This window comes from Sciurus carolinensis, chromosome 5 (assembly GCF_902686445.1).
Source record: "Sciurus carolinensis chromosome 5, mSciCar1.2, whole genome shotgun sequence".
In the NCBI taxonomy this organism is placed as follows: domain Eukaryota; kingdom Metazoa; phylum Chordata; class Mammalia; order Rodentia; family Sciuridae; genus Sciurus; species Sciurus carolinensis.
In genome coordinates this window covers 89642686-89931043 of record NC_062217.1, presented here as the reverse complement: position 1 = coordinate 89931043, position 288358 = coordinate 89642686, and the positions used below count along the sequence as shown (strand labels likewise).

General features: G+C 35.9%; 1 protein-coding gene and 2 pseudogenes across 9 annotated transcripts; all 3 read right to left on the bottom strand.

Annotated features, from left to right (window-relative positions):
- Window positions 1–24353: 24353 nt before the first annotated feature.
- LOC124985641 (nucleosome assembly protein 1-like 4) lies at window positions 24354–30112 on the bottom strand (annotated as a pseudogene).
- Window positions 30113–77349: 47237 nt separating this feature from the next.
- LOC124985640 (proteasome subunit alpha type-1-like) lies at window positions 77350–78175 on the bottom strand (annotated as a pseudogene).
- Window positions 78176–131692: 53517 nt separating this feature from the next.
- Ankrd26 (ankyrin repeat domain containing 26) lies at window positions 131693–252058 on the bottom strand. Of its 9 annotated transcripts, none has more exons than XM_047552206.1 (35): window positions 251634–252057; window positions 246001–246115; window positions 245676–245849; window positions 239593–239699; window positions 237337–237401; window positions 236688–236729; window positions 232901–232934; window positions 230313–230385; window positions 228045–228105; window positions 227795–227949; window positions 224632–224752; window positions 224289–224350; window positions 220314–220407; window positions 218814–218912; window positions 218189–218217; window positions 218020–218092; window positions 213362–213432; window positions 208696–208859; window positions 205906–206073; window positions 197534–197567; window positions 195310–195451; window positions 191758–191971; window positions 178955–179138; window positions 177938–178075; window positions 167571–168527; window positions 165436–165588; window positions 156829–156899; window positions 156337–156430; window positions 152804–152916; window positions 150644–150773; window positions 145887–146180; window positions 145021–145235; window positions 143511–143739; window positions 133533–133578; window positions 131693–132412 (listed from the first exon to the last, which is right to left on the bottom strand). In XM_047552206.1, exons 1-35 carry the CDS (start codon window positions 251876–251878, stop codon window positions 132282–132284), a joined length of 5097 nt encoding a protein of 1698 aa, XP_047408162.1. In that variant the 5' UTR covers window positions 251879–252057; the 3' UTR covers window positions 131693–132281. The 9 variants fall into 9 exon arrangements, with proteins under 9 accessions (XP_047408162.1, XP_047408161.1, XP_047408165.1 ...); XM_047552205.1 differs by having other exon boundaries at window positions 224632–224755; window positions 251634–252056; XM_047552209.1 differs by lacking the exon at window positions 236688–236729.
- Window positions 252059–288358: the final 36300 nt, after the last annotated feature.

Below are 288358 nucleotides of genomic sequence, written 5' to 3'. Positions count from 1 at the left end.
TAGCATATTGTTTAGTCTCCAGGTTTTGGAGTAGCTTCTATTTTTTATTTTATCATTGATTTCTAATTTAATTTCATTATGATCTGATAGAATGCAAGGTAGTATGTCTATTTTTTGTATTTTCTAAGACTTGCTTCATGGCATAACATGGTCTACTTTAGAGAAGGATCCATGTGCTGCTGAGAAAAAAAAATATATTTGGTTGTTGATGGATGAAATGTTCTACATATGTATGCTAAGTCTAAATTATTGATTGTGTTATTGAGTTGTATGATTTCATTGTTCAGTCTTTGTTTGGAAGATCTATCCAGTCATGAGAGATATGTGTTAAAGTCACCCAGTATTATGGTATTGTGGTCTATTTGATTCCTGAAATTAAGAAGGGTTTGTTTGATGTACATGAATGTACCATTGTTTAGGGCATAAATATTTATGATTGTTATGTCTTGTTGATTGATGTTTCCCTTAAGTAATTTGAAATGTCCTTCTCTATCCTTTCAACTTTGACTTGAAGTTCACTTTATATGATATAAGGATAGGAACCCCTGCTTTTTTACTAAGGCATATGCATGGTATGTTTTCTCCCATCCTTTCACCTTTAGTCTGTTGGTATCTTTTTCTATGAGATGAGTCTCTTGAAGGCACCATATTGTTGGATCTTTTTTTTTTTTTTCAATCCAATCTGCCAGTCTATGTCTTTTGATTGATGAACTTAGGCAATTGGTATTCAGGGTTATTATTGAGATATGATTTGTATTTCTGGTCATTTTGGCTTATTTTTGGTCTTTAACTTGTCTTGTTTTCTCCTTTGATTGACTTTTCCTTTAGTGTAGTTCCTCCCTTTGCTGATTTTCATTTCCTCTACATGGAATATTTTGCTGAGAATACTCTATAGTGCAGGCTTTCTATTTGTAATTTCTTTTAACAAATGGAATTTTATTTCATCATTAAATCTGAAGGTAAGTTTTGCTGGGTAAAAGATTCTTGGTTGGCCATGTTCTTTCAGAGCTTGAAATATGTTGTTCTAGGTCCTTCTAGCTTGTAGGGTCTGGGCTGAGAAATCTGCTGATATCTGTATTGGTTTCCCTCTATATGTAATCTGATGCTTTTCTCTCACAGTCTTTAAAATTCTCTTCATTTTGTATATTAGGCATTTTCATAGTAATGTGCCTTGGTGTGGATCTGTTGTAATTTTGTACATTTGATGTTCTATAAGTCTCTTGCATTTGATTTTCCATTTCATTTTTCAGGTTTGGGAAATTTTCTGATCTTATTTCATTGAACAGATTGTTCATTCCTTTGGTTTGTATCTCTGTGCCTTCCTCAATTCCAATAATTCTTAAATTTGATCTTTTCATGCTATCCCTTAATTCTTGGAGGTTCTGTTCATGATTTCTTACCAACTTCTCTGTGTGATCAACTTTATATTCAAGATTAAATATTTCGTCTTCATTGTCTGAGGTTCTGTCATGTGGCGAGCCGCCTTGCCACCATGATAAGATGGCGCTGGTTTCCTGAAGTGCTTTCTAGGTAAACAAGCCCATATTTGGTTGAGCTAACTGTTGCAAATGGGAGCACCTATGAACATAGGCCAAGTGGCAGGAGTAGATTGGCTATTGCAAGAGTATAAAAGTGTATGAATTCGGCTCAAGAGGAAGAAGAAGAAAAACCATGGTTTTATAATATTAAGGTCCTTATTAAACTGCTGAAGGAAGATTCCTGTGTCGTGCTTTCTTGCGGGCGAGGGACACGACAAGTGGTGCCGAAACCCGGGAATTTAGAACTTTCAGTGGATGGGGGGGTGCACCGGTAAGTACCACAGGTAAGTGTGGCGCTCCTCTATAGATAAGAGAGGGCGGGAATCGACCTTGCATAGTCGATTAACAAAGAAAGAAAGATATTTTGTTTTCGCTTTCATTCTGCTTGCTCTGAATGCTGCTTTCATTATGGGCAATTCTCCATCTAGTTCATTAGTACAGTCTTTAGATTTTTTGTTGCGCTCTAAAGAGCTCAAGGTTAAACGCAGTACTTTGGAAACATTCCTTGTAAGAATTGATAAAGCAGCCCCATGGTTTGCTGTCTCCAGAAGCTTGATTCCTGCCAGCTGGGATAAGTTGGGGAAAGATTTGGATTTCCTTCAGGAGCAGGGACAATTGGAGAAAGGGGTGATACCGCTATGGAAATTAATAAAAGGATGTATTCTTGATGGTAGATGTCAGGAAGCTATTTATAAAAGACAGGAAGTTCTTGAACAACTACATGAGGAGAAGTCCGAGGATTCTATGAGTACTTCCAGTAAACATAGTGCAGGAGAGCAGGTTTATGGAGCTATTCCAAAGAGGAGACTATACCCAGATTTAAAAGCCCTTAGAACACCAGAAGAAACAGGGGAGTCAGAATCAGATGGTGATGAGAAAGTGAAAGAGCTAACGCAGCACTTACAGAAGGTAAAGATAAAAGAAGGGGGAACTAAGAGGCAAAAAGATTTTAGACAAAAGGACTATGAGGAAGAACAGAAGCCAGCTCTGGCCTATGATCCTCCCCCGTATGTGGGAGGGGTTCCGAGCACGGGTAGAACTTTTAACTCTGCAGCTTGGAGGGCTGCCCATGTAGAGCTGGGTTTGCCTGTCCTGTATTCCATGACAATAATGGGGGAAAGTATCAAGAACCCATAGAATTTAAAATGATAAAGAATATAGCAGAATCTGTCCGCACTTATGGTGTGGATGCTGCTTTTACTATCGCCCAAATAGAGGGGCTCAATAGATTCTGCATGACCCCCTCGGACTGGGCCAGTTTAGTGAAAGCTTGTGTTTCCCCAGGTAAATATTTAGACTGGAGAGCCTTCGTGTTAGAGGGGGCCAATGAACAGGCTGCACACAACCAAGCTATGGGCAAACCTGCCTGGGATGTGGATATGCTTCTGGGGCAAAGTAAATTTGCCAATCAGCAAACAGGCTTTCCATTAGAGGTTTATGAACAAATTAATAAGATCTGCATTGCTGCCTGGAAAGCACTTCCTAATAAAGGAGAGGTGCGAGGTAACTTAACAAAAATTGTCCAAGGCCCCACAGAAGCTTTTTCAGATTTCGTGGCTAGAATGGTAAATGCAGCAGGGAAGATCTTCGGGAATGCTGATGCAGCTATGCCTTTAATTAAACAATTAGTATATGAACAATGTACAAGAGAATGCAAAAATGCTATTAACCTGATTTCTCAACCAGGAAGAAAAAGGGTTAAAAAGTCCTGGGTGATCCTCCCTCCCCCCTGCCTGGCCTTGCTGAAGCCTGCATTGGAATGTAAACTGCAACAGTCTCAGTGGGAAAGGGGGGTAACCTGAAGATAAGAAAAAGAAAACAAAAGGGTGTCTGTTTTAAACTTCTGGACTGCTACACAGAATTAACTCATTTTCCAGGATTCTTGTTTTGTTTTGTTTTTCTTTAATGCTGTATTTTTGAGCTCATAATTTTGATCTTGCATACCTAGGTTAATAATTTTTTTCTTTTTGATCAGTTCTATTTTTTATTCAACTAAAGTTTTTTAACATCTGTTACATTGCAATGGAGATTCACCTATAAAGTTACAAGGCCTTTGATTTTGTGTTATTTCTATGTCGTGCTGTCTAGTGTCATGTTTTTTCTGTATCAAAACTGAGCGCTCCTAAAATTAAAATTTAAAAATGGATCCAAATACTTTTATTCACGTGATTTGAAAGGGTTCAATTTAAATTGAGTAAACTAATAAAAGTGAAATGTCTTTAAAAATAACTTGCAAGTCTCTAGGTGGTCAAACTAATGAAATGTTGATGTTAAACAATGTCTAATATCAATTGTTTCTAGGACTTTTCTTCAACAGGAAAGAGACAGCATATACTGTTCAGGACACCTGCCTGCTTTCTTGGTTTTTACAGAATAAGTAAATTAGAGTTAACATATATGGGATTACTTAAATGTGTTTGTAGAGACATCTGATTAATTTACAAAGTTAAAATGCTAATTGTTAAATAACATCAAGTACTCTTAACTCCTTAAATTCCATGGAGTATCATACTTAAACATTATTGGTGCTTTCATAGGTTGGTAAATAAAAAAGGTTTAAACTTGCTTTGTGTCATCACTAAACTAAAAACAAGGTTACTAAGAGTTATGTCTTAACAAGTACAATTCTATATACAAAGGGTTCTAAAGGTTTCAACTGTGTTTCAATTAGAATACTATAAACAACACAATATTTAATCTTATTAAAATAGAACAATTTATCTAAATTCAGAAATTTCATAAGAGTTGTTTCAGAATGTAAACAAAAAGGGGTCAACAGATAGGAAAGAGAAAATAAAAGGGTCTGGATTTAAAAATATATTTAGTAAAAGGGAAAAGGAAATGTTTCTGGGTAAGAAAGTGCTTGTATGATGAAATACATGAGGGTCTAAGTAAGTGCTAAGAACGTCTATGTAAATAAAGGGCAAGTTTCAACATGTAAACAGCCAAAGCTATTTAAGGTTTTTCCTAAGGTAAAATACTAATGTTCTGATATACACCAAAGTTTAATCTACATGGTGAAATGACATGGTAAAATAACAAGGATTTCTTAGAAACACTAATTTACTCTTAACTTTGTGTCTATTAAGTTTTATTCTTTAGAACAATTAGTCTTAAAAATTGGGGTTTATACAATTATGGTTAAACAACTGTTAAAGTATTGTACTATGTTACAGAGTCTAAATTTTTCTTTAAAAACTAAATTTGGTAAGATAAAAGTGTCAAGGTAATTGTGAAATGGTCACTAGTTGTATATTAAATGTGTTCATATTTTTCAGGTATACAAGTTTTTAAAGCAGGAAATTTATCAAGCTGTGCTATTCTCCAGATTAAACTTGTCTGTAATGGTAATCTTAAACTTATAAAGAGTAAATTTTAATTGGGGATTTATTTCTATCGTTTAATGTTCTATTATGGGACATATTATCAGTAAGGTATATGTAACATTGGTTACTTATTTCACTGAGATAAAAATTTAAATGTAAATATATATCTAAGAGTTAGTGACAGCCTGATTTGTTTAAAGGTTCATATTGTAGAAGGTAAAAGCATTTTGCTACACACACAAAAAAAGTTAAAAGCTCTCTCAGCCTTTCTTTGATTGATTCCTGTTTTGGATATAATGTTAGACTGTGTTAACTGATGTTTATATGAACTCAGAAATCAATATATATAAACTTCTTAAAATGACATTTAAGAAAGAGTATAATACATTATAACAAAAATGGGACAACAATGACTGAGATTGGGGTCCCTGACTTCATGACTGTAGCATGCCTGGTGCCTGGAAGTGTTCCTATGTAGGAGCACAAGATGCCTAACTGCTGTGGCAGTAACCTCCCTGGGGAGGCTCTGTACCGGAGTCCTATCAGCTCTTACATTGATATCAAGCACACAGCTCTTGGGCAGAAAGAAATTGTTTCGCTAGATAACCAGTGTTTCATCAGTTCCCTTCTCTAGTTCCTGCCCACCTTACAGTAACTTTGGACAGTGGACTTCTTTGAGAGCTACACAGAGTTCCTAACTTTGCACTTTGCAGTTGTGAGAAAAAGTTATGTAGATGGTCTAGTCTCTGTAACTCTCCTGAAAACAAAGAATAATGCTTACATAGTCTTTAACTTAAAAATAAGACATGTATAAATGTTGCTAACATAACTCTTTAGATCTACATTTCCATCAGACAACAGAGCTCCATCTGATCTCAGCTTAATCTTCAAAATCTGTGTTTATAAACCTTTATTTTCTAATACTCCTTTGACCCTCACTGAACTTGAAAATTTGGTCATGCTGGTCATGGCAAAAGGGGCAAAAATTAGTTGTAGGATTAGAACACTTAAGATTTGTAAAGAGCCACGCCTTACCTGAGATAAGGCTCTGCCTCCCACCTTACTGCATGTTAAAGTGACTCCAAAATAAGTCAGACTTCAGCTTATTTAAAGTTATAATCAAAAGATTGGTTTTTTTTGTTGTAAAATTACTATGATCTCACATAGGGAATATAATGTGGTTCTCAGTCAAAATTCAAGATAGCTATTATACAAGCAGAATATATTTTTACTCTTGCTTATTTCATTTTGTAAAACTGTTACCTATTAATGTTTTGCAGAAGTAGCTGCTTCAAGAACACGCAACCTAGGTAACTTGTGATAATAAGCCATCACCTAACAAATAGTGGTAACAGATACCAGAACAAATAGTGGTAACTTCCAGAACTAATGCAGACTCCAGTTAGATAAAAGGGTAAATAACTGTAAAGTTATGGACATTAAAGTTAAAGCCCAGTACTCTTACTTTATGACTAGTGAGACTGGCTTGCTGGATGATTAAGATCAAACTTAGAGATTGGAATTAAATACAGAAGGCAAGATAGACCAGTATTTGGATCTTTTGCCCTCAGTCAGCCTGAACCCAGGGAATAAGAGGACTTCTCTAAGGAGCACTTAAGGTGTTGGAAACTGTAGGTGCCATCAATCCTAACAACAAAGTTTCATCTTTATTTACTCAGTTACAAAATTTGATTTTGGGCCATTCTGCACCCTTTTATCCTGTACATATAAGTGCTCATACGTCTCTCCCTGGACCTATTGTTGAAGGAAACGCAAGGGCAGATGCCGCTACCCGCACAATTTGTTTTCTTTCCTCTCTTGACAGTGCTCGAAACTTTCATAATAAGTTTCATGTTAACTCCCAAACACTTCGTAAGCGCTTCTCTATTCCTCGAGCAGAAGTGAGACAGATTGTCTTAGATTGTTCCCATTGTGTTCCATTTCACCATCTCCCTTCTCTTGGTGTTAACCCCCGAGGCTTGCGACCTCTTACGATTTGGCAAATGGATGTTACTCATATTGCAGAGTTTGGTTTCCTAAAAAATGTTCATGTCTCAGTAGATACTTTTTCTGGAGTTATGCATGCCTCTGCTTTAGCATGAGAAAAAGGCCATCATGTCATCTCCCATTGCCTAGAGGCTTGGGCCGCCTGGGGCCTTCCATGCTCCTTAAAGACAGATAATGGGCCGGCGTACACTGGTCAACAATTCACCTCTTTCTGCTCCACTATGGGAGTGCAACTGACTCATGGCTTACCTTACAACCCCCAAGGTCAGGGACTCGTGGAGAGAGCTCATAGAACGATTAAAGAACTTTTACAAAGACAAAAAGGGGGAATAGGAGCAAGCCGTACTCCTAAAGAGTGTTTGTCTTTGGCTCTTTTTACCATTAATTTTTTAACTTTGGATGCACATGATAATTCTGCGGCTGACAGACATTGTTCGCCGCCTGCCCCCCCTTTTTCTATTGAAAGACCCTCAGACCCCCTGTCCAAGGAAGAACTCACGTGATCACTGGCTGCAAAAGCAAGAGGCAGTTTATTGATTACACAGGCGCCTGCGGGTGCTCAGTAAAACCTCAGCCGGAGCTTCGGTGAACTGGCACACCGGGCTTTGGGGTACAGGTTTTTTATAGGGTAAAGGGGCAGGTTTCGCGCGCATGGTAAGCAACAGATTTCTTATTGGTTATTTTGAATCCAGCATTTAGACATTCTTGGAGAAGCCATAAATTTACTTTAACTGGAGAGGGGGATGAAAGATAGAGACACAGGCGGAGACACAGGCTTCCCCAAATTGCCCGCAGCCCCTCTCTTCCGCACCTGCATAAACACAGGCTTTCCCTAATTGCCCGCAGCACGGGTCGTAAAAAATGGTAAAGAATGTATAAACTCAGACTTCTCTCACCTTATCTGTGAAGGCTAGGGGAGCTGACCCGAGAAGGAACCTTGTTAAGGATAGAGCGGCTCAGAACTTATGATGCCATGCTTCACAAGCCATAATTTTACTTTGCCATTTACAGTCCTTTGTTATCTCATCCTATTTACTCTGTCCTTGGTCAGGAATCTGGTATCTGAAGTTTTACAGGACAGTTTTATAGTTCCTGCTTATCAGCTCCTGTTAGTTCAGACATGCTCTGACTTTCCCAATTATCCTGCCTCTTTCTTAGCTAAATCTTCAGATAAATTCCTTTAACATGCCCCGTTAATAATTTTTCTTTTTCTCTTAAAATAGGCCTGAGCTGGTGGGACAGGGGTCTTTTCATTCCCCCCTTTTTCTTTATCATGGATAGAATCTTATATCCATTTGTCCATCCTGCCTCGGTTATCAGTTTGCTTAATCATTTGGTACTGTTGAGCAAGGACCATAGTTTGGATTGTTTAAAGGGAATAATACAGACTTCTCCCGGCAGGGAGAAGGGGGCCATGGCTGATATTCCAAAAGTCCCAAGAAGTGAGCGCACCCTACATCCCCTATAGGTCAAAGTTTCCTTTGTTCTTCAGTTCTCTCCCCCCTTACCTTTCTCTCCTTCCTGCCTACTTGACTAGGCCTGGTTTTGCATTAAGTGAGAAACCATGGGCAGGGGGAGGGTCAAGGTGATTCAGGCAGGTAAGGGCCCAGGGGGCATTAATTAGCATCTCCTTGCTTGCAATCCTTGATAAAGGCAGGTAAATTTGGTAATCAATGGGCTCCGGAGATCCTTGACATTTGCAAAGGCAGATGGCTTCATGGCTTCATTTCCTCGAATTGACCCGATTCCCTATTTCTACACTAACTACCTGTCCTTAATTCTGGCTTCATTCCCCGCTTTAGCTATAGGAACTCCCAACTGCTTCAAGGAAAAGGGGGCGTCGGTCGTTCTGGCTGCTTCGAAGCTGAAAGGGGGCAGTGAGGGGCAAGCAGTTTGGAGTTCCTTTTTAAAAATCGGGTCAATCGAGGGGTCCAAGGTAGAAGTCTGGTTGGGGAAGAGCAGGTTGTAAAGTCATCTGGGGGTGGGTGCTTCTATGATAGAAGAACAAAAAGACATGAGTACTGAAATGAAATTAGTACAAAGTAAATGTTGCAGCATCTGGAGCATGCCACTGAGTATCATGAAAATGACAGAAGTCAATCTCTCACCAGGAGGTGGAAGAACTGAGAAATTGTTCCCATAACTAGACCTAGCAAAGGCTGGAAAGGACAAGACCCTCATTTGGGAACTTCAACATTGTCCAGGTCATCAGGAATGCAAACACAACATTTAACTCTTAATGTCATAGATATCCCAAAAAATATAGTTAAGCTACTTAAGTCATCTGATTTTGTAAAATATCCCTTTATTGGTATAACCTGTGTTTAGTAGAGAGCTCTATACTTCTGTTACTTAGGGCTAGGTAATCATACGAGCAAACATAGATTAAGTCTACCTGTGTAGCTTAGGAAGATCTGCAGGCCTTAAACTGACTAAAAACTTCTGACTCTGGCAGTTTCTCTTGATAGTTATCAGGCACATTTGCTGAAGAATCTTTCTTTCATTTGTAGCTTCCAGTTTTTATTCTAGTGGACTAACACAAGTGTACATCTTAAGTTACATTTAACTGTTATTTCTCTTAAATGCCCAAGAATGGTTATATTTTGGCTCTCACTGTTTTGCTGGGTGTCTAAGATCAAGCTGGTCAAATTGACCTGGTTTCTGTCTTGTTAAAGAGTCAGCTGAGTTCCCACAGGGGCCACCCATAGAGAACTCAAGGGCAGCTTCTTAACTCCACCAGTGCCATTGGTTAGGCAGGGTCTCCTTGATGAAGTGACTTCCTTTGGAAGCATTAAGGGATGTCTCCCTTTTTCCATGACCCTCCTCTGCAGCAGATGCACTGAGTGATTTTCATCCTCTAGTCTCAACAATCTCCTTTATCAGGAGGTTGTGTGACCCGGAGTTGCAAAGCTCCTTAGAGAAGCTCTCTTATTCCCTGGGTTCAGGCTGACTGAGGGCAAAAGATCCAAATACTGGTCTATCTTGCCCTCTGTATTTAATTCCAATCTCTAAGTTTGATCTTAATCATCCAGCAAGCCAGTCTCACCAGTCATAAAGCAAGAGCACTGGGCTTCAACCCCAATGTCCATAACTTTACAGTTATTTACCCTTTTATCTAACTGGAGTCTGCATTAGTTCTGGAAGTTACCACTATCTGTTCTGGTATCTGTTACCACTATCTGTTAGGTGATGGCTTATTATCACAAGTTACCTAGGTTGCGTGTTCTTGAAGCAGCTACTTTTTTTAACAGGTAACAGTTTTACAAAATGAAATAAGCAAGAGTAAAAATATATTCTGCTTGTATAATAGCTATCTTGAATTTTGACTGAGAACCACATTATATTCCCTATTTGAGATCATAGTAATTTTACAACAAAAAACAATCTTTTGATTATAACTTTAAATAAGCTGAAGTCTGACTTATTTTGGAGTCACTCTAACATGCAGTAAGGTGGGAGGCAGAGTCTTATCTCAGGTAAGGCGTGACTCTTTACAGATCTTAAGTGTTCTAATTCTGATGTTGATCTTTGCTTCTTCCTTAAATATCATTAAGTAGTTTACATATACTGTTTCCTGAGTCTATACAAACTTTATAATTAACACAATTTAACATTGTATCTAAAACATGAATCAAAGAAAGGCTGAGAGAGCTTTTAACTTTCCTTTTGTGTGTCAAAGTGGCAAAATATTTTCATGTTTCACAAAATTAACCTTTAAACAAGTCAGGCTCTAATGTTTAGAAATACATTTACATTTGAAATTCTTTATCTCAGTGTAAAATATAACCAATTTTACATATACCCTATTGATAACAGGTCCTATAATAGAACACTAAATGATAGAAATTAATCCCCAATAAAATTTACTCTTTATAAGCTTAAAATTACCATTACAGACAAGTTTATCTGGAGAATAGCAGGTTGATAAATTCCTTGCTTTAAAACTTGTATACCTGAAAAACACGAACACATTTAATATACAACTAGAAACCATTTCACAATTACCTTGACACTTTTTTTTCTTACCAAATTTAGTTTTTAAAGAAAAATGTAGACTCTGTAACACAGTACAATATTCTAACAGTTGTTTAACCATAATTGTATACACCCCAATTTTTAAGACTAATTGTTCTAAAGAATAAAACTTAATAGACACAAAGTTAAGAGTAAATTAGTGTTTCTAAGAAATCCTTGCCATTTTACCATGTCATTTTACCATGTAGATTAAACTTTGGTTTATATCAGAACATTAGTATTTTCACCTTAGGAAAAACCTTAAATAGCTTTAGCTGTTTCACATACATACAACCAACTTAGTTACACACAGACTTGTTGAAACTTGCCCTTTACTTATACACAGACTTTCTTAGCACTTAGACCCTCATGTATTCCATCACGCAGGCACTTTCTTACCCAGAAACATTTTCTTTTTTTCTTTTTTTTTTTTTATTAAATATATTTTCAAACCCAGAACCTTTTATTTTCTCTTTCCTATTTGTTGACCCCTTTTTGTTCACATTCTGAAACAACTCTTATGAAATTTGCTCTATTTTAATAAGATTAAATATTTTGTTGTTTATAGTACTCTAATTGAAACACAGTTGAAACTTTTGGGACCCTTTGTATATAGAATTCCACTTGTTAGGACATAACTCTTAGTAACCTTGTTTTTAGTTTAGTGATGACACAAAGCAAGTTTAAACCCTTTTATTTACCGACCTATGAAAACACCAATAATGTTTAAGTATGATGCCCCATGGAATTTGAGGAGTTAAGAGTACTTGATGTTATTTAACAATGAGCATTTTAATTTTGCAAATTAATCAGATGTCACCAACAAACACATTTGAGTAATCCCATACATGTTAACTCTAATTTACTTATTCTGTAAAAACCAAGAAAGCAGGCAAGTGTCCTGAACAGTATTTGCTGTCTCTTTCCTGTTGAAGAAAAGTCCTAGGAACAATTGATATTAGACATTTTATTAACATCAATATTTTATTTGCTTGACCACCTAGAGACTTGTGAGTTATTTTCAAAGACATTTTACTTTCATTAGTTTACCCAATTTGAATTGAACCTTTAAATCACGTGAATAAAAGTATTTGGATCCATTTTTAAATTTTAATTTTAGGAGCGCTCAGTTTTGATACGGACAAAACATAACATTAGTACGACATACAAATAACACAAAATCAAAGGCCTTGTAACTTTATCTCCATTGCAATGTAACAGATGTTCAAAAACTCTAGTTGAATAAAAATAGAACTGATCAAAAAGAAAAAAATCATTAACCTAGGTATGCAGGATCAAAATTATGAGCTCAAAGATACAGCATTAAAGAAAAACAAAATAAACGAAGAATCCTAGAAAATAAGTTAGTTCTGGGTACCAGCCCAGAAGTTTAAAACGGACACTTTTTTTTCTTTTCTTCAGGTTACCCGCCCCTTCCCGCTGAGACTGCTGCAGTTTACATTCCAATGCAGGCTTCAGGAAGGCCAGGCAAGGGGGAGGGAGGATTACCCAGGACTTTTTAACCCTTTTTTTTCCTGGTTGAGAAATCAGGTTAGGTTTGAATGCAGAAGATCACAAAACATCATTTCTCACTACTTTTGAGGAATGGAGCTGCTGAGCTCTCTGCCTAGGGGGATTGGAGTAAACAAATCTCTCAGGAACAAGGAGGAGGACTGTAAAGTACCCTGCAATGAGTATCCCTAAGCCTAAGATCGGATTAACACAATGAAGAATTTAATAGAAGGCAAGAGTAAAAACCATATAGTACAATACACAAACAGACAGACACGTAGCGCGCTAAATCAAAAATTGGCTAGCTGGTACTTTGTCAATAAAAACAAACAATTTCCAATTATATCAAAGAGTTGCCCAGGGGCAACACAATGTCCAAATGGGGCCAAGAGTTAACCAGAAGCGACAAGTCGCCAGAATGCAGCACAAAAGCTGCTCAGATGTGAGAGTCACTCAAATGCAACAGAGTCGCAAAGACCCTTCTTTGGGCCAGCCTACGTTGAAGGTTGGCCATTCAGAGTGCAGAGGGTTACCCACTTCTTCTTTTTGACCTCGACCGACAAGTTGCCGGCACAGTTCCGGACGTCTTGCCAATGGTCGAGGGTGAGACTCAGGGGGGTTACCATGGATTGCCCCATTTCAGTCTTGCTGGTAAAAAAAAGGAATTTAAGAAACAGGCACAGGACACAAGAAAACACAGACCAGACAACAGATTACAAACGCTGCGCGTCCTCGGCACGGACCGAGGAAATCAAATGTCGGAGAGTGCAAGCCCCTCCGGCCAAAGACAAGTCCCGACGAATCGAGCACCAAACAAGTCAAAAGCAAAGGGATTCAAATTCAAAACGCTTTCGGCTTCGGCACGACCCGAAAGTATCCAAAACCAGAGGTATTCAAATTCAAAACGCTTCCGGCACAACCCGAAAGCATTCAAAACCAAAGGTATTCAAATTCAAAACGCTTCCGGCACAACCCGAAAGCATTCAAAAGCAAAGGGATTCAAATTCAGAACGCTTTCAGCACAAACCAAAAATATCCAAAACCAAAAGTATTCAAAACCAAAAGTATTCAAAAGCGAAAGCATTCAAAGGTTTAAACCCCTGGGACGTCTCCCAGGGTAGCAGGAGAGAAGTCAGAGTCCGTCAACTCCTTCTCAAACTGCCCAAACTACAAATGGAACACGCGTGCCCCTACAAAGTACAATCGCTGCGCTTCAGAACGAACAAGACAAAGCAACTACACAAGACAGACAAAGACAGACAATAACCCCCTGCTGGCCAGCTTAACTCACCTCCCAGAGTATTTGGCCGTTCCTCGGGCAGGGGTTTGGGGTGTCGAAGGGAAATCTCGGTGGGACCTCCAAATGAAAGACCCTCAGGCCCCCTGTCCAAGGAAGAACTCACGTGATCACTGGCTGCAAAAGCAAGAGGCAGTTTATTGATTACACAGGCGCCTGCGGGTGCTCAGTAAAACCTCAGCCGGAGCTTCGGTGAACTGGCACACCGGGCTTTGGGGTACAGGTTTTTTATAGGGTAAAGGGGCAGGTTTCGCGCGCACGGTAAGCAACAGATTTCTTATTGGTTATTTTGAATCCAGCATTTAGACATTCTTGGAGAAGCCATAAATTTACTTTAACTGGAGAGGGGAATGAAAGATAGAGACACAGGCGGAGACACAGGCTTCCCCAAATTGCCCGCAGCCCCTCTCTTCCGCACCTGCATAAACACAGGCTTTCCCTAATTGCCCGCAGCACGGGTCGTAAAAAATGGTAAAGAATGTATAAACTCAGACTTCTCTCACCTTATCTGTGAAGGCTAGGGGAGCTGACCCGAGAAGGAACCTTGTTAAGGATAGAGCGGCTCAGAACTTAAGATGCCATGCTTCACAAGCCATAATTTTACTTTGCCATTTACAGTCCTTCGTTATCTCATCCTATTTACTCTGTCCTTGGTCAGGAATCTGGTATCTGAAGTTTTACAGGACAGTTTTATAGTTCCTGCTTATCAGCTCCTGTTAGTTCAGACATGCTCTGACTTTCCCAATTATCCTGCCTCTTTCTTAGCTAAATCTTCAGATAAATTCCTTTAACATGCCCCATTAATAATTTTTCTTTTTCTCTTAAAATAGGCCTGAGCTGGTGGGACAGGGGTCTTCTCACTATTTCTATTATCAAACAGTTCAGAAGTGATTTTAAATTGTTCTAATGACAATATTACCTGCCTGCTTTCAGAGTGTTGGAACGGTAGTGAATCTGTTGCTGTGATTGTAAAGGTACCCACCTTTGTACCTGTCCCAGTGGAGGTCAATCCAGATAATTTTCCGTTGGTGAACCTCTTCAGAGAAAAGAGAGACTTTGGCATTACCGCAGCCATAATAACTGCTATTGCTGTCTCTGCTGCTGCAGCCACTACCGCTGCTCTAGCCATGACCAATCAAGTTCAAACAGCACAAACCATTAATCAAGTCATACAGCAAACTGCACAGGTGCTAGAATCCCAGGACCGCATCAACAGACATATCCTATCAGGGATCTTGGCGGCGAATCAAAGGATAGATTTACTACAAGTACAGTTGGATGAACTTTTCAACATTGCACAAGTTGGATGCATCGGGAATCATAAACACATGTGTATAACTCCAGTAAGATATGAAGAAGCAAAAAATCAAAGCCACTTGATTTCCGCCTTTCTTGCAGGCAACTGGTCCCTAGAAGCTGAGAAGATGATGAATCAACAATTATTGCAGATTGCGATTTTAAATGACACTCGTGTTGAGCCTGTTACTTTGAGTCAGTTCTCTAACTGGCTCACCTCTGCCTTTAGTTATTTTAAAGAATGGGTTGGTGTGGGGATCTTTGGATGTATTTGTTTTGCAGGCATTTGCCTTTGCCTTTGGTTTATTTGCAAGCTAAGAGTGCGTCAAGCACGTGAAAAGGCGGTGTTAATTCAAGCTGTGTTAGCCATTGAACAAGGGGTGTCACCTTCTGTGTGGTTGGCTAATCTGGCATGGGAATAAGTGACATTTTTAATATATCTCTGTTAGAGTTAGAATTATCATTTACGCTAGGTGTCTGCAGAGTACTGCTGTAATTATTATGTACTTTTCTTTGAGGACTGTGAATTTACATCCTAGGGATTTCTTGTACTAATTAAAGCTTCAATTACCTTGTAACTTCCACCTTTAATCTTGAGCTATAACAATAATGTTAGAGGAGAGAACTGTTACTGTATGCCTTGTGTTCATTATGGTGCCCCTGTATTATGCAGCATTGGCAAGAAGAGTAATGTGTTTTCCTACCTCAGGCCTTTGCAGTTGCGTAAGCTGGATAAGCTCCCCCTAGTATGGTTTTCCATACCGCTGTGTCTTCATGGACACAGGATGCGAGGCAAAGCACTGCACTTGAGAGTTTTATTTTTAAACCTCAAGGAAGGCATGCCCTATTGCATGTGGGCTTGATGTCCACGTCCCACCCTACGAAAAAAGGCATCGGCTTAGGTGATATTAGGCCTGGAGAAGGCGCCACTCTGGGACTGACGTTCACTATTTGCCACTTTTGCACAGTAGGATAGGGCCTCTACCTTCACCTGTGTTCATAAAATAAAGAAGGGGGAGCTGTGGCGGGCCGCCTTGCCACCATGATAAGATGGCGCTGGTTTCCTGAAGTGCTTTCTAGGTAAACAAGCCCATATTTGGTTGAGCTAACTGTTGCAAATGGGAGCACCTATGAACATAGGCCAAGTGGCAGGAGTAGATTGGCTATTGCAAGAGTATAAAAGTGTATGAATTCGGCTCAAGAGGTAGAAGAAGAAAAACCATGGTTTTATAATATTAAGGTCCTTATTAAACTGCTGAAGGAAGATTCCTGTGTCGTGCTTTCTTGCGGGCGAGGGACACGACACTGTCACCCAAGTGATCTAGTTTGTTGGTGATGCTTTCTAACAATTTGGTTTATTGTTTCCTTCATTTCAAGGATATTTGTTTTTTTTCATAATCTCTATTTCTTCATTTAAATAGTCTTTTGCTTCCTGCATTTGCTCTTTTAACTGTTTATTGGAGTGATCATTTATTGCCTGCATTTGCTCTCTTATCTCATTCTTTGCTTCATGGATCATTTTAATTATGTACATTCTGAACTCCTTTTCTGACATTTCTTCTACCAATCTGTCATTCAATTCTATTAATATAGCCTCTTGGTTTCTTTGGAACACTTTCTTCTTTTGTTTTTTCATGTTGTTCATGTAGCTTCCCCTCTAGCAGTGTGGATCCAAGGTATTGCAGTTTACCCCCATAGGTTTAGAGTGCCCTTGCAGGTTTCTAATACCTCACCTTAAAAGGGGAGGTAAGTAATAGCAGCACACAATACAAACACTATGCAGCCTTAACCCAAATAGCCCCTAGTAAGATATTAACAGTATTGTCATAATAAACAGATATGATGAGTTTGATTATTATCTATAGCATAAACAATAGGTTTGCAATAAGGTCCACAATTTCTAATAGTGGACAAAGGTGATGGGGAGGGGTGTAGGATGTTATGTTAATGAGATGTGAGTATATAGAGGTACTAGATCATAGGAAGAGTGAAAGTGAATCAGAAGGAGTTGGTTCTTAGCATGAGAAAAAGGAGAGTCTCTGACAAAACAGATAGATAAGAGGAAAATAGAGTGAGAAAAATAATAAAAAAAATAAAAGTAGGAATAATAGTAATAATATTAATAAAAAAACTACAACAAAACTATAATATACTATTCAAAACTCCCTGTCTTCAGTAGCCTGATGCATAAAAGTTACTTGATAATGTGATGTCCCAGGATGGGAGCTGCCCCAACTGAAGATGGCAGCATACTTGTTGGGAATAATCCATGATGGCAGGCAGAGGCATACCCATGTGTTAGTAGATGGAGAGACACAGAGTGGAGCTGAGTCCACACGGGGTGCTGCACTGGAGATCTGCAGCCTGGGCCTGGGTGGTACTGGAGATCTGTGACCAGGGCCTAGGTGGTGCAGTACTAGAGTTCCACACAGGTGAGGACAGTGCCTCTAAACTTACTATATTGAAAATCACCATTCCAGATTCACAAAGGATCCTGAGTCAGATCTATTATCCATATTCCAGGTGGTCCTAGAGCCATTTACCTTTGTCTCTTACTACTCCCAATTGGTTTACATAGAAATAGCAATCTTCCCCGACTGGTTTTGCAGTTAGGGAGTCTAATTGCTGACATGCAATAACCTGCGTTGACTGTTTTCATAGTGAATAGATTTTCCTAATCCTGCTGCTCCTGTGCTAATCCAAGTAGATGTTTTTAGCCCTATGAGTAAGGGAATACTTTGGGGGGCTCTCCTGTATCTAGTGTGTGCTGTTATTGGAATGGGTTGGCTTTGGTTTTGGTGTAAAATATCATTTCAAGGAGTAAGAAAGATTGAGGTACAGAGGCTAGCTTAATTTTGGTAGGAAGGCATAAATATGACCCTTGCAAAAGAAAAATGCCTCATAATTGGGGGCATCAGGGCTGTGTGATTGATACAAGTATATGCCTTAAGTTCTATTTAAAAGAACTATTGGTTTTCTTTTTAAATGCCCAGGTACTTTGGCTATAACTGTTTTTGCTAGGTGTTTAAGACCAAGCTGGTCCAATTGGCCTTGTTCCTATCTGTTGTTAAGAGTCAGCTGAGTTCCCACAGGGGTCACTCTGGGGCAACTTGAGAGCAGCTTCTTAGCTCTTTTAGTGCCATCTGCTTTCTAGGATGGGTTAGTGTCTCCTTGATGTGGTAGTTTCCCTTGGAAGCATCAGGGATGTCTCCTTTTCAATGACTTCCTCTTTGCAGCAGGTGCAATGATCATCTTTCTGTTTTCTCCAGTGGTCTCTTTCATCTCCCTGATTAGGAGGTCATTGAGGCCCACAATGGCAAAGATTCCTTGAGGTTCCCTTTTTCCCTGGATTCAGGCTGATGCAGAGAGCTTAAGTCAAATATTTTTTTTCTCCTTTTATTTAACCTTAATCTTTAAGCCTTAATCTTTAATCAACAAGCCAGTCTCACCAGTCTTAAATAAGAGTACTGGGCTTTAACTTTAATGTCTTTAACTTTACAGTCATTTACCCCTTTTATTTAATTGGGATATATATTAGTACTGGAAGTTAACCATATATCCTATCTGTCCTGTAGGTAATGGCTTATTATCTCAAATTAACCCAGGTTGTTTGTCTTAGGAGTAATACCTCTTCAAAACTTTAACAGGCAACAGTTATAGAGTTTACAAGGAAAATACAAAATGAAATTAACAAAACATATTCAGTTTGTGTAATAGTTATCTTGAATACCTGCAGGTCTTTTCTGTGAGGTTAAAATACAAACCACAGGTGGAAAGGTGGAGTTGCAACACAATGCCTTGGGGTAAGAGTTGGGGAGCTTCAAGAAGTTCATTTTGTCTTTGTTTTTTAGACATTGACCTTAGACTGTGGTTCTTAAAACTTAATTGATCTTGGAGTTTCTGATTTAGTAGAGAAGAGGGCATTAAAATTTTTAAAAAATTTTCCCAACTTTCTTGGGGAATAATTGACCAAAAAAGTCAGATTTAAGGTGTATAAGTGATGCTATGAAGCACATCTGTACCTAAAGTATTTCTATGAGGTATGTGCTGATGCTGCAGGCTGGGGACCTGGTTTAAAAAGTTGGGGTCTCTAGAACCAAAAGTTCACTATTTCAGAAAAATAAAAAGGTAAGCCATCTTACCCAGGTCATTTAACTGAAGCAAAACTAAAACACACTGTAGTTTGGCACTGTAGATGTGAGAGCAGGTACAGGCGTGGTAAATGAAGGGGAAGCTTCTTAATAGCTAATACAGTTTGAACACCCACTAAATGTCTTATTAGTGCTGAGGTCTTCCCCTGCATGAGCATATTCTCAGAACAACCCTGGAAAGTAGGCATTGTATTAGTATCCCTACTCTACATATGAGACAAAAGATTAGAAATATTTGTCATTGCCCCACAGCTCAGTTGTGGTATTTGCATCCTAGCAACTGGCAGGAAGATTTCCCCTATTTCTGCTAAGTCTGGGCTGTGTGTGGTGTCATGAGGAAGGAGCCCTGTTGGTCCCTTTGTGAGGAGCATGGTGGCTCTTCTATACTCAGCATGGAACTCAATTTGGTCACAGGTGTAACATTAGGAAACTGGTTGTGTCTTCTTGGAACAGCTCTGCCATTAAATGTTTCACTTTAACTTCTTCTTGAAAAGAATTTGCAGGCAACCATGTTTAATCTGAATTTTTAATACAATTGAAGATCTAAGGAATTAGGAAAATAGTTGAGTTATCTGAAACTATTTTCAGAATACAAAAATAAGATTAGATATGCAATCATTCTGATTTTTGAAACTTCATGTGATTTAGTCTACTCCCTGTTGTTTCGGTATTGCTTTGCACTACTAGTAACTATGTAATGAAGACCAAATCAGAGCCCAGCAAACTGATTGATGTTATACTAGAAAGATCAATAATTCACATTTGGGGTTCTATCATTTATTTCTTAATTGATGATAATTTGGATCCCATATATTTTAAAGTATTCTTTAAGGCTTCTATCTGTTCCCACATTAACTATATCTAGGGGCATAGTTCTTTCTGTCAAGGTACTATGACTCCTGGAATTTAAGTATTAATGAAATGATTGAGACTAAATTAAATGCTTTAACAGTTACTGTTACAAATATTGGTAATGAGTTTTTGCTCTCAAATGTAAACAAAGGCTTAAATGCCATGATGACTGTAAGCATGTCTGTGTTACTGCAGTCAAATACATACTTCCCAATGGGCCTGGAAAATAATGAAGAATCATCTAATGGGCATTTGACAGCAATAATGATAGCCTGGATCTTATGAAGTTACATCATCACATCCAGGATATTCAGAAAAGCAGAATTGATTTCATGGAACTTACATCTCTAGCTAAATAAATAATTTATGAATTAATTGGTTTTAATCCTAGAAACATGTAGAAAACATTCTGCATGGTATATTATTGGAGTGATATGTTTGCTACTAATTCTTTTTTGTATCATGATAATAGGTTGGTGTACCATCAGAACCAGGATCTGGGACCTGGAAGTAACTGTCCATCATTTGTGTTTAAAAAAAAATTCAAAGGGGGACTATGCAGAAAGCCACTCATGTCTTCTATGTGAACCAAACTTGGTTGAGCTATTAGACGGGAGGTTCTGGTCTCAGGAACTGCCTGAGTCATGTGGTTATCCTGCGTTGGTTCCCCACGAAAGTTCAAATGCAAGCTCTAGATGTGGGAATGACCCACTAGAGCCAAATAGCTTGCTGAAATCTACCCTGCATCCTGATTTTCAAGGAAGAAGCTCCTACTGGTCCCCTTTTGATCTGTACCACTATACAGAAAGCAATAGAGGACTCCTTCCTTTGTTAGAGCCAGACTCTTGTGGATGACTCAATTGGTCAGGCCCCTGCCTTTAAGATAATTCTGTCTTCTGTCTTATTCCTGCTAAATAAATATCATAGTTTTTATTTCACAGTCAGTCCTTCCCTTCTACAGCAACCCTTTCCCTCACTCTGTGGGCTGTGCTTGTGAAAAGCATGTGTACACTCCAGGGCAGGAACCAAAGGTCTGCAAGTGGGCACACTGGGTGCAGAATTTAAGGAGGCATTACTCTCAGAGTGGTGCAAATACCCTGATCCATATCTAGCTCACTCTTCTTTCTCTAGTGAGATAGCTTCACCTATATGGAGCTCTTGATATGTTGGATGAGACCACCTTGCAAAATGTCACACTAACAAATACAAGCCAGTCACTTTGGCAGGTACTAAGGAGGTAGAATATGACTTGGTCAGGGAGGCTGAAGAAACCTATATGAAGAAGGTAAAGGGAAATTCACAGAAAGGGCTGCAGGGAAGAACATGCCAGTCCTTATGAAGTCCCTGAGTCAGTGAACATGGTGGGGGTAGGGACTGAAATAAGGACTATGTGACGTTAGGACCCAAAGCAAAGAGAAACTGCCAGGATAGAAGGTAGAGAGGGGCTGGGCTCTCAGGGTTTTGAGGAATGAGAAGATAGTGGAGGATTTTGAATCACGGGTGCAATTAACCTGATTCAAATTTTGAAAAGGTCACTGTGGATGTGGGATGAATGGTATGTGTGGGACAAGGATAATGTAGGTGGACCTGTTAGACAGCTATTACAGTTAATCAAGTGAAGGGTCAACTTTCACTTGTTCTCATACCTAGGTCAATTGTGGTGGTGATGGTCGTGGGTGGTCATATCAGAGAGCTGTTTAAGTGTGGAAGCCAACATGACCTGTATAGGGCCCCATGGGGTAGGTGGAGGGAAGGTAGGTGCCAGGGCTCAGGACATAGGTATGAGCTATTGGGTGGAGGCAGAACTGGGCACCAGGACAGAAATCATAAGAAAAGGCAGAGAAAGGGCAGTTTTTCAAAACCACTAAACTAGATCTGAACTCAAGCACTCAGAAAGGGCGGGCTGGTGATTGAGAAGGAAATGAACCTGAGGTGACTTTTCAACCACCCACCTCTGACAAGCAGGGTCAGCATTGGGGTGAAGTGAGTGAGGGGAAGCTAAGAAACTGGGCTATCAAAATAATATTATCATTCAATGTTGTAAAAATCAAAATCAATGGTAATAGTCCTTGAGGAACAAAATATAAAAATTTTAAATAAAGATGGGACCAATTTAAAAAAAAAAAAAAGGAAGTTGGGCATGGTGGCACAAACCTGCAATCCCAGCAACTCTGGAGGTTAAAGCAGGAGGATTGCAAGTTCAAAGCCAGCCTCAGCAATTTAGCAAGGCTCTATGTAACTTAGCAAGACCCCGTCTCAAAATAAAATATAAAAAAGGGCTGGGGATGTGGCTCAGTGGTTATGTGCACCTGGGTTCAATCCTTGGTACCAAGAAAACAGAAAAGAGCAGATTCTGGTTATGTGAGGTCTAAAACATAAACTGGGGAGCAGGGGAATATTTACTTAGGATGAGAAAACAAATAACAAAGTATAGTATACTACAAATACTACAAAATCTAGAAACATAATTTTTGGATTACTTGTTGAAATGCCTCTATAATAACATTTTTCCCATAATTTTTCAGGATAATTCAGAAAATGTCATATTGTTTTTTTTCATAGATCAGCTTTGTCAGGGATTACAGGGGGAGGAAAGATGAATAGGTAGAGCACGTGGGGTTTTAAGGGCAGTTTAAGCATTATGCATGATGTTATAATTGTAGATACATGACATACATTTGTCAAGCCCATAGAATGTATAAAATAGATGATGCTTAGTGTATACAATGGACTTTAGTTGATAATTTACTAATATTAACTCTTCAGTTTCAACAAATATACCACACTAATGTTAAAGTGAAATTTGTTGTTGTTTTCATGTTTCACAACTTTAACATGATATTCTTAACTCTTCTGCATAAATTGAAAACACCATATTCAGTTACAAATGTTATAAGGTAAAGTTGAGCACCTTTCACCTGCCTGGTCACAGGTGATCAAGGCTATCCCTGGCTGCCAGAGACTGCCTTCCCACACAACCCTAACATGCCAACTACTATCTAGTTGCACTAATCCCAGGACTTCTATGACAGGGTGAATGGTGGATTCTAAATGGGAATTACTGGGAAACAAAGCTTGACATTCACACACTGAGTTGAAAAGCTGTACTCAGCATCCAAGACTTTCACTAGAGAAGACAGGAATCCTGGCTCTGTAACACACCTGTACCCTCCAACAGCAACACGTGGTCTGTATGTCATGAGAATAGGCTACTGCACTTGGTAGCTGGTGGAAGAGAATAGTGTGATTTCTTCTACATAGGACTTGTTCTTGGTAGAAAGTGGCACATGCTCCGGTCAAGTCATCAATATGGTTTCAGAAATAGAAAAGGTGAGTGACATTGTTAAGTTCAGAGTCTTCATAGCCCAAATGTATAGATAAATTCCAGAATGAGTCATTGAAGCCTTCAGAGTTGGTGTGTGCTACCACCCCCAATTCAACTCCTAGAAAGATAAAACACAAGAACAACAAACGCAAGAACAAAAATGCAAGAACATCCTAAGGAGAACATGATCTTACTCTACATTGTTCTGAGATGAATGGGATACAATTGAAACAATTCCCACATGCAGCAGGTCCAGTGGCTGGCAACAGTGTGTAAGGGTTTTTTTTTGTTTGTTTGTTTTGTTTTGTTTTGTTTTCACCTCTGCTCTTTGTCCAAATGACACTCCCATCCGATCCCATGTGTTTTATGAGACCCTCTTAAAGGGCAAAGATTAAGAAAGTCAGGGATGCAGACACCAAAGCTGTAGAGGGCACTAGAATTAACCTTCTATTTCTGAAATGCATTTCAGTTACCACTGTACAAGTTAAATGAAATAATGAGAAAGGAAAAGTGAAAGTGAAAATCATGCACTTTAAAAAGAGTGCATATTACAGAAGCACTCTCAATATGATTGTGTTGCAGGAACAAACAGCACCATTTCTTGCAGTCCAAACATCATGACAGTAGTCCATCAGGTGACCACCTACATGGCCAGTGCTTCTCATTGCTGTTTCCATGGTGCCTATTGGCTGGGGTTTTTTTCTTAGGGTTAATTTTGGCATAGTTCTCCTCTTATCCTTGTCATTTTCTAAGTCCTCCTCTTCTCTTTCATTGTCTTCTTCAAGATTGTCATATTCCTCCGAGGTCTCCCCAGTAAGCACACTCACGGAAGTGTTCAGGTTCAAAATCAGTGGCTTGGGCTGGGAATGTAGCTCAGTGACAAGACATTTGCCTAGCATGTGAAAAAGTCTTGGGTTCATTATCTAGCATTGCAAAACAAAACCAAAACCAACATCAGAGGTTAATGTCAGGGAACTGAAAAAGTTGGAAAAATGACTCACTGGGTACTTGTTTAATAAATATTCTGAAAGTGCTTCAATTTTTATGCCTGTTCTTTTTATTGGTGTTTTGGACATAACCTGTTTCAGAAAATATTTTTCCAGTTACACACCCATCACAGCTGATGATTTTAGAACTTCCAAAGGAAAAGGAATTGGCCTTATCTGATTCTGACCACATCTTGTACTTTTTGTCAGAACTGAATTGGTAAAGTAGTCATTAGATTCTGTGTTGATCAGCTTTTTTTCTGTGACCAAAATACCCGACAAGAAAAGCTTAGAGGAAGAAAAGTTTAATTTGGTTCGTGGTATCAGAAGTTTAGTCCACGTTATGGTTTGGATGTGAGGTGTCCCCCAAAAGCTCATGTGTATGACAATGAAAGAGGTTTGGAGGAGAAATGATTGGGCCATAGCCTTAATATAATCAGTGAATTAATCCCTGATGGGATTAAATGAGTGATAACTGGAGGCAGGTAGGGTGTAGTTGGAAGAAGTGATCCATTGGGGACATGGCTATGGGGTAAATATTTTGTATCTGGAGAATGGAGCCTCTCTCTCTGCTTTCTGATCATCATGTGAACTGCTTCCCTCAGCCACACTATCCCACTATGATGATTGACCTCACCTTAAGCCCCAAGGAATGGAGCCTGCCGTCCATGGATGGAGACCTCTGAAACCATGAGTCCCTGAAAAATCCTTTTTTCCTCTACAACTGTGCTGATTGGGTCCTTTGGTCATAGCAGTGAAAAAAATGACTAAAACAGTTCATGATTTGCCAACTCCATTGCTTTGGGCCCAAAGTGAGACAGAAACATATGGCAGAAGGACATGGCAAAGGAACACCATTCATAGGGGCCAGAAAGCAGAGAGAGAGAAAAGGGAAAGGGCCAGAGGGAAGATGATCCCTTCCAGGGCATACCTGCAGTGACCACCTTTTCCATCCATGCCCCACCCTCCTATAGTTACCACCCAGTCCATGTATAAACTAGAAAGGACTGATTAGGTTAAAGATCTCATAATCCAATCATTTCACCAATGAATATTCCTGCATTAATACAGGAGCTTTTGAAGGACACCTCATATCCCAATCATAATGTTCAAAATGTAATTCTAATATAAATGATGTAAACTGATCTGAAAATGTGACTTTATTTATTTATTTATTTATATTATTATTGTATACAAATGGGATACATGTTGTTTCTCTATTTGTACATGGAGTCAAGGCATACCATTTGTGTAATCATACGTATACATAGGGCAATGATGTTTGATTCATTATTTTTTTCCCTTCCCCCCCACCCCTCTTTTCCCCTCTATACAGCCCTTCTTTCCTTCATTCTTACCACACTCCTTATCCCTAACCCTAAACCTAACCCTAAACCTAATGCTAACCCCTCCATTATATGTCCCACCCCCCATTATATGTCCTCATCCGCTTATCAGCGAGATCATTCGTCCTTTAGTTTTTTGAGATTGGCTTATCTCACTTAGCATGATATTCTCCAATTTCATCCATTTGCCTGCAAATGCCATAATTTTATCATTTTTCATTGCGGAGTAATATTCCATTGTATATATATGCCACAGTTTCTTTATCCATTCATCAACTGAAGGGCATCTAGGTTGGTTCCACAATCTGGCTATGGTGAATTGAGCAGCAATGAACATTGATGTGGCTGTATCTCTGAAGTATGCTGATTTTAAGTCCTTTGGGTATAGGCCAAGGAGTGGGATAGCTGGGTCAAATGGTGGTTCCATTCCAAGCTTTCTGAGGAATCTCTACACTGCTTTCCAGAGTGGCTGCACTAATTTGCAACCCCACCAGCAATGTATGAGTGTTCCTTTTTCACCACATCCTCGCCAATACCCATTGTTGCTTGTGTTCTTGATAATCGCCATTCTAATTGGGGTGAGATGAAATCTTAGGGTAGTTTTGATTTGCATTTCCCTTATTACTCGGGATGTTGAACATTTTTTCATATATCTGTTGATTGCTTGTACATCTTCTTCTGTGAAGTGTCTATTCATTTCCTTAGCCCTTTTGTTGATTGGATTATTTGTATTCTTGGTGTAGAGTTTTTTGAGTTCTTTATGGATTCTGGAAATTAGCGCTCTATCTGAAGTATGGTTGGCAAAGATATTCTCCCACTCTGTAGGCTTTCTCTTCACATTTCTGATAGTTTCCTTTGCTGAGAGAAAGCTTTTTAGTTTGAATCTATCCCAGTTGTTGATTCTTGCTTTTATTTCTTGTGCTATGGGAGTCCTGTTAAGGAAGTCTGATCCTAAGCCAACAAGTTGAAGATTTGGACCTACTTTTTCTTCTATAAGATGCAGGGTCTCTGGTCTGATTCCGAGGTCCTTGATCCATTTTGAGTTGAATTTTGTGTAGGGTGAGAGATAGGGGTTTAATTTCATTCTATTGCATATGGTTTTCCAGTTTTCCCAGCACCATTTGTTGAAGAGGCTATCTTTTCTCCATTGCATATTTTTGGAACCTTTGTCTAGTATGAGAAAATTGTATTTATTTGGGTTTGTGTCCATGTCCTCTATTCTGTACCATTGATCTATATGTCTATTTTGGTACCAATACCATGCCGTTTTTGTTACTATTCCTTTGTAGTAGAGTTGAAGATCTGGTATTGCAATACCCCCTGCTTCGCTCTTGCTACTGAGGATTGCTTTAGCTATTCTAGGTTTTTTTATTCTTCCAGATGAATTTCATAATTGCTTACTCTATTTCTGCAAGGTACATCATTGGGATTTTAATTGGAATTGCATTGAACCTGTATAGCACTTTAGGTAGTATAGCCATTTTGACAATATTAATTCTGCCTATCCAGGAACATGGGAGATCTTTCCATCTTCTAAGGTTTTCTTTAATTTCTTTCTTTAGTGTTCTGTAGTTCTCATTGGAGAGGTCTTTCACCTCTTTTGTGAGATTGATTCCCAAGTATTTTATATTTTTCGATGCTATTGTGAATGGGGTAGTTTTCCTAATTTCTCTTTCTGAAGATTCATCACTTATGTATAAAAATGCATTGGATTTATGAGCATTGATCTTGTAACCTGCTACTTTACTGAATTCACTTATGAGTTCTAAAAGTTTTCTGGTGGAATTTCCTGGTTCCTGTAAATATATAATCATGTCATCAGCGAACAGGGATAGTTTGAGTTCTTCTTTTCCCATTCGTATCCCTTTAATTTCTTTGGTTTGTCTAATTGCTCTGGCTAGAGTCTCAAGGACGATGTTGAATAGAAGTGGTGAAAGAGGGCATCCCTGCCTTGTTCCAGTTTTTAGGGGGAATGCTTTCAGTTTTTCACCATTTAGAATGATATTGGACATGGGCTTAGCGTAGATGGCCTTTATAATGTTAAGGAATGTTCCCACTACCCCAATTTTTTCTAGTGTTTTGAGCATGAAGGGATGCTGTATTTTATCGAATGCTTTTTCTGCATCTATTGAAATAATCATGTGATTCTTAACTTTAAGTCTGTTGATATGATGAATGACATTTATTGATTTCCGAATGTTGAACCAACCTTGCATCCCTGGGATAAAACCCACTTGATCATGGTACACTATCTTTTTAATACAGTTTTGTATGCGATTTGCTAAGATTTTGTTGAGAATTTTTGCGTCGATGTTCATTAAGGATATTGGTCTGAAATTTTCTTTCCTCGATGTGACTCTGTCTGGTTTAGGTATCAGGGTGATATTGGCTTCATAGAACGAGTTTGGGAGGGTTCCCTCCTCTTCTATTTCATGGAATACTTTGAGGAGTATGGAATGAGCTCTTCTTTAAAGGTTTTGTAGAACTCGGCTGAGAACCCATCTGGTCCTGGACTTTTCTTTGTTGGTAGGCTTTTGATGACCTCTTCTATTTCATTGCTTCAAATTGGTTTATTTAAGAGTTGTATGTCCTCCTCGTTCAGTTTAGGTAATTCATATGTCTCTAGAAATTTGTTGATGTCTTCGAGGTTTTCTGTTTTGTTGGAGTATAGATTTTCAAAATAGCTTCTAATTATGTTTTGTATTTCACTCGTGTCTGTTGTGATGTTTCCTTGTTCATTCCGAATTTTAGTAATTTGGGTTTTCTCTCGTCTTCTCTTTGTTAGTGTGGCTAAGGGTTTATCAATTTTGTTTATTTTTTCAAAGAACCAACTATTTATTTTGTTAATTTTTCCAATTGTTTCTTTTGGGACATTTTCTTCCCTTGTTTTCTCATATTGGTCAGCTCTCAGTGGGACCCTGAGATATTGCAGATTTCCTCTATTGGCTTATAGTGTCCCGGTAGATTTCCAGTGTATCACCTCCCAGCCTTCAGTAGCCTGATGTCTTGGAGGAACTTGATAATGCAGTGCATCCGAAGAAAGCTGCCCCAGCCCCCTACTGGTACCAGGGCTTGGAGCTGGCTCTGTGCGGAAAGGCTCTCCCTGGGGGCCTGCACTGTGCAGCTGGCCGTGTGGGAGGAGCCCACTGCCGGAGTGTGGAAGGCTACCTGGTGAAGACTCTAGCTGCCCTGCCCTGCTCTGATAAGCCACCCCTATTTGTGCCTGCTGCCCAGGTCAAGTTTCTCCCAGAGGGGGAGACTCACCCCGTGACTCTATTTTTGTCCAAGTCTCTCAATGCCTCCCCTTCTTGAGTCCTGGGTTCTGGAGCGACTGGAGATGCAGTCACCCTCTAGTCCGCCATCTTGGATCGCCCCGTGGAAAGAGCCTGCGGCTGGAGTGGGCAGAGCTGCCTGGAGAAGTCTCTGGCTGCCCAGCCCTGATCCCAGAGGCTGCTTGCGGATCAAAGCTCTCCGTTGGCTTGGGGACTTGTGGCTGGTTCTGTGTAGAAAAGCTCTCACTGGGCGGTCTGTTCCGAGAAGCTAGCCTTGAAAGGCCCCTCCACCCCAGGGGTCCAGGCTGCCTGGGGAAGTCTCTGGCTGCCCTGGCCTGGTCCCTGAAGCTGCTTGCGGGCCGGAGTATGCCGCGCTGGCTCTGGGACTTGGAGCTTGTTCTGATTAGAAAGGCTCTCACTAGGGGGCCTGCTCCGAGAACCTGGAGAAGCTGGCTGTGTGGGCGGGGCCCACCACCGGAGTGCGCAGGGCTGCCTGTGGAAGACTCTAGCTGCCCTGCCCTGATCTGATAAGCCACCTCTATCTGGGCCTGCCACCCGGGCTGAGCTTTACCCAGTGGCTCAGTGACTCACCCGTGGCTCTATTTTAGTCCGAGTCTCTCAATGCCTCCCCTTCTTAACTCCTGGGTTCTGGAGCGACTGGGGATGCAGTCATCCTCTAGTCCACCATCTTGGATCCAAAATGTGACTTTAATATCATGTTTCAATATTGGTTCATCATATTTCTGGGCTAGTTCACTTTGCTAAGTAGACATGCTTGTCCATATTTCTAAAGATGGCAAATCAGAACTCTGATAATTCCTTTGAAATTTGACTCATCTGCTTTTGCACTGTGGCTTTTTTGTTTTTCATGTCTCCAACCAATTTATCATCTTTATTTTCACTGTGCCATTCTGATTCTGCTTCTGTCTTCAACATCACTGTGATAAATTCTCATGTCCAACAGACAATGCTGCATACTTTTTTCCCAAGTAATCAGTTTCTTTATAGAACTTAGCTTCTTCATGAGCACAACTCACTTGAAATTGCTTCAAAGCATCAATTCTTCTTTTTATTGTTTTAGGTTAAGTTTTAATATAACTGAAGGGAGTGTGAGGAACATCGTCAAGTCATTCTTATATGGCTGCCCAAACTTGCAGGTTCTATATCACCTGATCTGTGAGGGTGTGTGTATGTGTGTGTGTGTATGTGTGTGTGTGTGTGTGTGTGTGTGTGTGTGCACCTCTTGTTTTTTTAGCAGGTTCCATGGAATCTAAAGGAATCCCATCTGAAAATAAAAATATAAGACTATCCAGGAAAATTCTGAGGAAAAAAATGACTAGGAGATTTGTTTTGATATATACTTTATATTTTAAAAGCTATTTACTTAATATAGATTTGCTCTGACATGGTAATAAACAGGTAGACCAGTGGAACAGAACAGAGATCCTAGAAACAAATGCAAACACCTCTGGGAACTGTGAATGTGGTAAAGATAGCATTTAAAAATCAATAGAGAAATGTGCCTTATTTAATAAATATCACTGATAATAAGTTAGCTATCAGGGGAAAATTTATAAAAGCTCTTCCTCAGTTTTAATTCTCAAAATAAATTCCAAACAGATTATAATTTAAACAGGGAATATAAAAGTGGGGGATTAGGGGAGGGTGGGAGGGAGGGAGGGGGGAGAGAGAGAACTTAGACTATAGACACTGTGACTTAAACAAGAAATGAAATCTCAAAGCCCTTGGGCTGAGGGGTTTGGCTTAGTGGTAGAGTACTCTTGTAGCACATGTAGGGCTCTGGGTTCAATCTTCAGTACCACAAGCCTGATATCATCATCATCAATGGCAAACAAAACAAAACAAACAAAAAAACCAAAACTCTATTTACTCATAAACATAAAAATCCAAAACTTTTCCATGGTAAAAGCAATGTAATAAGCAAGGCCAAAAGACGGTCAACATACAGGGATTAGTACTTTTGTTATAGTTCAAATCTTGAATATCCCCTAAAACCCCATTTGTTGAAAGTGGTCCCCAGCCCATAGTGCTATTGGAGGTGGTGAAACTTTTAGGAGGTAGGGCCTAGTGAAAGGAAGTTAGGTCATGAGGGTGTGCCTTTGAATGGAATATTGATATCTTTCTCTTTGCTTAATGACTGCCATGAGGTGAACAGGCCTCTTCCTCCACATGCTCCCACCATAATGTACTGTGCTGCCACAGGCCCAAAGCAACAGGGCAAAACTACCATGGGCTTAAATCTCTGAAGCTGTGAGCAAAAACAAACCTTTTTGCCTAATAAATTGTTCATCTCTGATGTTTTGTCATAGCAATAGAAATCTGATTGACTTCCAACACGTATAACACAGGGCAACCTTTCTGGAGGAAAATATGCCAGTATCTAGCAATGCTTTCAAAGCAAATGGTTCTGACCTAATAACTATATCCAGAACTTGAGTCCACACTTTCATAAGTACATACATATTTTGCCCAGCAAAGTACCTGGGCAATTGAGGTGTAAGTTAAACTACTGCTTTTTTTTTCATTAAATACTGTTTTTATTCAAAATAATGACTAATAAGCTGAATAGTCAAACTTGGGCATTTGGCAGACATTTTCTTGAATGAAAGTGAGCCTCTGGTTTTGCAGAAGACAATTGAAAGAATATGTTGACAATATTTTTTGACTTTGAAGAAAAAAAATAGGACACTTGTTATTACCATAGCCCCCCAATATGTAAAAATTTTTCTGATAAGATCAACATTGAAGTGTGTGTGTGTGTTTTTATTGGTTAATGACATGAATAAACATTTGGAAGATATGCATGACACAGTGAACCCATATTTTCCAAAGATCAATAATAGTAGTATGTTATGCATCAATAGCAGCAATAACTTTAACCTTGCCCAAAGAGAGGTATGGTCTTTCCCCTCAGCTTCTGGGAAGTAATCTTTGTTTGCCTAGGGATCTTGAATTGTGACAGGTTGACAGATTTGGCTCCATGGAAATGTTATAGGTCAGGCTATATGGGCAATGACTAAAAAGACTCCATTTTACTCTGGACTCCATGTTATGTAGGAAATGCTTCTCCCATGGGAACGCCCCACATCTGTACCCATCAGCAGTTGCTTAGCATTACATGTTTGGCAACATAAAATGGCAATTCTTATATAATGAAAAAAATGTTCTCTTTTTGTATTGGAAGCAATACTGAAAATATGATAAATCACTTCCGCAGGGATCCTAGTTTCAGTGTTCAATTTCTTAATGAATATTAAATTAGTGTGTTAAAGCATTTATTTCTATTTGTGGTAAGCTCTCTTCTCTGCTTATGTGACTGCCACCAAATATAGATAGGGTCCTCCCCTGTGGTGTTCTAGAGAAATCTGCTGCTTCAGTATTTCTGTCGGTGATCTATTTTCTGCTATTCTCCAGGGAGTGGCCTCTTTCTCCCTTCTGTTTCTGCCTCTTCTTACTCTTCTTCAGTTCTTCCCTCCTCTCCTTCCCTCTTTTTACCCCCTTTCTCTTTTTGTCTTTCCCTCTCCTCTCTATACCTTATCCCCCTGTCTTGGCCTTAGGCTGAAGGCAGAGATTTCTCCCGGTACCCAACCATTCTCATTTTTTCAGCTCCCTGTTCTGTGGAACTGACAATGGACACAGGTGGGAAAAGAACCTTTCAGACTTACTCTTTGGTAAGAAAAGGAGCTTCCTGATTTGAGGTAGAAGCTGAACATGGAAACCTATTCTGTCAAAAAACAGGATCATCATGATACTTCCTGTTAAGCGCCATTAAAAATTTCCCCCACTCCCATCTTCTGCATAGGTTCCTAGGAGATGACTGATCATTCTCCAGATTACTATGTGAACACCCAAGCAAGTAGAACAGTGCTTCATATTACACATAATCATAACACTACTTTCAGTTCACTTGACTCTAAGATCAGGAGACAACAGCTGGTAAAATATATCTCATTACAAACAACCAAAATAGAAAAAAGTGTTGATAAGTTTGCCCGTGGGACCAAGTCCAAAAATAGGTGCGTGCTCCCCTCCTCAGAGTTGAGATGGGCAGGACTGAAGGACAGCGAGAATATGTGGAGAAAGAGGTTCCTTTGAGAATCCAGGGGCCTCTTCCTGCAGGATTTTGATGCCAACTGCATCTGAATTAATGAGTTTTTACAGCATTATGATTCTAGAATATTTGAGCCAGAGAGATCTTGATTTACATGTGTTAATTGGGTTCTTCTAGGTACACAAGGGAGACAGGAAAGAACAGGATCAACCTCACCAGCCTAGCTGCAGTCTGAAAGGAAGGTCATTTGCAGAAAACCCTGGGTACTGCTTTCTAACTGAAGTTCTATGATTAGATGACACCCAGCTGTCTCCACATCTGCCTATGCTTGCTACTCTCAGAACTGAGGCTGCTGTTATGGAGACATGGGCAATCCTGCTTCTGCTTGGGCATGGCTTAGCCTAACTTGTTGCCTCTATGGCTACTTTCTCTGCCTACCTTAAGCTTGTTGATGATCTTAACAGGTCTTAGTTTCTCTTCAGATAGTTACTATACTTCCTGCTGGGCAGAGATCATACACCTGCCTGCTACCGAGGAGGCTACAATGTAAATGAGCTGCCCTTTGGCTAGTAACTTGGGCCAGAATGGTGATGTGATAGGTCTGCTTTCTTAGGAGGCCTGTGGGCATGGAACATGCTCAGGGCACACTACTGAGAGCTTCACTGGACCAACAGAAGCAGAAACTGACATAGGAAAAGTTAGGTAGATCCTTCCTAGGCAGATGTCTTTCAAAGCCTATTATTATCAAGGATTTCTGAAGCTTTTCATCTGCCCAGTATTGAGAGAAGTCTTGTCTGTTTGCTGCTTTTCATCTGTCCCAAATATCTGGAATAAGCTTGCAAAGGCTGAGCTAACAGATACATCTGGTTTATGTGTATAAACAACATACAGAAACAACACAACACAATGATATCTTTTATCAGAATTACTTTTGCATAAAATCTAAGGTTGTATAATATCACTGCATATGTGGGTTCATATCTCATAATTTATCTTCATTTGTTTTCCTTAGTCTACTAAATAAGTGAGTTACTACTTTAAAAATAAATATGTAGGCAGGCTCAGTGGCATACACTTGTGTGCTACTTGGCAGTTACTTGGGAGACTGAGGCAGCAAGTCACTTGAGCCCAGAGTTCAAGACTCCTAGGTAACATAGGGAGACCCATCTTAAAAAAATGTATGTATATAACACCACTAGGGAAACCAGTACAAAACTTATTCAGAAGCTGTTATTATTGTTTTGTTTTAGAAATCTAAAGCAAGGCATTATGAAAAGTAGCATTTATTCAATTGATATTTATTGAGAACATGAGAACAAATTATGTGCAAAATACTGTTCTGAGCCCTGGGAACAGTATTTTGTTCACCTGCAGTGAGCAAGTCAGATGTAGTCCTTGCTCTCATGGAACGTAAATGGTTTGTATTCAATCAACCTATTTCCTACGTTTTCTAGAACAAGGAAGAGTAGGGCAAGGGTTGGAATGAGAATCAAAAGTTCTCAAGTTCTACACCACAAGCTTTCTAATCAAAGTATAAATAAAAGAACTTAAGAAACCAAACTAGCAATTTGAATACTGAAAATGTCAGTGTAACTCCAACTTTGTCATCTGTAAGTCAGAAAAATGCTGTATACATTTTTAATAGAGACCTTCTGCAGCAGGATTTCTTCCTTTTTCTATTTCCCCCATCTTTATTTTCTCCTGACTTAGGGAAAAAAAAAAACCTTTCTAATTAGAGGTCAACATCTTAATTATTAGTGTTAAGTGTTCATAGGCTCCATGATGTATGATGAAACCTCAGCCTCACAGCCCTGAGCGATTCTCAGTTTTCATTGTAGAAGAGTAATTAGGGCTTCAGTCAGTGTGTCCAAGTTGCTTAGCCCCAGAGCAGCATGAAAGCCCCTTCTCTGCTTCCAGCTCTGATTTACTATTTCTTTGACAGATTCATCACTGCTACAAAGCAGTTCCTTTAAAACAGTTGCATTAAAAATCCTCAGAGTATAGGTCTATGAAGGGAGCACTCTTTCCTGTTGTTACTCTTGGCACCAGGGAGGGCATACTGCTTGCAGTGGTCTCAGCAGATTTCTGGAAATCATGGCAAATACAACTCAACATGAACTACTCTTCCACTAGAAGTGGCAATGACCTAGATTCCTTGTGGAGAGACCATTACCCAGAACATTGAACCTTGGATCAGGACCAAGAAATGACAACTACCTGCATCATTTCCTAATCCGAAGGATACTTATCCCCTAAAGTCAAACCTCTGCCTGTGCCTGAGAAATTTCCACTAAAGAGACATGAACTTACATGTTTGAGTTTCTCCCAATTGTAATTTTGGATTCACACAGTATTGTTAGAATTGTTCGTGTAGTTATCAGATCACCATATTGCAGGGCCATCTCTGCCGAGAGGGACACCCTTACTGTTACCTGTTGGCTCCATAAGACCACTGAACAAGGAAGCTTTGTTGAGATGAAGCAGGACTGGCACATCCTCAGTGGGACTAAGGTGATCATGAAATCATTAATGAGAGTCCACAGAACTCCTCTACCCTCCAGAGACTGCATCACAAGTATAGTGAAGGTCCTAAATCACCCCCAATATTGTTAAACTCTTCCAAACAATTGACACCACAGGAACAGTGTTCTTAGTCAAAGAGTACATGAGTGGAAGAAAGATATTCACTAGAGCATGTTTGCAAGAAATAAAAAAGACAGTTAGGGCAAATTTCTCCAGATAGTGTCCACTGTGCAACACTATCACCAGAGGGTATTGTTCATAGGGACCTAAAGCCAGAGAACCTGGTTTTAGATGCTAAACTCAACATCAAGGTTGCAGAATTTGGCTTCAGCAACAAGTTCACTATTGACCATATGTTGGATGCTTTCTATGGCAGTCCCTTTATGCTGCCCTGGGATTCTTTGGGAGTCAAAAATATTGATAGCCCTTCAAGGGATATATGGAGTTTGCAGTCATTCTCTATGCAAGGATCACCAAGTCCTTGATTTTGTTGAAAGGAACTTTATGGAACTGTAGGAGTGCATACTAATCAGAATATACCAAATTCCTTTCTTCACATCTACAGAGTTTAATAAACTGCTTAAGAAATTTCTGATCTTCACAGACTTCTTTAACAGGACTTCCATAGCACAAGAAATAAAAGCGAGAATCAACAACTGGGATATATTCAAACTAAAAAGCTTTCTCTCAGCAAAGGAAACTATCAGTAATGTGAAGAGAAAGCCTACAGAGTGGGAGAATATCTTTGCCACTCATACTTCAGATAGAGCACTAATCTCCAGAATCTATAAAGAACTCAAAAAACTCTACACCAAGAATACAAATAATCCAATCAACAAATGGGCTAAGGAAATGAACAGACACTTCACAGAAGAAGATGTACAAGCAATCAACAGATATATGAAAAAATGTTCAAATCTCTAGTAATAAGAGAAATGCAAATCAAAACTACACTAAGATTCCATCTCACCCCAATTAGAAGGGTGATTATCAAGAACACAAGCAACAATAGGTGTTGGCGAGGATGTGGGGAAAAAGGTACACTCATACATTGCTGGTGGGGTTGCAAATTAGTGCAGCCACTCTGGAAAGCAGTATGGAAATTCCTCAGAAAGCTTGGAATGGAACCACCATTTGACCCAGCTATCCCACTCCTTGGCCTATACCCAAAGGACTTAAAATCAGCATACTACAGAGATACAGCCACATCAATGTTCATTGCTGCTCAATTCACCATAACCAGATTGTGGAACCAACCTAGATGTCCTTCAATCGATGAATGGATAAAGAAACTGTGGCATATATATACAATGGAATATTACTCCGCCATAAAGAATGATAAAATTATGGCATTTGCAGGCAAATGGGCAAATGGATGAAATTGGAGAATATCATGTTAAGTGAGATAAGCCAATCTCAAAAAACCAAAGGACGAATGATCTCACTGATAAGTGGATGATGACATATAATGGGGGGGTGGGAGGGGTTATTGTTAGAGTTAGGGTTAGGTTTAGGGTTAGGGTTAAGGAGGGTGGCAAGAATGGAGGAAGGAAGGACTGTATAGAGGGAAAAGAGGGGTGGGAGGGGTGGGGGGGAAGGAAAAAAATAACAGAATGAATCAAACAACATTATCCTGTGTAAATTTGTGATTACACAAATGGTATGCCTTGGCTCCATGTACAAACAGAGAAACAACATGTATCCCATTTGTTTACAATAAAAAATAAATAAATAAATAAATAAATAAATAAAAGAAATTTCTGATCTTCAACCCCAGCAAACAAGTACTGTAGAGTACATCATGAGGGTCCCACAGGTGAACATGGGCTAGGAAGAGAAATTCAGATGGACCATACATTAAGCCACTTCTTGATTATGAGGACCCCAGGCTGACTAAGTTCAGGTCAGTCAGTTACATGGGTTACATGTGGGACAAGACTCAGGATTCACTGATAGACCAGAAGTACAATGAAGTGATGGCCACATATTTACTTCTGGTGTGAGGGGTCTGAGACCAAGTGCTCTCCCACCACTGGAAAGCTGCAACATTTTGTTGGATTGCACAATAGCTAAAGACCTCCCTTTTTCCATAATACGTTGTCGCACATCTCTGCTGATCTCAAGAAGCTGTTTCAACCATTCCCACCTTGAATACTACAAGAGTAGCATAGGGAGAACCCAGAGTGCCCCACCCCAACATGGCCTGCGGCCTCCCCCAAAAGCAATAGTGGAACCACAGAAATAATGAATTACCCCTGCGGTATGGTCCTCCAAAGGAAATTTCTTCAATTTGGTGCAAACTCAAAGTTGAATAAATCAAACGTAGAGGAGAAAAGAAAAATTGTGGGGAAGTTAAGCCATGCTCCTTGAACTTTAAATGAAGAGCAAGAAGATCATGAGCTCTGTGGAGCCCTATGAGATGCCACAGGAGACTGGTCAGGTGTGGGACACAGACCGTTAGAAGCAGTGCAACAACTGCTCTGTGTGCATGGTATAGTGGACCCAGAGGATTTTGTCCAACAAATAACAATAGCATACATTATTGGCCAAAGACTTTCTATACCATTTTAATTTCTGTTAGCCACATTAAACAAGGAACAAGTGACCATCACTTCATTGTAATTCTAGCCTATCAGTTAGGCCTGGATTGTTAGAGTCCCGTTCCGACTAATCCCCAGAGAGTCAAAGTGAACACACAGTAATGCAAATCACACATCGAGGTTTTATTAAAGCAAGCTCGAACCTGGACCGCTACCAGGCTACCAGCCCCTCAGACCGTTACAATGGCTGTGGGGGTCGGGGGGAGGGGAAGTGGCCCTGAGTGGCGAAAAAGCGCTCTATTTAAGAGATTTTCAGCATTCATACACAAGGACCTGTATTATTGGTTAAAATTCAGATAGCTAAATATTTGTCCTCTTTTGGTTCGGTCCCTCCACTTTATTTGAATCTTATTGGGTCCCGCCAAAATTGAATGGTCCTGGAGGGAGCAGGGAGGAGGGAAGGAGTGAATTATGAGGGAGAGGGGTCAGGGCTAGGTTTCCCTGCCCTTGATAGATGGGGTCTCTGGACAGCTGCACATTCCTCAGATAGATATCTCTGAACAGCCTTGATAAACCTGGGGCCCAGCACATTCCATTTGACCTGTATTGGCTCTCGAAGGCGCCGCTGCGGCTGCTGGATCCTCGGTGCTTGCACGCCCTTTTCCTGGGGGCCCAGTTCACGAAATAGCTTTTTTATACAAGAGCGCTGCACGGATGGCACCCTATTCTCAACAGGGTCTTGTTCCATGTATAATCCATGTAGCTGACAGATTGGGAGACGAGTGCTGAGGGAAGTTAGATGGCTTGTTAAAATCCAGCATTGTCTGGCCTTCTTTGGCTTAGCTCTGTGAGTGACTACAATTCTGATTTTTGGCATCCTTTTATGGTTGATTATATAGTGTTTTAAATGGATATTTCTGCCATATGAAACAACCAAAAACTATGTGTGATACTTTTCAATTTTCCTTGTGAATTAATTCCTCTGAAGTGCCTTAAATCCTTCTCTATATGAGCAGAACATAGTCTTGAAATACAAATTCTATCTTGAAAGCATGAAAGATAAAACTTTTCAGAGTATGGGAAATGCTTCAGCTGTGTGGAATACTCCCTAGCCTGAGGGATGGTGATTTGCAGGCCATAGGCACAAGCCAGTTTCCTGGTGCTATAGCTTGAGGGGGTTCTGATCCAGTCTAAACCTGAGGGTGGCACTGAAAAAATTGTCTTCCTGTCCTTTCCTACCTTGTGTCAAATCTTATGAGCTAGACAGCAAATATGGAATAATATCTTAAAATGAACAACTCTTATATATTTAAGATTTACCTATTAGACTGAAGAGCCCCTTTCCCTATCCCAGTCTTTTAAAAACTTTCATATATACATTAATTTACCAAGGTTGTTAATATTTGGATGCCTGAGACATTAGATGTGTATATAAAATGTATAAGTATTTGTCAAGAAAATGTATTTCTTGGATGGCTACGATGTGCTTGTATAGTGATAGACCTACTGAGTACAATGTAATGTTTGTTCTCAAAGAGCAAACATACTTTTTAGAGATTCATTCACAAGTATTTATTCAACACCTTTATATGCTTAGTACCTGAGCAAGCAATAAAGAAGTATATTTTTACTTTTAATAGTGGAACAGTGGAAATATGTGTGGAGAAGTTGCACTGAATCCTGCCTAGGAAGATGGGAGAGTAGGTGGGTGGGAAGTGAAGGGAAAGTGAGGCTTCCTATAAGAAGTGATGGCTGAATGGTGGATGGTAGAAATTTTTGAGTATGGAAGGAAGGTGGGGTGGACAGATCTTCAGAGACTTGGTACCAAGAATGACAGCAGGATGTACATTTCAGCAGTGATCACAGTGCTATGTGGGTGGTGAGAGCAATATTCCTGTGGCCCAGCAAAAGTAGATTGCAGGAAGTAAGCTCTGGGCCATTGGAGTACAGCTGAGGCAGAAAGGGCTCTTTATACACTTCACTGGGTTTCCTGGAACACTGATTCTAACAATAAAAAATCAGATGCACAAACTTAATGCTTCCCAGAAGATGTTCTGTAGAACACAAGATGCCTAGAGTATTAACTTATAGTGTTAGGGTCCGATATCGACTGGTCCCCGATATCGACTGAGAGTCAAAGTGCACACACGGTAATGCAAGACACACAACGAGGTTTTATTGCAAACTCGAGCCTGGACCGCAACCAGCCTCTCAGACCATTGCAATGGCTGAGTGGGGAGTGGCTCCAAGGGGGAGAAAGTCCTCTATTTAAGAGATTTCTAAGCACTCACACACAAACCTGTACATTATTGGTTAACATTTGAACAGCTAAACATTAGTCCTCCTCTGGTTGGGTCCTGCCAATCTATTTGATTCTCATTGGATCCCGCCAAAACTGAACGGTCCTAGTGGAAGAAGGGAGGAGGGAAGGGGTGAACTATGCAGGAGATGAGTCGGGGCTACCCCCCCGCCCCCCGTCCTTGATAGATAAGGTTTCCAGGCAACTGCACATTCCTCAGACAAATATCTCGTAACAACCTTGGTAAGCACAGGGACCCAGCAGTCCTGTTTGTCCTGTATTGCCTGCATCCAGGTGATTGAGACAGTTAGCTGCACAGATATCACCCTGTTCTCAACAATAGCACTTGATAAGTAGACCCCCAAGGTCAAATTCACTAGGTAAATGCCCATCTATTGTGGATCTTAAGAGGGGGAAGGTCTGGTTTTCCAGAAAATTTGGGCAGTTTTTCACATGAATATCTTGGGCACCTAAGTGTTCTAAGCACACTCTGGGAAATGCTGTCAGCATTCATGCTCCATGGTTAGGCCAACAGGTAAGAATCTCCCTGAAGATTCACTGCTCTCCTGAGAAATCAACACAAACTGGAGGCAGCTGGAGGGAGAGGTGGCTGTAGGTGATTTAATGATGGGAAGACCCAAAGTGGAGAATTACAGACATTTTCCAGCTGACTGACCTTCAACTTAAAACACTTCTCATCTGGTCAGTGCTGGGTATTGGAAGTTCCTCTGCTCTCCAAACTGCTAGACTTCTGCTGTGGGCTGAAAATTGTTTGTTCCTTTCTTTTCTGACTTCTTTGCATTCTCTGACCCTTTAACACAGCATGGAGATCTGCATGCATATAAATGTAACAGATAAATTTTGGTTGATGTTATGGGACTCAACTTAAGAACAGACCTATCACTACTGAGAAGTCTAAATTTGAGAGTCTTTATTTGCCAGCTGGCTGACTGTTTCACACAATGCCCCAAAAATGGTTATTGGGAGAACAACTCCAACCATAGGGTTGCAGGGATTTTTATATCATAAATAAGTATATCAATCATAAATATCTGCTGCTATGATTTAAAATTACAAACATCATGAGATCTAAAATCATTAGCTGAAGGGGGAAGTGGGTCAAAATGACCTTATTTAGGTACAAATTAAAGAACATTACTAACATCTAGACAATCACTGTTGACATCACTGTTGACATGGTACATTGTTTAGGAAAATAGGAGTCAAAAGAGAATAATTTTTCATTATACAAGAATTGCCATTTTGTGTTGCCAAACATGTCATGCTAAGCAACTGATGATGGGTACAGACGCAGGGTGTTCTCTTGGGTGACGCTAAACAACTGTTGATGGTTACAGAGGTGGGATATTCCCATGGGAGAAACATTTCCTACATAACATGGAGTCTCAAGGTAAAATGGAGTCTGTTTAGTCATTGCACATATAGCCTGGCCTATATTTCCATGAAATTAAATATGTCAAACTGTCAGAGTTGAAATATCATTGGGAGAAAGTAGGAATTCTTGTTAGGGACAGGATAATCAAATTGCTTGGGAAACAATATGTTTATTTGTTCCCTTGGCACTGAAGAAAAGTGTGCTGAGAATTTTGTTTTTCAGTATCAAAGGAAGCTAACTAAAATCTTAAGTGTAGGTTACATGTAAAGGGTCATTTTCATCTACATTAGAAATGTCAGGGTTGTTGGCGAGGACTGCTCATTTAGGGAGGCTCTGACTTACTCTTGGACATCAAAGAGGATAAAGGAATAGATTTCTTCAGATTCTGTGCTCTGTGCTCTTGAGTCACTTGTTGCCCTAGTTACCCTCTTTGATGTCAGAATAAGTCTTCAAAGTGTTCATTCCAATAAGCTATGAAATTTGTACTTTTCATTGATGCTCACACTTTAACAATCCTTCAGGTAAAATGGTCTTTATAGATCACTAGGATAGCATGTGACTTGATGTGTTCTTGAACTATTTATGGAAGTAGTCTTTAATATGTGTCTAGAAGGAGTGGTAGGACTCATATATGAGGAGGGGAGAAAACTGCTAGAAGGTAGACCTCATTTGGGTTGTGTTGACAGTGGCAATTGTTGTATTGATCTTATCCTCTTACAGTTATCAGTCATGACCTGTGTGCCTTTTAAGAGATGAGATTAGGACTGTGCACCAGTGGTGGGTGGGAGGATTCAGATAGGGAAATGATGGAAAGTAAGAGATTTTGTACTAAGCTTGTAGTATTTGCTTCACTTCCATTCAGCTAGGTATCTTCTCTGTTTAGCTTATACTGTAGAATAATTTTCATCCACATAGGAATCTATCATATTGTTGTGCCCAAAGGCTCGAGATCCTGCAAAGACCACCAGAGACCACAATCAATGCAAGCAACAAAGAGTCATTTATTAGCAAGCTCGAACCTGGTCCTCTGCGTCCTCGAAAACTAGTGATGCTAAGAGGCCCCGAGCCCTCGTTAGCAGGGTTTATATAATGAAAGGCAAGCAGTTATACAGTGTTCTTCCTAATTGGTTAACATATATAATTGTAAAGCATGTTATCCTAAGTTCTGAGTCACCCTGACCTCCGAGAGGAGGGTTGTCGTTAGCAAGGTTTGCTCTTGGGTCAGCCCCCCTGGCCTTCACAGATAAGATGAGAGACGGAAAATTCTTTGCCACTTTCAGGAGGCTGGGGGCAGTTTGGGGAAGCCTGTGTTTATACAGGTGCGGGCTCCCTCTATCTTTCATTCCCCCCTCCCCAAGAGCATTTAGAGAGCCAATCTTGGGTCTCTATTGTTTTAACCCTTGCTGCTGCTTCATGGGCTGATATTGGGCCCTTAGCACCATTAGCTGTACTGTATTTATTCTATCCTTAACAAAAGCAATTAACCTATTGACTATACAAGGTCCTATAGTTAAAGCTAGTAGCAACAATAATAGGGGTCCCACTATAGCGGACACCAGAGTAGTTAACCAAGGGGAAAAATTGAACCAGGATTCAAACCAGCTCTGACTAGCTTCCGATTCTTTCTTTCTGTTTGTTAGTCCTTCTCTGACTTTTGCCATGTATTCCCTCACTACTCCAGAATGATTAGCATAAAACTAACATTTTTCTCCCAGGGCTGCACATAGACCTCCTTGCTTACAGTCATTAAAGGCAGGTAAATTTGGTAATTAATGAGCTTAGGAGATCCTTAACATTTTATTCTCCCAGGGGCAGTCTCCAACTTCCAGAGGCAGATGGCCTTCATGGCCTTCATTTCCTCAATTTGACCCGATCCCATATTTCTATACTAACTGCCTGTCCCCAATTCTTACTTCATTTACCCCTCTAATACTAGGAACTCCTTCATTGCTGTAGGGAAAATGGACAATGACCAATCTGGCTTCTTCGAGCTGGAAGTGGGCAGCGTGGGGCAAGCAGTTTGGAGTTCCCTTTTTAGAAATCGGGTCAACTGAGGGGTCCAAGGTAGAAGTCTGGTTGGGGAAGAGCAGGCTGTAAAGGCATCTGGGGTTGGGTGCTTCTATGAGAGAAGAACAAAAAGACATGAATAATGAAATGAGATTGATACAATATAAATGTTGCAGAATCTGGAACATGCCAATGAATATCATAAAGATGACAGAAGTCAATAATTCCTTACCAGGGGGTGGAAGAACTGAGAAGTTGTTCCCATAACAAGGCCTAGCAAAGGTTGGAGGGGACAAGGCCTTTATTTGGGGACTTTAACATTGTCCAGGTTATCAGGAATGTAAACACAGTATTTAACTCTTAATGTCATTGAGGTCCCCAGAAAATATAGTTAAGCTACTTAATGTCATCTGATTTTTATACAATATCCCTTTATTGGTATAGCCTGTGTTAAGTAGAGATCTCTATATTTCTGTTACTTAGGGATAGATAATCATACTAGCAAACATAGATGAAGCCTACCTGTGACTGTAGGCCTTAAACTGACCAAAATCTTCTGACTCTGGCAGTTTCCCTTGATAGTTATCAGGCACATTTGCCTAAGAATCTTTCTTTTGTAGCTTCCACTCTTAATTTTAGTGGGTTAACACAAGTGTACATCTTAAGTTACTTTTAACTATTATTTCTTTTAAATGCCCAAGAATGGCTATATTTTGGTTTTAACTGTTTTGCTGGGTGTCCAAGATCAAGCTGGTCAAATTGACCTGGTTCCTGTCTTGTTAAAGAGTCAGCTGAGCTTCCACAGGGGTCACTCATAGAGAACTTAAGAGCAGTTTCTTAGCTCCATTAGTGCCATTGGTTAGGCAGGGTATTCTCAATGAGGTGGCTTTCCTTGAAAGCATTAGGGATGTCTCCCTTTTTCCATGACCCTCCTCTGCAGCAGATGCACTGAGTGATTTTCATCCTCTAGTCTCAACAATCTCCTTGATCAGGAGGTTGTGTGACCCAGAGTTGCAGCGCTCCTTAGAGAAGTTCTCTTATTCCCTGGGTTCAGGCTGACTTTGAGGGCAAGATACTGTTTTTTTTTTTCTTGGCCTCTATATGTAATTTCAATTTCTAAGTTTAATCTTAATCATCCAGCAAGCCAGTCTCACCAGTCATAAAGTAAGAGTACTGGGCTTTAACTTTAATGTCCATAACTTTACAGTCATTTAATTTTTTATTAAAGTACTACCACATACTATCTGTTTTGAAGGTGATGGCCTATTATCACAAGTTACCTAGGTTATATGTTCTGGAAGCATCTACTTCTGCAAAACAGTAACAGGCAACAGTTTTACAAAATGAAATTAGCAAGAGTAAAAACATATTTAGCTTGTATAATAGTTATCTTGAATCTTGGCTGAGCTCCACATTATATACCCTGTTTGAGATCCCAGTAATCCTCACAACAAACATCAAACTTTTGAGCACAACTTTAAATGAGTTAAAGTCCGGCTCACCTTGGAGTCATTCTAACATGTAGCAGGGTGAGGCAGAGCCTTACCTCAGGTAAGGCAGGGCTCTTCACAAGTCTTAAGTAAAATGATCTAATCCTAAAGCTAATTTTTGCCCCTTTTGCCATGACCAGCATGACCAAATTTTCAAGTTCAGTGGGGGTCAAAGGAGTATTAGAAAATAAAGGTTTATAAACACAGATTTTGAAGATTAAGCTGAGATCAGATGGAGCTCTGTTCTCTGATGGAAATGCAGACCTAAACAGTTATGTTAGCAATCTTTATACATGTCTTATTATTAGGTTAAAGACTATGTAAGCATTATTCTTTGTTTTCAGGAGAGTTAAAGAGACTAGAACATCTACATAACTTTTCCCCACAACTGTGAAGTGCAATGTTAGGAATTCTGTGTAGCTCTCAAAGAAGTCCACTGTCCAAAGTTACTGTAAGGTGGGCAGGAACTAGAGAAGGGAACTGATGAAACACTGGTTATCTAGCAAAACAATTTCTTTCTGCCCAAGAGCTGTGTGCCTGAGATCAATGTAAGAGCTGATAGGACTCCTGTACAGAGCCTCCCCAGGGAGGCTACTGCCACAGCAGTTAGGCATCTTGTGCTCCTACACAGGAACACTCCCAGGCACCAGGCATGCTACAGTCATGAAGTCAGGGACCCCAATCTCAGTCATTATTGTTCCATTTTTGCTATTGTGCATTACACTCTTTCTTAAATGTCATTTTAAGAAATTTACATATATTGATTCCTGAGTCCATATGAACATTAGTTAACACAGTCTAACATTATATCCAAAACAGGAGTCAATCAAAGAAAGGCTGAGAGAGCTTTTAACTTTTCTTTTGTGTAGCACAATGCTTTTACCTTCTACAATATGAACCTTTAAACAAATCAGGCTGTCACTAACTCTTAGATATACATTTACATTTAAATTTTTATCTCAGTGAAATAAGTAACCAATTTTACATATACCTTACTGATAATATGTCCCATAATAGAACATTAAATGATAGAAATAAATCCCCAATAAAATGTACTCTTTAAGTTTAATATTACCAGTACAGACAAGTTTATTCTGGAGAATAGCAGCTTGACAAATTTCCTGCTTTAAAAACTTGTAAAATATGGATACATTTAATATATCCATATATTACTTGGAAAATATGAACACATTTAATATACAAGGAGTGACCATTTCACAATTACCTTGACACTTTAATCTTACTAAATTCAGTTTTTAAAGAAAAATTTAGAGACTGTAACATAGTACAATACTCTTAACAGTTGTTTAACCATAATTGTATAAACCCCAATTTTTAAGACTAATTGTTTTAAAGAATAAAACTTAATAGACACAAAGTTAAGAATAAATTAGTGTTTCTAAGAAATCCTTGTTATTTTACCATGTCATTTTACCATATAGATTAAACTTTGGCTTATATCAGAACATTAGTATTTCACCTTAGGAAAAACCTTAAATAGCTTTAGCTGTCTCACATACATACAACCAACTTAGTTACACACAGACTTGTTGAAACTTGCCCTTTACTTACACACAGACTTTCTTAGCACTTACTTAGACCCTCATGTATTCCATCACACAAGCACTTTCTTACCCAGAAATATTTTCTTTTCCTTTTTATTAAATATATTTCCATACCCAGAACCTTTTATTTTCTCTTTTCTATCTGTTGACCCCTTTTTGTCCACATTCTGAAACAACTCTTATGAAATTTCTGAATTTAGATAAATCATTTTATTTTAACAAGATAAAATACTTTGTGGTTTATAGTACTCTAACTGAAACACAGTGAAAGGGGAGATGGTAACTCTAAATCCAAATCTAAGAGCTCCTTGGAGCTTTGCAGAACTGGAGGGGGAGCAGAGGGAAGTGGTAAGGGAGCAGATGGAATGCTCACCCTCCGGGTTGAGGTTTTACCTGTTAGAACATAACTCTCAATAACCTTGTTTTTAGTAATGACACAAAGCGATTTTAAACACTTTTTAATTTACCAACCTATGAAACCACCAATAATGTTTAAGTATGTTACTCCATGGAATTTAAGGAGTTAAAAGTACTTGATGTTATTTAACAATTAGCATTTTAACTTTGCAAATTAATTAGATGTCACTAACAAACACATTTGAGTAATCCCATACATGTTAACTCTAATTCACTTATTCTGTAAAAACCAAGGTATCAGACAAGTGTCCTGAACAGTATTTGCTGTCTCTTTCCTGTTGAAGAAAAGTCCTAGAAACAATTGATATTAGACATTGTTTAACATCAACATTCCATTAGTTTGACCACCTAGAGACTTGCGAGTTATTTTTAAAGACATTTTACTTTTATTAGTTTACCCAATTTAAATCGAACCCTTTTAACTCATGTGAATAAAAGTATTTGGATCCATTTTTAAATTTTAATTTTAGGAGCACTCAGTTTTGATACAGACAAAACATGACATTAGCACAACATACAAATAATACAAAATCAAAGGCCTTGTAACTTTATACGTGAATCTCCATTGCAATGTGACAGATGTTCAAAAACTCTAGTTGAAAAAAAAATAGAACTGATCAAAAAGAAAAAAATCATTAACCTAGGTATGCAGGATCAAAATTATGAGCTCAAAAATACAGCATTAAAGAAAAACAAAACAAACCAAGAATCCTAGAGAATGAGTTAGTTCTGTGTAGCAGCCCAGAAGTTTAAAACGGACACCTTTTTTTTTCTTTTCTTCAGGTCACCCCCCTTTCCCGCTGAGACTGCTGCAGTTTACATTCCAATGCAGGCTTCAGCAAGGCCAGGCAGGGGGGAGGGGGGATCACCTGGGACTTTTTAACCCTTTTTCTTCCTGGTTGAGAAATCAGGTTAGGTTTGAATGCAGAAAATCACAAAACATTATTTCTTACTCCTTTTGAGGAATGGAGCTGCTGAGCTCTCTGCCTAGGGGGATTGGAGTAAACAAATCTGTCAGGAACAAGGAGAAGGACTGTAAAGTACCCTGCAATGAGTATCCCTAAGCCTAAGATCGGATTAACACAATGAAGAATTTAATATGAGACAAGAGTAATGACCATACGGTACAATACACAGACAGACAGACATATAGTGTGCTAAATCAGAAATTGGCTAGCTGGTATTTTGTCAACAAAAACAAACAATTTCCGATTGTGACAAAGAGTTGCCCAGATGCAACACAATGCCCAGATGGGACAAAGAATTAACCAGATGCGACAGAGTCGCCCAGATGCAGCACAAAAGCTTTCCAGATGTGACAGAGTCATCTAGATGCAACAGAGTCGCCCAGATGCAGCACAAAAGTTGCCCAGATGTGACAGAGCCATCCAGATGTGACAAATGTCACCAGATGGGTCGAGGGGACGTCTCCCGAGACCCTGCTGGGGTCCTATAGCGCGTCCGCCAGGACTATGCCAGCCCAGAACCAGAACCTGCAGGCAGTCCAGACCAGAAAACACACGGCAATGCCTTACTCACCCGCCGAAGGTGTCACTTATGACTCTATGATCAGGTGTCTGGGTGGGCTTGGGGCATCCCGGATGAGCCCCCATATGTTGTGCCCAAAGACTCGAGATCCTGCAAAGACCACCAGAGACCACAATCAATGCAAGCAACAAAGAGTCATTTATTAGCAAGCTCGAACCTGGTCCTCTGCGTCCTCGAAAACCAGTGACGCTAAGAGGCCCCGAGCCCTCGTTAGCAGGGTTTATATAATGAAAGGCAAGCAGTTATACAGTGTTCTTCCTAATTGGTTAACATATATAATTGTAAAGCATGTTATCTTAAGTTCTGAGTCACCCTGACCTCCGAGAGGAGGGTTGTCGTTAGCAAGGTTTGCTCTTGGGTCAGCCCCCCTGGCCTTCACAGATAAGATGAGAGACGGAAAATTCTTTGCCACTTTCAGGAGGCTGGGGGCAGTTTGGGGAAGCCTGTGTTTATACAGGTGTGGGCTCCCTCTATCTTTCAATATAAATTGCTTTATTTCTGACAGGTTATGTTGTCTTAAAGTGAAATCCGGTGCGCATTGGAACCTCCAGTTACCACCCTCATTTTCCTTGCACACTGAATGCTTCACATCAACATTCTCAGGAAGTAAAGTAGAATTTTCCTGGAGTCATTATTAAATATTAGATACTTGCTCAGCTGCTAAAGCATGTGTGCTGTGACATACACAAAAAATAGAGCTACAAAAAAAAAAAAGAGCTACACAAAATTCATGGTGCGAAGGAAAGTAAATGCCTTGTATTATTTTCAGTTAACTCTCTTGAAGGTTTGTGGTTTTCATGTTTTCCACATGTGAAAATTCATTAGTTATATGTCATTTTTAAGGGAAGAAAACAGACACCTCAGCACACATGAGGTATAATTCAAACATTTGTTTCTGGTTTTCAACTGGAGGGTGCTGAGGGAGAATGACATCTGGAGGTTTTAGACAGGAACCTCTAAGAATAAGTACAATGTATTAAAGCAAGAAACGCTCAGAATACTTTCTTCTCCCTTTCTCCAGAACGGGCTTATGATTTCTTATTCAGGGTTTTCTCCATCTCCTCTCCACAGATTGTGTCACAAAGTTCTGCCAGCATCCTGAGGGTCTAAGCTGTTTAGAACTCATTTTTCTGAGCAGCTGGTTCATATCCCCTAGTTCTTTGCTACAGCAGATCCCCTGAGTTTTGATTCCTAGCACTGGGGACAGTGTCCTCATTTAGGGTAGGATTTCAGGTGTTTCCAGAGTGATATTTCTTGGAGAGGTCACTGAAGATTTCCAGAGGATCCTTGATTGAGTGTATTGTAGCAGGTGTTTTTGGCATGTCCTTTATGCTAAATCCTTTTGGCATGGTCTTTCTTCTTGAATGTGTCTAGCATAGTGCTTATTACATAATAGTGCTCAATGAGTAGTATTTCTTCTTTTCTGCCAGGGAGTTACAAAAATAGGACTACAGGGAAAGTTTTTATGAGACTACTATGAACAGCTTATTTGAACTATTTGATTTGAATCAAATGACATGTTCATTCATTCAGCAAAAGCTATAGTCTTTCCACTACATTTAATTCTGCCTAAGAAAAAAAATATAATGGCTGGCAAAAACAAACACAAGTGTTTACAATCTGATAAGGCAGACAAAAGTTCATTAAATAAATAAATATAAATTTGCATGAGAAGAAACCTAACTATCCAATAGGAAAATGGTGAAATCAGTTATAACATAGTCTTTTAATTTAATATTAGGGAACCACTAGAATTGTTTCTAATAGTTGTAAAACAATTACAGTAACAATATTTAAAAAGTGGGATACGAAATAAAGTGTAGCTCCTATTTTTGTAAAGAGATTTGTTTATCCTAGCTTAGGAAGGTAGGTTATATGCCACACTGAACAGTGTTTATGGCTGATGATGAGATTAGGAAGTACAGAGCATGTCCTCATGAAAGAGTCATGTTTTTTCCAGGAGGCAAATAGCTTTGTTTTACCACTGTTTGATTTTATAGTGAAATGCTTGCATGCTTTAAATGAAGAAATCCCATTTTAACATGTATTCTTTCTGTTGGGTTGTTTCACTTTGGTTTCAATAGAGCAGGGGGTAAGGTGAAGGACCTAGAACACTTTGCTTGTTGAATGGGACACATGTGATCCAGGTAGAAGCTCATAGAGTAGGGCCCCTAGGTATGTGACCTATTGGCACTAATTCCCTTTCAGTGTCCACATCAGCAGGATTCATCTTCCTGTCTGCTGTTTAGCATAGTCTTGAAAGATGAATTCCAAGGATAGATATAAAATGTTGATTTCCAAGTGTGTGTTCCTAGGCATCTGATTCAACTCCTTTGTTATTATTCAAAATCTGAACTGTTCTGGATTGGTTCCTCCTCACAGTGATAGCCTCCTCTTCCATAAACCTACCAAAAGTAGTTGTTTTATTTGAAAACTTTTACTTTGGAAACCATAGGTCTGTTGTTACTTTTAATAACTTCAAAAAATTAGGGGCTGGGATGTGGTTCAATAGTAGAGTGCTTGCCTACCATGTGGAATGTTCTGGGTTTATCCTAGCACCACCCCCCAAAACACAGAATTCTATGTGTCTGGAGTTTCACTTTTGTGGGTTTTTAAAAAAAATTTTTTAAAGCAGCTATGTATTTTCAGTTGAACACTGATTTTTTTAAAGTATAGAATTATTGATCATATACCCAATAAGGACAGAATAGAGCTTACACTTTTTTACTACAAAATGTGAGAATTCTAGAAGTTTTTCCTCCGACTTGTAAAATTTTTTTTTTAAAAATTCTTTTATTATTCATTAATTTTTTTTTTTTTTGCAGTACTGGGGGATTGAAACCCCTGAAACATATCCCAGCACTTTTTATTTTTTTATTTTGAGATAGGGTCTTGCAGAATTGCCCAGGTTGGCCTTAAACTTGCTGCTGTCCTCCTGCCTCAGCCTCTTGAATAACTGGGATTACAGGCATGTGCCACCTCGCCTAGCTATTCTACCATTTATCTATTATAAAGATTCAGTGAGTCACTTCAAGTGAGGTAGTTCCTTTGGAATTAGGATCATAGTGCTTATGATCTGTTTTATATGCCACCTTGGGCTTACCCTACTTTGTACCATAAACCCTATGAAGATGAGGATCTTTTTTTTTGTGTTGTGATTTGAAAAATGCTACTGTTTTCCTTATACTTCAGATTATAGCATTAGAGACTTGACCTTTTAAGTCTTGAAGATTTCTTCATGAGTTTCTGTTAAAAATGTGAATATCTAGGATGGAAAGCTGTTGTCATCAGAAGTCTTGCCAGTTTCCTGCCAGTCTGAGAGGATACAGCCAAATACCCTGGTTGGGGAAGGGCTCATTACTGCTGGGCCTAAGGGAAGAGCTAGAAAAAACTGACTTTGCCAAGTGCTTTCCATAGCTGACATGGGTACTTCAGTGACAGCAGCTCCTCCTGCAAAGGACTGTAACCCTATTCAAGAACAACAGGGATAAGGCACTGACATTTTATCTGTCTGAAACTGGTTGACAATTTTCTTCTCAGATTTATTTTTTTCTCTTCATCAATTAATTTATAATATATTCCACTTGTATCTTCCCTTATCTGCCAATCACTGTTATTTTTAAAAGACAGGTGCAGGAAAAAGAATAATTTTCTTTTTCTTTTTTTGTGGCACTGGGGATTGAACCCGGGGCCTTGTGCTTGCAAGGCAAGCACTCTACCAACTGAGCTATATCCCCAGCCCAATAATTTTCTTTTGACTAAGGCATTTGTTACATTTACATTCCACTTTCCTGTGAAATATGGATCTTCCCACCTCTCAGCATCCCTTCCCTTTCTCAATTCTTGTTCTACTTCTTGTAAGTTTTTGAACAACTCAGTGAAGAAGCAATTGAACCATATTGTGGAATGAATTTCCATCTACCAACTTATGAAGAATACATATTTGGGGACCCCAAACATAGGCACATTACTCAGTGTTCAAGAAAGTCTAGTTGTTCACTACAGGAATGTAATAAAATGAACTATGAACTCAAGGCTTTATTCAGTCTGTCTGAACTTAGCAACCTGTGACATGAATCCCACTTCTAGGAAGACATGCCCTCTTGGTAATCATGGGCAGTTAAGGGGAGAGTCAAACTGGCTCTTCACTGAGAACAGATCACATTCCTCCTGTGTCACATCCCTGTCTTCATAGATTGACATGCCATCTTACTGTAAAAAGGAGTTTGTTGGCAAACATCTGGTTCCTTGAAATTTCATCATGCCTCAAATTTGCAGATTTTGAGAAATCTTGAGCATTTGTCAAAATGACTTCTGCTTTTAAATTCTTGTTTTGTTTTGTTTTGGTTGTTCTTTTAAGGTTAAAAAAGAATGTAGGTGTTGGGTTAATCCATAGATATTTAAAAAGAATTCCTATGCTATATATCTCATTCCTTTGTATATTTATCAAATACATTTTCTTTTCTCCAGTTGAAAGAGGAAAAACATTTCAGAGCATCTGAACACCTAAGGAAATAACTGAAGTATGCATTAGTCATTGTCTACTTCTGAATGCTAAGTGCACCAACAGGTATCCTGAGTACTGACTGTCCTGTCTGTCATCACGAATGTTTTACCTGCTTGCCCCCTGTACAGAGTTGATTTCAGCTGCTTGTATGCTCTAAACTTCAGTAATTCCAATAATCACTCATTTCTTGTAGAGTAGGAGAAACAAGTATTTCTGGTAGTTCATCAGAGGGCACAATAATCCTTCAACAGCTCAGGAAACAGATTCCTAAAAATCAAGTACCAGGTAGAACTATTCTGCAAATCAAAAAATGTTTTGAACTGAATGAAAAAAAAATACAACTTACCCCATTTTGTGGACTGCAGTGAAAAACAGTGCTTAGGAAATGGTATAGCACTTAATGTATATATTAGAAAAGAAGAAAGGGCTAAAATAAATATTCTAAGACACCACTGATACTCTAAGATGCCACTTTAGAAACTAGAACAAGGAAAGCAAATAAAATCCAATAAGCAGCAAAATAATGATGATGATGATATAACAAAAATAAGGAATCAATAGATAAAATCAGGAAAACAAAAAGCTTGATTCTTTAAAAAGATCAATAAATATTTGTAAAAAGATAAAATTTGGGCTGGGGATATAGTTCAGCTGGGTTCAAACTCCAGCACCGCAAAAAAAAAAAAAAAAAAAAAAAAAAAAAAAGATAAAATTTATCTGCATTGTTAGCTCTTAAAATATTGGTTTCCTTGAGAAGGAAGAGAAGAAAGAAATAGTTCTCAGGGACAGAGAAGCAAATCTGGTTCTATTTTTTGTTACACAAATATATTCACATTGTAATATTTTTGAACTTTTACATGAATAATTTATGCATGCATTTCTGTGTGCCTGGTTTATATTAATTAAAAACCAGATTTTACATATTTGCACAAACTCCTAATTCAGTATCTCAGAGTAACAGTATTATTCTGTTTTGTTTTGATGGTGGGACATGTTCACTAATGGCATCATCAGTTGGACTTTAATATATTTTTTAAAGTTTTAAATTTTTTTTTATTATTTTGGACTTTAATATTCCAAACTAGTTATTAATGTTCCAAACCTTGGATGACCTCCTAGGTCTTTGGATTTTTCCCTCAATATGCTAAGTGACATAGTTTTAAATTTTTGTAAAATATTGTTTTCCAGCAATGTCTTTTCCTAAATAATGAGGCTCACCAAGGCCATATCACTTAACAATGGCATGTGCATTGTTTGCACTCAATAATTTGGAACTGCGTTATATCAGGACTAAATGAGAAACAGAAGTTGAGTCTTGCAAAGAATAGTGGTAATGCAAGTGAGACTGGAGATCTTCAAACAATACTGATGCCTGGTTTCCATTCCAGGAATTCTGATTTAATTGGTTTTTATCAACTTGGGTTTGAGAATTTTAAAAAAACCCATTTTTTTTTTAATTCTCCAAAGTTATTCTTTTTTTTTTTTTTAAAGGTTGTTTTGACTATTTGCAGTACTAGACATTTTCTTTTATTTTGGTGGGAGGTACTGGGGATTGAACTCAGGGGTACTCTACCCCTGAGCCACATCCCCAGTCGTATTTTGTATTTTATTTAGAGACAGGGTCTCACTAAGTTGCTTAGCACCTCACTTTTGCTGATGCTGGCTTTGAATTTGTGATTCTCCTGCCTCAGCCTCCTGAGCTGCTGGGATTATAGGTGTGCACCACTGCACCTGGCTCATAAGACATTTTATATCAATTTTTCAGGTATTAATTTCTACAACAAGACAATCTGGAATTCTCATGGGACTGCATTGAATCCATTGATCAATTAGGGAAGAACTGACATCTTAGTTGTATTGAGTCTCTTGACCCATGAACAAGGAATATCTGCTCAATTACTTAGGTCTTCAATATTTCTCAGATTTATTTTTTGCTTTCAATGTATAGGTTTTTACACTTTTCATTAGATTTATCCCTGTTTTTAGATTTTATTTTCAATGTTATCAGTTTTTACTTCAATACTAATTGTTCAATATTAGCATTAGAGAAAGGGGAATAAAGGAGGGGGAAGGAATAGGAAAGGCAGTGGAATGATTCTGACATATCTTTCCTATGTACATAGATGAATACACCACAGTGAATCTCAACATCATGTGCAATCACAAAACTGGGATACTAATTAGAATAAGACATACTCTATGTTTGTATAAATAAGTTAAATTATGTTCTACTGTCATGTATAACTAAAAAGAACAACAATTTTAAAAATTAATTTAAAAAGAAGTATTAGATAATGTGAAAGGTCAGTCTTAGACACGAAGTCTCAATGAACTAAAAAAATCTATGTAGAATCTATAGATAACATCATATTTAATGGTAAAAAGACTTAATACTTCCCCCCTAACATGAACAAGACACAGATATTCACTCTCATACTTCTGTTCAATTGGAGCTACCACAATAAGGTTAAGAAAAAGAAAAAGAAGATGTCCAGTCAAGAAAGGAAGTAATGAAACTGTCTTTATTTTCCCCATATAGACCTATCTATGTAGAATATTCAACAGACTCTACAAAAGAGTTAGTACATCTATGTGGTTTTAATGTGTATACAGAGATCAGAGACAATAATTCATGATTAAAGGATGCATTCGTTTCTTAAAATTTCCATGTTGTGCTTCACAGATTTGTCCCATTGTAATGTCTTAGTTTGTTAAAATCAAAAGATGAGTACCAGGTAGTCTCACTCATCTGTGGAATCTAAAAAGTTGCTCTCACAGAAATTCAGAGTAGAATAGTCAATACCAGGAGTTAGGGACACTAGTGGATAACTGAGGATGAAAAAGGTACTAAGGTATAGTTAGGAGAAAAAAAATGTCTTTTTAGTAGATTTATCTTTATACAATTACTATCAGAGTAAAAGTTGTTTTGGGGCACAGTAGTTTGATTTAGTGTATTGAAAATCATAAATAGCTTACATATGCTAAAAAAAGATGAAAACAATTTGCTGAGTGCTTTATATATGTTTTCAAGTTTCTCCTATGATGAAAAATTAAAAATATATTTCTATAACCTTGATTTCTTTAGCACAATCCTCAGTCATTTTCCTAAATTATTCCAAGTCCTTCTTCCAAGGTGATTAGGCATTCTATAGAATGGATTATTCCTAATGGTGGTAAGTATTAGATGGATGGAGAACTCAATTCTGGCTCTACTGCAGAACTGTCATTCTCCAGGAAGTTAAAGTCCTACGGAAGCTGCATGAGTCATGTGGCCTAGTGAGAATATGGGCTTTTAGAGTCGGGTAGAGTTGATCCTGAGTCCCAGCCCAGCTGCTTAGTAGCACTAGGGCTTTGGAAAAGTTACTTGACTTGGACAGTTAATATAAACCTCATCTGTAGGAAAACACATAATGATACTGATTATAAAAACAGTAGCAATTCTTCATCCCTCCCCTTATTCATGCCCTTAACAATATACTTTCACAACCACTGCCATTGAGAGGCAAAATTTCTCTCCAAAACCTTGGATCTGGGCTGATCTTATTTGCTCTACTCATTAGAAAGCAGTGGTATGATGGTGTGCCAGATTTAGGACTAGGCTAAAGGTTTTGAATACGTCTGTTTTTCCTTCCTTAACATTGTAAAGGCCATCTATGATAAGCCCATGGCCAATATCATTCTAAATGGTGAAAAACTGAAAGCATTCCCCCTAAAAACTGGAACAAGGCAGGGATGCCCTCTTTCACCACTTCTATTCAACATTGTCCTCAAAACTCTAGCCAGAGCAATTAGACAGGCCAAGAAAATTAAAGGGATATGAATAGGAAAAGAAGAACTCAAACTATCCCTATTTGCTGATGACATGCTTATATATTTAGAGGAACCAGAAAATTCCACAGAAAACTTTTAGAACTCATGAGTGAATTCAGTAAAGTAGCAGGATATAAGATTAATGCTCATAAATCCAATGCATTTTTATACTTAAGTGATGAATCTTCAGAAAGAGAAGTTAGGAAAACTATCCCATTCACAATAGCATCGAAAAAAATAAAATACTTGGGAATCAATCTCACAAAAGAGGTGTAAGACCTCTACAATGAGAACACAGAACACTAAAGAAAGAAATTCAAGAAAACCTTAGAAAATGGAAAGATCTCCCATATTCTTGGATAGGCAGAACTAATACTGTCAAAATGGCCATACTACCAAAAGTGCTATACAGATTCAATGCAATTCCAATTAAAATGCCAATGATATATCTTACAGAAATAGAGCAAACAATCATGAAATTCATATGGAATAATGAGAAACCCAGAATAGTTAAAGCAATCCTTAGCAGGAAGAGTGAAGTAGGGGGTATCACAATACCAGACCTTTAACTTTACTACAAAGCAATAGTAACAAAAACGGCATGGTATTGGCACCAAAATAGACAGGTGGATCAATGGTACAGAATAGAGGACACAGACACAAACACAAATAAATATAATTTTCTCATGCTAGACAAATGTGCCAAAAATATGCAATGGAGAAAAGATAGCCTCTTCAACAAATGGTGCTGGGAAAACTGGAGATCTTTCCATCATCTAAGGTTTTATTTTTTTTCGAAGCTATTGTGAATGGGGTAGTTTTCCTAATTTCTCTTTCTGAAGATTCATCACTTAAGTATAAAAATGCATTGGATTTATGAGCATTGATCTTATATCCTGCTACTTTACTGAATTCACTTATGAGTTCTAAAAGTTTTCTGATGGAATTTCCTGGTTCCCCTAAATATATAATCATATCATCAGCAAATAGGGGTAGTTTGAGTTCTTCTTTTCCTATTCATATCCCTTTAATTTCCTTGGCCTGTCTAATTGCTCTGGCTAGAGTTTCGAGGACAATGTTGAATAGAAGTGGTGAAAGAGGGCATCCCTGCCTTGTTCCAGTTTTTAGGGGGAATGCTTTCAGTTTTTCACCATTTAGAATGACATTGGCCATGGGCTTATCATAGATGGCCTTTACAATGTTAAGGAATGTTCCTACTATCCCTATTTTTTCCAGTGTTTTGAGCATGAAGGGATACTGTATTTTATCAAATACTTTTTCTGCATCTATTAAAATAATCATGTGATTCTTGACTTTAAGTCTGTTGATATGGTGAATTACATTTATTGATTTTCTGATGTTGAACCAACCTTGCATCCCTGGGATGAAACCCACTTGATCATGGTGCACTATCTTTTTAATATGTTTTTGTATGCGATTTGCTAAAATTTTGTTTAGAATTTTTGCGTCGATGTTCATTAAAGATATTGGTCTGAAATTTTCTTTCCTCGATGTGTCTCTGTCTGGTTTAGGTATCAGGGTAATATTGGCTTCATAGAATGAGTTTGGGAGGGTTCCCTCCTCTTCTATTTCATGGAATACTTTGAGAAATATTGGAATGAGCTCTTCTTTAAAGGTTTTGTAGAACTCGCTGAGAACCTACTGGTCCTGGGCTTTTCTTTGTTGGTAGGCTTTTGATGACTTCTTCTATTTCATTACTTGAAATTGATCTATTTAAATTGTGTATGTCCTCCTTGTTCAGTTTAGGTAATTCATATGTCTCTAGAAAGCTGTTGATGTCTTTGAGATTTTCTATTTTGTTGGAGTATACATTTTCAACATAGCTTCTAATTATGTTTTGTATTTCAATCGTGTCTGTTGTGATATTTCCTTGTTCATTCAGAATTTTAATAATTTAGGTTTTCTCTCTCCTCCTCTTTGTTGGTGTGGCTAAGGATTTATCAATTTTGTTTATTTTTTCAAAGAACCAACTATTTATTTTGTCAATTTTTCCTATTGTTTCTTTTGTTTCAATTTCATTGATTTCAGCTCGATTTTAACTATTTCCTGTCTTCTACTACTTTTGGTGTGGCTCTGTTCTTTTTCTAGGACTTTGAGTTGTAGTGTTAGGTCGCTTATTTGCTGATTTTTTTCTTCTTTTATTGAATGCACTCCATGAAATAAATTTTCCTCTAAGTACTGCTTTCATAGTGTCCCAGAGATTTTGATATGATGTTTCTTTGTTCTCATTTACATCTAAGAATTTTTAAAATTTCCATCCTGATGTCTATTAGTTAATCTCCGGTGTTGGAGTAGTTTCTGTTTTTTACTCCGTCATTTATTTCTAATTTCAATCCATTATGATCTGATAGAATACAAGGTAGTATCTCTATCTTCTTTTACTTGCTAACATTAGTTTTGTGGCATAAAATATGGTCTATTTTAGAGAAGGATTCATGTGCTGCTGAGAAGAAAGTGTATTCACTCTTTGTTGGATGGTATATTCTATAAATGTCTGTTAAGTTTAAATTATCAATTGTGTTATTGAGATCTATGTTTTCTTTGTTCAATTTTTGTTTGGAGGATCTATCCAGTGGTGAGAGAGCTATGTTAAAATCACCTAGTATTATTGCGTTGTGGTCTATTTGGTTTCTGGAATTGAGAAGGATTTGTTTGACGTACATGGATGAGCCACTGTTTGGGGCATAGATATTTATGATTGTTATGTCTTGCTGATTGATGCTTCCCTTAAGCAGTATGAAATGTCCTTCTTTATCCCTTCTGACTAACTTTGGCTAGAAGTCCACATTATCTGATATGAGGATGGATACTCAGGTTCTTTTGCTGTGTCATGTGCATGGTATATCTTTTCCAATCCTTTCACCTTTAGTCTGTGTTTATCTCTTTCTATGAGATGGGTCTCTTGCAGGCAGCAAATTGTTGGATATTTCTTTTTAATTCAATCTGCCAGTCTTTTGATTGATGAATTCAGGCCATTAACATTCAGGGTTATTATTGAGATATGATTTGTATTCCTGGTCATTTGGCTTATTATTTTTTTTTTTTTGACACGACCTGGTTTCTCCTTTATTTGGCTGTTCCTTTAGGGTAGTTCCTCTCTTTGCTGATTTACATTGTTGTTTTTCATCTCTTCCTCATGGAATATTTTGCTGAGAATGTTCTGTAATGCCGGTTTTCTTTTTGTAAATTCTTTTAGCTTTTGTTTATCATGGAAGGATTTTATTTTGTCGTCAAATCTGAAGGTAAGTTTTGCTGGGTATAAGATTCTTGGTTGGCATCTGTTTTCTTTCAGGGCTTAAAAAATGTTGTTCCAGGCCCTTCTAGCTTTTAGGGTCTGGATTGAAAAATCTGCTGATATCCGTATTGGTTTCCCCCTGAATGTAATTTGATTCTTTTCTCTCGCAGCCTTTAAAATTCTGTCTTTATTTTGTATGTTAGGTATTTTCATTATAATGTGCCTTGGTGTAGGTCTGTTGTAATTTTGTGTATTTGGAGTTCAATAAGCCTCTTGGACTTGATTTTCCATTTCATTCTTCAGATTTGGGAAATTTTCTGATATTACTTCATTAAATAGATTGTTCATTCCTTTGGTTTGTTTCTCTAAGCCTTCCTCAATCCCACAATTCTTAAATTTGGCCTTTTCATGACATGCCATAATTCTTGTAGATTCTGTTCATGATTTCTTACCGTCTTCTCTGTTTGGTCAACTTTGTTTTCAAGATTCAATATTTTGTCTTCAATATCTGAGGTTCTGTCTTCCAGGTGTTCTATCCTATTGGTTATGCTTTCTATGGAGTTTTTAATTTGGTTTATTGTTTCCTTCATTTCAAGGATTTCTGGTTTTTTTTTCAATATCTCTAACTCTTTATTTAAATGATCTTTTGCTTCCTGTATTTGCGCTTTTAACTGTCGATTGGTGTGATCATTCAGTGCCTGCATTTGCTCTCTCATCTCATCATTCAGTGCCTGCATTTGCTCTTTCATCTCCTCATTTGCTTCTCTGATCGTTTTAATTATGTACATTCTGAACTCCCTTTCTGACATTTCTTCAGCCGTGCTGTCATTGGATTTTTTTGCTATATCATCTAGGTTTGTTAGGGGCATTTTCTTCCCTTGTTTTCTCATATTGTGCAGGTACCTACCCCTCTAGTAGTGAAACTCTGGGATATTGCAGATTTCCTCTGTTGACTAATATTGTCTCTATAGATTTCCAATAACTCACCTATTAGCCTTCAGTAGCCTGAAGTCTTGGAGGAACTTGATAATGCATTGCTGCACTAGGAAGCTGGCCTTCTAGGGGTGGTGGCCTTCAGGTGGGGTATATTCCCTGTCAGTGTGCAGAGGCACTTCCACTTGTTGACTGATGGTCAGTCAAAGGGGACTAGACTGCAGACTGGGCACGTCTGATCTGGGTCTGTGTCTCTGGTTCTACTGCCCTGGTGGGAAAGCCTCGCCCAGCAGGGAAGACTCACCTGGTGGGGAAGTTTTGCTGGGCAGCTCTCCTCCGAGAAGTTCCCTTTGGTCCAGAACTACCACCTGGACTGGGAAGTCCTCCTCTGTGATGTTCCCAGGGGTCCTGACCTACTGCCTGGGCTGGGGAACCTGACCCTGTGAGGGACTCCCTCGCTGAGCAACCCTCCTCTGCTATGTTCCCTGGGGCCTCGGACCCTCACTCTGCGTCAAAGCCTTTCGCTGTGTGGTCCTCCTCTGCAATGCTCCTGGTTGACTGGGTTCTTGGCTCCAGCAGGGGAGTCTCACTGGGCCACTCTACTCCACAAATTTCCCTGCATTTCAGAAATACTCCCATCCTGGGAGTCCAACCAATGGGAGAGATTCATCTGGTGGCTCTGAGTTGGTCCTGAGTCTCTCAATACCTCCTCTTCTTGACTCCTCAGTCTTGTCAAAAGTCCTCTAGTCTCCTGTAGGTGTCTCAGGAAGGGAGCTGCCCTTCCAGTGAAAATGGCCACACCCTCAGGAATAATTCAAAATGCCTGCACCAGCCTATAAAGAAGCCTGTGGCTAGCTCCGTGATGCAGGCAGCTTGACTCACCGGCCAGCTTGCTCCGTGAATGTGACGGACCAGTGATGCCGCCTGTCCTTGGTGCAGGGGTCAGGCGGGGTCGCTAGTGATGGCATCTGACGTTGGCCTGGTGGCTGGGCAGGTTGGCTGCCCACTGCCTAGCTCCGCAAGGCAGGTGGGTTGGGTACCCACCTGATACCTCCGGGATGCAGGCGGCCTGACTCACCCGCCAGCTCACTCGGTGACTGCCTCTTATTCCATTCTAATTAAACTATGTTTCCCAAGTACCAGCATTCAAAATAAAAGATTTCAAAAATTATTATCACAGGACTGGGGATATAACTCCAGGGTAGAGCACTAGTGTAATATACACATGGCCCTGTGAGTTCAATCCTTAGCACCATAAAAGGAAAAAAAAAATTATGAGAGCCATAAAAAAGAAATTAAACTTTGACACATGTTATAACTTGGATAAACCTTCAAGACATTATGCTATGTGAAACCATGTTAAAATGTTCACTTGTTTTATGATTTAATTTATGCAAAATGCCTAGAAGAGACAAATCTATATATAAAGAAAATAAATTAGTAGTTGCTTAGTAGTTGCTGGGGAGTGGGGAGGGGAAAAGGGAACATGACAACTAAAGGGCACAGGGTCTTTCTGAACTGATAAAAATGTTCTAAAATTGATTATGGTGTTGGTTGCACATACACATAAGAATATGAAGAACCACTGAATTGTATACTTTCAAATGAGCAAATTGTAACAGATACACATTATATCTATAAAGCCGATTAAAATTTCCAGATAAAAATAAGTATTTTATACTTAAAAAATTACATATATAAGGTATATAGAAAGTAATATATATGCTATATAAAATATATGATATAAAGAAAAATAAAAAATCTTGTAGCTATCACATGAATAATATTTGTCACTATCTTAGAAGCCCTGTGTATGTCACTTTCTTTTGCCTTCCCACCTAGAATCACTCATCTTATGTTTTAAAAAGTTATCATTCCCTTGAATTTTTATGTGTATTTGTGAACATACACATACATTTGAACTATATTGTTTAACTTTGTAAGTTCCAAACTTTTTACAAATGTCCCATAAATACTTCTGTAACTTGTGTTTTTCATTTAACATTTTTTTTGCAGTGCTGGGATCAAATCCAGAGTGGAGCAAGGCAAGCTCTCTGCCATCAAATTACATTCCCAGTCCCAATATTTTATTTTTGACAGCCCTCTGTGTTTTGAATAGTTTCTTATTCAATTCTATGTATTGTTTACTAATTATCTTCTAAGTTGAAGATACTAAAACATATCTCAGAGACAATTCTTGTGAGATTATGTAAAGTGCTCATAGCTAAATGTGACTCATTACAATGGTTAATAGTACATTTGCAATATTATATATAATTCATAATTATTTGTAACAAGTGCTCCTTTTTTCTGTGAATATATATAATTTCATCAACTATACTGTGTTATAGATATCACACTGTAGTAAAATCTGAGTTACACAGTCTTGTGGGAAATTCCTCATACTCAGTATTTGAAGTCTAGATAATGAGGACACAAATATTTATGTACCAATCAATTTCTAAGCATGTTTTAAACTTTCTTATTATTATCATAATCATCATCATTATTATTTTAAGTACTGGGCTGGCAGAACAACCCATTTTCTTTTTTTTCTTGTTATTTTTTAATGGTGCATTACAGTTGTACATAATGGTTGGATTGGTTGTTACATATTCAGGCATGCACACAATATAACAATATAATTTGCCTGGTCAATATCATTCACTAGTATTTCCCTTTTCCCTCTCCTCTTCCTCCTCTCTCCCTTTTCTCTACATCCTTTCCAGCATTTATTATTATTTGAATTCTTTTTTTTTTTCAGTCAAAATGTGTCATCTTTATTCAATTTACAAGTTACAGAAATGCATACAAATGCACACATACAGTTGTTTGCTTTTACATACATAGGATCACAGTATTACAGTATTTTGTAACTTGCTTCATTTTATATCTTAATATGATATTTGTAACTTATATCTAGGTACCATATTGTGACTTAGGAAATTACTAGGTTTTTGGCTTAATTGTTTGTTTTGACAGTACCAGGGATTGAACCCAGGGATTTTTACATGCTGGGCAAGTACTCAGCCACCACACTACATCCCCTACCCTTACTTTTTGAAACAGGGTCTGGTTAAGTTGCAGATGCTGGCTTCCAATTTGTGACCCTCCTGCCTCAGCCTCCTGAATAGTTGGGATTACAGGCATTTACTGCCTGACCTAACACAGGTTTTGGTTGAGTTACTGTGTCTTATAATTTTTCCTATTTAAAATAATGTGAAGAAATTCTTAAGAGTATTTTTCCCCCGAGGAGGTTTGACATTTCAGACACAGATGACTGTTACTATTGACAGAAGATTTTCCAGTCTGTGACTTTAATTTTAAATCACTTACCTTGGAAATTTGCTAAATATCACTTCCTCAAAATTTTGTAATACAATTGATGCTCCAGAAAGATGCACTAAGGATGTTATGCTGTTTACTTTGTCCTCCACAGATCTGCTGGTATGCTTATTCCAGCTTCAGAAAAATACAGTAATGAACTTAGAAAAACTCAATGGAAAAACGATTGTTGTACTTTCAAAGGTGCAATATTGTAGAGATAAAATTGTTTATTAGCTTCCTACTCAAATTTCCCTAGTTTTGGGAGGGACCAACAGGCTCTTTTGGTCCTGTTGACCTGTGTTAATTATGCCCAGAAGGTCCTCAACAGGACAAGAAAAGTCCCTTGATCCAGACTATCTGAAGTTGGAAAAGTGAAAAGGTTATGTTGTCCCTTTCAGCATTTGAAGATAGTCTTGATTCATGGAGAAAACATGAACATTGTTTTCAAAAGGGAGAAGATGGCTATAACTTTATGATTAAAAAAAAAAAAAATCTGGATTATTGACTTCAAAAGGCCCCTGGAGAAAATGATGGCATAAAAATACAAAATTTGAAGTCATGCTTGTTTATGTCTGATTGATGGCAGCATTTTTAGGGATCAAGGGTATTCATGTTCACTCAGGATTACAAGCTAATGACATTTCTTAGATCAGCATCCACTAGTGTTTTATCTTGGACTTGGGGCCCATTTCTGATTGCAGCTAGGTCTATCATCATTCAGTGCATAGCTCATAGCCAATTTCTTTCTGTCAATAAAAGCACCAGGGCGTGGGTCACTGCATGGTAGAGTGGGCCAGGATGTCTATGGTCCAGGCATATTATACCACTGGGTAAGATGTGTGCTGTTAACCTCACAATTACAACTTTTTCAGATAATATAAATAATTATTTATATCATCTTATTTGTGCTTGTCTCTGTTTAAAGTGATGACCACATATTTTCTTATTTAGTTCTCATACCAACCTTACGAGGAAATGGAAGCACAGAGTGTAAATAAGCTACCAAGCTTACACTGCTGGTGAATCTGAGATTTGATATCAGATCAGTCTGGTTGCTAAATGTGTTTTCACTTTATACTGTCTCTGGATCAGGAAAGGATCTTTGGATATGGTAACTTATTTAGAGAGGTTTGACATTATCTAGAGAATATTATTTAGAGTAGTATGGTGATAAGAACCAGCTAAAAAACAACAAAAAAAGGAATATATATCAAGAACCATTTTTAGGACTGGGGTATAGTTCAGTGGTAAAGTGCTTGCTTACCATAAGTGAGTCCTTGGGTTCAATTCCTAGTAAAACACACACACACACACACACACACACACACACACACACACATGCACACACACACACACACACAGAGAGAGAGAGAGAGAGAGAGAGAGAGAGAGAGAGAGAGAGAGAGAGAGAAATGGAAACCCAAAGAAGTAGTAAGGAAATTGATGACACATTTCAACCTTAAGGTATTTGCCAAATTTGAAATTAGACTTTTCTTTTTACAGCTTGGAGTAAGGAAGGGGCAGGAGAATAGCAGAGAATGAAAAGGGGCTACTGCCTGAGGTAGGAAGACTGAGAGTTTGTAAAAAGGGAAATATGAAGGATAGACTTGTGTAAAAGTGAATTAGGAATAAATCTGTCCACCTCTTTTGATTCCCTGACTCTCATCTCCAACAACAAGGAAGAATGCCCATTCTGTGAGAAAATGTCTTTCCTGATAATGGAGATATATCCCTCTCTGAAGGAGCTGACAGCTTCAGGAATATAAGTTTATAATAAAAGACAAAGTCATCTAAAATTAGGCAAGATACAGCAAAAACAATGGACGGAAGTAGCAGATCTATGAAGTTTTAAAATAATAGTTACCAGACACAACATGAAGTATATTTTACATGGAATAAGGGGGACTTGGAACATGAGTAAGAAAATAACCAAGTAGTTTGGAAAAAGAACCAAATAGAAATCTTAGAAATGAAGAATAACATAGTTGAAATTGACAGTAACTGCCAACTAGATACATTCAGAAAGAGATTAATAAATGTGAAAAATAAAGAAGTTTTCAGACTTAAAAGTTGAAAACTTATCACCCATAGAATTGTGTTACAAGAAAAATGAAAGGTCATTCTTTAGATAGAAGGAAAATGAACTGGATGGAAATCTGGATCTTTATGCAAATGAATAAAGACCAATGGAAATAGTAACAACATGGATAACTATATGCTTTATTATTATAATTTAAACCTTTTAAAAAGATAATTGCTTAAATAAAATAATAAAGTAATATGGAATATATAATATATATAATATAATATAGCTAAAGTATAATGGATGATAAGTACAGCTTAAATACTAGGAGGGGAGAAATGTATAAGTTTCTTATACATAAAACAATATATTATCACTTGATTGTAGAATGAGTTTAATTAAGGGTGTATACTACAAGCTCCAAATCAAGCACTAATGTAATAATAAAAATTGTACAATTAAACTAACAAAATAAATAAAATGGAATCATAAAAATACCTGGTTAATCCAAAAAGAAGACATTAAAAGAGGTCGAGGGGTAAAATATACAGATATAATGAATAGAAAAGATTTAAGATAATACTTTGCAAGGTAAAAGATTCAATTAACCATATCAACAATCACGTTAAATGAAAATAGTCTTAACACTATTTAGAAAACAGCGTTTGAGGCTAGATTTTAAAATAGAAATAAGACCAATTACATTCTGTCTATAAGAAATGTACCTTAAGTAAAATGATACAGAATCTAGGGGTATAACTCAGTGGTAGAGTATTTGCCTTGCATTCACAAGAAATAAAAAATATTCTAGATAAGAATATGTTAAAGGTAAAAAATGAATTCTATGCTAACACTGACAAAAGGAATCTGGAGTGGCTACATTAATCTAAAAATACATTTAAGAGCAAATAATATTATCAGAGATTAAAGAAGTTTATTTTATAGTGATAAGGTGGTCAATGAAGACAATCTTAAATGCTTTTATATCTAATAAAAAATCTTCAAAAATATGAACCAAAATCAATAATACTGCAAAGAGAAATAAACACATGCACAACCATCAGAGATCTTAATACCTTTCTCCCAACAATTCATAGAACAAGCAGGAGGAAAATCAGTAAAATTATGACACTCAAACAACACTCAACCAATTTGACCTGACTGATATTTATAGAACCTTCCAATCTATAATAGCAAAATAAAAGTATTTTCTCAAGTGCACAAATTAGAAAAAAAGAAATGTCTCAAATCAGCAACCCAGTTTCCTCTTTAAAAAAATAGAGAATGCCAGCTAGTGTCACATGCCTGTAATCCCAGCCACTTTAGAAACTAAGGAAGGAGGATCACAGATTAAAAGCCAGCCTCAGCAATTTAGCAAGCCCCTGAGTAACTTAGCAAGATCCTGTCTCAAAAAAAAAAAAAAAAAAATACAGAAGAGGGTTGGAGATGTGACTCAATGTTTAAGTGCCCCTGGTTCCCATCCCAGGTACGGGGAAAAAAAAAAAAAAGACAGAAAGAAAGAAAGAAGAGCAAATTAAATTCAAATTAATAGCAGAAGAAAGGGACTCACAAAGATCAAAGTGGAAATCAATAATCAATTAAAAATAGGAAAACCCCACTAAATCCAAATGGTTGTTCTTAGAGAAAATTAATAAAACTGATAATTTCCAGCCTGATTAATCAAGGAGAAAAAAGAGAGAAAAAAGTACCAATGTAAGGACACCACAAAATATCCCATGTAGATATAAATGGATAGTAGGGGAACATTAAGAAGGCCTTTGCAATAATAAATGCAACAACATGGGTGAAATTGACAAATTACTTGAAAGACATAAATTTTCAAATCTTACTTAAGAAGATAAGTAGGTTTTTATCTGTTAAACTAATTGTAGCTTTTTAAAACTTCCTATAAAAAGTCCAGGCCCAGATGTTAACATTGGTGAATTTTAGCAAACATTAAAGGAAAAAATAATCCCAATTATTTAAAAACTTCCATAAATTTCAGAGGAGGAAATATCTTCCAATTCATTCTATTGATATGACTCCCTGGTTGCCAAGCCGTGCACCTGGGAGCAGTGAAGCAGCACAGTGGTGGCTCTGGTGGGAGAAGCCATGGCAGCCTGGGCCTGAGGCATGGTGGCCAGAGCAAGCCGGCTGTCACCCTGGGACAGCTGGTCTGCACACAGCGCATCTGCTGTAGCAGTGTATAGAAGTTCACTCCACACTAGCACTGTAGCTTCAGATACCTCACTGAGCATCCCGCAATTCAATGACTTTAACCTCCTATTTCCTGAAACAGAAAGAAAAAGAATGTAAGACAAATATGATTGGGATTCATGGCTAACCAGTAGAATTATTACTTTTCCAAACCCTAATTAGCTTAATTTTGAACCAATAGTACTTTCATGAATCCTAATTAGCTTAAGTTTGGACTAAAAGCACTGATGCAAGTGCTATATAAATCCCCTCTTGCACTGCAAGAGTTCTGTTCCTGTTTCTGTTCTTCAATAAATCCTACTCTTACACTCATTCATCTTAGTCTATGGATTTCATTCTTCCAATTCACAAGGAAGAGCCCAGAAAGAAGAAAAAAATTGAAGTTGAACTGCTGGGTCTGTTGCAACACTGAAGGGCATGACTTGCCATTAAGAGTTGCAACACTTTGGAGTTGCAGAGAAGGCAACTGCAGAGCCCACCTATTCACAAAAAACAGAGAATCAAGTTTCATTTCAAAACCTTGGTTTTACTATGAGGCCAGTATTACCTTGATACCAAAATCACTCTTATTCTCTGGCTAGACAAGCATATTTCAAGGATAGAATACTAAAGACCAATATACTTCCTGAACTTAGGTGAAAATTCTAAGCAAAAGTTTAGCAAATTAAATCCTACAATATAACAAAAAATATACATTACAACCCAGTATTACTGATCTGAAGAATGCATGATTGATTTAACAATAAAAACTCAATCAATGTAATTCAACAAAAGATCACATGATTATCACAATTCATACAGCAAAAGATGTGATAATATCCAAGATCAACTTCTAATTAAAAAAATCAGGCGGGAGATCCAAGATGACAGACTAGAGGGAGGCTGCGTTCCTTGTTTCTCCGTAACTTGGGTTTCAAGCAGAGGAAATTTGTTTCTCTGTGAGGCAGTCTTTGCTTTGTTTATCGATCCCCTGCTGTTTACCCCATTTGTCCACTGCGATCACCAGCAGTCTGCCAGCATATTGACTACTTTTTGAGTGCAGATCGCTCACTGACTACCACCTATCATCTGCCATTTGCCTGCCTTTTGCCTGCCCATTGCATGCCTTTCACCTACTCATCACCACCCCCCAAGGTCCATCTGCCCATGGTCAGCCAGTAGCCTGCAGACTGACCACAGACCACCAGTAGATTGCCAATTGCCTGCTGTTGCCTGAAAAACCACTGTCACAGTACCCACAGGTTTGGTTACACGTGGCTGCTGCCATTTTGAGACAACAGCCAGGACCTGCAGGACCCCCAGCCCAACTGACTGAGCCCCGCCTTCAGGGCCCCTGCTCCGACCAAGTCTATGTCCCCAGCTGCAGCTCCCCATTTGCCAACACATTTGGAAATCAGCGTGGCCATCTTGGATTATCCTGGAAGCAGAAGCTCCAGTCTTCAGGTAAAGCAAATCAAATTCTGAGACACTTGCTGAAGACTGGAAGCTCATTCTCAGGTACCTCTTATGCATCAGGCTCCTGAAGACTGGGAGTTTTGAATAGTATATGACTATTATAGTGTAATTTTTTTTCTCCTTTTTGAAAATTTTAAAGTTTTTATTTCTTTATTTTTCTTGCTCTATTTTCCTTTTGTTTACCTATTTCCTCAAAGTCTCTTTCTCCCTTTTCTCATGCTAAAAAAAATCAGGCAAACCAGGGATAAGGGTACCTTCCTCAAACTGATCATGTGTCTCTACAAAAACCATATAGCCAACACAGTACTAATTATGTAACACGGGCACTTTCCCACTAACATTAGAAGCATACCAGGGATGCCTAGGCTCTCATTACCTCTATCATGGCATTGGAGGTTCTAGACATTGCAATCAGGCAGGAAACAGAAATAAATAACATTCAGATTGGAAATAAAACATAAAACTCTCCTACAGATGACATGCACACCTACATAAAAAATTCAGTGGAATCTACTAGAACTAATAAGGGAGGGTATCAAGTTTTCAGGATACAAACCATGCACAGAAGTTAATTACTTCGTCTATGCTAGCAAAAAACAATTACAAATTAAAATATATATGTTCATTAACCTGACTTACCCATTCTACAATGTATACATATTGCAAATGTTATGTTATATAATATAAAGTTAAAATTTTTATTTGTCAGGACTTGGGAGCCAGTATCCACTGCAAGTGTATGCTGCAGAATCCAGATTAGGATAAAAGTGCAAGTTACTCCATTCACTTTAATGAAGGGATCAAATTAAACTATCTAAAAGGAAGCCACTGTAACCCAATCATTTTTGAGGAAATAACCAGAAACCAAAGATGATTAGATAAAAATAATCAACTGGTTTTTCTGTTGATCAGAGTTGGGATTTTCTTCCTATTCCAAGCAAACCAGGTCAAATTTTTATTGAAATCTTGCTCAGTAGATCTTTTCTCAAGCAGATGTGGTACACTGTTAGAGTCTAATAAGCCAAATGAACATGCTGGAAAGGATGGAATCGTGCATCAGCTAGGGCACTTTCCCTGGAGAGGAATGCCCTCTGGAAACTTCCTAGACTTGAAGCTAATCACTCAGTCTTTCTTCCCCAACCCCTGGGCCTCAGTATACCAGTTTGAGAAGGCAGCTCAACTGGACACCAGTTCTCTTTGGTTAGAGCTTGAGAGTAGCCATTTTATTCTAATGATGAAAGAAAAATTTCTCAGGAGAATGTTCTTTGCAGAAATAAACTGTCTGCTTAAATATAACCATGTGCCCCATTTATAGCATGGTAGTTTCAGATTGTTTCCATAGAATGACTTTCCTTTATCTTGGGACAGGGAAGACTCATGATAAAGTGGTTGGACTTGGAGTAGGATTGACATTTTTCTCTCTTTGAACATCCATATTGGAAGAGGGTAGGAGAGTGGTGTGGAAGCAGCAAACTGAATGGGAAGAAATTATCCAAGTCCATCAGTCACTTGACATCACCTACAAGAAACCCTCAGTGAAAAGAGTGGAATTTGAATAACTAGAAATCTGGGCTATCACTCTTTAGCACCTGTTGGGAGTAAAAGGGGCACAGAAAAAGAAATATATTCCTGCAGACTTTCTGTCTTTCTCTTAACTGCTGAGGAAAGTTGGAGCCTTAGCCTTCATTCAAGCGTAAAGTGTTTCTGATTCTTTTTCCAGCTAACAGTGGCAGACTAGAAATAACACATTCTGTAAATATTTGTGGCTCTTTTATTTGCATTATATTTCAGAAATCTATCATTTATCTTATAAAGTCTACTTTTATTGATGCATACTTATTACACAGAATAGTGGATTTCACTGTGGCGTAGGTGCATATAACATAATTTGACCAATTATGTGCATATAACAATTTGATCAATTTTACTTCTTAACACCTTCCTTATTGCCACCCCCATTGATCCCCTTTCATTAATTTTCCTGCAAATCACATGATTTCTTTCTTCTTTTAGCTGAGTAGTCAAAGGACTTCATTATGTATATATACTGTATTTTCTCTATCCATTCATCTATTGATGGACACCTAGGCTGATTCCATAATTTGACTATTGTGAATCATGGGACATTAAAAAATGGGGTATTCATCCATCTTTACAAAGGATAGTTGAGAAGCTTTTTAATTTAATGCCATGCCATTTATCGATTATTGCTATTATTTTCTGAGCAATAGGAGTCTTATTCAGAATATTGTTGCCTGTGCTGACATGTTGAAGTATTTCCTCTGTTTCCCTCTTGGACTTGAAAAGTTTCTAGTCATATACCCAGGTGTCTGATTTGTTTTGAACTAACTTTTATAGAGGGTGAGAGATAAGGATCTAGTTTTATTCTTCTAGATGTCTCCCCAGTACCACTGAAGAAACTGTTCTTTCTCCAATGTATGTTTTTGGAAACTTTGTGAAGAATCAGATGACTATAATTTTGTGGGTGTATCTATGTGTTTTGCATTCTATTTCATTGCTATATATATGTTTCTATGCCAGTATTATGCTACTTTTGTTATTATGACTCTGTGGTATAACGAAATTTGGTAATGTTTTGTCTCCAAAGATCCTCCATTTGCTCAGAATTTCTTTGACTATAGTGAATATTTTTTTTCCTCCACAGAAATTTTAGAATTTTTTTCTAGAGTATCATTGAGCTGAATGTAGTGGTGCACACCTGAAATCCCAGTGATTTGGGAGGCTGAGGCAGGATTATAGCAAGTTCAAAGCCAACCTCAGCAACTTAGTAAGACCGATCTCAAAATAAACAATTAAAAGGGTTGGGGATGTGGCTCAATGGTTATGTGCGTCTGAATTCAATCACAGGTAACAAAAAGAAAAAGAAATATCATTGATATCCTGATGGAGATTGCATTGATCTGTAGTTCACTTTTGGTGATACAGTCACTTTAACAATATTAATTCTGCCAATCCATAAAAAGAGGAGATTTTTCCATCTTCTAGTGTATTCTTCAATTTCTTTTTTCAGTGTTCTGTAATTTTCCATATAGAAATCTTTCACTTCCTTGGTTAGGTTTATTCCTGGCCACTTTGTGAAGCTATTATGACTGGAACTGTGTTCCTGTTTTCTTTCTCAGTGGGTTTACGGTTGGTATACAGAGAAGCTATTAATTTTTTTATGTTGATTTTGTCAGCTCTAAAAGTCTTTTTATGGAACTTTTAGGGTCTTCTAAATACAGGATCTTATCATCTGCAAATAGGGATAATTTGACTTTTTCCTTTCTTATTTGTATCCCTTTTATTTGCTTCTCTTGCCTAATTTCAACTACCATATTAAATAGGACTGGTAAGAATGGACTTTTTTAAATTAGAAAATTATATTTATACACAGTATTTGGGTTCCTTTTATCATAATTATACATACAAAGGAATTTATTTCAATTCCCATTCCATTTTTCTTTTCCTTTCCCTCTCCCTCCCTCTAATTGCTTTCCTCTACCATACTGATCTTCCTTTCCATCCTTTGTTTATTTATTTTTGATTCATACTTTCTACATATACGTAAAGGAGATTTTACTTTTGGTACATTTATGTGTGTTAACTTCATTCTATATTTCTTTCACTTTCCCATCCTCCCTCCTTGTCATTATTCTAATCCACCAGTCTTTTCTATATCTTTATGATATCTGATCCTCTCCCCCACTGCCTTCTGAGTCTGGCTTGTTTCATGTAGTATGATTTTGTCCATCTCCATTCATCTATCAGCAAATATCATTATATTATTCTACTTTGTGGCTGAGTAAAACTCCATCATGTGTATATACTCTATTTTCTTGATCTATTCATTTATTGATGGGCATCTGGGTTGATTTCATAATTCAGTTATGTGAATTCAGTTATTGTGGTGCCATAAACATTATAGTGGCTTATTGTTATAGTATGCTGATTTTAGTTCTTTTGAATAAATACAGAGGCATGGGTAGCTGTGTCATATGGTGGTTCTATTCTTAGTTTTTTGAGGAATCCCCACAATGCTTTCCAAAGTGGTTGAACTAATTTGCAGCCCCATTAACAAACTATGAATCTACCTTTTCCCCCCACATCCTCACCAGCATTTATTATTATTCGCATTCCGATAATGGTCATTCTGACTGGAGTGAGGTGAAATCTCAATTGTTGAGTACTTGTCTTTTTCATATTTTATATGAGAAAAAATGATATGTACCAAAATATAATCAATATAATGTTTGCCATGAGGCAAAGCACCCGGATGATTAAGTTTTAACCTAATCAGTGCATTAATCCACTAATATGGATTAACTAGGGAATAACTGTGGGCAGATAGGGTGTAACTGAGGAAGTAGGTCACTATGATGTTCTGGCTCACCTTGGATCCAGTGCAATAGAGTCTACTATCTATGAACTGAGACCTCTGAAACCATGATCCCTAAATAAACTTTTCCTCCTCTAAATTTTCTTGTTTGGTGTTTTTGTCACAGTGATGGAAAATATAACTAAAATAGAACTTTTTGAGAACTATTGGTATTAATTCTTCTTTGAAGGTCTTGTAGAACTTGACTGAGAATCCATCTGGTCTTGGGTTTTTCTTAATTGGTAGGCTTTGGATGGCATCTATTTCATTGATTGAAATTGATCTGTTCAATGTGTGAATGTCCTCCTGATTCAGTTTCAGTAGTTCATATGTCCCTAGAAATTTGTTGATATCTTCAAGATTTCTATTTTATTGGAGTATAAATTTCCAAAATAGTTTGTAATTATCTTCTGTTTTTCAGTACTGTCTGTTGAGATATTTTGTTTTCCACCATGAATTTTAGTAATTTGAGTTTTCTTTCTTTTTCTCCTCATTATCATGGCTAAGGGTTTATCAATTTTGTTTATTTTTTTCAAAGAATCAACTTTTTCTTTTGTCTATTTTTTGAATTGCTTCTTTTGTTTTGATGTCATTGATTTCAGCTCTGATTTTAATTATTTCCTGTCTTCTACTGTTTTTGATGTTGATTTGATCTTCTTTTACTAGGGCTTTGAGATGTAATGTTAGGTCTTTTATTCATTGACTTTCTATTCTTTTAATGAATGGGTTCAATGCAGTGGGCTTTCCTCTTAGCATTGCCTTCATGGTGTCCCAGAGATTTTGGTATGTTGCATCACTACTCTCATTTACCTCTAAGTATTTTTCATTTCATCCCTGATTTCTTCTGTTATCCATTTATCATTCAATGGAGTAGTACTTAGTCTCTGGTGTTAGAGTTGCTTCTATTTTTATTCTATCATTGATTTCTAATTTTATTCCATTGTGATCTAATAGGATGCATGGTATTAACTCTCTTTTTATATTTGATAAGAGTTTTTCTATGGCATAAGGTGTGCTCTATTTTACAGATTGATCTGTATGCTGCTGAGAAGAAAAATGTATTTACTCATTGATGGGTGAAATATTTTATATATGTCTGTGTATGTTAAGTCTAAATTATTTACTGTATTATTATTTAGTTCTATAGTTTCTTTGTTTAGTTTTGTTTGGAGGTCTATCCAGTAGTAAGAGATGTGTTAAAGTCATCCAGTATTATTGTGTTGTGATCTATTTATTTCTTGAAATTGAAAAGGGTTTGTTTGCTGTATGTAGATGCTCCATTGTTTGGGGCATAAATATTTATGATTGTTTGTATTGTTGATGTACAATTCCCTTAAGTAGTATGAAATGTTCATCTTTGTTCCTTCTTATTAACTTTGGCTTGAAGTCCCTTTATTTACTATGAGGATAGAAACCCCTGCTTGTTTACACAATTCACGTGAGTGATAAATGTTTTCTATTCTCTCACTTCAGTCTTTAGATGTCTTTGCATACAAGTTGAGTCTCTTGGAGACAATATATTGTTGGGTCTTTTTAAATCCAGTCTGTCAGTCTATGTCTTTTAATTAGTCAGTTTAAGCCATTAACTTTCACGGTTATTATTGAGATATGATTTGTAATCCCAGTCATTTTGGTTTATTTCTAGTTTTTAATTTGAATTAGTTTCTCCTTTGATTGATTATTTCTTTAGTGTAGTTCCTCCCTTTGCTGGTTTTCACTTTTTTTTTTTCATTTCATCTTCATGAAATATTTTGTTGAGAATGTTCTATAGTATAGGCTTTCTAGTTGCAAATTCTTTTAACCTTTGTTTATCATGGAAGGTTTTTATTTTATTTCCAAATTTGAACCTTAATTTTGCTGGAGATAGGATTCTTGTTTGGCATCCATTTTCTTTCCGAGCTTGGTATATGTTATTCCAGGACCTTCTTGCTTTGAGGGTCTGGGTTGAGAAATCAGCTGAGATTGGTGTTGGTTTTCCCCTACATATTATCTGATATTTTTCTCTTGCAGTCCTTAAAATTTTATTCTTATTCTGTATGCTAGGCATTTTCATTATAATGTGCCTTGATGTGGTTCTGTTGTAATTTTGTGCATTTGGGATCCTGTAAGGCACTCATATTTGATTTTCCATTTCATTCCTTAGATTTGGGAAATTTTCTCATAGTATTTCATTGAAAAGATTATGCATTCCTTTGGTTTGTGTCTCCTCACCTTCATCTATCCCAATCAGTCCTCAATTTGGCCTTTTCATGTTATCCCATAGTTCTTGGAAGTTCTCTTCATGACTTCTTAACATCTTCTCTCCATGGTCAACTCTATTTTCAAGGTTATGTATTTTGTGTTCATGTCCAGAGGTTCTGTCTTCCATGTAGTCTAGTCTATTGGTGATTTTTTTTTACACTAGAAGGGGAAACAATTTTATTTCACAATTGTCTTTAAAACCCCAAAGACTCTATTTTCTTCATATAAAAACACTGGTATACCTATACTTTCTAGAAAATGATTATTTAGACCCTCTCAAAGAAAAATGTACCCCATTATGTGGTTTGAGGAAGTTACTTGGAAAAAACACATTTGGACTGATTCCTAAAATCAGTGTTTGGACTGAGAGCTCCACCCCTGCATCTTTTGGTTCTACATATGTCATCAGTATGTGTTGCTGCATTCTCAAATATTCAATAATACACATAATGTAATTTTATCACTTAATGTTCCTGGTTCATCAGCCTTTTTTGTAGGTTCATCAGCAGGTTGTGTAGGCTGTGCCTTTCTCTGAGGTTATTCTTCAAGACCTTCCAGGAATGGAGACACATCATCATCATCATAGATTGAAAACTCCAAGTCTTTACCAATAATTCCAATAGAAACATTCTTTGTAGTTAGGTCCTGCTCTGCAGGAAGTGTCTCTCTTAAGGCACAAAGACCATGTTTAACCAGTTCATTTAAGTTGCACTCCATAAACTCAGACAAATGTCTCAAGTAAGTACGAGTTGATTGAGAACGGGATCCAATGGACACAGCTCTGCAGTCAAAATAATCAGCAGATGGACAGGTTTGGAAAATGCAAAGGCCCATATCATCATAACCAGCAATAAGCAGCCCAACACCATAGGGTCTCTGGCCATATCGCTGTGTTGGTATCTGGGTCTTACTTCCAACTAGAGATACAAGACGAGACACAGGAAGTGGTCTATCAAATACAAATCTGGAATCCAAACGCTCCTAGCACATAAAGTTGCATAACAGTCTAGCATCAGCAGTAAGTCTGGCAATTGAGATACCAATATGGTTGTCAACATGGAGAATTTTTTTCTGGTGAGCTGCAAGTTCTGACTGTGCCCTCTTCAGTGCAACCAATACTGCATGGGTTTTTTTATTTCAGACCAAATGTGGCTGAACCTTGTTTAACAGTTTCCATTGCATATTCAATTTGATGAATCCTGCCCTGAGGGCTCCAAACAGTGACATCATTGTCATACTGGTTGCAAAACATAATTCCCACGTGGACCTGGCTGTGAGCTCCAGCAAAGCTGGCGAATCCTGGTGATGTTTTTAATTGAATTTTTAATTTGGTTTGTTTTCATCATTCAGAGACTTTCTGCTTGTGGTTTTTTTTTTTTTTGTTTTGTTTTGTTTTTTTCAGAATCTCTGCCTTTTCATTGAAGTGATCTTTAAGTTCCTGTATTTTCTGACTGATTTCATTTCTTATACCATCCTTTACTTTGCAGGTCCATTGAATTATGTACATTCTAAACTTCTCTGATAGATTTTTCACTGTGGTGTCAATGGATTTTTTTATTGGAATATCTTGGTTTGCTTAGGGTGATTTGTATCCTTGCTTTTATATGTTGTTTGTGTGTCTACCCATATGACAGTATGGATCTGAGGCAGTAGAGTCTACCTTAGGAACTCATAGTGTCCCTGAAGGTTTCCAGTATCTCACTCTTTAGGGAGAGACCAATAATAATAACCAATGCAAGCAATATAGCATTAAACCCAATAGTTCCTACTATGATATCTGCAATATTAATTATCACAATAAAACATAAATGATATGATTAGTTATTTTCTAGAATAAAAACAGCAAGTTTGAAAAATGGTTTACAATGTCAGATGGTGGACAGGAAGAGAATAGAAGTGATGTAGAATGTGATGATCATGAGAGAGAAGAAGAGAAGACAGAAGCAAAAGATTTAAGGAAGAGTGAAAGACCAATAGAGATTGACAGCAGAAGAAAAGAGAGAATCAAGTGAAACAGGTAGGAGAAAAAAATATATAAAGCAAAAAATTTTTAAAAATAAAAATGACTAAAAACAAAGCAAAATTAAAATATACTAATCAAACATCCCAGTTCACACACACACAAAAAAACTAATCCATGTAAAATAACTGGCTTAAAAAATGCCAGTGATGAGAAGAAAAAAAATAGGAGACTGTATAAATGGCCATGTGCCATTAAGGTCACAAGTAAACAGTAAAAACAAATAAAATTTTAAAAAGACAAGGAAAAACATCTTGATGAAAAGTTAAAGAATTATTTCTGTTGGAATTCAAAATATTTTCAGCTTCTTAGCAGTTTTAGGTGGGATCATCTGGTGCATGATGCTCCATCCCCTGGATTGCTAGAGTGAGAGAGGTAATCCTGTAGATAGGGTTTCTGGAAGTGAGGTTTAGGTTTAGGGGGGCTCTGGCTCTTCTCTGAGTATCAATTGGCCTGGAGATTTTAAATCAATGCCCCTCCAATACCCAATACTTGCTGATCTACACTGGAAGATTTTACCCCAGGGATCTCCCCTGGGTTCCACTTGTGTGGTGTTGAGCCAATTCTTAGTCCTCTATGTCACCTGTGGACACCACGTTTCCTGGTCTCAGGTTCAATCTCCAAATGATCTCTCCTACCTCTGCCCTTCTGAGTTCCCAGCCAGATGCATCACTCCCAGGTTCTGTAAGCAGTTAGATTGGAGGGAGAAGGGTAGAGCCAGGTGGATTTCCATAACCAGTTGTCCCCTGTGTAAACCTCTCCATGTTTGATTTTCTCCTGGTCACTTAAGAACATTCTGTGTCATGTAGTGTGTGTTTACTGGGCCTATATTTGGTGCCAAACTCCAGTTTTTCAGGACATAGCTTCCTCAGCTGCCGGCTTCACTTCTGTGGCTGCAAAATGTTTTCTTCCATTGTCCTCTGAATGCCACCTGGAGAGATGGCAGCTTCTTTCCCCACACATGGATATGTGCAGTGCATCTTTCAGGTTTGTTGGATAGTGTCCTTGGTTTATAAATTCTCCATACCCAGACACACCTTGGACCTCCCAAATTGTGGGTTCCTTTAATTCCCTTATCCCTCTACCATGCTTATGGATGATTCCAGGCTGGCCATGGCCATGGCTGGGAATTTTTTCCTTAATTTTTGTATTTAACCTCCTGTGTCCCTGGTCTTCTTTGAATGTCCAGTTTTGAATTCCAGTAAAGTCCCCCTACGTTTTTTTTTTTTTTGGTTCACCCACACTGGGGAGAAGCTCCCTGTCTGTTTTCTTCATTTTATGCCATGGAGCAGCCAGGAACATGACCTTCTCTATTCTGCCATCTTCTGTCTGCATTATTAATATGTCACACATTACTATATATAATTATAATGTACCAATAAGAAATTTATTTAAAATATTCTTCATGAATAAACTGTTTTAGATACTTCATAGCCTTCAAGAATATTTAGTCTTTATCTAGTCTCTATCAGCCCTTGAAAACTTCCTTACTTGGTACTATCAGTGATGAGCATAGGTGGAAATCCCTGTAGTTTCTGTACTCCTAAAATGCTGGAAAATATCTAAAACTAGGAACATTGATAAAAATCCTTTGAAGGGGCTTACATCATGGAATTTAAATCTTGGTGAACAAAGAACCCATCAAGAGTCTCATGAAAGTTAGCCAAGTGTAGTGCATAAGCTATACCCAGCTACTCAAGAGGCTGAAGTGGAAGGATAACTTGAGCCCATGAGTTCAAGATGAGCCAGACAACATAGAGAGAACTCAACTTAAAAAAAGTTGATGAAAGTTAAATAATGTAAAGCATGTGTACACATATGTTTTCCACATGATTTCAAGGAGCCTGCAGATTCCCTAGTCCCCACCGACTCCCCTTGTCCTGTAGATAACAAATTCCTGATCTGGGAAGTGAATGAAAGCAGAGGCACTTGGTTTCTCCATTCAGAGTTCTGCTTCCCATCAGAACCCATACTCAGGGAAAAAAAATGGACATGCAGCACTTGCTATTGTCCCCATTTTACTGCAGCTAAAAGTGTGAGAAGGAACAGTATTTTTCAACTTCACCTCTGCTTCCTATCTTCTGTTGAGCATTCTGGGATTGCCCAGAAGGGGACTGAAAGAGAGTATAAGGAAGAACACCAATTTAGCAAAACTGGCCTGGAGATTAGAAGAGTGGAAAAATATGAAGCACAAATCAGTCCCTGGAACATCTCTCACCTCTGGATCTTCTCCAAAGATTTCACAGATAAAAAAGATGTGGATGAAGCCATCATGGATCCTGATAACAATATTTCTGCATCCACTGGAATTTTTGGTTTGCCTCACAATGAAATGAATCTGCCTATAAAAAGGCTAGTCTCTTCTATTGTCAGTACATTTCCAATTCCATGGTGCCATTTCTGTACCATGTTCCATTGACTGTTTAACTGTTCATACATGGATATATACTTGCCAAGAGTCTGAAATCACAGTGGTCTTGGAGTCTTACCACATGCTTAATATCCAGTGTCATCCCTGAATTAAGTAAGAATGCTCACTGCAAACCCAGAATTTAATGCACTAATACAAAATATTTTTTAAAAGAAACTTTAGAAAATCTACAGTTAAAGGCATTTGTTTTACTTCAGAATCTGTCAAGGAAATCACTCTTTGAATCATCTTGCCTGAAAGTTAGAAAAATAAAATGAAAAGACACTTATTGAAAAGAAGCTACAAAAGTTGAGACATGGGATTAGGAAGATGGTAGAAGTGAGTTTGGCAGTAAGAGCCAATCTCCTCACAACACAGAAAGGAGGTAATAAAGGAAAAGCAGAAGTGAGTGGTGTGAAACAAAAAAAAATGCTCTAAGACTCAATATTACAAAGTCTGAGACCTGGAAACACTTGAAGACAGGTTACAAGAGTGGAAAATAAGTTCAGAATCCCCTAAGTCCAGAACTGGACCAGGGTGGAGGAAGGGGCAGAGGAAAAAAAGAGAGAAAAAGGATGGGCAACAGAAAATCTTTTGAGCTCACCCACTTAAAAACACTTGGACAGACAAAATTTAAATCATGACAGTAATAACAGGATCCTTAAAACAGAGCAAATAGCTTAAAATTAAATTGTGAAAAGAAAACTGAGCTGGAGGTCTACAACCATCTCATGGAACCCTCAGCTGACCAGTCACCCTTAAATCAATGTGATATCTTCCCACACACAGACAGCTACAAATTAAACCAGAGGAAGTCCTCTGCAGTGGGACCTCTTAAGAATCTAGCTAGAAAGGAATTTTAGGACTACTACTAGATGAGTCAATGAAACCTCCTTTTCTTCCCCCTCATTATGAAAGCATGGGCTGGTGGGAACCTGTGCTAGGAAGTGCATCTAACCCTCCTCAGCCTCCATGACCCAGGTAAGGATGGAAAGTTCTGTACAGCATCTGCTAAAATCAGAAACAGAAATGAAGTAGCTTTGGCTCCAAAGAGAGGAAAGCAGATTGACTAGATCCTGATGACTGACATTGGCAGAGGCACTGTGAGAAGCCTGAGTTGTCCCCAGGATTGTGGAGCCAAACCAGAGAGAAGCTGCCTGAATATCCAGTGACATACAAACCTGATCCCTTGATGGTGGCAGCTGTGGACAGAAGGCTACTAGCATAAATTCCCTAAATAACCCAGGAAAATTAAGCTGAAGGTACCTGCAAAGATAGCCAGAGGGAGATCAATTAAGGTAGAAAATTATAAGAGCCAAGACAATAAGAAGTGGCTTCTCCCAGCATTATCTTTCTCCCAGCCTGATCCCTGATCACAACTGTTAAGCCAAATTTCAATGTTTGGATACTGGTGAGACCTTTTATCAGATACAGTAAACAGAGGAAATCAGTGCCAGTGGAAAGTGGAGTCCAGGTAAAGCACTTGAGTCCCTTAACTACAGTACCCTAGAGTGGGTTTGACCGGGGGAATACTTCTGCACCAGAGAACACCTGAAGAAAACAACCAGAATCTTTGCTACTGTGAAAAGAATCCTGTAGAGGTGAGCAAATACATGGTGACCCTCAGCAATTACAGGGACTCTCCGGCGTCCTGAACTACTGAACACAATAGAAACAACAAACCCACAACCCTGCACCCTCCCAGCAATCAGTTGTGGACCTCTGAACCAACAAACCAGAAACTGCTGGTAGGAGATTCATAGCAACTGTGCCTCTGCAATCTGGAGGGATCCACAGTCAAAGACTTATGGACAACTGCTGTATGTTCAAACCCCAGTGAAATCCAAATCAAGATTGAACAAGAATTTTCTTCACCTTCACAAAATTTGCTAGAAATAATTCTAATATCAGCTCTGATCATTTAAGTAACTCCTTAACTTGAATGATAATTGTTATCCCAATAGCTACCATTGTACCTTTAACCCATTCAAATATATTTTTCATAATGATTTAAAACATTAATTGGAATAAATCTTTTTTCCTAACTTTAGTTTATACTTGCTCCTCTCACCTCATACTCATCCTCTTGCAGTATCTTCTACTACCTCAAATACCAGTCATCTATTTCTCCTTTCTGCCTTGGTGTACATTATTCTTTCATGTCTTTCTTTCTTCCTTCTTTCCTTTCTTTCTTTCTTTTTCTTTTTTTCCTTCTTTTTTATTTTCTTTTTCCCTTTTTACCCCACCTCTTTGCCCATTCTTCCTCTCCCTTTTAGCTCTTACTTAAGATTATAATAAGTTTGCTAAATTTGACAACTAAATTTTGACTTATTCCAATCTTTATTATGGGTGAATACCTAAATTTGAGGAACTTGGTAAAACAATTGCAAGAAGGTTTTTTTTTTTTTTTCTTATAAGATTGAATACAAAGAGGCTTGATTCTGAAGTGATTATAGTCAATAGGGATCAGTGACATCTCTTAAAGTAGTACTGATATTGGATCAGTCAGGTCACACATTACATTGACTTAAAATAACACTATCTAGATGTTCACCCAATCTGGGGCTCATAAGAGAAAGAAGCTCATAAAATAGTCCTTCACTTAAAAGATGTGAGTACTAAATCAATAGATGGGTAAACATACAACCAATATGAAAAGCAAGGGAATGGACTATCCTATTGCCCATAATGCTTCAACAACTGACTTCATTAACACTACAGTGAAACAAATGTCAGAGAAGGAATTTAGGAAGTTCATAGTTGAAATATTCTATGAACTAAAATAAGAGGTAAGGAGTGAAATCAGAGAGAAAATATAGGAAGTAAATATCAATTCAATAAAGAGTAGAGATTCTGAAAAATAACCAAACCAAATGAAGAAATTAATAAACCAAATTAAAAATTCAATGAAAAGCATCACCAATAGATTAGACCACTTGAAGACAGATTTTCAGGCCTTGAAGACAAAGTATATAATCTTGAAAATAAAGTTGACCAAAAGAATATTCAAGAAATCTGAGGTAACCCTAAGAGGCAAATTTAAGTTTCGTGAGAATGGGTGAAGGCTCTGAAATATAAGCTAAAGGGATATATAATCTTTTCAATGAAATAATATCAGAAAAATTTCCCAATCTTTCTTATTTTATTGTAAACAAATGGGGTACAACTTGTTTCTCTGTTTGTACATGAAGTAGAGGCAAACCATTTGTGTAATCATACATTTATATAGGGTAATGGTGTTTGATTCATTCTGTTATTTTTTCCTCCCCCAACCCCTCTTTTCCCTCTATAAAGTCCCTCCTTCCTTCATTCTTGCCTCCCTCTCACCCTCCATTATGTGTCATCATCCGCTTATTAGCAAGATCATTCAAAATTTCCCAATCTTAAGAATGAGATGGAAATTCAAATTCAGCAGGAACATAGAACTAAAATACACAAGATCCACTCTGAGAAACATTATAATGAAAATGCCTAACATACACAATAAGGACAAAATTTTAAAAGGTGCAAGAGGAACATGACTGGTCACATGTAGAAGTAAACCAATTGGGATTTCAACTGATCTCTCTTCAGACCCTAAATGCCAGGAGGGATTAGAATAATATATACCAAATGATGAAAGACAATGGATGCCCATGAATCTCCAGCACCAACCCACCCAACCCGTTTGTACCCAATGCCCACTGCACCCCTGCAAGGATGCACATGCTGCAGCTCTCCATCTACCAGTACTTTGGGACACCTCTGCTGCTATCTTGGATTATCCCCACCACTGCTGCTTCCATATTTAGCTGGGGCAACTTCTGTCTGGAGACACCTGCCAGTGACTAGAGGCTTAGTTTCAAGGTACCTATAGGTTAGCTGCTGCTGCTGTCACTTACTTGGGATGTGGCCACTTACATCCAGGGATAACAGTCAGGACTTGAAAGATTATCACTAAGGACTCTGCAGGCTCGGTTTCATCTGAGGTATCCTTACTAGGTGTGCTAATAGTCACCATCGTGCTGCAGAGGCAGGAGAGAGACTTGCAAATGGTCGGTAGGTGGGAAAAGGGTGAGAAGGCATCTTGATACTGGCTCATCCAGCCGACCAGCCCAGCACCCACCAGGATCCCAAAGACGACTTGTGAGCATTTGTTGGGACCTGACATCAGCCTGGTCCATGACTCCACCAAGCACTTGGTCTTGCTGGTTTGGCAATCAACAGGGCCCTCCAGCTCCTCAATCCCCAGTCTACCAACCATCCTGTAGCCACCAACTGGCCCAATGCCTGCAACTACATGACTGACCCACATCTTTCAAACCTGGTCCTGATTTGCCCAAAACAGAACAATTTTCCAAGACAGGCATGCAAGTCCCACACTCAGTCCTCAGGACCTCCAGGGAGAGAGGTTTCTGACTGGGAAATCAAATGGGCAAGGGCAGGAGAGATACAATTTAGAGACTAAATTACAGACCAAGAATAGTGATGGAAGGGGCTAAGATCAGTCTCCTGTGTCACATGAATGGACTCCAAAGGAGAGTCCTGGGGTGCAGTCTTCCAGAGGGACTGGCAATTCCTATGCCCTTCCTCCAGGAATTCTGCCTCCAAGTCTAATTCTCATGCTTTTGTAACTGTGATCATCCTGAGGGTGGAGTTACCAGCACACTCCAGGCAACCCCACCTGTCATAAGAGAAGGGAGGCAGAGAAGATATTGAACTCCAACAGAAACAATTGTTCAATTTTCCTTCAAGACTCATTTTTCTTTTTTTCTTTTTCTTGTCCCCATTTTTTTCTTTTTCCTTTTTTGATTTCCTACTCTCACATTCCCTTGATCTTTGAAATCAAGTACCTTTCATGCTTCAGGCAACAGAGGACTGGGAGGATTGAGTGGTATATTACAATTTTGCTTTAGCTTTTATTGTTATCTCATATTTATTTATTAATTACTCACTGTCTCTATTTTCCTCTAATTTGTTTCCTTAAAGTTTCTTTCTCCCTTTTCTCCTGCTAACAACCAACTTCTTTCGATTCCATTTTCATTCTTCCTGTGATCTAGTACATCTATACTTTGGTTTCTTATCTCATTAACATTACATCCTACACCCCTACCCTTTCTTCTTCATTCACCATTGGAAATTGTAGACCCTATTGCAAACCTATTGTTTATGCTGTAGATAATAATCAAACACATCATCTCTGTTTATTACAATATTGTTAACATCTTAATAGGGACTATTTGGTTTAAGGCTGCATATTGTTTGCATTGGGTACTGTTAATATTGATATCACCCTTAAAGGTGAGGTATTAGAAACCTATAGGTATGCTATAAATCTACAGGGTGGAAACTGTAATACCTCAAATCCACACTGCTAGAGGGGAAGATACATGAAGAACATGGAAAAACAAGGGAAGAAAGCACCCCAAACAGACCAAGATGCTACAATAATAGAATCCATTGACTGCAGAGTAGAAGAAATGTCAGAAAAGGAGTTAAGAATGTACATAATCAAAATGATCTGCAAAGTGAAGGATGATATAAAAAAGCACATGCAGGCAACAAAAGATTGCTTTAATAAAGAATTAAAAAAGAAAATGCAGGAAACAAAAGATCATTTCAATAAAGAGATAGAATTTCTGAAAACAAACAAACAAACAGGAATCCTTGAAATGAAGGAAACAATAAACCAAATTAAAAACTCAATAGAAAGCATCACCAACAAACTAGATCACTTGGAAGGCAGAACCTCAGACAATGAAGACAAAATATTTAATCTTGAAAATAAAGTTGACCAAACAGAAAAGATGGTCAGAAATCATCAACAGAACCTCCAAGGATTATGTGATTACATGAAGACCAAATTTAAGAATTATTGGGATAGAGTAAGGCACAGAGATACAAACCAAAGGATTAAACAATCTAGTCAATGAAATAATACCAGAAAAATTTCCAAACCTGAAGAATGAAATGGAAAATCAAATACAAGAGGCTTCCAGGACACCAAACACACAAAATTACAACAGAGCCACATGAAGTCACATTATAATGAAAATGCCCAATATACAAAATAAAGGTAGGAACTTAAAGGCCATGAGAGAAAAGTATCAAATTGCATAGAGGGGAAAACCAACATGGATATCAGCAAATTTCTTAATCCAGACACTAAAAGTAGAAGGGCCTGGAACAACATATTTTAAGCTCTGAGAGAACATGGATGCCAACAAAAAACTTAAACCCAACAAAACTAACCTTCAGATAAAATGACAAAATAAAATTCTTCCATGATACACAAAAGTTAAAAGAATTTACAAATAGAAAACCTGCACTGCAGAACATTCTCAGCAAGGTATTCCATGAGGAGGAAATTAAAAACAACAATGAAAGTTAGCAAAGGGAGGAATTACACTAAAGGAAAAGTCAATCAAAAGAGAAACCAAGTCAAGTTAAAAACCAAAAATAAGCTGAAATGACCAGGAATACAAATCATATCTCAATAATAACCCTGAAAGTTAATGGCCTAAATGCATCAATCAAAAGTCATAGACTGGCAGATTGGATTTTTAAAAAACCTAACAATATGCTGCCTTCAAAAGATTCATCTCATAAGATAAGACATCCACAGACTGAAGGTGGAAGGATGGGAAAAAAACATATCATGCACATGGACTCAGTAAAAAAGCAGGGGTTTCCATCCTCATATCAGATAAAGTGGACTTCAAGCCAAAATTAGTCAGAAAGGATAAGGAAGGACATTTCATACTGTTTAAGGGAAACATAAATCAAGACAAAACAATCAAATGTTTATGTTTCAAACAATGGAGCATCTATGCATGTCAAACAAACCCTTCTTAATTTCAGGAATCAAATAGACCAAAATACAATAATACTGGGTGACTTTTACACACCTCTCTTGCCACTGGATAGATCTTCTAAACAAAAACTGAACAAAGAAACCATAGAACTCAATAACATAATAATTTAGACTTAACAGACATATAGAGTATTCCATCCATCAATAAGAAAATAGAATTTCTTCTCAGCAACACATGGATCCTTCTCTAAAGTAGACCATATAATATACCACAAAGCAAGTCTTAGCAAATACAAAAAATAGACATACTACCTTGCATTCTATCAGATCATAATGAAATGAAATTAGAAATCAATGATAAAATAAAAAATAAAAGCTACTCCAAAACCTGGAGACTATATAATATGCTATTGAATGATGCATGGATAGCAGAAGACATCAGGGATGTGATAAAAAAAAATATTCTTAGCGATAAAAGAGCACAACGATACAATGTACTGAAATCTTTGGGACACTATGAAAGCAGTATTAAGTGGAAAATTTATTCCATGGAGCCCATCCAATAAAGAATAAAAAGTCAACCAATGAATGACCTAACAAGGAATGAGACAGACATCATTACCCTATGTACATATATGATTATACAAATGATATGAATCTACATTGTGCACAACCATACAAATGAAAAAATGTATCCCATTTATGTACAATGAATCAAAATGCATCTGTGAAAAAAAATTTTTTTTAAAAAGCCCTAGAAAAAGAACAGATCAACACCAAAAGTAGTAGAAGACAGGAAATAATTAAAATCAGAACTGAAATTAATAAAATTGAAACAAGAGAAACAATTGAAAAAATTGACAAAAAGGTGGTTCTTTTAAAAAATAAACAAAATTGATAAATCCTTAGCCACACTAACAAAGAGAAGGAGAGAGAAAACACATATTACTAAAATTCATCATTTCATGATGAAACAGGAAATCTCTTAACAGACACTATTGAAATAAAAAACACAATTAAAAGCTACTTTGAAAATATATACTCTGATGAAATAGAAAATCTAAAAGATGTCAACAAATTTCTAGAGACCATAGGATCTACCCAAACTGAATCATAAGGACATACACAATTTAAATGGATCAATTCCAAGCAATGAAATAGAAGATGCCATCAAGAGCATACCAACCAAGATAAGCCTAGGACCAGACTGATTCTCAGCAGAGTTCTATAAGACCTTCAAAGAAGAACTAATACCAATACTCCTCAAAGTATCCCATGAAACAGAAAAGGAAGGAACCCATCCAAACTTATTCTATGAAGCTAGTATCACCTGATACCAAAACCAGACAAAGGCACACCAAGGAAAGAAGACTTCAGACCAATATCCCTGAGGAACATAGATGCAAAAATTCTTTTAAAAAATTCTGGCAAATCCCATACAAAAACATATATATGGAAAAGATAGTGCATCATGATCAAGTGGGTTTTATCCCAGGGATACAAGGTTGGTTCAACATCTGAAAATTAATAAATGTAATTCACCACATCAACAGACTTAAAAAGTTAAGAATCATATGATTACTTCAATAGATGCAGAAAAGACATTTGATAAAATACAGCACCCTTTCATTCTCAAAACACTAGAAAAAATAGGGATAGTAGGAACATACCTCATCATTGTAAACACTATGTCTGCTAAGCCCACACAGCCAACATCAGATCTCCCATGTTCTTGGATAGGCAGAATTAATATTGTCAAAATGGCCATACTACCAAAAGCAGTATGCAGAATTCAATAAAATTATAACTAAAATCCCAATGACATACCTCATAGAAATAGAGAAAGTAATCATGAAATTCATTTGGAAAAATAAGAAACCCAGACTAGCCAAAGCAATCCTGAGCAGGAAGAGTGAAGCAGGAGGTATCACAATACCAGAACTTAAACTATACTACAGAGCAATAATAACAAAAATAACATGGTATTGGACACCAAAAGGCAAGTAGATCAATGGTACAGAATAGAAGACACAGATACAAACCCACTTAAATACAGTTATCTCATACTAGACAAAGTCACCAAAAATGTACAATGGAGAAAAGACAGCCTCTCAACAAATGGTGCTGGCAAAACTGGAAATCTATATGCAGTAAAATGAAAGTAAAACCGTATCTCTCATCCTGCACAAAACTCATCTCAAAATGGATCTAGGACCTTAGTATTAGACCAGAGGCCCTGTACCTAATAGAAGAAAAAGTAGTTCCAAATCTTCATCATGTCGACTTAGGACCACACTTCCTTAACATGACTCCCAAAGCACAAGAAATAAAGCAGGAATCAATAATTGGAATAGATTCAAACTGAAAAGCTCTTTCTCAGCAAAGGAAACTATCAGCAATGCGAAGAAAGAGCCTACAGAGTGGGAGAATATCTTTGCCAATCATACTTCAGATAGAGCACTAATCTCCAGAATCTATAAAGAACTCACAAAACTTTACACCAAGAATACAAATAACCCAATCAATAAATAGGCTAAGGAACTGAACAGACACTTCACAGAAGAAGATCTACAAGCAATCAACAAATATATGAAAAAATGTTCAAAATATCTAGTAATAATAGAAATGCAAAGCAAAACTATGCTAAGATTTCATATCACTTCAATTAGAATGGCTATTATCAAGAACACAAGTGACAATAAGTTTTGGCAAGGATGTGGGGGAAAAGGTACACTCATGCATTGCTGGTGGGATTGCAAATTGGTGCAACCACTCTGGAAATGAGTATGGAGATTCCTTAGAAAATTTGAAATGGAACCACCATTTGATCCAGGTATCACACTCTTTGGCCTATACCCAAAGGACTTAAATGACACAGCCACATAAATGTTTACAGCACTTCAATTCACAATAGTTAGATTGTGGAACCAACCTAGATGCCCTTCAATAGATAAATGGATAAAGAAAGTGTGGTATATATACACAATGGAATATTACTCAGCCATAAAGAATAAAATTATGGCATTTGCAGGTAAATGGATAGAGTTGGAGAATATCATACTAAGTAAGATAATCCAATCCCAATAAAACTGAAGGTTGAATGTTTTCTCTGATAAGTGGATGCTGATGCATAATGAGGAAGGTAAGTGAAAAATGGAGGTACCTTGGATCATGTAGAGGGAAATGAGGGGAGGGGAAAGGGAATGGGAAAGGAAAGATAATGGAATGAGACAAACATTATTATCATATGTACATGTAGGATTACATGAACAGTGTTGCTTTACATTGTGTAAAGCCAGAGAAATGAAAAGTTGTATCCCATTGGTCTACAATGAATCAAAAAAAATTAAATTAAAAAAACAAAAATATTATACCCAGCAAAATTAAGCTTCAGCATTGAATATGATATTAAAACCTTCCACAATAAACAGAAGTTAAAATAATTCATTACCAGAAAGTTTGTGTTACAAAACAGAGAATAAAATTTTACATGAAGAAGAAATAAAAAATAAACATGAGAACAAGCATAGGAGGGAATTATTTTAGAAAAATAGTCATTAAATAGAAGCAAGCCTAATTTAAACATTAGAAATAAATCAAAATGGAAGAAAATGAAAGCCTTCTGTCAATAATAACATTGAATGTAAACTGTCTAAACTATTCAATCAAAAGTCATAGACTGGCAGATTAGCTTAAAAAATAAGATCCAAATATGCTGTCTGCAAGAGATGCTCCTCACAGGAAAAGATCCACAGACTGACAATGAAAGGATCGATAAAAAAAAAATTCCACTCCTTTGGGATTCATAAACATCTGGGATTATTCTTCTCATATCAATAAAGTAGACTTTAAGCCAAAATTAATCAGAAGAGACAAAAAAGGACATTTTATATTGTGTAAGGGAATCATTCATCAAGAAGATATAATGATTGTGAATATTTATGTTCCAAGCCTCATGATATCCATGTACATCAAACAAACCCTTCTAAATATTAAGAATCAAATAGATTACAATATGGTAATAGCAGATAACTTTAACATACTTCTTAACCCACTGGATAGATGTATCTAAACACAAATTAAGGATTCTATAGAACTATAAAATACAATTAGTAATATAGGACCTAACAGATATCTATATAATATTTAACCCGTTGACAACTGAATTCACTTTCATCTCAGCAACACATGGAACATTTTCTAAAATAGACCACATTTTAGGTCACAAAACAAATCTTGGCAAATAAAAAAATTAGAGATAATTTCTTGCATTCTATCAGATCATAATGGAATGAAATTAGAAGTCAACAGTAAGATAAAAAACAAACAACTCTAACATCTGGAGACTAAACAATACACTTTTGAATGAGAATGTATAGCAGAAGAAATTGTGGAGAGAGAAAAATTCTTTGAAGTAAATGAGAATACTGATATAACATATCAAAATCTCTGGGACAGTATGAAGGCATTTATAAGAAGAAAGGTCATAACACTGAGCTCAAACATTAGAAGAGTAATAAAGAGATACCAAATATCATCTACCATTACATCTTGAGGCCCTAGAGAAATAAAAACAAACCAATACCAAAATCAATAGAAGACAGGAAATAGTTAAAATTAGAGCAAAAATCAATAAAATTCAGATTAAAAATATAAAAGATCAAAAAAATGATTTTTGAAATGATAAAAAATGGATGAATTCTTAGCCAAGTCAACCAAAATAAAGATAGAAAAACCAAAATTAACAAAATTATCGATGAAAAGGGAAATATCACCACAGACACTACTGAAATCCAAAGCATCATCAGTAATTATCTTGAAAATTTATACTCCAGTAAGCTAGAAAATCTTGAAGATATTGACAAATTCCTAGAGACACAAGGCCTACAAAAGCTGAATCAGGAAGATATAGAAAACTTAAATAGATCAATTTCAAGTAATGAAATTGAAGCAGTCATCAAGTCTTCCAAAAAATAAAAGCCAAGGAGATCCAAGATGGCAGACTAGAGGGAGGCTGCATTCCCTGTCGCTCCGTAACTCCGGTTTCAAGCAGAGGATATCTGTCTCTTGGTGAGGCAGTTTTTGCTGCTTATCGATCCCCTTCTGTTTACCCCCATTTGTCTGCTGTGATCACCTGCAGTCTGCCAGTATATCAACGCCTTTTTTGAGGGCAGATTGCTCACTGTCAGGTGCCTATCATCTGCCATTTGCCTGCCTCTCACCTGTCCATCGCCTGCCTTACACCTATCCATCACCCAACGCAGGAGGTTCACCTCCCGATAGTCTGACAACAGTCAGCAAACTGATTGCTGATTGCCAGTGGAGCACCAGATGCCTGCTATTGCCTGGAAGTTCACTGTTACAGTATCTGCAGAGGTTTGATTACATGTAACTACTGCCATTTTGAGACAACAACCAGGCCCCATATGACCCCTGACCAAACTGACTGAGCCCCGTCTCCAGAATCCCTCAGCCTGACCGATCACCCCCTGCCTCTGGGGCCCTCACATCGACTGACTGCTCCCTGCCACCAGGACCCCCAGACCAACTGACTGCAACCCTATCACCGGGACCCCAGACCAACAGATTGCACCCGGGCTCTAGGATCCCGCAACAACACCAAACACACCCGACCTCCAGGACCCCTGCCGGACCAACCACACCCCGCCTCCAGGACCTCCAGCTGACCACGTCCACACCCTGAGCTGCAGCTCCCCATTTGCCAACACATTTGGAAGCCAGAGCCATCTTGGATAATCCTGGAAGTCATAGCTCTGATCTTTAGGTGGAGAAAATCCCATCCTGGGACACCTGCTGGAGACTTGAAGCTCATTGTCAGGTACCTCTCATGCATCAGGCTACTGAAGACTGGGAGGTTTCATTACTATATGACTGTTATACTGTAGATTTTCTTTTTTCTCCTTACCTTATTGAAAAAAATTAAGTTTTTATTTCTTTACTTTTCTTGCTCTCTTTTCCTTTTGTTTACCTGTTCCCTCAAAGTCTCTTTCTCCCCTTTTTTACATGCTAACATCCAATTTCTTTTGATTACACTCTCACCCTTTCTATTATCTAGAACTTCTGTATATTCTTTTCTTATCCCATTAACAGCTACATTCTACATCCTTCTGTATCCTCCTTGTTCTCCATTAGAAACTGCAGACCTTATTGCAAATCTGTTTGTTATACTAAAGATAATATTTGAACTCATTCTGTTTATTATGACAATATTGTTATTGTCCTCATAGGGGCTATTCAGTCTAGGATGGCATAGTATCTGAATTGGGCACTGCTAATACTTATCTCCCCTTAAAGGAGAGGGAAACCTGTAGGGCCACTATAAGCCTATAGGGGGAAATCTGCAACACCCAGATCTGCACTGCTAGAGGGGAAGATACATGAACAATATGAAAAAGCAAGGGAAGAAAATGATCCAAACAAATCTAGATTCTATATTAATAGAATCCAATGACAGTATGTTAGAAAAAATGTCAGGAAAGGACTTCAGATTATACATGATTAAGATGATTCGTGAGGCAAAGGATAAGATAAGAGAGCAAATGCAGGCAATGAATGATAATACCAATAAACTGAAAGAGCAACTGCAGGAAGAAAAGGATCATTTCAACAAAGAGATAGAGATGAAAAAAAAAAAAAACAAAACAAAAAAACAAAACCGGAAATCCTTGAAATGAGGAAACAATAAACCAAATAAAAAACTCAATGGAAAGCATGGAAAGCATTACCAAAAGACTAGACCACTTGGAAGACAGAACCTCAGACAATGAAGACAAAATATTTAATCTTGAAAATAAAGTTGCCCAAACAGAGAAGATGGTAAGAAATCATGAACACAATCTCCAAGAACTATGGGGCATCATTAAAAGACCAAATTTAAGAATTATTGGCATTGAGGAAGGCACAGAGATACAAACCAAAAATGAACAACCTATTCAATGAAATAATATCAGAAAATTTCCCAAACATGAAGAATGAAATGGAAAATCAAATACAAGAGACCTACAGAACACCAAATGCACAAAATCACAACAGATCCACACCAAGGCACATTATAATGAAAATGCCTAACATTCAATATAAAGATAGGATCTTGAAGGCTACGAGAGAAAAGCATCAGAGTACATATAGGGGGAAACCAATACGATAGCAGTAGACTTCTCAACCCAGACTCTAAAAGCTAAAAGGGCCTGGAACAACATATTTCAAGCACTGAAAGACCATGGTTGCCAATCAAGAATCCTATACCCAGCAAAACTAACCTTCAGATTTGAAGATGAAATAGAATCCTTCCATGATGAACAAAAGTTAAAAGAATTTACAAATAGAAAGCCTGCGCTACAAGAATGTTCTCAACAAAATATTCCATGAGGAGGAAATGAAAAACAACAATGGAGGTCAGCAAAGGGAGGAACTACCTTAGAGAAAAACCACTCGAAGGAGAAAACAAGTCAAATTAAAAACCAAAAATAATCCAAATGACTGGGAATATGAATCATATCTCAATGATAACCCTGAATGTTAATGGCCTAAACTCATCAATCAAAAGACATAGACTGGCAGAATGGATTAAAAAGAAAGGCTGAACAATATGCTGCCTGCAAGAGACTCATCTCATAGAAAAAGACATCCACAGACTAAAGGTGAAAGGATGGGAAAAAAACCTACCATGCACACGGACTCAGTAAAAAAGGGGGGATTTCCATCCTTATATCAGATAAAGTGGACTTCAAGCCAAAGTTAGTCATAAGAAATAAAGAAGGACATTTCATACTGCTTAAGAGAACTATAAATCAGGAAGACATAATGATAGCAAATATTTATGCCCCAAACAATGGTGCATCCCCATACATCAAACAAATCCTTCTCAATTTCAGGAATCACATAGACCACAACACAATAATTCTGGGTGACTTTAACACACCACTGTCACCACTAGATAGATCTTCCAAACAAAAACCAACCAAAGAAACCATAGAACTCAATAACACAATCAATAACCTAGACTTAATAGACATATGTAGAATATTCCATCGATCAATGAGCGGATTCACTTTCTTCTCAGCAGCACATGGAACCTTCTTGAAAATAGACCATATGTTATGCCACAAAGCAGTCCTTAGGAAATGCAAAAAAATAGAGATACTGCTTTGTGTTCTGTCAGATCATAATGGACTGAGAGTAGAAATCAATGACAAAATAAAAAACAGAAATTACTCCAACACCTGGAGACTAAATAATATGCTATTGAATGAAACATGGATAACAAAAAACATCAGGGAGAAGATAAAAAAATTCTTAAAGGTCAATGAGAATGAAGATACAACATATCAAAATCTCTGGGACACTATGAAAGCGGTACTAAGAGGAAAATTCATTGCATGGAGCACATTCCAGAAAAGAATGAAAAGTCAACAACTAAATAACCTAACATTACAGCTCAAAGCCCTAGAAAAAGAAGAGCAGAATAACAGCAAAAGTAGTAGAAGACAGGAAATAATTAAAATCAGAGCTGAAATCAATGAAATTGAAACAAAAGAAACAATTCAAAAAATTGACAAAACAAAAAGTTGGTTCTTTGAAAAAGTAAACAAAATAGACAAACCTTTAGCCACACTAACAAAGAGAAGGAGAGAGAAAACTCAAATTACCAAAACTCGTGATGAAAAAGGAAATATCATGGCAGATACCACTGAGATACCTATCATAATGAGAATCTACTCCGAAAATCTGTATTCCAACAAAATAAAAACTGCTGAAGACATTGACAAATTTCTAGAGACATATGCTCCTCCCAAACTGAACGAGGAGGACATACACAATTTAAACAGATCAATATCAAGCAATGAAATAGAAGAAGCCAATTAAAAACCTACCATCCAAATAAAGTCCAGGGCCAGATGGATTCTCAGCCAAGTTCTAAAAGACATTCAAAGAAGAACTCATTCCATATTTATCAAAGTATTCCAGGAAATAGAAAAGGAGGGTACCCTATGGAACTCATTCTATGAAGCTAATATCACCCTCATTCGGAAACCAGGAAAAGACACATCAAGGAAAGAAAATTTTAGACCAATATCCTTGATGAATATAGATGCAAAGATCCTTAACAAAACATTGGCAAACCGTATCCAAAAACATATTAAGAAAATCGTGCACCACGATCAATTGGGGTTCATCCCTGGAATGCAAGGATGGTTCAACATTTGTAAATCAATAAATGTAATCCATCATGTCAATAGACTTAAGGATAAGAATCATATGGTTATTTCAATTGACACAGAAAAAGCATTCGACTAAATACAACACCTCTTCATGCTCAAAACACTAGAAAAAACATAGGGATAGTAGGAACATACCTGAACATTGTAAAGGCTATTTATGCTAAGCCCATGGCCAACATCATTCTTAATGGAGAAAAAACTGAAACCATTCCCTTTAAAAACGGGAACAAGACAGGGATGTCCTCTTTCACCACTTCTATTCAACATTGTCCTTGAAACTCTAGCCAGAGCAATTAGACAGACTAAAGAAATTAAAGGGATACAAATAGGAAAAGAGGAACTTAAGCTGTCACTATTTGCTGATGACATGATTCTATATTTTGAGGATCCAAAAAACTCCTCCAGAAAACTTCTAGACCTCATCAATGAATTCAGCAAAATAGCAGGCTATAAAATCAACATGCATAAATCTAAAGCATTTTTATATGCAAGCGATGAAACATCTGAAGGGAAATGAGGACAACAACTCCATTTGCAATAGCCTCAAAAAAAAAAAAAATAAAATACTTGGGAATCAATAAAACCAAAGAGGTAAAAGAACTCTACAATGAAAACTACAAAACATTGAAGAAAGAAATTGAGGAAGACCTTAGAAGATGGAAAGATCTCCCATGTTCTTGGATAGGCAGAATTAATATTGTCAAAATGGCCATACTACCAAAAGTGCTATACAGATTCAATGCAATTCCAATTAAAATCCCAATGATGTAACTTACAGAAATAGAGCAAGCAATCATGAAATTCATCTGGAAGAATGAGAAGCCCAGAATAGTTAAAGCAATCCTTAGCAGGAAGAATGAAACAGGGTATTGCAATACCAGAATTTCAACTATACTACAAAGCAATAGTAATAAAAATGGCATGGTATTGGCACCAAAATAGACAGGTAGATCAATGGTACAGAATGGAGGACATGGACACAAACCCAAATAAATATAATTTTCTCATACTAGACAAAGGGGCCAAAAATATGCAATGGAGAAAAGACAGCCTGTTCAACAAATGGTGCTGGGAAAATTGGAAATCCATATGCAACAGAATGAAATTAACCCCTATCTCTCACCCTGCACAAAAATCAACTCACAATGGATCAAGGACCTTGAAATCAGACCAGAGACCCTGCATCTTATAGAAGAAGAAGTAGGTCCAAATCTTCAACTTGTTGGCTTAGGATCAGACTTCCTTAACAGGACTCCCATAGCACAAGAAATAAAAGCAAGAATCAATAACCAGGATAGATTCAAACTAAAAAGCTTTCTCTCAGCAAAGGAAACTATCAGCAATGCGAAGAGAGAGCCTACAGAGTAGGAGAAAATCTTTGCCAATCATACTTCAGATAGAGCACTAATTTCCAGAATCTATAAAGAACTCAAAAAACTCTACACCAAGAATACAAATAACCAAATCAACAAATGGGCTAAGGATATGAACAGACACTTCACAGAAGATCTACAAGCAATCAACGAACATATGAAAAAATTCCATCTCACCCCAATTAGAATGGCATTTATGAAGAATACAAGCAACAATAGGTGTTGGTAAGGATGTAGGGAAAAAGGTACACTCATACATTGCTGGTGGGGCTGCCAATTAATGCAGCCACTCTGGAAAGCAGTGTGGAGATTCCTTAGAAAACTTGTAATGGATCCACCATTTGACCCAGCTATCCCACTCCTCAGCCCATACCCAAAGGACTTAAAATCAGCATAGTACAGAGATACAGCCACATCAATGTTCATAGCTGCTCAATTCACAATAGCCAGATTGTGGAACCAACCTAGATGTCCTTCAATTGATGAATGGATAAAGAAATGGACAATGTTGAATAGAAGTGGTGAAAGAGTGTATATATATATATATATATATATATATATATATATATATATTATGTATATATATATATATCACTTTTTTTGTGTCTGTATATATATATGAAAACAATGGAATATTACTCAGCTATAAAGAATAATAAGGCATTTTCAGGCAAATGGATGAAATTGGAGAATATCATGCTAAGTGAGATAAGCCAATCTCAACAATCCAAAGGGCGAATGATCTCGCTGATAAGTGGATGATGACACATAATGGGAGTTGGGAGGGGGGCAAGAATGGAGGAAGGAGGGACTGACTGTACAGAGGGAAAAGAGGGGTGGGAGGGGTGGGGGGAAGGAAAAAATAACAGAATGAATCAAACATCATTACCCTATGTAAATGTATGATTACGCAAATGGTACGCTGTTACTCCATGTACAAACAGAAATAACACGTATCCCATTTGTTTACAATAAAAATAAATTTAAAAAAATAAAGTTTACTGCTAAACTATTAAAAAATAAAAATAAATAAACAAAAGCCAAGGACTGGATGGATTCTTAGTTGTGTTCTACCAGACTTTTAAGAAGGTACTAATACCAATCATACTCAAATTATTCCATGAAACAGAAAAGAAGGGAACACTGTCAAGATCATTCTACAAAGTCACTATCACCGTGATACCAAAATCAGACAAAGATAAACCAAGAAAAGAAAACTTCATATTAATATCCTTGATGAGCATAAATGCAAAGATTCTAAGTGAAATATTGGTAAACCACACACAAAAAAACACATTTAAAAGCAGTGCACCATGAATAAGTGGACTTCATCCCAGGATGCAAGGTTTGTTCAACATGCAGAAATCAATAAATGTAATTCCCCACATAAATAAACTTAACAACAAGAATCACATGATTATCTCAATAAATGCAGAAAACACACTTGACAAAGTACCACATCCATTCATGAACAGTACAAAAACTAGGGATAGCAGGAGGATACCTCAACATTGTATGAGTTATGTATGACAAACCAAAGAACTATATTATACTGCATGGAGAAACACTGAAAGCGAATTCTCTAAAGACAGGAATGACCATTTTCACCACTTCTATTCAATAAAGTCCTTGAAATGCTATCCAGAGCAAGAGAAGGAAATTAATGTGACATGAACAGGAAAAGAAAAGCTCAAATTATCTGTTTGCATGATGTTATATTTAGAAGACTCAAAAACTCCACCAGAAGACATCTAGAGCTTCTAGAGCTTATAAATTAATTCAGCATAGTAAGATCATCACTCATAAATGAATCCCATTCCTATATTCCAATCATGAATTTGCTGAAAAAGAAATTAGGAAAACTCCATTTGCAATAGCCCACAAAAAAAAATACAAAACAAAAAACAAATTTGGGAATCAATCTAGTAAGAGAGGTTAAGGACCTCTACAATGAGAACTATAAAACACTAAAGAAAGAAACTGAAGAAGACCTTAGAAGATGGAAAGACCTCCCATATTCTTGGATAGGCAGAATTCTTATTGTCAAAATGACCATAATACTAAAAGTGTTATTCAGATTCAATGCAATTCTCATCAAAATTCCAATGATGTTTCTCAGAGAACTAAAAAATGCAGTCATGAAATTCATTTGGAAAAAATAAGAAACCCAGAGTAGTCAAAGCAAACCTCAACAAAAGCAAAGCAGAAGGCATCACAATACTGGAACTCAAATTATACTGTAGAGGTATAGTAGCAAAAGCAGGATGGTACTGGAACCAAAACAGGCATGAAGACCAATAGTATAAATAGAAGATTCAGAGACAAACCCACATAAATAGTTATCTCATACTGGACAAAGTTGCCAGAAACATACATTGGAGAAAGGATAGACTTTTTCACCAATGATGCTGGAAAAACTGCAAATTCATATGCAGAAAAATGAAACTAAACCCCTACCTCTCATCCTGAACAAAACTCAAAGTAGATCAAAGGTCTTGGCATTAGACCAAAAATGCTTCACCTACTAGAAAAAAAATAAAGGCGCAACTCTCCAACATGTCAGCACAGAAACTGACTTCATTATTAAGATTACTATAATGCAAGAAGTAAAATAAAACTCAGTAAGTGGAATGACATCAAGTTAAAAAACTTCTTCACAGTAAAGGAAACAATTGAGAGCATGATGAGAGAGGCAACAGAATAGGAGAAAAATTTTGACACCTGTTCCTCAGGGCCTTAATACCCAGGGTGTACAAAGAATGCAAAAATCTGAACACCAAAACAAAAACAACAACAAACATACCAAAACACCCCCAAATAACCCAATCAACACATGGGCAAAAGAACTAATCAGACACTTTCAAAAGAATAAATACAAATTATCAACAAATAGATGGGGACTGGGGTTGTGGCTCAACGGTGGAGTACTTGCTTTGCATGTATGAGGTACTGGGTTTGATCCTCAGCACCACATAAAAATAAGTAAATAAAGGTATTGTGTCCATTTACAATTAAATATATTAAAAAACAAATGGATGAAACACTGTTCAACAACATCTCTAGCAATTAGAGAAATGCAAATTAAAATTACATTGAGATTTTACCTTATTCCAAATTGAATGGCAATTATCAAGAATACAAATAACAAAATATATTGGCAAGGGTGTGGGGAAAAAAGTGCACTCAGACTGTGTTGGTGGGACTGCAAATTATTGCAACAACTCTGGAAAGCAGTATGGAGGTACCTCAAAAAACTCGGAATGCAACCACCATGTGACCTAGATATCCCACTCCTCAGTACATATTCAGAAGATTTAAAGTCAGCATACTACAGTGACACAGTCACAACAATATTTATAGCAGCACAATTCACAATAGCCATTCTATGAAGCTAACCCCAGGTGCCCTTCAACAGATGGATGGATAAAGAAAATGTGGTAAGTATACACAATCAAGTATTACTAAGTGATAAAGAAGAATGACATTATGACATTTGCCTGTAAATGGATGGAACTGGAGACTATCATGCTAAGCGAAATGAGTCAGTCTCCAAAAGTCAAAGGTAGAATATTTTCTCTAATATGCAGAAGCTAACCCAAAATAAGGTGGGGAATAACAAAAAATAGGAGGAAGATCAGTGCAGTAGATGAACCGCAATGAAGGGAAGGGAGGAAGGATAGGATTAGAAAGTGGAATGAATCTGACCTACCTTTCCTGTGTACATATATGAATATGCCATGGTGAATCTCACCATCATGTATATCCACAAGGTGCTAATTAAAAAAAAAAACTATTACAGCAGAAATATCAGCAGAAGGAAGGGAAAGGCAAAATACTGGAAACTGACTTAGAATAAATTGTATTCCATGCTTTTATATTTATGTCAAAATGAATCCTGTTATGTATAACTGAAAAAAATCAATATTTTTAAAAAAGAAAGAATGTAGCAAGGGAAAAGCCAAAAAATTGAGATGTTTGAAAAACATAAGATAATAGGTCTCACAAAGAATACTTATTATAAGTCTGAGAAGTTGTAAGAAAAAAATAAAATTGATTCAAGAAAATATCTTATTACTCCATGTGCATATATGATTACATGACTGGTTTAACTCTACGTCATGTACAGCCAGCAGAATGAGAAGTTATACTCCATTTAAGTATGATGTGTCAAAATGTATTCTAGGAACAAGGCAGGGATGCCCTCTTTCACCACTTCTTTTCAATATAGTCCTTGAAACTCTAGCCAGAGAAATTAGACAGACCAAAGAAATTAAAGGGATACGAATAGGAAAAGAAGAACTCAAACTATCCCTATTTGCTGATGATATGATTATATACTTAGAGGAACCTGGAAATTCCACCAGAAAACTTTTAGATCTCATAAGTGAATTCAGTAAAGTAGCGGGATATAAGATCAATGCACATAAATCTAAGGCATTTTTATACATAAGTGATGAATCTTCAGAAAGAGAAATTAGGAAAACTACCCCATTCACAATAGCATCGAAAAAAATAAAATACTTGGGAATCAATCTCACAAAAGAGGTGAAAGACCTCTACAATGAGAACTACAGAACATTAAAGAAAGAAATTAAAGAAAACCTTAGAAGAAGGAAAGATCTCCCATGTTCTTGGATAGGAAGAATTAATATTGTCAAAATGGCCATACTACCTAAAATGCTATACAGATTCAATGCAATTCCAATTAAAATCCCAATGATGTACCTTACAGAAATAGAGCAAGCAATTATGAAATTCATCTGGAAGAATAAAAAACCCAGAATAGCTAAAGAAATCCTTGGCAGAAAGAATGAGGCAGGGGGTATCGCAATACCAGATCTTCAACTCTACTACAAAGCAATAGTAACAAAAATGGCATGGTATTGGTACCAAAATAGAAAGGTGGATCAATGGTACAGAATAGAGGACACGGACACAAACCCAAATAAATACAATTTTCTCATACTAGACAAAGGGGCCAAAAATATGCAATGGAGAAAAGATAGCCTCTTCAACAAATGGTGCTGGGAGAATTGGAAATCCATATGCAACAGAATGAAACTAAACCCATATCTCTCACCATGCATGAAACTAAATTCAAAATGGATTAAGGACCTCAGAATCAGACCAGAGACCCTGCATCTTATAGAAGAAAAAGTAGGTCCAGAGCTTCAACACGTCGGCTTAGGACCAGACTTCCTCAACAGGACTCCCATAGCACAAGAAATAACAGCAAGAATCAATAACTGAGATAGATTCAAACTAAAAAGCTTTCTCTCAGCAAAGGAAACTATCAGCAATGCGAAGAGAGAGCCTACAGAGTGGGAGAAATTCTTTGCCAATCATATTTCAGATAGAGCACTAATATCCAGAATCTATAAAGAACTCAAAAAACTCAACACCAAGACTACAAATAACCCAATTGACAAATGGTCTAAGGAAATGAACAGACACTTCACAGAAGAAGACCTACAAGCAATCAACAAACATATGGAAAAATGTTCAACATCTCTAGTAATAAGAGAAATGCAAATCAAAACCACACTATGATTCCATCTCACCCCAATTAGAATGGCGATTATCAAGAATACAAGCAACAACAGGTGTTGGCGAGGATGTGGGGAAAAAGGTACACTCATACATTGCTGGTGGGGTTGCAAATTAGTGCAGCCACTCTGGAAAGCAGTATGGAGATTCCTTAGAAAACTTGGAATGGAACTACCATTTGACCCAGCTATCCCACTCCTTGGCCTATACCCAAAGGACTTACAATCAGCATAGTACAGAGATACAGCCACATCAATGTTCATTGCTGCTCAATTCACCATAGCCAGATTGTGGAACCAACCTAGATGCCCTTCAGTTGATGAATGGATAAAGAAACTGTGGCATATATATATATATACAATGGAATATTACTCCGCCATAAAGAATGATAAAATTATGGCATTTGCAGGCAAGTGGATGAAATTGGAGAATATCATGTTAAGTGAGATAAGCCAATCTCAAAAAACCAAAGGAAGAATGATCTCACTGATAAGTGGATGATGACACATAATGGGGGGTGGGAGGTGTTAGTTTTAGGGTTAGAGTTAGGGTTAGGGAGGGGGACAAGAATGGGGGAAGGAAGGACTGTATAGAGGGAAAAGAGGGATAGGAGGGGTGGGGGAAGGGAAAAAATAACAATGAATCAACCAACATTACCCTATGTAAATTTATGATTACACAAATGGTATGCCTTTATGCCATGTACAAACAGAGAAACAACATGTATCCCATTTGTTTACAATAAATAAAACTAAAAAAAATGTATTCTACTGTCATGTGTAACTTATTAGAACAAATAAAAACAGAAAATAAAATAAAATAAAATAGAAAATATCTCATTATTAGTGATGAAGTCATCTGCCCATGTAGTCAACATTTCTTTTTCTGAATGCAACATTACCTATATAGACACACAGATACAAAGATAGATAAACTATCTTTCTCTGCAGGTGTACAGAAAGATTTCACATTAATTGCAGACCTCTGTCCCCTGTGTAATACTCTACATACCCAGGTGTTCTTTTTAATTTTTTTATTAACATGTATGAATTGTACATGTAATTGAGTTCAGTGTGATATTTCCATACATGCATACAGCATGTATTGATCAAATACAACCTCTGTCTACTTACCCTTTCTAGCCTCTACTATAACTATTCTACCTTTATGTTGTTGTTGTTTGTTTGTTTGTTTGCAGTACTGGGGATTTGAACCCAGGGCCTTGTGCTTGCAAGGCAAGCACTCTACCAACTGAGCTATATCTCCTATTCTACCTTTAGATCAAAAATTTTTGAATACTGTGTATATATACTGTATTTTCTTTTTCTCTTCCTCCACTGATAGGGATGTAGGTTGATTCCATTGTCTTAGCTATTAAAAATATTACTGCAATAAACATCAGTGTGCAGTTTTCTCTTTGATACACTGATTTCATTTCCTTTGGATATATACCTACAAGTAGGATAGTCAGATAATATGATAAATCTTTTTAGTTTGCTAAGGATTCTCCATTTTGTTCTCTATCAATGTCTGTACTAATTTACACTCCCAATAGTGTACAAGAGTTTCTTTATCTCCAAACTCATCACCAGCATTTGGTGTTTTTTTTTTTTTTTTTTTTTTTTTCACATAAGGGAATTTATTAAGCAAACAGAGTGTCTCCCTGCAGGGTAAGAGAGAAAATGAGAGAATAGAAAGGAAAAGAATGGGCACACGCTAGAGAGAGTGGAAAGCCAAGAGGATAGAGAAAAGTGAGTAGGACAGACAGAAGGAAGGGAAAAGATGGCGGGGAAGCTACAGTAAAACAGTTGAATTCCGCCGGGCTAACAGGGGACCAATATCAGAGAGGGATACTTGCAAGTTGACTGATGAACCAATAGCTTGCTAGGATGTTCACAGATTGACAAGTGGTTGGGAGGTGGGCAAAATGGCTGTACCTGATGGGCGGTGGAGCAGATTTATACATTACATTCCCCCATTTCTTTTTTTATAAGAAAATCTTTTGCTCTCCAGTTCTTTTTGAAGCCTTCTCTCTCCTTCCTGCCTAAGTGACTGGGGTTGGTTTTGCAGGTGAGATGTAAAAAGTCCATTCTCCTTCCAGACTTCCAAAGGCAGATGATTTTCATGGACTTCATTTCCTCAATTTGATTGATCCCCTATTTCTACACTAACTGCCGGTCCCCAATTCTGACTTCATTTACCCCTCTAATTCTAGGAACTCCTTCACTGCTGTAGGGAAAAGGAGTGATGACTGATCTGGCTTCTTCGAGCTGGAAGTGGGCAGTGTGGAGCAAGCAGTTTGGAGTTCTCTTTTTAGAAATCGGGTCAATTGAGGGGTTCATGGTAGAAGTCCGGGTGGGAAGAGGAGGTTGTAAAGGCATCTGGGGATGGGTGCTTCTATGAGGGAAGAACAAAAAGACATAAGTACTGAAATGAGATTGATACAATATAAATGTTGCAGAATCTGGAACATGCCAATGCATATCATAAAGATGACAGAAGTCAATAATTTCTCACCAGGGGGTGGAAGAACTGAGAAGTTGTTCCCATAACAAGGCCTAGCAAAGGCTGGAGAGGACAAGTTTATTTGGGAACTTTAACATTGTCTAGGTTATCAGGAATGTAAACACAACATTTAGTAGAGATACTAGCAAACATAGATTAAGCCTACCTGTGTCTGTAGGCCTTAAACTGACTAAAAACTTCTGACTCTGGCAGTTTCTCTTGATAGTTATTATGTACATTTGCCTAAGAATCTCTCTTTTGTAGCTTTTAGTCTTTATTCTAGTGGGCTAACACAAGTATACATCTTAAGTTACATTTAAGTATTATTTCTTTTAAATGCCCAAGAATGGCTATATTTTGGTTTTAACTGTTTTGCTAGGTGTTTAAGATCAAGCTGGTCAAAATGACCTGTCCCTGTCTGTTAAAGAGTCAGCTGAGTTTCCACAGGGGTCACTTGTAGAGACCTTAAGAGCAGCTTCTTAGCTCCACCAGCGCCATTGGTTAGGCAGGGTCTCCTCCATGAGGTGGCTTTCCTTGAAACTACCAGGAATTTCTCCCTTTTTCCATGACCCTCCTCTGCAGCAGATGCACTGAGTGATTTTTCATCCTCTAGTGGTCTCATCAATCTCCTTGGTCAGGAGATTGTGTGACCCAGAGTTGCAAAGTTCCTTGGAGAAGTCCTCTTGTTCCCTGGGTTCAGTCTGACTTTGAGGGCAAGACCAAAATATGGGCTTGTCTTGACCTCTGTATTTAATCTCAATCTCTAAGTTTGATCTTAACCATCAAGCAAGTCAGTCTCACCAGTCATAAAGTAAGAGTACTGGGCTTTAGCTTCAATGTCCATAACTTTACAGTTATTTACCCCTTTTTATCTAATTGGGGTTTACATTATCTGTCCTATAGGTGATGGCTTACTATTCCAAGTTAATTTATGATATTCTCTCTTGAAGCAATACTTCTGCAAAATATTGATCAGGCAACAATTAGAGTTTACAAGGAAAATACAAAATGGAATCACCAACAGTAAAACATTCAGTTTGTGCAATAGCTATCTTGAATTTTGACTGAGTTCCCATTTGAGATCACAGTAATCTTTATGACAAACATCAAACTTTTGAATGCAACTTTAAATGAGTTAAAGTCAGACTTACTTTGAGCCAATGTAATGTGTAGGAGGGTTGTGAGGCAGAGCCTTATCTCAGGTAATGTGGGGCTTTTCAGTTAGGGGCAAAGGAGTATTAGAAAATAAAGGGTTATAAACACAGATTTTGAAGATTAAGCTGAGATCAGATGGAACTCTGTTCTCTGATGGAAACACAGATCTGAAGAGTTATGTCAGCAAGCTTTATATATGTGCAATGTTAGGTTCCAAAGTTACTGTCAGGTGGGCAGAAACCAGAGAAGGGAGCTGATGAAACACTGGTTATCTAGCAAAAGAATTCCTTCCTGCCCAACAGCTGTGTGCCTGAGATCAATGTACTGCCACAGCAGTTAGGCATCTTGTGCCCCTGCACAGGAGCACTCCCAGGCACCAGGCATGCCACAGCCATGAGGTCATCAGAGACCCCAATTTCAGTCACTGTTGTCCCATTTTTGCTACTGCACATTACACTCTTTCTTAAATGTCATTTTAAGAAGTTTACATATATTGACTCCTGAGTCTATATGAACATTAACAAATTTTACATATACCCTATTGATAACAGGTCCTATAATAGAACATTAAATGATAGGTTTACCATTACAGACAAGGTTAATTTGGAGAACAGCAGCCTGATAAATTTTCTGCTTTAAAGGCTTGTATACCTGGAAAATATGAACACATTTAATATACAAATAATAATGTTTTTAAGTATATTACTCCATGGAATAACTACAAATTAATTAGATGTCTCTAACAAACACATCTGAGTAATCCCATACTTGTTGACTTTAATTCACCCATCTTATTGTAGAAAAACCAAGATATCAGACAAGTGTACCAACAGTATTTGCCATCTCTTTCCTGTTGAAGAAAAGTCCTAGAAAAATTGATGTTAGACATTTTATAAACATTAACATTTTAATAGTTTGACCACTTAGAGACTTGTGAGTTAATTTTAAGGATATTTTATTTCTATTAGTTTACCCAATTAAAATTGAACCTTTTAAAATCATGTGAATTAAAAATATTTGGAACCTGGAACCATTTTTAAAATTTTAACTTTTATGTCCGCTTATATTTAACACAAAAGCAAAGGCCTTATAATATTTATCTCCATTGCAATGTAACGGATGTTCAAAAATAACTCTAGAGTTGGATAAAAACAACTGATCAAAAATCATTAACCTAGGTATGTAGGATCAAAATTGTGAGCTCAAAAATATAGCATTTAAGAAAAACAAAAGTCCTAGAAGAAAAATGATAATGGTTATTAATTAAAGCATAAGAAAATGAGAAGGAAAGAAAAGGTGAAAGGGAGAAAAGTATTCTGAGTTGTAGTCCAGGAGAAATTTAAAATGGACACTTTTTTTCCTTGGGCTTCAGACTGGTTTCCCACAGCACCTTCCTCCATTTACATTTCAATGTAAGTCTTGACTGAGATCTGAATCTGAAAGAGGCTAAAATGTTCTAGCAGAAGCTTAATGCTTATGTCCTTTTAATTTAGGTTTGGAGGCGCTTAAGCCTGCAGGAAGAGCCAAGAAGCGAGAAAGAAAAGACTTGAATATAAGGAATCCCTTTCCATCTGCCTGCCTGCTCATGGAAGCTGTGTGCCATTACACAAACAGATTTTGATGGTTTTAAGTACCGGGGGTCGGGCAAAGGGTTCCCAGGGTGGAATCTGCCAGATTGGAGGACCCAGATTCTATGGTGGGGACTGATACAGCTGAGTCTGTGGCCAGGGCGTCCCGAGGCCAGAGTACTGGACTGGAGAGGAGGGGCAGCACATTGTTTGTGTCGTCACACAAGCATGTGGGGCCAGGCAAAAGCCGAGAAGAGTTGAGGAGCTGATATCAGGGTTTTCGAGTGCGAATGAGATGAGCCTCGAACCTGAGAGAGATCTCCACTATAAAATCAGGAATCCACCCAGCAGATAAACCGGCATACTCACCAACCTGAAGTCCGGTGATAAATGCAGAGCAGAGCGACTGGGCAGAATGGAATTTGGAGGCGTGTCTGGGGGGCATTGGGGCTTAGATGGGGCTCCACTCATGTCAGTGGAAGGACCCATCCCAAGTCACGGCACCAGATGTAAGGAAATCCCACAAAACCATGCCGGACATGGGAAATCACATTAGGGAATTTATTAAGAAAACAGTGTCTCCCTGCAGGGTAAGACAGAAAATGAGAGGAAAATAGAAAGGAAAAGAAAGGGCACGTGCTAGAGAGAGTGGAAAGCCAGGAGGATAGAGAAAAGTGAGTAGGACAGACAGAAGGAAGTGAAAAGCTGTTTTTTGTTTTTTATAATAACCATAATGGCATGAGATGATATCTCATTGTAGTTTGGATCTCACTTCACTGTTGGATAATGACATTGAGAATTTTTTCATACATATGTTAGCCATTTGTGTTTCTTCTTTTTGATAAGTGTCTATTTAGATCCTTTCCAAGTTTTTAAATTGTATTGCTTATCTTTATGTTTCTGCTTTTTGAGTGATTTATATGTTCTAGATATGAGTCTAGATAATTAGGAGTTCTTATATTGCTCTTGTAGGAGACCTCAGGGCTATACAAGGTACACTTGGCATGCAGAGTTCATATTCACCAAATCCTGGCTCTGTGGTACCTGCCTTACCTCATTTCACAAGTTGGACTCTGGATTTGCTTCACTCATCATCATCCAGATGTGTATACAGGGTCCAACATTCTGCCTCTTCCCTGGTTGCTCTGATCAGTCATCTGCTTTTCTTACCAAAAGGGATTGTTCAGCCAAAACCCTTTCTTTGATGTTCCTTTAACAGGTGGGAGAAGGACTCAGGCATCCAATGGCACAGGTATTTCTAATCTAGGTCCTCTTCAGGCTGCCTAGGTAGGGCTCTACAGATTCAGATAGAAGTGGCCAGATTTAGCATGGTTAGGAATATGTAGCTTGTCTCTGATCAATTCCCTGACCTTGGTAATTCCCAGTGGGCCCTCAATGCAGTTTGACCAGAATTAGATGTCCCTTCAGCCTCATGTCACCCTACCTTAACCACATTTACACTGATGCTAATGCATCCCAAGTGTTCAGCTGTTTTTCTCCAATCGTGAGCCAGTGTTCCACCAACCAACCAACCAACAAAAACACCTGCTTTCATCTGTAGCAACCTGCCTTTTAGGTGTCAAAAAGAATAACCCTTAACCAGATTGACAGTTTCCAGAAAAGAGGCCAACTTCTAACTTTAGGGTGTGGAACTGGGTCTGGTAAATGAGTAGTGCTCTAGTGTTTGTGATCAGCCTAGGAACATCTGAAACTGGCACTGAGGGACTGCTGTGGGTTTTTGGGCTGCCACCACTCTCAGCAATAGTGAGAAGACCCACTCGCCACTGGCATAGACATAAGCACATATGTCTTTGCATGTGTTTTCTTGGGCTATATTTATTTTATGAGTATGTATTTAGTTTAATATATTTATATATATGTTTAACATTTGTGTATACATAGTGTCTATAAGTTAATATACTTATGTGTATGTTGTTTTATGTACTTATTTATATTTTATGTTATCTATAGTTATCTATAAATCTGTTTATATATCTGTGTTTATTCCCTTAAAGGCATAAATAATGATAAAGATAAAAATTATATATTTTATTATCTATATTTATTTGTTTATAAATACATATTTGTTTTTGTACAGACATACAGGTCCATGTCTATGTCTGTGATATATGTGTAAATAATTATATATTAGTATGTCTTATGTATCTTATATGTTTTCTCCCAAATAGAATGGTGAAACATTTATATACTTAAGTATTAATTTATATACTTATATTTGTTTATTTATATACTTAGGTATTTGTTATTTATGAATCTATATGTTATGTTATTCATATTTATTAATCTATAAATATACATTTGTACCTATTTTGTGTGTATACATTTATTTAAAAAAGTATTTTTGCTAAAGCACTGGTGTACTTCCACATTGTAAACAACCTCAGTTTGGCAGAGAGATGTATATATGAATTTGCCTAAATTACTTTATTTTGTATATATATTGTAAAAATATACATAAAATATAAAATAGCATATTACATATGTAACATTTATTATAACATTTTGTATATAAGACATTTGTACATTAATGTGCATAGTTATATATTTACATAAATACATATATTTGCATGTACATATATATCTAAAACACCTTTTTCTTCTGAAGAGGCCGCACAGGTCTTTGCCTACCCTTCATGACCTAAAAGACATCCCCAAAACTCACAGAGCTGATAGCCAAATTCCTAAGGCTGACATATGTCCATGGGCTATGTGAAAATGTCATCTGTGTGTGCCCATTTATCATCATCCCATCAGCTGTGCAAGAACAACCTGTTGCTTCTACATGGGGTCCGTATGTTGGCTATATTTACCTGCCATCTATCTACAAAGGCAGGCACAAAACTGCCCCTGACCTAGTTCACTTTTGTCTTCCAGGGTTTTTGTTGTCTGAAAAGGTTTTAGTAACAGTTCCTTGTCTTAAATGGTCCTCAGAATAGTTGAAAAGGCCTAAAACACCAGGTTCACAAGATGTATCCAATCAAGGTAATTTGCAGGACCTTTCAATAGGTCTCTCTATTCAGTTGGAAGTGATCATAACCAGTTTGCTCAGAAATGTTAGCCTTGGGCATCGCAGGCTGTTTCCATGGCAACTGCAACTCCCAAAGATCATTACTTTACTCCCACTGGCAGGGCTGTCCCCCTAGACCCATACCATTTTACCTCAGGCATATTCCCATGGTCACCAGTATAACCAGAGGACTTAAAACTATCTTATCTTCATTTTCAGACCATCTCCTCTCAACCCCCAATCCCTGCCATGAGAACACAACTGTATGGAGTATTCAAAGAGGGTTCTTACACTGATGAAGGCTTTTGAGTTTAGAGGCCATATCTCCACTGGAACCTGTTGATCTGATAATAAAGAAGTTCCTTGGGGCTTGAATTCAGATCAGAGTTACCTGGAACTGGCAGCAAAGGACTCACTGGGCCCCATGCAGTGGTGCATGCCTGTAATTCCAGGTACTTGGGAGGCTGGTGACAAATTGAAGGCTAGTCTGGGCAACTTAGTGAGACCCTATTTCCAAATATAAATTTAAAAAGGAACTGGGGATGTAGCTTGGTGGTATAGTGCTTGTCTAGCATGCATGAGATCCTGGGTTCAATCCCCAGTACTATAAAAGAAAACAAGAATTCACTGGTATTTTCAGTTTCTACCCACCAGTAGATGGTATGTATGGAAGTGTGTATTTTCTTGGGTTAAATTCATATTATCCTAATATATTTGCATATGTATATAATTTATATATTATGTTTATGAATTTATACATTTTATGTTACATGTATTTATTTATTTATGCATTTATTAATATAATATACATTTATTAATAATTTTATGTATATACTTTTTAATAAATATTGTTTTTGGCTTTACTTCTAGGTAATATGATGAAGCACCCAGACTGGCAGGTAGGCATAGATATATTGGGATAATTCTTGCATTTTATAGATATACATGTTATAGATGTATATATGTATTCATATATTACATAAATATATGCACACATATATTGTACATAAATAAATATTTATCAAACACAGGATTTTCTTCTGAGGGGATAATACAGGTCACTGCTTATCACTGATTTCCTAAGAGATCTTCAAAACTCACAGGGCCATAGGTACCAAAGCTGGACTATGACTGAGGAAAAATCACTTTTCTTTGATTAAGATATTATCTTCCAGAATCAGCTTTTGAAAGAAGGAGAAATAAGACAAACATTGGTTCAATACCAATAAGTAACTGTAATGGTTAATTTGAATTGTCAGCTTGATTGGATTAAGAAATGCTGATGATTAAAACGTTTCTGGGTGTGTCAATGAGGGCATGTCTAGGAATGATTGGAATGTGGGATAGTGAACTGGTGATCCTCCCTAAGCATGGGCAGCACTGCCCAATAGGATGGAATAAAAGGGGAAAAAACAAGGAAGCAGATGCAGATGAAAGCTCAACTCTTCTTAAACTGGTTCTTGATTGCTGCTTTGATTATCTGAGGATATTGAACTCTCATTTCTTCACTCTTCCAAAGTGGATTCTGCCAGTGATTCTCCAGGTAGTGTCCAGAAGCCTTGGTCTCAGACTAGGGTAGCACTGTTGATCTTTCTTGTTCTGGGGCTTCTGTGTCTTGGACTGTTCACCTGCTGGTTCTTCCAGCTCTCCAGCTGCAGACGGTCATTTTGGACTATCCAGCTTCTAGATAGTCAAGCCAGTCTAATAAATCCCCTTTTTATAATCATCTTACTGTTAATTCTGTTCCTCTAAAGAACCCTGACTAATACAGTAAACTTTTTTTGGATTTTCAGAACTTGGAACATCTTCAGGTAACATCACAGTGTGGGTCAAGGATTTGTTAATCTTGTTCTTTAATTAAAAGATAATGTGAAAAAGATGGTTAAATACACCAATAATTTACCTGTCTACATTTATCATCTGTTCCCACCAGCTCTTCAAGGCAAGAGCAGCCTTGTACTCCCAGGTGTGATCAATCGAGGTTCTATTCTGTCCACCATTTGAAAGCCAATATGAGGGAGACAAGAGCTGGTGGGAAGTGGATTTGGTTAATGATGAGTTAACTGATTGGGAAAATGAGTAGGCTATCATCCTAATGACCTTTGCCAGGAATTTGGATGTGCAAAAACAATATTTATAAAGGTGGAAAGGAGGGGAGTAGGGTAATGAACAGAAAAGCTGGTGCTGGGATGTGTATCCAGATGTGATAACCATTTGTGTCACTCAAGGGATGTTTTCCTTTCTTGTTAGCCAGAACATCCTTGCAATAATCTACCTTTGACTCCTGGGGCCTCTTTAGACCATCATATTATTTTCCTTCAAGTTAAACATTATTCAATTTTTAATTAAAAGAATAATATTAGTAAGTTCTTAGCCTACACTTTAATGTTATCTGAAGACTACCAATTGTTTCAGGTTCTTAAAAACCAAAGAGAGGTTACTGCATAGGAGGTCTCAGACCAATGTTTGTCTCATTCCTCCCTCCTGCAAAAGCTGATTCCAGAAGTTAATATCATAATCAAAGAAAGACTTTTTTTTCTTTAGAGTTTATAATGCTGGGCAAGGGGGAAAAACAAAGAATAACTACAAGGGGCAATTTTGCCTTGTAAAGTTAATCTTAAATAGGGAGGCATAAAACAAAATGCTGTAGCCATTATTGCTGCTACATATGTGGGAATATTAGTTTGGCTACATTCATCATCTGTCTACTTAGGTTGGAAGATTAAAAATTCTGTCCCTGACATGATTTTCCTGGATAATCAGTTGTTTTTTGACCAAGGGGTTGTGGTGCCAGACCCCAGTCTTAAGTGGTTACTAAAATTGTAAAGTCCTAAAGCATGTGGTTCCCCAGGCATTTTCATTCGAGGTAATTTGCTGCAAGGCTCTATGTTTCCAGGTAGGGGCTCTCAAAATTGATTTGCTTTTTCAAATGGTTATTAAGATGGAAGTGACCATGTATATTATCTTCATTCTCAAGAGTCTTGCAAATTATACCTGTTATCTTGAAAATATTGATTTACTCAGGGATATAGAGTCCTGAAGATCTGGAGACATTTCCATGGCATTTCTAAACTCCCAAGGATCCTCACTGTATTTCTAGCTGACAGGGTTGTTCTTCCAGGATAGTATCATCTGATCTAATACATATTCCTTCTGTTACCACAGTAATCTGAGGTCTCAGAGCTAACTCTTCTTTCCCTCTAGACAGAGCCCTTTCTTTACCCACCTCTTGGGGATCCAACTATAGGTACCATAGTTTCCTGTTCAAAAGCATTCTAATACTAATGGATAGTTTTCGGAAGAGGTGAGCACCTCACTGGAGAGTGATGGCATTTGGCCTGCATGTGGTAAAAAAATACTTCTCTGGTGATTATATTGAGAGGAGGGCCATCTGGAAGTGGCAGCAAGGGGATTTGCATAATCCTTTCAACTCAAATTGCTCCTAGTAGATGTTGGGAATGCCCAATTATTCCTGGTACAAATGGACACATGTGTCAGATCTTGTGTGATTTTTTTGGATTGTTTATATTACACATATATTAACATATTTATATCACTGATTTATATATTTATGAATTGATATATTTTGTTATATACTTTTCTTTAGAAAGTACATTTGTATTAATCTGTGTATACATTTGTGGGAATAAAGTGTTTATGGCTTTAATTCCATGTAAGTATGGTGAAACAACCCAGACTAGAAGATAGAGGCACATATACATTTGCATAAATTCCTGTATTATATATGTATATCCACATATACATGCATATGTGGATATATATGTAATGTATAAATATATTTTGAGAGCATATATGTAAGTATTTATCCAACAAGTTTTTTTTTTCTTCTAAGGGGATGATACAGGTCTCTGCCTACTTCTAATGACCTATGGAACATCTCCAAAGCACATGGGGGTATTGATCCTAGGTCATAAGGTTGGTCTGTGCTCTAAAGATATGACTATCCACATTGGTTTATGCATTTATCATCCTCCCACACTAACTCTGCATGATCAGCCTCACCTCCACAGGTGGTAGCCCTTGTTTTGCTACCTTAATCATCCATATACTTAAGTAGTATGTTAGTTTTTCATTGGTATGACAAAAATACCAACAAGAACAATTTATTGGAGGAAAAGTTTATTCTAGACTTGTGGTTTTATAGTTTCAGTCCATGGTCATCTGATTGCATTACTTTGGGCCTGAGAGAGAACATCATGGTGGAAAGGCATGGTAGAGGAAAAATGTTCAGCTCATTTCAGTCAGAAAGCAGAGAATGCACAAAAATCTAAACCCAAAGTTATGCTCCCAATGCCTACTTCCTTCAATCACATTCTACCTGTTTAGTTACCACCTAGTACAGTAGTCCTTTCAAATTATTAATCCAGCAAATGGATTAGTCCACTCATTAGATTACAACTCCCAATCTAATCATTTCACCTCTGAACATTCCTGCATTATTTCACACATGGACTTTCAGGGCTAGGATAAGATTAATGCAAGAACAAATGCCTCAGCATAGGAACGTGCCAATGAATATGATGATGATGACAGAGACTAACAATGTCTTCCACCAGGAGGTACTAGAGAACCAGGAACTAAGAATGTGTCCCCATGATAAGTCTGGTGAGGACATGGCCTCTATCTGAGAGTGCAAATCTTTAAGGATGTCAGTCACATTGCTAGAGTTGTCAGGGATGTAAACATAGCATTCAGTTCTAATAATGGCACAAGTACCACCTTGGGCTGCAGTGAGGACACCTAAAACCATTCAGTTTTGTAAGACAGCTTTCCTCATGAGTGTTACTTCTATGTTAAGTATAGAAATACTTTCCTCGACATCATGGAGGGAAGTTTGAGTATAATTGTTTAGGATTTCCATGTGCTGCATTACATCTACTAAACCAATTTGTGGAATAAAAAACATTGAAGCTAGATGATCATACCAACAAAAAACAGATCATCCCATCCCTGTTTGAGATTGGGGAGATTTTCTGGCTGTTCTATACTTGGGGTCCATCTCCTGTGCATCCAGGGGTACCCATAGTACATCTTCCCATCCAGTCTGGGGGAAGATAGGACCATAAGTTAGTTCCACATATCCACTGAGTCCCATTGGGTGCTGGCCAGCTAATTTCAGGTCTAGGAACCAATTAGTCCCAAACCAAACACTGACTTGTAAAATTACAAATTGTTGGCATAGTGACTCTGGGTTCCATCCTGAGTTCTCTGTAGCATTAGGCCATTTGTCATAGGTATGGTTATGTTGTTCCCAACAGATTGGGGCTTTTTTTTTTTTTTTAGATACCAATGGTGTAAACCATAAATATCCATCCCAAACCTGATAATAACCAACCTTGTATCTGTGACATGTTGGTAATGATGGTGGAGAGTGAGAAGTGGATGGGTGTGGCGGGCGACACCCGGGGTCATGCCACAAAGAGACCAAGCTAAGACCAAGCTAAGATGGCGGCTGGCACAGCGCCAGTGGGCATGTAGTTTGTCTCTCACTGTAAACAGGAAGATGAGCACACTGGCTATCCCTGTCAGACCATGCCTAAGCTACCAATAGTAATATTCCAAGACTTACTTCCCCTTGGCGACAAGTTTCTGATTGGTTAACTGTATATAAGTGAGTGTTCTTCCTGTAATAAAAGTCTTTCTGTCTAAGCAAGTCGAGGGTGGTGCCTGTTTCACTTTGTGTCCCACTGGTCGGTGACATTTGGTGGCCCGTACGGGGATGGGGAATGTATGGGGAAAGGAAAGGGAACGTACGGGGAACTCTGTGTACGGGGACCCGTAACATTTTATATAGCTATCAGCACCACAAGGATAAGGTAAGTAAAAGACAATTTTGCTAGTGTAATTAACTAGAAGGTTTCCCTATTCGAGGAAACAGCAGCCTTAAGGTTTTAACAGAAGGCTCCCCTAGTGAGGGAACTTAACAGAAGGTTGTCCGGAGAAACAGCAAAGGATGTCCTATAGTAAATGAATGTGTTTAAAGTATTAGTTGTGTTAGTATTTCTATTGCTTTTATTTGCTTGATTGCTGTTTGTTATTTTAGTAGCAGTTAGAGAAGCTATTCAGATTTTTAATCATGGGATCAAAAATTTCTCGGCTCCGCATGGAGAGTCCACTTAGGGCATTATTAAAAGAAAATGGAACTCCTTTAAAGACTAAAACTGAATGGGCGTTCCTTAAAACTATAGAAGAACACTGTCCCTGGTTCCTAGATGAGGGACTCCTTAGTGTTCCCCAGTGGGAACACTTAGGAAAGGACCTCCGTAAACAAAATGAAAAAACGCCTCTCTCTCTTGGTACTTTGCCTATAGGGACATTAGTTCATTCCTGTCTGACTTCCAAAAAACCAAAATTTCAAGAACAGCTAAGAGAAGGGGAAGAGATACTAGAATCTGTAAAAGAAGAACAATCAAGTCGAGCTTCTGAAAGAGAAAGTAGATATTCAGACTCAGAACAGGGATGTGACTCTGAAGAACAGGAACTATCTGAGACAGAGCAAGAAAAGAAGTTTTCTCAGTGGCATTTAGCCCCTACCGTGCCGCACCCTCTGGCGTTACATTCCTCAGATACCAAAAGTTTCACATTTACTGCGCCCTCACTTAATAACAGTTCTCCTAATAAAAGATATGAATGGATAGTTCTCCCACAAGGCATGGCCGATAGCCCCACTATGTGTCAAATATATGTAAACAAGGCTATTGAACCCATACGCCTAACAAACCTTCATCTTTTAATCTATCATTATATGGATGATATTTTGTTAGCTCACAAAGATAAAGTTGTCTTAAAAACCTATTATAGCTCCTTAATAAAGACACTAGAAAGATGGGGTTTAAACATTGCCACAGATAAGGTACCAATGACAGACACAAAAAACGTCCTGGGATCTAATATAAATACAACTATGGTTAAACCCACAGAAATTTGTATTCGAGTAGACCAACTTAAGACCTTAAATGATTTTCAAAAACTGTTAGGTGATATTAACTGGATTAGACCTTATCTTCACTTACCCACCTCAAGTTTGGGCCCCCTGTTTGACATCCTTAAAGGTGATTCTGATCCCCTTTCTAAGCAGGTGCTTACCCCTAAGGCTTGAACAGCTCTCAAACTTGTTGAAACAGCTATGGAAAAGGCTCATCTTGATCGTATTGACCTAGCTAAGCCTTTATCATTCATTGTCTTGGCCACAAATAAGTTACCCACAGGAGTGTTTTGGCAAAAAGGTCCTATTCTATGGGTTCACATGAATTATGCCCCTAGCAAGGTCTTATCCTTGTTTACTGAATCTGTGGCAGAATTAATCCTTAGGGTGATAAAAGTATCCCTTTCCACCTTTGGGTCACATCCCTCGACAATAACTACTCCTTATACTACTGATCAGATACAATATCTTATTAATAATTCAAATTCATGGGTTATAGTTTTTACTAGTACTTCTGCTGTGTTTGACAATCATTTGCCATCTGATCCTCTTCTCAAATTTTGGAGTCAACGTCCTATAATTTTCCCCAAAGTCACCCAAAAAGAACCTATTATAGGAGCTACCCTTATATTACTGATGGATCAAAAAATGGTACGGGTGCTATTACTATAAATAATGTTACAGAAACATTGCTGTTTAATACTCTATCTGCACAACAAACAGAACTATTAGTAGCTATAGAAGTATTCAAAACCCACCATGAGCCTTTTAACCTATTCTCTGATAGCAAATATGTTGTTAATGCTATTCAAAATTTAGAATTAACTGGTATGATCTCCCTCACCTCCACCATTACTAAATATTTACAATCTTTACAAAAACTTATTTGGGACAGAAAAATTCCTTTTTTTATTGGCATGTTCGGGCTCATACTGGCCTTCCAGGTCCTCTAAGTTTACACAATGATTTAACAGACATGCCACCAGAGACCCACACATCTTTAATACCCTTGAAAATGCAAAAACTTTTCATTCCAAATTTCACGTAAATGCTTCACTCTATGTACACGCTATAAAATTACTAAGGAAACAGCTCGGGACATAGTCAAGTCTTGAGCTAAATGTGTTACACTTATTCCTAACCCCTCGTTAGGAGTAAATCCTAAAGGGCTTCAACCCAATCATATTCGGCAAATGGATGTAACTCATTATTCAGAATTTGGAAAACTACAATTCATCCATGTGTCTATAGATACCTTTTCAGGATTCATTATGGCCTCTGCTCACTCTGGAGAAAAAAACAAAGGTGTGATAACACATTGTTTACATTCTTTCTCCATCCTAGGGGTCCCCAAACAAATTAAAGCAGATAATGGTCCTGGATATGCGTCCCAGGCCTTTAAACAATTTTGTTTCACCTTTGGTATTCAACATGTCACAGGAATTCCCTGTAATCCTACTGGACAAAGCATTGTTGAGCGTGCCCATTTAACACTTAAGAACATGCTTTATAAACAAAAAGGGGGAATAGGGGCATCATACAGATCCCCAAAAGACAAATTATCTGTTGCCTTGTTCATTTTAAATTTTTTAAATCTTGATTCTGAGGGCCGCTGGATGTCAGTCAAGAACCCCACCTGTGTTTATTGATCAAGGACATTCCTTCACCTTTTCTCCTAATTTTCTTACTTATAAAAATGAGACTCTCCAGGGCTATAACTTTACTAAACAAAACCACACACAATTTATCACTCCAGATCCTTTTGATGTTTGGCTCCTCTGCAATTCATTTGGAGTGTGTGCAGATATTTCAGCCTTATCTATGATTCTAGGAGGAGTTTTAAAGAATTGCACGTATATACAAAATATGTCTGCTATCTTTGAATCTACAGTCCAAGTACAAAATTGTACTAAGGAAAATGCCTTCCCCCCTACACCTGTATGTGTCAGGCCTCCCTTCATGTTCCTTGTATCCAATGCTACTACTAATGGTAGCCACCTTACTTGTCCAGAAAGTTCTTGTTTTCTTACAGAATGTTGGAATGCAACTGATTTCCCCATAGCTGTCATGATGCGCATCCCTACATACCTTCCTTTGCCGGTACAAATCCAGGAAGAGGAATTGACTGTTTTACTAAGACCAAAAAGACATTTTGGCATAACTGCTGCTGTGGTCACTGTGATTGCTTCTGCAACTGCTGCTGCTGCCCTAGCTACTGCGATTCCTACGGCAGAAACTGTTAATAGCTTATCAGAAGCTACTGCTACAGCACTGAACATTCAATCAGAGATCAATCAACAATTACGAGCTGGAATTCTACTTGTCAACCAGAGAGTGGACCTAGTATAAGAACAATTGGATATAATTACTCATATAATGTCCGTGGGGTAAATACATTATCTATCAGCCATGTGTGTAACTTCTGTAGTATATCAGAACCTAAGTTTGGCAGCTAATATGTCCAAAAGTCTGTCTAAACATATTAATGGAAACTGGAACTCTCAATTTGACAACCTCACATATGTCTTGAGATCTCAAATATTTGCCATTAATAGTACCCGAGTGGAGGTTGCCTCAGTACTACAATTAGCCTCCTTCTTCCAGTCTGTTGTTCAGTGGGGAAAGAATTAGTTTGTATTTTTGTCCCTTGGTGGTCTATTGTGTGTTATATCTATCCTGTGTATCTGGTGCTTATACAAGATACATAGGCGTCAACAAAGAGAGACAGCTATCATTCGCCAAGTTCTGGTCGCTATAGATGTGGGAACCTCCCCTCAAGTCTGCTAAATATGCTAGACCGGTAGTCAGTGACGGGTAAGATTCGGGAGGAGCCCATACCAACCTAAGACAGGGATTGAAGGATTTAGACTTCAGTACCCAATGACAGGTAAGGATGTGGCTCTGTCCTGGACAACCTAAGATAGGCACGGTCTCTTTTATAAACAGAAAGGGGGAGATGTGGCAGGCGATGCCCGGGGTCGCACCACAAAGACCAAGCTAAGACCAAGCTAATACCAAGCTAAGATGGCGGCTGGCACAGTGCCAGTGGGCATGTAGTTTGTCTCTCACTGTAAACAGGAAGATGAGCACACTGGCTATCCCTGTCAGACCATGCCTAAGCTACCAATAGTAATATTCCAAGACTTACTTTCCCTTGGCGACAAGTTTCTGATTGGTTTGTTAACTGTATATAAGTGAGTGTTCTTCCTGTAATAAAAGTCTTTCTGTCCAAGCAAGTCGAGTGTGGTGCCTGTTTCACTTTGTGTCCTGATGGTCGGTGACAGAGGGGCCTACATGTGACATAACAGTGGTAGAAGTTTGAACTTTGGTCTACTCTAAAGTGAAAATCTTTTCATGACCTGGTTGTGATAGAATTTCATTTATAGGTCATAAATTAACATTGGCAATTTGTAAAGAGGATTTTTCCTTTTGTTCTAATATTAGGGATTGTAAATTTATCCAGTCATTTCCCTGAAAAGGGGGATACACACCAAGGTAGTCCAGAGGTGCTGGAAAGGGGTAATAGTTCATATATCCAGTAATTATCTTTTGTAACCTAGTGGCCTACTGTTGGACCCAATTTAGAAGAGAGTTAGTTTTAGTGGATCTGTCTACAATAATAAAAATAGAGAGGAAGAAAATATCTCTGTGGAAGAGATATTTTAGGTCTTCTATTGGAGTACAGGAGTATCATTCCTCAGTTCCTTGGGAAGAAGTTTTTTTTGGGAGTCAGCTGAGGATGGCAGACTTTAACTCAAGAGCGGTGGATCCAGTTCTCCTGTCTCAATGCTTTACTGTAGAGGGGTTAGATAAGATTACAGGAAAAGGTCCTTTCCAAATAGGGTCTAGATTTGGAGAATTTGAATGTATGGTCTTGATCATAACTAGATCTTTAGGCTCATATATAGGTGGAGAAGTGATTCGTTCAGATATGGAATAGTTACAGATTTCAGTTTGTAACTTGGTCAACTTCGTGAAATGAGCCTTAAACCTGCAGTTTCCTGATCTTTAAGGATATCGTTCCTTAGGAATGACCTCCCGTGTAACAGCTCAAATAGGCTGAGCCCTAATGTTTTTGGGGTATTCCTGATTCTGAGTAGGTCCAGGGAAGCATTTTAGGCCATGGGTAGTAAGTTTCTTGAGTGAGTTTTCTTAGATTCCTCTCTAGGATGTCATTTGTCTTTTCTACCCTTCCTGAAGATTGAGGTCTCCATGCACAATGGATATGGTATTTTATACCTAGGGCTTTGGATATTCCCTTAGTGACTGCTAACTTGAAAGTTTCTCCATTGTCACTTTGGAGGCTGCAGGGCAGCCCAAATTGAGGAATTATTTCCTGTAATACGACTTTGACTATTTCTCCTACCTGTTCAGTTTGGGAGGGATAGGCCTTAGTCCATCCAGTAAAAGTATCTATCATAACCAATAAATATTGGAACCCATTGCTCTTAGGCATGTGAGTAAATTATTGAGTCTCCAGTCTTCTCCAGGGAATTTCCCTGTCCTTTGTAGTCCTGGGGGCTTTTTGGTAGAGTTAAGTGGGTTATTTCTCTGACATGTCTCACAGGCTTTTACTATTTGTTGGATGGTTTTTGAAATATTTTTTCATTCAAATATCTCTTGAGTTAATTTGAGAGTATTTTCTTCTCCAAGATGAAAGGTTGCTGGTGTGTAAAATCTTCTATTGGGAATTAGCGGGTAAGTAAAATTTGTTATCTTCCATCTGAATCCACCCAGAAGGTAAGAGAATATCTCCTTTAGATAAGGCCTGGTGTATTTTCTCCTGGGTGTATTGAGGTCTTATATCTGGGGGAAGGCCTGTTCATATTAGAGGCACTAAGGTTGTTATTTGTTGTAAAGTTCCCTTAGCAGTCTCTTTGGCTTGTTGATCTGCTAACCTATTGCCTTCTGCTATTTAATTTATTCCTTTTTGATGTCCTGGGCAGTGGATTACTGCTACCTCTTTGGGTAAATGGACAGCTTCTAATAGTTTTAAGATCTGTTTGTAGTTTTTATAGATATTCCCCCAGTTGTTTGAAATCCTCTCGTTCCAAATTGCTGCATGTGCATGCAGGATTAGGTAGATATATTTAGAGTCAGTATAAATATTAACTCTCTGTTGTTCCCCTAATTCGAGTGCTCTTGTTAGGGCTACCAATTCTATGAGTTGTACACTTGTGCCTGGGGGCAAATTTTATGCCTCTAAGGTATCATGTGATCTCCTTGTTCCATAAAGGAACTACCATCTGAACATGGTGAGATCTGGATTAGACAGGGGAAGACTTTGAAGGTCTTCTTGGGCTGAGTAATTTATAGCTAGGACCTATTGGCAGTAATGTTTAGGATTTTCCTCTAATGTTTCTGGGAGGAAAAGTAGCTGGATTTAAATTAGAACAAGTCCTTATCTGAGTTAAGAGTCCTTCTAGAAGTAATGCTTGGTATTTTAGAAGATGACTATCCGAGTGCCATGGTCCTCCTTTTGTATTTAAAATCCCTGAGAGATCATGGGAAGTGTAGACAATAAGGTCTCTTCCCAGAGTGATTTTTGATTGCTTTAGGGACTAGTAGGGCTACAGCTGCAATTACAAACAGTGGGGCCATCCCTGAGACACCATGCCAAGTTTCTTACTGAGATAAACTACTGGTTATTGAGTAGGTCTGTTCTTTTTTGTGACCACTCCTAGGGCTATTTCTCCTCATTCAGACTAACAGGTTAAATTTTTCTTCAGTAGGTAATCTGAGGGCAGGGACTTGGAGTAAGACCCCTTATAATGTCTTTAAGGTCTTAATATGTTCTGGTTCCCATGTCAGGATGGTTGCTCCTTGGTGTAGTTTCTTTAAGGAGGCCATAAAGAGGCTTGGCTAATTACCCATACCCAGGAATCCAGAGCCTACAGTATCCAGTTATCCTTAAGAAGCCTCTGAACTGCCTTACAGTCTGGGACCTATGGGGGTTATTCTTTCCTGTCCTAGTTTGCAGGTTCCTTGAGACAGTTGTAATCCTAAATATTGAACCTGTTGTTGACATAATTGAGCTTTCTTTTTTTGAGACTTTATAACCTTTATTGGCTAAGAAGTTTAGGAGTTCTGTAGTGGCCTTTTGACATTCCTCCTGGGTGGAGGCATATAGAATCATGTCATCTACATATTGGAGAACAACTATAGATGTTTTATCTCTGAATTTTGTTAAGTCCTTAGCTAGGGTTTGTCCAAACAGGTGAGGGTTATCTCGAAATCCTTGGGGCAACAGTGTCCAGGTTAATTGAGATCCATTATTTGTTTCCTGGAAGGCAAACAGATACTGTGATTGATTCTAGATGTATATATAAAAAAAAAAAGAAAAAGAAAAAGAAAAAAAAGGCGCCTTTTAAATCTAACACCAGTAAACCAAGCAGCGGTTGCAGGAATCTCGGATAACAGAGTGTACGGATCAGGAACTATAAGGTGGAGGGGAATAATTGCTTCTTTAATTATTCTGAGGTCCTGGACTAGGCACCACTCCCCATTTGGCTTTTCAAGAGCTCTTTGGACAATGTGTGTTCCCCTGTGGAACTGCCTGATGAAGGCAGGGGCTAGAGTCTCAGGGATGGTTATGTGGCCATCGGAAAATTTCCACCATCTACCTGGGAGATACTTTCCATTTTTAGTCTTAAACCAATTACTTTCATGTTGACAGTATTTGGCTCCCATTCTGTAATAGGGGCAGGCAGAAGGATGGCATTTAAGCCTGGGGCTGGATTTCCTTCTTGTTTCTTGCAGGCAGCTAACCTTAGTTTCTGACTGCTCTTAAGTTGCCCTGAGCAACTGTAGTATTTCCCCTTTGGTGGCCCTGGCAATGCATGACTGAAACTTTTCTGGGCACCCACACTGCATCCAGAAAATTAAGAATTTCTTGTCCATATTTTTTTGCCTTTTCCTCCTGAGTTAATTAGGCCGTTTTCTTTATATAAAGCCCCATGAACATGAAGGGTGGTAAAAGACTGTGTAGATATTTACACAGATCCATGCTGCCAACTGGAGTGTTCTGCTCAGAGCAATAAGTTCTGCTTTTTGTGCATAGAGTCCAGAGTGACCATTGTATACCCAGTTGTCTATGAAACTGTTTTTGCCTGTGAAGTACTCTGCATCAGAATCCTTGAGGAGCTGGTCTGTCAGGTCCAGCCTACTGGAGAACATCTTATGACCTCAATGTGATCAGGTTGCCCAGTCCCAATGGGAAGCAGAGTTGCTGAGTTTAGAGTCTGGATGACTTCAATGTGGACATGTGGATTTTCACATAACATGCCCTGGTATCTGACTATCCTCACATTAGTCAGCCAATATTGTCCTTTGTACGGTGCCAGTACAGAGTGTCAATTCCTGTCCCATAGTCAGTTTGTTAGCCAAGAAACACCAGAAAGGCCATGGCAAGGGTTCATAGACAAGGTGGCCAGCCTTGAACCACAGAGTCCAGCTGTTAAACAGATAGAACAACAGATGGTGCCATGTCCCCAGCATTTGAGTTAGGACTCCTACAGTTATTCCAAACCATGCATGAACATAGAGAGAAAGACTTTGTGAGGTCAGGGAGTCATAGTCCAGGTGCACTGGTGAGTGCTTGCTTAATGTCCTCAAAGGCTTTTGTTTTTGGTCCCCACATCAGAGGATCCTGGTTTCCTTCCTTTGTGAACTCATAGAGGGGTTTGGCTGTAACTGAAAAGTTAAGAATCCATATCTGGCAGAATTTGCAGCACATGGACACTTTTAGATATGGCATCAGATAGAAGGGACCAGAATTGAGCAGACCTGTCTGTTTCCTCTTGGGCTCCAGTTGCCATTTTCTCTGAGTCATAAAAACCAAGGTACTTGACTTTTTCCTGATAGATGTGGGCTTTCCTCCTTTGAGATTTTGTAGTCAGTTTTACATAGGAGAGTGAGAGGCAGTTGTGTCCCCTTTGTGCAGTTTTCTCAGGTTGCTATGGCCAGCAACAGATCATCTACATATTGGAGCAATGTGCATCCATATCGGAGGCTGGCGTCCATGTTGTTTTACAGGAAAGGCTCTTAAATTAGAAGCCTGAATCATCCCAAAGATGATTGGTGAGTTTTTGAAGACCCGTGGCAGCCTGGTTCAGGTTAATAGCCTTCAGTTTGGGGCATTTTCTCTTCCAGTGGTTCTCTTGATGGCAGTGGCACATTGGCTTGGTCTCAGCCTTGTCCCTGGATAAGGCGGTCCTTCCATTTAGATCTTCCTTCAGCCCTACGTCTGGCCTCAATTTGATACTTGTTTTGGCCTTGTCCTGGTGGGACTCCCCTTTGAGTGACCTCTGGGTTTTCAGTGAGTGTGGTTGCAAGGAGATCCATCTCTTTCTTATCTTTTGGTCTGCCTCTCATTGAGCCTCTTGGTCTCAGCTGTGGTGGCCACTTTAATCAGCTCACTGGCATTTTTTTTTTAAGCAAAGTCCTGCAGGTTTTGGAGTTTTCAGCAAATGTCTCTCTGGGCTTCTTTTACCTGCTGGTTGTCTGGTGCCTCAGGATTAGTGGGAGTGAAGAGTCAGAAGGTCTCACACAGTCATTCATAGAACTGGCTAGGGCTTTCATCAGGCTTTTGGAGTACTGATATCTTGTTCATGTTTAGGGCTCTCCTTTCCCCTTCTTTTAGGCTGCCTATGAGGGCCTCTTGATATCTCTTTATCTTTAGGAGGTCCTCCTCTTTGTTGGGGTCCTACCCTAGCTCTGTGTCAGGGAACTGGGCCTGGGTATAGGCTTGGATATTGTCTTATGTTCACAGCATGTTCCTCTAGCCATTTTAAAGCTTCTTGGGTCACCTGTCTGCATTCCTCTGTTAGCCCAGGTAGGCTGGTGGGTCTGGATAATGGACTGCATCAGCTCAATCATGGCCCAGGGTGTCTCCATTTAGGAGGGAGTATGATTTTTCCAGTTCGAGAGATCATTGATGGTTAAAGGCTGGCACACAAAATGCACTGTCCCTCTCAGATGTTTCCTTTCTGGACAACATAGGCAAATCCTGTAGTCTCTCATAGGGGTAGGTATCTGGAGGGCTGTCATCTGGGTTATGGTTCTGGTCTTGGGACAAGTTTCCTGCCTTTGTCTTGCGGGTGGAGTCTTTGGCTCTGGGGAAGCCTCTGGCACTGAGGACATCAAGAAGGAGTAGCTGGTGTTGCCAAGTCACCATCTGCTGCCTCTGGGGATGAGGGGGCTGTGGGGACAGCCTTGGTGATCTTGGCAATATAGGGTAGAGTGGCACATAAGGTAGTGGGTTCTCTCTGGCTGACAAGGAAACACTGGTTTTCTTTCTGTCTTATCTTTGCCAGATTTTTCTGTTTGATTTCCTTTAGTTGGGTCTCAGAGACTACTATAGTCTGAAATAGCATCAACTTGGACTGTCCTTACAGACAGGATCTCAACCAAAGCAAAGTCCTGCAGTTTTTGGAGTTTTCAGCAAATGTCTCTCTGGGCTTCTTTTACCTGCTGGTTGTCTGGTGCCTCAGGGGGCTGTTTCTGTACTATCTCTTCCAGCCATCAACATAAGGGAATGGTGTCCAGGGGTTCTGACAACTATTAAAAGGACCTCACTAATGACATGTTTGTCTAAAGATCCTTCTGATGGCCATCCCACCTCAGATGTTGGCCCATTCTAATTCACAGAGAGTATATAACCTTTGTGGAGTGAATTTCACCCTATGTTTACCATTAACACCTTTCTTAGTTTTCTAACGTACATTTCAAAAGACTTGAGTTTACTTTATGTGCCTCCCATGTTCCATCCTGTGTCAGTATTGCACACTTAGGACAAGATTTGTTTTGTCTGTCTCTGGCTGTTACCCTTTCTGGGACTTAGGGTCCTCTTAGCCTTGTGGGTTGGTATCAACAAACCCTGACCTGGAGCTTCCACCTGGATGTTGGTTGGTGGAATTCTGCCTCAGACTGTATTAGGTACCACAGAACTGTGGGTCGGGACTCCATATTTGTTTCAGCACTTGGGTCAGGTTGGAACCCCTCTATTGTCTGTCTCATTCATACACTTTCACACAGACATGGTTAGAGCAAAATTTCAATACCACCGCAAGTCCACAAATCCCAAAACCAAAAGAGTCAGTTTCCCCTCTGCTTGCTGACCCTGAACAGAGACTGCCTGGGTGACTCCCCTAGGTCCTTTTTGGCTCCAACTCCTTAGGAGGTTACTCAGGGACCCTCAGAGGCTGATCAAGCTGCTTAAGCCTCTATGGGGAAGTCAGGTGGGATACCACTTATGGACCTGAGTCCTACCTGTTCAGTCGGGCAGTATTCAAGTTCCCTATTCCTGTTTTCCGCTCCTCAGGGCTTCCATTGTGCTTTGGGGTGGCTGCTCTGAGGCACTGGGTGAGTCACCTCCCCTATAGGCAAAGAATCTCCTGTGGTGCACCAAGAAGCATTTATCCTCTAAAATCCTGGGGAAGCCAGATCCCAGACTCAAGAGAGGCAGAAAAGTCATCTTCAACTTCACTGTCCCATCTGGACTGCTAATGATGTAGGATAGATGAGGCCAGACACCCAAGGAATTAGCAGGAAACAGGTTTTTTGGCTGCAGCCAGTCCGAACTTGCCTTTCCTTCTCTGGACCAGGGGTCTAGAAATTCTTTGGACTTTATACTCAGTGGGGGGTGGGTAGGGGTCTTAAGGTTTTCATTTTTGCAGAAGTCCACAAAAATATAATTTTTTTCTTTGCATTCTCCGAAAGTGTCTTTTTGTTTCATTTTTTTAAGAGCAGAGATTTTACACATTTTACCACAAAAGCAAGAGTAATATCGGCAAGTCCTCAGTTAAACTTAGCTCTTGCAACAGGAAATAGGAAGTTCTAACCTCACTGAGTTCTTTTGTAGAAATCTTTGCTGATATTCTGTTAACAAGTACAATTATGGTGAGGGTCTTCTGGGTGGGGGTCTCTGGTCTGCTTCAGTGACACTGATAGTTGTAGTGAAAAACTGGGGATGCACATGCAGAGCTGACCAGTCAGGGCAGGCACCTCTGGGTAGGCAGACACTTTCTCTCCTGGTATACTTAATTGTGGTTCTTAAATTTCTCCCTTTTTGCTGCCTGGTTGAGGTATAGAAGTCATGTGAGGATGTGGGGATTCAGAAATGGAAGGTCTGGCTGTGGGTGCACCCAGTGACTTAGAGAAGAATTCAAATGTTTAGTCTGCTTGCCATGAACTACTCTAAAGTTGCTGCTGAGAGATTTTTGAAAGAGTGTAGATAGGTGATGTGGAGTGAGGGTGTGCAGGGGAGAAGGGGCAGACAGCTAGGAAAGTTGTTACTGTGATGCTCAGGCATGCATAAATACTGATATGCACAATCAATGACTTTTTCAAAACTTCCCTTTACTACAAATGCATGTCCTGTAACATGATAAACAGTCATTTGTTTCTGCTGGTCTAGATTTGCCCCTACAGTGGATGATGCATGACTTACTGCTTGTGGAAGTCTTAAGTCTTAGTACACTGCCCAACTGTCAGTACACATCACTATGAGGAATACCTCATTTGCTACCACCATCCAGACAGCTTGTAGTTCAGCCCACTGGATACTTTGTCTGTATCAGTATTAAACTAGATAATGTCTGTCTTTGGTTGCAAAGGCATTGTCATCCATACAAGCTGCTCATCTTAGGTGAAAGCAAACTGATCATGGCTGACAGCAGCAATATCTATGGAAAAGAAAGCATTAGCTAAATTACCTCACAATGCTACATCCCTATGTCATTATTCAACTGGTCCATCAGGTCAGCTATTGAAGCAATGGTGGCACACATTGGGGGAACCACTTCATTGAGTTCAAAATAGTACACAGTCATCCTCCAGGATTCACCTGGTTTCTTCACTGGCTGCACTGAGTGGTTGAAAAGGACTATAGGTGGGTCACACCATACCTACCCTTTCCAGCTCCATGACAGTCAGTTATCTCTTCTTGCCCTCCAGGCAGTTTATATTGTTTGGTACTGGTAACATGCCCTAGTGGTGGCAGTGCCCTAAATCCTGTAGCTCATTTTTCTGATTATAACCTGTCTCCATTCACCCTTAGAATATTTATTTATATGTTTAAGTTCTCTTGTGTGTTAATCAGCTTTGCATCACTGTTACCGAAATACCTGAAATATACAGTTTATTATTGGGATATCTGCCAAAATATGAATAAGGTTTATAGATTAAATATTAATACTACACCAATTTTAATTTCCTGACTTTTATCACTATGCTATAGTTGCATAAGATAATTTCCTGTTTTTAGGAAATGTTTCCTCATTAGGAAAGAACTATTAATTAGTGCTTAAAAATAAAACAATACAATAAAATTAAAATTATATAAGATTGATGGTAGTGTTACTATTGTAATACATTAAAACATCAACAAGGGCTACAGTATCATTATACTAAAATGACTTTTAAATTTCTAAACCCATATATACTAATAAAAATTGAAAAATACAACTAAGCTATCAATGAAATGATATTTCATTCCCCAAAAATATTAGTGGTAAGACAATTGTTTGGATATTGTTTAAACAGCTGTCATTTGGGGAATATGAGTATGCAAAAGTTAATAACACTAGTTTTCACTTGCAAAATCCACTTAAAAGTTACTGATGCCAAGAAATAGCTTAAAATATTATATGCAATTTCATCATACATATATGATAGCCAAAAATAATTTACTTCAAAATTTTCACATTATACCTGTCTGGGAAACAATGTTAAAATGTTATATAAACAGTCTGATAAATGAAATGTTATCTTTCAGATCATATATTTTTTCTTTAAAATCTCTACATATTCTTGTGATGCTTCTGAAAGTAGATCTTGACTTGACTTATGAGTAGATCCTAGGGGAGAAGCTCTAAAGGACCCAGATTCGAGTTCAGCAGCCACTGGAGAGAAAAAGAATTATATTACCATAATTATACTTTTTATGTAAATAGTATAAAATTAAAATTGAAAAGTTTATCAGTGTTAATAAAAATGAAAAATATGTGTGTACATTTACAATTCAAAATCATTATTAAGTATAATTTGCCCATAGTTGTACACTGGATTATCATTATGGCTGGATATCAGAGTTTCTGGTTTTCCCATTCAACAGCCATGTTCTAAGTAATGTAATGACAAGATGATACAGGTCACTATAATAATCATATACCACAACCTGAAAAAAACATACAAATAGGCAAGTGCCATAGAATCACAGATGCTATGACAAGTATGAAAAATAGGGCACTACAAAAACATAGAGAAGGGACTTGTATCCCAGTTTGTGTCAATATTGTAGGCTTTTTGGTGGAGGTAACACGTAAATTGAAACCTAAAGGACAAGGACAAGGTATGACAGAAAGAGGAAGAAGTACATGCAAACACCTAGAGGTGAGGAAGAACACTTGTGGAATTATAAGTGATCCAGTGTGGCTAGAAGCTAGAGCAAAGAAGCAGAGAACACTAAGTGATAGAGAGAGAAAGCTTTCTGAATAAGGTAAATGCCAAGAATCAAATTGGTTTGGGTATTTTTAGTCCATGGTAAGGAATATGGACTTTTCCAGAGGGCAAAACATAATCCAAAGATTAAGTAAGTGACAGGAGATTTAAAATGAGACATCATGTTGTCACATGAACTTCATTGCTTGACTAAGTATTACTTAGATGAGTCTGGGTTTTTGTCAAAGACCTGAGCATTTGATAATACCCTTCTTTTATAAGAATAATTTTAGTGTGCAGACTGACAGTTTTATAGGGATGGCAGAAGTAAAGAAGAAAGTGTTGAGGAGAAAAGAAAAGAGCTACGTGTACTTGTTGAAAAATTTTAAAAGCTATAGAACATAAATAAGTGAGGAATAAGTGTAGTTTTCCCTAGGAATGTCTATGTTTTATATCTTTCATTTGATGTATATTAGAAAATAATACTTAATATAGAATCTATTAAACAAAGGAAAGGAATGCCATTTGCAATTTATAGTTTATTTCATAAAAAACTAGATTTAATAAATTTTGGCAACATACCTTCTTTTAGTTCTCTAGTTATACTTTTTTCCAATTTCTGCTGCATCTGAAATAAGTTAAACAATATTAATAATGTTTAAGCTAAATAAGAGACATTATTATGGGAATGTTATATCACTTATGAACATGTGGCCTTTAAATAAGACTTTTAGAAACTACACCTAACTTGAGGATTACTTTACAAAAATTACATGAGTTAAATAAAATTCCTATTTTTAGTATAGGTAATAGAGAATATATATGTGCAATGATGTTTAGCTTAATTTCATGAAAAGTATAAATAATACTGGCCAATTAAGTATATATCATTTCAGAATAATTTTTTTCCAGAAAATTTACCCATTTTATTGATATATTGCAATTGTTCTACACTTTACCATATTATGTATAAAATACTAAAAATATAAGCTACTTTGTAAAACCAAAGACAAACATTGAATCCAAAGATAAACCATGTTTTACACAAGGGAACTTTTTCCTGAATTATTATTAAATTTTAAATATCTATTTCTTTTGTTAAAACGATTATTTTACATATTCCCTCAATAATACATCTGCATTACAAAGGGCTCAGTAATTTTCAGAAAATGTTTCTAGAGGCTTGTCGTAAAAGGAAGCACGTGACCAGAAAAGAGAAAAAGCAAAAAAGTTTAAATCGCACACAATACCTAGCATATCAAACACATTTTAAAAAGTATTAATTCCATTGCAATGCCAAGGATTCAAAGTAGAAATACTAACAGTGTAAGGAGATAATTTTTCAAGCTGAATTGAAACCACGCATTATATGAAATTTAGCAACAAATGGCCACATAGACATGCTGTACCATCCGTTTAAAAAAATAATCAAACTAGGAAGCAGGCTCAGGCCATTCCTTTCACTGAGAGGCAATTTCATTTCCTATCCTAAAACTATCTATCTCAACGAGTGGATTTCTGCATAACATTGCTGAATAACACACACATGAGTGTGCCTGCCTGGCTAAGGGCATTTAAGCTTAGCCTTTGTAGTGGAGCAGGATGAACAAGCAAGCACTAAAAAAGGCTGAGAATGGTCAGAACTGTTTGAAATGTAATTCTTATTTCTAGGGTTGGCATTTAGCAGAACATGCCCCTCCTGGGAGTTATTAAAAACTCCAGAGTTATCAAATGTTCTGATGAGCCTCTAGGGCTTTATTTAGCCCTTTCCCACTTCCTCTCTCACTAGGAAGGGGAGAAGCTGGAAGTGCAAGTTCTGAGAGAGGATTTAAAGCTTTAAGTTGATTTGAGGTCAGGCCATGGTGACTCAGGCCAGTTGCTTACTACTAGACAGGAGTTTCCTGCTGCTGCCAGGGCCAGCAACGTTAAGCTCCTGAGACAGAATCTAAAGCCACATCTAACATATATACATTCAGCAGACAGATGGATTTTTATCTTGGTAAATCTGACATGTCAATTTGCAGACTAAGATTCAAATTTCTAAGGTTTTAAAAGCCATACACTACTATTAAGGTGATTACAGTAATGATATAAACTCTTGGGTGTTATCTTTTCCCAGGTAGTTAAGACTCCTAAGAAGGATGCTGTTTTATTAACATAAAGGTTAATCGGTTCAACTCATATCTTATACAGAAAGCATGATTTTGTGATTCTTAGCAAAACTCTGCCCTTTATAAAAGTTGACTCATTTTTTCACTTAAATGGATTTTTTCTTAAAATAAAACTTCCATTCTCTACTTTTAGAAAATTAAAACTTTAACATATGTTCTATGCTATTAATTTCTCAGCACAGAATCTTAAACAGATAAAGAGGTATTCTCATTATGTTATCTAAAAATTCTACTGGCAAATGATTTAAAACATTATACTATTCGAATTATGAACAAACATTTCTATGTTAATATGGATGCAAAGATTTCAGGAAATGTGCTTGAAACAAAGCATAAATATATGTTAGAGCCAGTTTTCAAAGTTAACTTTCATTGATTCATGGCTTTCTACATTTGGAAACAAAGAAAAAAACATACAGCTCTTCAAATGAAACTGATTTCTTTTCAGAAATTAGAATCAATTTTTTGAAACACTGATCAATTATAGTTATCTACTTAACTATGAAAAGTGTGGGAATACTTCAAACTATATTGCAGGTGTCCAAATCTATAATGCTCTTCTTAAATATTTTGTAGAAAAAATATACTCTTACTAGTGCTCCAAATCAGGCCTAACACAGATATTAAACATAATAAATGCAGTGATGACAATGGTATCTAAAGTCTTCAGGAATTTTAGGTGGTATGACAAATTGTTTTGATGGATAGGTTTCCTAATATTTTAAGCCACTGTTTTCTCTAAAATTTCTGTGACAGCAACATTATAGATAAGTCTTGTACAAATAACAACTCAATAATGGATGAAAGAAGTCTTTATTGAAAGAATCATAATACTATTAATAAACATTATGTCAAATATAAAATATATTTTATAAGACTTGAATTAAACAACTGTCATGTTATTATCTTTTCACCACAAAGCCCTTCTCCTATTATTATTACCTATAGGTAATACATTTTATTATGTCTTTATATCTCATCCACAAATACTTGCATAATACAAAATTTTGTTTTCAAAAGATGTGTTTTATACTGAAGAAATTCATTTTTTCTCTCTTTTTTCTTCCTTCCTCCCCACCCCTCTTTTTGTGCAGGGGATTGAATTCAGGGCTTTATGCATGGTAAATATGCATTCTGTTACTTAGCAAAATCTTTAGCCCTGTACTAAATATATGAACGTTCTCTCTAGAGAATACTTGTGATATAACAAATTTAAATGGCAGTTTTTCCTCCAAACTTTTCAATTTTTAAATATTTTTTCTAATTAGTTGTGCATGATGGTAGAATGCATTTACACATTTTGATAGATCATATATAAACAGTATAAACTCTCATTTTTCTAATTATACATATTGCAGGATCACATTGGCCACACAGTCATACATGTACATGAGGAAATAATGTCTGTTTCACTCTATTATCTGTTAAAGAGCACCTGGTAGAAGTAGTTACCTCTTTTCTGGATATGGAGTGGCCTCCCCCTCCATAAATTTCCTCCCAGGTTTTCACTAACCCTTTAATACTTTACTGTTGGGAGAAATCCTAGTTCTTGGCCGGCAGCAGTGAATATCTCAAGTGTGTAAGGAAAACCTTCGCACATTCAGACCCGACAGGAAAACCTGTGAGGAGGAGCATTCCACTCTGGCCACCTAGGAAAGTATACAACTTCCCCAAATTGACTCAGTGTTACCAAGGGAACCCGTATAGGAACCTGGTGGTCTGATTCCCCGTGGTGCATTGTGATTGGGCAAGAAACCTATAAAATATATAGCTGTTCCCACAATAAATGAGTTTGCAGGCTCCTCTCCACAAACCTGCTTCCACCCAACTCCCAGAGTATGGGTCTTGACTCCGCGCCCTTACCCCCCATAAGAGCTAGTCCGGCACAAGAGAAACTACACTTTACATCATTAATGACAGCTGAGGGCAACTGCTTTTTGGTAAAGATACACAAAACAACGAAAGCTGAGAGGGGAAAAGGACAAATTCAGAACACGGGAGGGAGGGGGCTGCTCTGGAGAGGGGCACCCAAAAACATAAAGGTCCTGAGTGCTGAAAACTTTGATTTTGTTCTGGCTAGTGAGAGGTTGGGATGGTTTAGCTCACAAGTTAAATCTAACAAATGTTAAATAACTTTTAAAAAGTGCCTTTCAGCTGGGCATGGTGGCACACACCTGTCATCCCAGTGGCTCAGGAGGCTGAGGCAGGAGGATTGCTAGTTCAAAGCCAGTCTCAGCAACTTAGCAAGGCCCTAAGCAACTTAGGGAGACCCTGTCTCATAAAAAAAAAAGGGTACGGTGGTGGCTCAGTGGTTAAGTGCCCCAGGTTCAATACCCAGTACCAAAAAAAAAAAAAAAAAAAAAAAAGCTTTTAATTCTTATTTTCCCATTCAGAGTTTCTTCATGTTTCCCTTAGTAGAAATTCAGAATTGTTGTACCCAGGTGAATGGTTTAATATAGTAAGTACCAGATTATGGAAGGAAAAATAAAAATAAAAAAAGAAATGTATCTTGGTGACACTAATCACTGTCCTATTCTTAGATAAGGGGATCCAGAGCCAGAGCCTCACGCATGCTAGGCAAATGCTCTATCACTGACCTAATCCCCAGCTTTTTTTCTAAAAGTTTTGTTTAGTAGATGATTTTTCTAAGTTGCCCAGGGTGTCCTGAACTAGAAATTCTACTGCCTCAGCCACCCCAGTAGCTGGAATTACAGGTGTGGGCAATCATATTCAATACCAAGCCTTTTGAAATGCATAAAAAATAGCTTAAGATAAACTAAATGTTATCAGAAGAAATTAAAAAAGCTTATTAAGTTGCTAATCTTCATGTTATGTTTAATATTAAATTAAAAGTTATCTTATTATGAAGTTAAATACATATTTAATAAAAGCACTCCTCATTTCTCTGTAGCCTTTGTTTATTTTTATGTGGGCATTGTTTCAGGTGGTGAAGGAAGCCTAAAGTATACCCTTAATAAAGGGAGAACACCTGCAACTTCATTTAAACCTTTCCATCTTTCAAAAAAGTGAGAAAATGATATAGAATAGAATAATGTACCACACATTTAGCTTATTAGAAGAATTCTCTCTAATTGGCAGTTTTCAAACTATGAAACCTAAGATACTAAAGGATGAGACTGAAGGATAAAGAGTTAAGGAAGTCATAGCTTAAAACCCCTTGACCTCCTTTAGTCAAGATAGCTTTACTTCTATGTTTTATATAATGCAGTTTCATGTCATTTTTAAAAAAATTCTATTGTGAAAAAGTGTTTAGAAAATTATGAAAGTCAGTAAGACCCTAATTTTACATAAGAACCAAAATAAACTCAGACTTAGGTTGGTTGGGTCACAAAGTCAACTGGCTGCAAGTCAGGAATGGGCTTTAGGTCTTCTTATGAGCCTGTTGTTCTCTGCAGTTACCTCTCTCATATTCAGCAAAGAGAGAGACATATTTAAGTGTGGCTCAGAGAAAATTCATTATGTAAAACTTTGTCATGTGGTTTGATAATGTTGAAGCCTACAATGTAAGAGTAGCTCTCTAATAAATTATAAGTTCTAAAAGTTATCAATACAAATAAATACAAATTAATATCATAATTTCTAATAGTAGGAGATAAGTAAACTTAAGTTTTAAAGCATAAAGATATGAAACCACAGAACAGGGAACTTAAAAGAGAAGTATTATCATTTTGAACCAAGCAAGCTGTAAACTCAGAAAATTCTTCCTTAAAAGAACTATTCATTTTTCTCCAAATAAAATGTACCAAAATTATTCTGTGAATAAATGATCCATATTGAGTTATTTATAGAAAAATTAAATACACAAAACATTTGTTTATACTATCCAGCATATATCTTGCCAACTTCTCATCATTAAGGGATATATAAGGGATACTGGATTATATAAAGTGATAACAGGATATATAAAGATATGAGTTTAATTTCAATTATAATTTAAATCTAGGCAGCAATGATAGGAGAACCTCATTCCCTGGTCTCAAGTGAGGACTTACTTTCTCACTACCTTCCTCATGAGAGGAGGGAAAATTTACCTAATGGGTAAAAACTAGATGAAGCACACTGAATGCACTGGCCTGAATCTGCCATCTCTTTGAAGAGATATGTCTATCCACAGAAATGTGAAATCTGATTTGTGAAATCAGAGATATGTCTATCCACAGAAATGTGAAATCAGAAGCACACTGAATGCACTGGCCTGAATCTGCCATCTCTTTGAAGAGATATGTCTATCCACAGAAATGTGAAATCAAATCTGCAGTTAGGGTCAAATATTTGTTTCTTCTACTTACAACTTTGTAATGTAAGCATCTCATCTGTAATGTAGCATCAGTTGTGGCTGCACAACTAAGTCACAAACTCCCATTAGTTGTTATATGTTAGGAATAAAGTTAGTGTGTTCATCTCCCTGTGATGGACTCCTATATTCTGAACTCAGAAGGGGAGGAAGAGTGTCATTTGCTGCCTACCACCCAATAGCCCCAAGGAAGATGACTGTTAACTTAGAGAAGTATTTTCTTCTTTTTATATTCTTACTGTATATATTTCAAAACGATTCCTATTTTATACAGGGGAAAGGTTAAAAAATGTTAGAGAGTAAAAATGAATCAATAGTAGCAAAGCACAATAAAAATAAAAGTTTACTTAAGAGATTTATTGTCAGGCTCTTATTAAATGATAATTGAGCTTATATGTTGGAAAATAATGGTGCATTCTCTTTTGAGACAGTTTCATAAATATACATAAGGCCACACACATACACCTTCCACCATTAATATATTTTCAGTAACAATGTTTAAAAATTAAATTTCGGCATCATTCTCTTTCAAGGAACACCCACATCTTATAAAAATATCCACTTAAATATAATGAAAACAGTTGTTTGTCCTTTAAACCACTGCAATTCACTATCAAATTACAAATAGGCTAATATATGAAGGAATTACACTTATATTTTGTCCCTTTGTTAATTGAGAAGCTGAGGAATTAAGTACAGAGCCATATATACACTGTGAAGAAAAATGAACAAAAGGAGAAATTTGGAAGAAGTTGAAAGAATATGTGAATTTTCTAAAGGGTAAAATGGCATTTGGCTTAACAGAGAAAATGAAATGAAGACTGGAGTAATTATAGCACATTTAACTGATATAATAAACAAGTTTATTTAACTCTGCCTTCAGATAATAAGCATACAGAGTAATAAGCATAACTATATGAGTGTGGTTAGAGTTAAAACTCTGCGTAAATGGGCATTTCCTTGGTGATGCAAACAGGTCTATATTTACTTGGGAAGAAATATGACCCCAAATGTGTGGAGACACAATGTTCCCTCACGTAAGAAGTTCAAGTTTCAGGAATATTGTTTTGGTTTTGATCTATTTGGACAGCCACATTGAGAATAAGAATTGCTAAAATTAATGGAAATTTGAGAAGTAGAATCATACTTAAATAAATAATGAGAAAATTTTCAAGTTTCAGTAATGCACCAAAAATGAAAAATACAATCACTGGGCCGGGGATGTGGCTCAGTGTTAAGAGCACTTGCCTACCATGTGGTAGGCATCTCTACCATCACTGGACACAGGTGAAAGTTCCCTATTTAGAATATCTACTGAGTTACTACTGTGTGTTATGCATTGTATTAGGTAATTACGTTTTATCTTCTATAAAATGGGAATACATTTTCAAGATTTCACTTATCAGGGCAAGGTGTATAACTCAGTGTAGCACGTGTGCTTAGCACCCATGAGGCTCTGCACTCAATCCCTGGCACCAAAAACAAAACAAAACAAAACAAAACAAAATTTCAGGGCTGAAGTCCAGGCTCAGTGGTAGAGTGCTTGCCTGACATGTGTGAGGTCTGGGTTTGATACTCAACACCATATATAAATGAATAAAATTTAAAAATCCATTGACAACTAAAAAAATATTGAAACAAAAAATTGTTAAAGAAAAAGGTTTCAGTTATCACAAAAGAATTCTATGTACAAAAAAATCTAATAATATATCTGTTGTTCAGGCCAAAACTTTGCATTTTTTAATAATAAAAATGAATAAAGAACCAATAAAACTGTGTGTTTGTTTTATAGAACTGCATCCAAGGTTTATACTAGAATGGAAAAACTAAAGCAAAAATCGGCAAAACATACGTAGTAATTGCCACCACAATGGTGCTAAGTGCAAGGCTAAATTTCATACGATGGTAACAGATAAAATAGTATTAAATGTTAAGAACATGGAGAAAACTTGGTCAAAAACCAGTACGACTGAAATCACAACAGAGCAATAATATAACAATTTTATGTAAAGTTAGAAAAAAAAATGCTATGAGATAGAACTTCATAATAGAAATAATCCAAAATATTAAAAACTTGGAAATAAGAAAATGGGTAAAAAGATTCAGTAACGCTAGTTTTTAACATTTTACTTTCTGGAATCACAGAAGTAATCTTTATGTCTATTGTTTTATAATACCTTATTCAAAAACCTACCATTTAACTGGGTGTGGTGGCACTTTCCTGTAATCCTAGCAACTAGGGAGTCTAAGGAGTATCGCAAGTTCAAAGCTAGCTTCAGCAACTTAGTGAGGCCCTAAGCAACTTAGTGAGACCCTATCTCAAAATTAAAAATAAAAAGGGCAGGGAGGTGGCTCAGTGGTTAAGTGCGCCTGGATTCAATCCCTGGTACGAACACAAATGAACAAAAAAACCCCAAGACACAAAAAATGAAAAACAGAAACCCCAAACCAAAACAACAAAAACTTTACCATTTTCTATCAGTTTAGATGGTAACAGAAATAGTCAAATTCCTTGCAATTATAGAAGGGACGTTCTTTCTTTAAAAAATTTTGTAAGTGACAATTATATAAGACTTTTTGAGGGGGTTGGGGTTGTAGCTCAGAGGTAGAGTGTTTGCCTAGTGCATGTGAGGCACTGGGTTAGATCCTTAGCACTAAAAAAAATGAAATAAATAAAGTCATATGAAAAAAACCTTTCAAGGTATTCTGCAGTAACTATACAGACATGTATCTTAACAGGAGAGTGCTTTTCAATATCTACTATGACTTGGCAAATTAATGTTACACAAGGAAATAATGTATACCTTGGAATTGCTAGTTTAAGTTAAAAATAAATTATTCTTCAATATGTCTAGAAATACTAAAAATAAAACAAAATTAAACCCATTGCTTTCATCCAGAAAAATTTGGGAAAAAAGTTCTCTCCAAATCTTCCTCTGCATTGTAGTTTCATTTATACTACATTTATCATTCTCATGTAAAGTGATATATTTCTTGATTTTTTGCTGGTAACAAATTAGAACATTTTATATTTGAATCATGCTTAATAATTTATTTAAGTACTTAATGTTCATTCTCTTTTTGTATATGGTAGTCTAATTTCACACCTCGGAGGTACTTAGACCCTCATCCTCATTTTTTTCAGAAAAATATAAAACTAAGAAAATGATGAAAAAATGTCAGCTAGCTAGGGTCTTATAATGTATGTATTGTTTATGTCATATAATTTGTTCCATTTTAAGCTATTTGACTGCAATGCTATCATAGATATTTTAGACTTGAACTTCTATGAGTTTTTTTTATTTTTGAATTGGGGTTTCATGGGATTCTGAATAGGCAGAGTAAAACTGAGTCTGATGTCTAAAGACTTGGTATCACTGCCATCTTAATCATCAATCATTCAAATGAAGGCAAGATTGACAGGTGAACTTCATTTAAAATTCAAATATTGCTTAATTTATCTATTAAAAACTATTACTATAGCAATAAACAGCAATAGTATATTTTATAATATTAGAGATAAAGATCCTAGCAATTAAGAATATATTCTTATTTGTGAAAACAGCAAAACTTTTAACTTAAAAGCAAATTAATCTTTTTTTGTTACAGGTATGCTTTAAAAAGTTTATCTCAGATTCCTTAAAATTATAAACATCTATATGTGGTTAAGTATGTGGCTGTCAATTATTCACTTATTAGGGGTAGAAAACTTGGGATGGTGCAGGAAAACTTTTATAAAGCACAGTCAGACTAAAATTGCTTAGAAGGTAAGCCAAAGCAACTCAAAGTATACACTGAGTTATAAGCAATAATATTCATTTCTTAAAGTCTAATTTAAAGGCAGTTTTTCAAAAAAAGTCAAATCAATCAGTTTAATCACATTTATTGAATAAAGTTAACAGATGAGAATCTCTTGAAAATGAGCACTAGAAACTTTAAAAATCTTAAATGTTTCATTAAAACAGATTATTGTCAACTTTACTTAACATGCATTAAACAACTCTGTATTTTACCAAAATAAAAAGAAACTTACAGCAGAAATCTGAGACCATAAGGAAGGAAAATATAACAAACCTCAGCTAAGTAGTTCTCCATGCTCTTACTTGAAGATTGTAGGTTAGAATTAGGAACCACTAGGTTTTCTCTTGGAAAATAACTTCTGTTGAGTACCAAACTATTATTATGATTTCCAACACAAGGGCACTCTAGGACAGGCCTTGTACTAACAGTGCTGAGTAAAGATCTGTTCTGCTGTTTTTCCACAAGAAGTTTGGTATTGACATCCTCTAGTCTTTCATTAGCCCTGTGAAGATTGCAAAAGGAAAATACTTAGTATCTTACATTTCCCTATAGGACTCATAAATGGCTTGAATTTTAAAAAATGGACTTTTCTATTCAAGTGTTATATATAATTATTGGTTTAAAATTGTTCTAAGGAACAACTAAAAAGTAATTCAAAGTAGGAGGGAGAGAAATGGCTAATGATGTATGGTTTAGTAAATAACATTTGATACCACTGGAAGGGTTCCACTTAAAAGATTCTTGAGATTTCATTAGAAGTACTTGTATTTAAAGGGTAACTATGAGAGATGATGGATATATTAACTTTCTTGGCTATGATAACCATTTTAGTATGTATAACTATAACTCACCTTATACTCCTTAAATGTAATTTAAAAAATGAAACTGAAAAAAAAAACAAGTTGGAAACGTATTGACTCACCAATTTAGGGATTTAAAAAATATTCCTCAAAGACATTTGCAAACACCACCTCCTTCACCCATTACCTTGTGGAAATTAAGCACTTAAACATCAACATTTAGGGGTGAATGAGATGGCTAAGCTGGTGATCAAAAAGAACTTATAAAGCTCCTCCTAAGGCAACTAGCTCATATAATCATTTCCAAGGCATCAGAGGAAGGACTGGCCCTTTCTGCCTTCTGCACACCCCCTCACATGACCAAGAAACTGTTTTTAATGACTCTGCAAATTATATTTCCCTCATCACTGTTACTCATTTCCTATATCACAAATATGTTCTCTTATATAGAGAAGAAAAACCATAAAGCACATTTTGTCTCTAGGTAACCTTTAGTGATAATATCAATCATCACAATGAAGGAAAATTAATTTATTCAGTGGCAGAATGTGCCTGTAGAGTGTTATCAGTAGCACTTTACCCTTTGGGTTTAAGTTGTAAGTTCCCAAAATTAGTTAAACTTGTTGATATTTTCATTTAAGGGAATGATGACAAGTAATTTGATAATAATAAAACTGTCCTAAAATTTTAAAAATATTTAGATGAAAGACTAATAGATCAGGTTAGCCATAGGAGAATATTAAGGGGTAAAAAGCCATATAAAACCAAACCAACTAACCAACCAACCAACCAAAGGGAAGTGATATCAACTGTCCAGGCTTTTACTTTTAAAGGTAAGTTAATTTATGAGCAATATTTTCCAAAACTATAGTCAATAGTTATGGTTCCCATCTTATCTGATCTTATGAACTTAACTAAAGATTGTTTTCATAGACAAATTAATGAACTTAATTTATTCCCTATGATTCTATGTTTTGACTTACTTGTTTAGTTTATTTGATAGTGATTTTCTAATTTTGAATTCTTCTACATAGAGTTGCTTATATTTTTCCAGTTCTATTTTATTGGAATCTTCTTGAGTTTTCATTTTAGAGAGTTCATATTCCAGATCTTTGATTCTGAATTCCATCTGACTTCTTATTGAGGCATTATTATTTTCTCTTAACTGTTCCAAATTTTCCTGAGAAGCTGCTTGTGTCTAAAGCAAATTAAAAAGATAAATTAAAGAAAAATAATTATAATCCAAACAATTATTGTGTATTTGTTTCCTTTAGTTTTGAGTCAGTAACTCAGAAAGAAATTCTAAATATATGAAAAAATATGCTAGAGTTTAAAATATTTATACCATAAATATCAACTGCATTAATCCAAATTATAAAAAATTTAATCATTTAAAATTTTATTTTTGCAGTGTGGGGGATGGAACCCAGGGACTCTTGCATGCCAAGCAGGTGCTCTACCACTGAGTTATATCCTTAGTCCTGAATCATTTTCGTGTTAGTACTTATGTAATCTGATACTATAAAGAATTACAGAATCAATTCAAAATTTAAAAAATTGAACAATGTAACTTAAGAACAATTCAAGAGTGGCATAATTTCTACATCATAATTTTTTCTTTTTTTCCTAATAGTCTTGTTTAATATCCACTCATCTTAAGAGTCAAAAGATCAACTTAATTATAATAACAAAGAAAACTGAACTATTTAAAAGGAGTATCAGAAATCATTTTCCTAAAAAAATCTACAAAACAAAGAACTACAAGGAAAGTAGAAAAAACACAAAAATGTACTCATCCAAAATATAATTTGCAATGAAATAAATTAAAGCACATTATAGGTAAGCTAACCTTTAAAAATAGATTGACTTGTTTTAATTTTTCCACTAAATCTTGTCTTGCTCTGTCTTCAATCTCCTGTTTGTACTGTTCTACTTGACCATATTCTGCCATGTTCTTCTTTTCTATATGACTTTTAAGGTTTACTACTTCTTGTTCCAACTTTTTTTTATTCTTCTCTAGTTTTTCACATTTTTTTTGTATAGTTTTCATGGATAATAGCTCCTGATGAAGAAACTGATTTTTTTTATCCAGATGTAGACATTTTGAAGATGCGGTTTCCAGTTTTGCTGCAAGATCATCAATCTGCATGAATAAAATAATAGCTTTATAATGAAGCAGGCTAAGAATAGTCTAACACAAGACGAGTAACAAATTCTGATATAAACTTGGTTGTGATAAAATATAATACATACTAGATTCTTAGAATGTGGTTTCTTAAATTACTCAGAAAATCAAAAAGTCAAAACTACCAGGAGTCACAAAAGCCTCTTTACACTCAAGATATTTATCATAAAATATTAGCACTTGATCTTAGACTCTAAATTGTTTTGATTGTTTCATGTATTTCCTTCTTACAATAACTTCAACTCATATTTCAGTAAAAAATATCTTACTCTTTCCCACTCATCCTTACCTCCCATAATCTAAAGACGTTTTAGGGATAATCACATTGAGTTATTAGATGTACATGAACAGATGGCTCTCGGAGCAAGATTTTGAAAATAAAGATAAATTAAATTAATGAATTAAATTAAATTAATGAATATTTAAAATTTGGATATGTCATAGCCTGTTTCTGAACAGTCAATCTTCTATGTTAATTTGAACTGCATTCCAAGAAGTAATGTTTCTTGGTAAGGGGCATATAAAACTTAGTGAAATGATCCAGACATTTTTTTGGGGGGCGGGGGACAGAAATTAACTTAATTCAATAGCATAATTTTGTAAACTCTACCCACAGAATAAGGAAGCATACCAAACAAACAAACAACAACAACAAAAACCCCCACAAATTTGATAGAATTTCAGTGATACTGAGTTGGAAAAAATTACTTCCCCTTAGATATAATGATTATTTAAGAGTAGTGATTTTAAAAATATCTATAAATTCTTTGACATTTCTCACATAAAATTTCCTCTCCTGGATAAGAGTTAGACTTAATAACTGGTTTCACAGAATATGGTAGACTGCTCTGTGACTTCTAATGCTGGGTTAGAAAATATGATATAGCTTCTGTCTAACTTCTCTAAGGGAAGCTCACCTTTAGAATCCACACCATATTGTGAGGAAGCCCAGTTTACAGGTGAATCCTTATGTAGGTGGTCCAGCTGACTTCCTGTGCTAAAGGCCCAGTTAAAAGCCAGATTCAACTGTGAATGAACAAGCCTTTAGATGGTTCCACTCTGTCTGTGTTACTTTCATAGTAATTCCATAAAAATAGTGAAATTTAGGCAAAGCTTTAACTTGCTTGTAATGACTAGATTGTGATAAAAATGACATATGACCTTCAATGCTAATTTAAAAAGTTATCTCATCCTGCTGGCACTTGAAACCCAGTTTCCATGATGTGAGGCAGTTGAGGCAACAAAGAGTCTAGGCATATCAGGGTAGGTGTTTCAGCTTCCTGCCCTAACTGAAGTTTCTGTTAATGGCCAGCACCAACAACCACAACAACCTGACATATTAGTGGGCAAACTTTCAGAAGATTCCAGTCCCCAGTCATTGAACTATTTCAACTAAAGCTCAGGAGGGCAGAGACAATCTGCCTTTGTCAAGTTTGGGAGGGAAATGCTGTTTTAAGCCATTGAACTTTGGGTAATTAATTAAGGAACAATTAAAGAAGAAGATGGATTTAAAACAGAAACAGTAATAAATGATAACTTATAGTAGGAATTAGTCTCCTTTAAAGTAGGCTCTAATAAACACACACACTAATTTATTAATAAAAAACAATGCTAATGAGAAGCAGCAATTAGAAGAAAGACATCAAGGAAGAAGTTTTTCTGAAGTTTTCTTTAATTGCAAATTCTTAGAACCAGGCAAATGTGCCTCTTTAGAATTTTTCCTGAAGTTTGGGAATATGGGAGAATGGGAAGCAAGGAGACATGATTTGAAGTATAACAGTTGAAAAGCAACTACAAATATTTGGCTTAATAATCAAAATCAGATGTTTTACTAGATTTAAATTAGTGGATTCTAAAAGAAAGGCAGATTTCAGTATTTATTAATCTAGTATCAAATTGTCATTTTCCTTTCCTCAGGGGCAATAAACCAAATGCAGTATCTTTTGACCATAAAGAAAATGAATATAACTTATCTTATTTCAAGTCTGTTTATATAAAGGTCATCTCATCTTTGTTGTGCCGTACACTTCTGCATATCGTACAAAGTGGCTTTGAAATCCTGAAATTCAAATTACTTCTTTATTATTTGTCTTTGATAAAGTGCCTGAACACTACCTGACTTTTAAGAGCAGTACTTCTGAAAAATTCTTCCTTGGATGAGTTGAATTATTGAAGGACAGTCTAGTCATCGGCCTAACGAGCTCCATATTATTTCTCTGACTTCACCTTTTCTGACTTCTTTTTCTTTTTCTCCTTTTGATTTCTCATGAATTATTCTATCCAACAGTCATCTTGGATCCAGGATTACAGCCCAACTTTTTTTTTTTTTTTTTTTTTTTAAACTGGGGATTTAACCCAAAGGCACTCTACCACATCCCCAGTCCTTTATAGTTTTGATTTTGAGATGGGTCTCACTAAGTTGGTGAGGTTGATTTCAAACTTATAATCCTCCTGCCTCAGCCTCCTGAGTTGCTGGGATTATAGTATGTGCCAATGAGCCTGGCCTCATGGATAAAACTCTTGTGACAAATGTCAAAACTATCCCTTGCACCCCCAGACATCAGCAATTTTCTTACTGACCATTCTAAAATAATGATCAACTGTACCACAGATCATGGCCTGATCAACATTACCTATTTTGCCAACTATGCAAATTCTTCAGCCCTTAATCTTTGTTTCCCCTTCTATGAAATCTCAAAGATCTTGTTAGCTCTCAAAAGATGAATCTTAGGTCACTAAACCTTTCTATTCTTCCTTGCATGGTCACAGTGAGGATGATTTCTTTCCTGCCTTCACCACTGCTTGTCTCTTCAATTAGTTTTTTCTTACAGGTGGCTGAGCCTAGGTGTGGAGACTACTGGAGCTCAGGCATTTGTCCTAAAATTCTGGTAACACTTTATTTCATGAATCCTATATTGAGCTATAAAGTAAAGCTATGTATCTCTATTTGTTTAACTAAAAGCAGGTGAATACAAGGAACTGTTACTTCTGAGAATGTGGGATCTGTGCCAAATAATGATCAGTTCCAGTGTTAAACACAAAAAACAGATACCAGGTTAAAAGAAGATCTAATTGTGAACTGTTAGCTTGATTTTTAATGAAGAAAGCTGATAGTTCAGACTTAATCCTCTCATTCCTACTTGGTAAAAAGCTATAGATAACTCCATGAATTATGATGAGTTAATAAAACATAATGCTATAAATAGGAGACCAAGTCAGCAGATCCTGTGACCAAGATTTGATGGAAATGGGAATGAAGAGGGAAGTTCTGGGTAATAACTTACAACGGTTTGAAAGTAGAAAAGGAAAGGTATGGACCATCTTTGCAAGCTTGACTTCCCATTATGTCATGAAGTCAACAAGGTACAAACTTCTTCAAGAAGCAAAAAGTTTCCACAGGAGTGAAGTTAAATACATTCTACTACAGGGACCTTTTTTTAGTCATAAAGATGGAAAGCAAGTATTGTCAAGGATGTGGAGAAACTATATCTGTTATATATGCTTATGGAATGTAAAATGGGGCAGCCACTTTGGAAAACAAGTGATACTGGTAGCTCCTCAAAAGGTTGAGGACAGTTACCACATAACTCAGCAATTCCATTCATAAGTACACAGCCAAGAGAAATGAAAATATTTGCAAACACAAAAACTTTTAACATGAATGTTCATAGCAGCTTAAAAAAGTTCAAAGTGGAAACAACCCAAAGGTCCATCAACTAATGAATGGATAAATGAAAAAATGTATGGTATATCTATACAGTAGGATATTACTCTGTAAAAAGAAATTAAGTACTGATACAACAAGGATGAACCTTGAAAACACCATGCTACGTAAAAGAAATCACAAAAAGGAAACCAGATCACACATATTGTGTGATTCCATTGACATGAAATGTGTATAAGAGGCAAATCTACAGATATGCAATAGTTTGGATGTGTCCCTAAGTGGGGAAGGGGATGGGTGATTGTTTCTTTTTAGGTTGATAAAAATGTTCTAAAATTATGGTAATGATTGCATGAACATGCTAAAAGATTTTAACTGTATAGTTCAAATAACTGGATTTTATGGTATGTTAATAATATTGCAATAAATGTGTAGATGAGTTTCTTGGGATAAACCCAACTGCTATGTATAACCATAAAGCTCTAATAAAAAAAATTTCAATTAAAGAAAATAAATTGATTTGGTACTCATAATTTGGGGTCACATAATAGTTTATTGCTTGGTTTTAGATCATTAGCTAGGGTTTAAAACATCACAGAAGCAACATTATGCTCTTTTAATAGAAAAAATCATATATATTTTTCATTGATATCACATCTATAAAATTAAAAAAAATCTTTATTTCACTGTGCAAAGTATTTAAAATTTATATTTCCCCAAATTAAGTGATTCTGGTTCCAAAACTGATTAAAATTACCTTGTGTATAAGCATATTAATTGGAATATCCATTTCAAATAAACTGTTTTTTAAATCTTCATGGAAACTAAACTCCCCATTTTCATGCTTATTTAACTTTGTTTTTGTCATTTTTAAGAGCTTCTTAAACCTGCAAGAATATAAAGAATGGGTAAGGTTTTTAAAGAGTAAATATTTGATAATTATTAAATATTAACAATAATTATCTAATTAGATATTAGTTTTATCACAGAAAAGAAAGAAACCTATAAATTATGATGATCTCTCATCTGTTTTAACCCAACATTATTTGGAAGCATTCTAATGAAATTAGCATCTTAGACAAATATGGAGAAAAATTTTATGAAATGGTAGATAAAGTGTTAATACACAAATTCTTATAATTATCAATATGCATTTTAATATGTTAACATAAAATTAACTTATTAGTAAATATTAGATTTAACTCAGAGATCAGTAATTAAGGTAAAGAGGACATATTTTAAAGGGATATAAAAATATACTTTGGTCTCTGTTGACCACGGTCTACAAGAAGAAAGCACACATGAAAAACATTAAGACAGACAGTGGGTATAGCTTAATAATAAGCCTGTACTTAGCATGTGGGAGGCCCTGGGTTTAATCTCAACAAAATAAAGCAAAACAAAACAAAAATGAAATATTGAAGAAATCATTCAAAATAGGAAAAGACAAAAAATATCTTTGAAGTCTGAGTTGAGGGAAAAAAACAAAACCAAACAACCAACCAGACAACAACAGCAATAAAAACCACCAGGCAGAGCTCTAGAAGAAAAGAAATCAACAGAGAAATAATGGGTAAAGAAAGACTGTTTTAAGAAAAAATGTAGTAGAGTGTGGTGCATGCCTATAACTCATCAGCTCAGGAGGCTGAGGCAGGAGGATCATGAGTTCAAAGTCAGCCTCAGCAACTTAGCAAGGCCCTAAGTAACTCAGCTAGACCCTGTGTCGAAGAATATAAAAACAGCATGGAATGTGACTCAGTGGTTAAGCTCCCTTAGGTTCATTCCCTGGCACCAAAAAAAAAAAAAAAAAAAAAAAAAAGAGGTTTTTGCTAGGCTTTGCTTTGACAAAATGCAAGAGATGCAAAACCATAAAAACAGATAGTTACTGAGAAAAAAAAATATTGATTAGAATCAAAGAATAAATTCAATTTCTGAGCAAATAAATAAAAAAGCAGCCATACAAGTGTCTTTAAAAATAGAGGAAAACATTGTCCCTCCCCAGTAACTCCCTGCCTCTGGTGGTAGAAACACAGTTGTTGATTTAATTCTTCATTTTTAACTCAGACATACATATTTGTATGTATGAGACATATATATGGTCAGCCTTCCACATCTCTAGGTTCCATATGCAAGTATTCATCCAAATATGGATCAAAAATACTTGAAAAAAATTGCATCTATACTGAACACATACAGATCATTTTTCTCGACATATTCTTTAAACAATATAGTATAACAATTATTTATGTGACATTTATATTATGTATTTTAAGTAATCCAGAGATGATTTAAAGTATATAGGAAGATTTGAGTAGGTTATAATACAAACTGCACCATGCCATTTTATATAAGGGATTTGAGATTCAAGTATTTGCAGGGTTCTGAAACCAACCCTGCACAGACCAAGGGATAACTATATACTGGATGTGTGTGTGTGTGTATTAAACCCAGAAGTTTAATACCATGTATATCTCACGTACACATGAGACAAACTCATGAGAAAGGAGTATATCTCCATAATGTATTTTATAACTAAAAAAAAAGATAATTTCTGAAGTTGTTAAGGAATGACAAAGATAGGCTTTTAGATATTCAAATGTAAATACTGAAGACAAAGACACTACCAAAAGAAGACAGCAAAAACATCTTCAGAAATAAAAATTCAAGATAGATGAAGAAGAGTGCAGTTCAGATTAATCCCAAAGGCATTGTTGCTGTTTTCAAAACCACTAGAGTAAATGTGTTTTGGGGGATTTGAAAAGTTTCAGATTGTGCTGTGAGTTTCTAAAGAAAATGTTAACTAATTTGTTTAATTAGAAAAATGCAGATATAAAATAAATTTATATTTGGGTTTTAGTAAAATTACAGTTATATCAATTAATGATTGGCTGAAAAGATGTGAAATATAAAATTTTACCCAGTTAGCTCTTTTTCTAATTTGCCATTTTTCTTCTTTTCTTGATCCAAAGCATATTCCAGAGATTGTTTTAATTCAGTAAGTTTCTTTAATTGCTCCTTATCATCTTCAGACTTCAGAAAAATTTAAAACAAAATTATTTTTAAAAAATCTAGAGACTCCTTTCTTAGAAATATTAATTCTCATGAATTAATGATTAATATGTTTAGATATTCATAAATCTGATGCCATTAAGGATAGACTTCAAAATATAATGATCTTTCTTAAAATAGTTAAAAATGATCTACATTTTCATCATTTTCTTTTCTACAATTTAAATTGCCATAATTTGTTAAAAATAGAAGTTTTTGCATATAAGTATTGATGAAAAAATGTTTTTTAGAGTGGTTATATTTACATTTAGTTTCTAAACATGTCCTAGAAACATTTTCATCAATAGTTCAAGACATTCCAAGTTTATTTAAATCATATTTAACTAAGACAATTTTTGTAAAACTCCCATCTGATTCCCATTACATTTTGATCCTCACCTGGACTCTGGGGTGAGAAAATAAACGTTACTCTTTGTAAGCATTTCCCCAGGAGTTTCAATTTTATTTTCCTTTGCTATTAGTTATTTCTCTTTAAGTCTTTATAAATGATTTACAAAACTATAACTTTTTTTTTTATTTTTGTGGCTTTCTGTTTCTCCTCTTACGTTAGATTTTAATATTCTTTAGTACAAGTTCTCATTTTAAAATATATTTTCCATCACAGTATCTTCTTTTACACTAAAATCTGATTTTCTATAATTCCAAAAAAAATTTTGAGGTCCATAAATAACCTTTTTAAAGTACTTATCCTGCTTTACTTCTTAGCAGCAATGCTAACATGACCACAACCCTTCCCTCTCACTCCTTTGGCCCCACTTCTCTTCTAAACACAGCAGTCCTTGATGTTTTTATTCTGTCCATTTCTGTCTGTCTTTTTAAATGCTCAAGAGTTCATTAAATCTCGAGCTTGGAAATTTAAGAATCTCAAGACTGCCTAATTCACATTTCTAGCCCTGACCTCATTACTGAGATAACTTATACTTTTACTTTTTCCTTCTAGTTAACGTCTCACAGATAATAACCTCACGGGCTATGACTTGATGTGGATAACTTCTGTAGACAGCAAATCTTATGCATTTTTATTACGATTCTTATTGATGTTTGCAATGGTTTGGATGTGAGGTGTTCCCCAAAAGCTCACATGTGAGATGATGCAAGAAGGTTTGAAGGAGAAACGATTAGGCCATAGCCTTAATATAATCAGTGAATTAATCCCTGATGGGATTAACTGAGTGGTAACTGGAGGTAGGGGGGCTGTGGCTGGAGGAAGTGGTTCATTGGGGCGTGGCCATGGGGTATATAATTTGTATCTGGAGATAGAGACTGACTCTGTTTGCTTCCTGATCATCATGAGAGCTGTGGTCCCTCTGCCACACTCTCCTGCCATGATGTTCTGCCTTATTTCAAGCCCCGAGTAATGTAGTTAGCCTTCTATGGACTAGGACCTCTGAAACCAGGAGTTCTCTAATAAACTTTTCCTACTCTATGATTGTTTTGGTCAGGTCCTTTAGTCACAGAAACAAAAAAGCTGACTGAAACAATGTTACTTTAAGTAGCAGTTTTCTAATTTGGAGAGTGGCTGGGAGGTTCTCACCCTTAGGATGCTGACCATTTTCTTTCATAATGCTAAACATTACCATGAAGGTCAGCTTGTTAGCTGTTTGCTTTGTTTTCTTTTGAATAATTTCCTATAAAGACATAACATTATAGAAGTCTTGTTCTGAATTTCCTTTCAGAGGTACACTCAACTATATTGTGTGAAGGCTTAAGTCAGCTTTAACTCTCTATTCTTTCCAGTCCAGACTTCTTTACCTCAAAACTGTATATATCAAATGTCTCAACCCATGTAAACTGGCATAGAGACCCATGATAAGAGAACTTTTTGCAGAAAGTTGGGGGTTACTAACAGTTAGCTAAAAGCCATTTCTCATGGAATTTTTTGATTAAATCAAAGTTTAAAAAAATTTTTGATTTAGTAAAAGTAGACTTCAAAGTGGCTAATTACTCTACGTCATATCCCTGAATCGTTTCTTTGGGAATCTTTAGAAGATCCCTCATTATTTTTTAATAAGTTCAATAGCTTTTGGGTACTATTAAAAATTTATCAATTTTTTTATACCTTATGACATTTCTGTCAGGATATCTCCTGACACTTTCATTCACAGAAGACTCCTAATCAACATATGATCTTGTGATATGCATAAAAAGTATGCCAATAAAATGGGAGAAAATTTATGTGAAATCTAGAAAAAAATCTTTTTGATTTATTTTATTAGAAAGACCAGTCAACATAAGTGTTCTTGTTCCCCTGACAAATGTATCTACATAAAGGAATTACTTGACTCTAGCTGCTGTGACTTAAAGGAACCAGTTACAGACTTGGGTTGTGGCTCAAGGGTAAAGTGCTTGCCTAGCATGTGTGAGGCACTGAGTTTGATTCTCAGCATCACATAAAATTAAATAAAGGTCTATCAAAAGCTAAAAAAATATTTAAAAGAAAAAGAAACCAGTTAGTGGAAACAACTACCTCATTGCTCCAGTTTGGTGTTCACAATGCAATCTTGTGATCATAATACCTACATAGGAAAACATGAATAATAGGAGAATTCTATTTTGCTTGGTAAAGAGTTATATGTTTTTATTATACATCAATAAAATGGCATCCTGATGGTATCATCAGTCTTTTCTGAGTCTGAACTGTAGGTCTTTGAAAGACTAATGAACAAAGGTGAAGGGAAAAAATTATTTCTGAACCTGTGATTCTAGGAGTGCTATATTACTCTGTAAGTTCCTATTAAAGCAAGCAGCCAGGTCAATTTCTTCAGTGGCATCTCTCTCTCCCTCTCTCTCTTTTTTTTTTTTTTTTTTTTTTTGCAGTGCTGGGGATTGAACCCAGGGCCTTGTGCTTCGCAAGGCAAGCACTCTACCAACTGAGTTATATCCCCAGCCCAGTGTATAATTCATTCTTGATGAGGAATACAAAGTATAAGTAATTCATTCTAAAACCTCACTGAAAGGTTTAAATTATGAGAGAAATTCAGAATTCTAAATCAAATAATTACTTAAACTTACTGAATAAAAAGTTGTTCTAAAATACTACCAGGGATTCAAATACTTGTATACCAATGCCCAGAGAAGCATTACAACTCACATGTCCATCAATGGCTGAATGGATAAACAATAAGTGAAATGTGTAAACACTGGTTTTAAACTATCACAGTCTTTTTTTGTAAATCTTACTATCAAAATAATTTTATGCATTCAGTCAACTTCTACAAGGAGGACTTAACAATACTAGTAGCAAGTACTATCAATATGAATACCACAAATATTTTTATCAGTAAGACTTTTCATACTGTCTAAAATACTCCCATATGCTACTACAGAAATGAAAAAAAATTCCTTTTCAGTATGACATAAATTAATAGGAGATTGACTTACCAAATTTGCACTTAGCAGGTTTTTCTGAAGCTGTTCAATTTTTCCTGTTTGTTTTTTTATTGTAACTTTTAACTTAGAATTTTCAATTTCAAGCCTAAAATGTGTATTTTAAAATAATTATTCTTAGAACAATTTTTAAAATACTACATAATTTTTGTACAAACATCTGAAAGAGTACCTAAAGTCTTAAAAATCTGAAAAGCAGATTAATTTGGTAACTGTCATTTTTCTAGCTGAGCTCAGTGGATAATGTATAAAAATCATGTACTTTTCTTTTGGTAGTACTGGGGATCTACCAAGGACTTCATACATGTGAAGTATGAGCTGTATTAACGAGCTACAACCTCAGCCCTAAAATACACATTTTAAGTAACTTAAATCTGAAATCCCCCCCACTTCACACAGATTTGTTACGGTAAATGATATAATTCTCACGCTACACTGCTTATTTTAATTATAATTAAAGTTATTTGTATGCTGCTTAAATTATACTTTTGTAGGTGATCTTGCATCTTCACAACACATTGTGTAGCCTCTGTGTGTCGATCCTCTGCTTCTTGTAACTAAAACAAAGAAAAAAAATTGATACCAATAATCAAGTATAAATTTGTCCATCACCTGTTTTTTTTTTTTTTTTTGCTATATCCCTTAATTTGCATACTGTATCTATTTTAGTGCTATAAAAGCAGAGTTAGCTGAGTTATTACAATAGGGAATCTCATGGCCCATAAAAGACTTAAATATCTGACCCTTTTTAGAAAAGTTTATAGATCCTTACTCTAAGGCTGAAACACATTACTCTTGCTTTTGTTGTTTTTTGTGGTGCTGAATATTGAATCCAGGGCTTCATCCAATATCAGGCAAGTACTCTGACACTGAACTATTTATATCCCTAGGTCTTTTGCTTTTAAAATGACAAAACTGAAAAAATGCAGAAAGAGGAAATTCCTTATGGTATGCATTCATATTTTTGTGTTCCAAGCACCACCTGCTCAACTATAATTTGGGGAAAATATATATACACATATATGTATAAATACACACACATATATACATGTGTATATACATATATATAAAACTATAGTTATGCCAATAATGACAAAAATTAATATGATGCTTTAGGTGACAACTAGATGTTTCACAGAATACTTTGAGAGGCTGTATCTACACAGAAGTCAGAATGCCTACGTTTGACTCCTAGCTGGCCAGTTACTAGCTGTGTGATCTTGAGTAAATTAACTTTTTGCGTCTCAAGTTTCTTCATCTATCAAGTGGCAAATAATAATACTATTTACTTACTGGACTGTTGGGACAATTAAATAAGCGAATAGACATAAAGTACTTAGAAGAGTATGTAGCACATACTGAGCTATATATAGTATTTGCAATTAGTATTATTAGTATATTTTGTATACTAATAAAATTTGATATTGTTGGTAAGTGGCATGCCAATGGAAGAGGTCTTCTATACAAGTTGCCCTGAGTCATTCTTCATACCACTGAAAGTGGTAGTAAGTGGGGAAACATGAGGCCCAGAAGACATCCCCAGCATTTCATAAAACCTTCACCAGTTCCTCTAGCCAATGGTACTGTTTTCCACTTCACATAATTTATAGCTCTTTTTCTCAATACTACTCAGTGGGCTATAATCCTGCAGTACAATGCAAATAGCACCTCCTGGATTAAGCAGTATGTAACTGGTGTGACCATCAGTGGCAGGCTAATCAAGTGTCAGCCTAAGCAGCAAGTAGAAACTGCCCCCTCAAGGGATAAGGACGTCTTTAGAGCCACCTTGCAGACTCAGAACTGGGAAAATGATTAGCCATATCACAGTTTGATTAAGACTTCTAAATTATGCATACCTCTTGCCCCCTGCCCCAATTCTTCCTATATGTAAACTTAGAAGCTCCTGTTAGCACTCTGAAGACATAGCTAAAATGCTGGATTCTCACCTTGCCTTCTTAATACTGTCATATTGATTAAAGACATTTTTTCCCCCTGCTTTTTGTTATTACCTTTTCTGTATGTTATTTTTGGGGTTGGATCTGGTTTGTTGGGAGTCCCTGGCATCAGACCTTTGTGGTCTAGGACCCTGGTAATAGCACTGGTGAGCCAAAGCAGCCCCTCTGGGCATCAGTCACTTGTTTTAACCAGCTTTGTGTAATTGTGACCAAAATACTTGATCAGAGCAATTTAGAGGGAGAAAGGTTTAATTAACTATAAATTAAAGGTTTAATTTATAGTTTCAGAGGTTTGGTTCACGGTTGGTTGACTCCATAGCTCTGGTCCCAAGTTGAAACAGAATATCAAGGCAGAAGGGCATGGCTAAGGAAAGCAGCTCAGGACATGGCAAGCAAGAAGGAAGGAGGGGGAGAGAAAGTGAGAGAGAGAGAGAGAGAGAGAGAGAGAGAGAGAGAGAGAGAGAGAGAGAGAGAGAGTTAGTTAGTTCAGAGTTCTACGTACCAGGGACAAAATATAAACCATACCCTCTATTCCTGGTGACCTATTTCTTCAAGTTATACCTACTTGCCTATCAGTTAATCCACATTGGTGGATTAATCCACTGATTAGGTTAAAGTTCTCATAATCTAATAATTTTACCTCTGAACATGCTTGCATTGTCTCACACATGTGATTTTGGGGGATATCTCTTATCTTTAGATATCTTTAGATATGTAGTAATACCACTTGAAGCTAGCTGATCCAGTCAGGGGTAAATAAAGGGTAATCTTAGGCAGCTGCTGACACTACTACCTTTGTTTCAGGGGATTTTTTTTTTTTTTCTTCCACTTTGGGCTAGCTCTGGCTACTTTTTAATATTATTTGGTGAAGAAGAAAAATGAACTTTCTTTTGAATTCAATGGTCCTTAAATTGAGACCCATTTAGTTCTTTACAACAGTACATATTGGTCCTTGCTTTTTAATTTCTTTTTTGTTTGGGTTCTTTTTTGGCTATTTGAGGCTTAAGTCATTTGTTTTAACAGGGAAAATTTAAAATTTTTAGAATTAGGGTACTGGATAGTGAAAAGAGAAGATAAAGACATAAAGTAATCAGGAATTTGGGAGATAATTTGTTATAATTTATAACTATGGGAAATACTAAGTTGATAGTGGCTGAAAGCCCCCTAGAATCTTAGCTGGTTGTTTGCCTATAGCTGTGAACCTATGTCCAAGAAAACGATCACGTACTGCTTTAACAGTAACATGTGTGTTGGATACAGAAAAAAGATGGTCTCTGAAGTGGGTTATTGACCTACCGTACTACTTTACAGCTAGAATTGTTTTGCCAAAGATGAGGAAAATGATCAAAAATACATGTTCACTCTTATGCTTTTACATGACTAAGACTTCTCAAGGAACTAAACTCATAGTGCAAAGATCTAAGGCACCAAAACAAACCTAGATATTGAAGGGGAAGAGTAATAATGAAGGGAAAGACAGGGCTATACCTCAATGAACTCTCCCTCCAGTGGATGGAACTACTGGGATGTTGGAGAAAGCACACCTACCTGGATATGACAGTGAGTCTCAAACAGACTCCTCATTTAAGACCCATCAGGGCACCCAGTTTGGCCAGGGCATCCATCCCAATGGGGCATGGCCATTCCCATTAAGACAGTATCTTGTAGTAGAGTTAAATGTTCAAGATCAGTCAACTGGCTATTCCCGGTTACACACTGCATTTTCTACTTTTGATCTTCTAAACTGGAAGAACGCTAACCCTCCTTATCACAATGATCTTCAGAAGATGATTACACTTTTTTTTTTTTTTTTTTTTTGCACCAGGGATTGAACCCAGTGGTGTTTAACTACTGAACCACATCCCCTTCCCTTTTTTTATTTTTGGATAGAGTCTTGCTAAGTTGCTTAGGGCCTTGATAAACTGCTGAGGCTGGCTTTGAATTCAAGATCCTCCTGCCTCAGCCTCCAGAGCAGGAGGGATTATAGGCATGTTCCACTGTGCCCAGCAATGAAACTCTTTTTTAGTATTTTTGCCACCCACTATCCCACTTGGGCTGCTATACAAGCTCTGTTTAACATAATTTTAACTACTGATGAGAGGTGCCCTGTCTTAAATAAGGCTAATAACGAGTGAGATCTTTACCAGGCTATCCCCCAAATACTTGGAATCTGGTAGATGCAATACCTACTACAGAACTGAAGTGGACTACAAACAACAACAACAACAACAACAACAAAAACAACAGGGCCTGACTGCACCACTATCATTAAGTGTATCTTGGGAAGGCTCAGAGAGTGAGTAGCCATGACAAAGAGCTTAAATAAAATATGACAGCTGAATCAGGGGCCTCTGAGGCCTCTTTAGCCAGGCTAGAAAGAAGATATCAGACTTATAGACCTATACTGACTTAGACACAGAGGTCCCTGAGAAAGTATGAATTTTCAATATGACCTATATTAAACAAATGCTCCTGAGAGCAGGTGCAAACTTTAAAGGAGCCATGGGCATAAACCCTTCTCAACTGTTTTCAATGACCAAGAAATTTGAAGGGCTAAGCAAGACATCATCTTCACTCAAAGCTGGAAACCTAATACTGGGGGCTCAACCTGAAAAAGAAAAAGGATCTTAGAAAAAGACAATGTATATGGTGTAAAGAAAATCAGCATTGGAAGAAACACTGCCCCAAACTCATTATTTTTTGGTACCGGGATTGAATCCAGGGGTACTTTAACCACTGAGCCATATCCCCAACCCTTTTTATTTTTTATTTTTAGACAGGTTCTTGCTAAGTGCCTTAGGGTCTCACTAAGTTGCTGAGGCTGGTCTCGAACTAGGAATCTTCTTGTCTCGGTCTCCCAAGTTGCTGGGATTACAGATGTGTGCCACCACACCCAGCCCCAAATTCTTAAATAAAAAGAATCAGCTCAATAAAGAGCTAAAACATCACTTGGTGACTTTACTGAGGACTGGGGTACCCTAGGAGTTCTCCAGATAATGATTAGATTCAACCATTATCTCTCCACAGAAGTCTCAGGTACAAATGGCAGTAGGAACAAACCCTTAACCTTCCTAATTGACATGGGTTCTACTCTTTCAGTTTTACAGATCTCTTGACAAAGACATTAGAACTGTGTGCCTATTATAGGAGTACCAGGTACACTCCAAGAACAGGTTTTCTTGCAGTCTCTGGAATGCAGCTTAGAAGACCTACACTTAAATCATAGCTTTCTTTAATGCTCAGTTTCATTCCTAGGCAAGGATTTGCTCTGCAAACGTAACCCCTTCCCTGGGAAAAATAGCAAATGCAAGTGCAAATTCTACCTGAGTAGGCACTTTACCTCTAGCTGATGTTGATCCAAGAGAAGCTATCTGAGAGTCAATATCCTCAGAATTCTACCAACACGTTATTCAAGAAGTATGGGCTGATGGGACATCAGGCAGAGCTAAAAACACCTTGCCCATTAAGATCCTCCTAAAAGGAGGTGTACCAACTCCTGGCTTAAAACAATAAGTACTGTGACAGGAGAAACCTGAAGAAGTTAGTTAATCTGTACTCTAAAAGTTTTTGAAGTATGGTGTGATCAGTCTTGCCAGTCACTTATAATACTTTTGTACCGCTGGTAAAGAAATCTTGATCTGAGGAATACTGCTTTGTTCAGGATTTGCAGGCATTAGTGAAAACATCCAAGACATTCACCCAACAGTGTCTAATACTTATACCCTTTTCTAGATGCCTTCCCAGCAAAGTACAAATGATTTACTGTCTTCGATTTTAAAAATGTTTTCTTTTTCATTGCTCTGTGAAGAGAATCAATTTTTGCTTTTGAATGGATAGAACCCCCGTCAAAAGTCACCCCCCAATACCGCTGGGCAGTGGTTCCTCCAGGATTGAAACATGTACCCCCTGGATCTTTGGAGATATATTGGCTAAGAATTTAAGAATGTTACAACTAAACCAGGGAACACTACTACTATATGTAGATGACTTGATAATCACCAGTCTGACTTTTCAGCTTGGCTTAGAAAATGTCCAGATTTTAAACCACCTTGCTGAGGTATTTCCCTCTAAAGTGCAGATTTGCAATGAGTTGTTTACCTAGGGTTCCAATTATAGTAAGGTCCATGAAACCTAATGGATAATCAGTTATGAGAATTCCCAGAGATACAGGCTATTGCAGAATATGGATACCTAATTTGGGGACTAAGCAAACCCTCTATATGAAGCTGTAATTTGAACAGATCTTGAATCCTTGATCTGTACAACAGAATGTCAAAATGCTTTCAAAATGCTAAAAGTCCCCCTGCTTTGGAACTACCTAACCTAGAAAAGTCATTTAAGTTGTATATACAAAAGGCAGGAAATTGGTCTGGGAGTTCTTATCAATTACTGGGAGAAGTTCTCCAACTTGAAGCTTACTTTTCAAAACAATTAGATACACAGTCAAGGGATGGTCCTCTTGTCTCCTGGCAGAAGCAGCCACTTATGATTTGCTAAAGCAAACTGAAAGTTTAAACTTGGACAGCAAGTATGTACCATACCAGGTCCTAACTTTGCTGGACCAAAAAGGAGGACATTGGCTAAGAGGAGGGTAGGTTAATATCAGGTATTCAGTTAGATGACCCTAATGTGAACCTCCAAACAATATCAGCTTTAAACCTGGCTACCTCACGCTATTAGTCTTTCATTTCAAGATCCCTACATCCAGCCCTGTCAGCCAGAATTACTTATAGAAGAAATGATTGCCCATTTCCTTTGAAATGAAATGGGGATTTTCTGGGGAATTGAAGGAGGATTCAATTATAACCTAAATGACACCATTTTGTCTCTCTTGGAACTGCCTTATTTTGAAGTTATTCTTTTCTTCAGTTTGCCTTAAGTTCTAGGATCATCAGTCTGATTATATAAACAACCTGTAAAGCAAATGGAGTGTGCCCCTTCCAGGATCATAGGCCTGAGAGATAAATATCCTGTGAAGCAAATGGAGATGATCTCATGAGTAGCTGAAATTTCTACACATGGAATGAAGACACCCCACTGATAATTCTATTTACTGCTGGTTTGTTGAAATCCCTGATGTCAGGCCTGGGCCTAGAACTCTGATAACAGTATGGCATATCAGAAAAGCTGTAGCCTGAGCTTTTTGATTAGTAAAGTACTAGAAATCTATAAAGTCCTGTCTTGGCTATATAATAAAGTAAGTCAAATCTAGTTGTGTGTTTTGTTTTTTTTTTTTTTTTTCATAGTGAGAAAAATATGAGCATTTGACAGAACAATTCTCTTGTTAGATTAGGTGCTTTAAACTTTACATTTAATTACTTAAACTGTGGGTAGAATAAAAGTCTTACTATGCCAAAGTCTCAAAGAAGATGTTACTGGCATGGTATAATGTACTTAATTTAATCATAATGACTGTAAAAGCAAAAATATTTTCAGTTTCTTCAAGGTGACGTGCATATCACACACTATTCCCCACTTGGGTAAATGTATACTTAGAGATGATTTTATTCTCTTCCAAAACTTAATACCAATGTAAAATTTAGGGCTAAATTGTTCTACAGAGGTAAGTACTGAAAAGAGTAAGGTCAATCAGAGAACAGTGAGAGAAAGCATCATGAAAAAGAGCAAACTGTGAGCCAGTTCTGAATAAATGACGCCAAATGTATAAAAGCTGAAAAGGCAGAAAGGACAGCATAAGTAAGGCAGAGAGAGGTGAAATCAGCCCTGTTAGCACAGAGGATACAATTCAATGGCAGGGAAATAAAAACATGTCCACATAATAATAACTTCTAAATAAATGTTAATTGCAGCATTATTAGCAATAGCCAAAATGTGGAAGCAACCTAAATTTGATCAACTGATGAGTAAAACAGTGGCATAGCCATATAATACAATATTACTTGACAATAGAAAGAAATTAAGTACTGACACTTGCTGCAACAGAGATGGACACTGACATTACACTAAATGAAAGAAGCAAGTCAAAAAGGATTTGGCTGGGTGGACACTGCAATTCCCAGTGGCTCAGGAGGCTGAGGCAGGAGGATCGTGAGTTCAAAGATAGCCTCAGCAACTTAGCAAGGCCCTAAGTGACTCAGTGAGATCCTGTCTCTACAAAAAATGGGCTGGGGATGTGGCTCAGTGGTTTAGTGCCCCTGAGTTCAATCCCTGGTACCAAAAAAAAAAAAAAAAAGGTTAAATATGCATGACTCTATTTATGTGAAATGTCCAGAACAGGTTAATTATAGAGAGAAAAAAAAAAGATTGAGAGTTTCCTAGGACTGGGGAAGATGAAGGGATTGGGGAGGATAATAGCTAAGGAATTTGGGGTTTCTTTTTAAGGTGATGAAATGTTATAGAAATGCAGCGATGGTATGCCACTCTGAATATACATAAATTTTATGCTTAAAATTGGTGACCTGTATGTATATTGTTTTATTTCAATAAAGATGCTTTTTAAAAAATCCAAAGAGAGAATATCGATAATTTTCTAATTTTTTACTTTGGCTACAAATCCTATACATGTTTGTATAATAAGTCTAAAATGAAAGAAAACCAAGGGAAATGTCTAACGTTTTAAACAGTTTTAAAATTAATGTAAAATAGATTTAAAATTAATGTAAAACTTTTGCATTTTTCAGAAAAGTATAATGACATTTCTGTGCAAATCATCTTGAAATCTGCAAAATAAATATATACTGTATAATAGATTCTGCCTATTCACAGAAGGTAAGAAATAAGAATTTTCTGGGACAGTCCATTAAACATTATTCTCTGATTTAATCTGCCTCACTTCAGAACGGCAACAGAGATATCACTAAAAAAATACTGTTTAACAGAATTATGTCTCTCAACTTCTGTAATGTATGATGTAAAATTCTCAAATTTCCTAGTGTAAATATTTTAAGGATGTATGAAATTTCTTAAATTCTCACTTGCATTCAAGTGAGAATTTAAGAAATAAGCATATCACAAAGATATTAATATTGCAATAACATTATTATTATATAACATTATAATTATGTTACATTGAATTATATAACATTATAATTATTTCATTAATTAAATAGAAAACCTGTTCACTGGAATTAGTATCCCAAAACAATTTAACTATTGACATGTTAAATTTCATACATACTTGACTTCTTATTTGAGCTAGTTTTTTCTTTAAATCCTGTGTCTCATCTTCCAAACTAATGCGATAACGTGATGAAACTTCTAGTGAAGCCTCTGACATAGACTGTTTTTTCAGGGTATCAGCCAGTTCTTGTTGAAGTTGTCTCACAACTACCTGATAAGATATTTCTGTTACTGATTTTATAAACCACCTTATTATTAAATTATATTAATATTTAACTCACTTATACTATGAAAATATCACCACATACATCAATTCATCGTTCCCTTCAGGTGTGTATATACTTCTGTTTATTACTGAATTCAGTTAAACATACAGAAGGTATTGTCTTCCTGCCTAATACTATTCTATTATCTAGATGTTAGATTCAGACTTATATCCACTCCTCCCCTGATGAAGTTTTAACATTTAAAAACCTACTGAAGTCTCAAAAAGAAATAGGTTCATGGGCAGAAATGGTGGTGGTGAGTTTTTACACAGTATAACATGCTCCTCCTATTTCATTGGAGGCACAAATTAACTTCAGAGTCCTTTACATATTCAGTCCTCTGCTTGAACCCTTCCAATAGATTATTTTTCTTTCTTTCTTCCTTTCTTCTTCTTCTTCTTTTTTTTTTTTTTTTTTTGTTGTTGTCACTGAGGATTTAACCCAGGGGCACTTAACCACTGAGTCCCATCCCCAGCCCTTGTTATATTTTTATTTAGATACAGGGTGTCACTGAGTTATTTAGGGCTTTGCTAAGTTGCTGAGGCTGGCTTCAAACTCACTATCCTCCTGCCTCAGCCTCCTGAGCCACTGGGATTACAGGTGTGCACCACTGTGCCTGGCCCAATAGATTCTTATCTCAGAATAAAAGTGAGTCCCCAGGCAAACTGGCCTTCACCTTCCTCCCTAACCTCAGATTCTGCATCTCTCCCCTCTACTTTATTCAGTTCCTCCTGTACATGAATCCTACCACCAGTCATTAATGTGAAATGGAGATTCAATACCAAATAAACAAATCACACTTAGCTACAATTATCTTTGTACTAGAAAAAGTTATTATATCCTTTACTTTGATGATATTAACTGAGTCTTGAAAAGTATGAGATAGATATTTCAGAAAATGATCAACAAATTAAAAATACCAGTGGAATGATAAAATCAACTATGGTTTTTGATAAAAATCACATTTGTCCCAAATTATGATTTAATGAAAAGTAGATGCCTTTAAAGAGTTGGGATGTTATAAAATTCATAATTTGAGATAAATATTACCAGATTTAGGTTATATTGATTTGAATTAAAATAAAATCACACCAACTAAAATATGTATGGGAGAGATATTATAAAAAACAGCATCTATATATTAGTTCATATGCAAAATCTGAAATTAATTATTGAAGATACCCACTTAACTGAATTTTAATTTTAAAATACTTTAGGTATGAGCATTTCTATTTATCTGCTTCATTGTGGTCTCAAAATATGGTAACATAAAGACATTAAAATTATTTTAGGACTTGGGTGTATGTCAATGGTAGTGTATGTACTTAACATGCTCAAGGTCTTAGGTTTAATTCCCAGCAACAAATAAAAAAATCATTTCAGCAGTACTAGAAGACTACATTATTAATATCAGTATATATCTATTAACAATTTGTAACTGAACTTATTAAAATTTCATAGGCAACACAATGTCTTCTTTTCAAAGTTAAGCATCTCAGTCTAATCTAAAAATTTTCTCCCCTTTTTTTATTTTTGGATTTCAAATTTAGTTCTATGTAACTCTGAACCTTTAAATTTTTAACTGACACATAATTGTACATATTTATGAGGTACAGAGTGATATTTCAAAATGCGTATATAACCCCAGCACCGCAAAAAAAAAAAAGCATATATAATTTATAATGATAAGATTAGGGTCATTGGTATACTCAACACCTCAAACATGAACCATTTCTTTGTGCTGGGAATTGAGGCTTTGTTGCATTTCCTAGAACCAAGGTATATTTTTGAGTTGACATAGCAAGTAAACTTATAATGTATATATTTTTATATTCAATTAGATGAAACATCTAACCATAATGAAATAAAACTTTTGAGTTTTCCTTCAGGAAGTTTGCAAAAAACATTCATCTTTCTTGATACTTACTTCTCTTTCTGCTTTTTCATTTTCATACTGATAGAGTCTTTCTTTTAAATGATTACATTCATTGATTAACTCCTTATTTCTGTCTTCTAGCATTAGATTTTGTTTTTCACTCTCAGCTTGAAGTTTTTTTACAATGTCATGAAATTGGTCTTGGATGTTAATTACTGTCTTTTCTTTGTTATCAGCTTTGTTGTGAGCATCATCTAATTGTTGTCGAAGCAATGTATTTTCACTTTGTAGTTGAGATAATCTCTCCTCTAAAGATTCCTGCTTACCAATGTATTTATTAACCTTACCTTGTTCATTTTGATACATAAATTCAATTTCCTTCATTTGGCACTGTGTTTGGTTTAGGTCCCGTTGTACCTGTTCTAAAACCAAAATCTTTTCTCTAAGAGCATCTTTTGTATGGTGGAGTTCAATTTCTAGGTCATTGAATTTTCTTTCAGCTTTAGAAAGCTGATGGGAAAGAATCTCATTGTTATCTTTTAGATTAGATATATCAAAATTCATCTTATCCTGTAAACGAAAACACTCATCTCTTGATCTCTGGAAAGCAAGTTCTAGGTCTCTTTTGGATGCCTGACTTTCATCATAATCATGAATAGCAGCAGCCAGTCTAGAACGGTATGATTCAACTTCCGTTTCCAGTCTTTCCTTGTTTTGTTTTTCATTCTCCAGTTTAGAATTTAGCATTGTATTCTCAGCTGTCAGAATACTGAGCTGTCCATTGTATTGAAGTACTGTTGTTGTAAAAGTTTCCTCATTCAGTTTTATTGTCTTTTGAAGGTTATCATTCTTTTCATTTGCAATTTCAACATCCTCGAGGTATTTCTTTTCCTTTTCCTGGTTCTGATTTTTTATTGTGTCTATTTCCAGTCTTATCATGGTGATTTCTTCCTGCAAACTCTGATTTTTATGCAGTAGATCTTTTTCTTTTTCATGACCAACAGAAACCTAAGTTAAAAGAAAAGGAGGCATTTAGCTATTACTCAATGAAATGGCATATCATAATTTGCTCTGTACATTTATGTAATAAAAGGGTTGTAATCAATGGATAACTGGAGAAAAATTTTATCTAACTTTCAAAGCTTACAGAAGCATAAAATTCTCAAAAGTTCAAAAATTTAACTGAAGGCAATGAACCCATAAAAGTAAAAAATAAATGATAATTTAAAAAAATAATCTCAGAATTGGAAAAGACTTTCTCTGAATTATGTTAGTAGAGGTAGTTAGCTAGAAATGAGAAGGAAAGGGAGAAAGGGGCAGGCAAAAGAGGGGAGCAGCTTTAAAGAGCCCCTGACCCAGAGGACTCATTACTAATCATGTGATGCCATAAGGACACAAATTCCTTCTTCCTCTTGTGTGGGTAGAGCTATGGAAGAAATCTATCATAGGAAACTGGGTAGACAACTCAAGAGGTATTATCAGTCTTCCTCCCTCCACACTGAGGGGGGCCCACCACATTCTTTGGACAATTTTGGGGCACAGATCATGTTTCCAAGGTCACATTTGTACCTACCGGGTGCTCCGAGGGTCAGCTGACCCATGTTATATGAATTCTGTCAGAGTTGCTAGACCAGAAAGAACAAAGTGACTCAAATTCATAGATGCATACCCTTAGTTTTCACATAGTACAGACTTATGATTACCCCCAAATGGGCAAGGGTTGTGCAAGTGCCAGGCCCCAACGGTAGTGGCTACCAGTCTATCTAAGGCCAATCTAAGGTTTCATGCCATTGCAAATTCTCACCCCCTATTGTAACATAAGCCTAAGCATAATCATTTCAACACTGTTGGGTTAACAGTCTGCCCTGCTTCTTTGTCTGGGGTGTATCTCACTTTCTCTTATTATTTCCTTGCCTTGCAATAAACCTGCTCTAATTACTGTCCCGGCCTTGCTATACTTGTTTCTGCCCTGGTGAAACTACCTAAATCTTAGGCATTACACATCAAAGGCTGAGGATCACTTTACAGTAGACTCTCAACTTCTGGCAATAATTACAAGAGATCTTAAATGTAAAACAAAGAAATTTGATAATGAGTGGAAAAAAGATGGCAGAGTGAATCTAGGTAGCAACCCTCCATTCCTCCACAGTCTAGAATTGAAGACGTGAAAGAACGGCTGACTAGAGATGTGGGTGACAGAATAAATACGCTCGAACTCAATTTTGGATAATTTGAGACTTGGAGGGACTTGGAATTTCGTTACTGGAACAAAAAAATAAAAGAATTCCTTGACCCCAATCCCTGACCAGAGTGGGGTTGGGAGGGTGGGGTGACAAAGTGAGGAAGAGGTAGAAGCAAAACCCAAAAGCTTACTTCCTTAAGAACAATTTGGAAAGAAAGGCAGATGAAGTTAAAATGGGACAGAAGCAGCAGACAGTGAAGGAGACTGCACAATTCATTCCAAGTTGTTGGCAGAAAACTGGGCAGGGTGGCCATTTCATAGAGACCATAGCTCTCTGAACTCCTTAGAAGAAATTAAATCTATATGGCATCTCTCCACCTATAGAAATAAAAGCGCAGGAAACACATCTGAAATGTGTTGTCTTAGTAATATGTCTAGAAGAACCTTGTAGAGGGATCACTGCTAGCTGAAGGTTACTGAAACCCTCTCCCCCTCACCACAGACAAGGAGAGCGGGGTGGAGCTGACCCAAAGCAAGAAACTCCCAGAGAGCATTAGTACCAACCCAGTACTCCTCATAGTTGCCATCTGCATGAGCTCAAGTGAAGACAGACCAACTGACACTACCCCAGTGATAATGTGTAAAACATCAGGAATCTGCAGCAGCCAGAGTGGAGGTTTCTGTGCCACAGATTGCCCATAGAGAGTCTGCATTCATAGGCTTCACAGTTGCAGACAGCCACTAAGTGCTTAGATATAGCTGTATCAATACACCCCAGCAGAGGGGAGTGGGTATATAGTACATAGTGGATATAGAGCATATAGCAGCCAGTTATAATTCTGAATTTTGCATCCCTGCACCCAACAGAAATGGCTAGCAGACAGCACACAACAAACATGAAGACTTGGCCCTCTGGGCTGACTAATAAGCATCAAAAGTTGGTACACAAACTGTAGCAACCAGGGAATTGTCTCCTGTGCACCAACTGGAGGGTCCAGAGCTTCAAGTTCCAGAGCTGTCAGTTGACATAATTCTTACTGAGACACACAAACACACAGAAGGCATTTCTGAGGATATCCCCTAGGAGCCAGGGGAGAACCTCACATATGAAATGCAGTACACCTCACAAAGGGGCTTACAGAGGAGCATCCCACAGACACCAGTCACTGCCCAGTGTGCCCAGATACAAGTCCACTGATCAGGAACCTGCACACTCCACAGGGTGCAGCAGCCCTGAACCTCCCATATGCTGCTCATCATCACTTCAACCAAATCACTGTATCTCCACCTTAGATGGCCACACCCCACACACTTTGAAGTACACATGGGGGGGTTCCACCCTGGATCTGACAGTGCTGGGTACATGGGGCTTTTCTTTGTGAGGGCAAACAAGACTATACCCCCTAACAGAGTGACCCAAATGCTTAGTCGCAATTAGGGATCATCTCCTTTGACTCACCGGATATCCAGGAGGTGCCTGGACACAACAAGATCAGAGGGGCAACCTCCTAGAATTGTATCAGTGGTGAGCTGGTATGATCACTACCTCCACATCCAGGGAAATATAGAGGTAAATTCAAGGATTGGTGGGTATCTTCTAATGGTCCCATTAGAAATCCAAATCAGGAAGTCTCAATAAGACATTACCCACCTCAAATAGCTTGGCATGATATATGATAAATAGCTCTAATGTCAGTTTTGATGTTACAGGTATTAGTTTTCATATTGCATTAGTAGGCATTCTTTTTAATATTCAATATTTCAGTCTTCCAGCCAATTGATTATATTTTTTTCTAATGTTTTAAAGCATAAACTGAATCATTCTATCTTTCCTCTCTTAGCTCAGGTTTATATTTGCTCTTTTTAAGTCTCTCACTATTGCATTACTTATTTCTGTCTCAACCTCCTCTCCCATTTTCTTCCTTTTATCTCACCCTGCAAAAAAACCCAACTCACAATGGATCAAGGACCTTGAAATCAGACCAGAGACCCTGCATCTTACAGAAGAAAAAGTAGGTCCAAATCTTCAACTTGTTGACTTAGGACCAGACTTCCTTAACAGGACTTCCATAGCACAAGGAATAAAAGCAAGAATCAATAACTGGGACAGATTCAAACTAAATAGCTTTCTCTCAGCAAAGGAAACTATCAGCAATGTGAAGAGAGAGCCTACAGAGTAGGAGAAAATCTTTGCCACTCATACCTCAGATAGAGCACTAATTTCCAGAATCCATAAAGAACTCAAAAAACTCTACACCAAGAATACAAATAACCCAATCAACAAATGGGCTAAGGGTACGAACAGACACTTCACAGAAGAAGATCTACAAGCAATCAAGAAACATATGAAAAAATGTTCACCATCTTTAGTAATAAGAGAAATGCAAATCAAAACTACCCTAAGATTCCATCTCACCCCAATTAGAATGGCGATTATCAAGAATACAAGCAACAATAGGTGTTGGAGAGGATGTGGGGAAAAAGGTACACTCATACAGTGCTGGTGGGGCTGCCAATTAATGCAGCCACTCTGGAAAGCAGTGTGGAGATTCCTTAGAAAACTTGGAATGGAACCACCATTTGACACAGCTATCCCACTCCTTGGTTGGCCTATACCCATCAGCCTATACCCAAAGGACTTAAAATCAGCATACTACAGAGATACAGCCACAACAATGTTCATAGCTGCTCAATTCACAATAGCCAGATTGTGGAACCAACCTAGATGCCCCTCAATTGATAAATGGATAAAGAAACTGTGGTATATATATACCATGGAATATTACTCAGCCATAAAGAATAATAAAATTATGACATTTGCAGGCAAATGGATGCAGTTGTAGAATATCATGCTAAGTGAGATAAGCCAATCTCAGAAAACCAAAGGACGAATGATCTCACTGATAAGCGGATGATGACACATATAGGTGGTGGCAGGGGGGCAAGAATGGAGGAAGGAGGGACTGTATAGAGGGAAAAGGGGGGGGGAGAAAAAAATAACAGAATGAATCAAAAACTATTACCCTAGGTAAACGTATGATTACATAAATGGTATGCCTCTACCTCATGTACAGAGAAACAAGATGTATCCCATTTGCTTACAATAAAAATGAATAATAAAAAAAAGACACAGACTGGCAGAGAGGATTAATAATTAAAAAGAAGATCCAATCATGATGTGTTTACAAGAATTCACTTTATAGGCAAAGATGTTTACAGGCTGAAGGTGAAAGGATGAAAAAAAAAAAGATATACCATGCAAACAGAAACTGAAGATAAGTAGATGTTAACTATTCTCATATGGACAAAGTAGACTTTGAACCAAAATTAATCCAAAGAAATAAACAAGGTCGCTTTATGGTAGTTAAGGGCACTATACAACAACAAGATATAATGATTGTAAACATTTATGTCCCAGATGTCAATGTAACTCTTACATAAACACTACTCAATTAAACAAACAAACAAACAAACCTCAAATAGACTTCAAAACAATAGAACTAGGTGATTTCAACACAATTTGCTCACCAAGAGGTAGGTCATGCACAAATAAAGTACATAAAAGCTCTTCAGACCTAAAAACTACTATTAATCAAATGGACCTCACAGATATCTATATAATACTTCATCCATCAAAAATAGAATTCACTTTCTTCTCAGCTTTATATGGAACCTTCTCCAAAACAGTCCATATTTTAGAACACAAAGCAAGTCTTAGAAGAAAAAAAAAAAGAGGAAAAAGGCAATTTTTTTGCATTTTATCAGATCAGAATGGAATGCAGTTAGGAATCCATATCAAGGTAAAGAACACAAACCACTTGAACACGTGGATATTAATACACTTCTGAATGAGGAATGGGTCATAGAAGAAATCAGGGGAGAAATAATAAAACAAATGAGAACAGAATTACAAAATTAAAATATCTGAGAGTATGAAGGCAGTTCTAGAAGAAAGTTCACAACATTGACTGGTTATGTAAAAACAAATCCAGAAAGATTCCAAATAAATAATCCAAAGTTATATCTCAAGGTCCTAGAAAAGTAAGAACAAACTAATTCTGAAACTAGTAGAAGACAGGAAATAAGTAAGACCAGGGCCAAAATTAATGAAATCAAGAATAAAAAAAAAAAAAAAACAAAGGATTGATACAATAAAGAGCTGAGTTTTTAAAAATTTTTTATTTTTTAAACTGTGGGTGGAACTCAGGAACACTTTAATACTGAGATATATCCCTGGCCCTTTTGGTTTTTTAATTTTGGGCCAGGCCTCACTAAGTTGCGAGGCTGACCTCATACAGTCTTTCTGCTTTAGACTTTCAGTTGTTGGGATTACAGGCATGCGCCACTGCATCTAGTAGAGCTGGTTCTTTAAAAAGTTAAACAAGATTGATAAGCCCGTAGTCAAATAAGAACCAAATCAAAAGTGCAGAGATGAAAAGTACATATCATCAGAGACATTTCTGAAATACAGAGGATCACTAGGAACTATTTTAAAAACTTATATTCCAATAAATTGGAAAATCTAGAAGATAATAACTAATTTTTAGACACATATGATCCACTCAAATTGAACTGAGAGGATATAGACAACCTAAATAGACCAACATCAAGGAATAAGATGGAAGCAGTAATTAAAAGTCTTCTGAAAGATAAAAGCCCAGGATCAGAGTTTCTCAGGCGAGTCTAGTGAGGAAGAATTAATGCCAATTCTTCTCAAACTATTCCATGAAATAGAAAAAGAGGGAATACTACCAAATTTATTCTATGAAGTCATTATCACCATGATACACAAACCAGATGAAGACACACTGAGGAAAGAAAACTACAGAACAATAAATAGCCCTGATGCGAAAATTCTAATATAATATTGATCATTTACAATCAAAAACATGGTACACCATGATCAAGTTGGTTTCAGCCCAGGGATGGAAGGTTGGTTCAACATATGCAAATCAATAAATGTAATTCGCCACATAAATAAAGGCTACATATGATAAACTCATAGGAAATATCATATTGAATGGAGAAAAACTGAAAAGCATTTTTTAAAAATTAGGAATAAGACAAGGATGCCCGCTCTCACTACTCCTATTCAGTATGGTTCTTGAAACTCTGATGCAAGAGAAAGAAATTAAAGGAATATAAATAGGAAAAGAAGTTAAATTATCTCTGTATCCTGATGACATGAACCTATATCTAGATGACCTACCCAAAATAAAATTCCATCAGAACACTACTGGAACTGATAAATTCAGCAAAGCAGTAAGATACAAGATCAACATATAAAAATCAAGAGCTTTCCTATACTTCAAATAATGAATCTACTAAAAAGGAAATCAGAAAAATAATTCCATTCACAATAGCCTCAAAAACCAAACCAAATCAAATCAAACCAAAACCAAAAAATCAACCTGTGAATACATCTAACCAAGGAGGTAAAAGATTTCTACAATGAAAATTATAGAACACTGAAAAAAGAAACTGAAGACCTCAGAAGATGGAAAGACCTCCCATATTATTAGATAGGTAGAATTAATATTGTCAAAATGGACATATTACCAAAAGTGATATACAGTTTCAATGTAATCTCCATCAAAATAAAAATGACGTTCTCTGCAGAACTAGAAAAAAGTTTTAAATTCATTGGAGGAAAAAGAGATCCAGTGGAGTAAAGCAATACTGAGCAAGAAGAATGATGCTGGTGATTGATAATACCTGTTCTCAAATTTTATGACAGAGTTATAATAACAAAAAACAGCATAGTACTAGTGTAAAAAGACATGGAGACTAATGGAATAGAGTGGAAGAGATGAAGACACATCCCTATAAGTAGTCCCTGTCCGAGGTACCAAAAACATACTTTGGAGAAGAGTTTTTTTTTTTTTTTAAATCAAATGGTGCTGGAAAACTGGATAACAATATGTACGAAAATGAAACTAGATTCCTATCTCTTCACCCTGCACAAAAATCAACCCAAAGTGGATGAAAGTCCTAGGAATTAGACCACAGACACTACAGCTGCTAGAATAAAACATAGGACCAACACTCCAACATATTTGTGCAGGCACTGACTTCCTTTATAAGATTGCTAAAGCTCAAGAAATAAAACCAGGAATCAATTAAGTGGGATGGCTTCAAATTATGAAGCTTCTGTGCAGCAAACAGGAGTGTGAAGTAAGAACCTACTGAATGGGAGAAAATCTTTGCCAGTTACTCTTCTGGCAGAAAATTAATATGCAGAATATATAAAAAACTAAAAACGTTACCATGAAAAAAAAAATAGCCCCATCAAATAAAGGGCAAATGAACTTAACAAATACTTCTCAAAAGAAAAAAATGCAAATGGTTAACAAATAGATGAAAAAATATTCAACACGTGTATAGTAATTAGGAAAATGCAAATCAAAACTACACTAAGATTTCATCTCATCAGTTAGAATCAAGAAAAGGAATAATAATTGCTGGTGAGGACATGGGGGAAAAGGTACACTCATGTACTGTTGGTAGGACTGCAAATTAGTACAACTATTCTGGAAAGCAGTATGAAGATTCCCCAAAAGACTAGGAATGGAACCCCCATATGACCCAGCTGTCCCACTCCTTGATACCTATCTAAGAACTAAAATCAGCATACTATAGTAATAAATGTATACTAATGTTTATAGCAGCAGCACAATTCACAAGAGCCAAGTTATAGAATCATCCTAGATGTCCTCAATAGACAAATGGATAAATGTCAGACATATACACAATTTTTGATCATCCAAAAACAAGAATAAAATTGTCATTTTCTGATAAATGGATTGAAATGGAAAACATCATGCTAAATGAAATAATTTTTTTCTCTCACATGTGGAAACTAGAGAGAAATAATTAGGAAAAAAAAAGGATCTCATAAAAATAGAAGGGAGAACAGTGGAGTAGAAGAAAGAGATTTAGGGAGAGGGAGGAGGGATGGGAAAGGGAAGAAACTGCAGAATGAAACTGACCAAACTATGAAAAAGTGCATATATGAATATATCATAATAAATTCTACCTTTATGGATAACTATGAGGTACCAATTAAAAAAATAAATTAAGTAAAAGAAGACCAACAGAGGTGAGGAAATAGATCAGGAGGAGGAAGGATAGGTAGTACTGGGGATTGAAATGAAACAAATTATGTTATATACATTTATGGATATGTCAAAATGAACCCCACAATTATGTATAATTATAAAGCATTAGTAAAAAAATAAATTCAACAACATTAAAAAGTTAGGATTGCACTTTGATATCTAATTTACATGGTCAGCCCATAATAAAAGACAGCTCTACATATATTTGGACAGATGAAAATTTTCAATGTTTTTAGATTCATTTTTCCTGAAAATATTCCATAATACTCTAACATTTTAATAGTCATTTATAAGAATTATGGTTACTAATAAATCTTAAATCTAGACACTATAATAAGCACTTCTACATATATCACTGAACTCAATCATCACCATTCTGCAAGGCAGGTTAAAAAGGTAAGGAAGTCACAGGATTTTCCCCATATTTTCTGAATCTACTTCTGGTGTTCTTCCATCAAACCAGTTATTTCTATATTGTAAATATATAAATATAAAAAAAAGTTCTGTAATTCAAAATGCTATGGAAAATAAGGTGGAATTTGTCAGGTTATTCTTAGACAATACTGATATTTGCTGGTGTAGTAACTTTTATTTCTTCTTCATAGTGTTTTAGACACTAATAAAAATAGAGAAAAATACAAACCTATTTTACTAGGAACAAAATACTTAACTATAAATATACTAAGTGTATATTATGGTATAACATTGTCTTCTAAAGCTCTTTGTACTGAAATAAGTTACTTGAGGAAATGACATCCAAAATAGGTCTCTGCTTCTATACTTTTCTTTCTTATCTTGCAGTAGAAGTTACAAACAAACCTCCACATTATCATATCAGGGGGATGAAATCACTGCAAACACCTAGTCTTTCCTTTGAATGAGGTCATTGTGAAACTCTCTATTGGACTACTACAGACAAATGAAGCTGAATTAAGAACATTACTTTATCCAATGAGCCAAAAATGCCATACCACTCCCAAACTGTGTAACTATGTATATAAAAAACAATATTAAAACATATGGTTTAAAGAATCTGCTATACATTCCAAGATGCATAATTGTAAATTATGAACACATACAAATACGTACACATATTTGGCAATGATTAAAGAAAATACCTCTGAGCTCATTTTCCCTTGTGCCATTTCTATTTCCTTTTGTTTGCAAAGGTGATTTGCCAGAATCCCATCTTGTAAAATTCTAGCATTCTGTTCTCGAGTAAGCTGCCTCTCCAGGTCATTTCGTTCCTCTAAAACCTAGAGATACATTTCATTAATTTTTTGGTCTTGTTCCACTGGGGAAAGTCTAAAAGCTTAATTAAAAGCAGAACCCACAAAATTTTAAAAAAATCTCTAAAAAGGAAGTAGTCTATTAAAAATTACTTTTTTTTTTTATTTGTATTAGGGAATTTACTCAGAGGCATTAACCCCTGAGCCCCATCCTTTAAATTCTTTTTTAGTTTTTGAGGCAGAGTCTCACTAAATTGTGTAGGGCCTTGCTAAGTTGTTGAGGCTGTTTTTGAACTTACAATCCTTCTACCTCAGTCTACTGAGCTGCTGGGATTACAATTAAATTTGTCAAAGAACATAACCAGTTCTTAACTACAGGTAGAGACGATATCATCAAATAAACATTTTTACAAAACACTTAACTAGTTTCATGATAGTTTCAAAGCTATTTAGTTTGTATTTTTGTTTTTTAACATAAAACTGCCTCATTTACTATTTATGTTAGTAATCAAACTCAATTTATTTTTCATTCCTTCATTCAGAAAATATAGTGAGCATCTGTTAGAGGTCAAGATTCACAATAAATAATTTTAGTTATAAGTATCATAATTTATTTTTGGGGTAAAATAATATAGTTTTAAACATAAATAATAGTCATGCCACCTAACATTGCTTTAGTTCACAATGGACCACTTATATAATGACAGTCTTTTAAGAGTATATTGTCTAGTATCTTAAGTTCATGTAAGCATATGCTTATGATCTTTGCATTATGATGAAATTGCCAAACAACATATTTCTCAGGTCACACATTCTTATCATTAGTGACACTTGACTATATATTAAGGGATATTAGTAATATTGATATGAGTAAGAAATATGAAATTTTACCAAAGATGAATTTACCTGATTCAAATTAATTTTTGCAGTCTTTAACTCCACCTCTAGTGTCCTGAGAGAGATTTCAAGTTGTTGTTTCACTTCAACTTCTTTATTATATTGCTCTTCTTTTTTTCTTAAATGTTGTTTAATTTTTTCATAAAAGTTATCAGCATTTCTTCTCTTTTCCTTTTCTTCTTTTAAAGCAAATCTACAGTTAAATAATATTTTATTTTAAAAAGTATTTTGTTAAAAAATGAAGAGTTCCTTTTGTGATCTTGCTCTACATACACTGATTTATTTATCCAAATAAAATTACCATACTTTTGAACATTTTTCATTTCTAGTTCTCATTTTAAATTCTCACTTAAGTCTCTTCTAAAGGACATACATACTTGAAAGGGAACAATGAAAGAACATTGATAAATTTCTTTTAGTACTAATTCTGCTGACTTTTATGGAAAAGGAATTTTGAAATTATTCAATAAAGTTATAGCTCAAATTATCTTTTTTACAAAGTAATAATTCCTCCTCAATTAAAAAATAAATTTAACTAAGTTTGAAAAAACATTACTTATAAGCCAGTTTATAAATTCAAGAAATAAATTTTTATCTTTATGAAACTTCACTGATATCTCCTGAAAATGATTCACAGTGTAACATAGTACATTTGGACATATTTACACAACACATATCTACACATTACTATAATTCAAGACTAGGTTAAGGAGCCTATGACACTACTCTTGTGGAGAAAGAAGGCATCCATATTCTTGATTGGCCTTTTGATGATGGTGCACCATCAGTCCAACCAAATTGTCAATGATGGTTAAGTCTTGTAAAAATTAAGTTTCATGAAGAACCTGGTTGTTGTATTGCTCTTCACTGTGTTGCAGGCCTTGGGAGAGTTCCAGTACTTGATGCCTTAGCCTTAATTGAAGGTGGAATGAAATATGAAGATGCAGTATAATTCATCAGACAAAAGTGGTGTAGAACTTTTAACAGTAAACAACTTTTGTATTTGGAGAAGTACAGTCCTAAAATGTGGCTGAGCTTCACAGACTCCAATGGTCTTAGAAACAACTGTTGCATTCAATAAAACTTGGACACCTGATGCTATTAAGTGGAACTTAAGACAGGGCCTAATCTGTCATACATATTAGCCTATATGTTGGTGTGGTGAATAAATCTGATGAAGATTCCACATAAGTACTAGAAAACTTTGGCCAGGCCATAAGCTTGACAGAATTTCAACTTCTATGTTTGGGTTATGATCAACCTATTTGGACACTTAGCAAAAGATTCTTGCTGTTCACAATTTAAAATGTGCTTATCATCTGTATCATGATTTCCTGAAATCATGTGGTATTGATTTAATGTTATTAACTTTAGAAAGATTAGGTATCAAAATACCCAGTATAGTACTTGTATATTTTTAGTATCATATAATACCAAAATCCCAGGAAATAAGAACACCCTAGACCTTATGTGATTTATTCCTTCATTCATTTCAAACACTGTAAGGCCTATATGGTTATTTGCCTGTGCATTTTCTATCTCCCACATTCATATTGGTATATATCAGGTCTGTTTTTAATCATTGGGGTTTTTTGGTTGGTTTGTTTTTTAAATTTTTACCAAGTCTTATGGCAATTATTTAACATCTTTTTAAATTTTTGCTGTTATGGGAAACCTCCATTTTGAAAACCTAATTGTTACAAAAGCATGTCTTTACTGTCTCCAGACCAAAAAAAAAAAAAGGCTCACAGCTAATTTAATGTTTCCACTGAGGTGCAACTTCAGAGGGAGGGCCAGAAAAAAAAAAAAAAAAAGGGATAGGGGGCTATTAAATATTTTTAGTAAAATGTTGCCTTTGTCTTGTGTAGAACCTGTAGAATACATGTTGTTTAACAGTATTTTTTTAAAAAAGGTAGAGATACTCTGTTATGGTATATAAAAAAATTTTTAATCATAAAATTTCTTAAATTCTTGTAATTTTTTTCATAATTATCAGTAGTTCTTTACCAACTTTGTTTGAAGTGTTTTTTTTTCTTCCCAACCTTTTGCAAAAGTAAATCAATAAATAAATAAGAGTAGGTTTCTGATGATGAACTGAGCAGATATCCAATATTTTATATGCCTTTTGAACTGTGTAACAATATATGGATATGTGATAATTTTGTTTTATTAAGTAAGTTGATAAAATGGTGATGTGTATTAATGTTAGTTTAACCATATATTTATACTGTCTGGAATGTGTGGTTATAGTTCTGTGTGAGAAATAATTTGGTAGTGTTCACCAGCTTATAAAAACTTAGTGCGAGAGTTTAGACAAATAAATAAATAAATGCATTTATCGTAAAAAAAATAAAAATAAAACTGAAGCTGGGGTTCTAGCACAGTAGCAGAATACTTGCTTATCATGTATGAGGCCTGAATTCAATCCCTAGCACCACAACCACAACTAAAAAAAAAAAAAGAATAAAATTGCATTTTTAAAGAATTTTTTCCTGTATTAAGAATAATAGTCACTTCATGCTCTGTTGAAGGAATTAATATAAAGTTTATTTAGAACAATTTAGAAATATTGATCAAAGATCTTTTCAAAAAGTTTTTATACATTAACCAAATAGTTATCTATTGAAAATTTATTCAAGTAAATAATTAGAATACAGAAAATGATTTTCTATATATTTTATTTTTTTATTGTAAATAAATGGGATACATGTTGTTTCTCTATTTGTACATGGAGTCAAGGCATACCATTTGTGTAATCATAAATTTACATAGGGTAATGATTGATTCATTGTTATTTTTTTCCCGTCCCCCCAACCCTCCACCCCTCCTTTCCCTCTATACAGTCCTTCCTTCCTCCATTCTTATCCCCCTCCTTAAACCTAACCCTAACCCTAACGCAAACCCCTCCCACCCCACATTATATGTCCTCATCCGCTTATCAGTGAGATCATTCATTCTTTAGTTTTTTGAGATTGGCTTATCTCACTTAGCATGATATTCTCCAATTTCATCCATTTGCCTGCAAATGCCATAATTTTATCATTCTTTATGGTGGAGTAATATTCCATTGTATATATATGCCACAGTTTCTTTATCCATTCATCAATTGAAGGACATCTAGGTTGGTTCCACAATCTGCCTATGGTGAATTGAGCAGCAATGAACATTGATGTGGCTGTATCTCTGTAGTATGCTGATTTTAAGTCCTTTGGGTATAGGCCAAGGAGTGGGATAGCTGGGTCAAATGGTGGTTCCATTCCAAGCTTTCTGAGGAATCTCCATATTGCTTTCCAGAGTGGCTGCACTAATTTGCAGCCCCACCAGCAATGTATGAGTGTACCTTTTTCCTCATATCCTCTCCAACACCTATTGCTGCTGGTGTTCTTCATAATCGCCATTCTAATTGGGGTGAGATGGAATCTTAGGGTAGTTTTGATTTGCATTTCTCTTATTACTAGAGATTGAATTGCATTTCTCTTATTACTAGAGATGTTGAACATTTATTCATCTATCTGTTGATTGCTTGTACATCTTCTTCTGTGAAATGTAGGTTCATATCCTTAGTCCATTTGTTGATTGGATTATTTTATTCTTGGTGTAGAGTTTTCTGAGTTCTTTATATACCCTGGAAATTAGTGCTCTATCTGAAGGATGAGAGGCAAAGATTTTCTCCCACTCTGTAGGCTCTCTCTTCACATTACTGATAGTTTCCTTTGCTGAGAGAAAGCTTTTTAGTTTGTATCTAACCCAGTTGTTGATTCTTGCTTTTATTTCTTGAGCTATGGGAGTCCTGTTAAGGAAGTCTGATCCTAAGCCAACAAGTTGAAGATTTGAACCTACTTTTTCTTCTGGTCTGATTCTGAGGTCCTTGATCCATTTTGAGTTGAGTTTTGTGCAGGGTGAGAGATAGGGGTTTAATTTCATTCTGTTGCATATGGTTTTCCAATTCTCCCAGCACCATTTGTTGAAGAGGCTATCTTTTCTCCATTGCATACTGTTGGAACCTTTGTCTAGTATGAGAAAATTGTATTTATTTGGGTTTGTGTCCATGTACTCTGTTCTGTACCATTGATCTACCTGTCTATTTTGGTACCAATACCATGCCGTTTTTGTTACTACTGCTTTGTAATAGAGTTGAAGATCTGGTATTGCGATTCCCCATGCTTCGTTCTTTCTACTGAGGATTGCTTCAGCTATTCTGGGTTTTTTATTCTTCCATAGGAATTTCATAATTGCTTGCTCTATTTCTGTAAGGTACATCATTTTAATTGGAATTGCATTGAATCTGTATAGCACTTTAGGTAGTATGGCCATTTTGACAATATTAATTCTTCCTATCCAAGAACATGGGAGATCTCTCCATCTTCTAAGGTTTTCTTTAATTTCTTTCTTTAGTGTTCTGTAGTTCTCATTGTAGAGGTCTTTCACCTCTTTTGTGAGATTGATTCCCAAGTATTTTATTTTTTTCGATGCTATTGTGAATGGGGTAGTTTTCCTAATTTCTCTTTCTGAAGATTCATCACTTATGTATAAAAATGCATTGGATTTATGAGCACTGATCTTGTAACCTGCTACTTTACTGAATTCACTTATGAGTTCTAAAAGTTTTCTGGTGGAATTTCCAGGTTCCTCTAAATATATAATCATGTCATCAGCAAACAGGGATAGTTTGAGTTCTTTTCCAATTTGTATCACTTTAATTTCTTTGGTTTGTCTAATTGCTCTGGGTAGAGTTTCAAGGATGATGTTGAATAGAAGTGGTGAAAGAGGGCATCCCTGTCTTGTTCCAGTTTTTAGGGGGAATGCTTTCAGTTTTTCACTATTTAGAATGATATTGGCCATGGGTTTAGTGTAGATGGCCTTTACAATGTTAAGGAATGTTCCCACTACCCCAATTTTTTCTAGTGTTTTGAGCATGAAGGGATGTTGTATTTTATCGAATGCTTTTTTTGCATCTATTGAAATAATCATGTGATTCTTAACTTTAAGTCTGTTGATATGGTGAAAGACATTTATTGATTTCCGGATGTTGGACCAACCTTGCATCCCTGGGATACAACCCACTTGATCATGGTGCACTATCTTTTTAATATATTTTTGTATGCGATTTGCTAAAATTTTGTTGAGAATTTTTACGTCGATGTTCATTAAGGATATTGGTCTGAAATTTTCTTTCCTTGATGTGTCTCTGTCTAGTTTAGGTATCAGGGTGATATTGGCTTCATAGAATGAGTTTGGGAGGGTTCCCTCCTCTTCTATTTCATGGAATACTTTGAAAAGTATTGGAATGAGCTCTTCTTTAAAGGTTTTGTAGAACTCGGCTGAGAACCCATCTGGTCCCGGACTTTTCTTTGTTGGTAGGCTTTTGATGACCTCTTGTATTTCATTGATTGAAATTGATTTATTTAAGTTGTGTATGTCCTCCTCATTCAGTTTAGGTAATTCATATGTCTCTAGAAATTTGTTGATATCTTCGAGGTTTTCTGTTTTGTTGGAATATAGATTTTCAGAATAGCTTCTAATTATGTTTTGTATTTCACTCATGTCTGTTGTGATTTTTCCTTGTTCATTCCGAATTTTAGTAATTTGAGTTTTCTCCCTCTTTCTCTTTGTTAGTGTGGCTAAGGGTTTATCAATTTTGTTTATTTTTTCAAAGAACCAACTATTCATTTTGTTAAATTTTCCAATTGTTCCTTTTGTTTCAATTTCGTTGATTTCCGCTCTGATTTTAACTATTTCCTGTCTTCTACTACTTTTGGTGTTGGTCTGCTCTTCTTTTTCTAGGGCTTTGAGCTGTAGTGTTAAGTTGTTTCTTTGTTGATTTCTACTTCTTTTGTTGAATGCGCCCCATGAAATAAATCTTCCTCTAAGAATTGCTTTCATAGTGTCCCAGAGATTTTGATATGATGTTTCTTTGTTCTCGTTTACTTCTAAAAATTTTTTTATTTCCCTCCTGATGTCTTCTGTTATCCATTCATCATATAATAGCATATTAGTTAATCTGCAGGTATTGGAGAAGTTTCTGTTCATTATTCTGTCATTTATTTCTAATTTCAATCCATTATGATCTGATAGAGTACAAGGTAGTATCTCTATCTTCTTGTATTTGCTAACAGTAGCTTTATGGCATAAAATATGGTCTATTTTAGAGAAGGATCCATGTGCTGCTGAGAAGAAAGTGTATGCATTCTTTGTTGGATGGTATATTCTATATATGTTGGTTAAGTCTAAATTGTTGATTGTGTTATTGAGATCTATGGTTTCTTTATTCAATTTTTGTTTGGAGGATCTATCCAGTGGTGAGAGAGGTGTGTTAAAATGACCTAGTATTATTGTGTTGTGGTCTATTTGATTTCTGGAATTAAGAAGGATTTGTTTGACGTACATGGATGAGCCATGTATGTTTGGAGCATAGATATTTATGATTGTTATGTCTTGCTGATTTATGTTTCCCTTAAGCAGTATGTAATGTTCTTCTTTATCCCTTCTGACTAGTTTTGGCTTGAAGTCCACATTATCTGAGATGAAGATGGATACTCCAGCTTTTTTGCTGTGTCCGTGTAAAAAAAAGCATGGTATGTTTTTTCCCATCCTTTCACCTTTAGTCTATGGGTATCTCTTTCCAGGAGATGAGTCCCTTGCAGGCAGCATATTGTTGGATTTTTCTTTTTAATCCAATCTGCCAGTCTATGTCTTTTGATTGATGAGTTCAGGCCATTAACATTCAGGGTTATTATTGAGATATGATTTGTATTCCCAGTCATTTGACTCATTTTTGTTTTTTGACATGATTTGGTTTCTCCTTTATTTGGCTATTCCTTTAGGCTAGTTCCTCCCGTTGCTGATTTGCATCATTGATTTTCATCTCTTCCTCATGGAATATTTTGCTGACAATGTTCTGTAATGCCGGTTTTCTTTTTGTAAATTCCTTTAGCTTTTGTTTATCATGGAAGGATCTTATTTTGTCGCCAAATCTGAAAGTAAGTTTTGCTGGGTATAATATTCTTGGTTGGCATCTGTTTTCTTTCAGGGCTTGGTAAATGTTGTTCCAGGCCCTTCTAGTTTTTAGGGTCTGGATTGAAAAATCTGCTGATATTCTTATTGGTTTCCTCCTGAATGTAATTTGATTCTTTTGTCTCGTGGCCTTTAAAATTCTGTCTTTATTTTGTATGTTAGGTATTTTCATAATAATGTGCCTTGGTGTGGGTCTGTTGTAATTTTGTGTATTTGGAGTCCGGTAAGCCTCTTGTACTTGATTTTCCATTTCATTCTTCAGATTTGGGAAATTTTCTGATATTATTTCATTGAATAGATTGTTCATTCCTTTGGTTTGTTTCTCTAAGCCTTCCTCAATCCCAATAATTCTTTAATTTGGCCGTTTCATGATATCCCATAATTCTTGTAGATTCTGTTCATGATTTCTTACCATCTTCTCTGTTTGGTCAACTTTGTTTTCAAGATTCAATATTTTGTCTTCAATGTCTGAGGTTCTGTCTTCCAGGTGTTGTATCCTATTAGTTATGCTTTCTATGGAGTTTTTAACTTGGTTTATTGTTTCCTTCATTTCAAGGATTTTTGTTTGTTTTTTTCTCAGTATCTCTTTTTTTTTTAATTTTTATTTATTTTTTTATTCTAAACAAATCGGATACATGTTCTTTTTCTCAGTATCTCTAACTCTTTATTGAAATGATCTCTTGCTTCCCATATTTGCTCTTTTAACTGTTGATTGGTGCGATCATTTAATGCCGGCATTTGCTCTTTCATCTCCTCCTTCAATGCCTGCATTTGCTCTTTTATCTCCTCGTTTTCTTCCCTGATTGTTTTGATTATGTACATTCTGAACTCCCTTTCTGACATTTCTTCTGCTGTGCTGTCCTTGGGTTTTATTGATATATTATCTAGGTTTGTTTGGGATATTTTCTTCCCTTGTTTTCTCATATTGGTCAGATGTCAGTGGGAGTCTGAGATATTGCAGATTTCCTCTATTGGCTTATAGTGTCCCTGTAGATTTCCAGTATATCACCTCCCAGCCTTCAGTAGCCTGAAGTCTTGGAGGAACTTGATAATACAGTGCTTCTGAAGAATGCTGCCCCTAGCCCGCTACTGGTTCCAGGGCTTGGAGCTGGCTCTGTGTGGAAAGGCTCTCACTGGGTGGTCTGCTCCGAGACGTTGGCCGTGAAAGGAGCCTGCCACCGGAGGGAGCAGGGCTGCTTGGGGAAGTCCCTGGCTGCCCTGTCCTAGTCCATGAAACTGCCTGCGGGCCAGAGCTCGCCGCTGGCTCCGGAACTTGGAGCTGGTTCTGTGCGGAAAGGCTCTCACTGGGGGGCCTGCTCTTAGAAGCTGGCCGTGTGGAGGAGCCCGCCGCCGGAGGGAGCAGGGCTACCTGGGGAAGACTCTAGCTGCCCTGCTCTGCTCTGAGAAGTTGCCCTATCCGGGTCTGCTGCCCGGGCCAAGGTTCACCCGGTGAGCGAGACTCACCCCGTGGCTCTATTTTAGTCCGAGTCTTCAATGCCTCCCCTTCTTGAATCCTGGGTTCTGGAGTGACAGGAGATGCGGTCACCCTCTAGTGTGCCATCTTGGATCGCCCTGTGGAAAGAGCTTTCTATATATTTTCTATATAAAGTGTTCCTTGCAGCATTAATTGTAATATGAAAAATTTCAAAAATTAATCTGGTCCTGGGCTTTTCTTTGTTGGAAGGCTTTTAATTGCTACTTCAATCTCATTGCTTCATATTGGTCTAAGATTTCTATATTCTCTAGGTTCACTTTGAGTAGGTCATATGTGAATAGAAATGTGTCAATATCTTTGAGATTTTCCAGGTTATTGGAGTATAAATTTTCAAAATAGTTTCTAATGATCCTCTTTATTTCAGAAGTGTCTGTGATGGTATCTCCTTTTTTATCTCTAATTTGTTGATTTTCATCTTTCTTTCTTTTGTCTAGTTTGGGTAATCTTTTTTTATCTTTCCCTAGAACCAACTCTGTTGCTTTGATCCTTTGTGTTTTTTTATTCTCAATTTCATTAATTTTTGTTCTTAATTATTTTGTGTTTTCTACTGATTTTGGAATTAGTTTGTTCTTCATTTTTTTAGGGCTTTAAGGCTGAGTTCTAAAGAAGAATGCCAATCTTCCTCAAATTAGTCCACAAAGTAAAAAGGGAAGGAACACTACCACATTCATTCTATGACACACACTGCATTCAGAAGCATGTGATATGACTGGGGTTGTGGCTTGGTGGTAGAGTGTTTGCCTAGGATGTGCAAGGTACTGGGTTAGAGCCTCAGCACCACATAAAAATAAATAAAGGCATTTTGTCTATTTACAACTAAAAATATTTTTAAACAAATAACAAAAAAAGTACTTTATAATCAAGCAGGTTTTATCCCAGGGATACAAGGTTGGGTAAACAAATAAACCAATAAATGTAATTCACCACATAAAGTTAAGGATAAGAATCACATGATTATCTCAAAAGATGCAGAAAAAGCATTTGACAAAATTTAGTATCCATTCATATTAGAAATATTTGAGAAATTAGGGATAGAAGGAACTTACCTCAACATTATAAAGCCTATATACAATGAACCCAAGGTCAACATCATGTTGATGGAGAAAAACTGAAAGCATTTCCTCAAAAATCAGGAACAAGCTAAGGATGCTCACTTTCACCATTCCTATTCAATATAGTCCTTGAAATTCTAGCCAGAGCAATCAGGCAAGAGAAGGAAATTAAAGGGATACAAAAAGGAAAAGAAGCAGTGAAATTATCTCTGTTTGCAGAGGACATGATCCTATATCTAGAAGATCCTAAACACTCTATCAGAAGATTTCTAAAATTGATAAACAAGTTAGCAAAGTAGCAGGATACAAGATTAACATATACAAATCAATCACTTTCCTATACTTCAATAATGAATCAACTGAGAAAAAAATTAGGAAACCTATTCCACTCATAATAACCTCAAAATCAAAAAAAGGGAATAAATCTAACAAAGGAGGTGAAAGATCTCTACAATGAAAACTGTATAAATGGATAAGAAATAAACCTTTGTCCATCCAATAACCTACTTTACTCCATGGGATCTCTAAGTCCTTTCAGATTGCATAAATCAGTTGAGTGTATTACTTGTTGGTTTCAATAGAATTATTTTTGTGTTATCCTTTTAGATCAACTGTCTGTTTTTTAATGCAACAAGTCCCAAATCAGAATTTTACTTAGAAAATGTATCTATAGGAATAAACTAAATATCATTATAAAAGAAAAAAGAAAACTATATAACATTGACAAGAGAAATTGAAAAAGTTCTTAGAAGATGCAAAGATTGCCCATGTTCTTGGATAGGCAGAATTAATATTGTCAAAATGACCATGTTACCAAAAGTTTAACACTAATTCAATGCAATTTCCACTAAAATACCAATGACATATTTTCACAGAAGTAGAAAAAATAGTTCTAATATTTATTTAAAAGAATAAGAAACCCAGAATAGCCAAAGCAATCCTAAGAAAGAAGAACAATACTGGAAGCATCACAATATCAGACTCAGATTATGCTACAGAGCTTTAGTAACAAAAATAGCATGGAAATGATATCAAGAGACATGAAGTCCAATGGAATAGACCGGAAGACACAAAGATAAATCCACATAGATATAGTCATCTAATACTCTGACGAAGTGTAAAAAACATACTTTCGAGAAAAGACAGTTTTTTAATAAATGGTGCTGGGAAAATTGGATATCTACATGTAGAATGAAACCAGATCCCCATCTCTCATCCTACATAAAAGTCAATTCCAAGTAGATCAAAGACCTAGATATTAGATCAAGAAACTCTGAAACTGCTAGAAGAAAACATAGGCTCAATGCTCCAACACAATGACATAGGCATCAATATCCTTAATAAAACTCCTAAAGCACAAGAAATAAAACCAAGAATCAATAAGTAGGATGACATCAAATTAAAAAGCTTCTCCATGAATAACATGCTAAGCAAAATAAGCCAATCCCAAAAAACCAAAGGCCAAATGTTTTCTCTGATATGTGGTTGCTGATTCATAATGGCGGGAGGCTAGGGAAGAATGAAGGAACTTAGGATTGGGCAGAGGGGAGCGAGGGTAAGGGAGGGGGGGGTTTGGGTGTGGGAAAGATGGTGGAATGAGACAGACATTATTACCCTATGTACATGTATGACTGCACCAACAGTGTGACTCTGAATTGTGTACAATCAGAGAAACAAGAAGTTGTGCTCCATTTGTATACAATTAGAACAAATAAAAACACACAACAAAAACATACCAAACAAAAAAGTTTCCCCACAGCAACAGAAACAAGAGTGTGAAGACAGAGTTTATAGAATGGTATAAAATCTTTGCTAACTGCTTCTCTAACAAGGGATCAATATCCAAACTATAAAGAACTCAAAAAAAAAAAAAAAAAAAAAACCCACCCCAAACCAAATAATTCAATCAGTACATGGGCAAAAGTACTAAATAGGCACTTCTCAAAAGAAGAAATAAAATGGCCAACAAATACATGAAAAAATGTTCAATGTCACTAGCATTCAGGGAAATGCAAATCAAAACTACACTGAGATTTCATCTCACCCCAGTCAGAATGGCAATTATCAAGAACAAAATAATAATAAATGCTGGTGAGGATGTGGGGGAAAAGATAGACTCATATACTGTTAGTGGGATGCAAATTAGTACAACCACTCTGAAAAGCAATACAGAGATTTTTCAAAAGACTAGGGATGAAACCACCATATGACCCAGCTATCCCACCCTTTGTTATTTATCTTAAAGAATTAAAATTAGCATACTGTAGTCATACAGGCATATCAATAGTTAGGGCAGCACAATTCATAATAGTCAAATTATGGAACTAGCCCAGTTGTGCAATAATAGAAGAATGAATAAAGAAAAAGTGGTATATATTCACAATGCATTTTTACTAGACATAAAGAAGAAAAAAATTATGGCTGTTGCTGGTAAATGGATGGAACTTGTGAATATCATGCTAAAGCTTATGAAATAAGCAGATTAGGAAATGGATCTTTTATATGCAGAAGCTTCTTTTATATGCAGAAGCTCAATCAAAAAAAGGGGAAGGGACTCTATGAAAAAGAAGGGAGATATGTGGAGGAAAGAAAAGGTATTGGTGGGGAGGGAAGAAGGATGGGAAAGGAGAATGGTGGAATGAAATTGAATCATTCTATGTACATGTATGAATATAGCACAGTGAATTTCACCTTTATGTATATCTATAAAGCAATAATATGAAAACTATAAATAAATAGAAGAAAGACCAATAGAGTAGAGGAAAGGGATTAGGGGAAAGGAAGAAGTGGGGAAATGTGCAAGTACTGGGAATTGAAGTGCAGCAAATTATTCCATGCTTGTATGATTATGTCAAAATGAACCTCCACCTATAATACCCTAATAAAAAATACAAATAAAGAAAGTGGTAAGATCTCAAAAACAATATAACGTTTAGGTTTGTTGCAAAACAAAACAAAAAAAAAACGCCCAAACCAAATCCAAATTTTATTTGTTAAATAGCGAGATTTCTACATGGCAGACTTCTACATTTCCATTAACAGTCTGATATAGAAGAAGATGCATTTAATTGTTTGGATGTATTCATGGCTGACAATTCATTTATTATTTTCAAGAATTTGATACTCCACAAGATTAAGAAGTCCTCTTCTATGCATACACTGAAAGGTAAGTCAATAATTACAAGTTTCCTACACACCTCTAGTATATAAACAAGTAGTTCAAATATTTCTTTAAAATTAGGATATCATACCTCAAATTGCGGAGTTCTCCTTCCCATTCCACTTTTTCATGTTCTAATTGTGATTTCACTTCTTTTGTGTCTGAGAGCTCCTTTTGTAGTTCACTAACCTTATTTTCCATCTTTTTAATTTTTCCTGTAAGTAGTTCACAATGACTTTTTTTAAGTTCTATTAATCTTTTATATGAATGAACTGCATCCCAAAGTTTCAAAAGGCTAACAGAATCTACGTCAGGGAGAAAACAAGATAGAAGATATATAAGTAATTTTTGTCTAAAAAGTACTGTGCATTTTCACATTCACATATTCATATATGAACAAAAGTATACTGAGTGCCTACAATGTGAAGCACATTATATTAACCTCTGCAGACAGAACAGACAAAACTCCTGCTCTTGTTTAGATTAATGTCCACTAGGAAAAGACAAATAGTGACCATTATACATTCAGAAGGATTATGTAAGAATACAGAACTCTGTGATCACACAAGGGAATCTGATCTATACTGGGTCTAGGATGACTTTCCTGAGGAAGAGATGGCTACACTGAGAAATAAAGGGTGAACAGGAAGCAGTTAGGCAGAGGGTGAAGAAGAACATTAGCTTTGCTTCTAGACAAGATGATTAACAGGTATTGCTTCATGTTCCTACCTGAAACAACCAAACACAAAACAGACAAAACACATCAAGTAACAATTTCAAGACAGATTTCCCTCAGGTAATGAAAACAATAATCTCCAATAGGAAACAAATGAAGTAAAAACATTCTGAAGGTTCCTGTTCTCTGCTGTGTTAGAGCTTCCAGATCATTACACTGAAGGAACTGAATTAGAGTCTAAGATTTCCTGAGGTTGAGGTGATGAAATATGGTAAACTAAGGAAGAGAGAGATCACAGGATAGAACACTGGAGAGGAAGGAGCAATACAGAGGAAGAACCCTGGGGATCTGCAGAGGTTCACCCTTGAATATTTGAGTAATGAACAGCACATGTATGCCAGGAAACTACCTGAGACTAAATGAGAAAACATCTGGAAAGATTAGAGGAAACTATACCAGGAAGTGTGTCATTCCTATCAGGCAGATTGTAAAAACTTGTAATTCTTTAGGCAATGAGTAATCAGAAAGGTCTTGACTGAGCAGTGGGGAATTAACCCTCGGTTAAACACTGTTCTGATACACCTAACAAATCATAAAAATAAAAAGACCAGGAAGGCTCAAGTGATATGTAAGTAACCTAACTGAATTCCAAACTAAAATTCAAAAAGAAAACAAAACAAAAAACCAAAAAACCAAATTGTACTTAGGGAGATGCAAGCTGAGAAAAATCAAACAGCACTATGACAGACAAACCTAAAGAACTCAATAAATGGGCAAAAGAACTGAACAGACACTTCACAAAAGAAGAAATATGAATGTTCAACAAATATGTGAAAAAATGTTCAACATCTCTAGCAATTAAAGAAATGCAAATTAAAACTACACTGAGCTTTCATCTCATTCCTGACAGAATGGCAATTCTATTCAATACTATGTTCAATATAAGCAACAATAAATGTTGGCAAGGATGTGGGGAAAAAAGTATACTCATACATTGTTGGTGCGAGTGCAAAATGGTGCCACCATTATGGAAAGCAGTATGGAGATTCCTCAGAAAATCTGGAATGAAACTACCATTTGACCCAGCTATCCCACTCTTTGGTTTATACCTGAAGGACTTAAAACCAGCATACTACAGTGATGTGGTCACATTAACGTTTATAACAGCTCAATTCACAATAGCTAAGGTATAAAAACCAACCTAGGTGCCCTTCAACAGATGAATGGACAAAGAAAATGTGGTTATATATATATATATATATATATATATACACACACACACACACACACACAATGAAATATTACTCAGCCACAAAGAAGAATGACTTTATGACTTTTGCCAGTAAATGGATGGAACTGGAGACTATCAGGCTAAGTGAAATAAGTCAATCCCAGAAAACCAAAGGCCTAATGATCTCTCTGATATGTGATGCTAACTTACAATAAGCAGGGGTCAGGGCATGGGGAGAAGAATAGAAATTCACTAGATTAAACAAAGGGAAATGAAAGAACGGGAGGAGGAATGGGAATAGGAAAAACAGTAGAATGAATTGGACATAACTTTCCTATGTTCTTATACGAATACATGACCAGTATAACGTGACATCATGTACAATCACAAAAAGGGGAGTTATACTCCATGCATGTATGTCTAATGTCATGTATAACTAAAAAAAAAATTAAAAATTAAAAACATAAAATCCCCTATGATTTCTTTAAAATACTATCTTATAGACAAGAAATATTATTTTATACTTGTTATATTAGTTTTCTTCTATATAACAACACATAAATTTGGACTTAAGATTAAAATCATACAAGCCTCTAACTGAGAAAAGTCTTGCAAAAAATATAGTATCCAGAATATATAATTAGCATTTAAAAACTCTACAAGTAATAAACAACTTAAGTTTTTAAATGACATATATTTGAAAAGAGAGTTCGCCAAAGAAGATATACAAATGCAAATAAAAGTACATGGAAAGACATTCAACATTATTAATCCTGAACATAATGCACAATAATACTGATATGCATAATAGACACTCATTAGAATGGCTAAAATTAACAAAATAAAACAAAACAAAAGTGAGAATACTATGTGTTTGTGAAGATAGGGAAGAACAGAGTTTTCTATATTGCTGCTGAGAAAGTAAGGGTACAAATACTTTGGGAAAGAATTTGGCAGTTTCTTAATAAGAAGGAACATTAGGAGATGTTTGTATAATAATTCATATAATCAAGTGATTAACTCACTTGATTATATGAATTATTATATGTGTTTAATACATGTGTCACAATGCATCAAATTCTATACTTCACACATGTATAATTTATCACATATTAATAATACTTCATTCAAGGTATTAAAAACCAAAATTTTATTATAAGAACAAATATCTGAAACAGTGGTTAGAACACAGAAAGAAGCAGGATAAAGCTGGAAGATGGAGATCTTTATCCTTATAACAATGATAAGGGATGGGTGGGTTTTAAGCAGGAGTTAAAATGATCAGATCTAAATTTTTAAAAATATGTAATATGGTTTCAAAGCAGATCATGGTTGCAGGAGGTGGGATAGCAGAGCAAACACTTGTAAGATTATTGAAGCATTCCAGATAGAAACAGTTTTTTGACCTGTGGTCAAAACACAGCAAAAAAAACCCCAAACACACACACACACACACAAAACAAACAAACAACAACAAAAAAAAAGCAAAAAAAAAAAACAAAACATTTACCAAAAAAGACAGGAGTACCATTCATGCTAAGAAAAGTACGATGGGAATTACTGTAGCTCTTTGACTCAGAGTGTACACAACAGTTCTCATTCTATTTTAATATAAAGCATACTTCTGATATGAATAGCACTGTAACACATCAGTGTTTATGGTGCAATGCTAAGCAATGTGTGTATATGTTAATATAGTACACATAACAGGTCTTATATTTATACAATGATCCTACCTTTACACTCCATTCTAAGTTGTTCAATCAGCAGCAACGTATTCTCATAACTAGGGTAAAGCAATTCATAATCCTCTGAGACTGTTTCAGATGACTGAGTTAAGTCATCAAGATCAACCACAGCATTTATTTGTTTTTTGACCTATAAAATAAATAAAGTATTTCAAAATGTCCCCTCTAAATATTTAGACCATATACTAAATTTACAGAAGAAACAATTATTCCTAAGTTTTTTCTTTTCTCTTTTGGTACTGGGGCTTGAACCACCTAGTGGTGCATTAACAATGAACTACATACCCAGACCTTTTAATTTTTTTATTTTAAGACAGGTCTCACTAAGTTGCTTAGGGTCTAAGTTGTTGAGGCTGGGCTTGAACTTGTAGTCCTTTTGCCTCAGCCTCCTGAGTCACTGGGATTACAGATATGTGCTACCTCACCCAGCTATCCACGTTGTAATATGAGCAGAAGCACATGCTTCTTAAAAGAACTGACTTCAAGTTAAAAACCAAAAATAAGCCAAAATGACTGGGAATACAAATCATATCTCAATAATAATTCTGAATGTTAATGGCCTAAACTCATCACTCAAAAGATATAGACTGGCAGACTGAATTACAAAGCAAGATCCAACAATATGCTGCCTTCAAGAGACTCATCTCATAGAAAAAGACATTCACAGACTAAAGAAGAAAGGATGGGGAAAAACATACCATGTACATGGACTCAGTGAAAAAAAAAAAGCAGGGGTTTCCATCCTTATATCAGATAAAGTGCACTTCAAGTCAAAGTTAGTCAGAAGGGACACTTCATACTGCTTAAGGGAACCATAAATCAGGAAGACAAAACCATCATAAATATTTATGCCCCAAACAATGACGCATACACGTACGTCAAACAAATCCTTTTCAATTCCAGGAATTAAATAGACCACAACACAATAATTCTGGGTGACTTTAACACACCACTGTCAGAATGCATGAGAATATGCTTTCTCCTCCACAGTCCTCTCAATAGAGTATGTAAGCTAACTTTGGAATTTTGCCAATGGAGAGAGAGAGAAAACAGTCTTTTCATCCGTAGTTTTAATTTACATTTCTCTTTTTTAATGAGTGAAGTTAACTATCTTCTTGTTTTTTAGTAGCAAGTTTTATTCCTTTTTCTATGTTTTGAAAGGGTTAAGATTTTGTCAAATTACATGTTAAGAAGGATAGCTCTTTGTGATATGAGCTGTAAATATCTCCCTTAGTTGTCTTTTTTAAAAAAGTTTATTTATGATGCTAATTTCCATAAAAAATTTTTATGTAACAAAAAGTACCAGTGAAATAATTTATGAGGATTTTGAGTCATGAAAGGTTAGATAGTTCTTGCTAACTCCAGATTTGTAAAGAAAAAATTTTCAAATTTTCTTCTCATTATTTACTGGTTGTGTTATTTAAAAAATATCTTTGATACAAATGGAATTTATCATGGTACATAGGTAAGGCAGGGATATTACTTTACTTATCCCTATAACATTTATTGACTACTTCTTTTTCCCAATAATTTGAGATGATGTCCTCTTTATACATTCAATTTCTGAATGTACCTACATCTGGGCATTCTGTTTTGCTAATAGACCAGTATGATACTCTTAAATTAGTTATGCTTTTAAAAATGCCTTAATATGTTTTAGTGCTGGTCCCACTTCTGCGTTTATTTTTTTCACTAAAAAATCAGGTAATATAGCTTAGAACTGTTACGTTTTCACTGAGATTTTGTTAAATTTACAAATTAATTTACACAATAATATGGTCCCTCTATTTGTAGAAACACTATTTTTTTTGGCTTCAGTGGTATTTTAATTTTAATTTTTAATAGGTCTTACATTTTTGTTGAGAAACATATTTTTTTGTTACTGTTATATATGAAATCTTTTATTCTATTAACTCTTCCATAAGACTGTTTGAATATATGTAAACTACTGATTTTTGTATGTTGATTTTGTACTTGGTAATCGAAGTGAACTATCTTACTGTTTGTAGTAGCTGTTAATAAAATATCTTGAATCTAAAAAAAAAAAAAATTGACTTTTGTCAAAAGGATAACTCTATCAATGACCACTACTTCTTAATCACTTTTTCAAAGGAAATATGTAGCCATAGCAAAGGATTCTCTATTCTTTCACTTTACCTTTTATAATGTATCTTTAAATGTATATTTCTATAATGATTAGCTTTTACAATACCTTTTCCTTTTCAAAAGATGCTTTCTTCATGGGCCTAAAATAGAAGCATAAAATTTTTACAGGCAAATATTAAATATGTAAAGACTATCTGAACTATTATCACTTTATATATTTGCATTTAAAATTTTTTCCTATTCATAAAATTAATAGGTAATTTAAAATGTAAGAATTTTCTATAAGGAATTCAACTATAAATAAAGAGTAACATGAAGGGACAACAAATGATACTACAAGAAAATAACAATTGGATCCAAGATGGCGGCCTAGAGGGAGACTGCACCCCCAGTCGCTCCAGAACCCAGGAGTTAAGAAGGGGAGGCATTGAGAGACTCGGACTGAAATAGAGCCACGGGTGAGTCTGCCCACTGGGTAAAGCTCGGCCCAGGTGGCAGGCCCAGATAGAGGTGGCTTATCGGAGCCGGGCAGGGAAGCTAGAGTCATCCACAGGCAGCCCTGCGCACTCCGGCGGTGGGCCCCGCCCACACAGCCACCTTCTCCAGGTTCTCGGAAGGGAACTGGCCCGCTAGTGAGAGCCTTTCTGACCAGAACAAGCTACGAGTCCCGGAGCCACTGCAGCCCAGCATACTCCGGCAACGAACCAGCGGAGAGCCTCGATCCGTAAGCAGCCCCTGGGATTAGGGCAGGGCAGCCAGAGACCTCTTCAGGCGGCTCTGCCCACTCTGGCTGCAGGCTCTCTTCACGGGGCGATCCAAGATGGCGGCCTAGAGGGAGACTGCACCCCCAGTCACTCCAGAACCCAGGAGTTAAGAAGGGGAGGCATTGAGAGACTCGGACTGAAATAGAGCCACGGGTGAGTCTGCCCACTGGGTAAAGCTCGGCCCGGGTGGCAGGCCCAGATAGAGGTGGCTTATTGGAGCCGGGCAGGGCAGCTAGAGTCTTCCCAAGGTAGCCTTCCACGCTCCGGCAGTGGGCTCCTCCCACACGGCCAGCTGCACGGTGCAGGCCCACAGTGAGAGCCTTTCTGCACAGAGCCAGTTCCAAACCGTGGAACCAGTAGGGGGCTAGGGGCAGTTTTCTTCGGATGAGTTGCTTTATCAGATTCCTCCAAGACATCAGGCTACTGAAGGCTGGGAGGTGATACACTGGAAATCTACCGGGACACTATAAGCCAATAGCGGAAAACTGCAATATCTCAGGGTCCCACTGACAACTGACCAATATGAGAAAACAAGGGAAGAAAATGTCCCAAACAAACCTAGATACTACATCAATAAAACCCAATGACAGCACAGCAGAAGAAATGTCAGAAAGGGAGTTCAGAATGTACGTAATTAAAACGATCAGGGAAGCTAATGAGGAGATGAAAGAGCAAATGCAGGCATTGAAGGAGGAGATGAAAGAGCAAATGCAGGCATTAAATGATCGCACCAATCAACAGTTAAAAGACCAAATACGGGAAGCAAGAGATCATTTCAATAAAGAGTTAGAGATACTGAAAAAAAAACCAAACTGAAATCCTTGAAATGAAGGAAACAATAAACCAAGTGAAAAACTCCATAGAAAGCATAACCAATAGGATAGAACACCTGGAAGACAGAACCTCAGACATTGAAGACAAATTATTTAATCTTGAAAGCAAAGTTGGCCAAACAGAGAAGATGGTAAGAAATCATGAACATTATCTACAAGAATTATGGGATATCATGAAAAGGCCAAATTTAAGAATTATTGGGATTGAGGAAGGCTTAGAGAAACAAACCAAAGGAATGAACAATCTATTCAATGAAATAATATCAGAAAATTTCCCAAATCTGAAGAATGAAATGGAAAACCAAGTACAAGAGGCTTATAGAACTCCAAACATACAAAATTACAACAGACCCACACCAAGGCACATTATTATGAAAATACCTAACATACAAAATAAAGACAGAATTTTAAAGGCCAAGAGAGAAAAGAATCAAATTACATTCAGAGGGAAACCAATAAGAATATCAGCAGATTTTTCAATCCAGACCCTAAAAGCTAGAAGGGCCTGGAACAACATATACCAAGCCCTGAAAGAAAACGGATGCCAACCAAGAATCTTATACCCAGCAAAACTTACCTTCAAATTTGACGATGAAATAAGATCCTTCCATGATAAACAAAAGCTAAAGGAATTTACAAAAAGAAAGCCAGCATTACAGAACATTCTCAGCAAAATATTCCATGAGGAAGAGATGAAAAACAACGATGCAAATCAGCAACAGGAGGCGCTAGCCTAAAGGAATAGCCAAATAAAGGAGAAATCAAATCATGTCAAAAACAAATATGAGTCAATTGACTGGGAATACAAATCATATCACAATAATAACCCTGAATGTTAATGGCCTGAATTCATCAATCAAAAGACACAGACTGGCAGATTGGATTAAAAAGAAAAATCCAACAATATGCTGCCTGCAAGAGACTCATCTCATAGAAAGAGACACCCATAGACTAAAGGTGAAAGGATGGGGAAAAACATACCATGCACACGGACACAGCAAAAAAGCTGGAGTATCCATCTTCATCTCAGATAATGTGGACTTCAAACCAAAACTAGTCAGAAGGGATAAAGAAGGACATTACATGCTGCTTAAGGGAAGCATAAATCAGCAAGACATAACAATCATAAATATCTATGCCCCGAACATTGGCTCATCCACGTACGTCAAACAAATCCTTCTCAATTCCAGAAATCAAATAGACCACAACACAATAATACTAGGCGATTTTAACACACCTCTCTCACCACTGGATAGATCGTCCAAACAAAAATTGAATAAAGAAACTATAGATCTCAACAATACAATCAGCAATTTAGACTTAATGGACATATATAGAATATACCATCCAACAAAGAACGAATACACTTTCTTCTCAGCAGCACATGGATCCTTCTCTAAAGTAGACCATATTTTATGCCACAAAGCTACTGTTAGCAAATACAAGAAGATAGAGATACTACCTTGTACTCTATCAGATCATAATGGATTGAAATTAGAAATAAATGACAGAATAAAAAACAGAAACTTCTCCAATACCTGGAGACTAAATAATACACTATTATATGATGAATGGATAACAGAAGACATCGGGAGGGAAATAAAAAAATTCTTAGAAGTAAACGAGAACAAAGACACATCATATCAAAATCTCTGGGACACTATGAAAGCAGTACTTAGAGGAAGATTTATTTCATGGGGTGCATTCAAAAAAAGAAGTAGAAATCAACAAATAAACGACTTAACACTACAGCTCAAAGCACTAGAAAAAGAAGAGCAGACCAATACCAAAAGTAGTAGAAGACAGGAAATAGTTAAAATCAGAGCCGAAATCAACGAAATCGAAACAAAAGAAACAATCGGAAAAATTAACAAAATAAATAGTTGGTTCTTTGAAAAAATAAATAAAATTGATAAACCCTTAGCCACACTAACAAAGAGAAAGAGGGAGAAAACTCAAATTACTAAAATTCGGAATGAACAAGGAAACATCACAACAGACACGAGTGAAATACAAAAAACATAATTAGAAGCTATTTCGAAAATCTATACTCCAACAAAACAGAAAACCTCGAAGACATCAACAAATTTCTAGAGACATATGAACTACCTAAACTGAACGAGGAGGACATACACAACTTAAATAAACCAATTTCAAGCAATGAAATAGAAGAGGTCATCAAAAGTCTAACAACAAAGAAAAGTCCAGGACCAGATGGGTTCTCAGCCGAGTTCTACAAAACCTTTAAAGAAGAGCTCATTCCAATACTCCTCAAAGTATTCCATGAAATAGAAGAGGAGGGAACCCTCCCAAACTCGTTCTATGAAGCCAATATCACCCTGATACCTAAACCAGACAGAGACACATCAAGGAAAGAAAATTTCAGACCAATATCCTTAATGAACATCGATGCAAAAATTCTCAACAAAAGTTTAGCAAATCGCATACAAATATATATTAAAAAGATAGTGCACCACGATCAAGTGGGTTTTATCCCAGGGATGCAAGGTTGGTTCAACATTCGGAAATCAATAAATGTCATTCACCATATCAACAGACTTAAAGTTAAGAATCACATGATTATTTCAATAGATACAGAAAAAGCATTCGATAAAATACAACATCCCTTCATGCTCAAAACACTAGAAAAAAGTGGGGTAGTGGGAACTTTCCTAAACATTATAAAGGCAATCTACGCTAAGCCCATGGCTAATATCATTCTAAATGGTGAAAAACTGAAAGCGTTCCCCCTAAAAACTGGAACAAGGCAGGGATGCCCTCTTTCACCGCTTCTATTCAACATCGTCCTTGAGACTCTAGCCAGAGCAATCAGACAAACCAAAGAAATTAAAGGGATACGAATAGGAAAAGAAGAACTCAAACTATCCCTGTTCGCTGATGACATGATTATATATTTAGAGGAACCTGGAAATTCCACCAGAAAACTTTTAGAACTCATAAGTGAATTCAGTAAAGTAGCAGGTTACAAGATCAATGCTCATAAATCCAATGCATTTTTATACATAAGTGATGAATCTTCAGAAAGAGAAATTAGGAAAACTACCCCATTCACAATAGCATCGAAAAAAATAAAATACTTGGGAATCAATCTCACAAAAGAGGTGAAAGACCTCTACAATGAGAATTACAGAACACTAAAGAAAGAAATTCAAGAAAACCTTAGAAGATGGAAAGATCTCCCATGTTCCTGGATAGGCAGAATTAATATCGTCAAAATGGCTATACTACCTAAAGTGCTATACAGATTCAATGCAATTCCAATTAAAATCCCAATGATGTACCTTGCAGAAATAGAGCAAGCAATTATGAAATTCTTCTGGAAGAATAAAAAACCTAGAATAGCTAAAGCAATCCTCAGTAGCAAGAGCAAAGCAGGGGGTATTGCAATACCAGATCTTCAACTCTACTACAAAGCAATAGTAACAAAAACGGCATGGTATTGGTACCAAAATAGACAGGTAGATTAATGGTACAGAATAGAGGACATGGACACAAACCCAAATAAATACAATTTTCTCATACTAGACAAAGGTTCCAACAATATGCAATGGAGAAAAGATAGCCTCTTCAACAAATGGTGCTGGGAAAACTGGAAAACCATATGCAATAGAATGAAATTAAACCCCTATCTCTCACCCTACACAAAACTCAACTCAAAATGGATCAAGGACCTCGGAATCAGACCAGAGACCCTGCATCTTATAGAAGAAAAAGTAGGTCCAAATCTTCAACTTGTTGGCTTAGGATCAGACTTCCTTAACAGGACTCCCATAGCACAAGAAATAAAAGCAAGAATCAACAACTGGGATAGATTCAAACTTAAAAGCTTTCTCTCAGCAAAGGAAACTATCAGAAATGTGAAGAGAGAGCCTACAGAGTGGGAGAATATCTTTGCCAACCATACCTCAGATAGAGTGCTAATTTCCAGAATCTATAAAGAACTCAAAAAACTCTACACCAAGAATACAAATAATCCAATCAACAAATGGGCTTAGGAAATGAACAGACACTTCACAGAAGATGTACAAGCAATCAACAGATATATGAAAAAATGTTCAACATCCCTAGTAATAAGGGAAATGCAAATCAAAACTACCCTAAGATTTCATCTCACCCCAATTAGAATGGCGATTATCAAGAATACAAGCAACAATAGGTGTTGGCGAGGATGTGGTGAAAAAGGAACACTCATACATTGCTGGTAGGGTTGCAAATTAGTGCAGCCACTCTGGAAAGCAGTGTGGAGATTCCTCAGAAAGCTTGGAATGGAAACACCATTTGACCCAGCTATCCCACTCCTTGGCCTATACCCAAAGGACTTAAAATCAGCATACTACAGAGATACAGCCACATCAATGTTCATTGCCGCTCAATTCACCATAGGCAGATTGTGGAACCAACCTAGATGCCCTTCAGTTGATGAATGGATAAAGAAACTGTGGCATATTTATACAATGGAATATTACTCCGCAATGAAGAATGATAAAATTATGGCATTTGTAGGCAAATGGTCGAAATTGGAGAATATCATGCTAAGTGAGATAAGCCAATCTCAAAAAACTAAAGGACGAATGAGCTCTCTGATAAGCAGATGAGGACATATAATGGGGGGTGGGAGGGGCTAGCATTAGGTTAAGGGTTAGGTTTAGAGTTAGGCTAAGGAGAGCGGTAAGAATGTAGGAAAGAAGGACTGTGTAGAGGGAAAAGAGGGGTGGGAGGGGTGGGGGCGAGGGGAAAAATAAAATAAACATCATTACCCTATATAAACGTAAAAAAAAAAAAATTAAAAAAAAAAAAAAGAATTATAAATTTCATGCTTAAAAGAAACTGTCTTTTCTTCCTCATTGATTTTCAGAGGGTATGCTCCAAAAACATATTTGCACTTTTGAAAATCTGTTTCTATACCTGTCACCTTTTAATTTATCAATACAAATTGATTGAGGAACAAAGAATAATGAGAAATCAAATTAAAAGTGATTTGACTGAAAAAAAAAGAAAATAAGAATTAAATTTAGATCAAACTTTAATCAAAGCAAAAGGAAAAATATGTTAAACATAACGTTACTTATATTTACTTGATAGAAAATATAAGTTTTTTTGTTATTTGTTTTCAATAAAAGAACACTTTTATGGGCACTAAGACCCATTTAGAAAATATCACTTGAGTGCTTATATGAAGGAAACCCTTTTAAAATCATGATAGAAGTTAACTTTATCAGGACCTACTATGGAACTGCTATGCATTATTTTAAGCACTGTACATATGTTAAATTCATTTTAATCCTCGTAACAATTCTGAGAGGTAGGTAACACATTAGGTATTTTTTGGAAGAAACTAGGTTTTCAAAGAAAGGTCAAGAAACTTGCCTGAGACCATCAGTGGCAAATCCAGAATTCAAACCCAGGAATTCTGGCTCTACAACCTGTGTTTCACAATGTGCTGTGAAACTAACATGTCTTTTCAAGTGTTTTTAAGTAATAAAATAGCAGATTAATCCACATAATCATTTCATTTCTATAATTACAAAAATAATTTCTTTCTTTTTCTTCTTCTTCTTTTTTTTTTGTTGGTACCTGGGATTGAACCCAGAGGGTGCTTAATTAACCTCTGAGCCACATCCCTAGTTCATTTTTATTTTTAATTTTGAAACAGGGTCTCGCTAAGTTGTTTAAGGCCTCGCCAACTGCTGAGGGTGGCTTTGAACTTGCAATCCTCCTGCCTCAGCTTTCCTAGCCATTGAGATGACAGGTATGCGCCACTGCACCTGGTTATAAATAATGATTTCTGAATCTTGCAAATATTTTTTAAAAAGAAAAAGATTTTATACCTAGGTAGTTTTGGAAACTTTATTTTCATTAAACCAATGATTGATTTTGTTTCCTAAAGAAATTAATGAACAGGTATTCATTCATTTACTGAACTGTATTCATCATCAGGCATCATTCATCTATTCAACTGTATATTCACGCATTCAATATAAACTTATCAAACATTATAATGTCAATGACACTGCTGGTACAGGGAAACAGACTTTTTATACTTCAGAACTTTGTAATTCAAAAGCAATAATATATGCTAGGTTGTTACTTTCCTATTGTATATAAGAAAAATCCTCCCCATTTCCCCAGAATTTAAACAACCATTGACACACCTGATATTTTAGAGTAACATACAAAATTATATAGCTATTTATGATGATACTATTCAAAGCACAAGGTTTGACTGATTGATTACCTTCTATTCAGTGCAACTTCAAACTTCAGTGTTTATATGTTTTTTATTACATAATTTTGAAAATCTATGTATGGCAGTTAACTTTTAGGTCATTATTTACATGCTCAGTTATATTGGGATATTCCATTTCTGAACCAATTCATGATGAACAGTACCTTACCATAAAAAAATACACACACATGGATAGATGTTCTAAAGACAATTAATTTAGTATAATACCTCACAGATAAAGTATGAAGTTTTCTAATACTTGGACATGCAAACACAATTGAATAAATACGTCATCTTCTGCTGAATTATTTCCAACAGCACAAAAGCATCCTCTCAAAACTTCTATTTAAAAGAAAACAACTCTACATTCTTCTTATTACTGACTTCTCTATTGTCTTTCCCATTAAGAATTCTTTAAGGTATTGTCCACACTTATCTACTGCAGTCAGGTTTCCATGGTGACCATTTATTGAAATTGCTCCTTGTCAGTCACTCATCCTTATTTTAATCAACTTGTTAACAGTACTGATATCACTGAATATTCTCTTCCTGCAGACCAAGCTACACTGTTTTATTTCCAAAAAGTAATCACTGTTAACACTCTTTCACAAGGAAATAAATTTATAGATTTTACCTTCCTTCATCCTGATCTATTTCACTTAAGTAGCAAACATCCTTCACTTGTAGCAGACCACCAGTTAATGAATCAGTCATCTCAAATGCTGGTGTAGTCACAGATTCTTTGGCGGTACATTTTTCATTTTCACTTTTCTTTACTTCTTTTGTATGTAAGGCAGGATTGCTAATTTAAAAATAAATTTAAAAAGCCTGTGTTTGGTAATTATTCTACTGATGAACAATAAAAAAATTCCAATCTTTCTCATTTTAATTTATTTATTAATTCAGAAAGTTATGAAGTACCAGTGAAATGAAACAAAATGTATATTACCTGTTTAAAAAGAAATGGGTAAATATACAATTATAATATGAAGTGTTATATAAAAGTGGACATATGAAAAGTTATTTCTACATACAAGGAAGTGAGTAATATCCTGAAAGTCAAGTGAAAAAGGTGTTTTGGAGGAGTTATTCATTGGGTCAAATACTGCTGACAGGGTAAGTAAAATGAGGTGGAAGAAATGATGTCTAGAGTTATTAAAGTGAAAATCAGTGGTGACCTTGGGAAAAATAATTGTGGAGGAATGGCAAGGAATGAAAATTACTGAGTTCAAGAGTGAATGGAGGGCTGGGGTTGTAGCTCAGTGGTAAAGCACTTGACTAGCACAAGACCCTGGGTTCCATTTAACAACACATGTGCATATGCACACAATGAAAAAATTCTATAGAAATGCAATGAGCTAGATTTGTTAGCCCTTGTGCTAAACCCCAAGGACTAATGCAGTAAACCTTTTCAAAGATACCTATATGCATATAATTACCTTTTTTGCTTTTTAATTTAGTCCATTTTTTTATTTACAGGTACTGGGGACTTAACCCAGGGGTGTCTTACGACTGGGCTAACTTTCTGATTTCGTTTACTTTTTATTTTGAGGCGGGGTTTCACTAAATTGCTTAGGGCCTAACTAAGTTGCTGAGGCTGTCCTCAAACTTGCAATCTTCCTGCTAGTATCCTGACTGGCGGGGATTACAGGTGTGTGCCCCTGAGCCCAACTCATTATGCATTTTAAAGATGATATATTTCAGTATGCACCACACCACATATTTCAAGTGACATCATATAGAATTTACAAAAATTCAGTTTATAAGATGATTTTCTGAATTTTTCTCCTTTTATTCTTGTTACAGAATTCAATAATTTAATATGAAAAACTACTTCCTATACTTGAGTAGTGTAAAACATCCTAGAATTAGAAGATTTTTGTGAAGCAAGAAATACCATTCATGAAACTTTGGTCTTTACTGATAAAGATGAACAACGTGATTATCAGTTTGTATCAGATATAACTAAGACATTTTCAGGGGTCTTTTAACTAAGTTTAAAAGTTTATGAATTTATTATTTAATTCCTTGATCTAGTAGTTTTTTAGTACCACATATATGTAATTTAAAAAAACTTTAAAGTGTTAAAATATACCATATAATCATTATGTAAGGATTGAAAAATATAGCTAAACAAGAAAAAAATTAGGTCATTCCCAATGCCACTTAGCTGTGATGCTCTTAAAAGAAGGGTCCATACTTAATGACCTAAATGTTTTCCAGTCATACTTTTTTTTTTTTGCTAAGCTACATCCCAGCCCCTGTAACTAAAATTTTATTGGAATTTAATCACATTTATTCATTTAACGTCTATGATAGACTACAACAGAGACCTTCTGGTCCACAAAGACTGAAATATTTACTACCTGGTTCTTTACAGAAAAAAGTATGTCAATTCCTGATTTAGTATATCAAAATTTCTTTGATGAAAATTTTAACAGGCTTTATCTAATATATTGAACATGATTCCCTTAGCAATTTTCAGATTGAGAGTCAAATATTTGAGCACTAGAAATTGTGAGCAAAACCTAAAAAAAATCTACTGACTAGTTATTTTGTTGGTAACAGAGTGTGAGTATAGTATGTATCTGCCTCCTACAACTTAACAAGTGTTAGAACAAAATTTGACTAAGATTTGTCATCAAATGAAAAGCTTTAAATACATTTTAATTGTGAAATAATCAGCACACTACAGATGTAACCTCATTTTAAACCATTTTATTCTACTTTATTTTATTGAAATGAAAAGTTAACTATTTCCTCACTGAAGAGTACTTAATCTCAAACTTCGTGACATGACAATGCTATAGTAAATATCCTTAACATTCACATACATACATGTAACAAATTTATATAAATATTCTTTATATATTATATGTCCTTTATGTACATTTTATATAATATGTATAATAATATGTAATACATAATATGGATATAATATATTGATACTATATAATATATATTATAATATATAGGTATCATAATATATTATATATACATATAATATATGTCTATAACAAATGTGTACAAGCATGAGTTTATAGGTTGTTTATTTTCCTATCCCAGAAGGATCCAGTTAACAGAAGTGAAGCTGTTAGGTTAAAAGAATGATATATTTAAAATTTTGATACATGTTACTTAACTAAAATTACCCTTCAAAAAGTGTTAACCAATTTCCTTTAAGAATACAGCATGAAGATATCTTTTTCCTTATACTGTGGCCAATGCTAGTTACTATTTTTTTAAGAAAACATCAGTGTAACTGGAAGATAGGTATCTCATGTTTATTTTCATTTTTCTGATACCCAGACTGAATATCTCTAGAATAGCAATATATTTGTCAATCACAAATATTAGCCCAAATTAGAATTAGTTTTACAGGACATCAACTGTTATCTGCTGTTAAACACTGCCATAGTCTTACCCATGATGTTCTTCATTCTCCTCAATAGGAAATTGTTGGTTATCAGTTTTTCCATTCTTTCCTTGTTGAATTAGTCCATCATCAGCTATAGCAGCAAAACCATCAGACAGGCTTTCTGACACTTCTATTTCATTACCTTTGTGTTTCTTCCTTTTTTCTTCAACCTGTAACAAAATGTTTGATAATAGGGGTGCTACTTTTCAATAAAAAAAGTTGTTTTCAATGATTTTATCAGTTGAGTTTGCCATAATTTCAGTCCATAAAAAACTTTTGTGCTTACTTTAATCATTATAGGTCATTGATATTTTTCAGAATTCTACTTCAATTCTGTTTGAATGAAAGAAACAGAATTTTCCAAAAATTTCATAAAGGGCCATTCTTAATTTTATGTTTTGTATTTTCATTAACACTTTATTATCTAACCTAGTTTTTACTCCTTGTATGACTGGCAGAAATAAAAAGAAAAATACACAAAATGTACCTTCCCTCTTCTGTGTTTACTACATGAATTTTACATTAAACAGCTGGATTTAGAAAATTTCACAATGTGGGTCTTCAACACCAGATGGAGTAGAGTGCTGAGTTAATATTGTGAAATTCTGGAAAATGAGATCTTTCCAAATTTCACATTCAATAATCATAAAGCTTTATATCTGGAGGGTATGAAATTTACTGTCTACTCAGTCCCATTATCTACTTAAAATAACAGGAGTAAAACCAAGAAAAGTTTTACTTCCTGCAAGGCTTTATGTATTTATTAAGGTTAAGTGGAATTATACAGCATTTTATGGCACCTGAAGAAATGTTACAATTCCATATGTCACATCAAATAAATTTCCAGATAAAATAACCAAATTAATCACACAGAAGTGACTTTGGCAAAGTAATTAAATGCCTTTGTGAGGGATGGGGATACTCATTTAATTTCACTTTTAAACTACATCTCCAGATTTTTGTTGATCTCAGATTTCCACCTTTCTACTCTGGAGTCAAATACCAAATATCAAAATTTTGGCTGATGGTTTCTGCTACTTATGTGATATCATACATGCCAAAGCTTAACAAACTTTATAAAAGAATATAATGTAAAGGACTAATTAAATAAAAACATTTGAGAGTGGTGATAAAAATATGGAACTTCATATATTTTTAAAAAATATTTAAAGCGATCATGTTGGAATTATAAGTTGGAATGGTTTGAGTAAAATAAATGTTATTTGTGCACATGAAAACAAAATAAACATATTAGTTTGGCTGGGAGTACTTGTTACAACTCTCAAATCTACAACCTTTCTCACTGATTATTTCCTTTACCATTATGTTCACATAGGAGAATAAAACCAACTCAAACTTATTTTTTTTTTGAGACTTCTTCTATGCTTATCTTGATTTAGAAAGTCTTATAATACAGAGATAAATTAGTTTCCTAGTTCACATGCCACCTGGAAGACTGAAAAATTAAAGATGATTAAAGAACAAAGATTATGAGAATGTTTTCCTGAACTCTTAATTTTTAGATAGGAGAAATAATGTATTTCTAAACACAATTTCATATTTCTATAACTTCATTTTGTTAGTGAGCTTTTAATAAGCAGAAAAATTAGAATATAACTGATAAGGAGAAAAACCAAGAGTTCCAGCAAGAGAACATTTGCCTGTTTTTGAAGGTGAATTTCTTCTTTCTCCAAAGTCAGGATGTAACATGCCCATCTCATTCTTAAACCTTTGCTTCTTTTGCTGCAATTCTTCGTTTAGACATACTTTTGATATTCTATCACTATATGGTGGAGAAGAATTTAAATTTTCTAATTCAGGTTCATGAATTTATAGTTACTGGCACTGCAATTAACATATAATGGCTCCGGGACAAATTCTACATCGGTTTTGCTCTTTCATAAGTGTCTTTTTTTAAAAATTATTTATCTTTTTATTTTTTACAGATTGCATTTTGATTCACTGTACACTAATGGGGTACATCATTTTGTTTCTGTGGTTATACACGATGTAGATTCATACCATTCGTGTAATCATATATGTACATAGGGCAATGATGTCTGTCTAATTCCACCATTTTTCATACAGCCCCTCCCTCTCATATCCTTCTACAGAATCAAAAGAGAAGAATGGAGGAACTTTAGGTCATAAGTGTCTTAATAGCAGAAATATGGTTTCCTTTTATTTGAGTCATAAGACTCATTTATTGGAGTTTTCTGGATTACTAAATTTAGGCATATTGTGATGGGTTGACATATTTGACTCCATGGAATTGTTATAAGCCAGGCTATACGGGCAATGACTAAACAGACTTCATTTTACCCTGAGACTCCATGTTGTGTAGGAAATGCTTTTCCCGTAGGAACACCCTGCCTCTGTACCCATTAACAGTTGCTTATCATAGCATGTTTGCCAACACAAAATGGCAATTCTTATATATAATGTAAAATTGTTCTCTCTTTGATTCCTATTTTTCTTTGACAATGTACCATGTCAACAGCTACTATCTATATGTTAGTAATCATTCTTTAACTTGTACCCAACTAAGGTCGTTTTGACCCACTTCCCCTTCTGCTTATGATTTTAGATCTCATGATGTTAGTTTGTAATTTTGAATCATAGAAATGGACACGACCGGTGTACTGACTTACTGTATAAAAACCCCTGCAACACTATGGTTGGGGCTGTTCTCCCAACAGCCATTTTGGGCATTGTATGAGATAGTCTGTCAGGCGGCTCATAAAGACTCTCAAATTTGGACTTCTCAGTGGTGATCAGTCTGTCCAATGTCTAATTTCTGATTAGTGGTATTTTGGCTCGAATTTATTTTCATTTGTACATTAAACTCTTAGTCTTCTTTCAACTGTAATTACTTTTGGGTTCCTTGTTTATTTTCTGTATTATTATAAAAGTTCTCATTTGTGCTAAAAGCTTGTTCTGTTTCTAGTTTGTTATTATTTTCGGCCTGATTTCTTTTTTGTTTAGTTTTGTTTTATTGTTTTTTTTTGTTTGTTTATTCTCACTTAAGTAAAGCTTAGATGACTGACAAGCATATGCTGGGAATCCAGATCCCCAATGAGAAAGGAAAGACATTTTCAACACTGGGTTCTTTGTGTTCTGGACATGTCGGTAATAGCACAGAAATAGACACCATAGGTGCATCTTTTTCCTCACAATCAAGTATATTATTTGTCAAATTAGAGGGTATTTCCTATAAGTTTGTTTCTTCTTCAGAGTTGCCATATGGTGGCTCTTCCTTAGAACAAACAGAAATTTTTTAATTTGTTACAAATTTAATCAAACTTCTGTGCTAATTATTTGTGATGAGTTGTACATTCTATGTCCAAACTAATTTGTCTTGTTTTATCAACATTTCCTCATGCTTTTGCATAGTAGTCCCGAATATACAAATATATCCTATCATAATCCTTATTCATTTATAGTTCCTGATTTACTTTTTGCAGATGCTAAAGTAGCAGACAAATTTTCTTGGTTTAATTCTCAGATTTATTTTCTGTCAGGGTACATGCCTTTGAGATAGATAACTTTATCCTTAAATAATCAAAGGGCATGGGCAAAGAAAAATTAGAAAATAATAAAAAATTAATTGCTGAACTACTTAGTGTATGTTCAGCTACTCCCAAATCACTGGACTGTAACTAAGAAGTGAAAAGTAATTTACATTACACTAAAATAGGAGAAAAACATGAACTAACAAACTTAACTTTGTCACTATTTGTTTGAATTAAACAATTTATTATGTTTTAAATTTATCAAAAATGATTTTTAATATTACAAAGTTTTCATCACATAAAAGATTTTACTTCATCATACCTTAAATAGGGAGGCCTTACTGTACATATAAATCCTTTTACTAAGGATTGGTAACTGGAAAGCTAATATCAATAAACACCAAATAGAAAAAAAATCCAAAATTTTAATGCAAGTGATATACTATGATAGTCTTAAGCATTTATATGGACTGTGTTAAGTCTTGTTCTATTATATTCTAAAGTGCTTTGAAGATAGTGGATGAATATATTTTTATAATATCTACTGACTTCCCACATTGAAATGAAATAAGGTAGAAAGTTATTTGTTTTCTAATGCCAAAGGTTTCATTCTAGAAGAAATGATTCACTTAACAGGCAGTTAGATTGATTTTATAATCTTGTTTTCTTTCTCATCTTAGACACTGAAATACATTAGAGACCACAAGGCAGAATGTGGTGTTAACTTTTAAGTCAGAACTTTTAAGTCTGGTATTAGTATATATAAAACTACAAATTTTGAGTCACTGAGAATAATTATCCCTTAACATGAACACAATTCAGTGACCATCACTGTTATAGTATTCATAATTTCAGTTCTGTCATCAAAAAACTCAAATTTGATCTTACCTTCTTTATCATGTAAAGAAGATTTTACAAATGGAAGCACAAATGATATTCAGAAAAATTTTGCCTAAATTCCAAGGAAAAGTTTAGTTACAGATTACTATACATTATAAGATTTTGTTTTATAACTAGTTATAATGCTTTTAAAACTAAATATTAATATTATATTATGATCTACTGATTTTAAGAGGCTATTCTGAAAAGTAATTTTATTTGCCCTATACTACAATATTAAAGCAAAAGATATTAAACTAGAAATTTAAATTTTTACATACCTGTGGTTGGTTATTTTCATTGCCATCAAGGCTGTTTTGCTCTTCCTCTGATGTTATTTCTAAGTCTGGTTCTGTTTACAAATATTAACACAAATTACTTAGAACAATGATAAAAAAGTGATAATCTTTATAAAAATAGAAAATAATAAAAGTCAAAATAATTTATTTTTATCTTCCTAAATACAAATTTAAATTAAGCTTAATCTTTAATTGAATATTTACTTCTTTAGGAAATAACTGTAATAATCCAAAACTTCAACAAATTAGAGATACTAGATGTTTCCACATTCAAAGCATACATACAACTCAAAAGATTCATCAACAAATTCATTCACTCAATGTAAGTAAATAAACCCTCAGAATCAAAACTATTAATTCTATATTAATAAATAAATCTGCACTCTATATCATTCTCTACCTAATAACAGTAACTTTTAAACAACCTGCTAAACATTTTGTTCATCATTATGGCTTCCAAAATTACTGTTACTTTTCACCTTTATCAGTCAACACTTGTTCCTTATATCTAAAATGTTTTCATAGACTGCTCTGACAAATTTCTTTTCTTCTTTTAAGACTTGGCATGCTAGATGAAGTCTTCCTTAATTGTGGCTATCATTTCCTAGATAAATAGGTATTACTTTCCTGAGGGCTACCTTATCAATTTTACCTACTTTATCAATTTCTCTATTGTATGTTTACTACTTGTACTGTAAATTATTTCTTTTTATATCAGTTCCTTTTGCTTCTGAACCTAAAAATAAAGCAAAAAAAAAAAAAAAAAGTTGTGTCTGAGTAGGCAATCTTTAAACTTTTCCCACTTAGCCTAGGAGTTCTAAATATCCTGATCCCCACTCTTAAGTTTATGTTAAATACTAGGCTAAACAAAATTATTCCTTCTCCTAATTCTTTTTGTTATTTGTATATTAGGGGAAGAATATGTTATTTATGTTAGGTTAGGGAAAGAATCCACATGCCTTCTTAAAGAGATATTCCGTATGGTTTTAGGTAAGGAGAATAAAACACAAGGTAAAAAACTATGGTACCAGTCTAGGTGTCCACAGAGGAATGAATGGATAAAGAAAATGTAGTATATATACACACTGGAGTTTTAATCAGCCAAAAAGAAAAATGAAATTATAGCACTTGCTGGAAAATGAATAGAACTAGAAATGATCATGTTAAGTGAAATAAGTTAAACTCAGAAGGTTAAGGGTCCTATGTATTCTCTAATATGCAGAAGCTGGAGAGAAAAAAGGAAAACAAAGGTGAGGGTGGATCTCCTAAAAATAAAAGGGAGATCAGTAGAGGAAAGAGACAAAGGGGTCGGAGTTTGGGAGGGAGGGGAGAAGTGCTGGGGAGTGAAACCAGTCAAATTAAATTATTATATTGTGTGCATGTACAAATACGTAACAACAAATTCCATTAACATATACAACTACAATGTACCAATTTAAAAAATGTGGAAAAAAAAGCTCATATGGCAAATTTTACCATGTAAAGATTTTTGAAAAGTCAGAACTACAGTAACATGAAACCATGCACAGGAACTCTATGGTTGTATTCTCTATGCTTCTTTATTACCTTCTTTACTCTCTTTGTTTTCTGCCTTTTGTGATTCACAGGTCATGGAGAGTATAATTCCTTAACAGAAACAAAGCCCCAATATTCATCTTTTCTTTAAGGTCATCTTTCCAAATTCTGTGGATGGTGACTGATTTTCAGTCACTGATTATGATACAAATGGATATTTATCATCAGCTTTCATATTACTAGATTTTTTTTCCAGATCTTTCAATTTTTTTAAAAAAAATTTATTGGTTCATATTAGTCATAGATAACATTAGAATTTATTTTGACATAATAATAAATGCATGGTGTGTAGTTTGCTCCAATTAAGCCTCCAGTACTTACTTTTACCTTCCCCCACTTTCGTCCCTCTTCCCCTTTTCCTCTACTTGAGATCTATTTATTTACATTTGTTTAAAAAAATTAGTGTCTTGTGGATATGCATATGGTAAGATTCATGTAGTTTATTCATGTATGTATATTGTAAAGTTAGGTCAGATTCATCCCACTGTTTTTACCTTATCCAGTCTCTCCTCCCTCCCCGTCAATCCCCTTCCACTACTCCCTGATCTTTTATTTTGATGGCATCCCCCTATTTCTTTCTCTCTTTTCCCCCCTAATTTTAGAATAGCTTCTGCATATTAGAAAAAACATTTGACTCTTGACTTTCTGAGTCTGACTTATTTTACTTGGCACTGTAGTCTCCAGTTCTATCCATTTACCAGCAAACAACATAATTTTGTTCTTTTTCATGGCTGAGTAAAACTCCATTGTGTGTATATGCCGCATTTTCTTTATCTCTTTATTTGATTAAGGGCATAATCTGGATATTGTGAATTGTGCTGCTATGAACATTGATGTGGCTACATTCCTACAGTATGCTGCTTTTAGATCTTTTGGATATATACCAAGGAGTGGGATAGAGCTGTGTCATACAGTGGTTCCATGCCTAGTTTTCTGAGGAATCTCCATACTGCCTTTCAGAGTGGTTGCACCAATAAAGTATGAGTGTACCTTGTTCCCCATATCCTCCCCCAAACTTATTATTATTTGTATTCTTGACGATTTCCATTCTGATTGAAGAGAGATGAAATCTTGATGGGGTTTTGATTTGCATTAAATTACTAGATCTTTGACAAGTCTTAGGAATGACCGTAGAATAAAACAGTAATTACTACCTCATGTACATATATGACTGCATGACTGATGTGATCCTACGATATATATAATCAGAAAAATGAAACTTCACTCCATTTATGTATGATCTATCAGAATGTATAAATGCATTCTACTGTCATGTACAACAAATTAAAAAATTTTAAAAATAAAAAAAAAACTAGAACTGATCTGAAAAATTCAAAAACAAGGTTTTCATTTATTAGAATGTGAATGATAATAGAACTGAAACCAACTTATGCAAATTCTTTCTTCAGATAAATAGTCCCATGTTCCCCTGTGCCCCACATACATCTACTCCTTCATGGCTTACTTTATTTTACATATACTGTACTTGATAAGTTCAATTACCTATTTATCACCTCCCTATTTTTCTACATTTTTATTTATTAGTATTACAGTATTGTTTCACACAGCCATTACTATCACATATTGTTTTCCAAGAAAGCATTATTTATTATTAAGATCCTTCAGAAATGTGAATTTTTGAATTAAAATTATTAATTATTTTAAATTCAAATATGCATGACAGTATTTGCATTCTGAAGACATGGACTTTAGTTAATACACCATTTTATATTAAAAAATCTACTTTAATTACAATAAGATGGTCTTTCTTCAGTGCCTCAAAATTTACCTTTATGTCCTGGATAAACATCATAAATTTTTACAAAAAATGATACCTTGACGTGATGTAATTGTTCCCATTTTTCAAAGGGCAAGGGTAAAAAATCTAGGTTCATAATAATTCACTGGAAAATTCAATGAATATAAAAATGACATGAAATAGGAAATGTATAGATAATAAAAATTTCTTTATAAACAAAATTGTCAGATTTAAACTTTTTAAGACAAGTGAAAGAAAAAAGAAATATAGAAGTGTAACTTTAAAAGTCATTTCATCAGGCTCCCTTACCATTTGATATCCATGGTTTAAAACATTGGTACTAAATAGTGATTTGAGAATCCCTGGAATTCAGTATCTATTCCAGGGGTCCAAGAAGCCTAATTAATACTAAATGTTATTCGTCATTTTCACACTCATTCTCTTATAAATGTATAGTGGAGTTTTTCAGAGATATGATGTGTGAAAAAATCATAGTTCTAATGGCTAAAGAGTCAAATATAATGGCTACTGTAAGGTATGACTATGCATGCTTATTTTTTAAATCTTTCAGATTGTTTCTAATATAGTAAATATTAATAGATATAACCCACTTAAATAAAAGTTCTTTAGAGTCTGTTATAATTGTTAGTACTATAAAAGAATCCTAAGGCCCAAAAGTTTCAAAATTAGTTTTGAAGAACTGTGTGTTCCAAATAGCTATTAAAGCATGATTACTTTACCCATTATTAATCATCAAACACACATACCCACACATGCTTGCACACACACACACACACACAATCTGTTAATCAGAACATCTGATTGGCTTAAGATCATCAGTATTAACAATTACTAAGAAGAAATAAAGTTAATTTGACATTAGAATCCAATACACATTTTTTTTTTTTCATTTTTAAAGAGGATCTTAAAACTCTTCAGAGATGCCCTGAGAAGCTGGGATTACAAGCATAAGCATTGTGCCTAGCTCTCCAATAAGCATTTTTAAACTTTGGAAAAATCTTAGAATCTCATAATTAACCTCTGTGAATCCCTAACAAATAAAGGGATTCCAAATTGGGAACTTTAGGGCACTGCAACATAAAAGTAGAAATATCTGAATTAAAGCTTACATGAAAATTTTTATGCTTATAAATACCTTTTTTTCAAACATGAACCAATAATTACATTTGTATTATTTATGTCAAATCTTTCCAACAAACATGGAAAAAATTGGGAATAAGAAGACTGAGCATTTCAAATAGTTTAATGTAGTTCTTTCCAGAATAATTTGTATTGCAAAATTTACCTGATTTGAATGTTTGTACATCCTTCATTCCTATGGCTTTACTCAGAAGAGAATCTTTCATTTCACTGGTAGTCTGGATGCATTTTGAAACAAGATATTTAATAAATATTATATATTGCATATAGCATACAGTTAATAATTTCAAGATAAAAATATAAAAGATATTTACCTTTAACTGAGGACATTTCGCAGGAGATTCTAAAAAGCAAAGGGGACATACAATCAATTAAATGTAGATATCACAAAGCCAATCATATGTTTATGCAGAGTTAGTATGGAGCTGAATCTTCATGCTTAGGTTTGGAAATTAGAGTTGAGGTTTTTTTGTTTTTTGTTTTTTTCCCCCTGGTTAGGACAGCAACATGATAAATATATTGAAGAAAAAAAAACCAGGAATACAAGGTTAATAAAACATGCAGTTAAAGTTTCAAAAGTGAGATTATGTTTCTAATGACCATAACTAAAGTAGAAGTGTGCACATGAACCGATATGAACATGCCGATTGATGGACAGAAAAGTGATCTGTAATCGGAGGAGCAACACATGACCCTGACAGGATGTGAAAGCTGATGGCAGAATGTAACAGCATAGATCTTTATGTAACACATTAGAACCATATACTACAAGTATTTATCATGTCACTCAATTTGTTCTGTAATTTAGGAAGTACAAAGTTGTAGTTAAGAGTTCAGTAGAATGCAAAAATGTATTTCTCAACAAAGTTTTCTGAAATGATCAGCTGGGATATATACTTGTAGAATAATAGTTAATAAAAATATTCATTTTTTTCATACCCATGTTGGCTACTGGTATGCCTACATCTCTTGTTTTCTCTAGTTTAGCCATCTTAACGTTTCTTGATCCACTCATGCAAGATGGTATATAAACCATATCTAAGAAATAATGTATAACAAGCTTTCAATATTGAAATATGGTTATCAAAAAAAGAAAAAAAACTGAACTGTCACAGAATTTTTAGATACTAATGACCTTTTATATTTCAAAATCAGTGCTATATTCACTAAGAATAACAATTTTGATATTCAAGGAATGAATTGCATTATAGTCTCTTGTTTCCAGAATTAAGTCTGCTTTGCTGTATCTCTAGATTCTGGTCTTGATTTTTCTCCATTTTATTTTTTTTTAAATGAATTATTCCCAGCACTTTTTCCTCTTTATTTAGCAGTAGTATCTTAGAATTATATCTATTTCATCATCTCTTTAGTCCTTTCCCTCTGGGTAGAAAACATGCTCAGAAATAAAAACAAAATCTATACTTTCCCTTGATCCTGTAATGTCTTGTATTATTATCCAATGGCTGGTCCTCCAGGTTTCTTTAAAGTGAAGTCTAGGTCCTTGCCATTCAGAGTATTGCCTGAGGACCAGCAGCATTGGCATCACCTGAGATCTTATTAGAAACAAAGTTACAGATCTGCTGAGTCAGGATGCACATTTTTAAAATGATCCACAAAAGGTGGTCTAAGTCAGTTCCCAGTTCCTTTACCTTAATTTACCTTAATAGCTTCAAGTTCATCCCTATCATGTTCTCTAAATTGAAATTACATAAAAAGTGAAAAACTTTCTAATGGTTTCATCAGGCTATGGCTTTTCTGATCTCCTCAGAGCTAATCCTACTTTTCTGGTCTTTATAATTCTCTTCAGTTTTTAAAAACATTTTATTTGTTCTTATTTTACATGACATTAAATTATATGCATTCATGGTTGATCATATATATTTATATTCATTTATGGTAAATAAAACATAGCTCTGTGTGATGAGTACTTCAATTCTCAATGCCCTCCCAACAGTGAGGAAAATGGCAAGAGAAGAAAAATTTTGCTTTAAATTTTTGGAACTGGAAGCTTACTTTATATTCATCCCACATTTCTAATACCCTGATCTTCATTTTTCCAAAACATTACTTTATTTTCCCACTCTCCACTATGTATACCTGCTTCTTTTCCCTTCATTTACTTCCCGTACTCTCTGCCTTTCTTAATTCTTCATTCCCTGTTCTCTTTTCCACTTTCTTATTTACTAACTTTCCTCAGGTCTTCTATCTTAAAATAATAATAATAATAATAATAATAATAATAATAATAATAATAATTCAGCTCCTTCGACACTACAAATTTAACCTGCTGCTGAAACTTGATAAGATGTACTATTTACTACCATTTTACTTTTTTCCCTTACCATGCATTTAATGTGTCTTTGACTATTAGAACGTATCAGTGCTCATTTTCAAATAAACACTTTGCCAAATAACTTTTTAATAAAATACAGCTCTTACCTTCTCCTTGTCCATTGATTATATTGTTTCCTCTTTGACGCACAGCCCCAGATAAATGACTAATACCCTTTTGTGGAAGACTCTCAGAGATACTCTAGTGAAATTAATATTAATAATGAGTTGCATAAAGATTTTCTAGCTATAAGAAGATAGCTGAATGTTCTATTTTAAAAGCAATTACATTTTAAAATGACAGATGCATGCATAAAAAGTCAAACATTTCAATAAAGAACTTCATATGCTTTGTCTAGATCAAGACTATCTTTTATCTTCACATGGCTACTAAGCATGGAGGGGCACAGGAAACATATTCATAGATAAAATACTAACAAATGTGTATACTTCAAAAAGAAACTTAACTCCATAATACCTAACTCTACTTTGCATTCCCCACCAAACATAAGAGAACATTTAAAACATACATTTTAAAAAAATTCTTGTAAGTACACTTGCAAAGTATAGCATGAAACACTGCAAACACTTCTAAGGACAAGAAATAATTTTAGTGTTAAAATAAAGAAACTTGGTATGATAAGCAACTTCAGAGAGTGTCATCCTGAGTGTAAACATTGTAGAAGCTCCTTCGTTTAGGTAAACATGGACTTAGAAAATCTAAATTTTTTTTGTAGTTTGTTGGGGCATGCCTGTAATTCCAGTTATTTGGGAGTTTGAGACAGGAGGATCACAAGCTGGTGGTCAGCCTGGGCAACTCAATGAAAACCTGCCTCAAAATGAAAAATAGAAGGGCTGGGGAATGTAGCTCAGTAAGAGTGCTTTCCTAGCATGTGTGAGCCCCAGGGTTCAATTTGTTATACCATAAACCAAAAAACAAACAATAAAACTAAATAAAGAGAATATCAAATATTTTTGACAAATTTTTACTTATAGGAAAAATGGCTGAATAAAATGACAGAGTGGTAACAAAAACTTATCTTTATGCTATGTTTAATAGCATACAAATATTAGACTCATTGTTCAACTCTTTCCCAATAAACAATGAATGTCAAAAAATGTACAGCAAATCTTAATAAGAGAGGATGCATAAGAATATTTTTTAAATAAAATGTGCCCAGGCACTTATTTGTATATTTTCTTTTCTATGCATTACACTAATAAAAATGATTACTGATGATGGTTATCCCACTCCCTGCGTCCAGGTCATTCCAGGATGTTGAGAGTAAAATGATGGACAGATGCGATTCATTGTTTTCTCTACCAAGAATATTCTCCTCCTAGACATTCACATGGTTGGCTCCTTCCCATCCTTTAATTATAAGCTTCAATATCGCACTCAGAACAATCTACACTTTAGAGAAATCTTTTTTTTTTTTTTTTTTTTTTGCGGTGCCCGGGATTGAACCCAGGGCCTTGTGCTTGCAAGGCAAGCACTCTACTGACTGAGCTATCTCCCCTTAGTACAGAATTTCATTCTCATACCCATCCCAACTACAAACTTCCTCAGTATTTTTTAAACTAGCATTCTGTTTACTTTATATGAAGCACTTACGGTGACTTAACAAGTGTTTGTTGTTTATTTGTTTTTGTTTTTAGTACTGGGGTTTGAACTCAGGGGCACTCAACCACTGAGCTACATGCCCAGCCCTATTTTGTATTTTTTTTAAGAGACAGGGTCTCACTGAGTTGCTTAGCGCCTTGCTGTTGCTGAGGTTGGTTTTGAATTCACAATCCTCCTGCCTCAGCCTCCCAAGTTGCTGGGATTGCAGGTGTGCACCACCGTGCCTGCTTACTTGTTTTTTTATTCTATCACTATAGCACAAGTCTTCATGTGGTGAATTCCATATCTAATTGCCTTCCACATAGTAGACAGTTAACAGCAGGAAATTATTCAAGGTCAAAACATTTATAATCTCATCAGGAAGGCCTCAAGCACCAAATCACTATATTCCTATAAAACACCCATTAATAGTTTACTGAAACCATTTCCAAATTAGAAACATATATGCCCCCTTCAACTTGTAAGCTTCACACTTTCCTTGACACTTTCCATTTTATTGTCCTCAGATTTAAAAAAAAATCTTGAAATTTAATAAGTCACTGAATACCACTGAGATCATTTTGTCTAACAAATAAACACTTTGTCTAATAAATATGAACACATTTCTTAGTTTACAAAGTGTTTTCACATTTCTTCACCATATTTGTTCATTACACATATCTAAGAGACATTGTACCATCTTTATGGTACCATAGGTTACTGACATTTCAATAGTTTAAGTAAATTTTCCAAGATTTCATAGCTACCAAATGACAAAACCAGTATACTGACATTTTCTGTTTTCTAACTTCAGCTACTGTGCTGGTACCATAATGAAGCAGCTGCTTATAAAAATCAGGTCCTTCCAATCTTTTTCCACAGTGATCACTTTAAAATAGTTCACCACTGTTTATACTTATATTATGGTAAGCATAGCTGACATAAAGGTATTCAATAAATTTTATTTTCAAAAATGGCTTCTATTTAACTAAAACATCAGAAAAACTAACTATATTCTCACATATTTACGATTTCTCATGCTTTTCCTTCTCAGAGGCTGAAACATTCCTTGCAGATCTATTCTTCACAGTTCAAATACAGAAATACTTTCATGTTTACTTATTAATGCTATAAAAATTAGTCCAAATTTTCACTCTGAATCACATTAGGACTTTAATATATCCATATATAACACAGAGTCACAAGGTTGACTTGAATAAATCTTTAGTTTTTAGATAAACAACCTCAGAATGCAAGCTGATTCCCTGTGATTTCTAAGTTTTAGTTTTTTACACTATACCACATTGGCTTCATTAAATGAATCCTACAAATGATCAGAATTTTAGTATGCAGTAGTAATATACTTATTAGCATATACTTACTTTATTAATTATATGTTAAAGTGTGAGGATATTATTCCTTTTAGCTATTTGCAGATGTGAGAAAGTAAAGTCAAAGCCGCACCTTCTTTTTAAGAAATGTAACAATGTCTATTTTTTTTATATGGATTAAACACTAAATTGGAATGAGCTGATAAGAGGATTAATGAAATGGAAGACTAAGCAGAGTAAATGTAACCAAATATAATACAGAAAAGAAAATAGAAAATACAATTATTGTTACATATTTGGTAACTAAGAAGGAATAAAACATAAAATTAATAAAATGAGGGACAAATAATAAAGAAGTAAATTTATAAAATTGAAAGTTAAACATGATACTTCTTATTCAGAAGTACAGTGGGCCATAAAAGAGTTGAATAAATAAAAATAACGAAACATTAGTAGTCAAATACCAAAAGGAAAAGGCTTAAAATCAGTAAGAAAGAAAACAGATAATCTACAAAGATGATAGCAGAATTCCCACATTATTAAGGATACACTATAACTCAGAGAAAGAAAATACTAGTAGTTCAGATAAACATAATATTCAAGCTAGAACTGAATAATTAGTCAAAATATTTTTGGTAAAATAATTGTAAAAATATTTTCAAAAGTAAAAACTGAGTACTTTAATTCCCAGAGATGCTTTTAAAGATTATATTTCAAAAAGAAAAAAAAAGATATACAATATGAAATCTGAGAATCAAAATACAAAGTAAAAATCTTAAAAACCTATGGAAATATCAAAATATGATGAATACTGAGTTAAAAAATCCATAAAACTTTGGCAACACAGGTTTAATCACGTTTAGATATATTACAGTATGATCCCATATATTTAAAGTAAGTCAGATAGTAACTCCTATGCTATTTGAGTAATTTGACTGAATACAGTATAATTTATTATTAAGACAATTATTTTAATCACCAATTTTAAAAAGATGGTACTTGTGTCATACAGTTTGTAAAGTACTGATTATTCTTTTAATAGAATGGATGAGCACCAAAGAACTGACAGTGGAATAAACACAAAGCATCCTCTTCAATGTTTTAACGTCACTCAATGCTTATTCCAAAAATAACAATAACAGACAATACCTCAGAATCCCAAGGTGATTCTTCATCTTCCTCGTCTCCTAATCCCAATGCAGACATCATATCTATAAAATGTAGTAACAGATACAGTAATAATACTTAGTACTGTGAATTTTAAATATATGTACAAGTCTATCTCCATTAATAATATTGCAATAAAATAAAAGGAAGAACAAAAAGGAATTTCAGAGGGTTGATGCAGTATTAGGAAGAAGTTGGTTGCAGGAGAATGACAGCAAAAGCAAAAATATAAAAGAAATGGGTATCTTTTCTTGGATCTAAACACTTTATTTTTTATAATAGTATTTAAATATAGAAAAATTTTCATAGATATTCACTGACTTACCACTTTTATTATTTTTGGGCCCTGTGTCAACGTAAGTCAAATTCCCATTATTTGTTTGATCTTGTGAAGCACTTTTAGTACCATTTTCTTCTTTTCCAATTATTGGTTTTGTTGTTCCTTCCTGCTGAAAAAAAAAAAAAAAACCTGACTTGAGAAAAATGTTTATTCAGGTGGTCACCAACTCACTCATTCAATCAGTCAGTAAGACGACATTTATTGTACCTACCAAATCCTAGGCACTACCTTGGAAGACACTAAAAATAGAAACGATTCCTGTCTATTATCAAGTAGAGGCAGAGATACAGAGAAATAAATAAGAATAAAGTATAATTTATTCTTCAGTTCTACAACTGAAATGAATTCAGTTAAGGGCAAAAAGGACAAAAGAATCGGTTCTACCTAGAAAGCTCTGGGAATGTTGCAAACGGTCACATTTTAAAAGAAAGAGAAAGTACAAAGTGAGGGTGTGAAGGGATAGGACAGCAAAAGGATAAGGAATGAAATCACATAGTAAATGAAGAATAGAAAAAAAATGTGGTAAATCTGGAATACAGTTACTGGGAAAGGGATGTATAGATAGATCAGGGATGTATAGATAGATCAGGGCCAAACCACAAAAGATATGTGTCATGTTAGAATATGAACTTTCCCCTTCATGTAATGTGGGAAATAATAATGGGTAATAAGGAGATGAGTTTTAGCATTTGAAATGCCACCTGGGCAGCAAAATAAAGATAAATTAACATAATGGCAGAAAGCAGAACAAGAGAAATACATTTCAAAATGACAAGTGAGAAGGTGAATCCCAGCAATAAGACAAGAAAAATGGTAAGTAGAATATACAGAACTTAGTAACAGACTAGACTGGTGATTTGAGGGACTGAGTTCAGGATTTCTTAGCTTTAGTGTTTCAGTGCTATTTAAAATGTACTAATTACTAGAATTGGGAAATGGATGACATATTATATTAGTATAGAATCAGAAAAGGTTAACATCAATGTCTAAAGTTGAGGACATATCAAATTTCAGGCACTCAGAGGACTTAGATGCCAGAACTGAATAAATACATTCAGAGTAGGAACATACAACCTTAATAAGGACATGGATTCAAGAAAATAAGTATTTGTAAAATATACTACATTTATAATTAAATAATGCAAACCTACACAGAACTCTGCAATTTTAAAAATGAACACAACAAGGAGAAAAATGGGTGACCACATTTACAAATACATACATCAACACTTATTTCAAGGATATGAAAATACTGATATATGCAATATGTATTTACTTGTTTCTGGGGTGCTATACTAATATGCATTGTTTAATTTAATGAAAAGATTTAATTCTAAGATACCAATTCAAGAAGCTGCAAGAAGACTCCTTTTAAAAAATAAATCCTAAGCCTGGCGTGGTGACACATACTTTTAATTCCAGTGACTTGGGAGGCTGAGGCAGAAGGATCGAAAGTGAAGCCCTAAGAAACTTAGTGAGATCCAGTCTCAAAAAAAAAAAAAAAAAAAAAAAATACAAAGGGCTGGAGATATGGCTCAAAGGTAGAGTGCTGCTGGGTTCAATTCCTAGTACCAAAACAAATAAATAAATAATCATAAAAGGTTTAAATTGTAAGCTTAGGCATGGTAGGTCACATCTAAAGTTGGAGCTACATGGGAGGGTGAGGTGGAAGAATTACTTGATCCCGGAATTTGAGGTCAGTCTAGGCACATTGCATGACCCTACCTTCAAAAACAAATGCTTTAAATTGCATAAGGAAATGTTTAATGGATTATAGATCAGGCATTTTAAGTACCAGAATGATGTAAGGAAAAAATGTAAAACCCAGTTTTAAAATTCGTTTTTCCTATAAACAGCATACTTATAGTTCTAATTTCCTATTTACACTATGTGGAATGGTAGTTAAAAATTGGAGAAAGGATCAACTCTAAAAACTTTTCCAAGTTGAAGATTTCTAAGTCTTTAAATACTTTTAGGTCTTTAAATACTTTTCAAATACTGTTCAAATTCTTGTTAATCAGTATCCAATATTCACATGAAGAAAAAAAGATTTTAGACGATCTAATCATCAGAATTCCTAAGCTTTAAAGATGAAAGAATTTACATATAAGGTTTAACAACTATAAATATTTGTGCTAGGGATGCAGCTGGGTGGTAGTGTGTTTTCAGCTCTGGGTCCAATCCCCAGCAACACAAAGAAGAACTTAATTAATATAATCAAAAATTTAAATTAGTGAAAACATTAACTAAATGCTTGCTTATTTATTCTTCATTCTATGTTGGTTTTTGTTATTTGCAATACTGGGGATCTAATCTAAGGCCTTCTGCATGCTAGGCAAGAACTTTACATACCCAACCCCCTAACTCTTTATTCCCAAAAAAGATCTAAAACACAGGGCCGGTAATGTAGCTCACTGGTAGAGCACTTGCACAAAGCACTGGGATGGAACCCCAGTACCAAAAAAAAAAAAAAAAAAGAAAGAAAGAAAAAAGAAAAAAAAAATCTAAAACAGTTATCAAAATTATATACCCAAATGGAAAGATAAGTTAGGTAAGTAACTTAAGGAAATAACAAACACTAAACTGAAAACTGTAAGAACAAAAGAATAAAAAATTAGTAATTCATAATAAATCTCAAGAGGCCTAAAACAGATTTCAGTTTGCATTATGTATCAACACAGGTTTTGCTTAATTAAATATATCACTTTGCTAAATTTAAAAGCAGGAAAATTCTTTCTCTTCTTCATTAAAATCAACAATAAGTTACTTGGAAAAGTTTAATTTCTATCATATTTCATAACAGTCTCTGTTCTCATTTAATTCATGCTTTTATATGTCTTTCCTCTTAACTCTCTTATTTGAATTTGATAGTTATCTTGCCTTTCTTAAATGAATTCTTCCCATTCGTTCCACTCTTCAGCTTCATATTCATCCAGCTGTTCTCTTGAGTTGCTTTCTAATTATTTCCTTCCATTATGGCATACCTAAGAATTCCTGTACGTATATCTCAACTGTTGTTATACTTGTTTTCTATTATGATCTTGTGGCCCTTATATATATATATTTTTTAGGATCTTGGTCATCATTATGTAGATTAGGGAGATGATATGTAAATAAAGTATGAAAAAAGAGCTTCAAAAATACCTACTTTTGGATCAGGAGATGAAAAGGAAGAATCAGAAAAGCTCTGGATTTTGACTGATATTTTAGGAAGGGTTTCGGCCATGTCTTCATTTTGACTATCAGAATTACTGCTGTCAAACAAGGTTCTATTTTCTGGTTGCCCAATGCCATATTTTGCTTCTATAAAAATAAAAACAAAGTAAAGAGTAAATATCTGTAATTTCAAATCAGTGAACAGCACAAGAATAAGAATAGTCAATCTTCAAATAGCTTACGATTTTTCTGGGATTGTTGAGTAGCAGTCCACAGCTCTGTTAAGTTCACTTTTGGGAAATTCTAGGAAAAAAAAAAAAAACTTGAAAAATAACAGGTATCAAATTTGATAATTAATTCAAATATTTACTAGTACTATATTATCTAACACAAAGAACACAGATTTAGGACTCATTCATGTGTAGAATCAAACTCCAATTCTGTCATTTACTAACCTACATCTTCTCATGGGGTAAGGATTATGAGGTGATAAGAGACATCCCACAAATATTACTCCCTTACTTCTGATTATTATAAAAATACTATGATATCCATTAGACAATTTTCTTTTTTTGAATGTTTTTAAATTTTTTTCTTTGTTCTTTCTAGACATATGTGACTGTAGAGTGTATTTTGACATATTATACATATATGGAGTATAACTTATTCCAATTAGGATCCCAGTCTTAAGGTTGTACTTGATGTGGAGATTCACTGTGGTGTACATAGCAAAGTTATGTCCAATTCATTCTACTGTCTTTCTTATTCCCTTCATTTTCCCTTTAATTTTCTTAACCAAAATATTCTAGAAAAAAATTATCCTTCTGTAGTTTACTCTCAAAGAAACTAACATTTTAGTAAATTTTAAGTTGTTGATTTTGAATGTGTTTGCATAATTTACATTTACACGAATTACTTCAAGGGGAAAATGTGAGAGTTTAGTTTTTAATAGTATCATATTTAGATAAGTTGGAATTGCAAGTAGTATAAATAATCATTTAAAAATTCCCATATCTCAGCCAGGTATGGTGGCACACACCTCTAATCCCAGCAGCTCAGGAGGCTGAGACAGGAGAATCTCAAGTTCAAAGCCAGCCTCAGCAACCACAAGGTGCTAAGCAACTCAGTGAGACCCTGTCTCTAAAAACAATACAAAATATGGCTGGGATGTGGCTCAGTGGTTGAGTGCCCCTGAGTTCAATCCCCAGTGCCCCCCACCCCCCCAAAAAAAAGGAAAGATGATGTAACCAAATATGTTAATAATGAAGATGGAAATATATTGAAAGAATAAACAGTGAACAAATTTTTGTGTAAGAAAAGAGAAGAGAGAGCGAGATATAAGGTATACAAAGAGATATGAAACTTTAGTTCATAGTATAATAATTCTAATTTGTTTTAAACTACAATTACTCTTTTATGAATACTATAATAAGGTTTAAATTTATTACTGTAAGTAATTCTTTTAATTAAAGATGGTTACTACTCCCCAAAAAGCTATAACATTATTACCGGAGAAAAATAAAAATGGAAAAATATTTCATCAATTTTCCACTCAGATTAAGAACTGGTGATGTGAACTCTAAAGAGTAATGTACAGCTTGAAAAGATATATAAAACATGGGATGGGCTAAAAAGAGGTTTAGAAAATTTTAAAATCCTAATTTAAGCTCACAGTTGTATAATATTATAAATACACTGAAACCTTTCCTATTTATAACATTTCTCTAATTTGTTTACTTTTTATTTATGACATTTTCTCAATAGACCTCACCTGAAGTTAAATATACCAAACATTTAAAGGAAATATAAATTTAAATCATATTTTCAGAAACCCAATAGACTTATTAGATAAATCATACATACACATCCATTTACAAGTAATGCTTCATCATACAGAAATATATTTGTTCATTTATTCACATTCAAAAAATATTACAAATTCTTCAAATGTATAAATAACATTTTTTTTGGGGGGGATGGATCAAAACCAGGGTTGTTTAACCACTAAACCACATCCCCAGCCCTTGTCTATATTTATATTTAGAGACAGGGTCTCGCCAAGTTGCTCAGGGCATCACTAAGTTGCTGAGGCTGGCTCTGAACTGGCAATCCTCCTGCCTCAGCCTCCCGAGCCACTAGGATTACAGGTGTGGTCTACCATGCCTGGTGGAATAAGATCTTTTTAATGTGGGTTTCTATGCTTATAATACTTAGCCAAATTTCATATTTGCTCTATTTTGGGCAAACTTTTCCTAATATGATTTTCTGCTCATAATGTATTTTCCAGTTCATTGTTTTTTTACATTCACACTACTTTAAAATATGTACCAGTTTTTTGACATTTACAAAAGTAAAAACATTAAAAAAAATCAACAAGTCATAGTTGTATAAAATGGTTTTCTCTGATTAACTTTCTATATATAGAGACAGTCAGACCATTGCTAAATTTTAAGAACAATACACAAAAGAAAATTCAGAGCAAGAAAATTAATTTCACAAAAGCATTTTACCTTGGTATCAAAATTATAGTCATCCTCATCTGATGTAGGCCAGGGATCACTAGGATCAGGTTTGTTAGAAAGCCTTTAGAGCAAAAATATACAATAAAAATGGGTGAGTTTAGGTTTTAAAGAAAAAAATCTGGGGAAAGTCTGGCTATCTATATATTAAATGACATCCCCTGATGCATGGAATTAAAATTTTACCTGTTTTTAAAAAGCTTTTATTTATCTCTTTCTGCCTTAACTTCTCCCAATCTATGAAAAAAATCAATGAAGACTTACTCTTAGTTTCTTATCAAAGGATTATAGGCAGTTTATTGGCAGAAACTGAGAATAATTTATCTTCACAACTTGCATGTCCCAACGCCTGAACTGAAAACCAAATAACAGCTAAGATAACTATTATTATCTGAACTAAAACAAACCTGATAACCTATAATACGGAAGAAAGATTCACTCCCCACTTTCCATTATCTATCCTTGGTTAAAAGGCTAAGCTAGATAATGTGAAATGGCAGTCTGGGTTCGTCAGCAGGGAAATCACCTATTAAAAAGATCTTGTTGCTCCCCTTTACCCTAAAACAGTACAGGGAGTCCCCTGAAACATTTTAAAATTTGAAAGTTAAATGTACAAAAGTAAAAGAACAAATGTATATGTTGTTATTGAAAATACTCTTCTCAGAGATATTAAAACATAAAAATTATAAAAATTCAATTATTTTCTCCACATAGGCCCTGTCTTTGTTGGGTCCATATAAAGATAGTAAGCACTTGAAAGCACTTATAGGCTCTCATAGACACTCAAGGGGAGAGACTGTTGGGAAAAACAGGGTACTGGTAGTTTTCCTAAATTCTATCTAAATATCTTCCTTCTTATGGGCGTTCCTCTTCTGCAGGGCTCAATGGCAGTCTCCAACCTTTAAATCTTCATCCTATGAAGGTGCAGATTCCTAAAATAAGGATGGGTTCAAATAGGCAAGATGTGGGGCTCTCTTTCCCTCTTTCTGGAAAACAAAGTCTCAATAACCAGCCCTTCAGCACAGGCATTTTACAAACTATACAAACTGAAGTTCTGACAGCTTTGCAAGCCAATTGTATCCTTGCCCTACCCTACACGTATCTAGGAAAGATATCAGCAAGTTAGGAAAAGAGGTAGAGGTGAGGGGATACCTCCCCAGGCCCTACATCTTAGTAGTTCAGCAACTTCTAGTCCTCTGGAGCTTGAGGAAACCTAAGCCAACTCTGTAAACTGGGGTTGAAACAGGTGATAGCACATTCCTATCTGCTACAGACACTCTTCCCAGTTGCTCAAATTATTTTAACATTAGTTTATCAGTTATTGCAATTAAACAAAAAAAAGACAACAACCTATGATGGACTCCCTTGAACTACCTATTTTAAAATTCCTTTCTAGACAACTCCCAATATTCTGTGACCTTAATTCCTGTATCATCTTTATCAGAATTGTCAAAAATTACAATATTCTGATCTCTTTTCTAAAACCCTTATTTCTAACCAACCCAGTACTGTTCCTCTTCAAATGTGCTCTTCTGTTATTTTCATTCTTATCTTTTACTTGCATTCACTTACAATTCCATTCTCATCCTCTTCATTTGGGTTGACTAAACTCATTTCCCCATTCTATTATTAAAACACTGGCTACATGGTGGCACATGCCTCTAATCCTAGCAACTCAGGAGGCTAACTAGAGAATCACAAGTTCCAACCCAGCCTCAGCAACTTAGTGAGGCCCTCTCTCAAAATAAAAAGTAAAAGAGGCCAGGAATATGACTCAGTGGTTAAGTGCTTCTGGGTTCAATCCCTGGTATCAACAAAACAAAACAAAACATTCACCTACAGAATGAGAATAAGGCTTAGAACTAAGAAACATGAGTTCAGACTTCATTTCTGCCACTTCATACATATCAAAAAAAGTCACTTTATTATCGTTAATCTCTGAGTTTTTATTTGGCCAGGATATTAAACACATTTTTAAGTACCAGAGGTATTTTGATTAGTTGCTAATGTTGCTTAAACTCCTGAAATTCTATGTGCTTTGATTAAGGAATACTTAGCTGACAGAAATGAAATAAATAAATAAATAAACAAATAAACACCAAGAAAAGTAAAATAGGAAAAAAAAAAGTCAAGAAAAGATTATAGTCATAGAAAAAGTAAAAGATAAGAAAAAAAGAAAAAAACTTTCTAATACTAGGTAAGGGTAGTAACGTGAAGGAAAAACCAACTGGGAAATCATGAAGTAAAGAAATCAATTAAAAATATCCTCCAAATAGATGTTACAGATAATTAATATAATGTGGTCTACATGTAGATATTCTTCTTTACTTACAGTAAAATAACTCTTTTCTAGGACTTATCAAATCTTGCTTATGTAAAACTCATGATCCTATGGCCACAGCTAAGTAAAATCTGCCCTAAAAGCTTGAATGGTAAAAATAAGGTACTGGCTGCCACTGCAACTGTTGGCCCTACATCCATGGTGTCTAGCCCCAGCTAGAACACTCAACAAATGTGTTTCTTTTCTCTGCATTCCCTAATTGGTTAAAATGAATTTTTTAAAACCTAAGAAATCCTACCTGGTTAAAGACTCATCTTCAGAACTCTCATCCTCTATCAAAGAAAAAAGTAAAATAATATTTAATCAACAATACATATTAAAAATACGTATTAAAATATGCATATTAAAATATGTTTATGTATTAATATATATGTATTTATATATTAATACATATTAATAAATATGTATTAAATATATACACATTAAAATATCTTTATATTAAAAGTTTAAGACTCTGATGTGTGGGGAACCATCCTTATTTAGCAGAATCAGATTAGTTCTAAGAATTATGATATTAGGTGTTTCACTGCTGCCGAGTGACACATGGAACAATAGGATGCACCAGATTTTACAATAAGGAGATCTTAAATCTCCAACCACAATATTTGTATGCTGACTCTATTGAGCTCTCAGGTAAGTGAAATATATGGGAAATCTGTTGGGCCCAATTCCCAGATCCACCTTTAGTACACTCAATGATGTGGAATGGAGAATCAATCCCAGTATTTACTGATGATATTCATATGATGGGAAGTTTTACAGATTCTCACATTATACTCATCCGTGGATTTAACTATACTGGCTGCAATGGAAACTTATCTATACTCATGATAGACTTTCTGGCTGTCTAGATATAACCTTTGAATAAAAGACAGCCTAAGGAATACCTTGGTCAGTCAATTATACTGGACCTTGGAACTTAGGAATGTGTATTCAAACAGTTAGTAGAATAGGACTTTCTCATAAAAAGTCACTCATTTCTATAAAATATCGACTAATATCTTACTGCCTTAATCATTCTGTAATAGAGTCTGATGTCTTTCCTAAATGGAAAAAATATACAAATGTCTTGCCAATACTACACAATACCTCTATGGATATGTTTTTGGATTGAACTTCAAAAATTAAAAGATGGTTATATCAAAATATCTTCCTCTAGAAGATTCAAAGTCAGAAAGGCCTAATGTAGCAACATTGCCACTAAATGTTTCACTTTTACTTCTTAAAAAAGATTTACAAACAACCACATTTAATCTAATTTTTTAATAAAATGGAAGATCTAAAAAACTAGACAAATGATTGAGTTATTTAAAACTATTTTCAAAATACAATTAAAATAAGATTAGATATACAATCATTCTGATTCTTAAAACTCCATGTAATTTGGGCTATTCTCTATTGTTTGGATATTATTTTGCACTCCTGGTAACTATGTAATAAAGACCAAATTAGAATCTAAAAAACTGATTGATATTACACCAGAAAGATGAATAATTCACATTTATATTCCAACAGTTATTTCTTATTTGATGATAATTTGTTTCCTAAATATTTTAATGTATTCTTTTAGGTTTCTATCTGTTCCCACATTTATTATATCTAGGGACATAATTCATTCTGTTAAGATGCTATGGCACCTGAAAGTTAAGTATTAATAGAATGATTGAGATCAAATTAAATGCTTTGACAACTACTATTACAAATATCAGTAATGAGACTTTTGCTCTCTGATTTAAACAAAGGTTTAAATGCCATGATTGTAAACATGTATGTTGTTACAACTGAATATCATACTTCCCAATGGGACTAAGAGATAATTAAAAATCATCTAATGGACATTTGACATAGCAGTAATAATAGCCTGGATCTTATAAAATCGCATCAATACATCCACGATATTCAAAACTGATCTCATGGACTCTACATTTGTGGTTGATCAAATACTTCCTAAATTAAAAGGTATAATAGTTAAATGATGTTTGCTACTAATTCTTTTTGTATCATGATAATAGGTTGCTATAACCTCAAAACCAAGATCTGGGACCTTGGAGCAGCTCTCAGAACCAAGATCTAAAACCTCAAAATAACTGCCCATCATTTACATTTTTAAAAAAAATAAATAAGGGGGAGATGTGGGGAGTCACCCTTACTTAGCAGAATCAGACTAGGTTGAGTCATGGTATATAGCAGTCTGGCTTCAAGGAACTGGTTAACACCAAGGAATGTCCCAGAGTGCCAGGAAGCATGTGACTCTGTGTGGGAGTGGTTCCCTGTCTGATTCTGTGATAGTTCCCCTGAGAAAATGGCTCCCCTAACTCCACCCCATCTTCTTCATCACAGAAGTCATTACTCCTGGACCAGGCCCCTTTACCTTTGTGACTATAAAATAAAGGAGAGTTGGGCTACTCCATGTTGTTAGAGGCCAGAATTGGTAATAGCCAGACCCATCATGCTCCCTCTCATTTAAAAAGAGTATTGGCTCTTGTGTTTTTATTGATTTAGATAAGTTTATGGGTAATTGATTGATTTATAGCCAACATCGTCCTCTGGCAGTTAACCCTTTTCTCATTCACGTGGGACGTGGCTGAGAGACTCCCACACTCAGCTTTGTTAGAAAATATTCCTTTGGGACCATTCCAGGAGACTGTTCTATAATGACTATTAAATATACTAGTGATAAACAGTTAATACATTAATAACTCTTAAGTCCCCTTCTTTTTACTTCTCGAATATAAGAAGCACGGAATCTGTCAAAATCTGATACCTAAAAGGAAATTGCTGTGTACAATAATAACCTTAACTGAAAAAGGTATCATTAGCAGATTCATTAGCATAAGTTGACAGTATCAAAGAGCATAATTTTCTGGACTAATGGAACTAAGCACAATTAGAAGCCAACTATACCCCTGTCTCAAGGGGAGAGACTGTTGGGAAACAACAATCTTATTTTTTTTTGACATAATTATTTTGTCATACTTCTTTTGTTTTGACACAAAGTTTCCCCAGATTTTCAGTCAAAACTGTTCCATTTAAAATAGAACCCCTCATGACAAGGAAGACAGATCTATGGGCACTGTATTATGCAGCATGGCAAACAAAGGAACCAGACAAAGGACAAGATTTGAGCAGACAAGGTTCATATTTCAACTGCTATTTTACCTCCTACATAAAGAAGCACTGGAAAAGTCACATCTTAAGAGTTTATCCATTCTGAACTGTAACTCATAGTCAGAGGAGCTTAAAAAGAAGCACTGGCATGGTAGCACAAAATGCCAGGGAGTATTATCTGATATAAAATATATACAATTAAAACCATTGACTCATTCAAGCTTTCAAAATGTGCCAACAGTTGGCGAAAAAAACAATTCTTTCATTTCATGTAATGTATGGAAGTAAAAACCCCAAATATTTTTGACTCTTCTGGCATTTCCCATGACAAAGAATCTACTCAGAGAATCTCATGGAGGTCAGTAGTACGGTATTTACCCCATTTAAAAAAAGATAAAGAAAAATCAACAAAAAAAGGGGGCTGAATGTGTGTACCTCAGTATTAGAGTGCTTGCAAGAGGCTCTGAGTTCAATCCTCAGCACAATAACAACAAAATAATAATAATGAAAATAACAAAAAAGTCGATCATATTATAATAATACAGACTATTTTTATACTCATTCCTCAAAGTAAGATCATTTAGATTCATCTATAGTATTTACTCTCTAGTCTTTATTGTCAATGACAAGGTAGGTATGAGGACTTATAATCGTTTTATAAAGTACAATCTCTTGAGATTATCTTTCCCCATTGTTGGGTTTATGTGAACCCAACAGAGCAGAATGGTACAGTTAGTAATTGGTGCTGTGAAGATGAGTTAATATGTCATTTTTTTAACCCTCCCCATTATGTGGCAAATGTCTATAAAAACCATCCTCATTCATATAAAGCATGTTGTCAGATCATATGTTGTTGAACAAAAAAAAAAGAAAACAAGGACTAGACTGGAGGTCCAGCTCAATGGTGAAGCACTTGCCTACAATGCATGATGCTGACACTCTGGGTTCAATTCCTACCACTGCAAAAAAAAAAAAAAAAAAAAAAAAAAAAAAAAAGACTCATTAATTAAAAAAGACAGTCACCTTAAAATTTTAGATAAAGATCAAAGTAACAGAATATGGGTATTATCTCCTAAATTGAAAAATTTGAAAATACATAAAACAATAATTTAAATTACATGCTTAGGAAAGAAAATAATTGAGAAGAATGAACATATTTTATCCTGCTTTAGTGACACAAATAACTGCAATAATACTCATTTATTAAATGCAACCCATTTATTGTAAAAATTAAATATAAAATCTATTTTTATAACAGTCTACTTTCTTATAATGTGACTAAGAGAAAACATACAATGCATTAATTTAAAAATCTTATTTATACAAAGACATATATGATTTTAGGTGTTAAATACGTGAAAACTTTTTTTCAGACAATACTGTTTTAGATGGTAAATTTTCTAAAATTAATTAATTAAATAATTCTGAATTCTAGACTATTATTAAGAAAAATAATGCAACTCGCACACTAATTTTTTAAACTGCTTTCTTGTGATCAAAATTTTCTTACTCTTACTTTTTTTTAGAGTAGGGTTAACAAGAGTAATTCATCATTAGAAGACTTACCTGGATTGCTATTTTGAGAACTTTTAAGTCTCTTTTCTTCATATTCAAAAGCTATTTGCCTATTGCTATGTATGAAAAAAGTGAGAAATAAAATTACTTCAATACTGATATGAAAACATGTACGAAATAAATTAAATTCTTAATATGAGATCACAACAGAACTAATGTTAGAACTTTCTCCCATACACCTCAAATTTGTAAACTCTACAAACTTTTTATTAAGCATGCAATTAAAAAAAGCAGGGTAGAAAAAAAGGCCATGAATCAGGGGCAATACAGCAGATTAACTAGATTAGCTTGACACAATGGAAACTTCTCTGAACTCTCAAGTCCTATCTCTTTTATCAATAGCTGTTTGTTCTTGGATAAGTATTTTCTTAGACTCAAAGTCTTCTTTTATAAAATAAGGAGTTCACTAGTCTGTCATGAAGATTTAATGAGATAATATAAAAACATGCTCAGAGAAATAGTAAAGTAATGAAATAATTTGTTCTTTCATGCAAAACTATTTTGAAATCCCAAATAAAGCCTAACACATCCCCGCCCCACAGTTTCTAATATTTAAATGTTTCAGTTATTGGAAAATATTATTTTCTTAATTTTGGTTATTAGCTCCATTCTCTCCACCGTGACTTATAATTCAGGTAAGCTAATAATTTGTAATTAATTTTATTTGTAAATATTTTATCACTTCAAATTGGGCAAAATAATTGTTCCGTATTATTAAACTAATTAGTCATACCAAAGGGAGAAACTAAAAAATGTCAAGACCAGGCTTGGGCTACTACTATTCTTTCTCTTCCTAATCAAACTCTTTATCAGCAGATCTTTGTTAGAATGAGGCTTAATCTCCATGTTTACCTCCAGCTGATTTGGAAGACAAAATCTTGTTTTATACATGGATATTGATAATCATGGGGTTTATTCTTTTTAATCCAACTAATTCACATTAGATTCAAGAATTCTGGCCTCCTTTTGAGGTTGAATTTGAAAATATTTCAAAAACTTGTGGTGGAGATTGAAGTAGCTTAAGGGGATTTTTCGTTACTGTGGAAAAGAGATTACTTGAGAAGCTGATCAAAATCAGCAACCACTCTGGGGAAAGATGATATGACACCCTCCACAGCCTAAAGAAAAGGTGCTACACAGGATACAAAGGGGCCTTTGGGAAAAGATCTGTTAGCAAAGAAGAAATTCTGATGTCTTACAGCAAAATTATGTGAACCTGTCTTAGTTTAGACTGATCCTAACAAATATTTGCTGGCAAAACAACAGAAAGAAAGATCTCAGAGGAAAAACCACCATAATGGTCTACGTTAACATGTGGGTTCCACAGAAGGTTTTGAATAGGGGAAAAGGTCAGTTTGCTTACTATATGTGTAGTTAAAGCTAGAAGCCTCAATTAGAAGCCCCAATTATCAAACCAGAGTGCTGCTACTTTGGGAATAATGGCTGAGCATAAAAGCATACATATACATGAACAAAAAGTTGTAATTTTTAATTCTAAGTACATATAACCATCAATATTCTTCAAAGAGAGCAATGTAAAGTGAAGACTGATCCAAACTACAAAATGATTTTCAACTCCTTTTTTATGGTATTAGCATTTTAAAGGTAAATTGTATAAGAAGCAAAAGTTAAAAAAATACTACAAAAAAGATTAAGAAGTTTAATTTTGAATCAAAAAGTACACTAAAAGTACATACTTTTTAAATTAATATGAAACCCAATGTTAATTTTTTTTTACTTTTACTATTGGTACATATTTATAATACTCAATTCTTGATTTTTTTTTTTTTTTTTTTGGTGTTTTTGAGTTCATTATATAGTCTGGCTATTAATCCTCTGTCAGATGGTAGTCAGTAAAGATTTATTCCCATTCTGTAGGTTGTCTCTTTATTCTGTTGTTTTCCTTGCTATGCAGAAGCTTTTAAATCTGATGCTATCCCATTTGTTTCTTGCTATTATTTCCTCAGCTACAGAAGTCCTAATGAAACCTCTTTAGTTAACATAAAATCATATAACTAACAAAGGCAGATAACAAATGTTGTCAACATTATAAGGGAATATGAATCTTATTATATATTATTCTTTGTATTGCCCAGTCTGAATTATTGCTTTATTGCCTGGTTTGCTGATATTTTTCATAATATCCTAAAAATTATGTTAATCTTCTCATTAATTTAATATTTTTTACTTGAGTGATTGTTACTACTCTAAAACACCATTAAAGTCTTAAAAAAAAAACTACTATACCTTTCTAGCTTATCAACTGCATGGATATTTGCTCTTTTCTTTACCAAAAATTCTGCCATCTGCTGCTTGTTTTCCCTTAGAGCAAGTAAAAGTGGTGTGTGGCCATCCTGTAAAACAATTTATAATTCACAAAATTATGTATTTCTCACCTGAATTGCAAACCTTATAGAAGACCCTATGAGAACATAAACACATAACAACAATAACAACCCTGCTGTACTTTCATGTTTCTTTTGCCTTTTAAGTGCTCTCCTCTGCCTAGTGCTGCCACATGAACTCCAGTCATTTCTAAAACTTACTTCGAATATTTAATGGTTTCAAGAATGTCTGCTTGTATTATTGCATTTATTATGGTATTTTGAAGCTATGAGATTGCTCCCCATCTAAGCCAAAAGTTCCTTGAGGGTAGGGGCTATATCTTTTAATCTCAATAGACCCAAACCCTGAAAAGATAATTGCAAAGGTTTTTAGTATTTTTATTGAATTAATGAGCTTAATTATCATCTCTAGAGCAGGGTTTCTCAAGGCATATTCCAAAGAATATGTACTTTTTCAGAAATAACATACTGTAACAGATTCCATAATCATTTGTTTGAAAAATATCACAAAACTGTGCATGATATGTCTAGTAGTACAGAAAACTCTCAACATTGCTTAATCTCTACATGACAATAGTTTTTGACGGCAAACATTAACCAGAGTTCAGGACTAAAGTTTCGAGAGCTTTTCAGTAATGTTTCCTCTAAGAACTCCAAGTGGTTCCCATGGAGGAAACTCTCATAATTTTCCTCTATTTATTGTGTTAGGGTCCCAGTACCAGCGTCAAGGCACTTGTACTCAAAATGGAAACGGACTCTAAATTAAAAGAAATAGGCTTTAAAATGAATTCTGATTGCTTATTACCAATTGCAATTACCATGGGTTTTCTCCTATTATAAGATAGGAGATATTTATCTTAATCTATTAGAAAACTCAATACAAAATTTTATTCTCACTTATAATGATAACAATCCTGGGACCCTAATGCTTCTTTTTAAAATTCTTTTTTTGCTGTAGTTTCATTTTAATTGTGAAAGTTATTTATTATTTTAGAATATAAATTGGAAATAAAAATACAATGGTTTATTAATAAAAATTTAATACTGATCTACATAAATTATTTTTAGCATAACAAAAGCCACTGAACTGCTTGTATTTTTAAGGAGCTGAAGAGAAAGATACATTGTTTACAACATGCATTACCAATCCAACCATACCTGTGAATAACCTGATAAGGCCTATAGACATTCTAATGGAAATACAATCATTTACAGTATAAAGAAAAAGGCATTAAAGTACAAATATCTAAATTATAAAATTCAATCCCATTTCTATAAGAATAATATAAATTATGGACCATATTCCTATAAATTAACATAAACTACCTTAAAAACCCTGAAATCTTTATCAAAATATACTATAAAACGGGAATTGTAAACTCAAATACTTAGAGGCAAAGCAGGTGACGTGAGTGAATTAGTTGGGTTAGTAGCAAATTGGAGAACATGCACGCTTCAAATAAAGGGGACAAATTTTATAAGCAGAATACACTGTAGTACAGGCTTGAAGGAGATCAGGTTTTACTCTTTAAAAGAAGTTCAAAATTCAGATTTCTGCATAAGTCTCCTAAATTTTAAATGTTGACTGAATTTATGGAGGTCAGCTAAATTATATCTATGGACCACATTTAGTCTATAGCCTTTGTGTTTTTATCTTTGTTGTAGGTGTTTCCAAATGGTTGCATACAAAGTAAGTATTTGCATGCAAAACCTTTCCTTTTTAAAAATGTTTTAACAAAAAATCAGGCTCCCAAATATAAGACTCATAATACCCACTTCAAGATTTTTCCAGTACTTACTAATTTATACTGTCAATTCTCCCAAACTGTTTTTGTTGTTGTTGTTGTTGTTGTTTTTTATTTTGAGGGGGAGGGTACCAGGGATTGAACTCAGGGGTACTCAACCACTGAGCCACTTCCCCAACCCTATTTTGTATTTTATTTAGAGACAGGGTCTCACTGGGTTGCTTAGCTCCTCGCCATTGCTGAGGTTGGCTTTGAACAATGGCTGGCTTTGAATTCCTGTCTCAGTCTCTCGAGCTGCTGGGATTACAGGCATGTGCCGCAGCTCCCAGCTCCAAATTGTTAATTAAATGAATAATTAGTTTCATAAAACCATTGAAACTAATTTATTAAAATACCCATATAAATTCTTAATTTCAAGAAAACGTTGCATGTTATCAGTATTTGTTGACCTAATGACTTAAATTATAACAAAGAGACATAGAATCCTTAAAATACTACCTGCTACTTATTGAAGAGTACCCATGAGCAAATCTCTAAAGATGTTCCAAATGGCAGTGGATGACTACTGATGGCTGGAAGGAAAAAGGTGTTATTCTGTAAGGCAACAGATATTGCCAATACTCCTTTTTTTTTTTTTTTTTTTTTTTTAATTAAAATAGTTTTTATTTTTACAGACACATTTTGATTCATTGGACACAAATGGGGCACAACTTTTCATTTCTATGGTTGTACACAATGTAGACTCACACCACTCATGCAATCATACATATATATAGGGTAATACTGTCTGTTTCATTCTACTGTTTTTCCATCCCCACCCACTCCTGCCCCTTTTTCCTCTACACCATCCAAAGTTCCTTCATTCTTCTCTTCTCCCCATCACCCCCCATCGTTATATATTGTCACGTACTTATCAGAGAAAACATTTGGCCTTGGTTTTTGGGGCTTGGACTATTTCACTTAGCATGATATTTTCCAACTTCATCCATTTACCAGCAAATGCCATAATTTTATTCTTCTTTATGGCTGAGTAATATTCCATTGTGTATATATACCACAGTTTCTTCCATCCATTCGTCAGTTGAAGGGCATCTAGGTTGGTTCCACAATTTAGCTACTGTGAATTGAGCAGCTATGAACATTGATGTGGCTGCATCACTGTACTATGCTGATTTTAAGTACTTTGGGTATAAACCAAGGAGTGGGATAGCTAGGTCAAAAGGTGGGTCCATTCCATGTTTTCTGAGGAATCTCCATACTGCTTTCCAGAGTGGCTGCACCAATTTGCAACTCTACCAGCAATGTATGAGTGTGCCTTTTTTCCCACATCCATACCAACACTTATTATTGCTTGTGTTCTTGATAATAGCCATTCTAATTGGAGTTAGATGAAATCTTAGGGTGGTTTTAATTTGCATTTCTCTAATCACTAGGAATGATGAACACTTTTTCATATATTTGTTGATCAACTGTATATCTTCTTCTGTGAAGTGTTTGCCCATTTCCTTATACCATTTATTGACTGGGTTCTTTGTATTTTGGGTGTAAAGTTTTTTAAGTTCTTTATAGACTTTGGAGATAAGTGCTCTGTCTGAAGTGTGTGTGGAAAAGATTTTCTCCCACTCTGTAGGCTCTCTTTTCATATTATTAATTGTTTCTTGTGCTGAGAAAAAACTTTTTAGTTTGAATCTATCCCAGTTATTGATTCTTGCTTTTATTTCTTGCGCTATGGGGGTTTTGTTAAAGAAGTGTGGTCCTAAGCCAACGTGATGGAGATTTGGCCTACTTTTTCTTCTATTTGGTGAAGGGTCTCAAGTCTAATTCCTAGATCCTTGATCCATTTTGAGTTGACTTTTGTACAGGGTGAGAGATAGGTTGGTTCAACATCCATAAATCAATAGACTTAAGGATAAGAATCATATGGTTATTTCAATTGATGCAGAAAAAACGTTTGACAAAACACAACACCCCTTCATGCTCAAAACACTAGAAAAAATAGGGATAGTAGGAACATACCTGAATATTGTAAAGGCTATTTATGCTAAGCACATGGCCAACATCATTCTTAATGGAGAAAAACTGAAAGCATTCCCTTTAAAAATGGGAACAAGACAGGGATGTCCTCTTTCACCACTTTTACTCAACATCGTACTTGAAATACTAGCCAGAGCAATTAGACGGACTAAAGAAATTAAAGGGATACAAATAGGAAAAGAGGAACTTAAGTTGTCACTATTTGCTGATGACATGATTCTCTATTTAGAGAACCCAAAAAAAATCCTCCAGCAAACTTCTAGACCTCATAAATGAATTCAGCAAAATAGCAGGTTATAAAATCAACATGCATAAATCTAAAGCATTTTTATACATGAGCAATAAAACATCTGAAAGGGAAATGAGGAAAACAACTCCATTCGCAATAGCCTCAATAAAATAAAATAAAATAAAATACTTGGGAAGCAATCTAACCAAAGAGGTGAAAGATCTCTACAATGAAAACTACAAAACACTGAAGAAAGAAATTGAGGAAGACCTTAGAAGATGGAAAGATCTCCCATGTTCTTGGATAGGCAGAATTAATATTATCAAAATGGCCATACTTCCAAAGGTGCTATACAGATTTAACACAATTCCAATTAAAATCCCTACGACATTTCTCATAGAAACAGAAAAAGCAATCATGAAATTCATCTGGAAGAACAAAAGATCCAGAATAGCCAAAGCAATCCAGGGCAGGAAGAGTAATGCAGGAGGTATCACCATATGAGACCTTAAACTCTACTATAGAGCAATAGTAACAAAAACGGCATGGTACTGGCACCAAAATAGACAGGTAGATTATTGGTGCAGGATAGAAGACACGGAGACATACCCACATAAGTACAGTAACCTCAAACTAGACAAAGGTGCCAAAAACTTACAATGGAAAAAAGATAGCCAATACTCCTTTTAACCTAACATTAGTAGAAAAAAACAGATGAAAGATGGGCAAATAATATTGGAAAGCAGTGATCTGAAGGATGAAGAAACTAAATAAAGTCCAGCACTTCCAGAGACTTTCTTAAGATCTGAGAATTCTTTGCTTACACTCGTTTATTCAGTGGTTCTTTTCTAGGAGTTCTATCAGAATCTTGAGGAAATATTTTAAAATATCTATATACAGGACTTATTATATTCACTGATAAATCTAATAATCTTCAGGGGAAAGCCTAGACTTGCAAATTTTCAAATTTCCCCAGGTCATTGTGATGCACAATTCTAGTTGAAAACTAGAGAAGCAGACAATCATCACTGCAGTCTCATCTCTCTTCCATATAACCAATTACCTTTATCATTTGGGGATCTGGTCAAAAGGAGGAAAAGAGTAAGAGAAAGCCACTTCCTGTAAACCCAATTTAATTTTCTTGGGTAGGGACATGCAGGGACTGGGTAAATTCAAAAGCCAACTTGATTTCATTACATAAGGTCCTTATCTCCCACCTCTTGGCAATACACTGTAGATTTAAGAGTATAGAGTCTTATCAAGTGTCTGCTTCTGTCAGAAAAGGATCAGATGTCAATCAATTATTTGTTCTTCCCTCTTCTTTTCCACTTAATCACCACATGGTCCTGTCAATCTGACTTCCTTAAAATCCTGGTAAAAGTAATCTCTAGGCATGTTTACAACTCAACAACTTTCTTTTCCAAACTAAGAATTGATATCACCCAAACTGAAGGGCACCTTTTCCATACATATAAACTGGAAACAAACAAACTCATTGTGGTATTTTCCCTCAATTATCCAATTTCCAAATTGGAAATTTTTCCTTTTTAAACCTTACTGCCAAGAGAAAATCATTTTGATATAACTTATAAACAGCAACAAGACTGCTATTCATTTTTAAATGCCTTTGTTTTTGTTTGAGTTTTAAGATAAAACTGATTAAGAAAATTTTGCTTTCTTGTGTTATTTTATAATAATTAGTAGAAAAGTTTGGTGCAAAAAGTATTGGAAAAAAAATTTTAAGAAATTCATTGTTTTCACTATATTTGTCATGAAAGCATAAAAGAAAGTTTACACTCTAATACGTCTTTGAAAGTATCAATATTTTAAGTGACATCTTCAACAATTAAGTCATTTCAAATTATTTTCATTCAGGGAATGCTTGAGTTTTTAAATAAGGAAAATTCACCCCATATACATCATTGTTAAAACAAAAGTATTTCAAATACTTTGGAAATAAGATTGGTTGATTAATACCTTGTTTTTGGCTTCAATGTTTGCATTGTGTGAAAGGAGTTTTGCTGCTATTGATGTGTTCTCAGTATAAACAGCATAGTGGAGAGCAGTGTTGCCACTGGAGTCCATGACATTTGGATCAGCACCATGTTCTAACAGAATAGTTGCACATTCCTCTTCCTGGCACTGTATGGCCTGTCAGTATTGTAACAAGAAACAGGTTGTAAATTCAAGTTAATTCAAGGTAAACATTCTTCAGTTTTCACCAATTAGTTATATTAATAAATTCATGTTTAAGAATTTAAATCAAATCCATCTACTGCTGAAATGGTTGGTTACGACCTACCTTCATCAGTGCTGTGCTGCTGTCACTGTCACAGATGTCAATGTCACATTTCCTCTCTACCAGAAGGGTCACCACTTCTGGATGGCCATAGGCACAGGCGAAGTGTAGAGCAGTCCTATGACAGTGAAAAATTTTTTTAGATATTATAGAGCATCATCTCAAGATATACAATTATTTATGAGACTGCAAACATTAAATAGCATGTAATTCCTTTGTCTTCAAAGCAAATATTTTCTTCTGAAAAAATAGCATTTATTAGTTCTTACTACTCATTAATGAACATGCAAACTATTTGATTTACACGTCCTTCCTTCCTCCCTCTCTCCCGTGCAATTAATTTCCCTCTCCTCTGCCCTCCCCTCCCCTCCCCTCTCCTTTCTTGCTCTCTCTCTCATGTTTGTGGTACTGGGGATGAAACCCAGGGCCATCATCAAGCACTAGCACTGAACTATATCTCCAGCCAGCAGAGAGAAGCCTTTTTGAATAAAAAGAACACCAACTTAAGTTTGAATCCTACTTTAAGCTGTGATCCTTACTAGTTATTCCTTAGCTTTTCTGTGTCTCATTTTTCTCACTCTTAAGATTGGGGTTAAAAATAGTAGTTACCTCACAGGATACCAGCAAAATGCTTAAATGAAAATCCATGCAAGGTATTTAGAACTGTTTTTAATTCAGAGTTCAATGATTATTAGATATAATTGTTATTACTATTATTAATACTTATCAAAGACATTTCAATTAAGTAAAATAATACAATTATACCTACTTTGCAGATATGTATTTCAATAAGTCTAAGATTCTATTTTTCTCACATTTTGACATCTGAGACACACTGGAATGCAGTTGTTTTTGCCAACTCTGCATTGATGTCACCAAAAGAATCAACAAGAACAATGTAGAAGAGGAAGAGTTTATTCTGATTCATGGTTTCAGAGGTTTAGTCCATAGTTAGCTGACTCTATAGCTCTAGGCTTGAGGTAAGGCAGACATCATGGCAGAACAGTGCTGAGGAGGAAAGTAGTTCAGAACAAGACAAACAGGAAGCAGAGAGAGTTCCATTCACCAGGGATAAATTATAAAACCCCAAAGGCTTGCCAGTGAACTACTTCTTCCAGATACACCCTATCTGCTTACAGTTACCACCCAGTTAAACCATATAGGTGCGTTAATCCACTGATTAGGTTAAGGTTATCAAAACCTAATCTTTTTACCTCTGAACATTCCTGCATTATCTCACACATGAACTTTTGAGGAGATGCCACACATCTGAACCCATAATATCATTTATAGTTCATAATGTATTACAACTATAAATGGCATTAAAAATTTTTAATACACAAAATAACAGGTTATCACACAATCTATGGTGGCTCATAGTAAGTGAAATACAGTGTGTACAATAGTTCTATGGCAATTCTGTTTATATGGTTGGCACTTAAATATTAAATTTTGGTACTTAAGAGTACTATGGGTAAAGACTGCTGAATAACAACAAAGTGATTAAAAAGCAAAGGAATTCTTTTCAGTAAATTTTAAGTCACAGAAAAGTCAGGATACAAATGAACATAAATACTTTACTAATTATTTATATTTAGAGAATGTATGGAAATCACATATTTCCTTAATATCAATATTTCAATATTGTTATAACTTTTCAAAAGGGCAGTTAAGAGTTATTATTTATAATTTCCTACCTTCAGAAATGCTTTTGTTTGAGAGAGTAAGTTTCAGTTGAAATTAGGTCCTATTACTTCATTTTAAATATCTCAACTTGCTAGACTGCACAGATTAGCATGGAGGTTTTCAAGAAGGAAGGGTCCTGAGAGAGTAAAATATGGCTGCTACATAATAGGTACTCAGGTTATGTTTGGTGAATAAATGAACTGACAGAATGCATAAATACCACTGGGGAGTTCAATATTTTTCAAAAAAACTTTTATAAAGTAAAGCAATCACTTTTTAATAGTAATCATCATTTATATATGCTTTTATTTTCATAAGGATGTAACTAAAAGGACTAATCTATAATCGTAAATATATAATAAAACATGTATAAAAAAATGTACACATAATAAAATCTACATAGATAAAAAATTCCCTTACTTATAAAGATACAAACACACACACACAAAGTAATAGAAAATGAGAAATTTTTTTTTTTGTGCTAGATTCATATCCCTGCTTTTCCCAAGGGTTAATTTTTATTAACAATAACCTTTTACTGGAACTTCTCTAAATGTTCACTGTCGAAATCTAAGAAGATAGAAGAAAAAAAAAAAGTTCATGCAAAACTTTTACCAAAATTAACCAAATGCTAGATCAAAAAGTCAGACTCATGAAATGTGAAATACTGAATTAACAGAGTATATTTCTGGTGTCAGTGAAATTAAGCTAGAAACAAAAAGATGAGAAACCCCCCCATTCTACTGGAGTAGAATACACTTCTAAGTAAAAAATGAAAATCTGTTATAATTCGAATGTGTGAAAACAAATATTATATCATTTTGTACATACTGTAGCTAACACAAGATTACAATCTATTTGTATACATGTACAATCCAACTGACTTTTTTTCTCACTTGATAAAACAAAGTATATCTTCTCAACATACATGTATATTTATGCAAACCTCAATGGTTATATATTATTCTGACCAACAGATACATTGTAATTTGTAATTTACTTGTAAAAACTATTCTATGGGTTCTTCAGGGGTATATACCAGGGATTAAATTCAGGGGTATTTAACCACTGAACCACATATCCACCCCTTATTACTTTTTATTTGTAGACAGGGTCTCACTAGGTTGCTTACAGTCCTGCTAAACTGCTGAGGCTGTCTCCTGCCTCAGCCTCCCAAACTGCTGGGATTACAGGTGTGTGCCCAGCTTCTATGGGTTGTTGTTGTTGTTGTTCTTCTTCTTCTTTTAATTCTTAGTTGTAGATGGACACGATACCTTTTATTATTTTATTTATTTATTTTTATGTGGTGCTGAGTATCGAACCCAGGGCCTCACATGTGCTAGGTAAGAGCTCTACCACTGAGCTACTATCCCTGTGAATTCTTCTTAATGCATTGTTATTTTAAGCAGCACTGAGAAAAACAAATTGTATCACATATTATTTCCTAAAGATATTTTAGTATAATGGAATTTCTTGGTAGAGACATACATTTTAAAATATGCTACAGTGGATAAAATTTTTTTCAATCTCACAAATTTTGTAGGACTGGCCCTAGCTCAGAGGTTCCTTCGGCAAATCTTACACAAATTTTGTAGTTGGTTAAACACTATTTCATTTTAACTTAAATTCCTTCTCTTACCAGGGACAAAGAAATTTTTCCCATGTCCATAGGTAACTTACAGATCTGCAAAAGTGTACCTTACCAAATTTAAGTGAGAGTTCAGAGTGTAGAGGTATACTTAGTAGTATAGTACTTGCCTAAGAAGCACAAGGCCCCTGGGTGCAATACCCAGCATAAAAAAAATAAATGGAGTTCAGTTTTTTTCCCCTTGTTCATTTGAAATAATTCTCTGTACTTGAAGATATAATTTTATCTGATATACATGTTATGTGTGTGTGTGTATACATGTATATATATATATAAATATTTCGCAACAGATTTTTTTTCTTTTTTCAGTGCTGGGGATTGAACCCAGGGCCTTGTGTGTGCAAGGCAAGCACTCTACCAACTGAGCTATATCCCCAGCCCCAGTTTGTTTTTTATTTTAACTTTTTTTCTGATATGCAGGGGTTTTGATTTTTTTTATTTCTGCAAACTGACCACTGGAATAGTTTCTTTTAGACTACGGTTATAAGGTAGGGACAGTGCATGCTTACTAAGCACCAGGCCATAGGTTCAATCCTGAGTTCCACAAAAGGAAAAAGAATGTTTGCTTTTACACTACAGTAAAGCAGCCACATCAATGTTCATAGCTGCTCAATTCACAATAGCTAGATTGTGGAACCAACCTATATGTCCTTCAATTGATGAATGGTTAAAGAAACTGTGGTATATATACATAATGGAATACTACTCAGTCATAAAGAATAAAATTATGGTATTTGCTGGTAAATGGATGGAGTTGGAGAATATGCTAAGTGAGATAAGCCAAACCCAAAAACCCACAGGCTGAAGGATTTCTCTGATAAGTGGATGATGATACATAACGAGAGTAGGGGGCCGGGGGGAAGAGAAGAATGGAGGAAATTTGGATGGTGTAGAGGGAAATGGGGCAGGAGGGGGTGGAGACATACATTATTACCCTATGTACATGTATGATGACATGAATGATGTGATCTACACTGTGTACAACCATGGAAGTGAAAAGTTGCACCCCATTTGTGTACAATGAATCAAAATGCAGCCTGTAAAAATGTTTTAAAAAAGAGCATATATGTAGGATGAATGAGTCTAGAGATCTAATTTATGACATGAGGACTAAAATTAATAAAATTGTATTATGAATTTTTGTTAAATTAGATGTTAGTTGCTCTTATCAAAAACCTAACTACATGAAACGACAGCTGTTAACAAACTTTACTATAGTAACCATTTTAACATATATGTGTATGTATTTCACATCACATTGCAAAGCCCAAATATAACCAATAAAGTTCACTTAAAAGCGTGAAAATAAAAAGGAAAAAAGAATGCTTGCTTTTGAAGTTATTCTTAGGAAGGTCTTGGTCAATATAAAAAATGTATAATGCATAATTATGTAGGCCCGCGTGTTTTCTTTTGGTACTTTTTTCATTCTGTATTATTAAAAAATTTAATCGATAGTCTATGGAGAAACTTACCTTGTGACATAAAAATCTAGCTAGTTTTCTCCAGTTATCATGCATTTCATATACGAATAATTTATCTTTTCCTATTAATGTGGAATGTCACTAGTTTCAAGTTCTAAATTCTTACATACATTTGGGTGTTTTTGAATTTTCTATTCTGTTGCATTCGTTTATCCGTCTTTTCAGTTGCCAATAATCAATTAATTTGTGATAATTAACAGTGTATTTGGGTACCGAGAAGTCAAGTTCTTATTACAAAAAATTTCTTAGTGTCATCACAATAGTAAAAGCGTGGAAAAAAACAAAAAATGATAACTTTGATATTTTAATTTGGTTTATCTAAAATGGATAAATACAAAAAGATCTCATTTGGGGAATGAGTCTTCCTTATTCAAGAGCAGAGTTACCTTCCCAATTGGCACACACTTCATAAAAAAATGGATATTATTTTTTTCTATTCATTTTAAGTCCTTTAGTTGATAGAGGAAATATTTCTCCCTATGCACTTTTCTACACCGTACATATGGTTTTAAAACTGTGTATTTTAAAAATAAAATGCTGCATATACCTAATTTTGCTAGTTACATCCAGTTAAATAGTCAAAGAGCTTTTACATGGGAATCGTAAGTGAATCGGAAATGAATTAAAGTTTTGTTTTTGTTTTGCTGCTCATTAAGAGGTTCTGAGTGCTAGACCCCTCAGAATCCTGTATTTCCCAAGGTGCTTGAGGGGCATGAAAGCCAGAATCCCTCTCTTCCCCCAAGGACCAGCTGGGGAAGTGCACGTTTCTTCCAAACCGCCCTCCTCCCGCACCAAACCCCTGGGCTTAAAGCCCCTATTACCTGTTCTTCTTGTCTCTATCATTCACGCCATTTTCCCCAAGAATAAGGATATGCTGCACTTTGGCTACATTGCCCATGCTTGCAGCCTTGTGGATCTTTCCCATATCCTTGTCTCTGATGTGGTACCTGGGCGAGTTGAGACTACTGGCATTCTCAAGCCCAAAGCCCACGCAATTCCTTCGCAAGTTGCTGGAGGAGCCCAAGGGCGAACGGCCCTTACTCCCGAATCCAAAAATCTTCTTCATGGCAGAGGCCACCGGCCTCAGAGGCACCTTTCCTCCCGCTTGGTTTTTCACCGCCTCCGGAACCCGATATTGAGTCTCGAAGATAAGCAAACCTAGTCTCGCCACAATGTCCCAATGAGGAAGCCCCAAGCTTCCATCTTTCCACGAAAAACAATCGTCTCCAAGATGCACCGCTTAAGTAACAGTGCGCGTGCGCAGTCTCAGTCGGCGCTGACGCTGCGCATGTTCACAAATGCCTGGTAACCGAGGGCGCTCAGTGCGCATGTACAAGGCCGTGTTTCTTTTCTCAAGTCTTCGCCCTTTAGCGCCCCTGTGTTTGTGTCAGGTTTGTCACGTCAGTGCTCCTCGTCGGAGAAGGCTTGGGGCTCCTGTTTGGAGGGGCCTGGCAAGGAGGGCGCAGGTAACCCAACCTCCTGGACCATGTCGCTCTAGGACCGCGCAGTTGCTTCCTGGCGCTCGGACACTGAAGGGCGGGAGAGTGCGGGCAGCATCTGGGGGGCAGCTGGAGGTGCCCGGCCGCCAGGATTTGAAGAAGGGGCTCCGGGAGTGGACGGGGGTGGAGCTTGCCAACGTTTCCTTGAACTCTTGGAACGCGTTGGAGGTGAGCCTGCCAGAGCGCCGGTCATCGACCATCTCCCACAGTCAGCCCGTGCCCTTTTCAGCGGGACCAGGGCCTCGGGGAAGGGTGGGCGGTTCAACGAAACGGTGGCTTCACCAGGTACCAAGTGGGTTGTGTGGGACATGGGACTGGGTCTTCCTGTGAGCGACTTGGGCAGCTGCATCTGTGCGCCCGGCGCTCCAGGACTTAGCTCTGATTTGTCTCTGGGTGGACGTGGTGTTTCTGTAGAAGCAGTGAACTCTGTGAGGAGCAAGTCTTTATCTTGGTTGAACACGCCAGTCACCTGGTTTCTGTGCATTCAAGTCAGGCCACCCCGCTAGGGTCACACCTGCCGCTGCCTCTTACAGAAAAGCAGATAGACTCTGTCCTCACTTGAAGGAAAAAAAAAAATTGTACTTTAAGAATTTGGATTGGGGATGGGTGGGATATGCATACGGGTGAGGTTATGAAACAAAAAGGGAATTCGTTTTGCTGAGCGCCTTTTTTGCGTGCAGTCTAAATCCTTTCATTTGGGAGTTCGTGGAGTTAGAAGTGACAGCTTCCATAGCGCAATGAATAGATATATAGAGTCAGTTTTAGAATAAAAATTAATGGAATATGTTAAGAGATTGTGTACATTTTGGATCAGAATGGACCCCCAAGGAAAACAACATAATCTTCAAATTTTGATTTGACTTGGAAAAAGTAATTACTTTATAAAGCATTTTTTCCAATGAAAATTCTTGTATCTACTTTAAATTCATGTATCTATTTTAAATTCTTACATAAATTAATGAGTTCTTTCATAAGTTTTTATAACAAATGAAGCAAGTTTTTACTATTACTCTTTTTGATGATGACATACAGATTTATTTGATTTAACTACTAGTATTTAATTTATGAATACACCAAAATGTATTTTTTATTGTGTACAAATAGATGTGGGTTTTTTCAGTGTCTTACCATTATAAAGCTATGTGAATTTTCTTTTTATGTTTTTATTAGTGAATTGCAGTTATACATAATATTGGGGTTTATTTTGACATAATCATACATGTAATATAATGCAGTCCCTAGGACTTCCTCTTTCCTCTTTCCTTCCCTCCTCCCTTCCCCTGCTGCTCTTCCTCTACTATACTGGTCAACCTTCTATTTATTTAGTGTTTTTTTTTTTTTTTTTAATATTGGCGCTTTGTAGTTATACATAAAGGTGCACTTCACTGTCGTATATTCATATATGTACATAGCATATTGTCAATTTTATTCTGCATTTCCTCCCTTTCCCCCAGCCCTTCTCTCACCTCTATTCCCTTCCTCTGTTCCACTGATCTTTCTTCCATTTTCATGGGCTCTCCCTTTTCCTCCTTTTTTTCCTGTATTTTACACTAGTTTCTGGATATGAGAGAAGACATTTGAACCTTGATTTTGTGAATCTTGCTTATTTCATGGGCTTAGCATGATATTCTCCATTTCCATCTTTTTACCCACAAATGCCATAATTTCATTCATTTTATGGCAGAATAAAACTTTATTGTGAATACATCCCACATTTTCATAATCCATTTTTCTCTTGTTGGGCATCTGGGCTGATTCCATAATTTGGCTATTGTGAATTGTGTTGCTATAAACATTGAAGTGATTTTATCACTCTAGTGTGTTGATTTTGTTCTTTTAGATAAATACCAAGGAGTGGGATAACTGGGTCCTATGTTGGTTCCATTCCTAGTCTTTTGAGGAATCTCCATACTGCTTTCCAAAGTGGTTGTATGATTGTCACTTTTGTGTTATTAAGTCTTCCCATCTTAGAGCATAGTGTGTTTTTCCATTTGTTCACGTCTTGATTTGTTATCTTGCCTGTAGATATTATATCATTTTAAACATTATTAATGAAGCATTTTTCTCCATTTCCATTTGTAAGACATTTTTCCTAATATGATTATAGGTGTTAGTTTTCCCAAATTTGTTTCCCATATCTCATGGCAAACTTAAAATCCTGGTGATGATTTTTATAATAGTCTCAGATTTTCTAAGTGAATAATTACATCATTACTAAGAAAGTAGTTATCTCTTTTCAAGTATATATGCCATTTAGTTTATTTTTTATTTGATCTAATGAAATCAATTTAATATAGTGAAGTTCATTTAAATGGTTTAATGGTCATTTATCTGTGTTCACTTTCATATATTAATAGAAATAGCTGACTTATCCCTTGAGCCTGATTTTAATTGAAATGTTGCTAGTGTTTTACCATTTTAAATGATAACGTCTCTATTTTTTATTTTTAGAAATAATGTTTGTTGTATTTCCAGTTTTGATTAGAAATGCTTCCCATATTTTTTCTCTTTATTGAGATGTTCTTTTAAAATGTCTAGTAAATAGACTATTGAGTAAATGGACTCTCTCTGAGAAGGGATCCCATTTATTTGCTTAGTGTGTATTTTTCTTATGTTTGATGGATTTTCTTTCCAAATATTTTATCTAGATTATTTCCATTTTCATTCATATGTGACATTTTTGCATCATTTTATGAGGTTTTAATATTAATGTTTTTCCAAATTAATATAATGAAAATTGAGACTCCCATTTTCGTTGTACTTGGTAAATTCGTTAGAATTTAAAGTTTACTAGAATTCATTTATGAAACCATCTGGTCCCATTGCTTTATAATAGTAGCATCTCATAGTAACCCTTTTGTTATGATAATTCATCTATTCATGTTTGACACTTATTGAATTATTTTCATTCATAAATGCTCCTTCCTCTTGGCCCTCTTAGTCAATTGATAATTGTATCTTCTTTTTTTCTCTTACAGATTTTTTTCCTTAAATCTGTTATGTACTTGTAGTTACCTTTCTCTTTACTACTATTGTAGTTTCACTTGATTTTAGTCCCTTAATTAAGATTGTCAGGATTTTATTTCACTTTTATTTTCAGTCAGCTCTTAGATATATTTATCCCTTTTGTTGGTTTTTCTGTCATTTTTAATTGTTAGTAATATTTTTAAATACTCCTATGACTGTGTTTTTGTTATTATTTTTCTCATTTCTTAACATGAATACTAAGATCTCTTTATTTTTAGTCTTTTAGTTTGAATAAAATGGTCTTCCTTGTCATGAAGTGTTCTTTTAGCTGTTTTTTTTTTTTTTCATGAATTAGAATTTAAATTTCATTATTTTCCCTCATGACTGGATTCATACAGGAAAACATCTTCTTCACCAATGAGGCCAACCACATACTCTGGGGGCCTCTCCAACCTTCATGGGTATGCATCTTTTCTAGGCATATTCATGTAATTTCCCAGCTGGATAGGTGTGCCTGTTTCTTTTTTAGAAACTCATAATCTTTTGTTCCTTGTGGTTTTTGTCTGCAGTACTTCAGGTTCTCTAGTGTTCAACAAATTGCTGAGTTCTCCCTTAACTCTCCTTTACCCCTAGATATGGAAAGTATGCCCGTTCCTCACCAGCACTCATGTCACACCAGACACAAACCAATCTCTCCCCCAAAGCCAGAATGTTGGACTTCTGCTCCTCGCTTCTCTCTGTGTTCCAAGGAAAAGACTGAGAGTTGGATTATTTTCCCCCCTGATCACACCCAGTTACCTATTTGGAGAAATGGCTATCACGAGTAGAATGCAGTAATTGTCTTCTCCATTTCAATGAAACTTTTCTTGGTTTGGCACTTTTCTGGAGTTCTCTTAAAGGCTTTTGAACAGTATATTGTCATTAAGTCAGTGTCTCTATAGTGGCAGGAGGTCTGGGCCTTTCTGTCCATCTTGGTAGGATTACTCCAATGCAAGCTTTTATGTATGAGAGAAATCAAAGTACTTAATTATTTTGAATTATTATAATTTGGTTTCTAGTAAAGCAGAGAATTCATTTTCTGACTTACACAGAAGTGTGTTGAATTTCACTTTTAAAATTGAATATGTATTTTTTACAAGCATTTGCATTTTTATGGAAATTACAGATTTAGCTAAAAGGGGTTAATAAATCTATATATACAACTGCTGTGCTTTCTCCATGAGTTGTCAATTAATATTGTATAATAATCTTATCTTTGCCATTTCAAGCTTAAACTCTACCTTGTCTCATTTTAACTTTGCTGTTTTTTTCTGCTGAGTTTTCTTATTTTTCTTTTTTATTGATTCTTTTTCGTTATATATGACAGAATTCATTTTGACATAATTATAAAAGCATGGAATATGTCTTGTTCTAATTCAGTGCCCAGTACCTCCTTTTCCTGCCCCTTTCACCAACTCCTCCTCTCTTTCCTCTACTCTACTGATCTTTCTGCCATTTACTGCCATTTCTGCCATTAGTTATTTTTTAAATTAATTTCTTGTGGATGTACACAATGGTGAGATTCACTGTGATATATTCATATATATATATATATATATATATATATATAGGAATGCTTTTTCTTTTTGTTTGTATTTACCTGATATTCCTTTGCCACTCTTACATTTTCTTTTTTAAAAAAATTTAAGTGGTGCATTCTAATTATAACAAGAGATTCATTGTTATATATTTGTACATGCCCGTAATCTAATTGGTCTGTTTCATTCTCCCATACCTCCCCCTTTTCCTTCCCTCCTTCTTCCCCAGGTTCCCTACCTCTCTTCTTTTGGAGTCACTTCTCTTTTCATGAGGTTCCCTTTCTTTCCCTTTTTTTCTTTATAGCTTCTGCGTATGAGAGAAAATATGAACTTTCACTTCCTGAGTCTGGCTTATCTCCCTCAGCATAATGTTCCTCAGTTCCAGCCTATTCCTGTTGATGCCATAATTTTATTCTTCCTTATAACTGACTAAAACTTCACTGTGTATTGACAGCACATTTTCTTTCTCCAGTCGTCTGTTGATAGATACCTGGGTAGTTCCATAGCTTGGCTATTGTAACTTAATTCTGCTTATCCAAGGACATGGGGAGAACTTGAAAATTTATTTTTACTAGGAAATATTTTTACTTGGGGAAGAATGGAGGGTCTGGGGTCAGTATTCAGTGCTTCTCTCTTTCCCTTCAGGGACCCATTGTACTGTCACTGGGAAGGAATTTTTTGGAGAAGGAACCTCCCAGAGACTGCCATTTCAGGCTTGGTGGATATCTCCTTTCCCGGGAGTGTCTTGTCACTGGATGATGTTTGTTTCCTTCACAAGGATTGTCCTGTCACTGGGAAAGAATATATTGGGAAAGAATCAATGTTATCAATGTGTTGCCTTCTTCCTCACTCCCTGTTTCCAGGCCACAGTATTTTGAGTTTTGTCATTTTCCATATCTTACAATTTTTGTATGTTGATTTTATATCTTGTTACTTTGCTGTACATATTTATCAGCTCTATAAGTCTTCAGGTGGAATTTTATGGGTCCTCTATATGATCATAACTTCAGTAAACACTAATAGCTAGACTTCTTCCTTTCTTTTTTGTATCTTTTCTTTCTTTCTTGTGCCTAATTGCACTGACTAAAATTTTAAGTATTATATTCAGTAGAAGTGTTGACTGTTGACATCCTTGGTTCTGATTTTAGAGGGAAATTCTTTCAGTTTTTTTTTTCCATTAAGTATAATGTTGGTTTTGGGTTCTTATATATAACCTTTATGATGTTGAGGTAATTCCCTCTATCTCCAATTTATTATTTATTTATTTGGTACTAGAGATTGAACCCAGAGGTGCTTTACAACTAAACTACATCTCCAGGCCTTTTTATTTTTTTGTTTTGAGGCACAATCTCACTAAATTGCTTAGGGCCTCACTAACTGTCTGAGACCGGCCTTGAACTTGAAATCCTCCTCCCTCAGCCTCCCAAGCTACTGGGATTACAGGTATACACTACCACACCTTAATTATACATAACTGGGATTCATCGATGTTTGTACATGCATGTAATATGTTTCATTCTCCCCATAACTCTCCCTTTCCCTTTTTTCCCCCTTCCCCAGATTCCCTCCCTATCCTCTGTTGAAATCACTTCTGTTTTCATGAGCTCTATCTCTAATTTATAGAGTTAACATGAATTTTGTCAAAGACTTTTTCTGCAACTAATGAAAAGATCATTTCCCTTACTTCTGTTTGTTTGATGAATTATGTCCTCTAAATTTGGTATTAGGGTAATACTGTCTTTATACAATGAATTTGGGAGTACCCCCTGCCTCCTGCTTTTTATTTCATGGAGCAATTTGAGGAGCGTTGATATTAGTCCTTTCAAGGTCTGCTAGAGTTCAGCTAGACATTTGTCTGGTCCTGGGTTTTTGTTTGTATTAGGCTTTTTATTTACTACTTCAATCTCAAACTTCTTATCATTTCTTTAGATTGTCTATATCCTCTTGGTTCAGTTTTGATAGTTCACATATGTATAGTAATCTGCCCATTTCTTCTAGATTTTTCAGTTTGTCTTAATATAAATTTTCAAAATAGTCTGTAAAATTCTTCAGGATTTTAGAAATTTCTGTAGTGGTATCTCCTTTCTAATCTCTAATTTTATTAGTTTGGGTCTTCTCTTTGTTTTGTTTAGCTAAGGCTTGTTTCCTTTGCAAAGAACCAATTCTTTACTTCATTGACCCTTTGTATGATTTTTTAAATTATTTTATTAATTTGGCTCTTATTTATTTCTACTGATTTTGGAATTGGTTTCTTCTTGATTTTCTAGGACCTTAAGATGCATAATTACATTTCTTTTTTAATCTGTGAGTTTTTTAATGTCGGAACTTAATAACCATAAACTCTCTTCAAACACCTTCATAATGTCCTAGAGATTCTGGTATGATTTACCTCTATTCTCATTATTTCCTTTATGATCCATTCATTGTTCAAAAGTGGATTGTTTAATGTCCATGAGTTTACATAATTTCTGTTTCTTGCCGTTGATTTCTAATTTTATTCCATTTTGATTTGATAAAATGCAAGGGATTTTATTGGTCTTTTTGTTTTTGCTCAGATTTGCTTCATGTCCTAAAATATGGACTATTTTGGAGAAGGTGCCATGGCCACCTGAGAAAGTGAGTAAAGTCATTGTGAATGAAATATTCTATAGATGTCCGTTAGGTCCATTTGATTTGTAGTATTTTTTAGGTCTGAAGAGTCTTTACTGATTTTATGTCTTGAGGACCTAATAGTGAGAGGTGAGTTTAAATCAACCATTATTTTTATATTGAGGTTTCTCTGAGTCATTATGTCACATGATATTTATTTATATTCACCTCTGTTCAGGGCACAGATATTAAATATCATTTTATCTTCTTTACCAGTATGAAGGTACCTTCTTTGTCTTTGTCTCTTCTGATTAAGTTTGATGTCTGCTTTGTCAAACATGAGAATAGCTACCCCTGCTGATCTGGTTTTCATATGCATAAAGTATCTGCTTCTATCCTTTCACTTTCAGTCTAGGCGTGTCTTTGCCTGTCAGATGAATCTCTTGTATACAACATATAATCTGCTCAACCAGTTTATGTCTTTTAGGTGGAGAGTTGATCCCATTTGTATTCAGTGTTAGTATAGAAACTAATATATTACTAATATATATTACTAATTAGTAATTAGTAATTATTAGTAAATATATTACTAATGTTTAATTTTGTTCCAATTCACTTTTGCTTAGCTACTTTTTAAAATGAAATTCATCCATTTGGGAGCTCTGGAGTTTGTTTTGATTTTTTCTCTGTGTAGTGTTTCTTTTCTGAAGTGCTGACTTAGTTATGAATTTTAGTTTAGGCTTATCTTGGAAAGTTTATGTTTCTTCAGTTATGAAGGATAGCTTTGCTGGATATAGGAACCTTGGATGGTAATCATTTTTATTCAGGGATTGTAATACATATTTCAAGCCCTCCTGAAATTTAGAGTCTCTTATGATTTAGAGTCTTACTTATGATTTAGAGAAATCATAAGTAATTATGTTTGACCTACTTCTAATAGTGACCTGATGTTTCTCTTTCATGGTTTTGAAAATTCTGTACTCGTTTTGTATGTTAGGCATTATAATTATAATGTGTTGTGGCAAATTTCACTTTTCATCTTCTCTGTATTGGGTTCTGAATGCATCCTGTATCTGGATATCTATCTCATTTCCAAGGTTTAGATACTATTGTGAAATTATAGCACTAAAAAGGTTATGTATGTCCTTACCTTATATCTCAGATACCTCTTTCATCCCATTGATTCCCTTCTTCTTCTTCTTCTTTAATGCTGAGGATTGAACCCAGGAATGCTTAGCAACTGAGCCACATCCTCAGACCTTTTTTATTTTTTATTTTAAGTCAGGGTCTTGCTAAGTTGCTTTGGGCCTCACTCTCATCCATGGCCTATATGGGAAGGGAATGAGTAACCTTCAGAGGTGTGGGCCAGCTGAAAATAAAAAGTCTGAAAAATAGTATTAAGAAATTAAAAAAAACCAGAAATATATTTATATTAAAAGCAGGGACTGGATAAGTGGAATGGGTCTGATCCTAACAAAGAGAAAAACCCATAAATGCTTTATTTATGGTGAAACACACGAAAGGGATTCAGTGAGAAGCTTCTTCAGAAAAACAGGATGGAAAATGAGGAAAACAAATTGTTTAGGTTTGGCAGGTTACACCCATCTCTGGGCAGCTGCATTTGAACCTAGGGCTATGAGCTAAGGCAAGACACTAGCATGATCTGGACTTTCTTGAACTGGGGAATTTCACCCAGGAGTTCCCAGAAAAGCAACCTCCCTGCCTTATGATGGCTCAAACAAACCCATGATTCATTCATGTCTTCCAACATCTCCCTCTTTACTTTAAATGCAAGTAGTGTGCAGTTACTTGGAGTACCTGGACCTTGGATCTGAGGGTGTGACAACCTATTATCATGACACAAAAAAGAATTAGTAGCAAACATATCATTCCAATAATATACCATGTAGAATGTCTCAAAATATTTCCAGGATAAAAGCCATTTAATTCATGAAGTGTTTGTTCAGCTAGAGATGCAGGGTCCATGAGATTGATCCTGCCTTTCTGAATATCCTAGATGTGATAATGTAACTCCATAAGGTCCTAGATATTATTATTGCCATGCCAAATGCCCATTAGATGATTTTTGACCTTTTCCCAATCCCATCAGGAAGCATATTTGGCTGCAGTAAAGACAGACATACTTATAGCCGGCATGGCATTTAAACCTTTGTTTAAATTTGAGAGCCGAAAGTTCATTACCCATATTTATGACAGCAGCTTTCAAAACATTTAATTTAGTCTCAATCTCTTCATAAATATTTATCTAATTCCTTCCAAGAATTATGAGACTGAAAGCTTGCCTGGGTCTGGTTACTTGACCATGTTTCTGTTGCAAAACTTGAACCCTAGCATCAGCATACCATGGCTCTGAAATGTTAGCTGGGAGTAAGGCAAAGGAGGGTTGATGAAGAACTAATGTTCCTTTCCTTCTATTAAATCTGATGTTACACTTAGTCAAATTACATCTTTTACAGGTTACATGACATTTATCATTTCTTCTCTTTTAACATTTCCAGTAATTAAAGTGTGAGGAGTTTGGAAACAGGCTCGAAGGCCATAGCAGGAACTCTCTTTGTAGTTCCTGATTATAAAGTCAGTCCTAAGGCTTTCTGTACAATGGAGAAAATCTGAGGCAGCAATTAAACATCACAGATCTTTTTCATGTCACCTTCACTGAAAGTTAGGATATTACTAACAAATCCTCCAGGAGTTATGGCATCCTAATGTAACTGTCTTATATCAATTCTTGGAAACCAATCCAAAATATATTCACCATTTTTGGAGACTTTATGTTGTACTGGCAAGACATTTGCACATTCCATCCATTTAGGAAAGGTGCCAAATTCTATTGCAGACCTATTAGGACAGTAAGATATTGGTGGATGTTTTGTAGGAATGACTGGCTTGTTATGAGAAAGTCCCATTTTAATAACTGTCCAGACATATGATCTTAAGTCCTAAGAGCCAGAATGAATGGCTGGTCTAGGTCCTCCATATGCTGTAATTTCCTCAAAAGTTAACTTTTAAACAGACAGCATAAATATCATGTTACCAACATATAGGTGAATTCCCACTGTAGCCAGTAGAATTAAATCCAGTGGCATGAATAGGTGTAACGTGATTGTAAAACCTCCCATCATGAGTATCATTAGTAAATACTGGAATGAATTCTCCTGCCCACACTGCTGTGTGCACTAAAGGTAGATCTGAGAAATAGGTCCAGTAAGTTTCCCAATGGACTCCACTTACTTGATAGCTCAATAAAACCAGCATGACCACAGACATTGTGGTTGGAGTCTTATCTCCCTGTAGTTGAGCTATCTGCTCAGCCTGAAGTGTCAGGCCCTTCAGTTGTTTCCACAATGACCGCTGGGTTTTCTGGAAATATATAAGCAGAGCCTCTACCCTATATTATTGAATCTGGTTTATTCTGTTGCTCCATGTGTTATTCAGCAGCAGTGAGACTTTTAATATCATGATTTAAAATTTTTAAAAATAATTTTGTGGGATTTTGTGGGGTTATGTGGGGTTCTGTTTCCCCCTTTTTTATTTTTTAAACTTGTCAAAAAAAAAAAGTTGATATAAGCTGGAGCATCATTAGCCTTGAATTGTAGAGAATGGCCCAGCACTGTAAAGTACTTAAACAGTAAGAAGTCACTTAATAAATGTTCTTATTTGGCCAGGAAAATTAACAAAAGTTACCTGTTAGGCATATGAGGATTGTTAAAGTCAATGTTGTTGAGCTGAAGAGGGTACCACAGTAAAAGAAGGCCTAGTTTTGACCAATTGTATGACTTAACTTTGTCTCTAGTAATGGGCTAAGCAATAAAATTATGAAATGGGGTCAGTATAGATACCGAATGCCAATTTTACATCTTCCTTGTTCTTTAGGTAATGGCCTTATTATCTAAAATTAATTTAAATTGTTATATTAGAATTTGTACTTGTGTAAGGTATTAAGAGATAATAGTTGTAAAGTTTGTAAGGAAAATACAATATGAAATTAACAAGAATTAAGTTATTGTTTAACCAAAATTTTACAAATTTTACTTCCTATGAATTAAGGAATATGATATTTTATAATTTTAAGTAGTTTTATATAGTATTTTTGTTTATTTCAGGTATATAATAATCTTTATAACAAACTTTACCTTTTGAACTTAAATTTAAGTGAATTTGGATGATTATCTTAACCTAGAATGAGATGAAAGGCAGTTTTAACTTAAATGAGGTGGCTTTTTGGCAACTCTTAGGTAAGGTGTTTTTTTTTTTTTTTTTTTTTTTTTTAAGATTCCTGTAATTTTTTTATTGTAAACAAATGGGATACATGTTGTTTCTCTGTTTGTAAATGGAGTAAAGGCATACCATTTGTGCAATTACAAATTTACATAAGATAATGCTGTTTGATTTATTCTATTATTTTCCCATCCCCCCCACATCTCCCACCCCTCTTTTCCCTCTATGCAGTCCTTCCTTCCTCCATTCTTGCCACCCTCCCTAACCCTAACCCTAAACCTATCACTAACCCTAACACTAACCCCTCCGCCCCATTATGTGTCATCATCTGCTTATCAGCAAGATCATTCATCCTTTGGCTTATTGAGATTGACTTATCTCACTTAACATGATATTCTCCAATTTCATCCATTTGCCTGCAAATGCCATAATTTTATCATTCCTTATGGCTGTGTAATATTCCATTGTATATATATACCACAGTTTCTTTATCCATTCATCAATTGAAGGACATCTAGGTTGGCTCCACAATCTGGCTATTGTGAATTGAGCAGCTATGAACATTGATGTGGCTCTGTCTCTGTAGTATGCTGATTTGAAGCCCTTTGGGTATAGGCCAAGGAGTGGGATAGCTGGCTCAAATGGTGATTCCATTCCAAGCTTTCTGAGGAATCTCCACACTGCTTTCCAGATTGGATGCACTAATTTGCAACTCCACCAGCAATGTATGAGTGTACCTTTTTCCCCACAACCTCAGATAATGAAGACAAAATATTTCATCTTGAAAATAAAGTTCACTACATTGAAGATTGAAAGAAATCATGAATAGAACCTCCAAGAATTATGAGATAACATGAAAAGGCCAAATTTAAGAATTATTTGGATTGAGAAAGAGTTACAAACCAAAAGAATGAAAAATCTGCTCAAAGAAATAATGCCAGAAAACTTCCAAAATCTGAAGAATGAAATGGAAAATCAATTACAATAGGCTTACAGGACAGCAAATGTATAAACTTACACCAGACCAACACTAAGGCATATTATAAAGAAAAAGTCTAACATAAAAAATAAAGATAGAATTTTAAAATCTGTGAGAGAAAACCATCAGTTTACATATACGGGGAATCCAATATAAACACTAGCAGATTTCTCAGTCCAGAAACTAAAGACTTGGAGGTTCTGGAACAACATATTTGAAACTCTAAAATAACATGGAAGCCAACCAAGAATCTTATACCCAGCAAAACTAACATTCAGATTTGATGATGAAATAAAATCCTTTCATGATAAATGTAAGGTAAAAGAATTTACAAATTGAAAGCATGAACTACCAAACATTCTAAGAAAAATATTCCACAAGGAGGAAATGAAAAACAATGAGTTAGCAGAGGGAGAAACTACACTACAGAAAAAGTCAATCAAAGGGGAAACAAAGTCAAGTTAAAAACCAAAAATGAACTCCTATTAAGAGCGTTGCCTCATTCTTTACAATCATAGGAATTTTCTCCAATATGAATTCTCTGGCAGTAAGAAAGGGTTGCGTTGAAAGTCTTTGCTACAGTCCAAACATTTCTGTGATCTCTCATCACTATAAACCTTGTGATGTTTAATAAGGCTTGGGCAGTCCTTAAAGCCTTTACAACACTCTTTACATTCATCATTAAGAATCCTGTGGTGTTGAATAAGATGTGAACTCTGAATAAATGCTTTTCCACATTATTTGCATTTATATATGGCTTCCCTCCAGTATGAATAGTCTGCTGTTGAGTATCAGTTGAGATGAATTTCAAATGTTTGCCTCATTCATTACATTTGTATGGTCTCTTCCCTATGAATCCTCTGGTGTCTAATAAGTCCTCCACTAAACTTAAAGCCTTTGCCACATTTCTTACATTCATATGGTCTCTCATCTATATGAATCCTGTAGTGTCGAGTCAAGTCTGAAAAGTCAATAAATGCTTTCCCACATTCTGTACATTTGTACAGCTTCTCTCCAGTATGAATATTCTGGTGTCGAACAAGGGCTGCATTACACTTAAAGCCTTTGCCACATTCCTTACATTCATATGGTCTCTCATCCCTATGAATCTTCTGGTGTACAATAAGGGCTCTACTACACTTAAAGCCTTTGCCACATTCCTTACATTCATATGGTCTCTGATCACTATGAACACTCTGGTGTTCAGTGAAGTTTGAAAATCGTGTAAATGCTTTCCCACATTCTGTACATTTGTAGGGCTTCTCTCCAGTATGAATCCTCCGGTGTTGATTAAGGCCTGAGGGATATTTAAAATCTTTTTCACATTCTATACATTTGTACGGTCTCTCATCACTATGAGTCCTCTGATGCCTAGTAAGTTTTGAGGTGGAAATAAATGCCTTTCCACATTCTTTACAATGATAGGTCTTCTCTCCAGCATGATTCTTCTTGTGTTTAGTAAGGCATGACCTTCGATTAAAACCTTTACCACAATCTTCACATCTGTAGGGTTTATCACTAGTGTGATAAAGGGTTGAGAAATCCTTAAATGCTTGAACACATTTCTTAAATCTGTATGGCATTTTTCCCACATGAATTTTCTTGCACTGATTAATTCTTGTGATTTTATTTAAAATTCTTCCACATTGTTGATATTTGCAATCCTTTTCTTGAATATGGATGCTTGGAATGATAAATTTTGAGCACTGATGACATACTTGTTTGCATTTGTTGCCTTTGTAAAGCTTCTTTGTAAAATGATCACAATGATATTTTCAAGAAAGACCAGATTTCTGTAGTTCTCCAACATCACATCTCTGTATAATTTCTGCTGAGCCGGGTCCAGGTATTCCCATTCCTCATGAGAGAAATCAATGGCCACATCCATGAATGTCAATGGTTCCATTTCCTGGTCTTCACTCTGCCCTGTGTTCTCCCTCGGAGTCTCTCCTTCCCTGTTTCACACAGAAACCTGGGGCTCCTGGGCACAGGAGGAAAAGCCACATATGGATCCGGAGAATGGCAGCCTTAGGTAAGGTGTTTTAATTTTGAAATTAATCTTAGTTTCTTACTTGAATATTATAAAATTTTTATATATAATTTTTAAATCAATATGAATTAGTTAACATAATTTATCATTACATTTGAAACATGAAATAGACAAGTTAAAAGAGCTTTACCCCCCTCTTGAAGGAAAGTGGCAAAACATTTTTATGTCTCATATAGTTAACCTTTAAATAAGCCAGACACCCTTTATCATCGTTTAAAAATATAGTTGTTTACCTCTCAGTGTAGAGAGTAACATAAAATTTTATATTTGTTTAATTACTAAATATTAAATGATGTAATTAAATTTCCAACTAATTTGTTGTTTTATTTAAGTTTGTAAAAGACCACTGTTGTAGAAAACTTTAGTTTGGAGAACATCAGCTTAGTAAAATGTTTTGTTTTAAATCTTATACTTTAAAGACTTGTATTTTGGGGAAATAAAAATTCATTTAGTAAATGTAGAAATCAATAACATTATCACAATTACACTGATGTGTTTATATTAACCAAGTTTAGCGTTGAAAGAAAAATTTGAAATCTTGAGTATAAAGTGATACTTTAAAATAAGTTACTGTTTAATTAACCAAAATTGTACAAATTTTAATTCCTTTAAAATTAGTTTTTCTAAATAATAACAGACATAAGAAATTATTTTATTGGAATGAGAATAATGTTTTAAGCATTTTTTCCTCATATTCTTTACTTAGAAAGACCAAATACAGGGGTCTGTGAAAAGATCTTATCTATACTTTAAATAGGCCTCATGTCATAACTTAGCATAAAGCCAAGCTTTTCTTTTTTTAAGAGTAAAAAACTTTAAATAACTTTAGCTTATTGTGTTAATTAAATATAACCAATATACATAATATGTTGGTTTCATATATATGTATATAAAACATATATTTATATATGTTTACATGTAAACTTTTTGGTATTTATTTTGTACAGATTTTGTTTTAATTTACTTAGACATTTATACCCTTTTACTTTACCAGGTGAAAAATTTCTTAGACCCTTTTATAAGTTGGGACTAATGACACGTTAAGTAACTCAGGCTGACTCCTTATTACCTATCGGGTGAGCAAGATCAAGGCCTCAAAGGCGATTTCAAAGGACCACCGTCAGGGATTGGTTAAGGACAGTTCCGTGAATGTGATCAGCTTGTGCTTACCATATAGTCCTATGGGACTCTCACCTGTGTGAACGCCCCCCCGCCCCCCCATGCCTTGCTGACCTTTAAGCTGATTGGTTCCCGCCTAGCCTCCACCCTACATAAAAGCTGTGTGACTTTCTCGATAAAGAGTTCCTGCTGTGACTGGTCTCCCTGACGCATCTGATTGTCCTCCTCCTGGAGGGCTGCGTGCGGGTGGTCAGTTGGCCCTACCTATCCCGGTCTGGCCTTGTTGGAGAGTGTCCCCTTCCCTTGCCGCTGGTCAAGAAGAGCAAGGAGGCTTAAGACCCCAACATGTATATAAATCACACCTGACAGAAGCTTAACTCCCAATAACTCCATTCTCAGTGAGAACATAAGAGAACAGAGGAATTGTAGACCTTTTTTTTTTTATATATAAAACAAGTATAAACACATTTAATGTTTAAATATATGTTAGTTAAGCGTGCTTGGTGTTTCTATATTTAGTAGATGATATTTTAACACTAACTTTGTAAATTAGTATGTATCTCCTTTAATAAAGACTTACATAATTAATTCCATTTATCATAAATTAAGCCTACTTATTCTTAACTGTAAAAGCCAGGACATCAAACAAATGTAGGTAATAGTATTAACCATATCTATCCTGTTGAAGAAAATTATTTGAAGCAAGGGACAATTAGACATTTTACACAAATCAGTCTTTATCAATTAGTTGACCACCTGGAAAAACTTGTGAGTTGATAATATTAAAGACATCTTTTACTTTTATCTGTTTACCCAGTTGAAACTTAACCTTTTTGTAAGTTACGTGAATTAATTAAAACATGTATTTGAATCCATTTTTTGTTTTAATTTAAAATTATGAATATGCTCATTTATAAGTCAATTTTGATATCACAACAGACACATTGTGTGCACACAGAATAGACAAATAAACAAAAAATATTTATAACTTTTATAAGTGGAGCTCCACAGGTTGGAATTATGGTGCAAATTTTTATCAAAGCTTTTGATTTAACCTGTTAGAAATTAAGATAGAGCCTGTCCGACTAATTATAAGGCAGGCCTGTGTAGACGAAAATGCCAGGTTGGGAATTTGACAATTATGAGGACACTGAAATCAAGTATTTCAGATTTATTGTCCTGATGATTGCTAGATTCACCCCTAGCACCAACCTCTCCTGAAATTGGCCTTTGAAAACATCTTGTCCTGTTTGCTCATGTTATATATGGTCCTGTGTGCATACATCAAAATGGGGTTGTCTTCCTATTTTATGTGGAAGTTCTTTAGTAATTTTCTCTTAATAATTAAATGTCCCAGGCTGGGAATATATTCTAGCTTCAACATATCCAATCTGTGTAATCAAAGTGTTAATTTTAACCACCAGTACCTTTTAAAAGGAGAGAGTAACTGCTAGTAACAATGGTAATATAAGAGCAAGTCATAGATCAACATATGGCTCACACCTTATTATTACTGATCTCTACAACTCTTGACCTAATAGGAACATGGGTGAGGATTAATTTAGAATAGGCTGGGAAGATAAAGTATTAATGATAGCATACTCAATTGAATTGGAAGAAGGGAAAAAAAGAAAAAGAAAATACAGAAAAAATGAAAAGGAAAATGAAAAGAGTAGAGGAGGGAAGGGAGAAAGAAGTTAAAATATGTATAATAAAGGATGAAAAAGAGTGTACAGAAACAGATGAAAATGAAAAAAGGTATTGAAGTAGGATCAAATTAGGGGACAAAATACATAAAATTAGGTATAATGCTTACAAAAACTGTGGGTACACCAGGAATCAATATCATGCAGTTATTAAACTATAGAAAAAAAATTTCTTGTTGAGGTTTTTGGAATAGAGGTCTTTCTGGGAATTCAATTTTATAGTCTCCTAATTAAGAGGAACTTGTATATTGCAGTTATCTTGGTGTTTGTTCTTATCTCTTACCCAAGCCAGTTGAAATTAAGAGTCTGTATGAGAGCACCACTCCCTCTTGGGCTTGCTGATTCCATTACATCTCTCCGAGAGCTTCAGTTCATATGCTGGGGTGAGATTTGTAACGTATCAGTCTGTCCACCACTATTGTGGTTTGGATATGCGGTGTCCCCCAAAAGCTCATGTGTGAGACGATGTAAGAAGGTTTAGAAGAGAAATTATTGGGTTAAATCTTTAACTTAATCAATGAATTAAACCCTGATGGATTTAAGTGAGTGGTAACTGGAGGCAGGTGGGGTGTGACTGGAGGAAGTGGTTCAATGGGGGCATGGCTATGGGATATATATTTTGTATCTGGAGAGCGGAGTCTCTCTTCTCTACTTCCTGTGAAGCTGCTTCCCTTTGCCACACTCTTCCACCATCCTCAAGCCTGGAGGAATGGAGCCGTCCTTCTGTGGACTAAGACAACTGAAATGTGAGCCCTACAAATAAATTTTTCCTCCTCTACAGTTGTTCTGGTTGGGTCCTTTTAGTCACAACAGTGAAAAAAACTGACTAAAACAACCACTTTATGTGTGACTGTAATAAGTCCTTACCTATCGTAGTCCTTAATCAGAGTTCAGGCTGCTAGTGTCTTTTATTCTTCTGTGCTCTGCAGGGTCAGTTTGCCATTACAGAACTGCTGCTTTTATTTAGTCTTGGTGAGCTGCTCTGATATTGTGGATTCCTCTGATTTGCCATTTTTGATCCTCTTTCATCCTTATCTTTTCAGCCTTTCTTAATGATATTGTTTCAAGTGAATTTTTTATTAGGCAGAACATAGCTGAGTCTTGTTTATTAACTTGTGATCACTTCACAAATTCATTGTTCAAATTAATGGATTTTGCTGTGAAATTTTTATACTTGAATATATTCTCTGTTGTTCTTGTCTACTCCCCATCTACACTCTCTTGTGATTGCCTTTGTGCCCTACACATTGATGTTTTAGACCTCGTCTTCTTTCAGATTATCTTTTTAAAAATAGTTTCCACATATGAAACCAAATATGCAATACTTGTCTTTTTGTATTTGACACATTTTACTTAACATAATGTCCTCCACTTCTGTTTTCTTGCAAGCTAAGTGATATTATTTATGGCTGAATAATATTCATTGTGTTTATACCATATTTAATTTATCCATTCATCTGTTGACTAGCACGTAGATTGAATCCACATCTTAGCTATTGTAAGTGCTGCAATAAACATTGGTATACAGGTATCTCTTTTGTATGTTGATTTCATTTCATTTGGATATATACAAATGAAGTGATACAGCTGGATCATATGCTAGTTCTTTTTTTTTTTTTTGAGGAACCGCCAGATTTCTATGTGTGGAGGAATAATTTGTGACTGTAATAATTTATAGTTTCAGCAACGGTGTATAAGTATTACTTTTTCTCCATACCCTTGCCACTATTTGTTTGTTGATTGGTAGTAATTATTCCAACTTGGATGAGAATGAAATCTCAATGTAGTTTTGATTTGCATTTCTCTGATGGCTAAAAACATTGAGCACTTTTTCATACACTCATTGGGTGTGACTCTTTTGAGAAGTGTCTGTTGAGATCTTTGCCCATTTTTAATTGGATTACCCATTTTTCTGTTAAATATTTTTACTTCTTTATATATTTTGGATATTAACACTCAATCAGATGAATAGTTGGCAGAGATTTTCTTCCATTATGTATGTTCTCTTCACTCTGTTGATTATTTCCTTTGCTGTGTAGAAGTTTATTAATTTGATGTAATATATCAGTTCTTGTATTGGAGTCGTGTTTAGGAAATCATACTTGTGCCATTACCTTTAAGTATCTTCTCTGTGCTTTCCACTAGTACTTTCAAATTTTAAGGTCCTTACATTAAGGTCTTTAATCCATTTTGAGTTGATTTTGGTACAGGCTGAGAGAGAATGAGTTGATTTTGGTACAGGTTAAGAGAGAAGGATCTAGTTACAATCTTCAACATGTTAATACCCAGTTTTTCCAGCACCATTTGTTAAAGACATGATTTTATGCCAATACCATGCTAGTTTCTTCTTCAGTTTCTTCAGTGGTCCCTGGTTTTCATTGTAAAGTTCTTTCACCGTTTTATTTATATTTATTTCTAGGCATTTTATTATTTATTCATTCATGCTACTGTAAATGACATTGCTTTTCTGGATTCTTTCTCAACAATATTATTATTATATAAAACACTTGCTGATGTTTGTATATTGATTTTTGTATCGAGATTTTGGTAGGGTGTTTAGAGTTCTTAAGGTACAAAATCATGTCGTCTGCAAACAGACAATTTCACTTTGTCCTTTCCAGTTTTATTTACTCATTTTCATTGTGTGATTGCTCTGGCTGTAATTTCTAATATTGATAAGAGTTGAGTGAGTGTGGATACCATTTCTTGTTCAGAATCTCTTAGAATCTCTTAGTGAAAGGGAATCTCATTCAATGTGAGATTGGATATGGATTTGTCATATACAACCTTTGTTATGTTGAGGTAAGATCCTTTCATACCTAATTTATTTGGGGCTCTTATCATGAAGGGATAGTCAATTTGATCAAAGCCCCTTTTTGCATCTTTTGAGATGATACCATTTTTTAATCCATAATTCCATTTGTGGTGTATTGTGTTTACTGATTTGCAGATATTGATGCTTGCATCCCTGGGAAAAACCCCAACTGGATCATGTCAATTTGCAAATATTTTGAGGGTTTTTGCATATAAGTTGTTAGGATTTGTATATGAGATGTCCCCCCAAAACAAGCTTATGTTTAGTAGTGAAGTGATTAGATGAGAGTTGTAACCTAATCATTGGATCAATACATTTGATGGATTAATAATTTTAATGGATTACTGGGTGATAATTGAAGGTAGGTGGGGCATGGCTAATGGAAGTAAGTCATTGGGACTGTGCTCTTGGGGAATATGTTTTGTCTCTGGCTCCTTGCTGTTTTCTGACTGCCATGAATTGAGATGCTTTCCTCCACCATGACCTTCTGCCATGATGTTCTACTTCTTGGGCCACAGCAGTGGAGTCAGCCAACCATGGACTGAACCTATGAAACTGTGAGCTTAAAATAATTTTTTCCCCTCTAAATTGTTCTTGTCAGGTATTTTGATCACAATAATGAAAAGCAAATACATATGTACATCAAGGATATTGGTCTATAATACTGGTTTTATAGAATGAATTTGGAAAGATTCCTTCCCTTTCTATTTTATGTGGAATAGTTCGAGGGTCATTGGTGTTAGTTTTTCTTTGAAATCTGATAATATTAAAACCTGAATCCATCTGGTCATGGGTTTTTATTATTGTGAGACTTATTTTTGTTTTTCATATAACTTTGGTTCAATTTTGGTAGGTTCATATGTTTCTAGAAATCTGTCCTTTCTAGATTTTTTAATTATTAACATGTAGTTTTTCAAGATAGTCCTTAATGATCCTTTGAATTTTGGTATCTGCTCTAATGTCTTCCTTTTCCCCTATAATTATATTTATTTGGGTCTTCTTTCTGCTTTGGTTAGTTTAGTTAAAGATTTGTCAGTTTCGGTTATCTTTTTAAGAATTTACTCATCAATTCATTGATCCTTATAGTCTAATTTTAGTCTCTATTTTCATTTAGTCTGTCTCTGATCATCATCATTTCTTTCCTTCTACCTATCTTGTGTTTGGTTTCTTCTTGCTTTTCTAAGACTCTGAGATGCACCATTAGGTATTTGAGATGTCTCGGTGGTTTTTTTAACATTATTATTCATTACTGTAAACTTCTCTTTTAGTACTGCTTTCACTGTATGCTGTGGCTTCTGTTATGCATTGTTTTCATTTTCATTTGATTCTCAGATTTTGCAATTCTGCCCCCCACTGAGGTTTTCATTTGTGTCTCCCTTCATGTCTAGGAATGTTTGTTTTGTAAAATTGGGTGCTTTTATGTTGGCACACATATATTTATAATCATCTTATCTTCTTGATGGATTGTTTCCTTGATCAATTTGTAGTGACCCCTTTGTATCTTTTAGCTAATTTTGTCTTGTAGTCTTTGTGGGCTATAAGCACAGCTACTCCAGCTAACTGTTGTAATCTATTTGTTTGGAATATCATTTTCCAAGCTTTTGCTTTCAGTCTGTGTATGTCTTTGCAGGCAAGGTGAGTTTCTTGCAGGAACCATATTTTGGGGTCTTGTTTCTTTACTTAATCAGTCTATATCATTTAATTAGTGGACTAACACCATTTATATTCAGGGTTATTATCAAAAGATATGTAGTTGTTCCTGTCATTTCATTGATTTTATGGTCTCTTTGAATTTTTTGTGTTCATTTCTTCCTCTCATTTCTATTAACCTTAATGGTTTACTATATTGATAATGTTCGATTCTTTCCTATTTCTCATTTGCATGTCTATTCTCCTAATGGGACTTGCTCTTTGCTGTGGGCTCATGTTTGTGTTTGTCTTTTATCTGTTTTGGGTATTGGGTTCTGTATGGTTTGGATATTGAGTGTCCCCAAAAGTTTGGTCAGAAGTGCAACAAGGTTCAGAAGTGGGACTTCAGGGAATTCATCAGATCATGAGGGCCCAGATCCCATCTCATTTGATAATTAATTCATTGATAGCGGGATGAACTACTGGGAGGTATGATGTAACTCAAGGAAGTAGGTCACTGGAGGCATGCCCTGGAAGGGTTTATCTTCTCCCCAGCCTCTTCCTCTCTCCTACTCCCTGCCTGTTTCTCCTTTCTTGGCTTCTGTAAGCTAACAGCTTTTCTCTGCCATAACTTTCCATCATGATGTTCTGCCTCACCTCAGTCCCAGAGCAGTGGAGCCAGCTCAGCATGGATTGAGACCTCTGAAACTGTGAGCTAAAAATAAACTTATGCTCCTCTGAGTTGTTTATGTGAGATATTTTTGTTATAGTGACAAAAAGCTGACTGACACAGAAAGGTGTTACTAAGAAGTGGGATCATTGCTGTGACTATATGGTTCAAAAATCTTTAGAAATGGTTCACAGGAGTTTGGAAAGACTTGAAGATATGGGCTAGAGAAGCACTAGAATGTTGTAAACAGAGCTTAATGGTCAGTTCTGGTGTGAGCTTTGACGACCAGAATGCTAGTAGGACTGCCAACTGTGAAGACTGTGCTCATGAGGTTTCAAATGGGAATGAGGACTTCATTGAGGATTGAACTAGAGGTTATTCATGTAATATCTGGCGAAGAACTACATTTCTGCATGTCTTAAGTTGTGTGAGCTGAATTTAAAGTGATGGGCTAATAAATCTGAGGGAGTAAATTTCAAGACAGAACAGCATTCAGGTGGTAATGTGGTTATTGCCCACCGCCTTTAGCCAAGTTTACTGTGATAATCCGGAGCAAAAATCACACACACACACACACACACACACACACACACACACACAATTATATGAAAAACTTGCACTGAAGAAAAGCATGTGTAAAAATGGTACAAGGAAGATTTCATTGCTGGAGAGATTAGTGCTGCTAATGAGAAACCAAGTATTTTGCATACAGACAAAAGAGAAGATGCCTGAGGGCATCTTGGGAATCAGCAAGACCTCATTTGCCACATACTCAAGGGTGTAATAATGTAAACTTCTTTCAAAAGATTTTGCTTTGAAATGAGATCTTCAAGTCTGCTTAAGAACTTGTTCCCAGGTTTTGTTTCACTTGCTTAACCATCCAGGCATTTAGAGGCTTCTGCACTCAGTGCATATATATCTTCCTCTTGGAGACAGGAAAATACAGGAAACTTTGACTCCCAGCGCAGTAAACTCAGACTGTTAAGACCCTTCTCAAGATGACTCCTAGTTATAGCACTGTGAGAATATGTTGGGAAATGTGAAGAACTTCTCCAGAACTACCTCTGTGCAAATTATAGGTCTATTATCTGTTTAGATTATATGCCTCTAGGATGCTAAATCCTGCACTAGTGATCACTGGGGTTCTCCCTTCCTGACCTATGCCTTCACCAAGTGGGTACTTCCCCTTCCCTGTTGTGCTGCATTGTGAATGGTACTGGGACTTTTCTCTCATTGTTCTGCTCTCCAAAATTTCTGCATATTTCCAATCCACTATTGCATTCTAGCATTCTCTCATGGTCACCCACCTCAATCTGTAGCTATACTCATGTTGTTTTGATTCTAACTTCTGGAGAAGCAGGTGAGTGTTAGGTGCCTCTAATCCATCATCTTGAATCTCTGGCTTTTTTTTTTTTATTCTTTTTAGATACACATGATAGTAAAGTATACTTTGACATATTATACATGCATGGTGTATATCTTATTCTAATTAGGATCTCGTGGTATATTCATATCTGAACATAAGAAAGTAATGTCAGATTCATTCCACTGTCTTTCCTATTCCTATCTCTCTTCCCTTCTCTTCATTCCCCTTTGTCTAATCTACTGAACTTCTGTTCTTCCCTTTGCCCCTTGTTAGTATCTACATATCAGAGAGAACATCAATCTTTGGTTTTTTTGGGATTGGCTTATTTCACTTAGCATGGTAGTCTCCAGATCCATCCATTTTTATAGGCAAAATTCATAAAAGCATTCTTGTTTATGACTGAATAATATTCCATTGTGTGTGTGTGTATATATACATATATATATATGTATATACACACACACACATATATCAGATTTTATTTGTTCAGTCATCTGTTGAAGGGCACCTGCGTTGGTTCCATGGCTCAGCTATTGTGAGTTGAGCTGCTGTAAATATTGGTGTGGCTTTGTCATTGTTGTATGCTGATTTTAATTCCTTTGTATATATATCAAGGAGTGGTATAATTGGGTCAAATGGTAGTTCCATTCCTAGTGTTTTCAGGAATCTCCATACTGTTTTCCAGAGTGGTTGCACCAATTTTCAGTCCCACCAGCAGTGTTATGAGTGTATTTTCCCCACACCCTCACCAATACTTATTGTTGCTTGTATTCTTTTAATCTCTAAAGAAAAATTCTTATCGTACCATTTGCTTAACAAGCCACATTTTAAATTCTTTTAATTTTAAAAAAGAAATTCAAGATCTTACAGATGTATAACACTTCTATGAAATGGTCCATTTTACTCTGAGATTGCAGGAACATTTGTGGAAAGTTAAGAAGAGACTCCAGAAATGACAAATTATAAAAAATATTACAGAGTCAGATGCCTCTAGAAACCCATCAAGAGAACATCAGAGGAGTGCCAAATACCTCCAGTGCTGTACAAGACCCTGCCTTCACCCCCCATGGCCTCATGACAAGGATCAACGATGGGTTCCTCTCAAAGTGTGCCCAGAAAAATTACAGGACTGGCTAGAGTAGAAGGTGACAGTGAGAACCAGACACCAAGAACTGCCCTCCCACCAAAGCTACATATCACAGGGAGAATTCCTTCTTATAGGACCTGGGGTCTGAGGAAGTGGGTAGATGCAGCAGTCAATGACAATGTCCACTACTCCCACCCCTTATCCCAAACACAAACAGAACTGTAATACCATCACAGCTTTTTTATCTCAGAGAACTTTACAAAAGATTTGCTCACTTACTTATTTCCCTACTTACAGAAGAGGAAATCCAGAAATCCATGAGACTCAGGTCCAGCTTCTCTACTCACCTTGGAATTACAGGGCTTATTACAGTAGTTGTACATGTGGAATAAATGAACAACATGGATGTGTCCCCAGACAGCTCTCATTTAAATAAAAATATCAAATGCTCCTCTTTTTATCAGTTGAGTTAAAGATCAAATCACTTTTTTATTAAATCTTCATTAAGATAGTTTAGCATTTACGTTATGATGTATGATTGTGAGTTTGATTCTTTTCTATAAGTACAGATTATTCAAGCCACCATTTAATATTCATTTTTCAGATATATGAAGCTTGTCTACTCAGATTCAAGGGTTTTCTTTAACGTCTTTTATCTCAGTCAAGTCTCTTCTCATAAGTGAGAAATATTAAATAAACGACTGCTCTCATAAAATTAAGAAGCAATTAGCAGAATATAATAAGCAACTTCCATGAATAAGCTTTTCCTTAGTGCCTAAAATAATTAATACCATTTGCAGATCAAAACTATGTGCCATGAGCTTTACAAATTGGTCCCCAGTCCCTGTTTAGTATGTTGTATGGTTCCCAATACCAGAGGTACTCAGTAAGCAAAGGCTCAGAGGCAATAAGTCACTGTCCCTGGCCCCCTGCTGGTGAAAAAGCAAAGATCTGCACCCAGGTCATGTCACACCAACACTCGCAATTAGTTTTTTTACTACTAAATCATTACCAGTTACTCCAATGCATCATGAATCTTCTCTCAAGGTCATAGTTCATCAAATCTAAGATGCTATCAGTTGAAGTTAATGTATTACAACATCAAATGTGCAGTATTGCCAATTAAAGCTATGGAACAGTTTCAACTGGAAAATATATCAATTCGAGAAATGTTAAAATGTGTACATGTATGTACACACCCATTCTCACACACACACACACATATATATATATATATTATAGCTCCTATAGAACACAGCAATCCACTAGACTAATAATCCAGTAGCTAACTTAGTCCTAAAATATGTAAAATCTAAAACTTTCTCTGAATACTTCAGAAATTCTAATTTTGCCATAAAGTACAGAAATGAAATAAAGATCAAGAGAAAAGAGAAATTAAAGCTATAGGAAATTGCAAACATATTTTAATACTCTTTTTTTTTTTTTTTTTTGGCAGTGCTGGGGATTGAATCCAGGGCCTCGTGCTTGAGTAAACCATATTTATAATGTAAAAAGCTTTGACATTTTTCCTACCCACAAACATGACCATTGTTCATTTAAAGTACACAAAAAGGTAGTAAGCGCTCTTTTTAGAATATTACAAAGTGAATTTTAAATGTTTTCTTAACTTCTATTTGTTTTATCTAAAAGCTAAGGAAAGTAATAGTAATTTCTCAATCCATACCAAAGAAAAATATGCTCTGTTGCTAAAAGACACTGCTGTAAGTCTCCATAGAATCAAAGACAACCACCAGCACTTTATTTTTTTCCCATAGAAATGTTTTACTTTGAAATCTAAAGAAAAATAAATTTAATATATCCTGGTTTATATTCATCTTCATACAAGCCACTAGAACAAAGTAAACTTTAACCTTCTTTGCATAGGGAGGGGCATATGAAACCAGAAGCAAGTCTCTAGGATTTTTGAAAGACGTGCTCCAAAACGTGGACAGAATTAGGTTATTCTCAAGTCTTGTATGGATTTAATTTCTTTTCCACACATTTTTATTAGTGCATTATAGTTGTACATAATGCTCAGAATTGTTACATATTTGTATATGCACACAATCAAACAATACTATTTAACCAATATGATTCCCCAGCACTTCCCCTCTTCCTCCTCACTTGGTCACACCCCTTGGTTCCTTTCCTTTACTGGTCTCCCTTTGATTTTTAGGAGATTCACCCCCATGACCCCTGAATTAGATCAAATCTAAAAGGATATGTGGTTGGAAACTAAGGATGCAGTGACCAGAACCAGGAACCTGGTTCTGAAGTGTGTGAACTTGGCTACATTTGGGGTAGTATATCTTCCTGGCCTCCTGGCTGAGGGAAGTTGGGACTTCCCTCACCTTTCTCTCAGAGTGCAATGGAGATTGAAGGAGTTCCTGGATAACTGCATGTGGCAGAGGAGCACAGGGGTAATTTGTTTTCTGGTGTGATCCAGTAGCTCCAGTTCTCCAAGCTGAGTTTGAAGACCCTGCCTCAGATGAATGATTTTGAATGGTGCACTTATGACTGGTAATTAATTTAGTAGTTTTATGGGATTTTGAAGTCAATTTTTATTTGGGGCAAATGGTACTCATTTTTGTTGAAAATTGTCATAAACCACTGAGGTTTTAAATACATTTTTGTAAGTATAACAGGCAAGGTGACTTAAGAAATATAAGCAAGAAAAAATAATTCAAGTGCAAAAATTACAAAGGCAATGTAGAAATAAATATTTGTGGAAACAACTAGAAGATGTGAGCAGACAGAAAGTCTTCCAAACTCAGCTACAACCTGCCTGGTGTGGGACCTCCATGAGGTGCTATCAGGGACTCTTCATCCTTTCTGATTGCCCTCTTCCTCCTCAAGGTCTATGATAATATTTTTGTAGCCAGGGAGACTATTAGTGAGCTGTAGACCAAGAATGATTCAAAACACACCTTTGGAGACTGGATTTGTCTTTATGTTCTGGCTCTACCACTTTCAAGACCAGTGGCCTTGGGAAAGAATTTTAACACTCTCTGAGCCTGATTTCCTCATCTGTGAAGTGAGGACATCCTGATACCTGGGTTCTTCAACAGTGCCATGAGCTGAAATAGAGGCTTCCCAGCTCTGTGGTGTTGTCAGCTATTCCCTGCAGATCAGAGGGGAGTGTTGAAAGCGGTGGCAGAGAATGGGATAGCAGTGACTGAGATTGGGGATCTCTGATGACCTCATGGTTGTGGCATGCCTGGTGCCTGGGAATGTTTCTGTACAAGAGCACAGGGTGCTGGGCAGCTGCTGTGGCAATGCCCTGCATGAGAAGGCTCTATGTAAAAGTCGTATCAACTCTGATCTTGATCTCAGGCTTATAGCTCCTGGGAAGGAAGAAATTTTTATGTTAAGACAACCACAATATTTCACCAGCTCCACTTCTCCTGTGCCTGCCCACTTTAGAGTAACTTTTAACATTGAACTTTCTTGAGAACTACACAAAGCTCCTAACATTAAACTTTGCAACTGCGGGTTGCAACTGTGGAAAAGCTATTTAGGTGTCCTGCTTTTTGTGACTTTCCTGAATACAGAGAATAATGGTTTCATAGTTGTTAACCTGATAATGGGACATATATAAATAAGGGTTACTTTTCAGATCTCCATCTCCATCAGAGAATAGAACTCTACCTGATCCCAGTATAATCTTTCAAAATCTGTGTGAATCTTCATTTCCTAATTCCCTTTTGCTTCTCACTGGGACTGAATGCTTGGCCACACTTGTCACAGCAGGGGAATCTTCCCAGAGTGTTTTTATCTATCTACAGTGTCTCTTTTCTCTTCCTCCAGAAGTAACTCTTAATTTTTCCTGGGATCCTTCCTCTGCATTTCACCCTATGTAGGGCGAGCTGGGAAGATGACCAAGTCTAAGAAATCAGAGCATGGAAACCCCCTGAACAAGGAAACACAGCCTGTCACATTGGCTTGAACTGGTCCAGATAGACTGTTTCAGAGGTCCACAAATGGCTGGTAGGAGATGAGCATGGAAAGCTTACTGACATCTTGTGGCTCAGTAAATCACCAGCACTTTAAAAAAGCACTCTCAGTGAAATCTACTGCTTAAATGACTAACTGGAGAGATATCCATTCTCAGGGCTGCTTTTCTCTTCCTCTTAAGTGCTCACATCATAAGCCTACACAGTGTCTATCTCCTCCAGTAATGTGGTCTGGGATCCTGTGTGGGAAGGGGACCTGGCAAGTTCTCCAACTCCGGCACGCCAAAAATAAAAACATTTGAGTACTGTAAAAAGGAGACCTTTTTGCTAAGCACGGTGTCAGGAGTACCAAACCAGCCATAGATTAGTTCATATCCAACAGCTGCAAATCCTTCCTTTGCAGCTTCTATCACAGTGCGTTCATCGCCACTAACAGTGTCTAGCAGGGATACTCAACATTTACACGACAGTTTCAATCTGCTTTGAAGTTGCAGTCACGAAAGACAAATTTTTCGCAGGGCTGGTGTGAAAAATGGTGTAGCTACGACAATACACAGCCACCAGTTCTCCACCAACAATCCCAGTAAAGAACCCCCAAGGGCTTCTCTTCACATTGCTGGCCTACAAACTTGTGGGTTGAATGTGTCCCAACTGCCTTTCTTCTTTAAGTGTTTCTGCGAGAGTACCTCCTCCCTCCATCATGAGACTTCCTGCAGGACAACAGAGAGAGGAAGTGGATCCTACCATTTCCTCAGAGCAGGATGGGAAGAACACAGAAAATGTTTTAAGTAAATGAGTTTCTGGTTGAGACCCACCACTCAGAAGCTGTCTATCGTAAATCTTTAATAAGTGACTAAATTTGGCATATTCTTGGTTTATGTTTCTAAAAGACCCCTGTCAGTGTCTTCGCACTCCCCCTTCCCCCAACTTTTCTTAGATGAGAGAAGTTTCCAAAGGCCACTGATTCCATGTTACTATCTGGTGTAAAACTAGTCTCAGTTGAAAAATAAATCTCCAGCGGCCGCTCTACACATGTGCAGCTGTGGAGCCCTCCCGCGAGAGGAAGGCACATTCTCAGTTCCATAGCTGTCTCTCTCCATGGTGGGAAAGTAATTCCTACTCCTGAATCATGGCATCCGTGGGGACCTTCACGCTCGGTGAATATGTACTTGCTCCCCTTATCATCAAGGATCAGGACCGCAAGTCTTGGCTTATGGGACTTGAGGTCCTCAAAGTAGGGGCCGGGACATGCATGCTATGGGATGAGGGAGGGCAGCCCAAGCAATCTTGAATTCTGGATTGTTGCCATTCTGAGTGGAGTAAGATGAAATCTCAGTGTAGTTTTAATTTGCATTTCTCTAATCAATAGAGATATTGAACATTTTTTTCATATATTTATTGGCCATTTGTATTCTGTGAAGTGCCTGTTCAGTTCCTTTGCCTATTTATAGATTAGGTTATTTAGTTTTTTTGGAGGTAAGTTTTTTGAGTTTTTAATATATCCTGGAGATTAATGCTTTATCTGAGGTGTAGGTGGCAAAGATTTTCTCCCATTTGGCAGGCTCTCTCTCCATGTTCTTGATTGCTCTCTTTGCTCTGAAGGAATTTTTAGTTTGATATCATCCCATTTATTGATTCTTGATTTTACTTCTTGCACTTTAGGAGTCTTGTTGAAGAAGTTGGTTCCTAAGCCAACAGGATTGAATGTTGGGCCTACTTTTTCTTCTAGTAGGTGCCGGATCTCTGGTCTAAAGCCTAGGTGTTTGATGCACTTTGATTTGAGTTTTGTTCAGGGTGAGAAATAGGGGTAAATTTCTTTCTGCTACATATGGATTTCCAGTTTTCCTAGCACCATTTGTTGAAGAGGGTATTTGGCACTTTTGTCTAGGATGAGATAACTGTATTTATGTGTGTGTGCCTCTGTGTCTTCTATTCTGTTCTATTGGTCCTCATATCCGTTTCAGTGCCAGTACTGTGCTGTTTTTGTTACTGTAGCTCTGAAGTGTAATTTAAGGTCTGGTATTAATGATATCATCTGTTTCTTATTAGAATTCTGTCCACTTACAATGAGTATACTGATGAATGTTTTGTCTTTTAATGTCTGTCTTTGTATAAATGTGTACTGTGTGTGTGTGTGTGTGTGTGTGTGTGTGTGTGTTTTCTTGGCAGTGCTTTGAATCAAACCCAGGGCTTTGTGCCTATTTGGGAAGTACTTTACCACTGAGCTACATACCCAGTGTGTATCATTTATTATGCCATCTTATTGTTTTCCTGTTTCTTTATTTTTGCAGAGTTGTTATTTTCTTTTCACTTCTGTAATTTATGAATTCTAAAGACTTTCATTTTATTAGTGATTAACAACCTTTTCTTAGTACTTATAACCTAATCCGTAGTTTTCTACTACCAAACAATAAGATGCCAATTCACCTATTCACCTATTCTAATATATTGGGATTTTTTTTTTTTTTTTTTTTTTTTTTTTTTTTGGAGACAGGCTCTCACTATGTCTCCCAGGTTTATCTCAAATTAGTGATCCTCCTGTATTAACCTCCCAGATTGCTGGGATTATAAGTGTGTGTTACCATGCCTGACCTTATGTGGGATTTTTAAATAGTATATGTTATAAGTTGAGGTCTCCAGAAGCAGATTCTGAGATACACTTCAGAGTTTAAAGATGTTTTATTTGAAATTAACACCTGTGAATGTAAGAAGGCAGAAGAATCCAGTAGATTGAAGTTGAACTCTGGTGCATGCTTGTCAAGAACCAACCAACTTTCTAGGGAGCTCTGAACTAAGTACTGCACTAGAAAAAACATGACCTTAGATAAACTGAGCTCTGCTGTTGTGGCAGATCCTGAAGATGATGGGAGCCAGAGACTTTCAGTTGATCACATTCCTTTCACAGCAACTCCATGCATAAAGGAGAATCTGGTGTCTATAGGGTTTCTTCCATGTCCAGTGTGGGTGAGGGAAAGGGTTTCTGTCCGGAGGATGAGTCAGCTGTAGATTAATCACTAAGAGACTTATTTAATAAAATAACCACAGGAGACAATTATCTTTGTAAATCAAAGGGGGCATGACAGATTGAGCCATGCTGCAATCTGGCTTCTAACCAAGATGGAGGAGGCCACCTTCTCTTTATTTGTAGTTGTACAGGTTAAGGGGGACCAGGAGGAGCTTCTTCTGTGAGGAACAGGATGGGGTGGAGTTAAGGAAGCCATTTGCTTTAGCGGGACATCCCAGCAGGACCAGCATATTCCAGGCGGTGAGCCACTCTGCACAGAAGCAATCTGGAACAATATCTTAATGTTTGCCAGTTCCTGGAAGCCAGACTTCTGTGTCTGATAGCTCACCAATCCTGATTTTAATTGCTGGCTCCCCACAACTGGCAATTTCCATATCTAATATAAATCATCCATTTTTCTATTTAATTATACTTGTTATGCTTGGGGAGCAGTTCCTCCAGGATTTGGGGTTCTTATTCCCTTTGGGGACCTTAAAACAAGGAAGTGAGTAGGACAAAATATAGCCCTATCAGTACAGTTGAGCTTGAGTCTACAGTCAATACTCAGCTCTTTTTTCCACTATCCATTTTAAAATTTTCTTAACTTAGCTATGGCTGGTCTATATGGATTACTTAGTGGCATATCTCAGACTCAGCAAGGGTTTTAACCCTTGTCACCACCCCATCTGAAGTTGGGATTGTTATCACAATCAGAATTATAAGGAAGAAATGCCCATATACAGTACATTTTCTTCTCTGTCCCACTGTCACGGCAGCCTCATCTTCTCTTCATGGTCCAGCCTAGTTACCTTTATCAAATGGTGAAAATATAGAATGTGTAGCAGGAATTGATAGAAGTGCAGGGGTGGGGGGTTGAGGAAGAGAGAGAAATAGAAATAAAACATTTTGAGATAGAAAAATTCATGCTAAGAAATCTGTGTTCATCTCAAATTTTCTTGTCTATCTATAAAACTTAAAAATATTAAGTCCAGCACTTTGGTATTAATATTTTAAAAATATAAAAATAAAGTTTTACTACTATAAAGATATTAAATTCACAAATATTCTTTTATTTTTCTGTATTTGGTGGTAGTTACTAATTCAGCAACCCTAAATACAGAGGAGGCAACTTTACCTGCTTTCATAGCTTATTAACTCACCTCAATTGTTGCTAAAATTCAAAACATTGTAAAAACTATTTGAAAATAGGAAAACATGAAACAAAAGTTATTGGTATAAACTATGAGCAATTCATGTGAATTCGGCAACCAAAATGGATTTAAAAAAAGAAAAAACCTTGAAAGAAAAAAGGGTTAGGTAAAAATTGGGCAAAGGAGAGTGTGTGATTTAAGATAAATTATTTTAAAAATATTTTTAAAATTCCATTATTTGAAAGCTTCTGTTATTTAGAGTACAAATCTAATTATAGTCCATAAGTCACTCATGGGAGATTTTTTTAAACTTTTTTTTTTTTTTTTTTAATTTTTGGATGCAGCCCTGAGATAGGATTTATTTGAAACTTTGTGGTAGGGTGAGAAAACATTTGAACTTCTGAAGAACCGTAGGGTTTTGAGCTATTGTTTACTTGCCAGTGAAGCAAAATTGTGGCATAGAGATGGGAGTATTATGTATTTGTAAGCACTTGATAAAACATGTTCAAATGTGATACACACTGTGTTCTTCTGTGCCCTCCTCTTTTATCGGATATTGAATCATCAAAACTTCCACAAAATCATCTTTGTGGAAGATGTCTTGACAAACCTTTTTAAACCTGGGTGATCTTGGCAGCCCTCTCCTGGAATGAATTGATCCTTTACAGCTTGAGATTCATCTCATTGATGAAGACATTGAGGTTTTTTTTTTTTTTTTTTTTTTTTTTTTTTTTTCAGACTCAGCTGCCTGACTTTTCTTCTACTTCCTCTAGTTTGCACCAGAGATGACAAAATGAATACACTGAACTGCCTGCCTGGAAGCAGGAAAACTCAAAGAAAGAAACAAGCCTCTTCTGAGTGAGAGAGATGCCATAAGAATGATGGTGATCACTTTCAGTACCACAGGACCAGAAAAATAAATATATTTTTGAACTTTTTTTAAGGTATTTTAAAATCAGAATATTTTAAACCTATCCTATTAACTATACTGCTTATCCCAGAGTTGTGTAATTTGTAAATGTTTAATAGAACTCTTTGGAAACTTTCCTTTTATACTCAGCAGGTGATGTCAATAAAAATATGTTTTTTGTGCACTTAAATAGTGATTCCTCAACAGACAAGATAGGCATTGCCTTTTTGTTTGAAGCAGTTCTTCATAAAGGGTTATTGATACTTTGTGGATTCTAAGATGCATATTTATATAAATGCTATGTAAATTGAAATTTAACAAAGCAATATGTATGCATTTGCTTTTAATGAATTCCTTTGTGGGTCAAAGTAATATGAAATGGTTGATGGAGTTTCTTCTGTTAAAGTTCTACTACAGTTTGCATCTTCATACATATTCAGAAGTGCTTCCTTCAGCATTAGGTATGAATTTTTCTGAGCACTGCTACAAGTGCTAAAATGAACCAAATATTTGTGTTTAATGGTGTGGGCTTAGGGAATCTATATGAATCAAACTTTCTTTCTACCTTAATATTATCCCAAATTTATGTGCAGCAAGGTTTGCTCAGAATTTTTCATGATGATTTGGAATATTATCTGTAGTTTTATTTACCAGAAATAGAAATAACTTTATTCCAAAAAACCCATGATAAACACTACACATATCATTTTCAGAATATTTACAACATTTAATTGATTGGTTCACACTAAATTCCAAGCATATTTCTTTGTGGGGAAAAGATTTTTGGAATTATCAAACTAGTAACCATTTTTTCCCATTAAATGTTGGTAGCTATAATTGAATTTAGTTTAGGGAAAGATTTTATATGCAGTCATAATATTAAATAGATATTTGACTTTTAAAATTAGTTCTGAGAACTATAACGAAGACATAATTTTGTAGATCATCATTCATCAAAAACTTTACGTTTCAATTTCAGGATCTCAGTGTCTTTAAAAGAATGAACATGTAAGGCATTTACAAAACTTAAAATAAGTTCAAAAACTCAGAATTTCATATATTGAAATACCAAATCAGGAGCTTTGGATGATATAGAAATCGCCTATCATGTATGAGACCCTGACTTCCATCTCCAGCACTGCAAAACAATACCTGGGAAAACAAACAAAGCAAGAAAACATGGTTTTGAACATAATATATAGACAGACTATGAGTTGTTATAGCCCTTCCTCCCTCTTGTTATTCTAAGTTTAACACAGGTAATGGTCACTTTTTTGCCTTATATTGCTAATATACATGCTCCCTTCCTCCCACCCCTGTGACTACACCAGGGTCAGAGGTCAGTAAAATTGCTCCTGGTCCCTCCATGTTATGATTGTGTGATACTATGACAGTCATTGAACTTTTCTGCCTTGGTTTACTTAAGAAAGAATAGCTATCCTGCCTACATCATAGCATTCTTGATAAGGATCAAGTGAGAATCTCTTTGAAAATTGTCAAGTGCTAGGTACCTGTTGGTATTAATATGATGGTAGCTGAAATCAGAAAGCATGAGAATTAAAGATAAGGGATGTCATCATATATCCATAAATTATAGATTAAATAAAAAGAGTACAAGGAAAATGGAGGAGCATTTAAAGGAGTTAGAATCCTCTTTCTTCTATTTATCTTTCTTTTACTATATATGTCTCACAGGTAGTATCCAAATGAGTAGTAGAGAAAGGATTTAGAGTCAATAAGGATATTGGTAGTGTCAACAAGAGAGGGCTGCCAACATCTGTGTCAGGCTTTGAATCACCTGGATTATTACAGAAAGTGTATTATGGTTCTCCAGAAACAACTAGTATAAGATAGATGATTGATAAGTAGAAGAAAGATGATTCATTAGGAGGATAGGCTTATGTAGTTGTGGAGGCTGAGAAGTCTCATAATAGGCCATCTAACTAGCTGGAGACCCGGGAATGCTGGTATATGGTTATCAAGACCAAAGCTTTAGAATGAGGGGAACCAATGGTATAACACTTAGTCTGAAGTCTAAGACCTGAAAGCTATTTGTTGCAAGTTCTAGAGTCCCAAAACCAGAGAACATGGGGTTCCAACGTACATGGCAGTACAAGAAGTGTATCCTAGCTCCAAGAAAGAGAGCAATTCACCTATTACCATTTTTGTGTGGGCCCCCATCAGATTGACTAGAGCCTGCCTGCACTGAGGACAGATTTCCATTCAGTCCACTCAG

Bases quoted from the DNA above. Each gene is read 5' to 3' on its own strand.
- Ankrd26 (XM_047552205.1), bottom strand. From the start codon at position 251,878: ATGAAGAAGATTTTTGGATTCGGGAGTAAGGGCCGTTCGCCCTTGGGC. The intron at 236,730-237,336 runs GTAAGTCTTCTA...TTTTTTTTGCAG, and splicing joins TTCTCAAAATAGCAATCCAG to TGGTAGGAATTGAACCCAGA. The intron at 178,076-178,954 runs GTAAATTCATCT...ATGTATCTCTAG, and splicing joins CAAAAATTAATTTGAATCAG to GTTTTAGAGGAACGAAATGA.